Consider the following 284,356-nt stretch of genomic DNA (forward strand, 5'->3'; position numbering starts at 1 on the left):
GTAGTCGTGACGAAAGAAACCCGGCGGTAATGGTCATTTTCCTGGGTAACAAACATTGTGTCTTAAGAGCGGCGAAGCCTTGGTGAGCCATTTGCGCGTGTTGGAAATTCCGCTCAGTCAGCCCAAGGACGCCCCGACGGGTGGACTCTCGAATAACGTCGACATCCAGGGACATTACCCCGCGATTTCCAGTTCTGACTGCGATCGGCGACCCAGACGTGCTTGCGTTGCGAGACCACACGGTTTCCGAGATCCTCGCGTGCTATCGGGTTTGGGCTTACTTGATGAAGCGCCAGTATCGCGTGCTTGGATGACTCAACGTTGCGGTTCAATTCAGCAACATTGCGTAATCCCTTCACCGAGAGTATACTTTCGGTGCCGGAGAAGTCGTTAACGAAGTGGACAGCTACCGACTCCGGCAGCGTGAGCCAGGGTAAATAAGCATCACGTTGACGCACCACTTAATCGCGTGACGCATAGGACTGCGGCACAAGTTCTTGTGCGCGCGAGAGCACACCCGTACGGGCCAATCGGAGCGCCGACCTTGCCACCTGGCTTCTGGCTTACCTGCTTGCCTGCCGGCGGAAGAAAGAGAAAAGAGGACCGCCCCTCTCGTCCTCCGAAGAAGCGAGAGGAAGTTTTACAACTCTCCTCTCGCCCTCTTCCTCGCCCAAGGTGGCAGCAGGGGCCTCCTTCTTCGCGACGCGTGCTGCCGCACAGAACACGACCAGAGAGCGTCGGCGCTGGCGGCGACGACGTAGCGTAGCGTACGTCCCGCTTTTTTTTCCTCGGACCAGCCCCGAGTGGCGGCCTCGCCGAGTGCGTCTGTGTGCGGTGCGGTGCGTGCGGTGTGTGCTGGTTTTTGTGGTGGTTCCTTGCCAGGCGGCGGCCAGAGTCAGCCAAGATGCGGATGGACTGCGTGGACCGTGCCGTTTCGTGGCTCTTCAAGGTAGTGGGCGAGTTCATCGCTCGCTACCCGGGCTACTTCGTCATCGTGCCCCTGCTCGTGGCCGCGTGTCTGGCTACGGGCATCCAGCGCATGGTGTACGTGGACGACCCGGAGTACCTCTTCAGTCCCGTGAACGGCCGGTCGCACGACGAGCGGCGCATCGTCGAGGCGCTGTTTCCGCAAAACACGTCGTTCAACTTCGACATCGGCCGCCAGACGAAGCCCGAGAAGTTCGGTCGCCTCATCGTGATGACGCGCGACGGCGAAAACCTGCTGACGCGCAAAGTGTGGGACGAGATCATGCTCCTGGACCAGATCATCAAGAACATGACCGTCCTCTGGGATGACGACATCTGGGTGTACGAGCAGATATGCGCACGCGACGGCCGCTTCTGCTATCCCAACGAGCTGCTCGATTTCTACCCGTACATCGACCAGATCGAGAACGGCACCTTCAAGCTGGAGTACCCGCTCCGGATAGACCGGGCGCGCCAGAAGATCTACTTCACCGGCGCCCTGATGGGAGGCATCGAGCGCGATGCCGATGGTTTCATCAAATCGGTGCAGGCGATGGCGATGTTTTACTACTTGGACACGTCTTCGCGCAAGGCCAACCTACGATCGCAGGCCTGGGAGTACGCCTTCCTGGACCTGATGGAGTCGCTAGAGTTCGACCACATCAAGCTGGCCTGGTTCACCTCGCGATCGCTGGCCGACGAGCTCGAGAAGAACACGACCACGGTGACGCCTTTCTTCAGCATCACCGTGGTGATCATGCTCATATTCACGGTTACCACGTGCCTCATGCGCGACGCGGTGCGCAGCAAGCCCTGGCTTGGAATCTTGGGCTGCCTTTCGGCCGCCGTATCGGTCATAGCCGGTTTCGGCATGGTCATCTACCTTGGACTCGAGTTCATCGGCATCAACATGGCCGCACCGTTCCTCATGTTAGGTGAGTCATGCATGCCTTCGCCCCTATCGAAGTTCGCACATGAGAAGCCTAGAGCGCGTCGTTCGAAATCGACTTCGTGCATGGGATCGCACATCAGAGACTATGCCGCCGTAGTATATAGGTGTTCTGTGCTACCGCGTCGGGCACTTATCGTCCGTATACATCATTCATGAAACATCGCTCGAGCTAGTTTATCATAAAAAAATAAACAAGCGTAGGTCGAGGTGGTGGATAAGTAAACCAAAGTTTGGGAAAGCTATTTCGTGTAATTGCATTTTGCTTTTACTTCGGTGAGTGCCAACTTCAGAGGTTTAGGTTAAATGCCCCAAAATGTTATCTTTATGCATGCTTACTAAAGGGGAGCTGAAAAATAAATTTATTTATACCACCACCAGAGGTCCCGTACGAATGCACAGTTATCATCATCAGCAGCGTCATGCACGAGTGAACAGTACGTAAAGGCCCACGATACGGATCTTTTTCTTCCTCTTCCTTCCGCCGGAAAGAAGCACAAAAAATAGTGTAAGCTTGCTTTTTTTTTTCGGCATACGCCATGTTGAGAGCGAGATACACCGTGGAGCGAGACGCCCGAAACTTCCGCCCGGGCCGTTTAGCCGCGTTTTTATGGCAGCGTCCGTGTCTCGTGGTCGTTCACGCCGGGGCGCAGCTCGTTCGGCCCCATGCCGCGCATATTCATAAGTGTATAAGTATCGCCGGTTCCGAAGATTTCGCCACCCTGTGCATTGCACCGGCGTAGCTCTACGCCGCATTTGTGCTTCGGCCAAGCCGGAAGTGATGACCCATGGTACAAGAACTTTCGCTTGGAGAGAGGGACGCTGGCGTTGTGCGTCGTACGTTTCCGAATTTCGCCACGCGCGGGATCTTCACACATAGAAGCTGAATGTAGTTACCCTCTGCGCGTCGATATAAATGGGACAGGAAAGTGTGATGACCTCCGGGGAGAAGAGAATGGGAAACAGATGAAGATGTAGCAAGCCAGGCATTTTTTTTTTCGTTGCAATTTCAAAAAAGGTGTGTCTATTGTGATATGAATGGCGAGCGCACGCTAAGCTATTCTTACCACGCGCTTTGATGAAAGGAAAATGTTCATTCTGTTGTACGTAAACGCATTTCTGTGATGATCACATTCGTCATTAAAAAAATATGTGCGTGCGGAAGGCTGTTATTGACAGCTGACGAATAACAATGCAGAGTCGCCACCCGTCTGTCTTTTCGACTTATAGCCTGGCTAAGCAATGCCCAGTTCTTGATACGATAGACTTACACCGAATTGCGCAATGCGAGTCGGCATTAATCAACGAGGATTACTTTTTAGCTTCTTTTTAATATCGCACGGCTTGAGTGTTTTTTTTTTCATTAGTGTGTTCTTTCTTTACAAACGTCACAAACATAACATCCACGTGTGTATATCTGTGTTTGTATACACATTAACGATCGTTAAGTTTGCACATCACATGCCAAACAGGATGTTATAGCAATGCCTATTCATCAGCCAGGCCCGAGAGGCACCGAGTTTCCACCCCTAGTGTATTGATATCTTGCAAGTGACGACACGGACGCAAGCTCGTAACGTACTGGTACTCCCACATGCAGATCAGGAGGCGTTGCCACATGGCAGCTCTGACGACGTCGACGCAGCATCAGTGCATGAGAGTCCAGTGCAGACACCGAGATTGCTCCGCGGCTACTCCCACGTGGGGACCGGAAGGTCCAGTAACAGCCCTGTCGCGGGCGCTCTGCACGGCTACGATTAGCTCGGGAAGATTAGGCCTATTGGTTAAGATTATCGTGTGGCGGTTAACCTGCTTCGGTGTAATACAGAAGCTACCGGAACGCAAATGCCCTCTTAATAATGAAAGAAGTAGCATGCGACGTACCAGACTTCGCGTCCTACCGTGTGGCTGCTCAAACATGAAGATTTCAGTGACGTCAGTGCTTATTTCTCTTTCCCATTTTTCTCGGGGATCGAATACCTCGGTGTGGTACGACACCGAAGACTTCACTGTCGTCGTCGCTTCGTTCTAAATGCAGCCGCGGTGACGTATATTGAGGAAATGCCGGCAAGGACACGCTTACGCAGCATGTGTCACAGCTGCGCACTTCCCGCTTCTCGCCCCATTGTTTCGCGCAGCGAGAAGAGAAACAGGGACAAGGAAAAGAGTTCACGGCGGAGGAGGTAGCGCATTGCAGGAAGCCGCGCTGTTCCTCCTTGGCGCGGATGCTTTCTCCCGCCGCCGCCAGCTGACGAAAGTGAAAGAACGCGCTGGCGGGAAAGAGCGAAACGAGGCATCTTGACGCGAACGGCACGATGCCTCCGCGCACGGAACTGGCCGCAACACTGCAGTTAGGGGGCGGGCGATGAAGTACGGACAGCTTTCGCTGATATTTGAGCAACTCCAGTCCCCTTCCTTTAGTGGTCAGCAACACAGGCAAATGTGGTTCATAACCCCGACACGAAAGAACTTCAATGTAACGGAAAAACTTTAGTCCTGTTTCGCGAGCTTGACAGCTTATAAAATCTGCGGCACCACTTAGGGAAGAAATCAGCGTTGTTTACACGACAAAGCACCGTTCGCGTGTGGCCGTGATTCGTTCGCTTCCCTGCCAGCTTCCGAACACATCTTTGGTGCGCAGCAAATTCAGCACATGCGGGCGCGGTTAGTTACAATAACGGCGGTAACGAATTCCTTCTAGGGTGGCTTTCTTTAAAGACCTGCGGTGCGCATTCCGATGCGAGACGACTCGTCCGAGTTTCGAATGGTCCTTCACTTTCCCATCACAGCTGAACGTCGTTTAAGACCAGGTCCCCCTAAGGTGGGGGCGACTCGCAAACGAGAGGAAAATTTGGGGAGGACGAGAAGCGGGGCTACGGCGACGACACGGCCGTACTTCACGGAGGTACTAAAAACAGGACGGGAAAAAGAAAAAACAAAATGAGTGGGAGAGGGAGGTAGAGGGCAGTCGTTTGCCGACAGCGAAGTCGGAGAAAAAGATGCGACTGTTGACTTTTCGCCGAACGGGTGATCACTCTCTTTCCCCGCCCGCTCGGGCAGTGAGAGCTTGGAGACAAACGCTGTCGCACGAAGTTACTCCTGCAGGCTGGCCGCCGAGACTGCTGCTTCTGGGGCTGGTTGACAACTATGGTACGCATGGAGTGCCCATCGTAACTGACATTAGAGGCTCTTTCATGCAACGTAAGCGACGCGGTAGATAGACAGTCGCCGTGTATCTCCGCGACCACGATGCAAAGTTTGCTAAATATTTTCGTTGTCGTCTGTGGGAATCGGAAACGCCCCGAACAGTGGCAAAGATGAGATAAAGTGGGCACTCGAGAATAATAATAAACAATTTGGGTCTACTATAACGACTCCTTCGCTGTAACTCCGATCCAATAACGCTTCCTTTTCGTCATTACTTCCCTTTATAGACAGACAAACGAAAATGGCGAGAAGCGAACACTTGCACGGATTTAAACGCGTGGTCGTTGCACTGATTTCTTGTTTCTTTTCAGAGATATAAGCCGGAGAATATAGGGTGTTCTTTGCAAACGAGTGCGCGTTAGAAGCGAAGAAGTACGACGTATGCTCAGCGATTGCATCTTCTATTACGGAACAGTATAGAGGGCAAGTTTACCGCCCAAGACAAGCGAATGTATGCCCGAGCAAGCCGAAACACTGGCGTAAAAAAAACGAAAAAAAGCAAAAAAAAGAGAAAACGCGAACAGGTTGTTCTTTTCGGCGCGCGGTCGCCACATGTTTGCGTAACCGGACGCGGCTGGAAGCACTTCCGGAAACTCGTTCTCTGCGGCAGGAAGCGGCGCGGAAGCACCGTTTCCCCGCGAAAACTTCCGTCGACGGGGGCGTTCCACAGTCGTGCGCTTTTCGCTCGCGCTCAACTACGTCGGAGGTGTCATGCACAAGAAAGCATACCTTAGCGCAAGACCCCCCCCCCCCCCCGTTCGTTTCTCCTTTCCCTGCGAGTTAATCTACCTGAACTTCTTTTGTCATGCGCTGGCCAGTGTTCTATGAGTTATAGCCACTGTTGGCTAACGTCGGCTAAATGTGGCTATTTGCTTTCCTAACGCCAACACCATAGACGTGGCGGGGAAGGGGGGGGGCGGAGGCATATCACTGCGCCCCCTCCCCCCCCCATTTGAAGTCAAAGTATGAGAGAGATTTTGCCTCTTCGCACGTGTGCAACCAACACCGTCTTAATTAAAAGCTAATGATTATCGCATAAGCGCATATAGACGAAAACCAGTCAAAATGAGCATGTGTCGTACTCCGCATTATAATGACGCTGACTTTCGCTAATTGACGCTTTGCAATATAATGAGCACACGCTTTGAAACGTATGTGAGTCGGCTTACTTGCAAGACTTTTTTTTCGTAAGAAACCTCCCGTTCCCAGAGTGCTTTTCTCGTTACAAACTGCTTCAGCCCTCCACATTCCAACGACCGACGCACAACCACCTCAGCCCCGCCGCGGTGGTCTAGTGGTTAAGGTACTCGGCTGCTGACCCGCAGGTCGCGGGATCAAAACCCGGCTGCGGTGGCTGCATTTTCGATGGAGGTGAAAACGCTGTAGGCCCGGGTGTTCAGATTTGGGTGCACGTTAAGGAACCCCAGGTGGTCGAAATTTCCGGAGTCCTCCACTACGGCGTCTCTCATTATCATATGGTGGTTTTAAGACGCTAAACCCCATATATCAAATAAAAAGATATCACAACCACCTCAGAGGCCTTTCTAAGACGATAGTTATTGCGCGAGAACAAAACGACGACACAGAGACTCGCGCAATAACTATTGTCATGCCATACCAACTAGCCCAAGCTCCACACTTCTAAGTTGCCTTTCTAAGATGACGAAAAGAATGTGACGCTTCATAGTAAGCTCTATTGCACGCAGAAAGAAACGGAAAAACGAGACAAAGTAAGGTACAAGCGTTGAATGGAAAAAAAGTATGTTTGCTGGTTAGCCTAAGGTCGAGGCTGTTCATATAGTCTTCAATAGCTATTTTGCAAGGTATCAGTTGAAATAGTGAACCGAAGGCAGACAACTCATGCGAATCTGACACGGAAGAAACAAAATAAAGAACAGTGATACAGACATTGCGCTGCCTTCCAAACGGATCACAGGGGTGCACTGTATGAGTGACGGCATGTGTCGAGAGACACACCCGGCTACGTTTGAAGTACGCAGCAAGAGACGAGTCCATTTTTCTCTCGATCTCTTGTCGCATCAACGCAATGAACCATCCTGGCGCATTACGGCGCTCTCTTTAATATTTTTTTTACATCTCCCCCGATGAATTCCGAGGCGTCCTCCAAAGAAGCGGCTGCAGAAGTATAACGCGTTTTTTCCTCAACCCACTAAAGCGCTTCGCCTATACGTTATCACTGTTCACATGAATGCGATGCGCTGCTAACGCCACGTGCATTCCTACCTGTCGCATTCATGTAAACGCTGCTTATGTTGAAGATGTGACATCAGCTAATCGTACAGCAGATGGTGCATTATAATTGCAGACGGCGTAAGTGACATAAGCTTAGTGGGTGACGAAGTCAATTTTTCATCCAGAATCCGGATTTAGGACGCAATCCAACCTCGACACAATGAACGTAGCCCAGATATAACGAATTGTCGTTTACAATGAAGGAAACGAAGATTAATCCTGTCATTGATGCAGTGTTACGAATATGCGGTGATAACAAATTATCGGATACAGCGAAACCGTTTTTTTTTCTCTTTTTTATCCCACGCGTTTTCGCCATAGTGAGGGAACCACTTTCAAATTCCGGACACCGACGACCTTCCCCATAGTACGCCGTAACCGCTATAGAAATGTAATGGAGCCGTATAATAGCCGCCACTAGCACACAGTCTGAGAAAGAAAACAAGGCTAGCAATTGATGTAAGAATGTCACCAATGCAACGACGTGCTTCTCGTCACGGGCTACCTTTAGTTCCCATTTCTGCGGATGTGGGAACAAATCAAAATGGAAAGGCGAGATAGTTAGTACATATTCGTTCCTGTGTGACACAAGCGCCAAGACAGGGACAAGAAAGTGCCCGCATAAGGCACTTTCATCTCCCTGTCTTCGTAGCGCTACCATTACACAAGAGTGGGAAGCAAACGGTTCCTAATTGAAATACAGCATCACGGATCTTCGTCCACCATTATCACCAAAAGCCTCTGTCACCATAACTCCGTACATTAAGCACTGACATAACAGGCCCTGTTGAGTAAAGATATGCGGAAGACATGGCGCTTCGCCTGGTGAGAAAGGATGGCGGGCGTTTCCTTCCCCCCCCCCCAGCTCGCCTATACACCTACATTTGTGTGCTATAATCAAGCGTCGTTTAATTCATTGCGGCTCTAAGATTTCCGCTATCTTCGTTTTTGTTCGCACCAGCTTCTATTTTCAACGGCGTACTGTAGTGTATGTATTCCATGCTGTGACGCTCTCACTTTTGTCCATCATTTATGCAGTAAACAAGCCAGTATAGCCACCTCGTAGAACTGAGACATAACACGATACGACGCCGTGAGCGATGGTGGCAATCCCCGTCTCGTTCGGTGCAGTTAGGAAACGCCGAATCCCGCTGCGCGGCCGACGACGTTGGCCAACTTCGCGTGGCACGCTGACCCCGTGCGCTCGCCGTGCTTGCTTTTGCTTGCTGCGCCGACGACGCGAGTGCGGCGGTGTACTGATCCGGCGGCACAGCGACGTGTCTTCATCGGCGCCAGAGCCGCCGCCTCGGGTCGCATTGCGAAGCAGCCCGAGATGCGAACTGATGAAGCGAGAGCACAGCTCTTCAGACTTCGTGTGGTTTGTTGCTCCTCGGAGGCGGGAGTTACGTCTGGATATCCTTACGAGCCACGGAGACAGCATTTAACGGCTGCGGCGGTATATGCTGCCTAAGTGCGAGGGCGCCGATTCGATTCCCTGCTGCGGCGGTAGCCGTGTTTCGATGGCAACAACAAACTACACAAGAGCTGAGCAACTTCAGGAGGTGGACTGTTGAGCCGTCAACTCTGCAAACGCTTGCGGTCGAGATCTTTATGCTCTGGTCCATAGCTGGAACGTGGCACAGCAGTGCCTAAAGGAGTATCGACACAAAATTCTGAAGGCGTGTGGGCTTGTAGGATAGGTGCGTGCAGGATCTACAGTTCAACGTTCTCACATCTTCACTAACCAGTGGGGCTGTTCCACGGCCCTCATCGCGTACTGATATCAGAAAGGCCACGATTTCTCAATCGAATGCCTGAGCGCTGTAGTAGCGCATACAAGGCCGAGAAATTCGAGCCTCATTGAACGAATGAACTCCAGCGTGTGTGCAGTGTTCGCATTCTCTTTTTCACTTTCTTCTCCCATTCCCCTGTGCAGGGTCCAGCGAACCGGACGCTCGTCATGGTTAACCTCCCTGCATTTCCCCTTCTCGATTTATCTCTCTATTAAGCCCTCGTCGAAAAGTAAGTCGTGTTACCTCACATAGATACGGTGGCTCACAGGGCTAGATCGAAGTCACAAGTTCTGCATTGCCTGTAGATGACGTCATCGCACAACAAAGGACGATACGCTCCATGCTTCCGCAGCCAGTGCACGACTACCGTGCCGTTTTATCTTCCTTGCATCGGTTGTCGTGCGTTTCCTCCGAAGCCACATTTAGCCACCGTCGAAGCTGCCACAGTGTTGTCCCATTTCATGCACGCTTCCTCCGCCAGTGCACCAACTTACGTACTCCGGCTTAGCAGTATATAAAGATTGCGCTCAGGATATATACTTCCGAACTGAGTGTAGGACGCTCAGACGACGGCCACGGTGTGTTACGTCAGCGGAAGGCTTGCGCAACCGGTCTGCGTGTGACTGCTTCGCACGCCTTTCCTGCGCGCTACGCTAAGTGTGTGTAGCGTCCTGGACGGATGACAACGCTTCCTTCTAACACCGCCAATATAGATAGCTCATTTGTGTTCCGGAATTTCAAACGAATATTCTATAGCGCCTCGAGTCAGTTGACTCAGACACATGCCAAAATAAAATGTCGATAAGGGAGCCAAGAGGTTTGACGTGGTTTACGTGGTTTTCTGTGGGAACACGCCAGGTGACTATAGTTATTACGCGACATACGCGATCTTAGTCACGTGACTAGTTACGAGATGTTAGGCGATCTTTAGTGACATCATAACAGACTTGCCCATCATAGTTCTTGTATTCTATGCCGTACAAATTGGCGCACGTGTTGTGCAAGCGAAGCAGAAGTTGACGAGGTCTAAACAATCGAATATCGTTCATGATGATGGTAATTCCTGCTCGCACTACACGGCGCATCGAAAAGCCTAACGAGCTTCGCTCTGAACAAAGCGGGTAAAGACAGCATACGAATGAGAATGGACAAGGTATTTCGACGAAAGCGTATATATTCTCGTTTAACATTAAATATCGTATTTAAGACCAAGTGCAGGCAGCAGTCAGTGTCGTTAATAATAGACACAGACAGACAGACAGACAGACGGACGGACGGACGGACAGGCAGACAGACGGACAGGCAGACAGACGGACAGACAGACAGACGGATAGACAGACAGACAGATAGATAGACAGACAGATAGACAGACAGACAGACAGACAGACAGACAGATAGATAGACAGACAGATAGATAGACAGACAGACAGACAGATAGATAGACAGACAGACAGATAGATAGACAGACAGATAGATAGACAGACAGACAGATAGATAGACAGATAGATAGATAGACAGATAGATAGACAGACAGATAGATAGATTGACAGATAGACAGATAGATAGACAGACAGATAGACAGACAGACAGACAGACAGATAGACAGACAGATAGACAGATAGATAGACAGATAGATAGATAGATAGATAGATAGATAGATAGATAGATAGATAGATAGATAGATAGATAGACAGATAGATAGATAGACAGATAGATAGACAGATAGATAGATAGACAGATAGATAGATAGATAGATAGATAGATAGACAGATAGATAGATAGATCAATTTTAAGCAGACAAGAGAAAGGCCCGGCCATTGTTGTTGTCGCGTGTGCACAATAAATATTCTGTGCCCTATGTCCCAGATTGTCAGTCAATCCTGTGCCAGTAGGAAGCTTCAATGCTTTTCGCAAATTTCATGCGCATCAGCAGGTAGTGATTAGACAGACATATCAAAGAAAATTGGCAACAAAATTGGTCGCATCATCCCGGTGGCTTTCGACCTGCTGCCAGTTGAAGCCTTCAAAATTTGGATGCAGGAAACATGTTTCTTTTGCGTGAGCATCTAGAGTATGCGCAGTGAAACAACAACCGAGCGTTCTGCGTGTCGGAGAAACTTTGTTGTTGAAGTCGCGACGAACCTGCTTCAGCTCACTGAACCGAGAAGGACAAAGAAGAAAGATAGAGGCCTGTCGAGGTCGCATGCGTTGTATACGGTGAGCTACAACGCTGACCTTGGGTGCGCAGCACACTGTTTGCCTCGCAGAAATCATCCCAAGATTATTTTTCTAACGCGACGGTTTTGTTTGTCAGAGTTGGGCTGCGTACCTACCCCACCTGTAGCTATGTCTTTATTTATATAGTCTGTTTCTTATATTTATCTCTGACACGTCCACTCTCGACCATTCATTGAAATAAAGAGCACCGCCGTGGTGGTCTAGTGACTAAGGTACTAGGCTGCTGACCCGCAGGTCGCGTGATCGAATCCCGGCTGCGGCGGTTGCATTTCCGACAGAGGCGGAAATGTTGTAGGCCAGTGTGCTCAGATTTGGGTGCACGTTAAAGAACCCCAGGTGGTCGAAATTTCCGACTGTCCTCCACTACGGCATCTCTCGTAATCATATGGTGGTTTAGGGACGTTAAACCCCACATATCAATCAATCATTGAAGTAAAGAGTCAGTTGTTCATCGCATCATTTGGGTAGCACGAGACATAATAGCGCGCACGTTTAAAGAAGTGTTTGACGTCTCCTATAGACTGTAGTAAGGTAGATCTTTCTATTAAACAGACAATACGGAGGGTTGCTTATGGTTGGATGCTGCATGTGTTATGTGTACGTGCTTATACAGAGAAATGACGCTTTCCATCAGACTGAACATCAAACGAATGCGAGTCTCGAAAGAGTGCGTGGACAGGGAAGTAATAGAGAATGATGATATGGAAAAAAATATAGCGAGTAATTGAACAGTTAGAGATGTAAAAAAATAGCACGTGCTAGTATAAAATGGTCATTCTACAAAAACAAAAGTACCATGAACAACCGTTTGGTAGGCAAGAAAAAGCGCGATAAGAAACTGGCGATGCGACCTTCACTATCCAGCAACAACACGCTCTGACGAGTCACATCATGACAAGTTGTATTGATAAAAAAGATGGGTGATCCCTCCTTTTAGGAATCGGTCTAGCACAAAAGTGAAGCGTGCCTTCGCAAAAGCACTTGTGCGTTCACTCTGCATTGTTTCATCACTAGGGCGAAGGAATGAATGCGCAAGTGTTCAACAATTGCAATCTCGCGCGAAGAACGGCAAGAAACTTGAAGCTTAGTGGTCAGCGTGGTTTACTGGTTAGCGTCGCGCGCTGAAGAGCGTGAGGTCGCTGGTTCGACGCCACGCTGCAGATCTTTACCATCTCTCTTCATTTTCTTTGCAATGTGTTAGTATCTATATTTACATCGTCATATCCGTGACGAAAATTCGTCAGCGGAGCCGTGGGGGGCCCCCGGCATGAAACACTTTCGTGTTAAAAATTATTGGGCATGCGCGGACAATGAAAAAAACAAAGAGTAACACCGACAAGATTACCACACGTTCTTATTTTTCTTTTCCTGGAGACGTAACGTGCGCATCGCATGCTAGAGGCACACACAGCCATTGCGATCGAATAACAAAGTACTCGCCTTGCGTACTACGTTCTTCCGTTTCAGAATGTCTCGTGCGCACTTTCATCGAATGAGTTATTCGCGCAACGTATCGGGAAAGAGGTGAAGGTGAAAACGTGCTAGATCGCGCCGTCCTAAAACACTCGTCTGTGGAGGCCGCCACAATGGCGTCCTTAAACTTTCCCGGCACTCGTCCAGAAGCAACCACTGACGAGGAAAGTATCTGGCTGCGCATGGCTAATACCGTCACCCCCGGAAAATCTTTTCAGGCCTGCGCCCAGCAATTTGACGTCATTTCCGGCCGGCCGACTCTCGGGGAAGCCGCAGCGGCTGCGAGCGCAGCGCGGGCGGCGGTGGTGACGGTTCGGCGGCGTGGTGTTGACGGTGTTTCACGTTTGTTGCTTTCCGTTGTTGTTTTGCGGCAATTTCGTTTCCGTGCGTGATGCTGGAGTGATGCGACAATGCCGAATAAGTGTTGTGTACCCGGATGCACCGGCAACTACAAAACAGGAAAGAAGATACAAGTGTTTTCCTTCCCTAAAGACGCCGACGCTCTCAAACAATGGCTACGCGCCATTCCTAGGAAGGACTTCGTGCCGACTTCGTGCACTAAGGTAAGAATTTGAGATGCTCCTGTTCTTAGCTTGTCGTTGCTTGTTGGGGTAGAAATCACCTATGATGGGAAATACTTGAGCGTGTGGCCGCCGGGCCTCGCGAAGCGCTGACGCCAGCAGCGTTCGCAGCAAGGATGGTCAGCTGCGCTTTGTTCACTAACAGTGCCGTGGTGTCGTCCATTCTTGCAAGCTCTCGGTGGAAGCGCTTCGTGGAGTGCGGTGACATCACGCTCCCGTGTTTCCTTTCATGTTGCTTGTACCGCTTAGCGCAGCGCTTTTATTTAGATGCTTGCGAAACGTAGGTAGACTTTGTTTTAGCTACACGGACTGTAAACGCGGTCATGCAAACGGGAGCGCATTTTTTTCTTTTGAGAAGTGGCGTCTCAGACGTTCTTGAAACGTTTTTGCAGGTGTGCGCGAATCATTTCGACGCTTCATGCATTGAGAAGACGACATCGTAGACGGATCCAAGGACAGGGAGAGTTATTGAAGTTGCACTCCCAGTACCACGGTTGCGTCCTGGATCTGTCCCAACGGTATTTTCCGGCTGTCCGTCCTACCTATCAGTACGAGACCAGAGCACGAGAGAAACCCCTGACGCCAAGAGGAGCCGACAAGAAGCCTCCCAACTCGCCCGTGCTGTAGAAGAGTCGCTGGCGTCATATGAAGCGGAGCAAAAACGAGACCGGTTTTCGTCCCTCGAAGAACTAAGGGCTCGCCTGCAAGGGGTGTCAGTGTCTCCAAAGTGGACTGTGATTCATAAAGAAGAGTGCTCCATGTTTTTGAACATTATCGACTATCGTGAACCTTGTTTGAATGCGTCATTGACCGTGTTTGCAAACCTTGAAGTCTTTGCCTGCTATCAAGGTTCACCAATCAAGAACCTTGGTAGCGCTGTTGTACCAGACTCAGTTCAAAAAGTAAGTTCCTTGTTGGAAATTTTGAACAACCTGTCGATGCTGTCTGAGGAGCGCTGCACTTATTGCCACCTGGCTCAAGCAATACATTCCCTTGTTTGAGCCTTGTTTCCAGTTTTGTATCTCTTTACAAGTTGTTAGCTTTTAAAGGTGCTGTACTTTTTTCTTTTTTTTTAACTCGAACTGCCTCGGTGCCCACTGTAGCAGTTGTACAGTCCGTTTTGGTACCTAAGCTGTGTACACTTTCCTTGTGCACTCTGTGTACAGACATGTTGTGCACTGTGATTTGTTTTTTTCTTAGATTTTTGTTTGATTTTTTCCCTAGGACATGCACCTACCTGTGGCAGTACAATTACTTTTCTTTCTGTCATTTATCATGCTGTGGACCACAATTTAGTCACCAGTGTTCTTTTGTATTGTATTTTTTGGCAAGTGTTTGAACCTGATACCTTGTGTTGCTACTGCTACTATGATAAACGAATGGTATGTTTTCCTCTAACCTACAATTTAAATGAAAGTGTGCTTTTTCTGTTCCAAAGCTCGGGGATGTTTTTGCTGTTACAATCTGTTTTGTTTTCTGAGTTTTATGTGGCAAGATATTGTGTTTTGTACTTTTGGCATATTTTCAGCATTAAGGGCAACATCTTGTGTTGCCTGTCGTCTGCCTGGACCGAGAACAATGTGCACTGTGATATTTGTACAGACGGCGTCTGGCTGTGATAAATAAATACGCATTATTCCATTCACGATATTCATTATTTCTTGATACCTTGATAAGTTCCCCCGCAACGGTGGCTCAGTGGCTAAGGCGTAGCGCTGCTGAGCACTAGGGCGCAGTTTCGATACCCGGCTGCGGCGGCCGCATTTCTGATGGAGGCGAAAAGCAAAAACGCCCGTGTGTACGAGATTTCGGCACACAATAAAGATTCCCAGGTAGTAAAACTTGATCCTGAGCTCTCCCCTACGGCGCGCTTCATCGCCTGCATTGCGTCGGCGCGTTAAACCATACAATCAATGGATACCTTGATAAATCGTGCGGACATGGTGTCAAGGAACCTCGCCCGAGTCGGTAGGCGTGAAGGGCGCTCGCGGCTGGCGCAGCTACCCAGCGAAGGGCGGCCGGCCGGCCGGCGCGATGTGACGTCGTCGACGTCACGTCACGTGACGCGCAGGCCTGAAAAGCTTCCGGGGGTGACGCTAATACACGTTTCACAATGCTTGGCGGGTGGATTGCCGCCATCGAACATATTTGTGGATGCGCTTCTGCCGAAGCACCTGAGACGCAGCAGCAATCCTCGCTCCGACGCTTCGCTTGTTCACAATCTTCGCTTCTACACAGTCAGCGCTTACGTGTGCTGACATAAGCGTCAATGGGATATGACAACAGAATTGAAAGGAAGTCAGTGATTAGCTTGTTTGTCTAAATGACCCTTCATATGAAGTAAGCGTACTGAACTCGAGAAACACATGATGAAACTATAAATAACTTGTTCCAAACCCGATCTAATACAGCAGGAAAACCATTTTATCATATAATATTGTACCTGCAGAAAGAGGGACTATCTATCTATCTATCTATCTATCTATCTATCTATCTATCTATCTATCTATCTATCTATCTATCTATCTATCTATCTATCTATCTATCTATCTATCTATCTATCTATCTATCTATCTATCTATCTATCTATCTATCTATCTATCTATCTATCTATCTATCTATCTATCTATCTATCTATCTATCTATCTATCTATCTATCTATCTATCTATCTATCTATCTATCTATCTATCTATCTATCTATCTATCTAATCAAGCAATAAGATGCATAAATGAAAACTAGAAATGCATTCGATCCGATCTTAACAGAGACCTGACCTCGGTTGAAAAGTATAGTTTTCTTTGGGTACGTGCGCCTTTTACATCTTATGACTTCTTAATAACCGGCTCCAAGAGCATTAAAATTGTACGTAGTATGAACATCAGTTTGAAGGTCAACGGTGGGGCAACCTCGGTTCAACTTGTCGCTGGTTGTCGAAAGGTGACTGCGACTGCGTGCGAGTGAACGAGACCAGGTTGGCGCGTCCTTTCCGTTAGCTCTGGTGCTTGCCCGACGCGTTGCGTTGTGCGCGAAATCAGCCCGGACGTCTCGACAGCATCTCTAACGCTCGCGTGGGCGTGGCCCGACCCTCAGTGTTTTCCGGGCAAACACTCTCGAAAAGCAGGATCGCATCGATAATAAAAATACCACGCGTGAATGTCGTTGGCCTAACTGCGTTGTACGTGTTAAAATCCACGTCGCAGACCAAGTAAACATGCGTGTGCACGTATACGTGTGCCGATCGACGCTGATGTGCAAACACGTCAGTGTGAGGCCCTGTATGCGACGCGCCTTTCGTTTATGCTTGACTTGCTTGTACTTCAGTCGGGCAGTTCAATCTTGACTCGGTGAAAACTCCCGAACTCGAAGGCTCTCCGCTGTGAACCGTAGTCGTATATGTATCGTCCTTGGCCTCTCTTTCAACACATGCGCGGTGAAACTACACTTGAACGCACTTCAAGGGACTCTAGGAAATAGTGTGTTAAACTGAAAACTCACTGAAGTGAAACAGCTACGTTGCAACTTGTGCAGGAACTCACGAAAACATCAGTTGTTAAAATGAAATCGCACCCTGTTATTTGCAATGCTCCTTATTTGGATGTGAATTCCTGCGTGTTTAGCTTGTTTTGAAGAATGCAGCAATCTTTTGCTGCACCTGTGGCCTATAAGAACACAGTGTTAATGAACTGAGCTACCGTGTCCAAGCTCTCATAAGCCTTTTCGGCAAAATACTCTGCTGGGCAGCTTAACATCTTCTCTTTTGTCCATCAGTGCTTATTCACCTGAAATATTCGATGCTCGCCCTACTTCTTTCTGCTTCTCTTCTTTTTTCTGGTGTATAACACTCACCACAATATCTTCTGCGGACAGAGTGGAGCATGTATCAACGCGTGGGTCTCGGATGACGTAGTCCTCAAAACGCAAAGCGCTACTTGTAAGCAGCATTTCGGACAATTCCGGATTAATATGACCTGAGAGGCATCATTGGATAGGGTCACAAAATATGTTCGTAGAACTAGACAACGCCTTGCACTAATTTAGTAAAACTGAAAAGCGTTAGCATTGTGTCAAATGGAACACACACACGAGCGCGCGGCCGTTTGTAAACGAGCCATTCAGTTATACGAACTATGTTATATATATATATCATCGCGAATATCTTAAGCATGTTCGTTTGGAAGGCGTGTGTGAATTATAGGTGTGCACGGGCTCCGCGTTGCCCAAAAGCCCGACTTGGGCAGCGCGGGCGGCTTGGGCAGCGCGACGTCTTTCAACCTCGGGCCCGGGCCGGGCTCGGGCCTGATGAAAAGCTCGAATCAAGCCATACATATAGATGATATGCCGGAATTCTCCTTGTTCATATGTGTGCTTTCTTTGGAGAAAAGAAGTAGGCTTTTTGTAAAAAAAAATATATTTTGTCATAGTTTTCATAGTTGGGTTGTATGTGGGTTAATTAGCTGAAACTCGCGGCTTTTAACATTATGGGCTGAGGGAACAGCACAGCTATGTTCTGTGAGTAAAAAAAAAAAACTGGCACACGTTTCGTAAATGTTTTGTTCTTTATCGTATACATATCCTTTACAAAAATATTTGTCGTATACAAAAAAAGAAGTTACAGAGATGGACGGCACGCTTTTTTTTCTTAGTAAATGGATTTTCATTTTTCTGTTGCCATGCGCTTTGTTGCGTGGTTCATCGAGTCGGACCAGGTCGGGCCGGGCCTTGGGTATGAGACGCCGGGCCTGGGCAGCCCGTCTATACATTATTGGGCCGGACTGGCCCGCCTCCGACAAACATCGGGCCCGGGCCGGGCCGGGCCGCAAAACTGCGGCCCACGCACATCTCTAGTGTGAATCCCGATCAATTTTGACCAGCTAAACGCGCCTCCGTTTTGAATAACGTTTCACGCTACCCGAGCTCCCACAGTGGGTGCTTCAAGAAAAAAAAACTAAAAAAACAAAGTTCAGCATGTGGCGTGACGAGACACGTCGCATAGTTTATTGTTCCGTGTTTCGGGCTGGTATCGACAACGTCGTCGTCTTCGTCAAAGGCCCGCGTGCGCTGGCAGCACGTTCACGGCGGGCCACTTTCGCCCATTGGCGGCGACGTGAAACTGGTTTTCCCCTTGCGCCAACCCCCGCCAGGAAGCCCCGCTCGGCCCCGAGGGTTTAGCGGTAGCTGTGGTACTGTGGCGACCGCGATATACTGGGTACGAGTGCACTCTTTGTGTCATTTGCTTTAGGGCACGTGACGGGCTGATTGGTTGCGGTTCATCATTCATATGGGTGCAGCGCGCCACGACAAGGACAGAAGAGAGAGAGAGACACACAGCGCATACTTGCAAGTAATGTTTTATTTGCGATAACACATGCTATTTGTACAATAACAGTAGATCGATAAAACTGAGAAAACATCATGTAAAGATACAGCCCAACTCATGCACGCGTCATCGCCGATTGCGACAATCTGCGCTCGCCAACGACAAAGCGAAGATTCTAGAGACTTTGTTTTCTTTAGCTGGCAAAGCCAAGTCAGCCGCACTCACACATATTTCTTTCATTTTGTCAATTTCATAGGCTTCAATACTAGAGACCTTCAATATATATATATATATATATATATATATTGTGGGAGTAATAATTCAATGGGCCAGTTAGTCTTCGTGAGGGTATGGGATATGGCACAACGGGAGCGTTGTCAACAAGGATAAATATATTTATAACTCATCCCCTGATGAAGGGAGGACCCCTCCCGAAACTGTTGGGAAATAAATATATTTATCCCTGTTGACAGTGCTCCCGTTGTGCCATATCCCACACACACACACATATATATAATTTGCAGGAGTTAGTGCATTATGTGCCCGCGGTATAGCACAGCAGGCTGCGATGTAGCACCGAGTCTTCGGAGGTGTATAGGTTTCCGGCTTTTCGATGTTTCCCCGAATTTAAGTGATTTCGATGTTAAAAAAGCACGCGGGTGCACGCTGGGTTTCCCAGTCACAGTGGCGGCTTTCAGAGGGACGAAATGAAACTGTCGCATTTGTGAATCAGAGTGAGGTGTGCCTGACTCGCCTCATAACAGTGTACATATAGCGTAGTTTCGGTTAACAGTACGAAACACAACCAACGGAATTCAGTTGAACTCTGAGCAACGACAAATGCCACAATGAAGGCGTATTCGACGTTGTCCGTACAGTACAGAGTTTAGAGAAAAGTTCAAGTCAGCTGAACCAGTGTTATCCCGGCCCTCGCCAGTATACTCATGCGAGACGCCCACGAGACTTCGCTTTCACAGATGGCAGCGCTACCGTGCGGCACCCGTCATAACTGTCGTTTGGAGGATGTCCACGCAGCCAGCCAGTGCCGGCGCTCAATCAGCCTCACTTTGGTGGTTCGCTGGTGCTTTACAGTTTTCGCTGGTTATTTTTACGACATGTGCTGCGAATCGTAGTAGCAATAATTTACCTTTTTCACGAAGCTATACGTGAATTTTTTCAGACCACAGCAAATTACGTACCCGGTGTCCAAAACTTCAATAATACACCACACGCGCGTTTCTCATTACCCAGTGTGGCGTATACATGCTCGAGCCAATGACCTCGGCAAAGCCTTGACAACACGGTGGCTGCAGCCGAAAAGGCCACACAGTTTGAAGTGACGGACACACTATCTAGCGGCTTCTGCACGATCCCCCAAACTACAGCAATGTTGGACCTACACTAGCACCCTCTCAAGGCGGTGAAAGTTGTGATCTGCAACAGGCTGCACTTCCCTGCTGAAGGTTTTCGCGAACTAGGCAGTACAGTTCCCAATCCAAAGACAATCGTCCATCTCCGTCGCGTTGGCCGGTGAGCGCTATTCGGCATTGCTTTGAGAACAATGCATACCATGTCCTAGAGCAGCCAGAAGGTCATCCATTGTGGTGTATACTTCGTAGCCAGTAGCTAGACTCCTGGGCCGTCACGTACGTTGCACACGGAGCAGGAACAGGCTAAAAAGGGCCATATTCATGCACAAACGGCACGCGAGACATTGTGGACACGCCTGAGTTAACACTCTAAATAGGTGTTGTCCAGCTCCAGACATGGTGAAATGGTCGTCGCGGGGCTTACTGTAAGGTTGGTCCCGTGTAACGCGTGACCAAAAAGCGAGATAACTGTGGTACCCTTAAGTTTGTTCTCTTCGGGTCTTGTGTTCCGTGCAGATAAATTGTAGCAGTCGGCCAGGTGTCATGCAACAATCAATAGCGGATGCATATAAGTCTTCAGCCATTCGTGAGCAGCGGATGATAACGAACACATCTAATCGAGTGTAAACGACTCGCCACATAATGTCGGCCAGTGGTGTATATATGAGGGATGGTCAGAAAGGTCCTGACCCCCCCACCTCTCTCGTGCTCAGGCGGAGGGAGACACACCCTTTCGAGTGTCTCACCTAAAAATCCCTCTTTCACAAAGCGTATATCTCAATGGCTTGAAGGTTAAGTGTAGTGCATCCAACTTTTTCAGTGCCTTTATTTTCGTAGCATCTGCTGGGGTTTAATACCCCCTAAGCTGTGTGAGACTGTTGAAATCCCAACTGCCGCTCTATCAGTTTCACAGGAGACATATAGAACTAAGGAATTACGCTAGCTGAGAACCCGTGCTTCTTTTTTTTTCAAGTTGATTTTAAGACATGGTTTAAAAGTTTGTATAAATAAAAGGAGAAAGCCTATATACAACACTTACAAACATAACTCCAGTGGCAAGACGGGTGCCCACCTTGCAATTATTCTCAATTTACGCCACTGACGGCGGCTGAGATGCAAGTATCCGGCCAAGCAGGAACTCCGAAAGCGCTTTCGTTGGGCGGGACACTGTTCGCGATAGCGAGGCCCGAACGGAGCTGAATAAGTGCTGCATACAACGTCGGCCAAGCATTGCGAGCAGCCCCAACAATGGCATCGCCAGCAACAAGCAGCAGAAGCAACAAACGAAGCGAGAACGGACTTACCTACATGTTGCGCAAGAGGCCGCTGACGATGCACCGCGGTGCTCCAAGAAAGGGAAATGAGGCCAATTTCTTGACCACGATTCCCTCATGGGAAGACAGAAGAGAGAGACTGAAGCCGTGACGATCGCGGGCTCCATTTTCGGCGCTGCGGATGGTTGCGCAGTATAGGCATACAATGGTGTATCGCACGCGACGCTTTTCTTCGTCGTCACGTGACATGTCGTCAGCGTTACTTGCTGGTCGCATGCGCGTGTACTCTCAAAAGCATTGTAAAATGACGCCCAAACTTGAATGTGACGTCACTCAAAGGCTTCACGTCGAGAAAGACTGTGAATGCGCAAACGCTTAGGCAACACAAGCGCGTTTGAGTTGTCTTATTCTGTTCTCGTGCGTTTGTGTTTGCCCGTCCACCATATTTTTCCGTAATATAAATCTTTATACCAACTATACACGGCGACACGCTTATCACGAGAGAGGGAGAGATAAACGTCTTTATTCACAAAAGCATGGAGAGGGAGGGCGTGGGAGAAACCCCTAGTTCTGGGTCCTTAGGACGACTCCAGCGATGAGTCGGGCCCACTGTATCAGAGCTCGGAGGCCCTCGGAAGTTTCATGACAGTGGAGTGAAGGCTACGGAGGCGGCGCGTCCGAGCATTGGTGCTATGCCATTGTCCGGCAGCTCGCAGCTGATTTCAGTAGTAGTTTCGACTTTGCTTACTCGCACTATTTTTCAATAATACATGCTCACGGAAACGTTACCCTAACATAGACGTTGCAGGTAACTTGCCTGGTCTGCTTAGGGGCCGATTTGACAACCCCTTCTTGTCACATTGCGAGTATATCCGTCGCGGAGAACAAATAAACGAGTTTGGAGCTGCATATGGTTCGGCCGTCATAGGGAATGTCATGTTTACTCCGAAAACAGGCGTGCGGAGAAAGTGATGTCCATGAAATTATACAAGAAAAAAAGTGGAAAGTGCGCAATTTTTTTCCACCAACGGCTTTCTGCACTTTTTCTAAATTTTATAATTAAGGAAGCTTTATTTATTCAATCTAGCTAACTCTGAAAATTGAACAGTAAAAAAAAGGTACAATCTTCTTGCACGTGGGCAGGCAAGCAATTCGGTTCTGTAACTGCCACAGTACTTCCGAGAGAAGTTGTCGCCTATTACAGCCGAACTTTCTGCCGTCTTTTACGTCACGTGTAGGCGTTGGAGTAACAGCTAAAAACGCCAGCCATCCAGTGATACAACCCGTGCGTCTTGCTGCTACTGCTGTGCACAAACGTGCATCTCGATAACATAGTAGCGCTACAGTGTTTAGAATATAGTAAGTATATTCTAGGCACTATAGTAGCGCCGACCGATTGATGGGACGTTTGCCAGAAGCTTGCGTGCAACTCGATGAGGCTCACGCAGGCTTTCTAGAGGCACGTTGCATTGAAGTAGAACTGTATCGCATTCAGGGATTCCGTTGCTATCTCATTACGTGAATGGAATGACTTCCGTTGATCGGATACATAGGCGCATATTCAAGAGAAATGGTGGTATCATTGCAAATGACGAGCACGTGTGCCGGCGTGTCTGCAAAGCAAGGAGGTTTGAAGACCTCCTTGGGAAAGCCTGCGCACCTTCCGGTCTGGAGTAGACGATTCCAATTACGTGCCAAGCATTATGCTATGCACTGGAGTTCAGCTTGTGCAGTATAGCATTCAGCCAGTGATTTCGGAAGGCGCGTACGTAAGGAAGCAGAACAAGAACGCCGCTGTATAGCGTTTTTTTTTTCTGTTTTAACATCAGACGGAGCGTCTGCGGTGAAAGATTAAATTACGCCCGGTTTTCTAGAGACGCATTCATACCTTATTTGGGCGCTACGGTACACCGACAATTTCTATCGTGTCAGCTACAGGAACTATCCATTAATTTTGTCTTACACCTTCATTGCCGTCACATCTATAGTCTACGTGTTCGTTTATATGCTTCGTTTAGTAACGCGTGATCCCGGATTGCCTTCTACAGGACCAGACAAATCGCGCAGCATAATCATTTGCGACCATGCGTTCAGTTTAGTGTCGACATTCACAGACGATGTCTCATCTCGCGCTTCTGCATGGTTTCGCAACGGGCAGATTGCTTCCAATCCACGACGGTGCAAACGCACAAGCGTCGCCATTTTTAGACCTTCGCGGTGTGTGCGCCTTTCGCTGTCTTGGCAATCGTTATGCCCAGTTAGCTTTGTGCACGTCGCAGTTCTATACGTGCGGCGCGAAGCCCTGCAGCTTTGGAGGCGTCGGGGTGTCGTTGCGTATAACGAGGGCCTAAATGGCGAGGGAGGAAGGCGCCGCCACAGACGTAGGAAAACTCATTATAAAGATCATCTCTAGATGTAGAGAGAGAGAGCGAAAATACTTCTCCGACAAAACCCTCGAGAATGCAGAACTGCTCATTTGGCTTACAAAAAAGGGCAACACCAAACCACCAAGCTTGTGTAAGCTGGGTTTCTAATTTGGGATACGGCCGCTAAGGTATGTTCCGCTTTATTTTGCTCTCTCTTCAAAGGTACACCAGCAATTTCTTGTTTTCATTTTCGGACGAGAAGCAGGCAGGCAGGCAGTTGCCCTGCATTGACGTCATCGCAGCGTGCCATGACCTTGTCCGGCGTCTAAGTGCCCCATGTCGCCGTTTCCTCGCAGTGTGACGTCAATGGCGAGCGGCCAAGCTATGCCACTGGTTCTCCCACAGAGCACGCTGCTGCTGCTGCTGGACGCTAGTGTTTAGCATTCGTACGAACCAGTTTCCGCGAATAAGTTTTCGTTCCGCTCCCCCTATCTCATCAGCAAGACGTAGCACACAACGCATTGTCGTACACTTGCATCAGTTTGTGCGGTGGTACGTGGCGCCATTGGAATGTCCAAGGAGACGTAGCACAGAGAGGCTGTTGCTTTCACACAATACGGAGTGGGAGACGCTGCCTCTCGTAATTGCAGTTGCCTTGAGAGCTCTATTGCGTAACACGGACAACAAGCGGTGCCTTAAATGGCTGAGCCGCAGCCGAGAGATGTTTCGCGAAAACAAAATTCAGCAGATCCCACGTATATGGGAATCAACTTTATGCGAAACACGCAGAGGGAAGGTGGCCGTGGTAGTATCTTTTTTTATTGAGCGACACGTCATGAAATCACGGTAAATATATGTACAGATGTTGCACGCAGAGGCATATGTTGAACAGTTGCAGATGTTTGCATAATCAGTTTTCCACTTGCACAACGATACCAGCTGGAAATGTGTTTTAGCGACACCATAAGCTGATATGAAGCGCTGATGCTCGCGAAGACGCTGGCCCTTGACACTGCTACATAAATCAATTTCAGCGCATGGCACTTCACTACGATTGACGCTAACCCAACGTGACGGCTGTATCAAATGAGTACATATGTGATGTTATGAAATAGGGTAGGCAGCCCTGCAACCACTATTGACGTGTCACAAAGATTAGTGTCTATAGGAGAAGTTTTTCTGAGACTGGGCGTAACTCTGAGGTAAAATCCTTTACTGCAACGCAGAATGCTTGAGTTCGATCGCAGCTATTTGATTGATTGATATGTGGGGTTTAACGTCCCAAAACCACTATATAATTATGAGAGACGCCGTAGTGGAGGGCTCCGGAAATTTGGACCACCTGGGGTTCTTTAACGTGCACCCAAATCTGAGTACACGGGCCTACAACATTTCCGCCTTCATCGGAAATGCAGCCGCCGCAGCCGGGATTCGAACCCGCGCCCTGCGGGTCAGCAGCCGAGTACCTTAGCCACCAGACCACCGCGGCGGGGCGATTGCAGCTATTTATTCTTCGCATTCACCGGGTGGACGCTACCAATGTCGGGTATTTCTTAACCGTGCATTAAAATTGCTAATGTGTGTTCTCTTCGTTCCCGGGTAGATACTAAGTGTCAATCACCTGTGGCACATACCCGCATACCAGTGGCACATACCCGCTGGTTGGTATGTTCCAATGCCTGGCGGGAAGTGTTTGACGACGTACGCGACAGGATTGTGACATTATTCATGTCTTGACCAGCGCGTCATATTCTTCAAACCTTCTTACCCTTCCATTTCTATTTTGGTTCACGCCAAGTTAAGGGGGTTGCCACGAGAGCACCCAAACGTAAGTGGATAGATAGATAGATAGATAGATAGATAGATAGATAGATAGATAGATAGATAGATAGATAGATAGATACGCTCAATGTCACCGAAGTTCGCTAAGAAATGCTTCGCATTACAAAAAACAAACAACAATTAGAAGAAACCTAGCCGTTCTACACAGTGATTTGTTTCCCTCCGCAGCAGTCATGTGAGGGCAGAAACTAGTGAACAGTCCTGAGGTGTGCCAGCGTACATGACTATGATGTAGGCAAACAAATGAACAGGTGGAGAAGAAAAAGAGAAGGAAGAAACACCTTTATCCACATCGCAGCTGAACTGAGGCGCCCATCGTTCAAGATGCCTTGTGCTTAGGCAGCATTCTGGACCCCTGCGACCAAAGGAAAATACACGAGAGAGAGAGAGAGAGTACGCAGGGTTGCTGGCATGAAGAGGGGCTGCTTAGATTTCATTGTTGCCTTTAATTGTTACGCTTGATTGTTCTACGCGAGTCTTTCGTTCTTTCTTATATCGACGGAAGTGTTGCGTTACTAAGCACGTGGGGGAACCAGCTGTGGCGCTAGCGGAGGGTATCCAGGGACCAATCATAGCCAAAACACAACGTATACGTTCTCAGCATCACTCTAGAAACTCATTGTCACGGGTACCACCCAACCCTAAAAAAAAAAAAAAAGCCTGGCTTAAACTCGGGTTCCTGACCGTGGCTGGCCTTGCACCTACCGCTCTGGCCCAGCGTCGACAGCCGGAGGTCCGAGCATGGAGAAAGGAGGGAGCACTGAGCAATGCGATAGAAAGAAAAATATATATATATATGGGCGAGGCCCGCGCACAACAAGCTTCTCGTGTCACCCCATCTCCCCAGTAAAAAAAGGGGCTCTTAGTTTCCTTCTTATTTCTTCGGTTTTTTCGCCGTGATCTAGAGGTCGATTCTCCGACGATAAGACGCGCTTAAGAATGAGGATGCGTGGCGTGTTTGGTTTGGTTAGCACGCGTAACTAGAGAAACTGTAGAAGGAAACGCAGCATATCGTTATGTCTGGTCTTAATTGAACGCACTCTAACGACGGCGCACCCGGCCTGGGTGATTAGCCGTTACGTCGTGCAGTGACGCGCCCTCTAGTGACGTACCGAACGTATCTCGGCCGAACGCAGAGTACGCGTGGAGTCACCGAGGGAGAAACAAGGGGGTACGCAGCGAGAGAGCTTGGACGAGAACAAAATAGATTCCGGGGAGGATAAACATAGGATGAATGTATGACTACGGTGAGGGTGGGGGCGAGCTCACTATGCTAGCTGGACAGAAAACGCTATGAAGCAGGAAAAGAAAGAGAGAATGCAAGAAAGAAAGAAAGCAAGAAAGAAAGAAAGAAAGGAAGAAAGACTGGGAAGGTACTCACCGGCGGGATCTTCTTTGTTGCTGCACAAAAAAAACAAAACAAAAGATAGTAAAAGAAAGAATAAATTGCGGGACGAGTCATAGCTTTCGAGGAATTCTTTCGGGTGGGTGCCGACCGGAAAGTGGCCGTCATTCGCCGAAGACAATCCGCGAGTTTCGTTGGAATGGGTGCTGACATCTCCCTGACGAGAACTTGCCGCGGGCGCTGCTGTACATTCCGTGCACGTGGAGGCTGGTACATCGCGCCTCGTAGAGGAATGGGGTGACTGTTTTGACGAGACGATCTCTCTGTGCGCCGAAGGGCTTACTTGAAACCAAGTTGAAACGCGCGTAACACAATGTGGCGACAAAGACTGGCGCGTGAGAAAGGGAGTCCGGCGTGACGGCGCCTGTCCAAGTTTAGGCATTCCGCCACCTTCCGACACTTTTGCAACAACTGACCACCAGGGGGAATAAAAAAGTCTTCGCGGAAAGGGGGTGGGAGGTCACCTATGGAAATGGGGGAATATATGCAGAAAATAAAATGTTTAGTCGTTGAAACAAAATTTCCTGCATTGTAACATTGTTTTCCTAGTCAGAAGCTGGGATAACGTTCTTGTACAAACAAGAGAGAAAGTAGAAACATAACAGACAGGGAGGATAGGATAACTAGACGAAGTCCAGTTTACTACCCTACTGGTGGGGAGAGGGTAACAATGGAGTAAAAAAGTCAAAAGGAGAGAAGGGGATGCACATTGCACACCACAGTGCAGGCTATCACAGGCGCTTGCTCATTATGTTAGTTGTGCCTTGAAGAGACAGGATGCTTGTCCCTTTACTCCGGAAAAGATATTGTGTACATGGTCTCCAAGAGCAGCAGCCCAGGAACGCGCGCAAACACTGCTGTACAAAAAAAACCGTCTGTATATACGTCATCCGCTTGGGACGTAAAGCCCCAGATACATCATTCATACACGTCGTCCGTGGCCAAGAGCCAGCTCTCGCTCTCTGGTTCACAACTGCAGTCTATTGTAGCAGGCATTCACGTAATCTTCGCTGCAGATCGAGAAATTACGATTATATGACCCAAGCATGTAACCACTGATGTTGATTTCTTGCATATAATTATATGACCAGTATAATCGATCGCGCCGAGACTAATATTGTCTTAGTGACTTCTTCAACACATGCTCTGCCCTGCGTAAGTGGTGGTGGTCGCTGGCGACGTCAACCGACCGTGGTTCAAGAAACGTTGCTTGCGTGTCGCTAAATTTCGCCTACGCGGTTTGTTTTATTCAACGCACGAAAAATGGCAAAAACAAAGAAGAAATAAAGCAGGCTAGTTTCGGTCCAAGCGTAATTACGCTGCAGCTGCAATGGAGAGATTGTTTTAGTCGCGTTTGTTCCATCTCGCCTTTTGTTCTCTGCAGCGAGGAGCCGGGGCTTTTCCCACATTGTGCGTCATGTATACCTTGGCTGACGATGCCCTCGACGTCGGCGTTTATCTGATTAATTGTGAACTCACCTGCCCGCACTCATTGTGCACTCGCTCCCTCACCATGAGAACAAGTTGTAAATTAGAGAGTTCTAGTGCTAGGGACCCAAAGCGGCTTTACACGTCCCTGCGTTATCCTCTGTACTTCCAACCGCAACTAAAGCAACAAAGGAACGCAGGGGCTTGCGTACACACGTTCTTGTGTCCCTTTGTATTGTCGTTAGAGGTGGACGGAGAAAAAAATAAAGCGGCGAGATTACGAATGAATGCAAGAACATCCCCGGCAGTGGAACGCTCTATTAATAAAGTGGTACCTCGCTGCCACACACTTCGAGGATTGTTAAAAAAAAAAGTTGTTCGAGACCACTCGCTGCTTTATTCAGAATATGGCATCGAGGAAAATAGGCGTGATAAGTGAGGCATGTCAGCCAAGAAAGCGAGGGAGTGAATGAAAAATTGCCCGCAGCTTCCCTCGGGGGAACACTGAGGAGGATGCGGAGCATATAATTGGTTAACGGGGTGTTAAAGTGCGACTTACTTGGGTCGATGGCTAAATTGGTTAACGTGGTTGTGAAATGGGGTGTTAAATTGCGACTTACTTGGGTCGATGGCTAAATTGGTTAACGTGGTTGTAGGAGGGGGTGTTAAATGAGTGAACACGTACACACGTATGCGAAAGGGCGGCGCTGGTCGAAGGGACGTCGATCATTGTGTTTGTGGATTCGTTGGAATTCATTTCACCGCGACCTTGGACGTCGACGCGCCGTACAAACCAACCGACGAGCGGCAACTGAGCGAGCGAGCGCCGAACTTGAGTATATATACAGCGCGACGGCGCATGCACTGTCAGCTGTCGAATGTTCGAGAAGGGGGAGAAGCGCAACGGCGCATGCGCGCGCGTCAGCTGCCGATGTTCTCGAAGTGCGACGGCGCATGCGCGCGCGTCAGCTGCCGATGTTCTCGAAGCGTGACGGCGCATGCGCGCTACATTATACAGCTAGCGAATGCTCGTGAAGAGGAGAAGCGCACGCGGTGTGTAGAGGAGGAAGGGTGCACAGATGGTGGAGGAGTGAAGCGCGCGCGGTGTGTAGAGGAGGAAGGGATGCACAGATGGTGGAAGAAGGAGGAGGAAGCTTGCGGACGGCGCCGCACTACAAGCCTCGAGTATTAGATGCTCCGCATCTAAAACAAAACAGTAAGAACGATTGTGCACGTGGGATCGTGGGTGAACACCACGGCACGCGGTGGAATACTGGGGCATCGATCACCCGCCTCCAGTGCGTTCGATTCCTAGTTTGTCTTTGTTACAATTAAAATCTCGAGGGCGTTGACACGAACTTCTTTCTCAAACGTGTTCTTTTTTCGCATATGAGACATGGTTTTGAGGGGAAGTCGCATTTTGATGGCGTCGAAACGATCTATGCTTGTCTACTGTGAGATAGTAAATATTTTTTTGTCCCATATTAACGTCGTGATTTTGGCACACAAAACCGTAGATGTGATAATTGAGAACCCTCTTAGATAAGTCGCTTCGCAAATGCTCACGCGTGCTTGAATCTATACCGTTTTCCTGCAGACTATCTAGCTTATACTGAAACGATGACGTCTTGCGCAAACCAGCGACTATAGTACAAAGAATGACGGCGCTGCATGCGCTCTGTGCCGTCTTTCTGTTTATCTTGTAGTTGGAATAGCACGTTACTAGGCTATTTTTTTCATTTGCATAATTGTCTGCAGTTGTGTCTGGCAGACTTCGGCACGTCCATCACAACTTTGAGACGTCACATTCGGCACGGGCAATGGCGAGCGAGCGTATTTGCCAAACGAAGAGAGATGATAGAAGACAATTTTACCCCCCCCCCTCTTTTTTTTTTAATTTTCGACCGACATTTGCACTTGCAACGCGCCGGTGAAGAGGCTTGCGCAGGAGCTCGACGCCACGCATCCTAATTATTTAAGCGGATGAAGAGCGATACGGAACTCGCTCTCTGGATATCGTGCCGACCGGTTGTGCCCCCGTGATCTCCGAGGACAGTGCAGCTCTGGCCGACTGGCTCGCCCTACGCCATCTCCTGCCGCCGACAAGAGCTCTCGCTGAGTGGTGTCCCGTCCTCGCACTCCTGCGACCGTGTCCATCTTTCGTATATCCCCTTTACTTCCGTCGTTTTCTGTCGTTCGCTTTCCCTGCCCCTCGCTCTCTCCTTCCTCTCTCTATGTATATACCTTTAATACTATCTTTTTAATCCCTCCTTACCCCATCACTTGTAAGGTACTGTTCAGGTGTCACACTCTGAGGCAGACAGTTACGGGGCTCACTTTTCTCTTTAAGAATCACACAAGAAGAGCGATACGTGCGACTGTCGATGTAAATAAACAAGGCGCCATTTGTCCCATGCCCGACGAGGGCCGCACTGCCAGTCACGCAACGCTCGATCGCCTCCACGGTCCGCGGCTTTCTGCTTCAAGGACACACAGGACACGCTCCGCTGTCAATAGTGCTCTCTCTCTCACAGTTCATCACTACGGCGTACCTCTCATTCTTACACTCCCAAGGCTTCCTCGCCGTGGTGGTGTAGTGGCTAAGGTACTCGGCTGCTGACCCGCAGGTCGCGGGATCGAATCCTGGCTGCGGCGGCTGCGTTTTTGATGAAGGCGAAAATGCTGTAGGCCCGTGTGCTCAGATTTGGGTGCAGGTCAAAGAACGCCAGGTGGTCGAAATTTCCGGAGCCCTCCACTATACGGCGTCTCTCATTATCATAAGGTGGTTTTGGGATGTTTAACCCCACGTATCAATCAATCGCCCAGGACTATGGAGTACTATGCATTGAATACCCTTTCCCGTAACGCTGATTGCGCGAATCCTAATGTGCTCAACACGACTGCACCACGGCGCTGCAATTTCCACGCTATACTCCTTCTAGCCACCATATCCACGCTTATGGGAGATGGGCGACCTGTTTGCCTGTCTCTGATGGCATATTCGGTTGGGCGTGTTCGAGCACTCTGGAGCACTCTGAAAAGTGGCTGCGCCTTCGCTTGGTAGAATTCGAGCGCTCGGACTACCTTCGGTTGGTTCTTTGAGAGCGCCAGCCTCTAACTCCGAGTGCTCTCGACCACTCTGACTTCGAAGTGACAATGTGGCGCGATCTGACTGGGAGGACAGATCACGTGGCACAAGCCTGCCAATGACAGCTGCCAGCAGGTGAACTAGGTGAGGGGCGTGAGCCAGCATTTCGGAAAGGGGCATCACCGGGCATGTAATACTTCGTGAGCGTGCGTGGGGCGTGTGTGGAGCGAAGCAGAATGCTTCGTTATTTGCCTTGAAGATAGCAGCTCGGGTGAGGACGATCGCCAGATTTATGATCTGAGCTTAAAGGCTTTCACTACATCCAGACATGTCAGAGAGAGAGAGAGAGGAAGAATATAAGAAATTTGAGACATGTCAGAGATATCGACTGAACTGATCGGCACCATTTGTTGACGTGGTGCAGGTGCAGCTCTGTTTACATGGCAGCCTCCCATGCGCTGGCTGCACCATGGCACTCACAGGCGCGCTGCTCTGGGCAATCTGAAATCGCCGATGTATTCGGTTGGTACGCTGCCTCTTGCGCTCCGATTGCGAGCTGCCCCTGCATCTGGCGACTCTGAGCCAGAGGACTAGAGCGGCCAACCGAATACGCCGTGCAATAATTACACACGCTTAGAGTTTTGTTTCCCTTTATAACAGCCTCACGCGCAGCTTGCCTCATCTTGAGGAACAGAGAAGGAACGCTGCACCCCATGCTGTCATTTTGCCTGATAATCGGATATTTGCCTGCACTATAGTGGCTATACCTGTACAAAGTTGGACGATGCCTATCCTGCGCACTGTAAAGGTCTGACCCTACGTAGGCATTTCAGCGTGTCAGCGCGTGGCTTACTGACGCGGCTATGCGAAACGACGGTCCCTCTCTCTCTCTATAGGGAGAGGGCGCGATGCCGAGTGAAACAGACACGCGTTGACGTGCCTCGACGCGGAAAGCGTAGACCCTGACAAGTTTTTACAAACACATGAGGCCGGCAGACCAAGTCCACGGGTAATTTAGAGACCGATTTGAGCTCTCTGCGTAAACTGTGTAGTTTATTGCAACGCTTTTACTTTTCACGACTTCATAGTTTTACATGTTTTTCAAGCTGGCTGCGTGCACTGACGGCTTAAGAGATAAGTGCCGCAAGAATGGAAGCGATAGGGCAACGCAGTGCAAAGATATTCAGCGTAGAGATATCAAAATGCAATGAAATAGATCCTTATACTCAACTCGATTTTCGCGGGCTCACCTTACCGTGTTTCCCTCTCCCTCTGACGTCGGAAGGCTGCCCAGTAAAATGAACTGAAAGCCCTACCGTACAGGAAGTTCGCATGACATATTGCCTGTTCCGTCCAGCGTATTAAAGAGGCCCTCCAACGCTTGAAAACATTGGTGCTGACTGCATAACTCGCAGTGGCGCTTGCCAGAACTACTGCGAGCGGAAATGACACCGGAAGGTTGCCGCCATATGGCTGGGTAAATGTAACGTTAAATGCAATCGCGCCATTGCATCAGAACAGGAATTACTATTAGATTTTTTTTTATTTAGCATGACTTTTCACTAAAAGCGGAAGAGAATAAAGCTCTCCGAATTTTCCACCTTGAAAACTGCAAAACTGGTCAAAGAATGCGTCGAATGTCATGTGCTGGAGGGAACGTGCCAGGGATGCTCCGGACACCGTTGTTTGAAGAAACTAAAAGAAAAAAAACAAGTGTAAAGGCATCGATATCTATATATGCAATCGCAAAAAGAAAGGTAAGAAAGCTACAAAACATTATAGAAACGTTCGCGAGCTCGCTCGTTTCGCACGTGTCGTTCCCTCTTCAAGTACCACGTTATTTGTTGCCATCGCAACGGCGTCATGGATGCGTTGGGCTTAACGGGCAATATTTGATGCGAGCTTCCTGTATGGTAGGGCTTTCAGTTCATTTCATCGGGCAGCCTTCCGACGTCAGAGGGTGAGGGAAACACTGTAAGGTAAGCCCGTGAAAGTCGAGCTAAGGGTAAGCATCTATTTCATTGCATTTTAATATCTCTATGCTGAATAACTTTGTACGGCGTGGCCCTATCACTGCCATTCTTGCGCCACTTGTATCTTAAGCCATAAGTCTACGCAACCAGCCAGAAAAACATGTAAAACACCGGAGTCGTGAAAAGTGTTAGAGGGCCCTTTAAGGACGCCGTTGTGATGGAACAATGTGGTACTTGAAGAGGGAATGGCACGTGCGAAACGAGCCAGCTCGCGTACGCTTCTATAATGTTTTGTAGCTTTACTAATCTTTTTTTGGCAATAACGCACACACACACACACACACACACACACACACACACACACACATATATATATATATATATATATATATATATATATATATCCATGATTTTACATTTCTTTAGGGGCGAAGCTTCTTAAAGCGGCACCCGTTCGTCTCTCGTCGTAGTACGTAACATGTTTCGCTTTGACCTGCAAGGTGGTGCCGGTGGGAGATTTCTCCTGTGCGTTGTTGAACAATAAAAATTTGCAGCGTGCGCGTTATCTAAAAGCTGAATTCTCCTGTCTCTCATTCCCAATTAGCAGCCATTGGCATGTACATTCAGCACTATCTGACAAGAAAGGGTTGCTACGTTATACTCGCTGGGCCTAACCTCCTTGGTTTTAGAAAGGTTTAACGAACGTTGGGCTGCAGTGCCATGAATACAGTGAACTAGTATATACCATGAACTCGAGGCGGTTGAAGGTGAGAAGTAGACACGAAGCGCAAGCCGCAAGAAAGTGTGCGTGTGCCACCTCTCGTTTAGTCCTTGGAATATCCGCTGGATGGCGGTGCTTCTATATCGAAACAATATGATGAAAAGATGTGAGACGGTGGTACTTGGAGCGTTGAATAGATGGACGAACGGACACACATGCAGATGCATGGTTGGACTCACGGATGGCTGCACCGACGGATGGACGCATGGACGGACGCAGGGGCGGATGCATGGACGAACGCAGGGACGGGCGCACAGATGGACGTGCGGACGCATGAACAGACGCACGGACGGGCGGATGGACGCATGGGTGGCCACACAGACGCACGCATGGACGGACGGAAGCAAGAACAAATAAAAGGGCGGATGCTTCGCCCCACTCTCCATCATTCACTCCGTGGATATGCTGCAATTTTTTTCCTTTAGTTTCTTCGAATAACGGCGCCCGGAGCGTCCCCGGTGCGTTTCCTCCAGCACATGGCGTTCAACGCATTCTTGACTAGCTTTGCAGTTTTCAAGCTGGAAAGGTCGAAGAGCTTTATTCTCGGTCGCTTTGAGTGAAAAATCATGCTAATGAAAAAAAATCCAATAGTAATACATATTTCGATGCAATGGCGCGATCACATTTAAAGTTACATTTGTTCAATTATATGGCGGCAACCTTCTGGCGTCATTTCCGATCGCAGTGGTTCTGGCTTCTGGCAAGCGCCCCTACGAGTTATGCAGTCGGCACCGATGTTTTCAAGCGTTAGAGGGCCCCTTTAATTAAGGTCGCACAATGTCCGACTGTTGTTATCGAGACTCGCCTCGCCGTGTTCTGTAGTCGAAGTGCAAGTGTAAAACATCTGTGTGTAACGCCAGTTAAAGAGAGTCCACAGTGGGTATATAGTTCAAATAAGTAAAAGGTCACGACGTCGTGAAAATACTGATGTCCAACCGGTCATCGGTGATAGCACATGACACAACAAAATATTTAAAATAATGAAATGAAACGCTAATAACCAGAACAAAATTGAAGGCCACGATTCATGGTCCTATGTGCACTACGCCTTACAATTTCATTTCGTAAAACCTTCAGTGAAACAGGCGAGTTTTCACGGCGGCCAGACAAATAGGCAGGTAGACAAACAAAATGGAAAAGTGAAGCATCCTGGGGACGGCTTTATGCTCTCCTATAGTAGAGTACTGCGTACTCAAAATCGTCCACACAAAAGTTTCTAAACACAATAGTTGGTTTCGTGTATCTGTAGCTTTTGTCAAGTCAGCCTCTTAACGGCCCACGGGACGCCTTATTCTCTCCCATAGTAGAGTACCTCGTGCTCTAAATCGTTAACAACTTTTTCTAAACACACAATAGTTGGGACGGCATTATGCTCTCCCATAGTAGAGTACTATGTACTCTAAATAGTTACACATATTTTTCTAAACACAGAGCGTTCGGGCGGACGACGCCTGAGCTTCTACTGTGAGGCCCACGGGACGGCTTTATACTCTCCCATATTGCAGTACCAAGGGCTCGAAATCGTTAACAACTTTTTTAAAACACGCGGATGAGCTCTCGTCTGGGCTCACTAATAGAGTAACTTAGTAAACGTTCCCTATGTTACTCTATGGCTCACTGTTGAAAGGGCCAGCTTAATGCTCTCCCATAGTAGAGTTCTGGAAACTCTTTGTTATCAGAACATTTGTTCTGAACAGATTTTCAGAAGCGAAGCTCCGTAGGGCGTGTGTTGTTTCCTCCTCTATACTATTAGTAGTAATAGTATAAGGGAGCAAACAACACATTGTCATTTACCTTCCATAGTTGTAGTAGTAGTAGTAGTAGTAGTAGTAGTAGTAGTAGTAGTAGTAGTAGTAGTAGTAGTAGTAGCAGCATAGAGTAACATAGTTTACTACACTGTAAGCAAAAGTTAGCCGAGATGGGAGTTTCTCCAGCACATGAGCCCACAAAACTCCCCTGCCTCAATTATTTACTCCCTGGTAGGGAGTTAACTCGGCATATGTCGTCGTAAAACGCCCACTGCTCAATGGTAGAGTTTATGAACGACATGGCCTTCTTAAATTCCCCAGGGAGTTTCAGGTCACGTGGTTACGAACTCCTTATGGGAGCTTTAAAAACCCTCTTTGGGCGTGACGTGTGTGCGTGTGCGTGTGCGTGTGTGTGTGTGTGTGTGTGTGTGTGTGTGTGTGTGTGTGTGTGTGTGTGTACAGGCATATGTTTGCACGTCGGTGTGAAACGCAGGTGCTTTGTGTGGCTAACCGTGTGAGCATCTGTCAACAGGCAACGAAATTATAAGTGCAGCGAAGAATTGCAACGACTGGTTGGTATTTACTGTGAACATTTCAATATATTTCACAGCGTTAAACCACGCTCCACATCGGTCCGATTCCTCAACGAAACACCGTGAATGCCACGCTTCAAAGGGCCGAGTAACAAAAACTTCGAAGAATACATTAATGGTAGTAAAAGTAAGCTGTTACAATCGTCAGCGGCTGCACCTGGAGTTTCGCCGTGAAAAACTTCGAAGCGGTTCGAAGTAGGCTTCGCTCGACCACGGCTGGCCGGCAACTGGTGTGAGAGTTGCGCCGGCGACGCGCTCACCCCATCTCCGCCGATGGTGAGTTCTCGGTGCGTCACCGGTATTTCACCAGCTGCAACATCTAAGCGGTAGGAAGGCCTCTCTATGCCGTCGGTATCAAGCCGGCATTGTATCGAGCTCGCACTGAGTGCCGGCCGCTGTGGCAAGCACTACGAGCTAGCACCGACCACCGGCGATGCAAAGAATGTGTTTCACAAAAATAAAGGCTGCTGGGATGAGTAATAGTCTTCTGTGCAGCTATCAAATGACTAACTACAAGGCGAGCGCCGAACGAGGCGGAGTACGATCGTCAGCGATTGCACCGTAAAACGTCGAAGCGGTTCGAAGTAGGCTTCGCTCGACCACGGCAGGCTGGCCGGCAACTGGTGTGAGAGTTGCGCCGGCGACGCGCTCGCCCCGTCTCCGCCGATGGTGAGTTCTCGGAGTGTTACCGGTGTTTCACCGGCTGCAATATCTAAGCGGTAAAAAGGCCTCGCTATGCCGTCGGTATCAAGCCGGCATCGTATCGAGCTCGCACTGCGCACCAGCCGCCGTGGCGAGCTCTACGAGCTAGCTAGCACTGACTACCGGCAAGGCAATGAATGTGTTTTAGAAAAAATGAAGGGTACTGGGATGAATAACAGACTTCTGCGCCATGCGACCACAGCTGTCAAATGACTAATCGAAGGCGAGCGCCGAACGAGGCGGAGAAACACAGAAACAGCGTATACGGCATGCATGCATGCCCATGCAATGCGTGCGAGCAACGGGAACAGCGACTGCGAACCGTCTCGTTAGTTTAAGCCTATTGCTCCGTAGCTTAAACTGCGTGGATAGCGGACACCTATTTCCGTGCATAGGAAAAATAACGAGACGTAAACGGCACATCAGCAAGCATTTTGTGATCGCCAGCTGTCATTCATTGAATCACCGTGCCGTAGTCGTGAGTAAGGCCTAGTCGTTGAACGCGGTAGCGGCGGTCTACCTCGGTTCATCGCTGGAGCTGCTGAATGTGCCTCGTTAATGTGTTCATTCGAGGCCGCGTGGGCTTTGTGCACGATTCAGTGCATTTTACGGATTCACAAACAGTACTGCTTATGCAAATTCAGCTCGTACGACAGAGTGCCAACTGATAAAACTTTTTCGCTATAGTTAAGAAATATTAAATATTAGGCAGGTTTAACATAAAAGGCATGTGTGTTGAAGTGCTTACATCAGGCTACTGCAACTTCATACCTACGCCATGCGTGTTTATTGTTTAATTAACATCAAAAGTGGGCCCCTCCAGGGTTACATGGGAGGTCAGAATGTGGTGCCTATAGATACCCGGTGACTGAGTCGTAGGTGTGGAGCGCGGGTGGCAAGCTGTGGTGAGTGTAAGTGTTGCAATATTACGTGAACGTTGTGAGCATGTTTGTGTGCTTCGAAGGTGATGCAGTTAAAGTTACGCTTGCGCATGGCACGGCTGATGACGTAATTTTTTTTCTTGGTTGATGCAAAAAATTTACTCCCATACTGACCTGAAAAAGTTCCCCGATGGATGTGAATAAAAACTCTCCTGGCACCATGCAAAAACCCCCTACAGATGGGGAGTAAATATTTTACTCCCTCCGGACGGTGTTTATAAAACTCCCATCCGGGCGTGCGCTAGCTAGGACAAGGTCATTTACTCCCATCTCGGCTTATTTCTGTTTACAGTGTATGTTACTCTATGATAAAAGTGTGTAGTCACCTCTATAGTTTATGAATTCCTCAATTGATGGCGTTTTGTATGTATGCCCTTGGAATTGATTGATTGATATGTTGGGTTTGATGTCCCAAAACCACCATATGATTATGAGAGACGCCGTAGTGGAGGGCTCCGGGAATTTCGACCATTTGGTGTTCTTTAACGTGCACCCAAGTCTGAGCCCACAGGCTTACAGCATTTTCGCCTCCATCGAAATGCAGCCGCCGCAGCTGAGATTTGATCCCGCGACCTGCGGGTCAGCAGCAGAGTAGTTTAGTCACTAGACCACCACGGAGGGCCTATATGCCCTTAGAAATACCACTAGATGGCATTAGTGGTTCTCGTATAGTTGACGGAAGACAGATGGACACTTCGCCCCACTCATCATTCACTCCGTGGAAATGCTGTGAATTTCGGTCACACAACAGGGACGGCTTTCTGCTCTCCCATATTAGAGTACCAAGTACTCTGAATCAATAAACACTTTTTTATACACACATTCCTTTGTTGTATAAAAATGACGTGTCGTTTAAGTTGCCACACGCTGTTGTGACGGCTTTATTGCGTTGGTCTATTACACTCGTTCAAATGGTGCAAAGCACCGCTTGTTGCAGCCAACTCAAATACGAGGAAATAGAATCAGACTGGGCCATACACGAAGGGACAGCGCTCGGAAGCTTATACGCAAACATACCCCGCTGGTAATTAGGAACATACAATATGGAAAGATTGGGTAGATGACGACAACAACAGTCAATGGCTCGTCTGCCGTCCCGGCCCGTGCTGGCCACTTGAGCTACCAACGCCAGCTGATTTCACGTCCCGTTGAGTCGGCTGGAAGCAGCGTGCCCTTGGCCGGCGCGGTTCATTTGTAAGCAGACCCGCGTCCATCGCCGGACCGCACGAGGTTGAGCAGGGCGCAGTGCAGCAACACCACCTAGACAGAAAGGCAAACCTGTCGTGGCTTGTCCGCCGTTCGTGGTAAAAAGTGCGCGGGGTCACCAACACCACCGCCTGAGCGACACGTCCTCGGCCACTGGACAGTCGGTGATATGTCCGGGGAGGGGTTGAGGCTGCCACCCAGGATCCGGCGAAGGACGACTCTTGCGACCCGTCTCACGAACAAGTAGAAGATGCGTTTAATTTACATATTTGCAAGAGAAGTACATTGCAACGAGAGCGTACAGACGCGCCTTTCCATCACAAGGTCCCAGAGCGCACTCGAGACGAGCGGGCCAGCGAAGTCCAGAGAGAGAGCACAGCGCACTCCCGACACGCTCCTTTATAGCCGTCCATGCACGCGCTAGATGCCGACTGTGTGTCCCAGCGACGCTGATGTGCATTTCCTGCGGCGCACACAGACGCCTCCCGCGTTCCTGCAGGACGCGGACAGCGTTTGACCGTTACGCCGATGAGCGTCCCTTGCAAGCCACCTCCTTGCTGTGCCGGTCATAACATCGGACAACTAGCGTGACGTATGCCATCTGGAGAGAGGGGTATGAACGGGCCTTGTGAAAGTGCAGCGCACAGGCGCGTCGCCGTCACAAGGCGGATGGCGGTCGCGTGGGGTCGGCGCGAAAGCGAGACGGGGTGAAAGTGGTCGGTCGGTCGGCCGACTCGGCCCGGGTGGCAGGCATGCATTGCGGAAGCGACCGCGCCGCGCCGCCGCCCCGAACTGGGACAGGCTGCGGCCACCTCGTTGCTGAACGACGCGTAGCAGCGCGCGAGAGCCCTCCGCCTCGCGTATAAGCCTTCTTCCACCTCCGTTCGGCTTTTATTGTTGCGTATCGTTTCTCGCTTCCCAGCTGGCTTTCCTGCTTGCGGCGCGCGAGCGAGAGACAGGCGGCGTCGTCACCGATCTCGCTCTTCGTCGAGTCGCGCGAGTGTTGCGGCCCGGCACGTTTTGCGTTATATGCGAGCACGTGGCCATGGTGACCGCCCTTGCCGAGACCCGCTGGGCGTGTTTTTCTATTCCTTTTTAGGAGCGAAGCTTCTTATGCAGTGGGTCGTGCGTCCACGATGTATGCAGTAGTAGTAGTAGTAGTAGTAGTAGTAGTAGTAGTAGTAGTAGTAGTAGTAGTAGTAGTAGTAGTAGTAGTAGTTAGCCTCTTCTCGTTTAGTCCATGGAATGCCCGCTGGATGGCGGTACTTCTATATGATTTATGTATGATGAAACTATATCAAACTGTTTGAGATGGCGGTACTTAGAGTGCTCATTATATGGACGGACGGATGGAGACGGATGCACGGACAGAGGCACGAATGGACGCACGGACGGACGTATGGATGGACGGTCACACGGACAGACGCATGAACGAACGGTCGCACGGACGGTTGCATGGACGGGCGCATGTACGGACGTCAGCAAGAACGAACGGACGGACAAAAGTGCGGGTGGACTGACGGACGCTTCGCGCCACTCATCATCATTCAGTCCGTGGATATGCTGTGTTTTTTTTTTCCAGTGCGAAGCTTGTCAGTGCGCGACACACTTCGTCCTCCCGTTTTGCGCTTGTTGGCATTTTTCGTTAGTCTCTTTGTGATCACACACTTGTCGCAGAGGTGAGATGATGGCGGACTGGGAGAGCGTGACATGTCTTGAGATAGTTACAGAGGGCTTGCTATGCGTACACGCCTTGGTGTTGCGCTACCCTTCCTGACCTCCCGGTTGAGAAAGGGGTGCTTTTAAAAACGATTACTCAAAGAAGGCCGCAGTGTAGCAGCAAGCGGGACCTAGACGTTGTATGCGTAAGGTGGTGGTGTTGCAGCAGGCGGGTTTCGCCTGGCCTGCATGGCCAGCAATTGTTCCGCCTGAGCATCTCCTAAATTTTGAAATTGTCACCACGTGTCAGACAGCTTAGTGTCTCGCAGGAAGACCAACAAAATTTGTTGCACGTTCCTCCTAGTTGCCGCGGGTCCTTCAGGAAAAATGACGTCATCAACTGTCCAGTGCCTATGACAGCCTTTTTGTAAGGTGCGGATCATCGCTGCTCTTTGCACATCAAACTGTGGGCAAAGCCAAATGAATAGTTCAATATCCCCGATGTCCGCAGAAGGCACAGAACGGGAAAGCGTCAAAGCCTGCGATCGCAGTATTCTGTACATCATTTACTTCGTTAGTTCTTCTGTCTGTCTTTGAGCATTCATGAAGTGCATACAATTCAGACTACAGGTGGTTAACATACATACCCGCCAATCTATACTTAGCCCCCCCTCTCTCTATCCCTCTCGTCTCTTGTATGGTAGCAATAATAATAATAATAATAATAATAATAATAATAATAATAATAATAATAATAATAATAATAATAATAATAATAATAATAATAATAATAATAATAATAATAAAATTTGGCAGATCCCACGTACTGAAGGAAATGATGATATGCGAAGCACGAATTAGGAAGGTTGATATGGCATTTCAAAATGAGCACAACGTTACGAGGCGGGCGTAAATTAGGCCGTACTTGACTTCCATGCCATGATTATCATGTTTGGACAAGTCATTTGCTTTTGTCGTTCATTCATGTCACGTAGTACACAATTTCGTATATGTGGAGCTAGCAAAACAGCCGTGAGCATGCTATGAGCGTAGCATCTAGTCATGTTTTACATTACACGAATATCATGATTTTCATGTTTGGGCGTTGAATTTATCTTCGTCGTCTATTCACGTCACCTGATACCTAATTTAGAATATGTGAAGTTCGCCAAGGCCGCGAGCACACTATGAGCACAGCATATAATCATGTTTCACATATCACGGATGTCATAATTATCATGTTTAGACGTGTTGTTCACCTCCGTCGTCTATTCATGTCATGTGATACCAAACTTCGAATATGTGAAGCTAGCGAAACGGCTGCGAGCGTGCTATGAGCACAGCATGTAGTAATGTTTTAGATGACACGCATGTCATGATTATCGTGTTTGCACGTGTCATTTAACTTCGTCATTCATTCACGCCCAGTAATACCAAATGTGGTATATGTGAAGCTAACGAAAGGACCACGAGCGCATCATGAGCGCGGTATGTTGTCATGTTCTTACATGACACTCATGTCATGATTATCATGTTTACACCTGTCTTATACCTTCGTCATCCATTGACGTCACGTAACACCAAATTTGCTATATGTGAAGCCAGCGAAACGACCACGAGCGCACCATGAGCATGGCGTGTAGTCATGACTAGTCATAACATCGAAATCATGAAATGCATGTAATGATTTCCACGTTCGGTTTTGCAAAATGTCATGTGAACGAAACCACCGCAAGAGCAGCAAGACCTCGAAATGTAAATCATGACATTCATGTCACATATATCGTGATTTTCGAGTTATGACTACTAAATTATGCTCGTAATACAGTCATGTTGAGCCATACCAATTTTGGTATCTATACCATTATCGAGACGGCTGGGAGACCTAAAAGTCGTTGGTGGCTAGATAGATAGATAGATAGATAGATAGATAGATAGATAGATAGATAGATAGATAGATAGATAGATAGATAGATAGATACGCGCATAGTCGCCATTGTTCGCTAAGAAATGCTTCGCATTTAATAATAATAATATTATCTGGAGTTCACATCCAAAAACCGCGATATTGTCACAGATGTTCGAGCCTTGTGAATGAAAGGAGCTGCAGAAGGGGTTGAAGTGTTTTGTCGAAGAAAGTGAGGATTATGAGGGATGCCGATGTCGAGGGATCCAGAAATTTCCACCATATGTTGTTCTTGAACGCGCACTGTCATTGCACAGTACAGGGGTATTTCGTCTCCATTGAAATGTGACCACTGCGGCCGAGATCTAACACCATAACTACTGCTTCTCCGCGGTGGACTTTGCCGGTAGCCATCGAAGACTGCTGTCGAGTCTTTATAACGCTTGCACCCGCAATGCTGTCCTGAAGATCATCAGAAGCAAGGGAGGATGCCTACCACCGCAATGACACCATGATCGAAAAAGTCATTCGGTCTCTTATGCTTTCGTCTAAGACGACTTGAAGGCGTAAGCCGTCAGTCTATTTTTTATTTCTCTGTCAACTGTGTTGGCCCCCCACCCCCCACCACCACCACATCTTTCTGCACCCAACGGGGTGTTCAGAGCCTCCACGATCGGCCCACCTTTGGTCATACGTCAGTGATTACGTCAATATGTAACGTCATGGTTATGTGACGTCATAAGGACACGCGCCATTCGCGCTTTTAAAACATCCCAATGGAAAGTGGTTTCGCGTGTCGACGTGTGCGTTCGTATCACTGGAAAATCTATTCTCGCTTAACCTACCTCCCCCATTGAGCACGCGTAATAAATTTCAGTCATGAATTGTTTCCCGAGCATAGTATTGAGTTATACAGCATAACGGCCGTAATGCAGGAACTGAATAAGCAAAAGCATGAACGCTTGAGGCGTTCTTTTATAATCTCATCACTTTCGCACGCTCCCTTGCTTTTCCTTTATTTTTGGCATATAATTTGTGGCCTAACAAGAGCTTCACGGTCTATCAAGGCTGCAAAAGACACTGCCTTAATCGTTTATACGGCGACAAGAAAGCCTGTGTGACGCAAACATGATACCATGCTTTGTACCCGCATTTCCTCATATTCTCTCTCTCTCTCTCTCTCTCTCTCTCTCTCGTATGAATATATCTTACAAAGCACGCTACCTGCAGCACTCAAGCGTACCATTTCGCTCAGAACTCATCGCGATCTAATAAAACAAGAGTGAAAGAAGAATGGAAAGTAAGAAACGGAAGACAGAGAGAGTGAAACAAACCACCAATCTCTTTCTTTTTTTTTTTCTTGATATCTTCTCGTCGGATTGACTTTCGGCATGTCCATGCAGGCAAGATTGGCGGCCGCGTGCGCTCGATGCCTATGACGCTGAGTTGGGTGAAGACCTTCACTATAATGACCCAGTGGTTCGGTAACGCACGATGCCCGCGCGAAGGCCGACGTCGAAGGAAAAGCGCATGTTTATTGCATGGTACACTTAGCTATAACCTCGATGCTCGATTCTGTATCGAGCGTCTTCTCTTACGTGCCGCATGGTCATTTGTCGACGTCTTTCCGTTACCGCGTGTGACGTAAGTCGCGTAACAGAATAAAAAAAAACTAAATAAAAAAGAAATTTCGACCGTTGTATTGAGCACCGTCCATGAGAGCCTGCGTTGTGGCATTCTCGTTGTCAATTTTTTTTTCCTTACCATCTTCTTGGGGGGCATTGCATTGCCTAGGACATTTATTTGAACAGTTTTTAAGCGCACATATGTGTGTTTCGTAGTATATAGCGAGAGGCAAAAGATGACAGTGCCGAAGCTTCACCTTCGTGTTTTTATTGTTGTTTTTTTGGCTACATAAAAATGCGGTGTCAGAACTTGAAAGTTTTGAGAACTTGTACAGTTCAAGGATACGTAAGCTATTCACGGAAAGCCGGAGGAGCATAGCATTTCTTCGGGTAGCGGCCCCGTCGTGACGACACTGCTGTAACACGTTACTTAAACGAGGCCTTAGCCTTGCGGGTGCACTCGCGTGCGCAGTGGACGCCGAAAGGTTGCAAGGCTCGCGCTCGTCCTTCGTGCATATGTTTTTGTTTGCAAGTCAATCACCCTCTGCAAAACTCGGTCTTGCTCCTGCGTGAAGACGACGTCAAAATAACACAGAGAGAATGGAAAAGCGAATGTAAAAAAGAAATTTAGAGAGGTTAACTGAACGCACGTTCTTTTCTTAGCAAGAGAGCAACTTTGGAAGAAGAAAAAGGGAGAAAAGACAAACAAAGCTGTATATCGCATTGTGGGTGCCCGGACAGTAGTGTACGGGATGGTAGCAGTGTAATAAAGGAGGTAGAGGGGAATAATAACGCGGAAGCTAAAATTTACTGGAGGACAGGGGGTCCGCATATCGACTAACAAAGAGCGATGTCACAGCACCAAATAAAACACTTACAAGCAGACTAGTGAATGCGATGATCTTCGAATCAGAGGCAGTGGCCTTCGCGTGCCTGCTCGTGCCAGTGAGCGCACGTATAAATGTTAGCCTCTTTTCGTGAAGCGATTCGAACGTTCTTTGTTCAGAAAAGATTTGCAGTCGGCCTGTCACGTGCCACGAAGAACTTGTGCGAGGCCAGTTATCCTAGCGCGCAGTTTCTCGCTGCTGGCAAATGCGACCTTCGCCCTTGTTCCAAGGATATACGGGCAGCACTGAAAGAGATCTCTGTCGTTGTCAGCCGCTATATCTATACAGCTGCGTGGGGCCGGCATAATGCATTTCACAGTGAACGCGTCTCTAATGCAGCGACGAATATGGGGAAAGAGATCTAAAGTATAACAACCTGAATTGTACAAATGGTGGTGAGACATGCAAATAGTCTATAGCCTCCCGCAACTGTTTGGTCCACTGTACGGCGAAACGGAAGGTCATTGACATGTTAGGGAGAAGAAAAAACAAACAAACGTTGCGCTGATTTACGTGCCAATACTGCATTAGAAAGCTTCAGTGTCTAGTACATCATTCAAAAGGAAATATATAGGTGTAACCTTGAGAGACTGGAAGCAAGCAGGTAGGGTCAGGGAACAAACGAGTCTTAAGGACATCATCACATTATAGTTGAAATTAAAAGTAAGAGATGGGCAGGAAACGTAGCGCGTGGGCTGCACAACCGCTTGTCATTTAGAGTAACTCATTGGATTTCGAGAGAATATGGAAGCACGAGGGTAAGGCAGAAAGTTGGATGGGCGAATGACATTAAGAAGTTTGCGCGTGTAACGTGGCAGCAGCAAGCACAAGACCGGGTTAATTGGCGGAACATCAAAGATGCCTTTGTCCTTCAGTGGGTGTATAGTCAGGCTGATCTTAGCCGTTTGGCCTCCAAGTTCTTGCGTCCCTCTACTCTCTGCCTGCTTCCTTCGGTTCACCAGCCGCCTCAGAGTTGAGGCCCAGAAAACTTGAGGGCCCGCGAAACGAAAACCATCTGATGGACAACATCGACCGAATGTTTGTTGTAGAGGGTTAGACATAACAGAAAAGGAAGCCCAAGTGGTCCGGACGGGGTCGTCCTTCGTTTTCAAGCGAAGGTAGTGCGGAGTACAAGTAATTATATGCTCAATCTTCTAAAACGGCCGCGAAGCAATTGGCAGTGCACCACAATATCTCTATATTGAGATGGCACCTTAGGTTAGGTTCCTTATGATTAAGGTTGGGGGTGGGGTAGGAATAAAAAACAACAGCAAGCAAAGCCAAGGCCACCTCAAAATACCATTCATTGGCCCTCGTGTGTTTATGGTGAACGCTATCATCAACATTATACTCTGCGCCCACTCCTCGAGTGAACTACAGAAGTAGCATGGCCGGCGAGGTCGGAATACTTGAGGACCCCGTGCCTGTTGCTTAGAAAAGAGACGTTTAGTTATGCGTCGTTCACTAGGCATATTACACTGCTTATGGTGCATAGCAATATATTCGTACACTTTGATAAAAACGAAAAAGTGCGGGAGCAATGTCTTGAAAAAGTGCAAAAACAGCGTCAAGCGATATTTCCAGCAGCGCTTTCAAGTTATGAAATCCTGCACGTGGTAGAAAATTGTGAGAACTGGGAGATCCTCGAGTTGTTCTTGCGTTTAGCTATGTGCAAAAAGGTGCGCGTTAAGAATACTCTTCAGCGAGCTGGCTATCAAGTACTGATAACTCGGATGACGCGCTTTACGTTTTGGTTAGCTCAAATGGGTGTTTCACAAAAGACGTACCACGTGACACTTTTCAACCAGACTCTTTGCGTTTTTATATGGTCATCAGTGTCATAAAAAAAAAGAAAAGAAAACGGAAGCTGAACGTTATCATAAGTTTGTAAGTACTTCGAAGGAGCATTATTGACTTAATTGCTGGCCCTGATTGCAATGTATAGCTATACTACAGCGATTCAAAAGCGGTTTTAAGATGTTTGACGCGTATGATTGCTCTTCACAATCATGTCCGCTGACTATTAGACGAATAGACGCCTAACACAATGTTGAATCTTTCTCGTTCTATAAGGCCCACTCAAACTGCAAAGTAACTATCAAAAGTACAGAATGTGAGGCATGCACTTCGGTGTAAAGTTACTAGAATCATGGTCGCCCCGGTGCACAAAGTAGCTAGTTTTCCCGTGTGCACCTCGATGTGCTGATGTCTAAAACAGTCTCCTTGCGGAAACTAGAATTCTCAAATCTCGTTCCCTGCCGTGCACCATGCGCTCCATCACCGGAGCCATGTTTCTTAAATTCAGTTCATAACATTCGCACTGCCTAAAAAGTCGACAAAGCCGTATGGTGTGCGCACAATATTTTTTTTTTCACGTGTATTCTCTTGCTATACTCTTCTCCACTTGTTGACGTCTCAATTCTTTTTATCCCGGCTGCGGCGGCTGCATTTCCGATGGAGGCGGAAGTGTTGTAGGCCCGTGTACTCAGATTCGGGTGCACGTTAAAGAACCCCAGGTGGTATAAATTTCCGGAGCCCTCCACTACGGCGTCTCTCATAATCATATAGTGGTTTTGGGACGTTAAACCCCACATATCAATCAACGTCTCAATTCTTTGTCTCTTGTTCTCTCTTTAATTCCTGAGATGAGTAGCCTTTCAGACATAGAAATGGCAAAATTTTACCATATACCAAAGGGAGGGTTAACGGCCAATAGTGTTTTTAACGCCACGCTCCGCTTCGGATCACGGGTGCGCGGGAGATTCAGAATACAGATAGAGATTTAAAAAGTATATAAACAAGAAGGATAAACCAGCGAAGGTTCCATCACTGTGAACAATGACGGCATTACCCATTCTCACTGTTTCTGTGCTATATTTGCGGAATATGGCGCCTTTGTCCCACTCTCACCCAACCTTTATCTGTAAGATCAACACCGTGCTAAGTGAGCCCCATTTAGTTGCTGAAAGAATAAACATTCACATGATTATTCAACAAAATTATTGTAAAGTGAGCAAGCTGGCTCACACGAGCAAGCTGACCGCCCCAAAATTATGAAAGCGCTTCTTTATATACAACCGTGAGCTCATCGACCGAGAGGAAATAATTCTAATGGGAACTTTAACGAAGCCTTGCTGTGTGTGTGTTGCTCCAGTTGGCGTGCACCACATGCGAAGATTTTCCCGTGCGCATTTATTAAGTCAGTCACGCACCACTAAGGAAAGACAATGTTGCATGTCAAAGTTTGTGGGGTAGTTGTCGAACGTATGTGCAGATGACGTCACTATACACTCACTAGCGTATCGAACGTGGTGTAGGGGTTCATTGTGGTGAAATGTAGCCCCCGATACTCCCCACACAGGATTTAAAAAATGAACCGTTCTGGCCTTTGAGCCCCCGTGGTGTACATACACCTATGACGCTGCACCTGTGGCGTTGTTGACTGAAAGCAAATGTCCTGGCCCCTTACAGCACCTTACGTAGCTTCGTCCTTGGTATAAAATAACTTTGTACTTACATAGCGGAGGTAACCAAGCCTCCGAGATGGGTGACGCGGCTGCACGCTGCAACAGGTCATGGTGGCAACCTTGGCTGTCATGTCGGAGAAACGCGGCGCTTAGCGGCCGCGAGACATTGACACGAAGAAGGTCGCGATAACCTCGAACGCCAGCGGTAGGCACCGTGGAATTCGTCCGAAAGCTAAGCGCACGAAGGGCAGTGTGCACTGCGTACGCAGGAACCTTTGAATCAGTTGCGTGAAATGCGTGCGCCGATCAAGGTACATACAACTTGTAGCGAAGGCTGCATAGTGTCCCATACGTTCAGAAAATGGTGGCTGCTCAGCTGGATGGATGGATGGATGCTATGAGCGTCCCCTTTATAACGGGGTGGTGACAAGTATGCCACCAGGCTCGACAAAAAAAAACCTTTTTTTCTTTTTTGATGTTGGCCTAATGCCTCTACTTCGATAAATTCTATCTTAATGGAAAAAAAGGTAAATTTTCAGCTTAAGTTCTCTGCCATTTACGGCACAATGTCCATATTTTATTTTTCCAATATTTATTTTTGTCCTTTCTCTCTAATTTTCTGCCACCAATACTCTAACCGTCTCTTACTTATTTCAATCGCGGGTGTGTTCAGCTTTCCATTGTTGTCCCTAAAACCCAAGGCTTCCTGTAGGCTCGTGCCCAAACGTACACCTGGGTGGATATCTCCACATTCAATCAGAACATGCTCCGCCGTTTCCTTATCCTTCCCGCAGCATGTGCATTGTTCTTCTTCTTTACTGAATCTTGCTTTATAACTACGCGTTCTAAGGCAACCAGATCTCGCTTCAAACAGTAAAGCGCTTCCCCTTGAATTATCGTAAAATGCCTCCCTCCTTATTTCATTTTTGCCCTTTCGGTAGTTACTCAAAGCCGGTTTTTTCTCCATAGCTGTCATCCAGTAAATCCTCTCCGCCTCCCTGACTTTTCCCTTAACGCTCTTTGTTGACATATGGCTTACAATACCAGCCGTATATTTACTAGTGAGTCTTCTAGTTCTTTTTCTCCACTGTGTGTCCACGCTCTTCCTATACAAATAACGGAACACCTTCTCTGCCCATCTACTCTCCTTCATATTTCTTAGCCTTTCTTCGAACCTTATTTTGCTCTGCGCTTCCCTCGCCTCAAAACCTGCCCACCCCATATCGCCCTTTACAGCCTCGTTTGTCGTCTTCCCGTGAGCACCCAATGCGAGGCGTCCCACAGTCCTTTGATTTACATCCATTCCCGATTGCACCTCTGCCCTCATGCACACCACTGAGTTCCCAAAAGTAAGCCCTGGAACCATTACACCCTTCCACAGACCTCGAAGCACCTCATACCTATTGTATCCCCACAACGCTCTGTGCTTCATTATTACCGCATTCCTCTTTCCTTTTGCTGCCGAGGCTTTTTCCTGTACCTCCATGTATCTATCACTCTCATTTACCCATACTCCTAGGTACTTGTATTCGCTTACCCTCGGTATTTCTTGGCCTTGTATGGACACCGTCTGATCACAGGGATCATTGAATACCATCAATCCACACTTCGTTACACTGAATCCTAGTCCAAGAGCTTCACCTTCCCTTCCGCATATATTCGCCAGCTGCTGTATATCATCTCGACTGTCCGCAAATAAGACGATATCGTCCGCATAAAATAAAACTGGAAGCTTCTGCTCAATCATCATGCCGCCCTGTTTGTGTGACAGATTAAAACCAATGTTGCTACCTTCTAGCGCTTTTTCCATACTCACCATGTACAGCATGAATAACAGCGGGGACAAAGGACATCCCTGTCTCAGACCCTTGCTAACCTCAACGTTCTCTTTGCTACGCATTCCTTCCCACTCTATGCAAACTGTATTTTCTCGGTATATCTCCCTCAAAAGCTGTATACAGTCGTCGCCCATGCCCATTCCTTTCAATATATCCCACAAAATTTCCTGGTTAACGTTGTCGTATGCCCCAGTGATGTCTAGAAAAGCCACGTACAAGGGCCTATTCTCTATTTTAGATATTTCTATACACTGAGTGAGAACAAACAGGTTATCGTCTAACCGCCTGTCGACTCGAAATCCGTTCTGAAGTTCTCCCAAAATATCGTTATGTTCGGCCCATGTTTCTATTTTCATTTTTACTGCTTGCATCGCCAACCTGTATAGTACCGATGTAATGGTTAGTGGTCTATACGAGCGAATCTTGTCCTTTTCTCCCTTGCCTTTATAGATTAAGTTCATTCTACTTTGTCGCCAACTGTCCGGTATTTGTCCGTCCTTTAAGCTTTTTTCTATTGCTTTTAACAATGCTTCTTTAGTGTTATGTCCTAGTTCGTTAATGAGGCTAACGGGAATCCCATCTAAACCCGCGGCAGTGCGCTTTGGAATTTTTCCTTCGGCCTTTTTCCAGTTGAAATTATCAAGTACTAGCTCTTCCTCTGTTGCTTTCTCCGCCACACTTTTACTCACCGGGGAGATCCCCTGGCCGCTCTTTTGAAACGAATCTGCTGTTACCTTTTGGATGTAACCTAGCGCTTCGTACCCTTCCAATTGATTTCTGCTGTTCATGGCGCTTAGCGCCATCTGTGTGAGGAAGAAACACTTTCGGGGGAACAAAAAAATTACGCAGATATGACGTAATAGCTGGTAAGCAAGTGACGCCATTTTGTATGCGCTAGCACAAAATTTGATCTCAATTTAGGTTTCGTAGGCCTGTGATCGCTGAGGACTCGTGCTAAGGCGATCGCCGGCGAGTCCTTCACGAGTGCGCTTCAACTCAACGCCGACCAATTCAATGCCGACTCATCACTATAGACAGTGATGTTTAAGTGCACTACCGTTCACCTTGCCTCGGTTTTACAAGCAAATTTCTTCTTCGAACTTCTATTCGGCGTTCGTGGCATTTTCTACCAATGGATTAAAACAACCAACAGTGCATACCTGTCATACCTAACGCATTGCTTATTTGCTTCACACATTCGCAAGTTCTTTAGTATGCACACTGCTTGTGTTCTTCAGTTTTACCAGCAAGAAATAACCCCTAGTCGCGCCCAAATTATGATATTGTTACGAGGCAGTGGGCATGGCTCTACCGTCGTGGACAACAAATCGATGAAAAAGAAGTGGACTCGCCGCGCGAGAGACTGGCAGCTCTGAAGCGTCACTTTTACATGTAAATATAGGAAATACGCTCATTTCTCTCTTCCGTGTGTTTGCGATCCCCGTAACAAATTGGTGGGAGTGCTGGGTAACGAAGCGCCATACAACGGAGCTCCGCAGTGGTCGTCAAATCGGAGTTTCCGTGATGGAACACGGGACTGATCCCACGGCCACCTCTCCATCGGCCTCGGCGACGCCCGCACCATCCACGGCAACGCCTCCACTGGCCCCACCCCCACCCACGTACGTGCTGACGCATCCGAAGCATCCTGGAACGTTCTGCGGTACGGACGAAGTTGATGTCGACGACTGGATAGCCGACTACGAACGCACCAGTGCTCTCAACCGGTATGATCCGACTCTTATGCTGGCCAATGTGCTGTTTTACCTGAAAGGCACGGCCAAAGTCTGGTACGAGAACCATGAGGAGGAGATCGGCAGTTGGGACACCTTCAAGGAAAAGCTTCGCGACTTATTTGGGAAGCCCATCGGTCGAAAGGCGGCTGCAAAGAAGGAGTTGTCTATACGTGCTCAGACGTCCACAGAGCCGTATATTTCATATATACAGGACGTGCTGGCTCTCTGTCGTAAAGTTGACAACGACATGTCGGAGTCTGACAAGGTTGGCCACGTCCTCAAGGGCATAGCGGACGACGCGTTCAACCTGCTAATGTGCCGGAACTGTGCGACCGTCGACGAAATTATTGAGGAATGCCGGCGTTTTGAACTGGCCAAAAGCAGGCGGATTTCAAGATCATTTACTCGACTGCCGAACACCGCAGCGACGTCCTCCTGCGAAGATGGACTGTCCTCTCATCGGCAGTCTTCACCAGCGTCTGAAATTACGCGAATTGTCCGGCGGGAAATCGAAGCAATTACACCTACTCTTCCCGCCAACGGCCACGTCGATTTGCAAGTACCTCAGGTTTGCTTGGTACAGTCGATTGTGCGGGAAGAACTGAGCAATTTGGGCTTCGATGTCTGCGCCGTTGCTCAGTCTCGACCAATTGGCTTCCGTTCAAGGTCGCCGCCTCGCCCCAGGTCACCACCCCAAGAAAGGTCTTATCCACGCTCTCGCAATCCGGCCGAATGGAGAACTGCGGATGATCGGCCGATCTGCTTTAACTGCCGCCGCATAGGTCACGTCGCACGGTATTGCCACAACCATTGGTCTTCGTCCCGAAACCAGTATAACACTGCTCGCCGCACCGATAGCTACCGTCGTTTCCAGCCTCCTGAGCCGATCGCCGACAACTACCGCCGGCCTCTGCCCGTCGATTCCTACGCCTGCGATGCCCCTGATACGCAGCACAGCCGCTCACCGTCGCCTCGACGTCACCAGTCTCGTTCGCCGCCAGGACGTCGCCCGTCGTCCCCTTCTCCTCTACGACGACGCCCGACCTCCCCGCTCAATTCTCACCAGGGAAACTAAGCGGTGCAGCTCTTGGAGGTGAAGCTGCATCCTCGATACCGACCTCAAATCCTCTCCTTGTACTGCCGACACGACGAAATTTGATCGACGTCGACGTTGACGGCCTGACTGTTTCTGCACTTGTTGACACTGGGGCGCATATTTCTGTGATGAGTGCCCGACTTCGTCGCCGCCTGAAGAAAGTGCTCACACCGGCTGCTCTTGGCATTATTCGTGTCGCCGACGGAAGAAGTCTTGCCATCACAGGAATGTGCACAGCACGCATCACTATCGCCGATCACCCCACATCTGTTCTCTTTGCAGTTATTGAGCAGTGCCCAAATGACCTAATTCTTGGTTTAGATTTCTTGTCCACCCATGCTGCTCTCATCGACTGTGCAACCGGCGTTCTTCAACTTGAACTGCCTCGACTTGGACCTGTGCCGTCCTCACCGTCACACCGCTTGTGCGCTGTTGATTATGTTCGGCTGTCACCGCAAGCCACCACGTGTGTTGCCTTAACGATATCACCAGCTCTTCCTGACGGTGACTACATAGTGTCTCCATTGGTGGATGTGCTCTTGGCTCGAAGTGTTGCTGTGCCGCATACAATCGTGACTATTGTGGACAACTACGTTCAGCTTCCGCTCCTTAACTTCAGTAGTTCGACCCAAGTTCTCCCGCAAGGCATTTCGTTAGCCCACGTTTCCCCACTTGATGCATGTAGCATCGTGGCATTGGACCCTGAAGACTGCTCGTCCCCTACTGCAGCCAGCCGAGCAAACGCACCTAGCGACGAAATCACGATGATGATCGCCCCTGATCTTCTGCCCTGTCAGTTGGCGCAACTCCACCACGTTCTGACTACCTACCGAGATATTTTCGACTTCGATGACCGCCCTTTAGGTCAAACGTCCTTCGTGCGTCATCAAATACATACCGGCGATGCTAATCCTGTTAGACGGCGACCGTATCGTGTTTCCCAGTCCGAACGCCAGGTCATACAACGAGAAGTCGAGAAAATGCTCTCCAAAGGAGTCATAGAGGCCTCTTCAAGTCCATGGGCGTCACCTGTTGTTTTAGTGAAAAAGAAGGATGGCAGCTGGAGATTTTGCGTTGACTACCGTGCCTTGAACAAGATAACCCGCAAAGACGTATATCCGCTGCCACGAATTGACGACGCCCTTGATTGCCTTCATGGCGCGCGATACTTCTCATCTATTGATCTGCGTTCGGGCTACTGGCAAATTTCTGTCGACGACTTAGACCGAGAAAAGACTGCCTTCGTCACACCGGACGGCCTTTATCAGTTCAAGGTTATGCCTTTTGGGCTGTGCAACGCCCCGGCAACGTTCGAACGCATGATGGACTCTCTTCTTCGTGGTTATAAATGGTCCATCTGTCTTTGCTACCTCGACGATGTGATTGTTTTTTCCCCAACATTTGAAACTCACTTAACTCGTTTGTCGACCATTTTAGCCGTTTTTCGTCGAGCAGGACTCCAGCTGAACTCGAAAAAGTGCAATTTCGGCCGACAACAAATCACGATCCTTGGTCATCTTGTAAGTGCTGCTGGCGTCCAACCTGACCCTGACAAGGTTAGCGCTGTCAAGAATTTCCCTCTGCCTTCTTCAACCAAAGATGTTCGGAGTTTTGTGGGCTTATGCTCGTACTTCCGCCGCTTTATACGCGATTTCGCTACAATTGCACGACCACTAACTGATCTTCTCAAAAAGAACGTGCCCTTCTCGTGGGGCCAAGACCAAGCAGCTGCGTTTTCCACGCTGATCGACCTGCTCATTTCACCACCAATACTGGCTCACTTTGACCCGTCTGCGACGACTGAAGTACGCACAGACGCCAGTGCTCACGGAATCGGCGCCGTCCTCGCTCAACACCAGGGAGGCCAAACGCGTGTTATTGCGTATGCCAGCCGCCTTCTCTCCACATCTGAGCGAAACTATTCGATAACAGAGCGCGAGTGTCTTGCGTTGGTCTGGGCTGTAGCGAAATTTCGCCCCTACTTGTATGGCCGGGAGTTTTCAGTTATTACGGACCACCACGCTCTGTGTTGGCTGTCGTCGCTCAAGGACCCAACTGGTCGCCTAGGTCGCTGGGCTCTACGTCTCCAGGAGTATAACTTCGACGTAATTTATAAGTCTGGCAGGTTGCACCAAGATGCTGATTGTCTCTCGCGTTATCCAGTGGACCCTGCTAGACTCGCTGTCCATGAAGGCGATTCTTGTGTGCTCGCCATATCTGATTTGCACGACATCGGCACAGAGCAGCGCCGGGACGCAACCCTCAAGAAGGTCATTCAGCGAGTATCTTCAGGACATTCCGACCCTTCGCTCCGTCAATATGTCCTTCGCAACGACATTCTGTATCGTCGCAACATGAAGTCTGATGGCCCGGAATATTTGTTAGTTATTCCCCGACACCTGCGTGCCACTATTCTTCAACATCTGCATGACGCACCGACGGCGGGACACCTGGGTTTTTCACGCACCTATCACCGCGTGCGGCAACGGTTCTTTTGGCCTGGCATGTATAAATTTGTGCGCCGTTATGTCGCTGCTTGCGAGCGCTGCCAGCGTCGGAAACGTCCTGCTCTCCGTCCGGCTGGCCTGCTCCAACCTATCGACATTCCCCCGGAACCATTCTTCCGCATCGGCCTCGACTTGCTCGGACCTTTCCCGACGTCCGTGTCAGGCAACAAGTGGATCGCTGTCGCAACCGACTATGCGACCAGATACGCGATAACTCGTGCCTTGCCAACTAGCTGCGCTACAGACGTCGCAGACTTTCTCCTAAATGACGTCATTCTGCGGCATGGAGCTCCGCGCCAGCTTTTGACGGATCGGGGCCGCTGCTTCCTCGCAAAAGTTATCGACGAAATCCTCCGGAGCTGCTCTACCGAACATCACCTTACTACTGCCTACCATCCCCAGACTAACGGTCTCACGGAGCGTCTCAACCGAACTCTTACAGACATGTTGTCTATGTACGTCTCTGCTGACCACCGTGACTGGGACGCAATGCTCCCCTACGTTACATTTGCATATAATTCGTCAAGACATGACACCGCCGGCTACTCTCCATTCTTTCTTTTGTACGGCTGCAACCCTGCGTTGCCATTCGACACACTCCTTCCTTCTGCTACTATCCAACCAACGGTGTATGCGCAGGACGCTGCTTCTCGAGCCCGCGTCGCTCGCCAAATCGCGCACACTAGGCTCAGTGCTTCTCAGGCCGCACAAAAAGTCCGCTACGATGACTCGCACCGCGACGTTGACTACCCTGATGACTCTCTTGTCCTACTCTGGACGCCGTATCGACGTGAAGGTTTGTGCGAGAAGCTCCTCCCACGATACACAGGACCCTACAAAGTTCTCCGCAAGGTCACCGACGTCGACTACCTCATCACTCCCGTTCAACCGCACTCATCCTCTGCCACACCATCTACTGATGTTGTTCATGTGTCGCGCCTAAAGCCCTACTATACTGCCAGTCCTGATTGACTTAGGGGCGCCGTGACGGCGCTTTGTTCGCCGGGGGTGATGTTACGAGGCAGTGGGCATGGCTCTACCGTCGTGGACAACAAATCGATGAAAAAGAAGTGGACTCGCCGCGCGAGAGACTGGCAGCTCTGAAGCGTCACTTTTACATGTAAATATAGGAAATACGCTCATTTCTCTCTTCCGTGTGTTTGCGATCCCCGTAACAATATTTCAGTTTTATTCAAAGGTCACAATAACTCAAATATTTTACACTGAACGAAGTGGTAAAAAGGACAAAAAAGTCGGTGGACACTACTTACGTTATGCTTTTTTTTGCATTACACTTCGATAAATTACTGCTATGCGAATGCAGACATGCGAACTGTAGCATGAAAGATAACTTGGCGATATACTCACCGATAACGCGAATAATAGTATAGGCACTGCATGCTCAACAAGGAAACCAGGCTGCAGGAATACTGAGTGTTGAAAGTCCAGTGAGCACTGTATTTTGAACGATTGCCCTTGTTTCTTTCTTATATACAAAACACGGGTCCCCAGGCGTACGTTTGTTGCTACTGCATCCTTGCGCAGCGCATCGTTTCCGCAGGTACCGACGAAAGCACTCAGCGTTAAATGTAATCCGCATCGTCCGCTGCCCGTTGGACACTTCACTCAAGACGTTCACCAAAGATAAGATGTACCTCACGATTTCACGTACAGCAAAGAACGCAAGCAAATGGCGAACAGATGACAGTGTCATCTGTTCAAGGGCTGACCAATAATAGTGCGGGAAGAGGACTCCAGAAAACAAATTTTCGTCATAATAAAAACATTCATAATTTCTTTGCTCATTACGCCTACATATAATGTTGGGGGAAAGAAATTTCATTCGTAAAACAGCGATTGCTTCGACTTTAACTCAAACATGGTTTTTCAATATTATGTTTGTTCCCTCCACACATAGTGTCGCTTCAATCGCAGCTCTCACAACTCCCCATGCTGATTTCACTGGCAATATCTTCTGAACCACTTTTCCCCCGAACTTTCGCAACCTATTTGAATAGACCTTGCGCCGACCCTCGGAGCGCCCGAGGTTGCCAACCTCTACCAAACGTAGTGATTTCAATCTATACTCGGCTTTGCATGCCAGGCTACTTGCGTATGCATTCTCGAGCCACAAAGTGAAAGTTGGTTGGCAATTGCTCCACGCTAGACGGGAAACTCGTACAACAGCAAAGTTTTTGATCTCGTTTTCTGTATCTGCTTGTCTGCTTGTCTGTTTGTTTGTTTTCTACCCATGGACATCGTCAGTCAACTAAAAAGGTGCGTTGATCCGGAGCCACGGTCTTTCATTGCTGAAGGCGCGGACGTGATAATATCTGTGTTATCTGGCGAGAGTGGCTTGGTTGCCTGCCTGGTAACCTTCCACGGCTTCACCGCGCGCAGTATCGGTTGCGGAGGCGGTCGCTTGAGCGTCAATACCGCGCACCAGTGGAGTCCTTCAAGGATACGGCTACCGGCTCGAATATTCGTGCAGGGCCTGCCGTGCTTCATTGGCGTGCATTGCTTAACTCCTGCGAGGAGCTTAATGATCGTAGGAAATTTCTCGTCGACTTTGGGGCGTCATTAGTCGTCTTCGCACTGAATCATGGCCAGTCGAGTTCTCGTTCTGGTGATTCATCATTCTAACGCACTGCGGCATCAGGTCGTCTCGTTAGAAAATACTGACAAAATCGAAATTGTCCACCAGCGAATTTGCTTCGGTGAGTTGGCTGGCTCTGTGAGGCGAATAATTGAGACATTTCTTAGCTTTTCTTTTCTGCCCTTGCTCATTGGACATTGGTGATATCTAGCTGGACAATGGTTCGCGCAAGCGCTAGTTTGCCAGCCATTTTAGGTAGCCACGATTTGTTCGGTTGTTCTGTGCCTCCTGCGTACACTGGTTTTATTACGCAGTAAGATAAAAAAAAAACAGTATCTGTAGTTGCCCGCCGGTCGAAGCACTGGCAATACTGCAGTCTTCAACGACGATGTGTTGTTACGAACGGAAATATTGCGTCATTCAGAAAGTGGGTGGCTTGAAAGGTAAACACAGGGCTACGGCACCTATAAATATTTCAAGGCCATTCCACGCACTGTGGCGAAAGACCTACACGTCTCGGAATCCAACGTCTGGAGGTGACAACAGTGACGGTGCCGAAATCACATTACTTGGTGTCTGTATGACGCTATCTGATGACATATGACGCTATCTGATGACATCGGCGCTATGTCGAAGATGAGCCGATCCTGGAGGTAGTGCGCAACACCAGGCGAAGTACATAAAGGTACGGGAAATGGCAGGTGCTCTAATCTACAGAGAACACATATGTAATTTAGCGAGTTTCTTCTGAGAGCATCAGGCTTTTGCCTGTGATCTGCCAAGCGTTAACTACAGGTACTGCCAATTTCCAGTTCGTCTTCTGTGTTGTTTTCGATGAACTGCGATCGAACATAAATGAATAAATGTTGATTCTATATGTTCGATACAAAAAATCTCTAAAAACTTATAGAACTGCTGTAGTGAAACAAAGGGATTTATTTCGTTATAAAAAAAAGTGTGCAAACAGAGAGAGGCAGAGAAGGACGAAAGAGGGCTTCACCATCGTACTCGACGGCTTGAATGATCAGGTGTGTCACTTTTGGGCTGTGTACATTCGGCGCGCTTTGAGAACTTCAGTTTCCATATATAGATCGACTGTATTAAAGTTTTTAGCGCATACCAGATGTATCCACGACTCTAAATTGATCGAACTGTAAGCACAGGTAAATGAAGTATTCGTGTCGTAACAATTGTTAATAGCATATGAACCAATACCATCTCTCACAATCAGGGGCCAAGAGTATTTTTCAGGCGATGTCCGAGCACCTCTGTATAGTACATCGATGCCCGTGTTTGAATGTACGTCCGTGCGGATGCATGCGCAAAATTTGAAAATTTCGATGTGTGAATAGGGGAGGAAAATTTTCACATGACAGCAACCTGCACTTCATCTTTATCGGCACGTCAAGGTTTGCCTGAATCTAGCAATGTTCAGGTCTCCACTTTTTTCCACAAATGCGTACAAGTCACAAGGAGCATGAGCACTTATCGTTTTTTTAGTATTGAAAGCCCTCCCATTATACGATATTGTACGAACTTTCACAATTAGTGTGGAACGTGCAGCTCCCATTTTCGTTGCACCGTGTTGCGTTCCGGTGATTTTTTTAACTGTGGAAAGTTTCCCGCAAGATGACCATTGTTCTTTAGTTCTTAGGAAAAAGGACGATCGTGGAATGAAATAACTCAATTTAAAAAATGAGCGAAGAATTCCGAAAGGCTGGCACTCAGTCAGCTCGCGAGGGGAGTGATTTAGGCCCAGAATAACGGCCGGAGTTGATAACAATAACGGTACCAAAGTTACCTCACTTGACGTCTTCATGACGTCATCCAACGTCATCACCAGAAATCGATCAGATTCGGCGCTAAGCCTCTACCGTTAAAAGAACATGTTCGATGACTGTTGGTCGGGTACATGGTAGCGGCAGTAACAAGACTGCGGACGGTCTTGACTGCTTTGTATGGAGTCGACTTGGGGAATTTCTCGTCTCAGTAATAAAGTGTATTACTCAATCAACCCTTTTGCCGAGAGTTTTCGTGAAGCAACATGTCCTCAGCGGTAGGTGCAAGAGTTCGACGTTAGGCACCGTGCCAGGGTTTGTGCAGGTGTTAGTTGTCGGTGGGCAGTGGGCACGCTACCAACACTCTTCCCAGTTCGCTCACCCTCGATGGAAATTTGTAGTTGCTCTTTAAACCAAAGCGAACTTCCAACTAGCGAGCGCTCCTAAAGCTCGGCCTCCTTTATGCGTCCATGCGTAGCAGTCTACTTCGCAAGCCACCTCGAAAGTTCTTGGGGATGAAGCAATACTGTTGCTACGGAATAGACACAGGTCGCCTTCATGACAGGAGTCATAGTGGCTCTACAGTCTGCGTTGCACTTTCAAGAAAAATGCCCCGAGTGCGTTTCCCCGAATTTTGTGAAATGAGGCGCCTGGGCGGAATCTTTACTGGGAGGTCTTGGCATGGCTACAGGTGCGCCCACAGCCAATAAAATCCTTCTGCTGAAGACTCGTACGAAGCAAACAGCTTGTAGATGGCAAAGTTACGCCTAAAACGTAAATAAGTTGCATTGCACTTTACAGCTGGCCGAAAGTAATGACATTATCCACTGTTACTCTTGTAAAAAATAATGAGGTTACTTTGCAAATAGTTTATTAAAAGTCCCTCGGATAAAAGTCCGGATATTAAAGTTAACTCGAATATAAGTTCAAGTGTTTCGTGGCTTTACGGACTTGCCTTCTTCCATACCTCAGGTTTGGCACTCCGATGAACCAAATCCTTCTGCCGTATTCATTGTATGTTGTACCACGACATCAAAGCGCTCTGAAGCGTTTGCCTTAAGGCGTCCTCAAATGTTTTCTTTTTTTGCAATGTCTTTGCTGAAAGTTATTTTTCAAAAGTGTACTGATTTATATGGCATGTTGTGTCGCTTACTGCATACGTTGGATTCAGAAATATACCCCGGACTTCTTACTGTCGAGCCCCATGCAAGGCAGAGGTCTTTTATCGTGGACAAATGAGTTTTATCGATCGATTCAACAACAACTCAGCAATGGCTCAGCCCTGAGCAACGCCTACGTTGAATGCATATAACGCTTCCACACGCAGATTTACATAAGTGATGAGGAAAGCAATGAAGATTGACTTCAAGCTGATGCCTCTTTGATGGCATGTGAATCGGAAAATTACGGCATCGCCAATCAACCTCCTGGATCAACCGGTACTTTAACAAATACTAAAAGAAGACAGCTTCGCCTGCATTTAACGATTGGACAAGTAAGTGCGTTGGTGACAATATAATGGTGTAGACTCCACCATTCACATAGACCGGCATGCACAAGCTTGTTCTTGCATTTGTTTCCTCCAGCTTTCAAGACATCCACTGCCCAATAAGAAGTTATAAGCGCTGTGTATACGTGGTCGCGTCGACAAGCGTTGAGACATGTTGTTGACTGAAGACGACCTTGCATTTTTTCTCTCTCTCTCTGTCGTTCTACGAGGAAAGTACAAACGCACGCCTGCGCAGCCACTGTTTTCTTGGCTCCCGTTCAAAGTTCCTGCTTGACCAAGGCTCTGCCACATTGACGGCGCAGCGAGACTTCAAGGCGCGCAAAGCCGCTGAAGCGATAACGAACAACCTAATAGCTTCCTCGCCGAACAGGACTGTTCTAACGACACGCTGCGTAAATGTGATAAGCTGATGAAGTGTTGGATTGTTGCGTGCGGGAAACCTAGGCGCGTCCCGCGCCGTATGGAGGGTATTCACGTCACCGTGTGCCATTTTGTTGTACAACGCGCAGCATCACTGTTCCGAACATAGAGAACTCTGGCACTAGTGTCTACGGGAGCTGCAGCGCACGGCGCTTCAGCGAGCATGGGAATGATGGGTAGTACATGCATTTGTCTAGTCTTCGGACTTCTGCCTCGGTTTGTGTTCGCGTGGCTGGGAGCTGCTTTGTCACGAAACAAAAATGAGGAAATGTTTGGCAGTTGCGCTATACTTTTTTAGCCTTGCCATTTCAGATCGGGTCACAAAGTTCGAAATGGTTCGTTCTTTTCTTCAAAGTAGAACCGCAACACAGCAATGAACGAAGCCACAAGTGCGATTCGCCACCCGCAAGTACGAAGACTAGGCAAATCCGTGTACTACCCATTATTTCCGTGGTCGCCGAACGATCGCAGCGCCAGAGTCCCCTCTAGTTAATTTTAGGAAACTCCATGGTTCAGAAGACAAGCAGAACGAGTTAAGAAAGCGTGCCTTTAACTATGCTTTGTGTACAACAATATGACAGCCATCGGTCAGTGTACACCCTAAACACTACAAAAGTGAAAGTTGAGAAGGATGGGGGCAGAGGAAGAATGGAAGATATGAAGATCAACAAGACGCGCGTCTGGTTTGCTGCCCTGAAGCTGAATAACGAGTTATGAAAATACGGCAGGAACGGGAAGGAGCTATCGGTGCGGTAAATGTTCGTTTCGTGTACAACCTATCAACAAAAACAGTCTACTTCTTTCGCAAGCAATATACGTTCAGTGATTTGATTACTGAAGTGTGGCAATTGTTGCTGCTGTTAGATCGGACTCCCATCTTGCGTAACCTTCGCTATAGCATTCGAGGTAATCATCTCTTATTACCATCTTGGTTTGCCCCACCACGATGGTCTTGTGGCGAAGGTACTCGGCTGCTGACCCGCAGATCGCGGAGGGAATCCCGGCAGCGGCAGCTGCATTTTCGATGGAAGCGAAAATGTTGTAGGCCCGTGCGCTAAGATTTGGGTACACGTTAAAACCCTAGGTGGTCGAAACTACCGGAGACCTCCACTACAGCGTTTCTCATAATCATATGCTGATTTTGGAACGTTCAGCCCTACATATCGGCATCATTACCATCTTCGTTTCTTGTATAGACCTTTCCATAGTCGCAGCGTTATAGTTAGCGTGTACTAATCGCTATATACCGAACGACGTGGCTTTAAAGAGGTTGCCGCGTGCGCACAAACGTGATGACAACTTACCCCCCAATTGGGAAAACCTCCTGGAAGTTTTCTTTTTTTCTGCAAACCAATACTAAACCCAATGTGTGATCACTGCACTCAGTCCTTGTTCTTGTTCACCAATTGCCTGTGGCACATACACCCTTGGCAGGATTGGGCAAGAATTGAGTGGTTTTATAAAATATCGTGCCGTTTTGGAATAATGGAGATTATATAATGGAAAGATTACCGATGACCTGGGAAATTGTGGTGATTCATCTAATGGATACAATTATTTAAATAAAGAAAGGAATTTATTCTTAAATTAGAGTAATCCTCTCATTTTTTACGTAATGTTGTAGACACGCTAGGATAATAATGCAGATGTATTAGTCAGTCACATGTAAATAAATGCCCACTTCTTATTTCCCGTTTGGTCAGACCTGTTGCCACCAATCCTATGGGGGAAAAAATTAGCAGAAGAAAGCTAGCATCTTATATAAACCATGACTGTGAAGCCTCATACAAATAGTAACGAAAACGTTCGATATAGGGGCAGCGGGACAGTTACTGAAAAACAATAAACAAAAAATATAAAAAAACAAGAGAGAGGGATATATATTAAGACAGAATTCTCATGGCCTTTCCGTAATTACCCTATCTGCCCACGTCGAGGTTTCAAAAGCCACTTACACTGCAAACGGGGCGGTCTTTTCAGCTCAAAATATGAAATAAAAAAACAAGGAAGAGAAAAACACAGTGATCAAACAAAACAAACAAGGTCAACAGAGATAAAGAGAGAGAGAAAACACAGTGAGACAAAAGCCTACTCGTGCACCGGTGTCGCATATCTCTGAGCATCGCTCGGCAGCTCGCCAATCGGTGGCCACATCACGGTGTCGCGCCGATCTCTGTGTCCCGCACGGTTCGGCGCACGCGACGGCTGCTACAGTGGCACGTGGGCCTGGCCTTCCGGTCGGGCCGACCACAGCCGAGAGTAGTGAGTCCCCGTTTTGTTGCGAGCGCCGCTCGGACGGTGTGTGCCGCTCGCTTGCTCGGCCTTGTCCGCCAGACGGAGCTTTCGGCGGCGCTCACGTGTTTTTTTTTTAGTATTTTGAACTGTGTCTTTTTTTTCTCCAGCCACCACGTGGCTGAGGTCTGCGCGTAGACCGACCACGTGCATGCGCAGGTGCTGTGAAGTGTAGCGTATTTATTTATTAGTGTGGTTCTTTTTGGCTTAAACCAGTGTATTTTAGTACAGTTTTCTAACACGTGGGCATCGGTAAACTGAGCTAGCCATGGTCAAAAAGACCGTAAAGTGTTCAGAGTGCGGGGTAGGTTGGAAGGTGGAAGTTAGTGCGGAGGAGAAAGCAGAAGATGACGCCAAGTGTAGACAGTGCGAGTTCGAGGAGAAAATGAAAAATATGATGGCGGTCCAGAGTGGGCTCATGGAGAAAATCGCAGAGCTGGAGAATGCATTGGCGAAGGAGCGAGAGAAAACGTCAGCCATGGAAGAAAGGCTCCGGTCAGCCGAGAAGGGCCTATCGAAGGTCGTGAAAGGGAACGAAGACGCAGGTGACGGCGGAAGCATTATGGCGACGACCCCCCGTGCGGGAGAGATGAAGGAAACAGGCATGACAAAGGCAGATACATTGGTCACAGGGCCCAGCTACCGGGAAGTAGTTTTGAGGGAGGGAGGGAGCAAACCAGCAGCCGTGACTCACGCTAGTCACCTAGTCAGCAGCCAGGTGCAGGTTTCAGAAGGAATGTCTGAACAGGTCATCATCGCCGGTGACTCAAATTTAGTCCGATGCGCAGCGGCAATCAAAGAAAGGGTGAAAGGCGACAAGAGAGTTGCGATAGGGACGTTCCCAGGACCAACGCTGGGGACAGTAATGAGTCAAGCGGGTGAACAACTCGCAGCTAAAGCTAACAATCGTAACCTCGTTGTAATTGCGGGAGGGCTAAATGACGTCCTGAAAGAAGAATCGTCAGGACTAGCGACGACCTTGGCGAAAGGGGTGGATGACATGCGCGCAGTGTCCCCCCAGGTGCAAATTGTAGTATGCACAGTATCGGAAGTACCAGTGCGCAACGTCAACCTGCAAAGAGCGGTTGTCGACGCAAACAAAGAGATATGGCGAATTAGTCGAGAGAAGGGTTTCGAGGTAGTGGATTTAAACAGGGAAGTGCACAGGTGGGGTGGATTCCAAAGAGACAAGATTCATTTCGATAAGAGGCTTGGACACGAGGTGGGCTGGCGACTGGCAGGACGCGCAGTAGCTTTTTTGGGGGGCTCACGGGCCCTTCGGAGTCCGGGGTAGCTCGTAACAGGGAAAACAACCAGGAGGACGCTTTGACAGGTAGCATTGCGAAAAACCAGAAAAAAGGTAAAAGAAAAAGGAAAAAGGCGCGTGTTGCAATTAGTTACATAAACATGCAGGGTGGCAGAAAGAAGGCAAAATGGTTAGAGATTGAGGAGCAGTTAAACAAAGAACAGATAGGCGTGTATGCGGTTACAGAAACACACCTTAGAGACTTGGAAGAGCCACCACATATTGAAAATTATGTTTGGGAAGGGTGTAACAGGACCATATCGGAAAGGAAAGGTGGGGGTGTAGGAATGCTAATTCATCGCGGAGCCAAATGGGTTAGAGTGAAACAGACGTGTTCAGAGCACCTCTGGGCTCTGGGCACAGTAGGTGGAAAGGAAACGTGGCTAGGGGTAGCCTACTTGTGGACGGGGAATAACTGCAGAGAAAAGAATCAGGAGATAGTGGATTGCATGAGTGCGGATATTAAGGAATTTGGTAATGGGGCCGAAATCATCCTTCTAGGGGACATGAATGCCCCCATACATGACCTTGACGGATATTCAGACACCAATGGGAAGTTATTACTAGATCTTTGCGAGCAACATAGTCTGGAGATAGTTAACACGGGGCCTAAATGTGACGGCCAGATCACATGGGAAGTCGGAAACAAGCAATCAAGTATTGATTATTGTCTCATGACTGAAGGAATTTACCACAAACTGACAGAAATGAGGATAGACGAGGAAGGCATTAACAGCTTGGGTAGTGATCATAAACGAATAACATTACAAATGGGATACGAAACTGAAAATATGAGCATGGAATCAAAGTCTGGCAGCTCGTATTTAAATGACAAACAAATAATAAATATAGCCGCAAGAGTCGAGGAAGAAGTAGGCGAAATACCAGGCAAGGACTGGGAGTATAGTGAGCTGTTACATCTAATGACGAAGGAGATAGGGAAAGAGAAGAAAACTGTTTGCTGGAAAGGAAAAAGGAAGCCAAAAAGTTGGTGGAACAAGGAAATCCGGGAGGCGATCGAGAAGCGACGCGAAGCATCACGGGAGCATAGAAAGGCAAAAAAGGAGAAGCGGCCGCAGGACGAAGTCAAAAAAATATGGGAAATATATTTAGAGAAAAAATCCCTTGTACAGAAATTGGTAGAGGCAAAAATTAAAGGTGAAAGTGAACGCTGGATGACAGAGATACACGAAAAAAAGGAGGCCGCGCCTAGGATTTTTTGGAGCCACATAAAGGCGCTAGGTAGGAAGTCTGTCACAACGCAACAACATATTCTAGATGAAGGAGGAAATCAATTGGAAGGGTACGAAGCGCTAGGTTACATTCAAAAGGTAACAGCCGATTCGTTTAAAAAGAGCGTCCAGGGGATCTCCCCGGTGAGTAAAAGTGTGGCGGAGAAAGCAACAGAGGAAGAGCTAGTACTTGATAATTTCAACTGGAAAAAGGCCGAAGGAAAAATTCCAAAGCGCACTGCCGCGGGTTTAGATGGGATTCCCGTTAGCCTCATTAACGAACTAGGACATAACACTAAAGAAGCATTGTTAAAAGCAGTAGAAAAAAGCTTAAAGGACGGACAAATACCGGACAGTTGGCGACAAAGTAGAATGAACTTAATCTATAAAGGCAAGGGAGAAAAGGACAAGATTGGCTCGTATAGACCACTAACCATTACATCGGTACTATACAGGCTGGCGATGCAAGCAGTAAAAATGAAAATAGAAACATGGGCCGAACATAACGATATTTTGGGAGAACTTCAGAACGGATTTCGAGTCGACAGGCGGTTAGACGATAACCTGTTTGTTCTCACTCAGTGTATAGAAATATCTAAAATAGAGAATAGGCCCTTGTACGTGGCTTTTCTAGACATCACTGGGGCATACGACAACGTTAATCAGGAAATTTTGTGGGATATATTGAAAGGAATGGGCATGGGCGACGACTGTATACAGCTTTTGAGGGAGATATACCGAGAAAATACAGTTTGCATAGAGTGGGAAGGAATGCGTAGCAAAGAGAACGTTGAGGTTAGCAAGGGTCTGAGACCGGGATGTCCTTTGTCCCCGCTGTTATTCATGCTGCACATGGTGAGTATGGAAAAAGCGCTAGAAGGTAGCAACATTGGTTTTAGTCTGTCACACAAACAGGGCGGCATGATGATTGAGCAGAAGCTTCCAGGGTTATTTTATGCGGACGATATCGTCTTATTTGCGGACAGTCGAGATGATATACAGCAGCTGGCGAATATATGCGGAAGGGAAGGTGAAGCTCTTGGACTAGGATTCAGTGTAACGAAGTGTGGATTGATGGTATTCAATGATCCCTGTGATCAGACGGTGTCCATACAAGGCCAAGAAATACCGAGGGTAAGTGAATACAAGTACCTTGGAGTATGGGTAAATGAGAGTGATAGATACATGGAGGTACAGGAAAAAGCCTCGGCAGCAAAAGGAAAGAGGAATGCGGCAATAATGAAGCACAGAGCGTTGTGGGGATACAATAGGTATGAGGTGCTTCGAGGTCTGTGGAAGGGGGTAATGGTTCCAGGGCTTACTTTTGGGAACTCAGTGGTGTGCATGAGGGCAGAGGTGCAATCGGGAATGGATGTAAATCAAAGGACTGTGGGACGCCTCGCGTTGGGTGCTCACGGGAGGACGACAAACGAGGCTGTAAAGGGCGATATGGGGTGGGCAGGTTTTGAGGCGAGGGAAGCGCAGAGCAAAATAAGGTTCGAAGAAAGGCTAAGAAATATGAAGGAGAGTAGATGGGCAGAGAAGGTGTTCCGTTATTTGTATAGGAAGAGCGTGGACACACAGTGGAGAAAAAGAACTAGAAGACTCACTAGTAAATATACGGCTGGTATTGTAAGCCATATGTCAACAAAGAGCGTTAAGGGAAAAGTCAGGGAGGCGGAGAGGATTTACTGGATGGCAGCTATGGAGAAAAAACCGGCTTTGAGTAACTACCGAAAGGGCAAAAATGAAATAAGGAGGGAGGCATTTTACGATAATTCAAGGGGAAGCGCTTTACTGTTTGAAGCGAGATCGGGTTGCCTTAGAACGCGTAGTTATAAAGCAAGATTCAGTAAAGAAGAAGAACAATGCACATGCTGCGGGAAAGATAAGGAAACGGCGGAGCATGTTCTGATTGAATGTGGAGATATCCACCCAGGTGTACGTTTGGGCACGAGCCTACAGGAAGCCTTGGGTTTTAGGGACAACAATGGAAAGCTGAACACACCCGCGATTGAAATAAGTAAGAGACGGTTAGAGTATTGGTGGCAGAAAATTAGAGAGAAAGGACAAAAATAAATATTGGAAAAATAAAATATGGACAGTGTGCCGTAAATGGCAGAGAACTTAAGCTGAAAATTTACCTTTTTTTCCATTAAGATAGAATTTATCGAAGTAGAGGCATTAGGCCAACATCAAAAAAGAAAAAAGGTTTTTTTTTTTGTCGAGCCTGGTGGCATACCTGTCACCACCCCGTTATAAAGGGGACGCTCATAGCATCCATCCATCCATCCACGTGTGCTGGCGACCTCCTTCGCCGGCAGTGAGGAGAGCGTCGATGGCGCGCTCTCTCGAGATAAGTCCGACAAGTCGTCCTCGTAGTCGTGCGCCCGAGCCTCCTTGTCTCCTTTGCATTGCAAGCCCCCATCTGTAGAAAGAAACAAAGAAAGAAAGAAAGAAAGAAATAAAGAAAGAAAGAAAGAAAGAGAAAAAATTTGTAGCGAAACGCAAAGGCAAGCTATAGTTGCTAACACTAGGACGTCCCTGTGCATAAGCCATCCACCTTTGGCCATATCAGCCAAAGAAGTAAAGCTACTCGAGGAGAGCAGGTAGCTTGGGGGGGGGGGACGGAAGAGGAGGGGACGTATGCGTATACATCTTTTGTTTTATGGCTTTTTACTCGTGCATCTGTTTTCTTATCAAACATGAAAGCTCACACCTGTAAGTAAGCGCCCGTGTTGTGCACTTTCTTGTCCGTGTCTTCGTAGCACTTCTATTATTCAAGAAGAAAAGAAATAAATAAATAAAAAAGAAAGAAAGAAAGAAGGAAAGAAAGAGACAATGAAAGGAAGTGATGTGCGCTTCAGTAGTTGAATTCATTTACATTTCGCGGGTTGCGAATGTGCCTCGCCATTTGCGATTGATTGAAAAGACCCCGGAACGAATTTTCCACTAAGTCCCAGCTGTTGATCGACGAAAAACGCAGAATGATTCAGCTGCGTCGGGTGAACGTGGTTAGACGAGATTTAGTTTTTAGGGCTGAAGCTTCTTATGGGCTAGGGCAATCCCACGTCCATCCGGCGGCGTAGGCAGCCCAGCATATCCACGGGCACATACATACATACGTACGTACGTACGTACGCACATACATACATACATACATACATACATACATACATACATACATACATACATACATACATACATACATACATACATACATACATACATACATACATACATACATACATACTTGCAGATGAACGGACAGATGACCGCTTCGCCCCACTCATCATCATTCACTTCGTGGATATGCTGTGATTTTTTTTGCCCTCTCAGAGTGCCATAGTTTCACAAATTCTGCAGAGAGCTGTGGTCAACGTTCCACCGGCTCCAGGATTCTGGAGGGAGATGTTACCGAGCTTGCGTAGTCGGCACATGAAGGGGGAGTTTGGAGTGGTGTTTAAATGGTGGTCATGGGCTCCCTTGTGGATCAGCTGCGCTTAATCCATGCCGGCTAATCGCTTGCTTGATTTCCCGTCGGAAGCTAGGCACGAATGCCCCAGTTGGAGATAACCGGTCATCTATTTACATATTTTACAACGGTAGTGTCGCCGTGCATTCTTTAAAGCTGCGGGGAACAACTAACGCCGCTATTTCGTGAAGACGTAGCGACGAATGGGAGGCGCACGTTGACGTGGAGTTTGTCGCACATCGACGTATGCTACGCGCGAGGACTGTTTATTTGCCTTTGCAAGTAGCACTCATTGGCGGACTTCGGCGGCTCCTTGTGGTGAGTGGTATATGCATAGCTATGCGGATACTCAGATGTTTGTGCTATTCACGCGGTAGGTATGAAGCTGGAAGAAATGCGTTGCCGTTCACGAGTGTAGTTCGTTCTCGCTGGAAAGTCATGGGTAAATTGGTCCACCGACACAAGCAGTGAATGATCCGCACAAACTATGATAGCTTCCACTCGAGGAATCATCGAGCACCAACCTTTCCAATACAATTCTAGGCACGCGACTTATGCATGTAAACATATATTTGACAGCATTGCGGAGGCTAAACTGCCAGTGGCCGAAGCATATAAGGTATACCACGTAGACCTGAAATTGCTATCAAAACGTTGGCACAACCTTAAACACTGGATAGTTCCACAATTGCCTCAAGTGTGTGAAACATAGTTCGAGTCGTACTGTATACGATAAGCTCACTGCGTGAAGGCTGACGCCGTGTGGCTTCAGCTTTTGGCGCCTTGCGCATGCGCCGAACAAAGCAACTCGGCTCACAGCAATGACGTGCTCCGGTTTTGAGCTCTATCGCGAGTGCTTCCATAAACGAAATGATTGCTTTATATTCAGAACAGCCGCAAAAAAAGCGGAAATGCTTTCAGTTCATGTCGAATGAAGCGTACACATACACTATGCCGGAGCGGACGCGCATTACGACAGGGCAGTGCAATGCGTGCACTTCGGGAAGTGGAGCATAACCTGGAAAAAAAAGCAACAAAAAAGGATGTGGGCGACGTAGGTCTTGCAAGAGGAAGCAATCCATTCAGTCCTCTGTCACAAAGTTGCGCAAACGTGTCTCAGCCGGTAGAATAACTTGCTCCGAAAATCTGAAGTCGCGCGCAGCGATCACAGAAACGAGCGATGTACAAGTACAAGCCGTCATTACTAAACTATACCCGCACCTTGAACCGGCGAGGTGGCGCTACAGTGCCATCACGTACCACGTCATTGACTCCAGAGTGTATAGGGAGGTGAAAAAGAAACAGGATGACGTTTCTCTGTACAGCCACCCGGTTATAGTTAAGCTGATCTGCAGGTAAATACTTCTAGCATCTAAATCGACACTCCGATTGTCGGCGTGTCCTGATGTCACGCGCTAACCTCGAGGAACTGTGTTATTCCTTGCTAAGTACAATAAATAACTTCATTATTACCAGTGAAAATGTACGTACTTTCCGTAATACTTCTAATTTTGAATATGCTTTGTTAAATAGGTCAGTTTTCTTTTTTTTTCAAGGTATGTCATGTCTTGAGATTTACTTTGCTTTTGCCGCCGTGTTGCCACTGTGAGCCTGGAACGTGGGGAACTGTCAAGCTGGTTAATACACCTTTCTTTTCATTCCCCAACCATCAGTGTAAATCTGTTTGTGGTGAAGAAACTGAACTGAAAAATAGGATTCGTCGCTCGTCTAATCGATGTACACGCATAGCTTTGTCAGGGTCAAGTTTAACCATGTTCACGCTATTTATTTAGACTGTAAAAGCGTTTCATTTCTTCCGAGTTGTTTTGTAGTAAGTGATCTGAATGGTGACAACGATGAATCTACATAGATCCCGTTGCTCTAATTTTCCTCCCTACGTCCGCTAAGCTATGTGTTCTGGCGCTGTACCTCCAACTCTGAAAAGCTTCAGCAAATGATGTCAATCATGGCCGCGAACGCATTGCCATTTTGCGCGAAGTTTGTCCTGGACATTGTTAGAGGTAACCTATAGTTCCGCGCTGAGCTAACTTTCTTTCCGAACGGAGTTCCTACAGTGCACTTAGAGTGAAAGGTCGCAGTACACCGATTTGCCAGAGAACAGTACACCTGTTTGCACCAGACGCTCGTCTCTGGCCATTCTGCACGTGATTAGAGGGGCTGAAAGGGGCATTTTGGAAACACATTCAAAGACCAAAAGACTGTTCACCAATGCACAATACATGACTTGAACAAAGCAGTATGCGTTTACAATGCGGCTCAAAAGTGCGACTGAACGCCATGCCTTCTTTCTGTAAGCCCTTGCGAGCACCTCACCAAGTTCCCCACCACAGCTTAGCAAAAGGAACATTCCAACAAGTTAGACGTTTCGAAGGAACGGTAGTGTTACTTTCTTCTTAACATCTATACCAGCGTCCACTAGTGATTCTAGTGAGCTAGGGTCGTCGCTTATTTGTTTCTTAGACCGTGTATGTAAATGCGCCTTCTCCATCAAGGTTTCCACCCATTAACTGGCTAGTTTTCATTGCACAGTGCAGTCTCGGGGAACCAAAAACTATGCGTTTCGGCACCGATACATGCGCCTGTGGTCAGCCTTAGTCGCAAATCCTGCCAATCGCTGCTTTTAGCTGTGTGCGCGGGACGTGTGCAAAATAAACACTCGTGGTGTTCGTGTGACCGGAGCTCCCCATAGCGGCGGTAGCGAAACAATGGCGGAAGTCTCTGATGGTGGCGGTGCATCAGCGGAGCGTGACTCCGCTGGCTTGCCTTGTAGGCGGCGAGGGCGAATGGCGACGTGGTTTGGTGCGCCCGATTGCGGCTTTCGCCCTCTTCTAGCCTTTTCTTGTGCGGCGGCACGCCTGGGAGGAGGAACGGGTGCGCGGCATCGCCTGCTGCGACTGCCGCCGGCAAGTGGTCGGTTCCTCCCGCCGCTGTAATGGCGGCGACGCACATTCAGGGTTAAGCATTAGGCACTGCCGTCCTGTATACAAAGATCGCCTCTTTCTATATCGGGCGTCGTCGTGCACCCGAGACGGGAGCAATATTATACACCGTGCACGGGCCGGCATCCGTGATGCTTCTTCGCGTATGTGTGTGTGAGGAATCTTCATTTGAGCCTGCCGACCAGCTTTTCCGTATGTGGAATGATCTATCGAGCATCGTGGTTCACGATAGACACCGTCCAAAATCGGTCATTTCTAGCTACTGCACTTTACTTTGTGGAGCTTATGTTCTGTGACGTTCACCGGACAAATAAGCAAAGACGTGCGCGGAGGGTTCAAAATGATCACGTGCGTAAGGAAATCTGGCAACAAAACGAAAGGAGTACGTTGTGACCAGGACGGTTCAAGTTCAGAGCCACAGAAAGCAGGCCCTTCGGCAAAGCACTTTGTGGGGCATCTTGAGGCAACGCTAGAAGGTGGGGCTCTGCGAGCGTGGGGAGTCATAAGCATGTGAAGAAACCTACACGAAATATTACGCCATCCTTTTCGTTCTTTTCATTTCGCGCTGTTTTTAACTATGAAATCTACGGACGTCTCAGAAAGCTCGATAGAGGCCGCACTGTAGGCGTGAGAGTAACTGCGAAATGAGGTGCCTTTCAATAATGTTTCTTCCACTTTACTGTATCTCCGAAAACGGGTTTCTTCTATAATTGCTATTCCACGGTGGTAAATAAACTTCACCATGTATTCTGAAAGATGGCGCGTTTTTCCGTATTCCATGTGTACACGTTCATATAGTTTCTATGGAAGAGCACAGAAGGAAGTCGGGAAGAATTGTCATGAGTCGTCACCTGCAACGTTGGTTTGGTGGTGTATAATGGTGCTCGACTGCAAATACAAAGGTCGTGGGATCAAATCCCGGTGGGAGGGGAGGGATTCTTTTCCTTTTCCATGTGTACGAAAGAGATGCTTTCAACTACATGTTCTTGGTCCCTAACGAAAGGGTGACGTTTACTTTTGTGTACCTCCGCCACTGCAAGAAGTCGTGTCGCTAAGCGAGCGGCCTCTTTCGTTTTCCTGTTCTCTCCTCTGTAACTTCGGTAGGGTTTTAGAAGGAGGCATGACAACCGGTAAAATGCCAAAAGGCGTCTCGATATTTTTTCACCGGGGAAAACGCGCATGCCAGTGAAGTGAACAAAAAAAAATGTGTATTTGTGCGTTTTCTTTTCGTGGATTGTCGACGACCACCATCTTTTCATAAGTGAGAACTCTCGGAGCCCGTTAACGGTGATGCCCTCCAGTTTGACTTGAACTTGGCACTGGCCTCTCTCAAACCGAAAAACATAGATAATTACATTGTTTATCTATCTATTTCAATACTTGCGGTACTTTCACTTTGCCTTCCCTATTGGTACATCACTGTTAACAAGCACAATTTGTGCTGTAGGGCTCGCCACGTTGTAGGGCCAGTTATGTACGCCTGACGTATCGGTGGACATCTGCTGGTTTATACGACGGCAAAGGACGCTATTGGCATCCCCCACAGGGTCATTTCCAGCCGGCTTGCTGCTCGGTTGCCCCGCCACGGTGGTCTAGTGGCTAAGGTACTCGGCAGCTGACCTGCAGGTCGCGGGATTAAATCTCGGCTGTGGCGGCTGCATTTCCGATGGAGGCGGAATTGTTGTAGGCCCGTGTACTCAGATTTGGGTGCACGTTAAAAAACCCCAGGTGGTCAAAATTTCCGGAGCCCTCCACTACGGTGTCTCTTATAATAATATAGTGGATTTGAAACGTTAAACCCCACAAATCAATCAATCAATTGCTGCTAAGTCATCCGCACTGTTTTTACTATTTCATTTAAATGTTCTCATTGCCTTTGAATGCGTTTGTAGTTGGGGACCTCCCACTTTCCACTCAGTGGGCCTACAAATAAGGCAGAAAAAGGAGGGTAAGAGATGGGGCTCTAAATATTAAGGTCACGGTCTGTTTCAGCTTTAGGCGCTGTAATATCGATGTTTCATATGCTATTGCTTTTGTTTTAACTGCATATGTGACCGCTTATTATGTGTTGAGTGCTAGTTTATGCATTAAAGAATAATGTTTAAGCAAAATGGATCTCTACTTTCATTTTTTCAGTGCAGTAATATATTTAGACGGCGAGCAGAAGGGGCTCTTCATCGTCCATGTAGAAAGGGCACTCCCCCCCGGGGGGGGGGAGTGCCCTTTCTACACTAATTACTATGAGGCGCACAAAATCGGCTCCATACATTTGCTCAGTAGGACTTTTCCCACCTATCTGTAAAGTTCATGGACTTGTAGGGCGAGTTGATTCAGCATCACAGCAGAATCTATAGCACATAAAACGGCGATAAAGAAAGGGCCACACGAACGCAGCGCTAAAATCTACTATGAAAGTTCGTGGTTAAGAACACACAGGTGTTTCACAATAGTGTCGGCCCTGGCCCACTCATACTGCATCCACAGAGCTGCTTACTATACCTTACGTACCCATATAGAAAGCCGGAAATGAAAGGCAGGCAAATCTGACAGGCACGTTATCGCTTCATTTTCACTCTTGCATTAGCTGGGAATCTTGTTTTGATTAGACTCGACCAAGGAGTGGGGGGAGGGGTTGTACGCTGCTGTTAAACTAGTCCTCCCCTCTTCCCTAATGGAGGACCTTGTGCTCGCCTACGGCTAGGAGGACAGCGGGCTTTCAATGCCAGATGTTAAGCCGCGTCGCGCGGGTCCGTTCGGCTATTAACATTCGAACATGAACTGTTTGCGGACTGACATTGATATGTGGTGCTCAACATCCCAAAGCCATTATATGATTATGAGAGACGCCGTTGTGGAGGACTCCGGAAGTTTCGACCACCTGGGGTTCTTTAACGTGCACCCAAATCTGAGCACACGGGCCTCCTACAGCATTTTCGCCACCATCGAAAATGCAGCCGCCGCAGCTGGAATTCGATCCCGTGACCTTCGTGTCGGCAGCTGAGTACCTTATTAGCCACTAGACCACTGCGGCGGGGCCACTGCTCGCGGTCTGTCGACAGAAAAATTTGCAGAATGCTGCTGTTCTCCCAAGATGTTGCAAAGTTTCCAGCATGCGTCCTATTAGTTGCTGTAATTGTGAAGGGATGGCGGCAGTGGAAATAGGCTAACTACGTGCAGCGCTGGGCAAATCTAAGAAAAAGTTAAGGAGCTCACTCAGACTCACTCAAGAAACGGATCTTGCGCTTCTGAGTCACTCGGACTCAAGCTCATAAGATATCGCTCACCCAAACTGATTCAGATTCATACTCACGGCTCGATTTGAGTCTGAGTGAGTCGACTCATAAGTGATTTCGCCGACCGATGACACTAGGTGTCGTTTTACTATAGGCCCCATTCAGCCGAATCAATAAAGTAAACGAGCAGTCCGAGCTCGAGTTAGCACCACGCAGTGCTACCGCCCGAGACATAAACAAGACGTGCACCGCCTACACACGGTGGCGTCGACCGGCTTCATTGAGACGAAATGAGGCGAAGGCCGCGCTTGCGAACCGAGGGGAGGGGGCCGTCACCATCGTGTACGTCCGGAACGCTGTGTAGCAAAGGGCGTGTACCTCCCTGCTGGAGCCTGCAGAAGAGCGCAACGGTGCATCCGTACTGGGTGTTGAACGCGCTCGCGGGGGTTGTACGTATTCATTTGACTCCTGCGTGCGAAGACACCCAGGTGAGGTAACCTTGAACCCGCGCACTTCATTGACGTCAAAACGCGTCCCCGCCTCGTTTGCTTTCGTTTCGTTCCCTTTGTGACATTGCGTTGCTCATGCGTACCTTCGCGGTGTGCGAACGGTAATTTACGCCTAGAGACGTCGCGTGAGAACTGGGAGGGCACTATACAAGCAGAAGTGAAAGAGAGGTAAAGAGAGAGAAAGATATAGAAAGAGGGAAAGTTTTTGTCGCACTGTGGCTAACGCCCTCATTAGTATGCGTCTCTCCCAGCGTCGGCGTCTCGCTTGCTGGAACTTTGTGAAGGACAGAATTTGTGACGAGGAGACGGAGCGATTCATTAGACGCTTTATTTTTGTTCATCGACTCGCTTTGTTTCTTAATTCGTCGTTTATGTCTCTAACGTGCCTCTGCGTACGTATATATAAGGAATTTTTTTGTGGGGGAAGGGGGTTATTCAACGACAACGCAGGAACAGAGAGAGGTCTTTGAAGAGTAAAAATGTAAGAGGAACGTCAGTTACCTCAGCCGTTTCTCTCGTTGAAAACAACTCTTTGGCAGTACACAAGAAAGAAATGAGTCGGGAATGAAATAATAACTGAAACCGAGAAAAGAAAAGAAGGTAAGTCAAGGTGAAGACCGACAAGAAAGAAAGAAGATCTTGCATATATTGTCGGCTGTGTTGACTGTGTGCTAAAACGGTGCCCAGCGAGCATATTTCCACTAACGACCATTGCAGAGAAAGAGAGGGAGAAAGCAAGCGAGACAAGGTAACGAGGAGGAGCTTAGTTAAGGACTCCGGTTACGCTGAGACGTATAGGATGTCGTTGACAGAGCACCTGAATAGCAGAGAACAGATAACAGGCGCGCGGAAAAGTTCGCCTTAGTCACACGGGATCGGCGGCTATCGTTGACAGAATACCTGAAAAGCAGAGAACATCTGTCAGGCCCGCGAAAAAGTTTATTGCAGACCACCGTGATCGGCTGTGGATTTCCAGAAACAAGCGAAAAACGGAAAACATTGCCCGGTGGTCATCTCTGCATGGTAACGGACGCGTATACAAGGCGTTCATGCGCTCGTGAGAAGGCCGTCTCCTCCAGAAGTTGAGACGGCTGTGGCGGTTCTCGCAGGCAGCTAAGTGCGTGCGCTGTTGTCTACGTGCTCCCGCGTAGTCGAGGCATTGTGGGCAGCCCTCCGTGTGTGGGTCGGGGTGACGGAATTGACCCAGTTGCGATCGATCCAAGGCTGGCGTCGTCGGCTCCGAGGACGCGAGCGATTCAAGGTGGCCGACCGCACAGCCGAACCAAGGGCGACGCACACACTCAGACGTGACCCTGTGGTTTGCACCGCCGTGTTACTTTATTCGACACCTCGGCAACGGCGGCTGCAGGGAAACACAACAGGCGGTCTCGCTGTCATCGATCGGTTGTCGCGTGCTTTCGGTCTCATCGAGTGGCCGTGCGAGAAAGAAACGCAGGCTTGGCACGACACGTGGTGAAAGAGGTGTGGTTTTTTTTCGGTAATCGACCGCCGACTGCGTGTGCTTTGTCAATAGAGGGTCTTCGCTCGTATTGCTGCTACGGCCATTTGCAAAATTGTACCAGGACGTCGCACCAAGGACATCGGCGGCGATGGCCTAATTATGACGACGAGTTTTAATAAGTATATTACTAATTAATGGTAACGAGATGGTTTACGGGCCACAACCGCGACGTGATTGCGGGTCGCGCAGTGGTTGGATAGTCCGGACTGATTCTGACCAATTGGGTTTTCTTTGACTTACTCCTAAACGCACACCGGCGTTCTTGAGTTTGGTCTATTTACCGCAACGCTGCAAGGCATGCTTGTGAATCGTACCCGCACCCTCGCTCTTCGAAGCGTGACACCGTAAAGCTAATACTACAGTGAAATATCACACGATAAGCACGTTTAGGCTGACGCAAAGTGATGTGCGCGAAATAATAAAAACTTGGGGCGAGTTGATGCTACTGCGCGCACGTGAAATAAACAGTGCCCTTACGGACGACGAAGTATAAGTAGTTAAAGCTTCGTACCAGCGCTCATCTTGTGTATTTTCTGCCTCCAACTTTGTCTTTGTTATTCGCGCCATTTTTTTCATATTGTTTCATGGTCAATGCCCCGCGGTTGGTTGCGTCAGGTCTTTAAGGGACAACCAACCATCGCGTTCATATGGGGCTATACGTTATTGTTGCTGCTAACAGGCGTCGTTTTCGAGGTGACGCCATTGAGTTTAATTTATCGTTGTAATACGCAGCTCTTGAGTAACACCCGTTTGTTCGTTTTGCGTTTTGGCGAAACCGAGCGAACGGTACGTAGACGCAGGAAAGGACGAAACAAGGCGAACGCGGAGGGGTGGTGGCCGTGGTTGGAACAGGAAGATGGTACCTAACTTCTGCAGCCCGGTAGGGAGCATAGCGCAGTGCCTGAACGCGGCGTGCAGCAGAGAATGGAGAATAATGGCGAAGAGAGGCAGTGGAGGAGAACGGAAGAGGAGAGCAGGGATGGAGAGAAACGATGCTACTTGAGCGTATACTTTTGACGCCGGACAGAGCGCTGTGGGACCCATACCGACGCATTAAAGCGTTGTATATCGCACAGCACAATGTATGCAGTATTAGCGCATACGAACAAAATTCTCGTGATTGTAACAATATATATTAATAATTTAAGCTATCTACCCTTTTTTCTGGGGGGGGGGTGCTATTTTTTCTCCAGACTTATTCACTGGAATCTAACACCGCAAACTTAGTCAATGAATGCTGCTTTAAAACGCTGCCGAAAGTTTCGTCTCAGGTGGCCTTCGAAGTACGTATCTCTCCGTCATTCGTCGCGTAACACACGACGGCGACAACTCACATACTACCCCGACCATAAGGCAAGGAGTGGACGTCACTTTCGCTTTCCTTCCTGGAGTGCCAACTGTAACGACGCTGCATATACACGGCGCGCTGTACGCTTAACGACGGCGGACAGAAAAGGAGTACGCCGCATTAAAAAAACCCGGATGGGAACCTCACGGAATAGTTCAAGAAGCGCTCGTTTTTCTCGCGGCTTCTGTTAGTGCGCGCGCGCACACTTCACCCATTCGCGGAGACTAAGCATGTGGTTAGTAAAGCGCGTTTTTCTACATCCCTATCTCGACCACTTATGGCCTCTGCTTTGTTTATAAGCTGGAACGTACACTGCCGCACATTCGCGGAAATCGTAGCGATTTTTCCTGCTCACCACGGTCTTCATTTATTAGTGTAACTTTTCTCTTTTTTTCTTTTTGTGTGAGAGACGAATGCCACAGCGGCACATTAAAGAAAGTGCGCGATTGTTTTCGTAAATTGCGGAAACCATGGCAGATTAAGCAATGGTGGACGTTGAGGAAAAGGGACCCGCGCTCTGTGCATTTTCCTGCCGTTTCTTGTTCAATTATTTTTTTCTCTGGAAGTTTCTAAATGCGGAAAGAAATGATGGTGATGGCGCAATGAGTAGAATGAATGTTCTTTATAAATGAAGGTAACAGATTCGGACATCTTGGCTGGTGCGCTCTGTACCTCATTGGCTAGATTGTCTTGTTTCTTAACTCTTAATTACCCATGGACTGTTCAAGAACGGGAAGTTTTGATGATAACGATTGTCGACCGCTGCTTGTACACACCCACGACAACTCGCGTGTGAAGGAAAGGAATTTGAATGAGAGTGTTGCATTCTACCGGCTGCTGTTTAGCTTATGGCTCATGTTATGAAACCGACCTTGAGCGTAGCTGATGTATTACAGCACGCCCCATTATGGCGCCTTGATGAATTGGATGAGGTTTCACGGGAGAAGCGTAAAAAAATTTGAAGTGCGAGTAACGTTGGCTAAAAGAAGTGAATCGTTTGTAACTCAGTTGCCGCAAGGGTTTCGCATACTGAAGCATCGCTTTTCTAAAATCTTCGTGCAATATCCCTCCCCCCTCCCACTCTGTTAGTGTATGGACCAGCAGCTGCTTTAGTTGCGTGTAAAGGGCAGCCATCTTTAGATGGGGTAGCTCGTCAGGTGGGACGTGTACGACCAATCTATCATCTAGCCTTTCATCATTGTATGTGTGCTCCCAGTTCTTGCTCGCCGTCAGCTTTGATGAAACCAAACCTTTAGTACCTGCGCACACCATGTATTGTTAGGAGATAAGTGGGGTTCATGATAACGAGTGCTTGCGGTCTATAGAGTAAAATAATGTGGTTTACGATAAGCTCTTTATTCACTTATGCAGCCTAGCAGGTCAACTGGAAGTGTGTACGGAGTACATACGGTACTCCACATGCAGCACGTATGGTGAGTGTTGGAGATTGGCGCTGGCAATTCACGCCCTAAAATTGAATCGGCCATCGCTGAAGGTGGGTTCGAGAACAGCGGAAGATCCTGCAGTGGACACAAGATAGGCTGACGACGACAGTGATGATGTAATGATAGCATTGGCTAGCACTGGCTAACTGTCGTTTTGCGGTAACTAGTGTGATTAGTTAACTGTCGGCCACTGTTACTGAATGTTGACAAACTCTGCCTTGTCTTAGTTTTCAGTCACAATCACTGGAATCAGCAATCTAGTACCATGAAGATATAATAGATATTGCATACGTGTTATTATGAATCTGCCACTTATACTAAAGATCGTTACTCCCGTTTACCACCATGCTTATGAATGGCACCTCTTAAGTGGTCATTCGATCGAACGCGAGTTGAGGCGCCACGTTGGACTTACGTAATCCGTAATGACAGTGTAATCAGTGTAAACAGTGTAATACGTAATGACAGTGTAATCGAGCTGTCTGGTAAGTCGGCATCGCACACACTCAACCACTCAGCTTACACAGAGGTGTCGATTCGCCTGGGATGATTACAGTTGTGGTAAAGTCAAATATTTTGCCATAGCCCGCTTCTTGGTGAATGCTTCTCATCAACATCGGTTCTCTCAATACGTGGGACTATTAGACACTTTTGTACAATACACGCATGGCACTCTTTTGCGAGAAAACTCTTTAAGCACGTCCTAAGACAATTGTGCCCTACGTACTGTGATGTTATATTTCAAGTTTTTACCTATCAGTGCTGGGGAGTCCAGGTTAATATTGACCGAACTGGGTACCATAAAGCGCGCCTATCTGTAAGCGTGTGAAGCAAGTTTTGCCAGTAGATCCCCCTGAGATGCGCGGCTGTTCGGACCGGCGACCGTGAGCTCGCGCTCAGCGGCAGCGTGATCGACACCGAGTTTCAGGGTATAATATAGAGGTATGCACTTTATGGCATCCGCGAGAATCACTAGCGTGGGCGTCACCATTTTGGAGTTCCGAGCGCTCGCCCCACATTCATAAAACTCGCTGCACGCGTTCTGTCCGAGATCCGAGCGGAAACTTGGATACGGAACACCCCCTGCACGCCGAAGCACGGACAAGACGGCGCGTACGGACAGACCTTGAAGATGACGCTGCTATGGTGTCGGCCCCTTGTGGATCAAGCCAAAACCACAATATGATTACGAGACACGCCGCAACTGTGGACTCCAGAAATTTTGACTATCTGATGTCCTCAAAGGCATAGACTTTCTTAACATACACCAGTGTCTATGGGAGCTGCAACACACGGCGCTTCAGCGAGCATAGGAATGATGGGTAGTACAACATTTGTCTAATTTTCTTACTTCTGGCCTACTTCTGGCTCCGTGTGTGTTTGCGTGGCTTGGAGCTGTTTTTTTCACGAAAACATAAATTAGCAAATGTTCACCGTTTGCGCTTCACAACCTTATTCTTTTAGGCTTACCATATCGAATCAAGTCACTAAGTTCAAAAGGGTTCGTTCTTTGTTTCAAAACAAAACCGTAACCAGCAACAAACAAAGCCGCAAGTGCGATTCGCCAACCGCTAGTACGAAGACTAGGCAAATGTGTGCACTACCCATCATTTCCATGGTCGTTGAACGATCACAGTGCCAGTCTCCTCTAGTTAATTTTAGGAAACTCTATGCTTTAAAGTGCACTGGAATCGCGCAGTACACGGACACCTAAAATGCGACCACTGCGGCGTGGATCGAACCTGCGACATTCGGGTCAGCAGGCGACCACCGCAATCACTGAACCACCAGGGCCGCTGAATGGAAAATCGCTTTCATCTAGCGGCCGTGGAACCACCGAGGTGGACCAGGTTCGACACGTTGCTCTCAGGACGTCAGCGGTTCGCGGAGAAAGCCGGCGCGGGCACGGCGTACGTGCAGGGGCCAACGCAGACGACGCAGCCGCCGCGGATTGGTGGCGCACGGCAGGCAGTTGCGTTCAACGTTGTTGGCGGCCGCGCGCCGCGCAAGTGGAACGTCCGACTCTATTTTGGGGTCCTTCCGCCCGAGGAAAGAAAGGCCGCCGGCTGGAACAGGAAGAAAGGTCCGGTTTGCCGCTTCCCACCCTCCTCGCCCGTCCGCCGACTCTTTTTTTTTTCTCTCCGTTTTACGGAGTGCTTCGCTTCCTCGACAGGTAACCGCTTTCGATCGAACAGGAAGAGGGAAGCGGAGGAGGGCGAGAGAACGGAATCAACTCGGCGGCGCGCGTCTGCGGCCGTCGCCGAAACGTCGCGTCACGTGCTGCTGCTGCTGGAACCGCGTGCTCGTCGGAGCGGCGTCTATAGCGGGCAGGACAAAAGGACGCGCCATTGTTCCGGGAGATGCGAGTTTGTGAATATGTGCACAAAAAACCAGAAGAGATTTTGCAGGCACAGCAGCGGTAGAGATTTCAATCTATCACTTAAAAAAAAAGAAATCTGGTATCGTGCTTTTCAATTAAAAAAAATAAGGCCATTTTTGTCACTGCAAAAGTTTTCTGTGACACATGAGTATGAAAAAAAAAGCAGCTTTTTCTTGCCTGTGACCCGTGTCTTCGTTAACGTTAGCTAAAGAGGTGTAAATTCTTTTGTCGCCTACGATTATTAGTCGGGAAGACAGCCACCACTTTTGCAAAGTGAAGAAACAAAAAGACGCTAAACGAGATCTCGGTTTCTCAATATTAATATGCAATACTCATCCTAATTTTTAACACGACACCTCGCATGCACCATCTACGAATTCAACTTGAGGCGCGCATTTATTTTCTTCTCAAAAATAAAGCTTGCGGCTTTGCGGCCTTGTTATCATGTGACCTTACAAGGTCCTTCAGGAAGATAGTTCCAAAGAACTAAATATTCCAGTGCTCGAGTAGGCGTGCTCCGTCTCTTCTCGCATTTTCTTTTTTTTTCAAAAAATAAGTTCTGGAGCGTTATGAGGCTGCCATTATGAAGCACGCCCTATTAATTTTGCTTCGCAAGTAAGCATTAACTCAGCCGACAAGGAGCTATATTGACCTTTAGTAGCTCAATCTCGATCAAATCGGATCAGAGACGTAGGCAGAAATTTTTTTCGGGAAAAGGGGGGGGAACACTTCCTTATTATAGGGGGGGGAGGGGAACAGACTTAGTGTGCCATCCCTTGGCTACGCCACTGATTCACAGCCCATGGAGTTCTCGCACTTCAGCGTTAGTAAAACGGTTGTTCTTGTGTTTCGACCTCGTCAAAACACAGGTGCCGGGAGCTTAGCAGATAATCTGTTTAGCACCGCGAGCTGGACAGCGAGACATCTGAGCTGCTGTGCGCTGTTGCCACGAATCACCCCACTGTTTTTATGCGCATACGCTGTTTTTCGAGCGAGCTTTCGCGAGTCCCTCGCGCCCTTGTTGGCATCGCCTCCGAAGTCTCGTCCATGCGGCGACGTGGTGGACTTATAACCGAGTTCTTATCTTTCAACCTTCTTCCTCGACTTCGCGTCCTTGACATAGCTACCGTCGCACGGGGAAGGAAAGTTCTGCGAGTGGCTTCGCACATGCATGGCGCCTTTTGTATACCTCTTGATGCTCCTTTCTTTTTTCTTCTGTAGTTAACGAGTCCGCGAATCATGCCGTCTTCATGCTCGGCACTCGGCGGCTTCATTTTGCGTGTCATCATCGACAACGGTGGTTCACATGGCTGACAATTATGCACTCGTAATGGTTTAAACGTATATGTATAATAAAGGTTGACGCTGGCGACGATTGTGGACGTGATACGGTCGGTGTCGATGCATATTTTTGTCTCAAGGGCAGCCTTGAATAGGGAAAGAGGGCGATTGTTTTTCTTGTTCCTCGAATAAAACCGAGGAAGTCGTATGTTGCATCGCACGACTAGGGCATTGTCGTTTCTTTCTTTCTTTCTTTCTTTCTTTCTTTCTTTCTTTCTTTCTTTCTTTCTTTCTTTCTTTCTTTCTTTCTTTCTTTCTTTCTTTCTTTCTTTCTTTCTTTTTCTTTCTTTCTTTCTTTCTTTTCTTCTTTCCTTCTTTCTTTCTTTCTTTCTTTCTTTATTTGAGATTGTTTCATGTTTCCAAATTATCATTTCAATTTTAGCCCGCTTGTTTGAGTACTGGTGCGTGCGTGTACATCATTGTGATTCGCAGTGCGAGCCGATTATGTACCCTCATCTGAACTTGACAGCTTTAAAATATGGTTCGTAGCGTCAGCACGAACGCTAATCCAAATTGTCCAATAGTTGAACAAGGAAGTTGTAAACTTGGCTATCGAGTACCCAAACGATTTACTATACGGCCATGGTAGCTGACGTGGTTTTAAGTTTATCTGTGGTCTTCAGCACATCTTTTGCCTTCAAACATCCAGTCTTAAAACACCTTTTGTCCAATGTTCTGCCTATCAACAGTTATAACGATTACACATCTTCAAGAGCCGACACACGTTACCTATGCAGCAGATGCTATGGTTCAACTTGATTCGCAGTACCGACATGCAAGAGAGTTAGTAAGCGCTAGGCGCTGGAGTTGGTCTATGGGAGACATGCGTTCCATCTTCACTGCTAACGGCTTTGGTTTGTTTAAGGCATATGAGAGTACTGATGTCGGTCAGCATGCACGGAACTAGTCACCTGGTATTTATTCAGCGGGCACCTTTTTTGATGCAGCTCCGTAAAATGATCATCATAATCGGCCTGACTACGCCCACTGCAGGGCAAAGGCCTCTCCCATGATGCGCCATTCAACACGGTCTTGTGCTTTGTGCTGCCGCGTTAGGCCTGCCAGCTTTTAAATTCATCGGCCCACCTAACTTTCTGTCTCCCCTTCGTGCTTTTGCCTTTTCTGGGAATCCAGTCAGTTACCCTTAATGACCAGCGGTTATCCTGCCTACGTGCTGCCTGTCCAGCCCACAGTGTCCATTTCTTTTTCTTGGTTTCAACTATGATATCCTTAACTCAGTTTGTTTCCTGGCCCCGCCGTGGTGCTCTAGTGGCTAAGGTACTCGGCTGCTGACCCGCAGGTAGTGGGTTCGTATCCCGGCTGCAGCGGCTGCGTTTCCGATGGAGGCGGAAATGTTGTAGGCCCGTGTGCTCAGATTTAGGTGCACGTTAAAGAAACCCAGGTGGTCGAAATTTTCGGAGCCCTCCACTACGGCGTCGCTCACAATCATATGGTGGTTTTGAGACGTGAAAACCCCACATATCTGTCGGTTTCCTGACCCACTTTGTCCTCTTCTTGTCTCTTAACGTTACACCTATCATTTTCATTTCCATCGCTCGCTGCGTCGTCCTCAATTTAAGCTAAACCTTCTTCGTAAACCTCCAGGTTTCTGCTCTGTAGGTAAGCACCGGCAAGACGCAGCTGTTATGTACCTTTCTTTAAGGGTTAGTGGCAGATTCCCATTCAAGATTTGAAAATTCTTGCCGAATGTGATCCACTTTATCCTTATTCGTTTAGTTATTTCACTCTCATGGTTCGGCTTTACGGTTGCTACCTGTCTTAAGTAGACATATTCCTTTACAACTTCCAGCGTCTCTCCCCTTATCGCAAAGTGCCGTTTTCTGCCCAGACTGTTGCACATTACTTTAGTTTCGTGCATATTAATTTTCAGACCTACTCTCCTGCTTTCTGTTTCCAGTTTGGTAATCATGAGCTGTAATTCATACCCTGAGTTACTCATTAAGGCAATCTCATCAACAAATCGCAGGTTACTATGATACTCTCCATTGACTTTTATTCCTAGCTCTTCCTAATTCAGGGCCCTGATGACCTCATGTAAACACGCGGTGAACAGCATTGGGGAGTTCGTGTCTCACACCCTTCTTTATTGGGATTCTGCTGCTTTTTTTACGGAGAACAATGGTGGCTGTATATCCACTGTAAATTTATTCCAGTATGCTTATGTAAGGTTCGTCGATGCCCTGATTCCGTAGTGCCTGCATTACTGCTGTTGCCTCGACTGAGTGAAACGCCTTCTCGTAATCTATGAAAGTTATGTATAAGGGTTGGTTGTATTCCACACATTTCTCGATTACTTGATTGATAGTATGAATATGGTCTGTTGTGGAGTAGCTCGTACGAAATCCTGCTTGGTTCTTTAGTGAATTGAACTGTAATGTCGCCCTAAATTTGTTAGATAATATTTTAGGGGAGAAGCTCCGAAACCCATGGGTCTCTCCATCCTCTGTGGCCTGTTCGTAACCACATTTGCAAACTGCCCACTACTTCATGCTTGCAACATCCCAATATGCCGTATCACCGATCGATCACCGACCATAAATCACTTTTGCAAGCAATAACGAAAAAACAAATAAAAGTTGATTTGTTTAATATTGACACGTGTTTATATGAAAAAGAACGATGATAGGAACGTTTTTGTAGATTCCAGCTAGTGGGTCAGGTGGTTGATCGGGACGACAACGAAGCAGGCATCTTGCTATGTGCCAGTGCGAAGGGGCAACAACAACAACAACAACAGCTCTACAGCTGATCCTGAATACGCTCTTTTCGCTACCGTAAGCTGCTGTCATCTGTTGTTCGCGTTGCACTGCGACACTGGTGGAGGTGCTGGGCCGTGACGCTGCCCGATGCTTCACACTCCTAGTGGGAGCCGTTCATCCAGCCCGGACGTGCCTACTGCCACCCCTGTCCATCGATTCAGTCGTCGGCTACGAGGTCTTCCTCCAGACTGCAACCCCTCGCAGAAAACCTCTACCGGACATCTCGAAATGGCCAGCACCAGCCCCCAGCCTGTACTTCTCGGCACCAGTCCTCCCGCTCCATCCCAGGTAACGTTTTTTCAATCGCTGGAGCCTAAGCGCTTTGGTGGTGGCGCACACGAAGATGTAGAAGACTGGTTAGACCACTATGACCGTGTTGCGAAGATCAACCACTGGTCTGCCCAGGAAAAGCTCGGCCGGGCCTACTTCTATCTCGATGACAGTGCTCGTACTTGGTACGAGAACAGAGAAGGCAACCTGTCCACATGGACTGACTTTCACCAGAAGATGGTTGAAACTTTTGCTAATGTCGACAGACGTGACTGTGCCCACCAACTACTAGAGCTGAGGGTCCAAAAACCCAATGAAACGGTCGCCATGTTCGCCGAAGACATGACACGTTTATTTCGGAGGGCCGACCCGCAGATGACTGAAGATAGGAAGTTGCGCTACCTCATGCGTGGCGTGAAAGAGCAGCTGTTCGCCGGACTTCTGCGCAACCCGCCAAGCACTGTAGAGAACTTCATCAAAGAAGCGTCGGCTATCGAGAGGGCCCTTCACCAACGCTGCCGACAATATGACCGCTTGTGCAGCAGCCCCCAAACTCAGGCCGCCGCTGTGACGTTTGACAGTCATAGCTCCTTACGGGACATGATTAGAGAGATAGTTCGTGAAGAATTGCAAAGGCTGCGGACTCCGGTAGTGGATACACCGATGGCATCTCTCGCTCAAGTCGTCCGTGACGAAATCCGTCAAGCATTCTCGACAGCTGATCCTGCCCCCGAACAACGTCCCATGACGTACGCCGCCGCCCTTCGAAGCTCCCCATCCGCTCCGCCTTCATACTACCCGCCACCTGCAAATGTTCCTTGGTCACCACCACAAGGGGAGACATCGTGGCGCCCATCCATTCAGCCCCCATACGACCAGTCGTCTTCTGGCTTGCCATGGCCTTCGTCGCGTGAGGAGTCATCACGGCAACCACAGCTTCGCCGAACAGACACCTGGCGCACTGCCGACAGGCGTCCTCTCTGTTTCAACTGCGGAGGTGTAGGCCACATAGCCCGCTATTGCTGGCACCGCGCCGATCCGTCTCGCCCTCTCAGGCCACGGTTTGACATTCGACATGCCAAAGAGTACGTATCCCGCCGTGTAGATGTCGGTTCTCAAGGACCTCCGGTACCTCGACACCCTTTCGATGGCCGCCGTAACAATGATGACGAGGCTATAACTGATTACGAGCCGGTCTTCCGACATCGACCACGCTCTCCTTCTCCTGCCCAGTCACCTTCGTTGCAGCGCCGCACTTTTGCCGACACCAGAGGAGCGAGGTCACCCAGCCCACACCGGGGAAACTGAAGGCGGCGACCTCAGGGGGTAAGGTTGCAGGCTGTCAAGACGAAGAAAAAAAGCCCCCATTACTCCCACCTCAAGACGCTGTAAAGCCGACAAGACGTAATATCGACGAAACTGTGACCCCAGGCCTTACCATTCTTGTGGATGGACAGCAAGTCAAAGCTTTAGTCGACACCGGGGCTGACTTCTCTATTATCAGTGATGACCTTGCCGTACGTCTCAAGAAAGTAAAGACAGCGTGGACGGGACCTCACTTAAGGACGGCAGGAGGCCAATTACTGATGCCTGTCGGAATGTGCACAGCAAGGCTCGACATCGGTGGCTCTACTTTCGTGGCGACGTTCGTCGTTCTCGCTTCATGCTGTAAAGACCTGATTATCGGAATGGATTTCTTGAGAGAACATGGCGCCGTGATCAACATCCCTGACAGTGTCATCACATTTCGCAACAACAGCCCTACTTTAGTCGATTGTTCAGAGCCGAGGCATACGTCTTGTTCAGGGCCTTTGCGTCTGACGGATGATGATGTGGTCGTCCCGCCACGATCGTGTACGCTTGTTTCGGTGGCAGGGGATGAGCCGTTTGACGGCGACGGCATTGCTGACCAAATCAGCTCACTGATATTTAGCCACGGTATTTCAGTTGCTCGAGGTCTTGTCACTGTCACTGCTGGACGCACAAACTTGCTGCTCACTAACTTCAGCACTGAGCGCCGACATCTCCCGAAGGGTACAGCCGTCGCTTACTTTGACACAACTGCAGAAATCCAAGGCAGTTTATCGGCCCTAGACGAAGCACCTCAAGAAGAATCACTACCTAATCTTGACGTTGGTACTACGTTGTCAAGGGACGAACGAACGAGACTTCTCGAGCTGCTAGCTGAATTCCAGGACTGCTTTTCATCGACATCACGGGTCGGTCGAACGCCGCTAACAAAGCATCGAATAATTACCCACGACGCAGCAAGGCCTATACACCAGAATCCTTATCGTGTGGCTCCAAAGGAACGGGAAGTGATACAGCAACAAGTCGCTAAAATGCTTGAAGATGATGTGATTCAGCCATCACAGAGCCCGTGGGCGTCGCCTGTAGTATTAGTTAAGAAAAAGGATGGTACCCTGCGTTTTTGCGTGGATTACAGGAAGCTGAATCAAGTGACTAAGAAAGATGTGTATCCGCTTCCTCGTATTGATGACTCCCTCGATAGGCTTCGAAACGCTCGCTACTTTTCTTCAATGGACCTAAGAAGTGGATATTGGCAGATCGAGGTAGACCCAAGAGATCGGGAAAAAACCGCTTTTGTGACGCCGGATGGCTTATATGAATTTAAAGTTCTACCGTTCGGTCTGTGCTCAGCGCCCGCTACTTTTCAAAGGCTCATGGACACCGTACTTTCAGGGTTAAAATGGAAGACCTGTTTAGTTTATCTAGACGACGTCATAGTGTTTTCCCCAACTTTTGACGAGCATCTCGAGAGGCTAGAAGTTGTTTTACGAGCCATACGCTCCGCAGGCCTTACATTGAAACCAGAGAAATGCCACTTTTGTTTTGAAGAACTGCTGTTTTTTGGTCATGTCGTCAGCTGTACCGGCGTTCGGCCTGATCCCGAGAAACTTGCGGCCGTGGCACAGTTCCCAGTACCGTCCGATAAGAAAGCTGTCAGGCGCTTTCTGGGCCTATGCGCCTACTATCGCCGGTTCATCGCCGACTTCGCACGGATTGCGTCGCCGTTAACTCGCCTCACTCGAGACGACGCCACCTTTGAGTGGAATCACGAACACCAAGCAGCGTTTAATGACCTCCGCCAACGTCTTCAAACACCTCCAGTGCTTGCTCACTTCGACGAACAAGCGCCAACAATGCTTCACACTGACGCAAGCAATGTAGGCCTCGGAGCTGTGCTTGTGCAGTGGCAAGAAGACACGGAACGAGTGATCGCCTACGCAAGCAGGACGCTAACACGCGCTGAGGCCAATTATTCAACAACTGAGAAAGAATGCCTTGCCGTGGTCTGGGCAGTTATGAAATTTCGCCCGTACTTGTATGGCCGCCCTTTCAAAGTTATAAGTGACCATCATTCCCTCTGTTGGTTGACTAATTTAAGAGATCCAACCGGCCGATTAGCACGGTGGAGTCTGAAGTTACAAGAGTTTGATATGGCGATCATACACAAGTCTGGGAAGCGCCATACGGACGCCGACTGCCTGTCTCGATCACCAGTACAGTCAGCTTCTCTTTCTGACGACGACGATATGGCCTTCCTTGGTGTTCTCGACGCGTCCACGATTGCCCAACAACAACGAAGTGACCCTGAATTGCTTGATTTGATTAATTACGTGAACGGACGTTCTTCGAGGGCACCTAAAATCTTTGCAAGGACATTATCGTCGTTTTGCTTGCGCAATGGCGTCCTCTACAAGAGAAACTTTTCGTCCATCGGAGCTCCATATTTGCTCGTTATTCCTGCACCCCTTCGAAATGAAGTGCTCCAAGCATGTCACAATGAGCCGACGTCGGGTCATTTAGGCTACACTCGCACGTTGGCAAGAGTACAGCAGGGATACTACTGGCCACGACTCACAACAGCCGTCAAGCACCACGTTCACACTTGCATCGATTGCCAGCGACGCAAGTCACCTCCAAAGAGACCCGCCGGTCAGCTGCAACCAGTTCAGGTTCCACGTACACCGTTTGAACAGATAGGAATGGATATTTTAGGACCCCTTCCTACTTCTACTGCAGGGAATCGCTGGGTTATAGTCGCAACAGACTACCTAACCAGGTATGCCGAAACAAAAGCTATCCAAAAGAGCACCGCAGTGGAAGTGGCGAGATTTTTCATAGAAAATATTGTGCTACGCCACGGTGCTCCGACTATCGTGATCACGGACCGCGGAACAGCATTTACGGCAGCTATGTTAGACCACGTCCTGATGCTTAGTGGAACGACTCACCGTAAGACCACTGCGTACCACCCGCAAACAAATGGACTAACGGAGCGCCTCAACAAGACAATTGAAGACATGCTGTCGATGTACGTGGATGTCCAACATAAGAATTGGGACGAGATTTTACCCTATATCACGTTCGCATACAATACGGCTAAACAAGAGACGACTCGCATGACTCCATTCAGCTTGGTTCACGGACGGGAGGTACGGACTATGCTGGATGCGATGTTGCCACATGAATGGGACGCTACCGACACAGGCGCTGACGTGTTCACTGAACGCGCGGAAGAAGCTAGACAGCTCGCCCGCTTACGGATCCACCAGCGACAAGACTACGACGCAGGCCGCTACAATGCTCGCCATAGAACTGTAACGTACAAAATCGGTGACAGAGTGTGGATTTGGACACCCGTACGAAAACGTGGACTGTCCGAAAAGCTGCTAAGGCGATATTTCGGGCCATACCGAGTATCGCGCCAGCTAAGTGACGTCACCTACGAGGTTGTCTCCGATAGTCCCCAATGCCCGAGGCGTCGCCAGCACCAGCCTGAACTTGTTCATGTAGTGCGTATGAAGCCGTATGTGAGTGACTGACTGCACGTTAAAAAAATATACTGTGCGTCTGAATCAGCATCGGGGCGATGCTCTTATAAGGAGGGGCAAGTGACACGTGTTTATATGAAAAAGAACGATGATAGGAACGTTTTTGTAGATTCCAGCTAGTGGGTCAGGTGGTTGATCGGGACGACAACGAAGCAGGCATCTTGCTCTACAGCTGATCCTGAATACGCTCTTTTCGCTACCGTAAGCTGCTGTCATCTGTTGTTCGCGTTGCACTGCGACAATATACTCAGTCTTACGCCTTTCTAATGATGAAATGGGCAAAATTTCACAGCAGCGTTGTGGTTTACCAATCATCTCCCCTTCTGGAGCTTCACCTACTGAACATCAATCGTTCTTTGGATAATGTGCGTTTTTTTATAATAGTTGTTAGAGAACGGAGAGCATGCTGGTTGGCCTGTAATTTTTCAAGTCCTCAACATCTTCATTCTTAAGAATTACAATGATGTTGGCATTCTTCCAAGATTCTGGTATTCTTCCCGTCAAGAGACACTTCGTATATAGGGTGGCCACTTTTTCTAGCACAATTTCTCCACCGTTTTTCACCAGGACGTCCATTGTTACTTTATCTTACCAGCGGCTTTGCCTCTTTGCATTTCTTCTAAGGCTTTCCTTACTTCCCCTGTCGTAACTGGTAGAATGTCGAATTTATCTGGACTATTGTTGCTTCTTACGACATCATCTTGGTTGTTTCGGGTTCTGTACAACTCTCTGTAGAACTCTTCCGCCACCTCAACTATCCTATCCATACAGAGTATGGCATTGCCTTCCTTGTCCCTTAATGCATACATCCAATTTTGCCCTATGCAAAAGTTTGCCCTCAGAAATTTTAGGCTTCTGCCGTTTTTTTACAGCCTGCTCAAGTCCCTCGATGTTATACCTTCTCATGTCGGCTACATTAAACATGTTGATTAACATGCAAAGCTCTACTAGCTCTATTTTGTCGATTGCATTTGAGGATTTCACGGCTTGTCGTCTTTTAATTAGGTTTTAGTCTCCTGAGATAGTTCACCAGTTTCCTCAATTAGTTTTTCTTCAATTAGTAGTTTACCACTTCAATTGTACACTTTTCGATGACACTAGTAAGATTATCGTTCGTTGCGTCAGCGCTAACGTCGTTTATCTCATTAAGTGCCTCGAATATATTCTGAAGCGAAACTCTAAATTGTTCTACTTTCGTTCTCGCCACTCATTTATTAATTGGCTTCTTGTGTATCAGTCTTTGTCCTTGCTTTTTTAAATCTAGGTGAATCGAGCTCTTACTATACTGGTCACGGCATCTGATCTTGCGAACTGCTTTTACATCTTGTGCAATGCCTGGGTGTGCACACAGAATGAAGTCTGTTTCATTTTCAGTTTTGCCATTAGGACTTCGCCATGTCCACTTACGATGGACATGGCGAAGAAAGTATTCAATATCCTTAAATTATGACGTTCTGCGAACTCTACTAATAACTCTCCTCTGGTATTTCTAGAGCCGATGCCATATTCCCCCACTTCATGGTCTCGGGCATGTTTCTTGCCTACTTTTGCATTGAAGTCTCCCATCAGAATAGTATACTGTGTCTTTAATTTATTAATGGATGTCTCTACGTCTTCATAGAAGCGTTCAACTAAGTGATTATCATGGCTCGATGTAGTTGCGTAGGCCTGTACCACCTTCATCTTGTACCTTTGTTAAATTTAATTATGATACTTGCCACCCTCTCACTGGCGCTATATTACTACTCTATGTTGCCAGTGATATTCCTGTGTATAAGGAACCTCATATCTAGTTCTTTTCTGTCAGCTAATTCATGGTAGCATAGGACGTGTCCATTCGTCGGCACTGTATAAGCCTCGCTTGTCTTCCTAAAGTCGCTGAGCCCTACTTGATCTCACTTAACACCATATAATTCCTCGAATAGCACAGCTAGACTAGGCTCGCTAGATATCGTTCTAGCGTTGAACGTAGCCAAGTTCATATTTCAATGGTGGCCTGTCCGGACCCACAGATTCTTAGAATCCTCCGCATGCGTCGCAGGTGTGACCGTCACCTTGAACAGTTGCTTCGCAGCCGCTGGAGACTGAGGCTCAAAGGTTAATTGGTACTTTCATAAGGAAGGCAGTGGTCAAGTACTGCACCAGGGCGGCCGTTCCCGCTCTGGTGAGAAAGTGCATTACCGGCAGGTGATCGCCGGGTACGCCACACCAAAGACTTCTTCTTTTTCTTTTTTATTTTTACGTTTTTCTTGCTAGTTTTAAGTAAATGTACAATTGCTAATAGTCCGGCATTTGCATTCGAACCGATTTTCTTCATTGATTGCTAGGCTGCTGAGCAATCTCCGTGGTTCTGTTGCCCTTTCTTCAGACAATGTAGAATGGTATTAAGTGCTGGAGGTAACGTAGCATAGGACTTTTAATAAAGTAATATTAAAAATGATATGTTTTGTCTACTTTGCATAATACCACCACAGTATATGGGGCCTAAAAAGACCCACGGTGGGCATCTACTAAGCTTACATATAACGTCTCAACGAACTTGAATGGATCACCGTGTTAGTAATAGGTTGTTAGACGCTCGTAATAACGACATCTAAGATTTGTTCAACAAACTCTTTAAACAGGTGCATGGCAAAACGTTAATAACAGTGTGCATAAAAACCGTTAGAACCTTTAAGTGTTTGCAAGCTAACGTAGTAAAAATGTCACAAAAGCTGGTAAGTGCCCAAGAAATTTAGTAACAGCTCGTATTACTAACACTTTTCGCATGTGGTTACAAGCTTTCTGCTGTTTTTTTTTCAAGAGTGCACACTCAAGGAACAGTGAATCGACCATGGATAGACATGAAGGATTTATTTGAATACAGTTCAATTTATATGAACGGCTCAAAAAACAAGGGTGTGGGCGGTAACCTACGTTTCGGATGAACTAAAACGCCAGGTCGAATTCGACACAGATTAATATGCAGGGATTTCACTAAGGCAAGAACACTACTAAAATAATTTTCAAGATATAGTATGAACTATTAAATGACAATTTTACGTCTAATGCAATTCTTTAAACGTCAATTAACATTATTTTACGTCAGTCATCTAATACAAACATGGATCATTTTTTAAAGTTTGTTATACAATATCACATACACTCATAGTCCCAAATATACCGTGAATGGCCGTAGAAAACTTTAAGCCTTTCAAGTCACTGCCTTCGGAGAAAGAGTTTCGTGAAAATCACACAAGGAGAGCCGTGAAAACAGGTCGCCGATCTGGTCTGATTTAAACACGCAGATCGTGCGAATGGCGGTACTCTGCATGGGGACAATGTCTGGAGAGTGCAGTCTCGAAATTCAGAAATAACCGTGTGAGTGAAACTGTGCAGTGACCTTTGCTAGAGACCGTCTTTTTACATTTACATAATAATATAGCAGGAACATAATAATAGCAGGAACTTATTTCTCAATCCCTTTCTCTGTATCTTCTACAGATCGCCCAAAAAAATCTGCCGTAAAACAATATATACCTATAACAACGTTGAAACAGCTGCGGATGCACTGATACATCGCGTGCCTGCTGTAACAACCGCACTTTGGTAAGTATTCACAAGCTTGCGCACTGCCGTCGGCGATATATGATTGGAGGCAAGCAGCGTAACTTTCACTTCGTCACACTTGAAGGATTCGCAGTGTGCGCTTACTCCCCTCCCAAGCAACCGCGTGCCTTTTCGCTCAGCTCGAGGGCTGCGCTGTTGCGAGCGTCGATGCAGCGTCCTGCCAAGAAATGAAAGCAGAAAAACAAACAAACAGAAGACGGGCGGACGGACGTTCGAGGAAAGGATATGGCAGCTTCCTCCGCCAAACAGCTGGTCCGGGCTGGTGACCCACATTGGGCAGTGCGCTTAGTGGGTGCTCGCTTGACTCGCAGCCGTTCACGCCGTGACGACTCCTTCGGCGGGCCAAACTCGGGCCAGCCAGTTCGGGGCTACAGTGTGAGCGAGGGCGGCCATTGTTCTGCCGGCGGACGCCATTTTCTGCGCTAGCCCGCCGTCGCCGAGGAATGAAGCCGGAGGAACCGCTTTCCGCGGCGTTCGGCGGGCGTTTTCGTTCCGGACGGCACTGCCGCTTTCCGCGTGCCAACTTCTCGAGTCTGACCCGGCACGGCGGCCATGGTTACTTTCTTCGGCCTTTCTTCTGTCTTTGTTCCTTCCCGCTTTCTGCAATAGCGCAATAATACTTCGGCACGCTGGAAGACCCCGTTGGATTCGCAGATGTCCGCATCCACCGTGCCATACCAGGAGTCCGACGAGGGCTCTGGAAATGACAGAATGTCGTCGAGGCCACTTTTACTGCCGCGCTCTCGACATTTGGTAGCCCCAGAGCGACTTTGCCCCCGCAGTTTGCACAAGCACATCACAGGTGGCTGCGAAGTGGGATTTTTGTGCCCACTGCAGAACGTGGATGCAATGGTGCTTGCGTACAACCAACCATTCCGACTCGTCATCGTTCACCTCCTGTGACGTATAAATTTCTTTTTGTTGTGTCAGGAATGCTGTAGCCGTCCACTGCGGTGGATCAGAGGTAAAGGTGCTCAGCTGCTGACCCGAGAGTCGCGAGTTCGATACTCTCCGCGGTGGTCCCATTTCGATAAAGATGAAATGGCAGAGACCCGCGTACTCTGCGATGTCAGTGAGAATAAAAAAAAACCACCAGTTTGTCGAATTTTCCGGAGTCCTCCACTTCCGGCGTCTATCATAATCATGTTGGTTTTGGTGCGTAGAACCCCAGATATTGTTGATATTGAGGAATCCCTATAGCTGCTGTGTTGCAGGCACAGTCTGGTTTATCTTCCGTTTTAGTTACGATTGAGGGGGGGGGGAGTATATGGTTTGCTGGCACAATTTTTTTTCTCAGGAGGCGTAGGTTCCATTATTGTTGACGAGCTGCGGCTGTTGAGAGGCCCCTCAGGCAGCAAAAGCGCGGCAGCGGATCACAATCGCGACTACAGAAACGATACCATTTGCGCAGTCGGCAGTGTTTTACGAAGGAGGCGCGAGTACTGACACGAATTTACTCGGCGAGTAGGCTTCACGAACCGGGCTAGCCGGCGCTTACCGTATATATTTATGCGTGTTCCAATACCTTCTGAGACGATGGTGCTTTCGTAAGCTTTATCGCATGGCTGAAAACCGCCCTGGGTGCCAAATGAGGTGATGCAGCACGTTTGTCGTATACTACGATTCACCTATGTGACCTCTATCTTGTATCCTGTTTATTCCCTTGCCCCCTATCTCGAGCACTGGTAGCCAGCTGGTCTGAGAACAGGCTAATCTCCCCGTCCTTCCGTTTTTTTTTTAAATGCGAAGCATGTCTTAGCAAACTTCAGTTACTTTGAGCGTATCTATCTATCTATCTATCTATCTATCTATCTATCTATCTATCTATCTATCTATCTATCTATCTATCTATCTATCTATCTATCTATCTATCTATCTATCTATCTATCTATCTATCTATCTATCTATCTATCTATCTATCTATCTATCTATCTACGACTTTTAGCTCTCCTGGCCGTTTCGATAATGTTATCGATACCAAACTTGGTATGGCATAACATGACTCTATGAAGAACATATTTGACTAGTCATAACATGAAAATCATGACATGGATGTCATAAATGTCATGATTTACTATTCATGATCCTGCAACTCTTGCGGTGGTTTCGTTCACATGGCATGTTGCAAAACTGGTATGGTATGACATGATTGCATGGCGAACACAAGCGACGGACCCTAACATGAAAATCGTGGCATGCGTGTCATGTAACAAGATGACTACATGCCAAGCTCATGATGCGCTCGCGGCTGTTTCGCTAGCCTCACATATACCATGTTTGGTATTACGGTACGTGAATGAGTGACGAAGGTATGTGACTTATGCAAACATGATAATCATGAGATGCGTTTCATGTAACAACTTGACTACATGCCACGCTAATGATGCGCTAGCTGGCGGTCGTTTCGCTAGCTTCACTTGTACCAAATTCGGTATTACGGGACGTGAATGGATGACGAAGGTATGATACTGGTGCAAACATGATAAACATGAGATGCGTGTCATGTAACAACATTACTACATGCTACGCTCATGATGCGCTCGCGGCCGTTTCGCTAGCTTCACATGTATACTAAGCTTGGTATTACGTGACGCGAACGGACAACATAGGTAAATGACACGTACAAACATCACAACCATGACATGCATGTCATGTAACAAAGTGACTACATGCCACACTCATGATGCACTCGTGGCTGTTTTGCTAGCTTCACCCATGCCAAATTTGCTATTAAGTGACGTCAATGAATGACGAAGGTATGTGACTGGTGCAAGCGTGATAATCATGAGATTGCTTGTCGTGTGAGAACATGACTACATGCTACAATCAAGACGCCAATACATTTCGACGTGAGACGGTGTGCGTGCTCGCCGGCGTTCATTTCGACGTGTCACGCTGGCGTAGCGACGCCAGGCACCGGTCCTGCCATATACTCGCAGGTGCGCGCCGCACTGAGTTGCTTTGACGCATGCGCGTTTCAGCGCATTCGGTGTCCCTCCGTCACGAAAAGAGGGAGAGGCAGAGTTGTCTGCGTAACGCATCGGCACGAAATGTAGCATGTTGCATTTTGCGCTGGTTGCTGTCGGGCCATGCTGACGGATGCTGGCCACGCCTCGCGTCACACTATATTGAGTGCTCACGTTTTGCTAGCGTCGCGTCGCTGTGCCTGCCGCGTGTGCGCGCGTCAACGCTACATTGGATTATACTGGGCCCTTCATGATGCTCTGGTGGCCGTTTTGCTAGCTCCACATATACCTAATATGGTGTTAAGTGACGTCAATGGATGACGAAAGTATACGACTTGTGCAAACATGATAATCCTGACACGCATGTCATGTAAGTACATGACAACATACCACGCTATTAGCGTGCTCGTGGTCGTTTCGCTGGCTTCACATGTACTAAGTTTAGTATCACGTGGGATGCTTACATGACAAAGGTAAACGACACATCCAAACATGATAATCTTGACACCGAAGTCACGTACGGCATCATTTACCTCCACCATTTGAAAATGACATATCAACATTTCTCGTTTGTGCTTCGCATATCATCGATTCCCGCTGCACATGGGATCTGGGAATTTTCTTTTCCTCCTCCTCGTTTATTTGAGCAACACATCAACTGTTACTTGACCGGTTATTTCAGTGCAGACTCACCACGACAACGCGGGATAATATCCTGGACAACTTTCTGTATTAGGTTTCTAAACCCAGTTCTTATTTTATGTTAGAGACCCACCAAGACTACTTAAGGTAATAAAATACGCACGTACGCACAGACTCAGAGGACAAACGGTAAGTTTTGACAAACGCCAAAGCGGACAATGAATCATGTGCACCTCGAGAGCGAAATTCATTTATTACGTCTCGCCGTAACTGTCACGTCACCTATACAGCGGGGCCACTCTGAAGGCGCCTCTGGTGTTTGTTTTTTTGCCATTGCCGGCCCTGTCGCGCATTTTCGTATTTCGTCACGCGCCGCGCCCTGGGAATTATTTATGTTTGTCATCCTACTCGGTGGTTTCGGGATGTCCTTTTCATCAGAAAAGACAGGGGGCTTGAATAGACGTGCGCGGAGTGCCGTTGCGTCATAAACGACGCTCGGTAATCCGTCGCGGCGGCGGGGGTCTCGCAGTACATCATTTCGGCGCACCGGCGACGTGACGAGAACGTCGCGTCTGCGAGGTCAGACGAGCAGGTCGCCTTGTGTGCCACAGCAGCTTGTCACGTAAACCCATACTTAGCCTCAGCGTCCTCAAGAGCTGTACGTCACAAGCATTGTAAGAGAGGGCGCGATGTTCTTAGGCATTTAGTTTTGTTGTGAAGTGTCCTTCTACCCAGATGAATCAGCGCGTGCGAAGATGTGTAGCGGGTGAAAGTCCAGGCCTTCGTAGAACTCATTAAGTACTGTGTCCCAGAATGTAATCCAGGATTTTTTGGAAGTAAGTAGTCAGCTTATTTGAATAGGGAGGCAATCTAACGGAGGACCCGATAGGTCCCTTTCCGGGGATTATACATTTTTGGTAGGCGGAAGGGGGGGGGACGTGATGTCAGGATAGCTGGACCTTCTCCCACCTCTCTGGATCTGCCAGTGGCCAGTGGCCAGGTTCAATTTTGCTGGTGGCCACGGTGAACGATGAGTTTTGCGCGAACCTTAATCAAAGCGTGGCGGCAGTTGCTTCCTCCCTTAGCTGCGGAAATTCCCGGGGCGTTTGTGAAAAAAAAAGTGTTTTTTTTTTACGCGGTACAGCGTAGCGACGAAAAATGCCACAATGAGCGGAAACATGCCCCCTTCTCATCGATTGTTTCAGAGACGTGATCTAACGGCCGTATACATCATTCGCGTGCGTGGAGTTTCCCCCTCTCCTCGTGTGCGCTCCCACGTTCTTGATTGGCGCGGTTGTTGGGCGAAATACGTCCCCTCACAGCCATTGCATAAGGACGACGCTGGATCTTGCCCAGGTGTCGCAGTTTCCGACAATGCCCGCAGGCGGAACAATAGCTCGGAAAGTCAAGGCCACCAATGCTGGATGACCTTCCGCGGCTGGTTTCTGACTTGCTGTTTGCGCGCGGGTCCTCAGCTGGCGTAAGAGAGCTTTTCAACAGCTTTCGCCGTTGCAAAGAACGCGTTTACTTGTCTGGATCATTATAAAGCCCGTACACACGGGGATGTTAATTCATTTTTTTCAGGCTCGTTGTTGGTCAGCAGTTCCGCATTAAATGTTTTTACAGGAAAGAGACGCGTCTTTAAAACGGTGTGAATACTGTACACGTATAGGCCGTTACAAACAGACCAAAAAAGACTTTCACCTGCATGAACTCGAATGGAATAGGGCGAATCACGAGGTCATACCTTGCTTCTTGTCATGCTTCTTGTTAAGGTATCTGGGTCAGCGCAGCTACACCTTGTGGGTGAGTTGGCAAAGCCGCACGCCATGCTAGCAATCCGCCTCAATATCGCACCACGTGCATCTGCGCAATATACCACAGGTTAACCCCATGCCCCGCTTGTTTCTGCTTGTGCTTGCTTTGCGTATTTTCATTTTAAGTTGTTTCGTTTACATCTCTGTTTGAGCAGCGGTTAGTGTCCTGGAAAGCAATTGGCTTTGCGTATGAACTTGACTCGATGCTACGTGGCAGGGTTAATGCAAAAGCAGATTATGAACAGTTGCCCCTGTTTGTTCTTTGGTCCACTCCGCTGTCTTGCTATCTCTTGCGGATACGCCTATTGTATCCAAGCCCATTTCGTATTTGTTCACTTCCATTTGCTAGAGTATGCTTCATTTGCCAATATCAGCCACCATAAAAACTGGACAACACATTTGAAAAACACCTAGGATCGTTGTTTTTTTTTTGGCAATGTTCGACGTAGACCTTACCGGGTCACAACTTAAGATAGCGCTATAGAGTGAGGAAGGGTAGACTGCTAAAGGAGACAGGTGCTATTCGAAGCTGTTTAATGCAAGACGTGTACGCCATCTTTATGCCTTAGTCCAAAAAGATGGAAGTGAAAACTTATCATATAGAAAAACGGGTCGCTATTATTTATTTATTTATTTGAATAATTATTTTATTAGTATATTTATCCGCCCGCAGCCTTCTCTGGCGTCGCCCGTGAAATTTAGCTACACTTGCTATAGTTGTACATTAGGAGAAAGTAAGGCATGCAAGCATGGACTCAAAAAGATGTCCACGATATTATCTCTCAAGAAGTGTTGTCCTCTATATAGCACATATCCACTCAGACAGCCTACTAGAAGCAAGAAATAGTCTGAACACAGCAGCGACATTATACCTTGTAACGGCCACGTGCGGCTAATGAATACGAGACATCACTCTAGCGTCTCGAGCAACTTTCGACGCTCCGTGCAACTCTTACGCGCCAGCTTGCTTCCCGGGCCGACGATATCCGAGGCCCGCCGTGGCGGAACGAGTGAAGTCGGACGCGCGAAAAAAACTCGAAATGCGGAAGTAGTCTCCTTCACTTCACGGTCGACTTGTGCGCGCCGCGGCAAGTGGCGAAAGAGGGCGACACTTTCTCGCCGGCTGTTTGTTTGTTTGTTGGGCGCCGTTCTACTGCACCGATGCAGCGCCCGCCCACCTGCCGGTGTGTGCGCGCGTTAACGGGCAGGCAAGCTTCAGTTGAGAGGGAAGGTCCTTACTTTCCTTCGATCTCTCGAGTTACGTTGGCGAGAGGAGGTGTTCGCATTTCGGGCGCAGCAGTGCAACGACTGTGCCGAACGTGAGCGAGTGATTGCGAGCGTGCGTGCGAATTTTGGACGATAGAGAGAGGCGGGTAGATTGTAGGACGTACAAGTGGTGCACAAGCAAGCGTGTGGGGGGAAAGGGGGGGAGGGGCGCAGGTGACTCATGAAATTGGGTGTGGATGTTGGTTTTGCGATATAAGTGATGAACCGGGGTTCGAAAAAGAGATATCGCAGCAAGAAGGACCACCTGATGAAGAATGAAGGCGTTGTATCGTGCGCGAGAATAAAATGAAAAAGAAAAGACAGCATTGTTTTGAATATATTGTCCTAAGTAAAGCGTTTTGATGTTTTGAATCATGAGCAGTGTATCACAAATGGGGAAGGGAAGATCTGCGCACGCACGAAGTGCTAGCTATCTGCCTCATTTTATCACTGAAGAAAAAGAGGAGAGAGAGAAAAGGAACGCAGTAAGAGGAGCATCGCATAAATGCTGGACGCTGGCACAGGAACGCTAACTTTGAAACTGCTCACGTGACAATGGATGTTTGTCAGTTCAGACCACAGCTCTGCAATGTGCATTTCTCACTGCACGGGATCACAAGCACTCATGCGTGAACATAGAAGAAGCACTTTATTACGCACAAATGGATAAAGATTGTGAACAGCCAAATGTTTGAATAACAAGGCAGATATAATTAATTAGGATCGGCCTTGACTTGTTTACCCTCACCTGCTACTCCACACAGGACACAAGATATATAAAGAGGACATGAGTAACGACTGATATTGATAAGGAAAGGAAGAGTATGTAGAATAATCACTTTACGCAATGGTTTCTTTAAAGTATGGAAGGTAGAACGCTACCCTTCAAATAGTCCATAACAGCGCTGTTAATAATAATAATAATAATAATAATAATAATAATAATAATAATAATAATAATAATAATAATAATAATAATAATAATAATAATAATAATAATAATAAATATCTGAGGTATAGCGTTCCAAAACCAATATATGATTATGAGAAACGCCATAGTGGAAGGCTCCGGAACTTTCGACAACCTGGGGTTCTTTAACGCGCAATAAATCTAAAAGTACACGGGACTCAAACATCTTCGCCTCCATCGAAAATGCAGCCACTGCAGCCGGGATTCGATCCCGCTACCTTAGGGTTAGCAGTCTACTGCCATAACCTCTAGGCCACTGCGGCGGGGCTAACAACTCTCGTACGTGGTAACCGTCCATCCCCATCGCGGGACGTATTCGGCTCGATTCCAAGTGCCGCAGAGCAGCTAGTGGTTTTTCTGACCGCAAGATGGGTACCCCTGCATGGTGATCGGTATATTTCGGGAACTAAAACCGAGTAGGTGTTATTTACTTACCGCATTATTTGATCTTTCACTTCTCTTCCCCCTCTCCCAAACGCTTTGCTGTGCTGCACATCTTCGGTGCGGTCACAAACTGCGGACGAAAAACAAAACAAGCATTTAGTGAATGATTCAGTAAATCAATTCAGTCCTATATTGCCTGACATGACAAAAAAAAAACACATGCAATTGCTCGCACATGTATAACGTCCACCAGTGCGGCCGATGAAGTAAGGTATGCGTGGCGTTGAGTAAAAGCAACTTCCAGGTGAACCCGGTGATGTGCGCTTGCATATGCATTAAAAGATATCAATCAACCGAATGGGAAAATTGAGTGCCTCTGTGGCTGACGTGGCTGTAATGAAATTACAGCAGATAGGCTAGTTTTCGCTGTAGTGAGCATGGTGTAATGATTTACATTTCTGTGCTAGTATTTAGTAATGATATCAATCACTTCAAGTATATAGGCAAAAAGAAATAAATAATCATTACTGTTAAAGTGGCTTTCTATTAAAAGGTAGCATTTAGGCTTTTCTTGTGGCAGAAAAAGAATGACCAAGAAAGGAAGAAAAATATTGTAGACAAATCATTTTAAGTGGCACTTCGAACATGGGAAGTTGAAAAAAATTTATTCAAAGTTTCAATGCACACATGAGAAGAAATAAAGTGGGCACGAGTTACTACACGAATAATCTTTTTTTTTCGCTAAAATAACTTTATAGTAATTTTTGCACTTCACGAAAGTAATGGTAACTTAATTCATTGCTATCAAGAAGATATAATTTACAATATAATTTATTAACTTCTCAACAATTCTGAAATGCAATCAGTACCATCATTGAACTTCCTTGCAAAGGTAATTCTTCCACCTCCGCTCGGCGTATGCCACGAGCATCGTCATAAAGGGCAGACGTAGGCTTCGCTCCAATGCGCGCTTGATGGCAGGCAAAGCTACATCATAGGAGGGCGTCTCGAAGTTGAAGCGGGTAGACGCGAAATCCACCCGGCAAGGAAGACTGTAAAGCTGACCGACTTAGTCCTTGTTTCTGGAAACTCGTATATAAAGATCAAGAATGTGTATAGAGGGTGGGTTTATTGAATCACAGCATCCAGTTGGCTACCAGACATCTTGCAACGAAGTAGTTGCAACAGTTAGGAATTAAAGTGATGGGACGTCATTAGGATTCTTTTAATCTTTGCTTGCATATTATACAGGGTTAAGTAGGACCACAAGGTCACATTCAATATTCAAGGAGTGCACTAAAGACCTCGGTTATCGCTCTGTTAAGTGATTCACTGTGTGAACAGAGTTGTTGACAGCCGCACAACAGGCGGTTGGTAGCCTCAGGGCAGCGTTGAATACTGCACGTAGCGGCAAGGAAAATAAATGCGCCTCAGTGGAGCGGCAGAAAAAAATGGAACATAGTTACTGGGACTGATTAATAATTTGCTATACAGAGGACGACAGTTACAGCCTTCTAACTTATTAGACACAGTAAAGAGAAGGAAATAGGAAGCTGAATCGTTTCTCACTAAACGTATATCTGCCGGTTGGTGAACTCTCAGGTTGTTAACAATAGGCAGTACTGTTGTTCACTGCTTGTAGCAGTGATGCCCGATCGCATCTCTGTATCATGTTAACGAGTACGTGTACCAGGCATCCACTTTCAGGATGACAATATAGGATGCTTAGAAAAACGAAGGTGGTGAGGTTGTAAGTGCAGTCATGCTTGGAGGGCGAACGAGTTTCCATGAACTTTGTACCGCGCGGAACTATTGCTGCATTAGATCCACCACCAATGCAGCCAGATGGATTGAACTGCCCAGTTCTCGGGAATGCACTTAAAGGACCACGCGTGTCCCCAGACTCCAAAGACAACCGACTATTGTGGCCACATATGGCTACATGAAATGCTTTTGGAATAGATTAGTGATCCCGGCAATTTGAAAGGCGAAACACGACGTTAATGTTATTTCTAATATTTCTTTCGAAAATTTCACTGGTGCAACAAGAAGTTCTGCGGTTGTAAGAATGCTGACTGTGGTAGCGGTGTGGCGGTTATTTGTATATATACGCGGCTTGAATGCTGTCTCAAAAGACGTGGGTTAGATCCCGGCCACGGCTCTCGCCTTTCTATCGAGGTGATGGTGCAATGTCACTGCACGTTAAATAAAATCATATGGCCCCATCATAGAGTTCCATGCAATATTTACTAGAGGGAACTCTGGCGCTGCGATCGTTCAGCTGCCATGTGAATTATGTGCCGTACACGGATTTGCCTAGTCTTCGTGCTTCCTGCTTAAAACGCACTGGTGGCTTTGTTCGTTGTTGTGCTTTGGCATTCGCTTGGAATAAAATGGTTAATCGCTGTGAGCTTCTTGAACAAATTTGGGTTAGTTAGCCTAAAAAAGGTCACGGCGGTGATGTGAAACTGCTGGATATTTGCTGAACTTCGTCTTGCGACTTAGCTGCACCACGACGCACGGAGCCAAACAGAGCCGAATAAACGAAGTTAACACAAACCAGCACACTGCCCATGATTCTCGTGCTGGCTGAAACGCCATGCCTTGAAGCTCGCGTGGACGAAGTTCCTTTTAGTGTACTTAGAAAAAAAAAAACTGTATGGTACAAATATTAGCGTATGTATAGCTGAAGACCATCGGTTCGGCCACGTGAAACCACACACATCATTATTAGTAGCAAGAAACTTGATCCACTGTAAAATCTGTTTTCTGTCGTCTCACAGTCGTGCTCGCGCGGCAGGACCAGAACTGCGCACGACGCCACAGCACGCCGTATCGGCGTCAATGTTTGAGACGGACGCTAACGCAGTGATATCTCATTAGCGGGTACGATGGGAAGAGTGGTGTTCTTCACCGCTTCGTTATACTTCATTCGTGTCGCCGCTCCCACAGAAGCTCTGCCGTTGATCTTCTTTCCACTATGGTATGCGGCCTATTCACGATGACGTTGCGTATGAGGTGTTCAGAGCGTTTTCCCCCGTTAAGAAAGTGGCACTACTCTCCTATCTAAATTCCCGTGGGACATTAGAGGCTTGTGGACACTTTCCTCGACCAGGTTCTAGAATTTTACCCACGAGTATCATGACCCCTAGCGGGCAAAAATATAAAAAGTATATGGGAAAAAATTGCGCAAGCCATGGAAGTAAAATATATAAAGGGCGCAGCCTCAAGCCACTGCATAATGAATACGCTCTGGTAATATAAAATAGTTGCGTCTAATGCAACAACGATGATAGCTGCCGCAACGCCAGACGGCGAACGTAATTCTCGATGACCTTGGAAGCAAACTAAAGGGAAATAAAGGAAGGCAGATTTGCACCTTGGGGGGAGGGTGCCGACTGTCAGGGAAGAGTGGAGCTCGGCAGCCTTTCTTGATTTATTTTTCGCTTTACCTCTAGATGTTTTTTTTTTCATCTCCTTTGAGTTTCTCTCAGCTTTTGTGAAAATCGGCACACGTGTTCTGGGAGCAAAGCACAAGATCAAGAGGAGCACGAAGAGAGCAGGTGCCGGCACAGTTGTTGCGGTCCCGATTGTTACAGCTTTTGTGCACTATTGACGGAGCTTCTCTGAGTTGAAGCGGCCACACCGCTTAACTTTCACAACAAATGTGTCACTAAGTTCTAAAGGGTTTTTCCAAAGTGCTCCTGGGACCGAGATCCTTCCACCACCCCACATAGGAAGCAGTGTGAGACTACAGCCACACGGGGGGGAATCCCGGCGGCCTCTTACGGGTCACCCACAAAGCACTACGCGGTTCCTCGGCGTCTAAAACAAACAAACAAAAACTACGGAGCTGATTTGCGTGGGTCTGGTGTATAACGTGCGCAACCAAAAATAAACGACTGTTGCACGGAATTGTGCAAAGCGGGGCGCTTACGACACGTTCACGAACAGAAAACAGAGTCTCCCCGCGACGTGGTGCTGTGAGTGTAACTCTCGATTTACGCGAGCCGTACACGTCTGCGCAACTTGGCGCGTCTATGAGCAAATATGGCCTAACAGATGAAATGCCGCGAAGGTGTCAGTTCGGTAACGACTTTGACGAGACTGCGCAGGCGAGATACAATGGCATCGAGGCGCAGGTCTTACGAGAATATATCGTAAGTTATTACTGATGCAGCAGACAAAGTGTGCATACCGGCTTTCGAAGCGACAGTCTCGCCGAAGAAGAGAAGGAAATATTTGAACGAGTGTTACTCATTCCCCTTCTCTACGGCAGCGCTTGCAGAAGAGCAGCGAGATCAAGTGTGCGCAATCTCACACGGACTTTCAGATATGCATGACATCACCAGAACTGCAAGCGAAGGCGCTTGTCGGCGCCGCGTTTTTGTTCGCGCACGATTTAACGTGTCTCCTTTTTTAGCTACCACGTGGCCGTTTCGTCAACGACACGCGCAGCTTGGACGGGTCAGAGCGTCACCGACGATGCTTGTACGCGTTTGAACAGCCCTAACGAACCCAGCATGTGGCGCTCGCGTCGCCCTATTTTCACTTGTTTATCTGTTTACTTGTTTGCCTGCGACGGCGTGCAGCCGGTGAGAGAGAGTTGTGCAAATCGCTTCCGGGTCGCTGTCAAAGCGCGGCCCTCCGATGCACTTTAGACGGGCCCGGCCATTGACGGTCCATTGAGAACGCCTGCCTCACTCTTGACTCGGTGGAAATCCGTCCGAGTCGCCTAATGGCCCCGGCACGCGTCGGCGGCGGTATATATATAAGAATAAATGCTTTAGAATTTGCGAAGTTACAGCAACACGTCATATATCCGTAGCAGGGGAACCAAAGATACAAGAGTGCCCCGCCGCAGTGGTCTAGTGGCTAAGGTACTCGGCTGCTGACCCGCAGGTCGCGGGATCGAATCCCGGCTGCGGCGGCTTCATTTCCGATGGAGGCGGAAATGTTGAAGGCCCGTGTGCTCAGATTTGGGTGCACGTTAAAGAACTCCAGGTGGTCGGAATTTCCGGAGCCATCCACTACGGCGTCTCTCATAATCATATGGTGGTTTTGGGACGTTAAACCCCACATATCAATCAATGCCGAGCTGTGCGTCAGCGGGAATAGAAGCTACCGGCGAAGGTAGGAACCATTATTATGACCATCACTATGGTTTTGAAACCCTAATAACGCGCATTTTGAACGAAGGAAAGTGGAACAGGTATTCTTTGTTGTGCTGTACGGTACGCGCGTGTGTATGCAAGCGGTGGGGGAGAGGTATTCATATCCCCTTTCCCTCCGGAATAAACAACTTGAAATGTTTTAGGTTCCTACTGTAACCATTGGCGGGCTTTTTCGAGTGTAAGGACTAGTGAAAGCCAGGTTGAGGAGCACACCGTGCATGGCGGGGTCGCTGTACCGCGCAAGTCCGTGTCCGTAACATCACGCAGCCACTGCCCTGCAGTCGAGATGGAAGTCCCGCCGGATTCGAGGTCGCTCGTCGGGAAGCACGAATTCGTGGAATTTGTGTGGCACACGCGTGATCCACGTGTAGAAGCACGCACATGTCGCACGCGAGGAGCGAAATTGTGCGGCTGGCGTGGAAATACCGAAAAAAGAAGTGCGCAGGAATTTTCGCTAGTTGTTCAGCGACCACGTTTCTTTCTGTTGTTCCGTTTTCCCGCAAGAAGAATTGCACCCATAAAAAGAAAGTAAAAATGAATCGTCCTTTATTAAAGGCCATATACAAAACTAAACGCTGCCCCCTAAGTGGCAAGTGCACAAATATTGCATCTTACGAGTACTGTCGTATATTACCAAAGATGGGAAGATAGCAATTAAACGAGAAATAATGGGTAACGCAGAGGGTACGTTGGAAGGAAAAATGAAATATAAGGAGATATGAGCACGTCAGTGTGAGACAAATAACAAACGTGGGTAGCCGATAACATAGTTCATACGAAGAAAGAAGCAAACACAAATGGACGGGAGGCTAACCAGAAAGACATCCAGTTGGCTACCTTACACTGGGGGGTCAGGGAAGGGGAATAAAAATATGAGAAAGACAAAAGAGGGAAGAGAAGGGAAACAGAGAGAGGGACAGTAATTTCCCTGAAGCGTGTATAACTCAGCCGCAACTCAGAGGCGTTCACACAAACCCGTCACCCTAAAAACACGAGGGCTTTCACTGCCTGTAGGCTGTCGAGAGATGTGGACGGTGCTGTAATATCAATTGCACAGAAAGTGGCCTATCATCCAGTCGCCGCAATGCGTTGGCAAGTACTTGTCTCTGGGACAAATCGAGGACACTAACACAGCAAGTATACGAAGAGAAAATGGTGGACCTGCATGAGTTGCATAATGTGTTGGACATTGATGGTCAGTAAGAGTGGCAAGATTGGTACCATGAGGTAGGAAACGCAGGCTGGACGTTGGAGAATCGAGACAGAGGGGTTATAAAACTAAGAGAATTGAAGTCATGAAATGGAGTCGCGGTAGGCGCAGGGCAAGGTAAATCGAGGTGGTCATAAAATAGGCTGCAGGTAGTTGTTAATGGCTAAGAGAACGATGGTGGTTGCATCGTCGTTCTGACGTGGAAGTCTGTATTGACCACTGATCATGGACTTCCAGGTCAGAGCGAAAGCAAGCATAATCTGGAGGCCGCTCTTCAGTACTGTCTCGACTCTGTCCTGGACTCTGCGGCTTCTACGTCATTATGAAATGAATGCGAGACAGAGCGATATCCACGCCACTTTCGCGTAAGCATGCATACGCGCATGCGTGCGAAGGGGTGCTTGTTCTATGCGGAAAAAAATAATGTGTCCGGGCACGCGAACATACATTGCCGTATGCGAGTCTACCAGGAATTTCAGTATAACCAAGCAAACACGAAAAAAAATGTTTTTCTACAGTGAGTCGTACACGAAATCATTGCTTGCGGCCAAGGTCCACGTATGTTCTTTTTTGTATCGCCAATTTTAATCCCTGTTAATCTGTGTACCCTTCTAGGGATTATCATGCACCGTTTACTTGTCGTTGACCATGCCCTGTTGGTGGAAGCTAGATATAAAAATTTAGCAACTAGACAAAAGAATCGCGCAACAACAAAAACAGCCAGAAGTCTGTATTCCGGTGAATTTTACTATAGTAGTTTCACCGATGGCATGGGCGTTCAATCGAAGCTAACGGATCACAACGTCGAGTACAGGAAATGAGAAAAAAGACAGCAAGGTGACACCCCAAAAAAAGGAACAATGACTCGCCGCTAGAAGCCAAACGCCGAGAATGGCATCTACATGCGTGATAAACATCGCTCGAGTTGAAAAACGGGAAGCCCTTCAACGCGTATGCAAATCACCTCTTCGTGCGGGGACACGTCTCTGTTGTGAAGGAAACACGCAGTGGCAATTATGTAAGAGATACGGTCGCAGAATCCATTGTACGGGAACAGCGCGGAAAGAGTCTAACGATAGAGGATGGCCACTCACGGAAGACGCAATGACGGCGTGTTTCTAATCGAGGTCGGGCTTCTTGTACACTTGTACGGGCCGGTGAAGCGGAACAATCGTCCGTGCACCCTCAACTACTTCGTCACGATGAATTAACGCTGGAGACGAACGACCACGATGGGACCGTTTGACCAGTGTTCATGGCAGAGTGGTTTGAAGCTTTCACGCTGCTGCGTTGTCGCACACAGTTTTACTATATGTCCTGCGTATGGGGCTGGTTATAGCCAGGAAACTAGGCTGAAGATCTCGTTTCCTGGGTCTAGCTGGCACAAAACTGACTGCGAATATGTGCATGACAATACCGGTAAGTGAACGTTATCGAAGTTTCCCCTTGATCAAGGTGTCCTCGATTCGCGCCCAGCCAACCCCACTCCGTATGTCAAAATGCATATATTGTTACGAAAACGTAGCGTAAAACATAGCTTTAATTCTATTTAACAGTACTTAAACAAAATAAGCTCCTTGTTCAATAACGAACTCTTGTGCTCTGGTCCAGTAGCGGCTGCCCCACAGAAGACACTGGTCAGGGGCGCGCGCTCCCAGTGCGTTGTTTCAGTAGCCTGTTTTGTTTCTTGCTTGCTTAATTGCTGTGGCTCAATATGGAAGTAGAATTTATATAAAGATGTGGCACGAATTGTATCTTGTTGAGATAACGCTCGGTTGTAGAGCCATGGCAGCATTGCGGGCCACTCCCTGATCGAAACAATGCCTAACGTACCTGGTTAAGTCTTTGACACTCGCAAGATGACGGAGAGAACGTCAGTGAACTCTCATGGCAGCGTAGCCAGATTTACCTCTAATTGCGCATTATATAAAAATATACGGTTGATATAAACTTCTTCGTTTCATGGTCACTTCAACTGCGACCTCTCTGGCCTTCAGCCACACAGCGTACAACCCCTTGAGCGAAATAAGCAATGCGAAAAGTGAGGATGGGCATGTATACATATGAAGAAAAATATAGCAGTTTACTGTTCGGAAAAACTATGACGCTAATAACTGCTGCTGATAAGGGGAAGCGGCAGCGCGTCTTTGAAGGAGCCCTGCAACACCTTTGGAGCACTGTCAAGCTTCGAGACCAGAAACGCAGTACAGTTTCGCTTATGTCCTCTGATTTCACCTATAAGAAACTATATCTCTGCATCTTCCGGGAAATGAACCCTGCCTTCTAGGCGTATTTCTCCTTTTCTCCCTGCTTTTCCTCTCTGAATTCTTCATCATCCTTTACTTATTTCTACCGTGGGCTTGTTTACATTTCCTGTGCTGTCCATAAAACGCAAGGCTTCGTGGGCTATAGTCTTAAAACATGCACCCAGGCGCGCTTATTCACAGGCATTCAATATAAAACATTTCCTTAATTTCTTTACACTTCTAACATCAAGCACACGGGAACTGCACACCGTATGTATAGCAATGCGCTCTGTCAAGATATCGGCGTGATATCGCAGATTGTATTTAAACAGAAGAACCATCTGATATCGCTACACGCCCTTCGCCTGCTGTCGCCTGTTCTCAGACAGAAAGACATGTGCTGTCAGTCACTAAACGGCTGGATGGTTAAAAGTGTTTTACTCGTGCGTGCGTATGTGCGGTGACGTGGCTAATGCGGCAGTCGCCATGCAGTAGGGTGCTACAAAAATGTATGTATCGTAAATGTACATACTCAAGCAATGCGCCAGCTACGAGCCAGAGCACTTTTCTGCCCGCAGAAAACGACACGTGATCGCGCGTTCGCTGTCACAAGTGTACGTAACTTTCAAGTTAAATCGGCATTTATTAGCCCCATCAACCGACACAACAAGCGCAATCAAAAGAAGTGGTTATATTATTGTCGATACAGTACACTTGTTTCACGACTATTTCTGATGTATCGCGAATCTCCCAACTATGTCTCTCTCATCAAGAATCGAAGATCTAGGACAACGCGGGTACTTGAAAGCGCGTCTTTTTATGGATAGCGGAAACCATAAGTGAACCTATGCACGCGTGTGTGCACACGGTGCAATAATACTTTGGAAAAGACTTCTACAACATCTACGATCAAATGTTCATTGTGCCCCCTTTTTCTGGTAAGGGGGCAGTGGACTCAGCTCGTTTCCGTCAGTTCTCATGTCTTTCTTTGTAGGCCTTAACTGCGGGGTGTCCCGCGCATTAACGAAGCAGTGCACGGCGTAGTCAGCTTAATGCTCTGTTGCCCTTGTGTTTCTCGAAGTCGAAATTTTTTATCTCGCACTTTCCTTCGCCGACCACGGAGTTCATGAGAGCCTAATGCTGGGGCTGCGTGCAAAAGGAAGGAGTAAAGAGGAAAATAATGAAACAGAAGAAAAATAGTGGGGGGGGGGGAAGGAGACACGGAAAACGAGAGATAATCATAACCCAAAAAACGTGAGGAAACAATCTGGTTTGCTTCGAGCAGACAAAGTGTTCAGCGACACGCACATAGGCGCCTGCGTGCCACGCTCGTGCCATCGTTCACCTGACATGCACCTCACTTGCGCAACGAGTCGAATGCGCCGTTTTTAGCGTCGGTGCTTTCTTAAAGGGACACCTACCGGCCGAAAGCTCTCGACACTTGTTGCAATAAGGTACAAAAAACAAGCACAAAAAGAGGATGCAGGAATGGGGCGGGTGATTATGAGACGACATTTTGCTGCCGAGGGATCGCATGTTGTTCCTAAATGCCTACAGCACTCTCCCAGCGAGGCTGTCCTCTGCGCAACGGATGCGAATGATCGCATCTGCGCTCACGATCCATGCTTAATCATGCACACGCCGAGGTGGTTCACCAGTTATGGTGTTCATTTGCAAGCTAAACCGAAGGTCGGGGGACCGAAACCCGGCTGCAGCGGGCGCATTTCAGTGGAGGCGAAATTCCTGAGACGCCCATATGCTTAGGAGTACGTTAAAAAACTCCAGCTGGTCAAAGTTTCCGGGGTTATTTCAATATGAAGTCCTTTATAATCAGACTATAGTTTTGGAACGTGAAACCCCGGCCAGTAATATTACACGCGTTCGATCATGAGCAGTCGATGACTTGGAAGTATACAAATTACGTCGGCTTTCTTGATTTCAGCTCCGTCGGCTCGTTCTGCCGCTCTGGGCCATTCGATCCACACGCTCCGCTTAATAAGTTTGGTCAGCTTTTCTTGCATGCAAACACGGACGGTGGTCTGCACGAGCAATGTCCCATAGGCACACATTGCTCGTTATGATCCACGGTATCACTTTGGCCCCTGTATTAAATTTGACCTTGGTGGGATATCAAGGCGGATCTAACTTTAACATAGCTAACTAAGGCGCTTGCTCACACTATGATTCGTGTGGTTCCCATTCTGGTCACAACCAAGTGGATGCAACATACAATGAGGCATAAGAGAGCATTGGGGACAATAGTCAAGAGTCCGACGGAATCCCGTGTGGTAGGGGACAAACATAGTGCAAAGTAACAAAAACGCTGACCAAGGCGAAATGCACAAAAGGTTAAAAGACGTTTCGGCTCCCCACGCGGGAGCCTTATTCACAGTGAACAAGGCTCCTGTTTGGGGAGCCGAAACGTCTTTTTAACTTTTGTGTATTTCACCTTGGTCGGTGTTTTTGTTACTTTGTACATTGGGGACAATAATTGTTCTCTATTAGCTTTAGTGTGGTATTCATGACGTAAAGTAGAATACACTAAAGTCGACAGAGTAGCATCATTCTCGTCGCCGGCATCCGAACCCAGAACCTTCGAATTAAGGTGTGGTGCTGCTTAGTTCGAGCGTGCGTGTTGGACTGCCTGCCACGACGACCGAATTTCGCCGAGGGCGGAGCGCAAGGACACTTGCCTTGTTGTATTCGCGTGTACACGAAATGACCACGTTAGGTAAAAATTAATCCGAAGTCCATTACTACGGCGCCTTTCACATTCGTATTTCTAGTTTACCCCCTAAAGCATGTGTTTTATAGTCTTATCGGCGTCTCTGCCGCTTTTCAAGGTCCGCAAAAAGCGCACGAGTGCATGCAGGTGCCCTTTAATGTCACTTAACAAAATTGCAGCGGCCGTCTTCTCGAGAAGGTTGCCTAACATCTGACAGCACACGCAGAATTCTCAGCGAGCACCCTGGCAAAGAGCCTCGTTGTGGTGAGCGAGCGCTGTCATTCGCGTGTTACGGGTGCATCGGTTTCGTCAAATGCACACTCAACCACCAAGCCGCGCAATGCCACGCAGACATGGAAGGACGCGTTTAAACGTCCAGTCGTCGAAACCTTGGAAGCAACTCGTGGTACAACGCCGCAGGACTGTCATACCGCTTGCTAAACTTCAAATGTACGCCAGTTAAGGCGCGCTTTTTAGTCTGCGCAATCGCATTCTAATCCTCCCGCATCGACAAGGCCTTTGTGGTCTGTTATTCATCCATTAAATGGAATTATTCGATTAAAAGTGCGCATGGTGTTTTTTCTCTCTCTCTCTTTTCTTTCTTCTTTTCCTTTGCTTCGCACTTTACCGCTGGCGGCCAACTTGCGCGCTGGTAGCGATTCTATACGTTGTTCGGCCGTGAAAGCACTTGCTAGCGTGCGACTAAGTTGTTAAGTGAGCAGCTGCACGACGCCGTTCTTGTGATTTACGTACATGCGTATACACGCCTCACTAACCGCTCACGTAAATACGCGTATACTGAGGTTGACTCTTGTGGCCTTAAGATCAGAAAAAAAAAGTGGATATGAACGGGCGTTTTTACCTTCGAATGCGACGATGTGTAGCCACGCTCGGCATATGTGCAAGGCTAAGGGACGAGTACGCAATCGCTAAGGATTCAGGACAGCAGTAAAATGCGACTTGTTATGCGTCGTCCGCGCTTGTGGTCTTGCGTGACATGCACCGAAGCGATCGGTGTGAACAAATGCCCTTTTCCACGCGTGTGCCGCTGGACAAGTGCGCCTGACGGGAAGGCCGTCCGCCAGCGCATGCATGGTCGTGTCGGATTGTCAATTGCTATCACGTTTTCTCGCGTGCGTGCGGCGGCCTTCCCAAGTTTTGATTTTCACAAACGCATTGAGCGTGTGATAATTTTCGACGTTTTCCGTGCCAAAAGCCCGACTATGAGGTGCGCCGTGGCGGAAGCTTTAGGGTGGATTCGGTTGATTTAACGCGCGCGGATATGACATGGTATACACTAGCCGTGGCACAATGTATGCCTGCATTGAAATGCGAATTTGGTAGTATAGATCGAACCCGTGGCTTCCTGATGAGCAGCACAGGTTGAAAAGCGTTGCCTGACTTCTTACACCGAAGATGTATGTGACTCGTTTATCGGATTTCTCCGTCTTATTGAAGTAAGGTGCCAGAGCCTTCGTAGTTTGACATTAGCCAACTTATACTACCTCTGAAAAAAAAGTCTCTTTTAAGCAGTGCATTACTGCGTAAAAGTGAAGCCCACATTAAAAACGTTTTCTAAGCTTCGTTTTTTCCTATATCGAATTTCTCACATTGTTTCCGGCAGTAAAACCTACTCGCACTTTGAGTCGGAGTATATGCGGTTTCGTAGGCAAACTTTGCGTGAAAAAGTCGCTTAAAATGGACATCATCATAGATGTGTCACGGTGGACTCTGTCCACTGAGTAGAACGTCGACGGGCCCCGTCACAGGTTGGTCAGTGATAGCTACGCTAAACAACTTCGGTCATCTACGATCGCAGCATGACTCGTGGTTTTCATGTATACCATCCCTGTAAGTGTGTGAGTGTTAAGAGTAATTCACATAAATCTAATTTAATTTATGTGATCGTGACTTGTTTACGACTCTGAATGGGCCTGACTGATGGAGGAGGGAAAGCGAGGAGGCCAACCGGACGCGTGCTTTCGGTTTGCTAATCCATGTTGGGGGATATGAATTAGCAATGAAATGAAATAAAAAAAAACGTAAACAAGTGGCTAGCGTGCAAAAGATCACGAATCATATGCCAAAAAAAGGAAATAGATGCAGGACCTCAGGTAGATGGCACTGAATCATCACGATGCCGTTTAAGAAAAGTGCAACATTTATATCAAGTGGTACTGCTATACAGTTCACTGATTGTTGCTGCGCCTAACGGATGACGTTTCTTAGAATGCGACACTAATTGGAACGTACGCCGTACGGTCTACTGTTTTTTGTCGTGAGTCGCAATTGTCGGTGGCAGCGTTGTCACACGCGGAAAACCCGGCACTGGAACCAGTTGATAAATAGGGCCGTCAGAGGTGTCTCGGTTACATGCTCATCCTGACTGCCTCGTTTTCCGCTAATTGGTGCTCTCTGAATCGTGGGCCTGTGGGCAATCTGTGGTCGCATGCAGCCATCTGATCTTTTATAGTGGCCACTTGTACTTTCACTTCGACATGTTGCATTGCCGCCTGAATGCGTGACTTCAGGTTCCAGCGCCAGAAAGAGAATCATTAGTAGCGATGTGAACTGCGCATAGATGCGCCCTCCCGACACAATGAAAACAAATAAACAAGGAAAACAAGAAACGATTGATTGATTGATTGATTGATTGATTGGTATGTGAAGTTGAACGTCCAGAAACCACCATATGATTATGAGAGACGCCGTAGTGGAGGGCTCCGAAAATTTTGACCACCTGCGGTTCTTTAACGTGTACCCAAATCTGAGCACACGGGCCTACAGAATTTTCGCCTCCATCGAAAATGCAGCCGCCGCAGCCGGGTTTAAATCCCGCGACAGCGATCCTGGTCAGCAGCTGAGTACCTTAGCCACTATAAGACCACCGTGCAAAGCACGAAAAAAAAGAAGTAAAAGTAGTAGCTCAGACAAGCAGACGGCAAGCTTCGTTTGCCCTTTTTCCCGTTAGGAGAACTCTTGTTTGCCCCGAGAAGTTGGAGTCGCGCCGCTTGGCTGGGTGCTTGAATGAAGTCACGGCAAGGATGCTTCGACGCGTGCTGCGGCGCGCCAACACGACATGCGCTCGCATCGTACGCTGTTCGGCTGTTTGCGATCGCTTTTCGCTTGACTCAAGTTTCAGATGAATGACTAAAACAGCATCAATAATGCTCCTACTAAAACAACAAGAAGCTTTTGTTCATTAAAATCACCAATGGTTACCGCGCTCCACCGTGCACACTTTGATCAGGTTTGTGTTGTTGCACTCCGAAACTTGATGATCGGTTCGATTCTGGACCGCGGCAGCTGCATCTCAACGGGAGTGAACAAGAACATGTTTCTGCTTGGACAGAGTTATTCCACAGCGTGTCCTATTTCAAGTAGTGGTTTTTACACATAAAATGCCAGCATATTTACATTAATAGGATGGTTTCTTCACGACCGGTTCTTTTCAGAGGTATGATGTTTTCACTTCTGAAACGGTTATTAGTATCGGACAAATGAGCTTATCTTGCCGCGTTTTTTTTTCTTTCTTAAGTCGCAAGATCTACGCACCGGTGCAAAAACACGTGTGATATCAAGGCTGTAAAGGTATATATCTCCAAAGCGCTTGGCGCAAGAATGCCACCACAGCTGTTCTATTTGTTTATGACATGTACTCACTCACTAGTCGTGTATAGTTTGGCGCTTTCGTCGCAGTAATTTTGAGGCTTCACCTCACACAAAAAAAACTAAACGAAAACGAGTCGAGGTTAGTTACGCAAACTTCATGCACATTCGTCGCAACGTCGCTGTTACACTCGTAGTACCGGTTTCAGAGCCCACTCGTAAATTTTACTTGCATTTGATTACACAAACTTCATTATTTTGTGTGTGGATATGACGTGTGAGACCCCACACTGACGGATCGAGGCAAAGACCGTTTAATTATTACGTGGGCCACGTCACTGAGACCGCCAGCGAAATCATTCACAAAGCTCATTTTGACTTTCAGTCGTTTGCAAAGCAAACGATTGTCATGAATAGTTCACCCACGTGAATTGAACATTACTGTTTGGGACGTGGCGTTTGATTGGACCAGCAGTTTATGTAAATCCGTGTGCACGGGCACATAATCCCTGGTTACTAGATGTTCTGAATTATTATTCATGGAATGCAAGTACACTGACATTTCAGCATTTTCCTGAACGTTTCATGAGTGACGTTAGTTTAGTTCAATATTTTGGACACACTTAAAGATTTTTAATGGTAGATTCATCTAGCATCTCTTTTACCAAAAATCAAAACTTTGTGGAATAATCTGCTTGAAAACTGTGTTGTATTTAGTGAATTTGAAAATATTTAATTTTATTTTTGAGTATTCGTGACACGTGTTCTAACCCCAGAGTACGCCAAGTTGTAATGAAGATAGAGTCATCAGGGTAAAGCATTTTAGTACCGATTTCTCGGCGTAAGCAGTCACAACGAATTCCTTGCTGTAATGTACCACCATTTTCACAGTGAATCTCCCGTTCAGACGGGGGCTTTCCCATCAGAATATCACAACTTCCTCCAGCCCACCTAACGTTCGCAGCAGTGTAAACAGATGACTTCTACCTTAATATATTTGCATTGCAACAATGCACAGTTATCACCATTGTACCACGTAAGAGCGGGCTCACGGCGGGCTCAGAAAAGTGCGACTGTCGGCCGTGGAGCCAGCGAGTCCTTGCCATGACGTCAGTTCGCCCCGACTGCCACGCCGCCAGTGTTCGTTCTCGAGGCTAGTATTTATGATTTTTTTTTTACGTAGCACCGGGCAGCATTATCTTCCCCGCGTCATTCGCAACGTTTTCTCGCGTCTCTAGTCAAAGTGCGAAACAAGTGCCCTCGTCGTCCCCCACACTTAGAAGTGTGGCAGCTTGGGCTAGTTGGTATGGCATGACGATAGTTATTGCGCGAGAACAAAACGACGACACACAGACAAGAAGGCTCGTGTCTTTCGTGTCCTTCTTGTCTGTGTGTCGTCGTTTTGTTCTCGCGCAATAACTATCGTCATCCCACACTTAGAGCCCGCTATACGAAGATCGCACAAGTGTTTCGCCGTCGAGATACAGAACCAGCGAGCGCGTGGTGATGTCTGTGCACCGACGTTGCATTTATCGTGGGCATCCACGCGTCCTGATTGGCCCAGCTTTCCTTTTTACGGGGCCTCTCGTATGTTCATTCTTATTCCTCGAATCGTACTTTCTGAATTCGCATGCATCTTTTCGCGTTCGTTGGAGTGTCGCGTGCGGAAGGCGAGACACAAAGCCGAGTGGCTGCTGTCAGGCGTTTTTCCTCGTGCTCTGCATGGTTAGTATACATGAAAGAAAAGCCGGACGTATACGCACTGTATTGTTTACACATGAAAAGGCGCGCATCTCCTTTGCTCGTACGACTCGAAGCACCGTCCTTGGAAATCTCTTACATCATCGATTCCACACGCTGTTGGCCCGCATAGCCGCGTTGTTTTGCTTCTTTGGGAGCACTTTCCGCTGCGGCGATTGTTCGATTCTGCTCTTTTCCTGCTTTGGTGGGCAGCAGCGCTGCGTTGCCAGCGCTCATGTGCTGTCTTGTTTTTCCGCACTGGACATATCGAGAAAACAAGAAATGAATGAGCGGTTTCAAACAATACAGAGTATACCACGTGTGCTTCCTCTAAAGAAAATACAGGTGCCTTGAAGAGGAAAACACTATACTAGCACCGCCGCGTTGTTATTGCCAATGGGAGTAGTTGTATTGAGGACTTCACCACCGGGCAATGGTATCAGCGAGAAGGCCGTTCTTACAATCTGAGAACATTAATAAAAAAATATTACCTGGGGTTTTGCGTCCCAAAACAAACATATGATTACAAGAGACACCGCAGTCGAAGCCTCTAGATATTTTGACCATCTGGTGCTCTATAACGTGCACTAACATGGCACAATACACGAGCCTCTGCCGTATCGCCTCAACCGAAATGTCAGTCCCGCGGCCGGGGTCAAACCAGCGACCTTTGCATCAGCAGCCGAGCACCTTCCACTGATGTACCATGGAGGACGCATTCTTCGATCCTTGACTCGTGAGAGTCGCATGTGTCGTACTCCCTTTAGAGACAACGATGCCAAGGAAAATATAGGGGATGTTATGAGAAGTAATCTTGATGTGAATGTAAATAAATAGGAAAAGTGGATGAAAATAAAAGTTACCGTCGGCAGAGACCGAACCTGCGACGTTCGAATAGCGCGTCCGATTGTCTACCAGCTGAGCTACGGCGACGGTCAACCATCCATACAAAGTGTAAGGTATACATATGCATTTAAACGTGGGAGCATCAGAGCACCGCCACTAGCTACTACGGCGAGTGTGGAGCACTCTTTTCTTGCCTGTTGGCACGTGGCACCCCCACCCTCCTCTTCCGATTTGCTAGAGTTGAAGCGCAGCGTTGATTTGAGCGGTGTTCCTGAATAGGCGCTCGTGTGAAATACCCAGTGCTTCTCAGTCTCCAAGCTCTGTCATTGTGGTTCGTCGGCTTTCGTCTTTCGACGTGTACGAACCACGCAGCACTTAGCGCTTCGCCAACTGGCCTGTAAGTCCGTGTGAAACTCCGAAGCGTTTGACTCCATTCTACGTAGTTTTACATTGCACAAACACGCACAAAGCCTTATCGTTTTCACTTGTTCCGCGCAGGTATCGGAATGGACGACACGTTCGTGCTGCTGGCCGCCTGGCGGCGCACCAACCCCCGAAAGAGCGTGGTGGAGCGCATGGGCGAGACGTACCGCGAGGCGGCCGTCTCCATCACCATCACCTCGCTGACAAACTTCATCTCGTTCTGCATCGGCGCCATCACGCCGTTCCCGTCGGTGCGCATCTTCTGCATCTACACTGCGGTGGCCGTGCTGTTCACCTACGTCTACCAGATCACCTTCTTCGGAGGATGCATGGCGCTGTCCGGATACGCGGAGCGCCGCAACCTGCACGGCCTGCTTTGCTTCCCCACCATGCCTAAGTCGCAAGCCAGTGAGTGACCACATGCGAACTGCATCTCAATCTGTGAAGTTAATCATGGAATATTTTACAGCGTAACGGGTGTAGATACGAACAGAGAAGGGACACAGCGCTGTGACCCTTCTCCGTGCGTATCTAACCCGTTGCGCTGTAAAATATTCCACGATGAACATCCACCAACTTGTCCAACTCGCGATTCTGTGAAGGCTTTGAGGTTTGCCGAGCACCAGAGTACTGAAGTAGTGGCCTAAGCAAAAGTAAAAGGGACGCTAGAGTGGCGCATTAAAGTGCACCCAAATTCATAAATTATTTTATAACACTGTTGTCGTTAACATGGCAACAACAAAAACCATTAAATATACATAAGAGAGAAAATCAAATGTTATACTTTTGCGATTTCTCACTGACGTGGTTAATGCTACTGTGTCAGTGTGATGTCATCAATGTCAATTTATTTTTATTTTACGGTTCGTGTTGCAAGAACACGAGGGCGCCTGCCTTTTTCAGCAGTTCTGTGTCCCGTGTACCACCTCAACTTCCTGCGTAACGACGCGTGACCCCAATTCAGCATCAGCAACATCCTCTTGTGTTACCGCGTTCGCAGGTGGGCGCTCGTGGTTGTTCCGGGCTCTTTGCACTGGCGGCCTCAACCCGAATGACCCGGACAACCCGCTGGACAACCGGGAGCACATCATGATGACCTTCTTCCGCGACACCTGGGGCGGACTGCTCAGCCTGTTTCCCATCAAGATACTGGTCATCCTCGTTTTCCTGGTGTATCTCGCCATTGGACTCTGGGGTTGCACGCAAGTGAGTTCACTTGCTAGAATGTCTACAGACGCAATAGTACCCGTCCCTGAGTTAGGTATTGTAGTTGATGAAACATCCTCCTTGCGAGCGCTTTCAGTGTTCAAGATTGGTGACTATAGTAGGTCGTGAGTCGACTTACTTGGACTGACTCAGATCAAGCCATGGGTCTTTAGTCTAGAGAGTCCGGGTGGGTAAAAGTTTGGTGAGTAAGTCCGAGCGAGTTTAAAGCGCGAGGTACATTTCTTGAGAGAGTCTGCGTGGGTTCCACTTTTTTTTTACCAGTGTCAGTAACAGGAAAGAAGAAAACAAACAAGCCAATGAAAAAAAAAGAAATTATACTTTACTTTTTGGGAGCTTCCATTTCTTAGGCGTTCATTATTGTTTAAGTAGGCTACTACACCCATAAAATAACAACAAAAGTAAACTAAGTAATTTAACACCGAATGCATAAAAAAGCGAAGGAACTGATCAGTAATAATAAAGCGCATATACTATATGCACATCTGAAAACAGAGGTGGATAGGTTTGTATACGTCGCTTTGTCACTACATAGATATTCAACACCAGCGATAGTTGCCGTAATGAAATAGCAACTCAAATATTTTTTTTAAACTTTTGTAACCTTCGTTCACACTACGAGCAGAATACACTCAAATCATGCCAATATGTAAGCGTGTAATCACATGCGTGGAAAGGCCTAGTGACAGTGCTGTCGAATCACATATTAAACACTAACGTCTGGAAGCAACAACAACAAAAAAACAACAACGTGCGGTGATGTATGCAGTTCATGTGCAGATATATTCAAAATTCGCATACAGCCCTACCACATCCTGCCCGATCGAGGTCCACGATATATGTCGGGCTACTTTCGTTTGCCTTACACCTGTTCACAGTTCGCTGCTATATCTCGTTGAGAGTACAATCATCATGATACTTCTATTTTTTTTAGCTTCCTACGTGTTTCTTTTTCTTGTTTTTTATATTTTGTGTAACAACTTCTTTGTTCGTACGCTGAAGAACTTAGAGAAACGGAGAAGCCGAGGTGATATAAGCCTGAGCATTTCTACAGAAAACTAGTTGAAATAGTACGGGCATATGATTTAGTTAGTGTCTAAGGCTTTATTTCATCGAAATGCCTGCTGTGAATGGGCAGGCTAGAGATGCTAGAAATGTGGATGTGCATCACGCGTTTGTTGTCACGGACCCACCACAGTGGTTGTGGATCTCCACTGTTCACCCGAAGGTCGTCGGACCGAATCCCGGTCTCGGCGGCCACATTTCTGATAAAGGCGAAAATGCTTGTGGCTCGTAGACGTTAAAGAACCCCTGGTGGTCGAAAGTTAATTGATTGATTGATTGATTTGTGGGCTTTAACGTCCCAAAACCACCATACGATTATGAGAGACGCCGTAGTGGAGGGCTCCGGAAATTTCCACCACCTTGGGTTCTTTAACGTGCACCCAAATCTGAGCACACGGGCCTACAACATTTCCACCTCCATTGGAAATGCAGCCGCCGCAGCCGGGATTTGAACCCGCGATCTGCGGGTCAGTGGCCGAGTACCTTAGCCACTAGACCACCGCGGCGGGGCTGGTGATCGAAAGTTTCGGAGCTCTCCACTACGGCGTCTCCCAAAATAATATCGCGGTTCTTGTTTAGGTGTTAAACGCCAACAATTATTATTGTTATTGTTTGTCTCTAAGACCTTTTCTCTTTGGCTAGCTTTTAAAAAGAGCGCCAAATATTTCTATCTACTAAATGCACTAATTAGTGGTTACGCACAAGCTATGAAGCGACGCTGAACTGAGTGCGCAAGTGCGAATTGACATAGGCTGCCCGTTACGCACTAGAATATTAGTAGTTAAAGCGGTGAAGATGATATAAATAATAGACAAGAAAATAAACATACGTGACAGTGTAGCGTGACTTTTCAAAATTTGTGCGTTTGTAAAAAGAAAAACATAGCTCGGACAGTAAATAAAACGGAACACTCTGTGTTCTGGGCTACTCATGCGTCTGAAATAGTGGCGGAGCAAAAGACTTGCTTCGTTAATACATTGTCTGGTCACCAATCATATCGAGGTTTAATAAGGAGTCTCGGCCATCACAACGAAAGTCCTTTGGCCTGCATGTTAGCGCAGACAGCCGCGTAGCCAAACAGTGTGTACGCTTTAGGCTTTACTATCGTTTTCAATCTTCCGCTGACGGTCTAGTATTGATGAAATAATATTACTGACATCGATTTTCTTGTTACGTGACTTCTCTGTCAGTCTATGCATGCCCGAGCCTTCTGGCTCTAGACATGTAACTACGGCACTGTCGATGCAGTGAATGATTTGTCGCCCGTGGGGGTGTATTAATGAGAGTGCACCTTTCTAAACTTGAGCACTATTAGCACATTCTTAGAAACATCAATTGGAAAATAAATGAAGAGGCGCCGCTATCGACCTCATATGCATTCTATAATGACCACTTAAAATGGCATGTCATTCTTCATTAAAAAAAAAACCATGCCGTTGACATAGTCTGTTTCATTGTAAGCGGTCTAGTTCATGCTCAAGAGATCGCTATAAGATATGTGACACGTTTGACGTGAGTGAACGGTGAGAATAATGCAATTCAAGCAGCTAGATCTTGTTTGGCGTCACTTGCAACCACTTGACTAAAAAGAACAAAAACCATAGAGAGAACAAGTTACGTCTTGATTGAAATGTATTGATAAGGCAGAGGGAATTCGACACAGACTTTCATTGCGTACGACCGTGGAGCACATTCTCTTGGCTCCCGTCTTAAACATCGTTATCTTTCTCCCGAACGGCAGGTCAAAGAAGGGCTGGAGCGCTACAAGCTGGCCATGGATACTTCGTACGCCCGCGATTTCTTCAACATGGACGACAAGTACTTCAGGCGATTCCCGCTGCGGATACACGTGGTGATGAACAAGACTCTTGACTACTGGGATCCCGAAGTGTACGACAAATTAGAGGAGATCGTCGGGAACTTCGAGAACAGCAGCTTCGTGCAGAACTCGGACCTGACCGAGTGCTGGTTCCGCGAGTACCGTCGCCAGACGCTGGATGGTCCTTTCAAGGGTTACTTCGGCCAGTTCGACCTCACCGATCCCCACGACTACATACAAGGGCTTAGGTTCATGCTAAGGTGAGCGATTTGTCGACACCACTACAATGCACACGCGAATGCACCGCCCAGTTGACACTTGACGTTTGCCAGTGCTTTCTATAGTGCCTAACACACAACAAAGTGGACGAAGAGAGGCCCCTGTACTGTGCTATCTCAGCGCACGTTAACAAACATGAGATGATCGACATTGCAGGGGTCATTTCAGACGGCGTGTGCCGTAGTCATGGTGTGGTTTCGGGACGCGAAACACCAGAACTTGTCATTATTAACAAAACGTACTGAAGAATGCCTGCAGTCGCAGCTCAATTCGTAGAGCATTGTACACTTATTTGAGGGAGAGGAAGAGAGAGAAAGCTCTTCAATGAAGTACAGAAAATTCAGTCGGCGTATATAAAGGCGCCTACATGCTTCTTTGCAGAGGGTTACGCGATTGGGCACATAAAAGTAGCATAAGAGGAAGGCACATATTACTTCATTTCAATTTTGTCGTAATTACTTCACTACAGTTAAAAATAGCAAATAATGATGTTATACGCTCTTCTCGGCTTAATGTTTCAGTAGATTCAATAATTCGTGTCTAATAAATGAATAATCCTTTTGAACAATTGCTCTTACTGAGTAAAATTTAAAAAAAAGAGCTAGGAAGATGTTTAACAGTAAAAAAACAGCATTTTTTGTGCTTGCGATTTTGCGATAGTTGCAAGCATGCTTTTGTCATGTTGCTGGTAAAATGTTGCAGTGGTAGAAGTGAATAAAGAAATTTAGTGCGAAGCTACATGTTATCTTGTGGTCACTCATGGCCTGACGAAAACTAAATCAAATTGGGTTGCGAAATTCGTGGAAGTGCCCGTTATTTCTGAAGGGGTGTGTGAATCTACGTTAGCTGCAATAGTGCACTTTGTAATGAATCGAAATTGTAGTATAGAAGCAAGTACCGCAAACGTGAAAGATATGTCTTCAGTACACTGACCTCTTCTTATATGCAAATTACGCATAAATTTGTTAGTTTCTTACTTTTGCAATCTGATGTCAGCACAGGAAAGTTAAAATGTTGAGACAGTTAGGAAAGTCACACTTTCGCCAAAAGGGCGAAGCAATGTATGCGATAGCAACATATTCGAATGTTTTATGAAGCAAGGCTAGGATTTTAGGAGCAATAATAATCAAAGTAAACATACGCTGCTATACGTAACCAAGTTTTCTGCGGCGCGGTCATAGCGACAAATTACATACGAAGTGAGGTTGGCAGTCAATTCATTTAGATCTGATGACACGTAACTCTACAAAACACTGGTGTAAGAGAACACGGCCGCTCCAGGTACACTTCTGGCACCGTTTTTTTCGTGTACCGATCGCAGCCCGTAGAAACTCCCGCCTGCTGTGAAGACGCAGGCCGCGCGCTGATCGTTGCCGCGATAGCGCGGCAACCATAGGCACCCCCCCTCCCTCCCCCTTGTTCGCTCACTAGATAAGCGCGCGAGCAGATGACCCCGGCCAGAAAGCTGATGTTCGGTTTACAGAAAGAGGAGGCTAGCGCATCCTTCCTCGTATATATATACATACATATACATATACGCGAATGACGGCGGCAGCGGCGGCAAAAGCCAGCCGAGATTGTATATATAATTGCTCTCGCAATACTAAATAAAAGTTTATCCAATCCAATCCAATCTCGCAATACTATTTTTTCTCGCACATATAAAGTATGCTGATTACAATTGTGCAGTTGCCAATGTGCTTTAAGAAAATAAAGAACATTCCTAAATTTTTACCTTACCAATGTATACCTACAAAAGCCTTGCGGCGAGCCTCATAAAATGCCTAGATAGTTCAGTTGGAAAATTCAAAATTTTAGCCAGATGATACTATAGGAATCAATCTGAACCAACTGCCGAGCGATTCTCTTACAATATTACGTAGAGTGTAGAGCGATCTCGGTATGGACGACGTGCTCGACTTTAATATTAAACTCTGATGTTTATGTAAATTGTCCATTGAAAAAAAATGCACCATTAAACTGAGCATGCTTGACCAATCGTTAGCCTCATATTTGTATTGCTTAATACAATGAACCTCTGACAGAACGCCAAGTAATTTTATCATTTCAACTCTTCTATTTTCATGTGTTGCGCAGATTCGAGCCGTTTTCGACATTCAAGAAGGACATCAAGTTCAACGACAACTACACATCCATCGTAGCCTCCCGCTGCATCATCCAGACGACCAACATTTCAGACGCCAACATGGAGAAAGACATGGTGCTCGACCTGAGGCGCATCGCCGACAGCTACCCGGATCACCACATCACCGTGTTCCACACGCTGTTCGTCTTCTTCGACCAGTTCATCCTGGTGCGCGAGACATCCATTCAGTCCATCGGCGTTGCTGCCGCCGTCATGATGATCATCGCCCTGATCTTTATCCCGAGCGTTTCGTGTGCTCTGTGGGTGGCCTTCTCCATCTGCTCCATCGAGATCGGCGTCATCGGCTACATGACCTTGTGGAACGTGAACCTCGACTCCATCTCCATGATCAATCTCATAATGTGCATCGGGTTCTCTGTGGACTACTCGGCTCACATATCGTACGCGTATCTATCGTCGGACGGTCCAACGCCCAACGAGAAAATGAAGTGTGCCCTCCACTCCCTGGGAATGCCCATATTTCAGGGTAGCGTGTCCACCATTCTCGGCATCATCATCTTGGCGTTCGCGCCATCCTACATCTTCCTGACCTTCTTCAAGACTGTGTTTCTCGTCATCCTCTTTGGTGCGCTGCACGGAATCCTGCTCCTACCGGTACTGCTGTCCATGTCGCACTCACTCTGTAAGAAACAAAAGAAGGCCATCGTGACGCACCCGTTCTTCGTACCGCCACACCCGTCATCGAACGGCTGCAAGACGCCGCCGGTGATCGTCACTTCGGGTGACTCGTACGGGTCTCTGAGCATGCCGTCTTCCAACAGCAAGGACGTCAAGCGCAAGCTGAGTGGTGAGCTAAACCAAGAAAAGGAGATGCCCAGCAGCGAAAGCAGCAAGAACCTGCTCACCAACATCGTCAACTATTCGACCTTCCAGGATAGCAGAAGCGGTGGCGACCAGGTGAACCCGGGTTTCCAGCCGGATGAAGACGAAGAGCACGACACTGTGCCCGGCAGGATAGCGCCGCCCTACAACTGGCCCGTGAAGGTGCCGCCGGCCGATCGGTGCCTGCACAGGAGACACAGCTCGAACGATATGAAGTCCGCACCGCGGCTCTCTAAACAGTACAGCGTACCGTCCTGATCGGCCGACTGCTGTTAACTCGTCTCCCAAGCCTCCTACCCAGCCTCCAGCGCCTCACCCGCCCCAGCACTGGGCCGACGAACGGCGACGAAAGATGGGAAGTCTAGTCCTGTGCACTGTGCGATACGGGCTGCTTGTGTTGTACATAAACCAAAGTGCATTTTGTTGTTTTTTACTTGTCATTTTCGCCCTCGGACGAATAGGGTGTGTGTACGGTGACGATGACGACGACTTGTATGGTACAGATGGAACCGCTTTGACAAATCATCTTTGCACGTTCTTCAGAAGCAAAAGTGAGCTTCGCAGATGTATATCAAATATTGTATTGGATATTGAACACACCTCCAGATAAAAAGAAGTTCTCATGAGACATGCTCAAGAATTGTACAGACGCTGTGTTGTTATACCTGCAACACGCATTTTAAGCCTGCTTAGACAAGGTATTCCGAGTGCCCGGTTTTTTGAGCACGATGATGAATGGGAAATGTTTGCTTCAAATTTGTGTTTCAATAATGTCTGTAAAAAACACTCCGCAATAAGTGCCTCACGTATTTTTAGTCTTATTTAGTGCTTTGTTTTGAGACGATCCTTTCGCAACCTGCGCGTTTAGCGAATGTATGTTACGTTTTTTTATGCTACCATGTGTTTGTGAGAGCAGTGTAAATTTAATTGTGAACATATAAGGGACCGTGAAGTTAATATTGTGTATTGTGTCAACAAATTCTTTTTTTTCGCTATGTTCACATATTGTGAGAAGCTTGCGATTTCATGACTGATGAAGCCTATTGGTTGCGTCCATGCTTGTTCTGCGCACAGGCTGACACAACAGGTCTTGCCAACTGTTTAACAGTCGTGGCAAAATACTTCAATAGCACAGCAGAACACAGAAGAAAACACCGTGTCACACAGCTTGTATATTTGCAACATTATTTGTCTTGTAGAAATGCCCCAGTGCATCATGAAATTGAGGCAAGGTGTAAGGTACCTACCTGTAGTTTGGTGCAAAAAACTTAGTTACTTGGTTATACACACTGCCTTTGGCTGTCCATTTATGAATCTGACCTTGAAAAACTAGGCGTCTTTGGAATTAAACAGCGAAACCTTGCCTTTTGCCTCTCGACGAACGTGTGCGGAAAGCCCCCCAAAAAGGGGCAATGAAAAATCAGTGTCGTCTTCTCAACTCCAATGTCTTAGATGTACTCATTTGCGTCGGCCTTTCGGTCAGCAGCCGACAATTTAAGACTTTTTTATAGAGTATTAGGGAACTTACAAGACAGCCACCATTCCGAGAGTCGTGGCCTGCAGACATGTGAACTGTGTCTTAATGCTCCTGTCGATTAGTCTACCCCAGACGTGCTGCATCTTTCTTGACAAAAGTATGATAGTGTACGTGTTTGGGGAACTGTTTTTGAAAGCCACAAACATCTCAAGCAAGTATTTGTGCTTTGAACAGTGCATTTTTATGCATAGCTGATTGTTGTACAGTGCAAATACTGATCAGAAAGCTTTTGAACTATTCTAAACCGAATAGTATGGGGCTGAAAACTGCTGGGCGTGTGAACGAAGGAAAAGAGTGCACAAAATAAATGCGCCTGGCCTGCAGTGGAGCTTGCGTCCCTAACGTTTGGGTAATTGATTGATTGATATGTGGGGTTTAACGTCCCAAAAACACCATATGATTATGAAAGATGCCTGAGTAGAGGGCTCCGGAAATTTTGACTACCTGGGATTGTTTAACTTGAGCCTAAATCTGAGCCCACGGGCCTACAGCATTTTAGCTTCCATCGTAAAATGCAGCCACCGCCACTGGGATTCAATCCCGCAACCTGCGGGTCAGCAGCCGAGTACCTTAGCCACTAGACCACCACGGCCGGGCAACATTCGGGTACCGTGACCTGAAACTCTCTATCAGGAATCTCTTGAACCCGTATCTCTTGAACACATGCCTTTACAGAATCATTGCCGATTTGCTTGAACGATAGGCCGAAAGCGTATTCCTAAAAAAAAAACTCACGTAAACATTCACACACTTTTTAGGCTGCTAGGCCACAACAACAACACGATTAACACTTCGAGTTCAGGCTTGTTGCGCTATTGAAGAAGCACTTGTGTGATGACAAAAAAAATGCAGGTGCAGCACAAGTATTAGACAGCCGTAGGGATGCATAAAAAGAAAAGAAGAACACAAACACTGCGGTTGTCCCTACATTTGCAATAGATTATTCGGTCATAAAACAGAAACAATGTTTTCAGCTGTTCCGGCATTACCACAGAGGGCGCAGTGACCAGGCATTCCTGGTTGGCCTAGCACGTGCTGTTTCTTTGTCTTGTTTTTATGATGCCGTATCAGTTTTTTTGTTTTATTGGTATTGAGTGTATGATAGTGCATCAGGATGCGATAGTATTCAACTGTTGTACATACAATAAGTGCGAATAACGAATAAAGTTCACGTTGTTTTGAAAAAAAAACACTTGTCTCAGCCTCGAAGACGCTTAACGCTCCTCGGAACCCACTTGACTGGAGCTAGTGTTTATAGCAACTTATAGGCCCGAAGGAAACAGACGCAAACCCCACGGTCTGCTGTTTCATGGTTACTAAAAATAACAAAGAAAATGGTAGGCGGAGCGGGAGGGGGCACACAGAAATAAGCGTCCCCTCACGTAATTGTTTACATCTTGTGAACCCGACTATCAGTTCTTCATCCCACTAAACAAAGAAGTAGCCAAAAGGCCCACACTTCAGTCAATGCCTTGTTGTCTCTGGACTCCATTTGTGCCATGAATCGGCGAGCGTGTGCAGCATCGAAGATGCAACAACGTCGGTGTGTGTATTCGTGCTTTGGCGATTACCAACGGCGTCGGCCGATACGCTAACTTAACATATTAAGCTTAGAGTTCGTCCATTCTTCGGGTGGTAATAGACTTCTAGAAAGTAGCGAGATGGTCGTGAAAAAAAAAATTACTTTGTGAGATAGATTGGCGAGAACGCTCTGAGCCAATCATCGCATGTTTGAAGAAAAATATAGATAATACGCATGGAAGAAAGACATGGAGGTTAACCATATGGCTGAGCCCAGTAGGCTAACCTGCAATGGGGAAGGAGTTAAGGGAATAAAAGTTAGAGAGAGAAGGAGAGAAAAGTCACGGCTGTCATCGACGTGATGATGGTTCAGCGCTCACCATCACAGACGGTGAGTTCGTCCCGTGGCTTTAATTGGAGCAGCGCACAAGCAGCACGATTGCAAACCAAGTAGTAGTGCTATAGGCCTAATCATCATTGTGTACTGTGGCACATTCTGTCACGCAGATTAGAAGGCAATGCATGGTAACTGTCAAGGATAAAATATTATCAATTCGACAGAGGGAACAAGGATACAATGGACTCTCCTATCTTTCGCTCCATGAAGCTGGTCGATTAGTGAAGCTGTGTGATGTGTCTATTAAACGTTTGCTCGCACGTCGCACACAGCCGCCCTTTTCATGACGAGCTTTGAGTGTCCATTTTAATGGGCTTATAGTCAGCAAAAAGTGAATTGCTGCCGGAGTGCATTCATGCCAATATTATTAACGAATACAAGAATAATTCTGGCAGTGAAAAACAGAACCGGCGCATCGACAGTGATATGAAACCACGAGTATCATCAGAAGTTCGTCAATGAATCTTACATGGTGAGTTGTCTCACAACACTCTTAGATAGAAACAGAAGATATAATGAAAGGCAATCGTACCCAGCAGTTGGCAGTACCGGCCACGCAGTTTTGCTCTATGCCCTTAGAGTTTTCATGAAGCAGTTAAAATGTAACTGTGGCTTGAACCAAGCTGGCACGTTGTGCAAGACCGAGTGTTCGATTTTGCAAAAGTTAAAGGTCAATAAACCGTCTCCGACTTTTTTTTAACACGCTCAAACTAACTCGCCAATTCGTACAATAGACCGCGGTGATCACATTTTCTGCATGTTATAGGAGCATCTGTGCTGCACGCCGCGCCTTCCTCTATTTCGAAAAACGATTCCTGCGCCTGACCAATCCCCTCGAACTCGCAGTGATGCAAGCATGGCCATGGACAACGTGACGAACCACTGAGCTCGCCTAGTGGTCCTTTGCCCTATATGAAACGATGTCTTGGCACTGCAATGATGCAATTTCGGCCGCGCAATCCGTATAGTCATTTTCTTGTACTGGCCTCTGCTCTGTAGAGCCTGAGACCACCGGGAGAAGCGGTGCCGTTGTCAGGTAAGAAGGAGACGCAGCACTGAGGCGCTTTGCTTCAGATTCTCGCGTAACTCATCAACACATCATCATCCGTACGTCTGTCCCGGCACTTCCTCCTCCCGAGGGTCATGTGAGAGAGAACAGTTGTTTTGGGCAGACGGCCTCACCCTGGCAAGGGGGCCACCGCTCGGCGCCAAACAGACGCAGCCTGCCTCCCGGCCACTCTTACACCGTGCTCCCGGCGTACAAGCCAGGCAGACCCAACAAAGGGACTAACCTTCTGCGCGGTAACTTCGGTAACAACACACAAAGCGGACTTACCTTGGCGCGAGTTCACAAAGGCGAGAGGATAGACCCCCCACAATGCACTGCGCCAGGCGATCTCACAAAGCTCTCGGAAGCTGCGCGCTCCTTGGTTCGTGAGTAATTTCGTCATCAAACATGGCTGCGCCCATGACGATGCTGCAGTCCTTCTAGCCACTATAGCTGCAAGGTTCGTGACTTCGTGCGTCGGGCCCGGGCACATCCGATGCAGACGCAGCGGCCGAATTCGAGAACAAAGTTGACCTTCACACGCGTACTGACAAACCGCCTACGATGAACGGGAAAACGGCGCTATCAAGTAGTTGGTGCCACCAAGATGCCACAGAAACGTTGTGTGCACGCCTGTGTCGACGCTGCCGTAAGTCCTGTCGCTCCGTTTGCCACGATCGCCGAAAGCATCGAAGTCGGCGCAGATATGCAGTGAAAAAAGGAAGATGGTGGTGTAAAGAGTGCATGTGCGGACTATATAACAATAGTCGTAACTCGGTAAGCCTTTGTTGCAGCTCAAAGAGCCGGTGTCGGAGCACTTGAGTGCATACGTCGCGCACGTCACTCGATCGGGTCAGCTTGCACTCACTCTGGCTTATCTTAGGCTACTCGTAGTGAAAGCAACCGCTACTGATTATGATAGCGATGCGAAATGAGAAGCACGAATATCTGTAGCAGCGCCTCAACAGACTTGGCAATGAATATTTTTGTAGTGTCACTCTATGAACACGCGACGCAGTTCCGTTCCCATAAGGAGCGAACTAGAAGAGAACTAGAATACTAGAAGAGAAGGACGCGGGTGACAGCGTATTCTCTCTAAGCAAAATACACTTCGAAATCTGCTCTATGTTGTGCATATAAAGGGCCCGCCACCAGCTGGTGTGTGTGTGTGTGTGTGTGTGTGTGTGTGTGTGTGTGTGTGTGTGTGTGTGTGTGTGTGTGTGTGTGTGTGTGTGTGTGTGTGTGCGAATGCAATAGTGTTATAACCAAACCGAACGCCTAAATGAACCTAATTGTCTTCTGAGAGTTTTCAAATAGTAAGGAAACCCTTTTAATAATAATCCTAGAAATCCACAATAGTTTATTTGAAATAAGTATTCACGAAGTGTCACCAAATAACACTACAATTATGAAAACTGTGATAAGCTTGTATACAGCAGTGATCAGAGCCTTCGAAATACTTTTTAACTGTGTGTCGAAATACCAAGGAAACTACATTATTCAAGTTGAAACTCTGTTGCCAGCTTTTAAGTAAAACTGCGACATAAAATCTAAACAATTCTGAACCGAACACCATGCATTCAGCTAAAGATTAATTGCAACAGGCAAAATTATCACAACATATACCCCGGCACAGAGAGCATGAAAAAATGAAGTGTTGAAATCTGTAACTGTAAAAACAATTTACGCTAACAAAAGGCTTGCATGTGTTTTTATTCGAGAAGCTGAATGCAGCCATAGTCCCTAACTTCAATAATGAAAACAGGAAATGACTAATGCGATGCAGCTCCACCATAGTACAAACAGAGTAAAAATGCTGCATGCAGCAAAAATGCTTTGTATGGTAGTGGTTGTAGCATCAATATTGTTGCCAATACTTGGGCTGCATTATTGTTGTAATTCAGAGATTACAAGAACAAAATAAACATTCAGCTGATCGCATGTTTTTCTGCTTCATGGTTGTCTCACAGGAGCCAATTATTTTTTAAATATTTGGTGTTTTGCATATGCACCATTCAATTTGACTAGCAAATGCTATTTGCTTCGTTATTCAAATATTCGCATGCCTCTAGTAACGTTGTCGCCACCAATGACCCACCATATTTTTGCGTGAATGTGATTGTGCATCTGTAACCATCATGAATGTTTTTTTTCAGTTTTTTGTACTGCATCACAATGCTCATTGAACACAACCTTGCACATGCCTCAAGGTGCGCAAATGAAAATAAAACAAAAACAAAATGTACCTGGCTACAAGTGATGCCCGCTCGTGACACGAAATGGGAGTAAAAACATAGGTGTGTTTGGTGAAAATTGATCTGAATCTTGTCCTCTATTCGCAAGGAAAGATCAGTTTATAGCGCATCTTTTTTTGCTCTAAGCTTACATCAATAAACTAAGCATGAGCCTGTTTATAGGCACTTATTTGTTTGTTATTCCACTATTTGTGCAATAATGATAAAAACACAAGGTGAGACAGCACAAATAACTATGCCGAGATAGAAATGAAATTAGCACAGAAAATTACAAAAAAAGTAACTTTTACTATTCAGCACATACCAGACAGAAAATGCAGTGAGTGCCAATACACTGAGACAATTCTTGCTTAAATTACTAGTGGCGACCCGGCTGAATTATAATTTTTAGTATCAATAAAATCTATTTTCTTAGAAGCTTTGCAAGTATTCATTTTCTGGCTCAAGTTGAGTCAAATGGCTACATACACTCGGTGCTTTGTCGCAAAAAAATAATAAATACAAAATCTCACATGAGCATAGAAATGTTTTTTGAAAAAAAAAGAAAATGCAATATGTTGATTGTTTTTGCCAGAGAATTCTGGATATGAGACGATTAAATAGGGCTGTCACAAAATGCGCTGAAAATGAAAAAAAAATACTACGGGCCTCGCTTGCTGGATTTCGTCCCTATACCGGTTGTGCCCTCGTGATCGACGACAGCGCAGCTCTGGCCGACTGGGCTGCCCTACGCTATCTCCTGACGCCGACAAGAGGTCTCGTCGAGTGGTGTCCCATCCTCGGACTCCTGCGACCAGGTCCATCTTTCCTATCTTCTATTTACTTCCGTCGCTCGCTGTCCCTGCGCCTTGCTTTCTCCTTCCTATCTCTATATATACCTTGGAACCCTATTCTTTTAATCCCCTTTTATCCCCATTCCTTGTGAGCTACTGTTGAGGTGTCGCACTCTGATGCAGACAGTTACGGGACTCACTTTTCTTTTCCTTTAAGAACCACATAAGAAGATGAAGAACTCGCTACCCCGGCAAGGCGGGATACCGCCGTGCGTATATAGGGCACGCTGCGGTCATGGCCCGTCTCCTGACCGCTAAGGCCCAGCGACACTCAACAGAGAGGCTACTTTTTGGCATCGTGAATTCGGTACACGAAGCGGACGTACCCCGACACATGACAATGGGGCTGCCCTTCGGCGCGATAACTTCAGTCACCACACACAAAGTGCACGCTGTCGCACGGCTGGGAAGCCTGCGACGTCCCCTCAGGATAGATGGGCTGCCAAGGCCTTTTGCGGTCATGGCCCGTCTCCTTCCCACCCGGGTGCAGTGAGACGCAGTCCGTTCCTTGAGGACTACGAGACTACAGTTCGGTGCAGAAGATAATGTGCTGCACACAAACTACACGTACGGTATTTCCAGAACGAAAGCCTCCAAGCTAGAGAGGCGTCTCACTACATTTCCGCTAGGAGAAGGGTGCTCTTCGCACCGCGCTTCCTCTCCGTACCACTGAGCGGTGGGAGGCTGCTATGTGCAGCTCGGCGCCCGAGGTCCAGGACCAGATCTTGTATTGGGCCAAGAGAGTAGCGGAGACCTACGCTGGGTAGGCTCCTCTGACACTCCACCACCGCACCTTTCCCTCTTAGGATGAATAAAGTTTGTCTCCTCCTCCTCTCCGTACCACTATGACACGTGCTCACGTGGGGTAAGCCCTGCTCTATCGTTGGCTGCGAACTGATGACGTATCGCTGACGTCGTCGCACGTTGCCAAAGTGGGCGGAGTCATGACGACAGGATACGCCTTTCCCTCCCTGTGGCGGAGAAGGGTGGCACGGCCACGCGGAAATTTGTAACCAACTGAAACGGTTGTTATGACCCCTGTAGTTTCCCTATTATAGCAGGTATCCGCAAAATTCTTGCGGCAGCATGTTTACATAGCAAGAGTGCTCATATTTTCTTTCATAACAATTTTGGACCTCAGAATTTTTTACTGGCCTTTAAAGGAACACATTGTGGGTGTGCATCCAAAGCTGGGCCGTGGTTGGCTCCACAAGCTTGCGCAAATTAACAATTCAGTTTAGCACATATAGCCTTACGAAGCACAGTGCAAGCGGATTCCCCGTTTTGTGGGAAGCAACACAACATTCTTACAGCCGCATGCAGCCGGTAATTTTCTGTTATGATTGCGGCCAAATGGGAGAGTCACATGCACGGGCATGCCTCAGTGATAGATTAACTATAGGTAAAATTTCTCACGAGGAAAAGTTTCTCTTAGCAACGATCTAAATATTTATCACGAAAGTTTTGTTCGGTTGTCACACGTGCACATTCGATCGCCATCGAGCCACGCATGGGTGGAAGTTATGAATGATTAGCTCAGTTCTGCAGCTTTTACAAGGATGCAAATCGTGATAAATATGCGATTTCGATTGGGTTCGATTACCGTAGCAAATGCACTGCGCTGGCTCGCAGTGCTATTGATCAGATTTGGGGGTTATATTTGGTGGATTGAAATTTGCCTTGATTAAACTTTGGGGGCAGGGCAGGCAGACATGTTCAACTGTTATTTTGTGTGCTATATGTCATAGGAAACAAAATTGAGGTGGGGGGCACGGGTTTGGTGTGCCACCCCCTGGTAACGCCACTGGCGGTCAGAAACCAATGTCGTCGTGTAGACACATGGGGATGGACACCAGGGAGGGAAACAGAGCGCAGGTGGCTCAGACTTCGGTAAAAGTTACCTTAGTGAGAGAAGTAGCTGTAGCAAAGACTGACTAGTCACTAAATAAACCAGACTAGGGTTAAATTACCAGAAATAAAGCGGAACTGCACTCCCGGGCGTTATTTTGGCTCGCTGACAATCAAGATGATGGCGAACATTCTTCAATCTAATAACGGCAACTTCCCCGACATGTGCGCTCCAACATCCTATCTTCAAATATACATAATCGGAATATTTACACATTCGTTTCTCCTTGTGAACGAGGCTCCCGGGCGATAAATAAAACGCTCTGCATTTATTGGAACATTCGTGTGTGGGGCTCATTTTAATCACGTGGGCTTTAATTAACAACCACAACAACATAGAAAGTGTGAGGTGACAGTGGCACTGCCAGCGGCCTTGACAGTCGCATCGCGTAAGTAGCGCACTTGGGTGGGCCGCCGATAACATTTACTGCAAGTTTCCGGATTTCGTAGCCTGTAGAAGCCCGCACACATGAAGTGGGAGCAAAACAACGCTGTTGAAAAGCGAAAACACCGCGAAGCCGCAGTTGAAAACAACGCATTCAACGGCCAGCTTTATTTCGCCAGAGCGAGGCGAGATCATGTGACCCAATGTCACAAAACGAGCGCTCAAATAGGGCGCGCCGCCAAATTCTCGTGACGAAGCGCCGGAAAGACGCTTCGAGGTCAACGATAAAAAAAAGAAAACAAGCATCCAAAGACTCCCCGGGTGCGCGTCCCTCTCCCCTCGGAAGCGTAGGTTCACCGACGAACCTCCTCACATCGTGGCCGAGCAAGCCCTGGAAATTCCCCGATGGAAAGGCGCATGGTGATGCCGGGTTGCGTCATCCGTCGCGGACGGCCGTCGAACCCTCTTGCGCTTTCCCCCAGCCTTCGCTGCACATCGCGCCGACGAAATGATGAGAATTTTCTGGAATCTCGCGCGGAAGGTATTTAACCGAGCAGCAGAGATGGGAGATCAGGAGAAGAATGAAGTTAGTGCCAGCGTGCGTGGGGTTATTCCGCCGCGTCTGTCGGTGAAGGTTTTGTCCGTAGTGACAAAGCAGGAGAAGAAGAAAGTATGCGCCAGAGTGCGTAGGGTGTTCCGCCTTGTGGGCGAAGCTTTTTGTCTTCCGTGACAAAGGAGGAGAAGAAGAGGATTTCCACCTGAGGGGTGAAGACTCGAGCTACAGGCAAGAGTGTGTGTCTACCGCTATCGAATGAAGACGCGTGGCAATAGCTGCGTGTGTGAAGCCGACGTGTTTCCGGCGAAGAAGTTTGGAGCCTGGAGAGCGGGCAATTGAAGACGCTAGGTTTCCTGGAAGAGAAACTTCGAAGGCAGCCGAACGACAACAAAGCTGGACTTTGAGTGAGTGATTCTCGGAAGAGTATCATCCAGACTTTTGTTCCAAGAACTTTAAACTAAATAAGTTTTCTAACTCTTTAGTGTTTAAGTGTCTTGGTTGTTCGATGCATGCGACTGCATTGTAGTACGTATTGTTGTCTGTGTCCGTTGTTTCGAGTGTGGCTGATTGTACTGTGTAGTACGTTGTTTAATTGGTGACATATTGTATTCAACTATTGTGGAGTGTGCATACTTGTGTATCGTTTCGATCTGCCATAATTGAGAATATAATTTTGTTTTGTTTATCAACTCTCGGCTCTGACTTGTTCTTTGGGCCACAGCCGGCGTCTGCTGGCGCGCCAAATAGGACCACTTCTAAATTGTCCATGCTTTCGTGGTGCGGTTCGGGGGGCCGATACTTTGGCTCTTGAAATTAGCCCGGCGATCGCCTCCCTAAATAACGGGACCTGTGATAATTAATCTGGCGTCCGCTACAAGGATCTTTTGGTGCATAGTGTGTCCAAAGTAGTGAGAAAGAACCTCGAGTTGTTGATAGTGGTATCGGAACGATTTTGTGTGTTGCTCAGTGTTCTCGTTAACGAGTGCAGGAGAGTGTTCCGATATACTGATTTAGGCAGACATTTTTTGCACGCGGCAAGGTTTTATTTGTGAGACACAATGGATCTCGAAAAGTTAGTCACTCTTGGTGAGAAGATGGGTCTTTCTGGCGCCGAACTACGGAAGTGGGTCACCCAGAAGGAAAAAGAAGAAAAAGAGATGGCCAAAGAAGAAAAGGCAGCTGAGCGGGAAAAAGAAAGGTTGGCGGTCGAAAGAGCCAAAACGGAAAAAGAAGCTGAGTTGCAGAGAGAGAGAGAGGTTGGGAGCTGAGAGAGCCAGGGAAGAAAAAGCAGCGGAGTTTGAGAGAGAGAGGTTGGCAGCTGAGAGAGCGAAAGAAGAAAGAGAGCAGCAATTGAAGTTAGAGCTGGAGAGAGAATAGTTGGCAGCTGAAAGGACGAGAGAAAAAAAAGAAGCAAAGGAGCGACAGCTGAAAGAAGAAAGAGAGGTAAAAGAGCGACAGCTGAAGGAAGAAAGAGAGCAACAATTGAAATTGGAGTTGGAGAGAGAAAGACTGGCAGCTGAGAGGACGAAAGAAGAAAGAGAAGCGGAGTTGGCTGAAAGGGAAGGGCAGTGGCAGCATGAGATGGAACTCGAGCGGCTCCATCTGCAACAGCGAAGTGAAACTCCGGTCGAAGCTAGAGTTAAAAGCAACGAACGGGAGGACCATGGCTTTCGCTTGAACCCAAGCAAGCTGCTCGTAGCGTTTGATGAAAGGAAGGACGACCTTGACGCGTACCTTCACCGATTTGAGACGATTGCAAGGAGCCAGAACTGGCCGGAACATCAACGGGCAACTGCTTTGAGTACCTGCTTGAGTGGCGAAGCGCTCAGTGTGTACGGTAGGCTGACGCCGACCGACGCAGCCAACTATGCAAAGGTGAAAACTGCTTTACTGAAGCGATTTAGATTTACTGTGGAAGGATTCCGGGACAGATTGCGGACAGGAAAGCCAGCTGATGGTGAGACGGCTACGCAGTACGCCGCCCGACTTAGCCATTATTTCGACAGATGGATTGAACTTTCAGGGACAGCGCAGGAGTAGGATGAGCTTAGAGAGTTCCTTATTAGAGAGAAATTTCTCACCAGTTGCCACCCAAGCTTGTCGCTGTACTTGAAAGAGAGAAAGGCTGAGTCACTTGAAGGCATGCTTGAATTGGCCGACCAATTCTTGGAAGCGCAAGGTGGCACAAATATGGCCAAAGTCAAGAAGGAGTGTCCCGAAGACTAAAAAAATTCGGCATCCGAACAAAAGAAGCGTGCACCGGAGAGTGTTCCGCGATGTTTTCTGCGCAACCGAGTGGGTCATCGCGCGAACAACTGTCGTACTAACTTTACGAGCCCTACGGTAGTAAAAATGTTTCAAGTGTGGTCAGATTCGGCACAAAGCAGACGCATGTCGTAACGGAGCGAGTCAAACTCACCAGGTATCCTGTGTGCTAGCAGCACCGAAAAGTGATGCCGTCACCGACGGATTCGTAGAGTTGAAAATGGGGCGAAACTTCCTATTGTGGGTGCTGTAATGACAAAACAGCCAACCGGTGTTACGAAGGGAATGCCAACGTTGCCTGGAAAAGTTGCGGGCAAGAAGATTACGGTGTTAAGAGACACCGGTAGCTCCACGGTTATCGGGCGGAGAAATCTGGTACGGGAAGGTGAGTTGACAGGCAAAACGAAACCGGTTTGCCTAATTGACAGTACGATTCGGATGCTTCCCGAAGCAGAAATTGAAGTCGAAACCCCGTACTTCAGCGGGAAGGTTACTGCTCTATGCATGACGACCCCCCTGTACGACCTCGTCATCGGGAACATCGACGGGGCGCGAAGGCCGAATGATCCAGAATGTTTGAGGGAAGACCCGAAGATGGAGCCCCCGCTGACACAGGGACTGCGAGATTCAGCGGAGAACAATCCTGTGAAGGATTTCACTCGAGCCCAAAGTGAAGCCTGGGCGCAAGAGACAGCGAATGAGAAAATGATCGTATTGAATGAGTTTACGTGCTGGGCAGCTGGACTTACGTCGGCTCGACCTCAACTGACCGACAATGTAAAGATGACGGACTCGGCCAGCCAGGCCCAATGTCGTGACATGAACAAGCTGGTAAATAAACAGACAGGACCCGTTGAACATTATGAGCCGTTAACGGTGTCGGAAGTGACAACGATGGCTGAGACGCCGCCTCAGATACCGTCTTTGGAAAGGGCTCGCCGAAAAGGATCGAGGAAAAACAAGAAGAGGTCGAGCGAGCACCGCAAGAAAGGGCGCAAGCGCTGCTCAAGGTACACAGGATAGGTGCTGAGGTGGAATCGGAATGTGTTTGGCAGGGCTGAGTGCCATATGTTGTGTTAATGTTCTTGTTATCCTGTGTCACAACTGTATGTCGAGCGAGTCAAAATGTTTGTTACGGTGATGTGATCTATAGTACTGTACAATTGTTGTAATGACAGACCTTTGTACATTTGTATTGTCTGGAAGTATGTGATGGAGTATTGTATTCATGTACCTGTGGCTATATTCTATGTGTTGTGAGATTGAATTGCAATGTACAATTGTATTGAATGATCTATTGTGAACGTGACGTGTCATGAGCGACGGACTATGTTACAGTCTCTGAGAGTGTGGGGACTGTTCGCGCTCGTTTGTGTGGTTTTGAATATTATGAGATAATATTCTTAAAGTAGGGGCAGTGTCACAAAACGAGCGCTCAAAAAGGGCGCGCTGCCAAATTGTCGCGATGAAGCGCCGGAAAGACGCTTCGGGGTCAATGATAAAAAAAGAAGAAAACAAGCATCCATAGACTCCCCGGGTGCGCGTCCCTCTCCCCTCGGAAGCGTAAGTTCACCGACGAACCTCCTCACATCGTGGCCGAGCAAGCCCTGGAAATTCCCCGATGGAAAGGCGCATGGTGATGCCGGGTTGCGTCATCCGTCGCGGACGGCCGTCGAACCGTCTCGCGCTTTCCCCCAGCCTTCGCTGCGCATCGCGCCGACGAAATGATGAGAATTTTCTGGAATCTCGCGCGGAAGGTATTTAACCGAGCAGCAGAGATGGGAGATCAGGAGAAGATTGAAGTTAGTGCCAGCGTGCGTGGGGTTATTCCGCCGCGTCTGTCGGTGAAGGTTTTGTCCGTAGTGACAAAGCAGGAGAAGAAGAAAGTATGCGCCAGAGTGCGTAGGGTGTTCCGCCTTGTGGGCGAAGCCTTTTGTCTTCCGTGACAAAGGAGGAGAAGAAGAGGATTTCCACCTGAGGGGTGAAGGCTCGAGCTACAGGCAAGAGTGTGTGCCTACCGCTATCGAATGAAGACGCGTGGCAATAGCTGCGTGTGTGAAGCCGACGTGTTTCCGGCGAAGAAGTTTGGAGCCTGGAGAGTGGGCAATTGAAGACGCTAGGTTTCCTGGAAGAGAAACTTCGGGGGCAGCCGAACGACAACAACGCTGGACTTTGAGTGAGTGATTCGCGGAAGAGTATCATCCAGACTTTTGTTCCAAGAACTTTAAACTGAATAAGTTTTCTAACTCTTTAGTCTTTAAGTGTCTTGGTTGTTCGATGCATGCGACTGCATTGTAGTGCGTATTGTTGTCCGTGTCCGTTGTTTTGAGTGTGGCTGATTGTACTGTGTAGTACGTTGTTTGATTAGTGACATATTGTATTCAACTATTGTGGAGTGTGCATACTTGTGTATCGTTTTGATTTGCCATAATTGAGAATATAATTTTGTTTTGTTTATCAACTCTCGGCTCTGACTTGTTCTTTGGGCCACAGCCGTCGTTCGCTGGCGCGCCAAATAGGACCACTTCTAAATTATCCGCGCTTTCGTGGTGCGGTTCGAGGGCCGATACTCCGGCCCTTAGAATTAGCCCGGTGATCGCCTCCTGAATTAACGGGACCTGTGACACCCAACCCTGCACGTCGACGGGATTTGCCGCGCCCACGCCTCCAGTGGTGAGCTTCACGCCCAATATGTACATTGATGGCTGGGCTAGACTGCGCCTGCACGCTCCCTAAAAGCACGCGCAGGCGCAGTCTAGCCCGGTCGTGGTGCATTTTAAACGTGGGAACAACAGTCAGCACCACCTGTTGCCATTACGGTGAGTGTGGAACTGTTTTTTTTTTGCCTGTTTAGCGTCACGTGAATGAAAAAAAGGTTTAAAATAGACGAACAAATATGTAATTGTGATAGAGTAATAAAAAAACAAATACAAGTACAAAGCCTTTATAGTAGTCAGCGACTTCAACGTAGACATTATGGACCTTAGCACCGAGCTTTGTCGTCGATTCTTTACGTAACTTTGTGTGGCTCTCTCTACATTCAATGATATGGGGCGATGCTCGGGTAGAATATGTCTGACACACAAAAAGGTTTAACAGTACATTAATATCAAACACATTTGGGGCGGAACAATTAATATAACACACCTACAAGCGAAAACCCTTTATACTAGTAGGCGACTTCAACGTAGGCATTATGAACCTTAAGGCCTATAGCTTCGACCGCTCGTCATCATTCACTTCGTGGAGATGCGTGAATTTTTTTCCTATCTGTTTCTGTGTGTGTCTACTTCTTTCACTGTCTTTCTATATTTTTTTATACTTTTCTTTTTCTTTATTTCGGTTTATTTTGCTCTGTCTTTATACGTCATATTTTCTCCTTTTTTGTAGTCGTTCTCTCGCCTTCTGCCTTTTCCTTTCTTTATTCCTCATCTGTACACATGATCTTCTTTTCTTTGTCTTTTCATATTCTACTTTCTCCCTTAATGTCTCTTCGCCTACTCTTTCTTTTTCTCTCTTCATATATTTCTATCTCTCCTTGTTCCTCTCTTTATCTTTGTACTCGTTCCCCATCCTTTTCAGCCTCAAATCTGTACTTCCCACCCTCACTTATCTATCCCACTTCCTTCCTATACTACACAAGGCTACACTACGCTTTGCTATAGCGTGTCTAGATAGCAGAGTACCTTATATATAGACGCTCACCTTCGCATCCTGGGTATAAGGGGTTCGAATCTCACATCTCCAAGAAATGATTTTAAGAATATCTCTTTCTTTTTCTTTCTCACTCTTTTTCCACTTTTCTTCCTCTACCTTCTCTTTCTCTATGTGTCTTTTTCCCCAACAGAGTTATTGCATCTCACGCCGGAGAAATCAGTGCACGCGTTCTGAGAGTGAAATGAATATGATGACGTCGATAAAGAAGAGGACGAAGAAAGCGCGTACCGATTGATGATAATAGATTTAAGCTGGCTAACAGTCCGGAAAGAGTTTACCACCCCCCCCCCCCTACTCTAGCTTTGCGATTTGCCGTGCTCAATTGACTGTTTTTGCATAATTTACACGCGGCTCTTAAAAATATGTATGAAACCAAGTGGATATGCAACGCAAATGTGAATGCTTTCATTTTTACATTGAAGACAAGAGTTTGTTTACCACCGAAGCAATCTAACACCATCTCTAGATGATAAATGGTTATGTTGCGAATACTGCCCTCAGTCTGTGACTTGTATACGTATACTCTAAAGATCACATACATTTAACTGAAATGGGATCGGGAGCTTGTTGCATATATGCAGTATTAAAAACACCAGGTACACCTTTTTGAAGACTGTTCTTTGTGACGATTGTCTGCTATAAAGGCGCTTCAATGCATTAAATGCTTGTACCACGTATTCTTCAATCACCAATTTGTTGCGAAACGTGCGAGGGGCAATTTGGCGCCCTCGAAACAGCGGGACAATACTGTTTATAGCAACAAATGACCACAAGTGTTTAGTTCTCATCGCATTGCACATCGGCGTAGGGGTGAAGCTGTAAAGACTGCCTAAGAGAGCGCAAAGGAAATCCATGATGCGCGCATATTCCATGTGTTGACGCTCACTTGTCTCATTTCGCTCCATGGCTTGCACTGCTCGGCTTGTTAATAGAGCGTTTATTTACATAACTAACCAGGTCAAGTGTCGCGGTGCCACAAAATAAGCAATTTACAATAGTTAGCTTCACCGCAGTGCCGTCGTGGTGTGCGGCCCAGCTTAATAAATTTATTGCGGTATGGCATGCTCGTTAAGCAGCAACTCTCGCCCGGAGTGAAAATGGTCACTAACGTGTTAGGGATGATAAGCACATAATGCTGAGTTCCTTAAAGGAAACTAAAGTCAACTATTAAGTCAATGTTGATTGTTGAAATGACGGTCCAGAAACTTCGCAGTGTTACTTTTGTGCCACGGAAGGGCCTGTTTTGAAATAAAAGCAGGTTTTAGTGCTCCGCATCGGGTTAGCGCACTTCAAATTACCCGCCTCAAGAAGCGAACCGACCATAACGACTCACGCACGCTCACGTCACTGTTGCCATGCACAACGTGGCCCGGCTTTACTGAGCTAGTAGCAGCAAACCGAAATCAGCGGGAGCCACAGTTGCAACAACGGCCATTGATCAATTTCCTGCCATTGGCTTCGAGATAGCAGGTGCTTTTGTTTCAACTGCGCCCCACTTGATGGCACAACCTGCCCTGCGTAATCACGCAAAAAATAAATTTCTGAACCACTCGCGCCATTCCTTATAGTAACGTCCGGTGGTTCTTTTTCCATGAATCAAATAGAAACGAGCAAGCAGCATTGCGTCTCTTAATGCACGGAAGGTTCTTTATTTAGTTCAGTTAGATCGATTACTAGTGGTTATTGTAGGCGGTCCGTCTGATGTCATCGGGATCATTTTGAAGATGTCCTACTGCGGCGCATATATTCTGGTGCATTTACCTTAATTTCTCAGTAAGTGGGGCACTGTTGATAATGTTAAGGCGTTTATTAGCCGTTTATTGTCGTTTTAGATGTTGTCATACATTGAGTGTTCACTCTGACGTAAATTGTTATTTCATTTTAGTGTCCCTTTAATTAAAATACAAGCACGAGCACGGTATCAGTCGTCACAGCCCGAGCACCGAGCCGTCCAGCATGCGCACAGGCAGTCCTTCGCATCAAACTGTTCCTGAGTTGTCTGAGCTCAGTACAGTTGGAAGAGAAATAACCGTTCGTGACTTCGCTGACAACCTACAAGAGCATTGTTAATGTCGCTTAATTTATTCTAGCTGTCGCACAAGCGCTTTAATGAGCAACAAGTGTTTCGGTTATAGAACAACAAGGAAGTGCGTATTTTTAGCGTGATCCTCCAATAGTAAGGCGATGGAGCCAACTGAATTATGGGATCATACTTTAAACTGAAATACCATTGAATTTAGTGTGACCTAAACATTTTTGACTACAGGAGCACGACCTGCAACAGAAGTCTGCTTCAAATTCCAGTTCACCAAGCACTTACATTGTAAGAGTTATATCCACTGACATTCAACACGATTACTGCAAACTGATTGAGAGTCCACAGTAACGTAAATTTGTGTCTATTGTCTGAACAATATATGTCGATTGAAGCGAACACTCGCGACGTAACGTGACACTTGTCGACTTGACTTGAGGTATTTCTGGGCCCATTAAAGGGGCCCTAAAACACTTTTTTAATAACCATCGAACTAATTCACTGGATGCCTTATTGCCTCAAAAATTCATTCATTCATTCACAAAATTTAATTTGTGTTGAAGCCCGGTCTTTCCAGATTGATGTGGGCCGCGTCCACGTCGGTACCGTCAGGCCGAACACCGTAAGAATTTTAAGAATCCGCCCTGTATGAGTGGAGTTACAAACATTTGTAACACGCTGGAACCACATTTTCTCTTCTCTCGTCTCGACGAGAGCGCTGGAAGCTAAGATGGGACGAATGGGAGGGGCAAACAAAAAACTTCACGCACGCTTAGTGACCTTGGGCACTTTTTCTCTCTTTTTTTTTGCTTCGAATACGCGCCTTTCTCAGTACGATCGCGCGCACATGGATGGATGGATGGATATGGCTATACCCTTTAGATCAGGCGGTGGCTAGCGCCACCAAGCCGTAATACCTAATGAACCAAAAACTATAGTTATTTTTTTTCCTTAAAAAGTGAGTTTGAGGATGCGTACTTTGCAGTGAAGAGTTTAATTTTCACACGTGCCTTGACTTTAGCCACCAATCAGATAACCTCCTTCTAGTTAAGTCTACCCGCTTAAAGTTTATTTTGCCCTCCCGGTCCCTAAACCCCAGTGCTTTGAAAAACTCTGCGCCATAATCCTGAACTATAGGGTGAAGCCCTTTACAGAACATTATCAAGTGTTCGGCAGTTTCTTCTTCCTCTCCACACGCACTGCATACTGTGTCTACCCCTTCGTATTTGGCCCGATGTGTCTTGGTTCGCAGTACTCCCGTCCTGGCCTCAAACAGTAGAGAACTACCCCGAGTATTATCATAGATCCTTTCCTTGGCAATTTCCTGCTTAAAAGTTCGATAGATCTCTAGTGAGGACTTCTTAATCATGCCCATTCTCCACATGTCAGTCTCCGTTTCCTTCACTTTCTTCTTAACCGATAGTTCTTTTTGGTTTAGCCACCTGCTGTTTTCTAAGTATTTACCAGTCAACTTCCTAGTTCGCTTCCTCCATTTTGTATCGACATTCTTCATGTACAAGTAGCTGAAAACCTTCCTAGCCCAACGCTCTTCCTCCATTTCTCTCAATTGCTTCTCAAATTTTATCTTGCTGCTAGATTCCCTGCCCTCAAATGATGTCCATCCCATATCACCTTGTACTCCCTGATCTGTTGTATTCCCGTGAGCTCCTAAAGCAAGCCTACCTATTCCACGTTGCTTAATTTCTAATCTTGCTTGAACTTCTGATCTCATGCACGAGACCGCATTGCCGAACGTCAGCCCAGGAACCATGACCCCTTTCCATATTCCTCTCACAACATCATACCTATTGTAATTCCACAGTGCCCTATTTTTCATAACTGCTGCATTCCTGTTACCTTTAGTCGTCACGTATATTTCGTGTTCCCTCAGATACTCGGTCCCATTGCTGATCCATACGCCCAGATATTTGTATTTATCTGTTATCTCTAGCGTGACATCCTGTATTATAATCTCACTACCTTCGTTGTCATTGAAAATCATGACTGCTGATTTTTCCTCACTGAATCTAAAATCTAACCTATCTCCCTCATTACCGCAGATGTCCATCAATCTCTGCAAATCTTCCCTGTTGTTGGCCATTAGCACTATATCATCGGCGTACAATAATGCTGGTAGTGCCTGATCAATAAGTTTTCCTTGTTTGACTAAAGAGAGGTTGAAGCCCAGTCCACTTTCCTCTAATTTTGCCTCTAATCCTTGTAGGTACATCATGAATAATAAGGGTGACAGAGGACAGCCCTGCATAAGCCCCCGTTTTACCTCTGCAGGCTTGGATACCTGTTTTTCCCACTTTATAACTACCTTGTTACCTTCATAGATACCCTTTAAATATTAGTGACTACATGTTCCACGCCTAGTGTGTCCAGTATTCCCCCCAATTCCTCTTAAACCACGCTATCGTACGCTCCCTTGAAATCCAAAAATGCTAGCCACAGGGGCCTGTGTTCCTTTTCTGCTATTTCTATGCACTGCGTCAGTGAGAACAGATTGTCTTCCAACCTCCTGTGTTTCCGAAACCCATTCTGCAGTTCCCCAAGCACCCCCTCATCCTCTATCCATGCCTGCAGTCTTTCCTTTATAATCTGCATCGCCAGCCTGTAGACCACTGATGTCACTGTTATAGGACGGTAGTTGTTTATGTCAGCTTTGTCCCCCTTTCCTTTATAGATCATGCTCATCCTGCTGTTTCCATCCATCGGGAACTTCACCATCGATTATTATTGTGCTCACTGCCTCTCTCAAAGCCTGCTTAGACTTCGGACCTAGTGTCTTTATCAGCCTAATTGAAATGCCATCTGGGCCTGTTGATGTACTACTAGGAACTCTTTTCTCAGCCCTTTCCCACTCTTGTGAAAATGGAACCATTGCACCACTTGATTCGTCCTTGTCTATTGTGGTGCATAAAGTACTTCTTTGTTGAAATTTTTCTGTCACCCTTGTTCTTATATATTCAATAGCTTCGTCCCCTTCTAGCCTAGCACCTTGGGCTGTAGTTATAAAACTCTGCTCTAGGCTCGTCTCATTTCTTAGGGAGTTTAGATGGTTCCAAAATTTCGCAGCTGCCTTTCTATCATTTTTATGTACTTCTGCCAGCCACTGAGCTCCCTTCCTTCTAATCTTTTCGTTGATCAGAAGGGATGCATCCCTTCTACAGCTTAGAAAGGTTGCCCATTTTCTTTCAACATCATCTGTCGGTTCACCCCGCTGCTTAGCATGTCTGTGTTCCCTAGAGGCTTCCTGACGTTTTGCTATGGCTCTCTTAACTTCCTCATCCCACCAACTTTTGGGTTCGTGTCTTCTTTTACGAGGTGACTTGTCACGCGTCTTAGCAAGCTCTAGCTCAAAGAGTCTAATTAGATTCGTGTATGTCCCCACTGTCTTATTATCCTCCGTGATTACTTTCTCAAATTCTTTAGTGGCTATTTCGATTTGCCTTTCTGGATAAAAATTTTCCTGTAGTTGCTCATCTTGTCTCCTTCCCACTTTCACTGCTCTTCCAAAACTTAGGTTGATACGTTTTTGATCGCTACCCAGACTTCTGGAGCCACTTTCATCTATGTGCATTCCCCTGAGCTTATCATACATCCTATGTGACATCAGTGCATAATCTATCGTCGACTGAAGCCTTCCTACCTCCCATGTTATTTGCCCTTCAGACTTCTCGGTACTAATGCAAATGATCAAATCAAGCCTTTCACACATATCCATGATCATTTTGCCTGTCGGGTCGGTATACCCATCTATATCTTCTATGTGCGCATTCATGTCTCCTAGTATAATTATCTCGCACACTCTTCCTAACTCCTGAATGTCCTTTGATACCATTGTCTTTTTGATACTCTACCATTGTCTGGTTTTCCTCTCTGGCCTTTGCTCCCGTCCACAAGTACACGAAACCAAGGAATGTCATTTGACCTGCCACTTTCCCTTTTAGCCATAAATGTTCCTTGCACTCCTGCTTGACCCTTTGCCAGTCTGTACTTTTGTGAATGAATGCCCCAATACCACCCCCTTTCTGCTGCCTTCTCTTCTATTACAATATTCCCACGCGTAGTCCGGATTGTTCGGAGGTTGTTCCATGTCCCTGAGATGTGTTTCTACAAAACCGTATACCATCGCCCTCTCTTCTCTTAGCTGTTCTTCTATCTCTTCCCACTTCAGCCTGTTCCTACCACCCTGCATGTTAATATACCCTATGTCTGAATTGGCTCGGCGCTCGTGGCTACATCTATTTATGCCCCGGACTCTACCTATCTTAGATATTGGTGCCACTTTGGAATCGTATCTGTTCATACCACCTGTCGAAGAGTCTCCCTGGTTGTTTTCCACGTTACTAGCTATTCTGCACCCCGAAGGGCTCGCTTGCCCCCCAAAAAAGCTACTGCGCGTCCTGCAAGTCGCCAACCCACCTCATGACCTAGCCGCCCATCGAAGTGAATTCTGTCTCGTTGAACCCCCCCCCCCCCACCTATGCACTTCTCTGTTTATTTCCACCACCTCAAAGCCTTTCTATCGACTCATCCGCCATATCTCTTCGTTTGCGTTGACCACCTCTCTTTGCAGGTTGCTATCACGCACCGGTACCTCCGGTATCGTGGATATCACTACCTGTACCTTAGGAGAAGTGGCGCGCATGTCATCGACGCCTTTCGCCAGTGTGGCTGCTAGTCCTTCTGCATCTTCATTTAGGACATCATTTAAACCGCCTGAAATTATCACGACGTTTCGTCTATCAGCTGTCGTTTTGAGCTTTGCGCTCGCTTGCTTCATGACTGCTTCCAGCTTGCGTCCTGGGAACGCCCCTACTGCAACCCTCTTGTCACCTCTTACCCTCTCTTTGATGGCTTCTGTGCATCGATTTAAATTCGAGTCCCCGGCGATTATCACATGCTGTGACTTTTCAGCTGGAGCGTTCTGCACCTGGGGGCTACTTGCACCTGTGACGCCGGCTGCTTTGTTCCCTCCCTGCCCCACCACTACCTCGCTGAAGCTGGGCCTTGCGACAGTTGAACCGGCTAAACCTGTTTTTTCCAAACTTGCTTGCTTTTCCTTCTCCACCGTTCTGGTTGCCGGTTCCCTACTGCTCTCACGGTAGGTTGCTTCTTTGTTCAGCTTCGTTAGCGCTTCCTCGGCGGACTTCAGTCTTTATCCCATTGCCCTCGTTTTCTCTTGCTCTGTCGCCAACGCAGTCTCGAGCTCGGCGATTCTGATCAGCAGTTTACTCTGGGCAACCATCATTTTCTCCATTTTTTCCTCGACCTCACATTGCCTACACTTCGCGTCAGCCTCTTCTCCATCCGCTTCTACGCCTGGGTCCACTTTCAAACCCACTCCACATCCTGAACACTTTACAGTCTTTTTAACCTTGCCTTTCTGACACCAATTCTCCTTATACTCAATACTTACTAAACTCGAGCCCTGCACTACGAAAAAAAAGAAAGTCTAAGCTCTACTACAAAAATTTGCGTGTTCAATGTACGCGCACCTCCCCCACAAGGTGGCAAAAGGAAAAAAACAGCCACAAAAAAATTCAAACACACACACCCGCACTAACTAATAAATACCTGGTGACTGGCCCCCGAAAAAGCCGTACCATAAAATAAGTGCTACGAAGATTTCAACCGCTACCTTATAAATATAAAGACAAGCTCAAAACATGCAAAGACACTTATCTGCGCAGTCGATCCGGAGCGCTCAAAAAACACGTCCATCAACCTTGACAGCCCAAACTGACAGCCCGAACAAACCCCACATCCGTGGACAAGTAACGGCCTCTCGCGGTCATCTCTGTAACGACCGAACGCGCCATTTCAAATCAGCCAATCGCTGATAGATGGGCAATCTACGTGTGCTTTTTGAGCGTTTCCCGTCATTTGTCAAAGGAAGAAAAAGCAATTTTCAGCTGACTTTGATAATTTATTGTGAATTCCAGGCCGCTTGCTGTGCTTTAACATTTGCCTCGCGTGTTCTCGGGAGCCTGTAACTACCAATCGGTAACGTTTTCTGACCATGCTCAAAAAGTGCTGCTGAGCTCCCTTAAGGCTTGGCTCGTTTGCACAAGGTAGCTGCCATGAAAGTACTTATACCGCTAACATTGGGCTGTCTGTCAGGGGCTCCTTTAGCATGGCCTCCAACATGGCGGGCGCACGGCGTGTTGACGTACCGCGCACCCGCCATCTCGGAGGTTTGGTGCTTCAGCAGTACGACCTGTGGTGGCACGCCGATGAACTCCAGTAACTTAGCGCTTTCAGGCACCCTGAAACTAAAAAAAATTTTTTTCAACTACGCCTACATCCAGAATCTTGGCGTCCGCTCAATAGTATACCTCAACACCTTTCATCCTCCGGGTTCATTTATTAGCTAGAAAACCCCACTTTCGTTTCCCCAATCACGTTCCCCAAACTTTAAAGCTTACGTCACTCTGAAGGGGTACTCACAGAAAAACATTTTGGCATCGCGCTTTTTTTTTTGCTGATATGTATTCCTAGGGGACTTGTAGTGATAACACGACACGTCGTTTTCTGCAGCACGCAACAGGTAATTAATCAAAAACTCGTTATCACTGACTAGTGTCAGTTTCGGTTTCAAAAACGACTAGCCATTGGATGCAACTATCACCACATAGCGGGGGCAATGGCCGACCATGTCAGCACACATAACTGTGACGCACGTTCATGCGATTTGCATCAAGAAGTTTTTTTGAACAGGAAACGGGACAGCAATGACATGAAACACAAAACTTTCATCCCCTACGCCGCGGCCCGCTGCCACGGACTCATGAGCAGCTGTCTAGTAATTGTCTGCTGGAGGAAACGTGACGAAAGGAAAATGACGGCTATGACAGCGTCATAACTTGCTTCGATGTAGTCACCTGAGGGAAGTATGGGGTCCCCAAAAATACCCGTTGAAGGTGTCAAGAGCGCGATGAAGTCGATAACTCACGCAAACTTCAAAATTACTTCGAAATAACTTCCAAGCTATATTCGCTGTTGATATCTTGGAGATCATATATGCATGTTCACGGGATCAATCCCGCAGGCAATCTCGGCCGCGAAATTTTGTCAGTACCCTTTTAAGACAGCCAATGTAAAATTTCTGTCGTCGACGAAACATGGCGATACCGCGATGTTTGCTGAGCCATAGATTACCGAGGTTCGTAGCATCATACAGTTTCGACTGCGGCGCCGTAAAGCCGTCATGAACGTTGTTTCCTTTTCGATAAGCTGTGTGGCACTGCGTGACGACGCACACGGTAGGCTTAGTGAGAACAAAGCCGCCAACAACACGCCGTGAACACAACCTAAAGCAACCAGTAAGAAAAAACGAAAAAAAAAACGGGAACACTGCGGCTAACTTTCCATAAGATCACAAGCGCGCGCGCGAGCACGTGGCGGCGTTCCACGGCAGGCACAGTACCTATGCAGGCCACGATGCACACGTCAGTCAATGACCGTGAATTTGGGTATATGGCCCGGTCATTTGAGTATATGACATCATCTGTAGAGACAAAAAATGACAGCATATCCACGGGGAGGATGGAGAGTGGAGCGAAGCATCCGTCCGTCCATTCGTTCTTGCTTCCGTCTGTCCATGCGTCCGTCGGTGGGACCGTTCATGCGTCCATCCACCCGTCCGTGCGCGCGTCTGTTCATGCGTCCGCACGTCCATCTATGCGTCCATCCCTGCGTTCGTCCATGCATCTGTCTGTGTGTACGTTCGTCCATCTAGTCAACACTCCAAGTAACACCATCTCGCATCTTTTTATCGTATATTCCGCATATAGAAGCGCCGCCATCCAGCGGGCATTCCAAGAACTAAACGAGAGATGGCCCACGCACACTTCCTTACAGCTTGCGCTTCGGGTCTACTTCCTACCTTTAACCACCTCGAGTTCATGGTATATACTAATTCACTGTATTCATGACACTGCAGCCCAACGCTCGCTAAACCTTCCCAAAACCAAGGAGGGTACGCCCAGCGAATATAACGTAGCAACTCTTTCTTGTCAGATAGTGCTCAATGTATATGCCAATGACTGCTAATGGGGAATGAGAGACCGGAGAATTCGGCTTTTTGTTAACGTGCACGCTGCGAATGTTTTATTGTTCAACAACGCAGAGGAGAAATCTTGCACCGGCACCACCTTGCAGGTCAAAGCGTAATAAATGTTACGCACTACTACGAGGGACGAACGGGAGCCGCTTAAAGGAGCTTCGCCTCTAAAAGGAGCGATTTCCAGCTGCCTTCAAGATCTAATTGTAAATTATAGGCCACGTGCTGCGCTATAATTGTTTCGTTCGCGCCTTCCCGGGAGGCTCGACTACCGATCGGCAGTGTTTTGGGATGATGCTGTAAAAATGTTGCAGGGCCCCTACAAGGAGCTCGTTTCACAGGAATTCCGGCGTCGGCGTCTGCGCAGTTGGTGGTGAGCGAAAAATGTCCGTAAGCGAGAATTCGAAACAAGAGAAAGTAAATAATGATAAACTCCATCGTAATAATCAACAAAAGTACCAACAAAGCGAGCAGCTGCGCAGGTGTGCGAGGTGCCTTGCGACACGTAATGGAGATATCTAGCTCATTCGAAAAAAGGCAGAATTATGGCATAGTGGAAACTTCACAGCTGTACCTGCGGTAGGTTTTTTTGTGGGGTAGTTATGTATGACTAATGTAAAGCGCACTGACGTTCCTTTTGTTCCGGCACCGTTGAGGTGTCCCTGCACTGGAGTAGCTGTCCACGTGCTATTGATGAGCAGCAGCCCATTTTGTAATTCATTGGGAGCTTTAAACGACTCTATCGTAGCTCTACTCGATTATTTTGACGCCTGGTGTGATTCTAGGATTCCCCAACATGACATTCAAATATCGTTTTTTTTCCAAGTCGGTTTAAATAAATGACGTGGCTCTGTGATAAAACACCTTATTGCCACGCATGATGTCTGAGTGGGATTCTCACTTCAAGGCGAAATTTTTCATTATTTATTTTTGCACCTTGCTCGATTTTTGGTCAGAGACACGATGATAATTTTTCACTCAACAGCAACGACGCCGACACCTCCGCCCGAATTTCTGCGAAAGTAGCTTCTTAACGCTACCGCGTTAAAATCTGGGGGCTGGAAACATGCCTGGCCACTTTTTTTTGACACCGTGTACCGGAACGCAAGCGGGTGCAACATCATCAGATAATGATACTGAAGGGTCATAAAATGATGACAGTGCCTCAATAAACGCTAAAATGACCGGTACCCCATGTCGGTGGCGTCAACACGATTGATAAAAAAAATCACTTGGTGACGTCGTAATATGACGTAACCATGACGTCACAGACTAACCAAATGTGTGACGTGATATAACGTGGTGACACACAACCCGGCATCGTCGAAGGAGGCCTGGTCCCGGAGGAAATGCAAAACAAGATGAGGTGCAGAACGCTTACAGTGCCTACAATTGTGAAGGAATAACAAAGCCACGTCAGCTGCAGAATGCTTTCGAAGAGAGCCTTGAGAGCTTCACTACATCTGCTTGGAAAATAAAAAAATGTGGTTGATACCCCCATGATATGAATAAGTGTAACACAAATGTAAATAAGTATGATGAGTGCGGCGAGTTGGGCGGGTTGGTAAAGATGCATGACTTCGATATCTTAGCGCCAAAAAACAAAGACAAAAGAAGGAGACGTAAACTTGAGCGCTAACATCAAACCACGTTTAAAAACGTGTTGCACCCACGGTTATCGTGGGTGCACCAACGCTGACGCTTGGTGAAGCTTCTCCATTCTAACGATACATAATGAATGGTTGATGGCTACTGTATAATAGCTAACGAGGAAAGCGAAATCACAGAAGTTGTTTGGCAGCCAGACATACGTCTATGAATTGACCCAGATTTTGAGCTCTGATCGCCAGCCAGTGGCATGTTAAAGATTTATTGAACACCTCGGCAGGCCCAGAGGGACACGCAACGCGTGTCGTGTCTCCTTTGAAACCCAGTAACAATATTTTTTTTGGGGCGAGTGTATCAGAGAGTATGCCGCATAGTGCGTTGTAGAAGTCAGAGGTAGAATCACTAGACAGGACACTGTCAAACTAACCCAGGAAACGAAAAATTTCATTGAGACGACAGACCATCAAAGCCTCAAATGCAGCTGATAACATAGAGCTATTGTAGGTTTCTAACTTAATCGAATGGCGTAAGGTAGCCTACATCAGAAGGTATAACATGGAGAGAATTCAGTAGGCTGTAAAAAGCGGGAGCCTAGAAGCTGCGAAGGCCAACCTGTGTATAGGTGAAAATCAACTTATGCATCATGGAACAAGGAATGCAATGTCATAACCAATATGAATAGGATAGTTGAGGTGGTGGGGGAGCTCTACGGAGAGCTGTACCGAAGCCGAAACAACCAGGATGATATCGTAAGAAGAATTAATAGCCCTGAGGAATACGAAGTACTACCATAGCGCAGGGGAAGTCACTAGAAGTAATGCAAAAAGGCAAAGCCGCTGGCGAGGACAAGGTAACAACGGACCTGTTCAAGATGACAGAGAAACTGTGTTAGGAAAACTGGCACCCTTATTCACGAAGTGCCTCTCGGGGAGGGTAACAGAATCTTGGAAAAATGCCAACATCACTTTATGGCGAATTCCGTTGGGAGAGCAGGAGCACTCAAGCACGCTTAAATTGCTCTCTTCAGAGCCGGCGTGTTTCAGTGGTCGAACAGGTGCAGGAGCACTGTCATCCATTGGTAGAGTGAGAGTGCTTTTGCTGCGCCGGGAACAGCCAGGAGCAGTTTGCAGTAGAAAAGTGGACTATGCGCAGTACTACGAGCCACGAGGTCCTTGAACGTCATAGCCTCCAAATTTTTCTTCATCCGGTGAGCGCGGCGGCAATAGTAGCAACCATGTGTAGTTTGACACCGCTGTTAGGGTGGCTATAATGAGGACTAGGTGTGAAAAGCGGCCGTTGAAACCGGTTCCCAAAGCGCGCTGATGCCGCTTGGAGTGCTGCACGCAGAGGCCTTGGTTTCCTGTACTTGTGGACGGGAGCAAAGGCCAGAGAGGAAAACCAGGCAATGGTGGAGTGTATATCAAAGGACATTCAGGAGTTAGGAAGACAGTGCGAGATTATTATACTAGGAGACATGAATGCGCACATAGAAGATATAGATGGGTGTGCCGACCAGACAGGCAAAATGATCATGGATATGTGTGAAAGGCTTGATTTGATCATTTGTAACAGTACCGAGAAGTGTGAAGGGCAAATAACATGGGAGGTAGGAAGGCTCCAGTCGACGATAGATTATGCAGTGATGTTCCATAGGATGTATGATAAGCGCAGGGGAATGTACATAGATGAAGGTGGCTCCAGAAGTCATGGTAGTGATCACAAACGTATCAAGCTAAGTTTTGGAAGAGCAGTGAAAGTGGGAAGCAGAGAAGATGAGCAACTACAGGAAAATTTTTATCCAAAAGGCAAATTGAAATAGCCACTAAACAAATTGAGAAAGTAATCACGGAGGATAATAAGACAGCGTGGACATACACGAATCTAATTATACTCTTTGAGCTAGAGCTTGCTAAGACGCGTGACAAGTCACCCCGGAATAGAAGACACAAACCCAAAAGTTGGTGGGATGTGGAAGTTAAGAGAGCCATAGCAAAACGTCAGGAAGCCTCTAGGGAACACAGACATGCTAAGCAGCGGGGTGAACCAACAGATGATGTTGAAAGAAAATGGAAAACCTTTCTAAGCTGTAGAAGGGATGCATCCCTTCTGATCAATGAAAAGATTAGAAGAAAGGGAGCTCAGTGGGTGGCAGAAGTACATTAAAAAGATAGAAAGGCCGCTGCGAAATTTTGGAACCATCTGAACTCCCTAGAAATGAAACGAGCCTAGAGCAGAGTTTTATAACTACAGCCCAAGATGCTAGGCTAAAAAAAGGACGAAGCCATTGATTATATAAGAACAGGGGTGACAAAAAATTTCAACAAAGAAGTACTTTATGCACCACAATAGACAAGGACGAATCAAGTGGTGCCATGGCTCCATTTTCACAACGAGAGTGGGAAAGAGCTGAGAAAAGGGTTCCTAGTAGTACATCAACAGGCCCAGATGGCATTCCAATTATGCTGATAAAGACATTAGGTCCGAAGTCTAAGCAGGCTTTGAGAGCGGATGTGAGCAAAATAATAATCGATGGTGAAGTTCCCGATGGAAGGAAACTTAGCAGGATGAGCATGATCTATAAAGGAAAGGGGGACAAAGCTGACATGAACAACTACCGTCCTATAACAGTGACATCAGTGGTCTACAGGCTGGCGATGCAGATTATAAAGGAAAGACTGCAGGCATGGATAGAGGATGAGGGGGTGCTGGGGGAACTGCAGAATGGGTTTCGGAAACATAGGAGGTTGGAAGACAAGCTGTTCTCACTGACGCAGTGCATCGAAATAACAGAAAAGGAACACAGGCCCCTGTGGCTAGCATTTTTGGATATCAAGGCAACGTACGATAGCGTGGTTCAAGAGGAATTGTGGGGAATACTGGACACACTAGGCGTGGAACATGTAGTCACTAATGCTGTCGAAATTTGGGCTTGTTGGTGCATTGTGACGACAGAAAATAGCGCAAAGAAACGGGGACACAAGACGAGGACACACGGCACAGGCGCCTGTGCCGTGTGTCCTCGTCTTGTGTCCCCGTTTCTTTGCGCTATTTTCTGTAGTCACTAATCTTTTAAAGTGTATCTATAAAGGTAACAAGGTAGTTATAAAGTGGGAAAAACAGGTATCCAAGTCTGCATAGGTAAAACGGGGACTTAGGCAGGGGTGTCCTCTGTCACCTCTGTTGTTCACGATGTACCTACAAGGATTAGAGGCCAAACTAGAGGGAAGTGGACTGGGCTTCGACCTCTCTTTAGTCATACAAGGAAAACTTATTGATCAGGCACTACCAGCATTAATGTACGCAGATGATATAGTGCTAATGGCCGACAACAAGGAAGATTTGCAGAGATTGATGGACATCTGCGGTAATGAGGGAGATAGGTTAGATTTTAGATTCAGTGAGGAAAAATCAGCAGTCACGATTTTCATTGACAACGAAGGTAGTGAGCTTAGAATACAGGACGTCACGCTAGAGATAACAAATAAATACAAATATCTGGGCGTATGGATAAGCAATGGGACCGAGTACCTGAGGGAACACAAAATATACGTGACGACTAAAGGTAACAGGAATGCAGCAGTGATGAAAAATAGGGCACTGTGGAATTACAATAGGTATGATGTTGTGAAAGGAATATGGAAAGGGGTCATTGTTCCTGGGCTGACGTTCGGCAATACGGTCTTGTGCATGAGATCAGAAGTTCAAGCAAGATTAGACATTTAGCAACGTGGAATAGGTAAGCTTGCTTTAGGAGCTCACGGGAATACACCAAACCAGGGAGTACAAGGTGATATGGGATGGACATCATTTGAGGGCAGGGAAGCTAGCTTCAAGATAAAATTTGAGAAGTGATTGAAAGAAATGGGAGAGGAGCGTTGGGCTAGGAAGGTTTTCAGCTACTTGTACATGAAGAATGTCGATACAAAACGGAGGAAGCGAACCAGGACATTAACTGGTAAATACTTAGAAAACAGCAGGTGGCCAAACCAAAAAGAACTATTGATTAAGAAGAAAGTGAAGGAAACGGAGACTGACATGTGGAGAATGGGCATGATTAAGAAGTCCGCACTAGAGATCTATCGAACTTTTAAGCAGGAAATTACCAAGGAAAGGATCTATGATAATACTCGGGGTAGTTCTCTACTGTTTGAGGTCAGGACGGGAGTACTGCGAACCAAGACATATCGGCCCAAATACGAAGGGGTAGACACAGTATGCAGTTCGCGTGGAGAGGAAGAAGAAACTGCCGAACACTTGATAATGTTCTGTAAAGGGCTTCACCCTATAGTTACGGATGATGGCGCGGAGTTTTTCAAAGCACTGGGGTTTAGGGACCGGGTGGGCAAAATAGACTTTAAGCGGGTAGACTTAACTAGAAGGAGGTTATGTGATTGGTGGCTAAAGTCAAGGCACGAGTGAAAATTAAACTCTTCACTGCAAAGTACGAATCCTCAAACTCACTTTTTAAGGAAAAAAATATAGTTTTTGGTTCATTAAGTATTACGGCTTGGTGGCGCTAGCCACCGCCCGATTTAAATGGTACAGCCATATCCATCCATCCATCCATCCGGGTGCCTTTGCTCAAGCGACATACGAATGAGCATGCGCTGCTTTCCGCAAAATTATCTCTCACGCAGTTAGATGCAGGCCCGTAGCCGGAAGGGGAGAAGTGCCTCCCCTCCAGAAAAATCTTTCTGGCTACGGGCCTGCTCTCACGCTTTATGGTGGTTGCCTATTTTCGGTGAAAAACTTTTTTATTCAGTCGATGTACGACAATACTTAAGATACTTAGGTTACGTAATGTCTTACGTGGCTTAAGTATATCTATATTTTCTCGCCTCTGAAAACTATTCTCTAGAAGGCATATGAGCGAGACCCGACACCAAATTTTGTGGATTTCGTAGTATTGCGGTTACTCACGGCAGAACTGCAGAGGTGTTACGAGACGTTGCAATTACTGGAAGGTTTCATATTACTAAGAGCATGTTAAGTTCCTTAATCCACGAGCAGAAACATCGGTACAAGAGCCTCGTTTTGCTGCTCCGCCGCGAATGCATATTCTTGTGCAAGTCGCAGCCTAAATTCTCACTTGGAATTCAATTATCGGTTTCCGACCGTAGAAGTTTTATCAGCCTACAATTGCTCATTAACTTAGACGAGTAACGCTGTAAGAGCACTAAAACTTACTGTATGCCGCGAAGCCTGTGACTCGAGGATTGTCCTCAGCAGCAAAAATAGAGACACTTTTTTTAACAAAAACATAACTTTATTTTCATGCATGCCAAGGTATTCATGCTCTGCCACTAGAGTACACATGGCTTAACTCTCCGCCCTTTCTTTTCGTCTTCTTTTTGGTCATGCCTTTCAAAAAAAAGTGGATACGAGTGAGGCAATAAAATCGCACCGCACTTTTGCTCAAGAGAGCACCATGCTTTGGGCAGCCAATTTGTTGCGTCTCGCCAATCCCCTTCAGCATCTCTTTGGCCGACTTGGCGTGAAGACGTGCTGAGCTCAAGAAGCGAGTGATTTTGTCCCCAAGGTTCAGGATGAGGGTATAAGGGGAATTCTACAGATACAAAAGTCCACCCAGATCCCACAGCTTGCTTGCCTGGGCTGGGAGATTTCCTGGCACATTTTCTCTCGAGACAAGACAGGCGTTCTTGCACTCATCACAATTATTGCTAAGAATACACTTTCTCGCAACGTAGTCTGCGACGTAATATACAAGGCGGGAGTCACTTTGCTCAGCAGTGTACGATGCATGATCTATCGACACTATCGGCACCCAGGCACAAAGCCCCAGCGCTGGGTCTTCTTTTTTACCGTTGACATCCTCGGGCATTTCAGAGGGACCTAGCGCAAACACTGACTGATGGCATACTTGCAATGAAGCGACTGCTTGCGAAGAAAATCCCAGCGCATCTGCAGCAAACACAGGGAAGTGCGCCGCTCCCTTCCCGGATGGGTGGATGGATATGGCTGTACCCTTAAGATCGGGCGGTGGCTAGCGCCACCAAGCCGTAATACTTAATGAACCAAAAATTAGATTCATTTTTTTCTTTTAAAAAGTGAGTTTGAGGATTCGTACTTTGCAGTGAAGAGTTTAATTTTCACGCGTGCCTTGACTTTAGCCACCAATCAGGTAACCTCCTTCTAGGTAAGTCTACCCGCTTAAAGTCTATTTTGCCCTCCCGGTCCCTAAACCGCAGTGCTTTGAAACACTCTGCGCCATCATCCTGAACTATAGGGTGAAGCCCTTTACAGAACATTATCAAGTGTTCGCAGGTTCTTCTTCCTCTCCACACGCACTGCATACTGTGTCTACCCCTTCGTATTTGGCCCGATATGTCTTGGTTCGCAGTACTCCCGTCCTGGCCTCAAACAGTAGAGAACTACCGCGAGTATTATCATAGATCCTTTCCTAAGCAATTTGCTGCTTAAAAGTTCGATAGATCTCTAGTGCGGGCTTCTTAATCATGCGCATTCTCCACATGTCACTCTCTGTTTCCTTCACTTTCTTCTTAACCGATAGTTCTTTTTGGTTTGGCCACCTGCTGTTTTCTAAGTATTTACCAGTCAATGCCCTGGTTCGCTTCCTCCGTTTTGTATCGACATTCTTCATGTACAAGTAGCTGAAAACCTTCCTAGCCCAACGCTCCTCCCCCATTTCTCTCAATCGCTTCTCAAATTTTATCTTGCTGCTAGCTTCCCTGCCCTGAAATGATGTCCATCCAGTATCACCTTGTACTCCCTGATATGGTGTATTCCCGTGAGCTCCTAAAGCAAGCCTACCTATTCCACGTTGCTTTAATTTCTATTCTTGCTTGAACTTCTGATCTCATACACAAGACTGCATTGCCGAAAGTCAGCCCAGGAACCATGACCCCTTTCCATATTCCTCTGAAAACATCATACCTATTGTAATTCCACAGTGCCCTGTTTTTCATCACTGCTGCATTCCTGTTACATTTAGTCGTCACATATATTTCGTGTTCCCTCAGGTACTCGGTGTCATTGCTTATCCATACGCCCAGATATTTGTATTTATCTGTTATCTCTAGCGTGGCCTCCTGTATTCTAAGCTCACTACCTTCGTTGTCATTGAAAATCATGACTGCTGATTTTTCCTTACTGAATCTAGAATCTAACCTATCTCCCTCATTACCGCAGATGTCCATAATTCTCTGCAAATCTTCCTTGTTGTTGGCCATTAGCACTATATCATCTGCGTACATTAATGCTGGTAGTGCCTGATCAATAAGTTTTCCTTGTTTGACAAAAGAGAGGTTGAAGCCCAGTTCACTTCCCTCTAATTTAGCCTCTAATTCTTGTATGTATATAATAAAAAATAAGGGTGACAGGGGACACCCCTGCCTAAGCCCCCGTTTTACCTCTGCAGGCTTGGATACCTGTTTTTCCCACTTTATAACTACCTTGTTACCTTTATAGATACCCTTTAAAAGATTAGTGACTACATGTTCCACGCCTAGTGTGTCCAGTGTTCCCCACAATTCCTCTTGAACCACGCTATCGTACGCTGCCTTGATATCCAAAAATGCTAGCCACAGGGGCTTGTGTTTCTTTTCTGCTATTTCGATGCACTGCGTCAGTGAGAACAGATTGTCTTCCAAGCTCCTGTGTTTCCGAAACCCATTCTGCAGTTCCCCCAGCACCCCCTCATCCTCTATCCATGCCTGCAGTCTTTCCTTTATAATCTGCATCGCCAGCCTGTAGACCACTGATGTCAGTGTTATAGGAGGGTAGTTGTTTATGTCAGCTTTGTCCCTCTTTCCTTTATAGATCATGCTCATCCTGCTAAGTTTCCATCCATCGGGAACTTCACCATCGATTATTATTTTGCTCACTGCCTCTTTCAAAGCCTGCTTAGACTTCGGACCTAATGTCTTTATCATAATAATTGTAATGCCATCTGGGACTGTTGATGTACTACTAGGAACCCTATTCTCAGCCCTTTCCCACTCTCTTTGTGAAAATGGAGCCATTGCACCACTTGATTCGTCTTTGTGTATTGTGGTGCATAAAGTACTTCTTTGTTGAAATTTTTCTGTCACCCTTGCTCTTATATAATCAATAGCTTCGTCCCCTTCTACCCTAGCACCTTGGGCTGTACATATAAAACTCTGCTCTAGGCTCGTCTCATTTCTAAGGGAGTTTAGATGGTTCCGAAATTTCGCAGCTGCCTTTCTTTTTTTTATGTACTTCTGCCAGCCACTGAGCTCCCTTTCTTCTAATGTTTTCATTGATCAGAGGAATGCATCCATTCTACAGCTTAGAAAGGTTTCCCATTTTCTTTCAACATCATCTGTCGGTTCACCCCGGTTCTTAGCATGCCTGTGTTCTCTAGAGACTTCCTGACGTTTTGCTATGGCTCTCCTAACTTCCTCATCCCACCAACTTTTTTGTTTGTGTCTTCTTTTCTGGGGTGTCTTGTCACGCGTCTTAGCAAGCTCTAGCTCAAAGAGTCTAATTAGATTCGTGTATGTCGACACCATCTTATTATCCTCCGTAATTACTCTCTCAATGTGTTTAGAGGCTACTTCAATTTGCCTTTCTGGATACAATTTTTCCTGTAGTTGCTCATCTTGTCTCCTTCCCACTTTCACTGCTCCTCCAAAACTTAGCTTGATACGTTTGTGATCACTACCCACACTTCTTGAGCCACCTTCATCTATGTGCATTCCCCTGAGCTTATCATACATCCTATGTGACATCAGTGCATAATCTATCGTCGACTGCAGCCTTCCTACCTCCCATGTTATTTGCCCTTCACACTTCTCGGTACTGTTGCAAATGATCAAATCAAGCCTTTAACACATATCCATGATCATTTTGCCTGTCGGGTCGGTATACCCATCTATATCTTCTATGTGCGCATTCATGTCTCCTTGTATAATTATCTCACACTCTCTTCCTAACTCCTGAATGTCCTTTGATATACTCTACCATTGCCTGGTTTTCATCTCTGGCCTTTGCTCCCGTCCACAAGTACACGAAACCAAGGAGTGTCATTTGACCTGCCCCTTTCCCTTTTAGCCATACATGTTCCGTGCACTCCTGCTTGACCCTTTTCCAGTCTGTACTTTTATGAATGAATGCCCCAATACCACCCCCCTTTCTGCTGCCTTCTGTTTTATTACAATATTCCCACGCGTAGTCCGCATTGTTCGGAGGTTGTTCCATGTCCCTGAGATGTGTTTCTACAAAACCATATACCATCGGCCTCTCTTCCCTTAGCTGTTGCTCTATCTCTTCCCACTTCAGCCTATTCCTACCACCCTGCATGTTAATATACCCTATGTCTGAATTAGCTCGGCGCTCGTGGCTAGGTCTATTTATGCCCCGGACTCTACCTATCTTAGATATAGGTGCCACTTTGGAATCGTATCTGTCCATACCACCTGTCGAAGAGTCTCCCTGGTTGTTTTGCTCGTTACTAGTTATCCTGCACCCCGAAGGGCTCGCTTGCTCCCAAAAAAGCTACTGCGCGTCCTGCAAGTCGCCAACACACCTCATGACCTAGGCGCCCATCGAAGTGAATTCTGTCTCGTTGAAAACCACCCCACCTATGCACCTCTCTGTTTATTTGCACCACCTCAAAGCCTTTCTCTCGACTCATCCGCCATATCTCTTGGTTTGCGTTGAGAACCGCTCTTTGCAGGTTTCTATCACGCACCAGTATACCTCCGGTATCGTGCATATCACTACCTGTACCTTAGGAGAAGTGGCGCGATGTCATCGAAGCCTTTCACCAGTGTGGTTGCTAGTCCTGGTGTATCTTCATTTAAGACATTGTTTAAACCGCCTGAAGTTATCACGAGGTTTCGTCTATCAGCTGTAGTTTTGAGTTTTGCGCTCGCTTGCCTCATGACTGCTTCAAGCTTGCGTCCTGGGAACGCCCCTACTGCAACCCTCTTGTCACCTCTTACCCTCTCTTTGATGGCTTCTGTGCATCGATTTAAATTCGAGTCCCCGGCGATTATCACATGCTGTGACTTTTCAGCTGGAACGTCCTGCACCTGGGGGTTACTTGCACCTGTGACGCCAGCTGCTTTGTCCCCTCTCAGCCCCACCACTACCTCGCTGAAGCTGGGCCTTGCGACAATTGAACCGGCTGAACTTGTTTTTTCCAAACTTGCTTGCTCTTCCCTCTCCACCGTTCTGTTTGCCGGTTTCCTACTGTTTTCTCTGTAGGCCGCTTCTTTGTTCAGCTTCGCTAGTGCTTCCTCGGCGGACTTCAGTCTTTCTCCCATTGCCCTCGTTTTCTCTTGCTCTGTCGCCAACGCAGTCTCGAGTTCGGCGATTCTCATCAGTAGTTCACTCTGGGCAACCCCCATTTTCTCCATTTTTTCCTCGACCTCACATTGCCTACACTTCGCGTCAGCCTCTTCTCCATCCGCTTCTACGCTTTGGTCCACTTTTAAACCCACTCCACATCCTGAACACTTTACAGTCTTTTTAACCATGTCTTTCTGACACGAATTGTCCCTATACTCGATAATTACTAAACTCGAGCCCTGCACTACGAAAAAAATGAAAGTCTAAGCTCAACTACAAAAATTTGCGTGTTCAATGTACGCGCACCTTCCCCATGGGGTGGCAAAAGAAAAAAAAACAAAACATTCAAACACACACACACACACCCGCCCTAACTAATAAATACCTAGTGACTGGCCCCCGAAACAGCCGTATCATAAAATAAGTGCTACAAAGATTTCAACCGCTGCCTTATAATTATAAAGACGAGCTCAAAACATGCAAAAACACTTATCTGCGCAGTCGATGCGGAGCGCTCAAAAAACACGTCCATCCACCGTGACAGCCCGAACCAAACATCCACCGTGACAGGCCGCGCCGTTGCAATCAGCGCCCTTTGCGGCATCGGCGCGCCGAGTGACCCTCTCCGACAAGCGAAAAGCGCCCCGCTCATCACACCTCTCCATTCTAGCCACCCTACCGCTGTTTTGTACGGATGGCTACAATGACAGCCGTACGTTTGCCCAATGAGTTGTCGCACAAGCTTACTAGGTATCAGAATAATGAAAAAAAATATGTGGCTGACTGATTTAACGCGTATTTCACTGCTGCCACACAATGAATATGCCGGGGCTTGGAATGTTTTAGTCACATGGTCTCCCTATTCGCCATACCCACGGGCGAAGGGTGGTTGCAGTCTACGGCTTGCGTATGACAATGAGTGCAGTATTCCTTTCATTGGAATGGAACGCATGGTAGCTCGTCGCTTTCGGTGTCATCCTCCCGGCAAACAGCTGATGCTTCATGCGGTGGTGCAGGCGGCCATTCCTTATACTTTTTCAGTAGTTTTATATGGAATAGCGTGCTTCTGGTACCGGGGTCAATTAAATAGTCGTCATCATTTCTCTTAAGAACATTAAATGGTCCCTTTCACATCAGAACCAATTTGTTGGTATCCGATGGAAGCAGAAGTAGAACCTTGTCTCCAGGGGATAATTGACGTGGTCTGGCCTTTTTGTCATAATGCTTCTTTTGTACTATCTTCGCTTTCTGAAGCTCCTCCTTGGCTAGACGGCAGGTGTCTTCAAAACGATTCCGCAGTTCGACTACGAACCCGTAGGATGTTTTTACATCATCATCAAGATGATCGGCGGGCCATATTTCTTTCAATACCGCCAGGGGACCTCTGACGTAGAGGCCGTAGAGCAAGTCGAGCGGGGACAAGACTAAGCTCGACTGGGGAACTTCGCGATAAGCGAAAAGTAAGGGCGCCAGGTACCGGTCTCATTTCTTCGGACACTCCTGACACATTCTTCTTATCATTTGTTTCAGGGTGCCGTTGCACCTCTCTACAAGGCCATTAGCCATGGGATGATATGGGGTTGTTGGCAATTGTTTGAAGGAGAGAAGTCGGCTTAGCTCCTTCATTAGGCGTGATGAGAATGACGTTCATCTGTCACTGATTATCTCCCGTGGGACACCTACACGAGAAAACATCTCCAGAAGTGCCTCAGCAACTTTCTCCGCCTCGATGCTCGGCAGTGTTACAGCATCGGGATAACGTGTTGCCATGTCCACCATAGTCAGTACGTACTTGTTTCCGCCCTCTGACATCGGTGATAATGGACCCACAATATTAATGGCTACTCTCTTGAATGGGGTGTCAATCATAGGAGTGTTGCCGAGAGGTACACGACCCACCAAGTGCTTGGGAATTGTTCTCTGACATAAATCACACGATTTACCAATTCGTGATGTCTGACTGAACGCCTGGCCACTAGAACTCTTCGAGTACCCGGTCTGTAGTTCGTTTAATTCCCTGATGGCCCGAAAGAATGCCTTCATGGGCCATTTTCATTAAATTGGTACCTTGGTACCACAAGCTGTTTCACATGCCTCTTAGAGTGAAGGGTGTACTTGCGATAGAGGATTCCGTCGTTCATAAAGAACAATATTTTAGCAAACCTTGTTTTGACCTCTTTGTGAACGGCTTCGAAGCATTTCCGCAGGCTGCTGTCTTCCTCCTGTTTGGTTCTAAAGTCCTGTGGGCTGATGTCTAAGTGGTTAATAACTGGTGCCGGGAGTAGATGTGGATTCCCTGCCCGTCGGTTTACTGCTGCAACTTTTGTCTTGAAACGTGTTTTCCTTGCAGCCGACATCGAAGTCTTTGCATACAAGGGTCCGTGTGCAGAAGCGGATTTTTCTGCGCCAGAATACTCTTCTGCAGTGTTCCGGGTGTAAAGACGGCTCTTCCAATCGTTATCAGGATTGTGAGCATCTCGAACGCCTTCCACATTTCCCAAGACAACATCATATAAAGGAGTATCCATACAAACGGCTTGAGTTTTGCCAGTGAAGAAAGGTGAAAAAATTTCCACGTGTGCTTCAGGCAGCTTCATCAACCGTCCATTCAAGAGGTAAATCGAGGAAAGCTTTCCAGTCAGCTTTCTATCCGCCACAAGAGCCCTTTGACAATGATTGAATCGCATCCGGTATCTCGCAGTACTGTTGCGGGATATCCTTCGAGTACACCTTTGCTCCTAGGCATCTATTTTTCCTTCAGCTTGGCTGGGTGCGTTTCTGCGCACTCCGGACTATAAGGAACACAAAGGGAAGCCTTCGACTCTGAATTAATTATTTTGACTCCATATCTTTGTTGAAAAGAGCATGAGGCCTTCTCAACGCTGTTGGCCCTTTTGGAGCAGTCACCTGTTTTATGCCCATTGCGGTGGCATTTTCCACAAAAGGGTGGCTTTGTACCTGGACCCTTTGTGTTGGTCCAGATATCAGCAGCTCTGTGACTCGTTTTGTTGCAAAGGAAACACTGCAGTCTCTCTTTGTCATCTTGCCGCTCAGACGTTCGAGTTTTACCGGGAGGCTTGCTCAGGATATCGCCTTTACATTTGCCAAGGCTAACCATCCCCTGGGCCTCCAAGTAGTGGTCTGTAGCCTCCACAAGTTTTTCAAGGCTTTCACAGTTTCTTTCTTTAAGAAACACAGCGAGTTTCTCATGGCATTGTGCGAGAAACTGCTCCGAGAAAATTTTGTCTCGCAAAGCATCGTAGGTCCGATCTGTCTTGGCCATTTCTTGCTAATTTTCAAAATAACCTAATAGACACCCGGCAAACTGCAGGCCCGTTTCAGAATTATCTGATTTGGCTGATCGAAATCTTGTCCGATAGGCTTCTTCTGTGAACCTAAAGCGTTGTAGTAGCGTTTTCTTCAACGTTATGTAGTCCGTGGCAAGTTCAAGTGCCATCCTACCAACTACACTCAAGGCCTCTCCGGTCAAGCAAAGGTTTAGTGATAGGGCCCATTTGTCTTGGGGCCAGTCTTTGCTAGTAGCGACGCACTCAAATCGCTGTATATATGCGTCCAGCTCATCGCCTTCCTCGTTAAAGGCTGGGATGAGTTTATGTGGACTTTGGTGGCTCTGCGTGGTGCCTACAGGCGCACCTTCGGTAAGCTGCCCAGTAGTTGTGCTACCTGCTGTCGCACCTAACTGATGCAACCTTAACTTAAGCTCAAGAACTTCCTTCTCTGCTTGTAATCTAGCGACTGCCTCTGCCTCGGCTTCTTTCGCGGCATTTCGTTCAGCCAGACGAGCGTCACGTGCCTGTTTTTCGTGTGCGCGTTCTTGGTCCATCCAATCTTTTAGTGCTGACCCACTTAACCCCAATTTCTTTCCAATCGCCGTCAGCTTATCTGCCTCCATCATCGACCGTCACACGCACATATGCGATGTGATGCTGTTCTTAGACGTAACAAGAGTAGTCCTGTCTCGCGGACGCCAAATATGTCGTAGTTAGGTTCGTCAAACAGCAAGGCGTGTGACGCGAGGAAGATGCAGACAGTGAGGAAAACAAAAGGAAGTAATATTGAACGAAAAAAACTATTGCACATACAGCACTACAAGTCGTACACGCACGCAGTTCACACACAAAAGAAAAGAGTAAACAGTCTCACAGTCTGTGCCGTAGCCCGGTGCCTTGAAGTGAGACCCGTTGCGTGCTCGGATGCAGTCGTCACTTGGGTGATCACGTCAGCATACCTCTGTAGAGGGCAGCACTAGGTCTAGGCGTAGCCGCACACTGTCAGCGACGTCGGCTCGGTGGACGTGGTCAGCAGCTCCGGTCTTTCGAGGGCGCTCGCCGTACCGGAGATGTCCGCAGGACCACTCACCCAGAACTCGCGCCTCGCCACGCCGACACGCCGTGCCCCGAGGACGTCCATGGCTCGAGGACAGGAACCCGGCCTTTCGAACCTCGCGCGTAGTTGCGGGTTCGCCCTAGGCTCCCTTGCGTCGTCTTGCCGGCATCCGAACAGCTTCGATCTCCGCGAGTGTCTCTTCTTCCTTCTTCAGTGGGCGCGCTGCAATGCCCTTCATTCTTCTCATCTTCCAGATGATGTGGCGCTGTCGTCTGCTATGCTCGCATTTTTTAAAGCTACTACATCACATAACCCCCCACTTAAGAAAGTTCTTCCGGTAGAAGGACTTGAGGGCACTGGCGACACGTTGGTTCGCAGTCGGAAACACACACGTAAGCACCACTGCACACTTTAGCAGTTCCGAGCCCCGCACACTCGGCACATTCAGTCACAAAAGTACACACCAGGAAAAAAGAAACAAGTCACAGTACTAAAGCGTCATGATACTTGTATAGCGCTGTAAGGATCACACCATAAGCTATTAATACCACTGAGCATCGATTCTTCATACAGACGTTGCTCACGGAGTTGGCAAACGGCTCGTAATTTGCGCTTTTGTTATCTCTGCCTTTGATATGCTCGAACAAAAAGTCCTATTCCATAAGAATGAGGCTCCACCGTAGGACGCGGCTGTTCACATGCTTGGCCGACTTGATGTACACAAGCGGTTTGTGGTCACTCTGTAGAATGGATGTGCGTCCAAATTGGTAGATGGGAAATTTCTGAACCGCCCACGTAAGAGCCAGGGCCTCTCACTCCACTGTAGAGTAAGCAGCTTCGCGTGGTTGCGGGTTAGCCCTAGGCTCCCTTGCGTCGTCTTGCCGGCGTCCGAACAGCTTCGTTCTCCGCGAGCGTCTCTTCTTCCTTCTTCAGTGGGCGCGCTGCAATGCCCCTTCATTCTTCTCATCTTCCAGGTGATGTGGCGCTGTCGTCTGCTATGCTCACATTTTTTTAAGCTACTACATCACACCTTCTCACCTGCCCTCCGGGAGCTCGGTGCATTCTAGTGGCAGGATGAGTGGCCCTGCTCTCAGTGCTCTGCCCCTCACTCCACAGTGCCCTGCCACTCTATTCCTGTTCCACGGCCTCTGGATGAAAGAGCGCATGGGTACGGCCCACCGCATGCTCCAAAAGCAGCGTGACAGATCTACTTCCCGAACCATCGCTGCGGCACCACCAGGGGGGGGGGGGGGGACAGTTTTTGCGAGTGCCCATAGAGTCGCATGCGCGGCGCGCTTGAGGTAATTACGATTGAGCGCGTGTATCTTTGTGTGAACCACGAAGTTTTCTTTTAATATCTGTCTGGCGTGTGCGCCCCGACCTTGCTTTTAGATACCTGCAGCCCTTGCAAATTTTTGGTATTGTCATACCCGAGATGGAACCTTTCACACCCACCAGTTTTCGTGAAAGTGAGAATTGTGAGCACATTTTACTCGGATCCTACAACATCACAACTAAAAGATCTGGAAAAGCTACTTTTTTCTAAGGCATATAAATTACTTATATTTACTGTGAATATGTCGCTTCAGAAAATGTTGCTTCAAGTTTAAAAACTTCAGTTAGAATATTTAACCTTAGCAACTGCAGTTGCCACTATTTTTTTAACATAAACTAAGATAGACTTCTCACTTCCTCTACACACGTCTATAGTATTCATCCAATGCAGTATCAGATGCAACAGCCACGAAATATTCTCAGAATGTGCGCGAACTCATAACAGTGGACTCGAGCCTCTGCAATTTCAGTTACTGTAATTTAAATGGTGGAAATTGAGCGAGCAGTTATGAAGTGAATAATATGAAAGCTGTGAGACAAAACGAGCGATGAAATGCTGCAAGATGCGAACACAACTGCTTGTGTTCCTGCGCTTTTGAGTGTTTCCGTCTCTTCCCGTCCCGACGTTCTTATGATAATGCAACTAAATCAACATTGAACACATAATCGGAACAAGATGTGTGAAAATATTTTATTTATTCTCAATTTAGGTCTAACCCGGGCATTTCCATTTTTTTACTTCTTTACATTTTTGCATAATAAAACGACTTGACAATTGCTCCAGCTTGTGCGCCCAACTTTTGCCTTCTGTGCCTATTGACAATAAAACCATCCGTTTGGTTTTTTCATGTTAGCCTTTGCACAGGCACTGGCGAATCCCGATAGCACTTCCACAAGCTTGTCTTCTGGAAGTCTCCATCATGCGGTTCTGTCATCCATTACTGTTTATTTTGTTCTACTATGTATCATCAACAAAGAGGCACCTGTGCTGACTCAAACGAAGGCACGTCACGTGCACTCAACTGCCCTACAGCAGCGCGATGTGCAAACAATATATATATATATATATATATATATATATATATATATATATATATATATATATATATATATATATTTCTTAGTGAGCAAACCAACCTTAGCGCAGATACAATGAATGATAATCTGACGAGTATCATTATGGAGTGTTCAGTGGAAGTTGGAGGCAGGGTAGTTAGACAGGACACTGGCAAGCTTTCCCAGGAAATGAAGAACCTAATTAAGAAGCGTCAAATCATGAAAGTGTCAAGTACAACAGACAAAATAGAACTGGCAGAGCTTTCGAAGTTGAATAATAGACGTAAAGTATGCGATGTAAGAAGGCATAACACGGAGAGAACTGAACACGCTCTGAAAAACGGAGGAAGCGTCAAAGCAGTGAAGAGGAAACTTGGGATAGGCAAAAGTCGGATGTATGCACTAAGGGACAAAGAAGGCAAAATAACTACCAATATGGATAGGATAGTTAAAATAGCGGAGGAGTTTTACAGAGATCTGTACAGTAGCCGAGACAACCACGACCTTAATATTATGAGAACTAGCAGTAACCCAGATGACACCCAACCAGTAATGATAGAAGAAGTCAGAAAAGCTTTGGAGAGCATGCAAAGAGGAAAAACTGCTGGTGAGGATCAGGTAACATCAGATCTGCTGAAAGATGGAGGACAGGTTGTGTTAGAAAAACTAGCCACCCTGTTTACGAGGTGTCTCCTGACGGGAAAAGTACCAGAGTCTTGGAAGAACGCTACCATCATCTTAATACATAAGAAAGGAGATGACAAGAACTTGAAGAATCACAGGCCGATCAGCTTGCTCTCTGTAGTATACAAGCTATTTACAATGGTAATTGCTAACATAGTAAAGAAAACATTAGAATTCAATCAACCAAAGGAACAAGCAGGATTTCGAACAGGCTACTCAACAATTGACCACATTCATATTATCAATCAGGTAATAGAGAAATGCTCAGAGTATAACCAACCACTATACATAGCCTTCATAGATTACGAGAAGGCGTTTGATTCAGTAGAAATATCAGCCGTCATGCAGACACTGCGGAATCAGGGCGTAGATGAAGTATATATAAGCATTCTGGAAGAAATCTACAGGGGATCAACTGCTACCATAGTGCTTCATCAAGAAAGCAACAGAATACCAATCAAGAAGGGTGTAAGGCAGGGGGACACAATCTTCCCAATGCTATTTACCGCGTGCTTACAGGAGGTTTTCAGAAGCCTAGAATGGGAACAGTTAGGGATAAGAGTTAATGGAGAATGCCTTAGTAACCTGCGCTTCGCCGATAACATTGCATTGCTGAGTAACTCAGGGGACGAATTGCAACTCATGATTACGGAGTTAGACAAGGAGAGCAGAAAGGTGGGTCTTAAAATTAATCTGTAGAAAACAAAAGTAATGTACAACAACCTCGGAAAGGAGCAGCGCTTCGAGATAGGTAATAGTGCACTTGAAGTTGTAAAAGACTATGTCTACTTAGGGCAGGTAATAACCGCAGAGCCTAACAACGAGATTGAAGTAAATAGAAGAATAAGAATGGGGTATAGCACATTTGGCAAGCACTCTCAAATCATGACAGGTAGATTGCTACTATCCCTCAAGAGGTAGGTATATAACAGCTGTATCTTGCCGGTACTTAGCTACGGTGCAGAAACCTGGAGACTTACAAAGAGGGTTCAGTTCAAATTGAGGACGACGCAGTGAGCGATGGAAAGAAAATGGTAGGTGTAACCTTAAGAGACAAGAAGAGAGCAGAGTGGATTAGGGGACAAACGGGGGTTAAGGATTTCATAGTTAAAATAAAGTAGAGGAAATGGACATGGGCCGGGCATGTAGCGCGTAGACAGGATAACCGCTGGTCATTAAGGGTAACTAACTGGATTCCCAGAGAAGGGAAGCGGGTTAGGGGGAGACAGAAGGTTAGGTGGGCCGATGAGATTAAGAAGTTTGCGGGTATAAATTGGCAGCAGCAAGCACAGGACCGGGTTAACTGGCGGAACATGGGAGAGGCCTTTGTCCTGCAGTGGACGTAGTCAGGCTGATGATATATATATATATATATATATATATATATATATATATATATATATATATATATATATATATATATATATATATATATATATATATATATATATATATATATATATATACCTTGTACCGGATTACATAACAAATATTCAATTTATGTTTCTTTGACACGCTTTCAGATTATAAAAAAGTTTACGTTTATTGTAAAGTGTCCAAAAATAATTGTCAAGCATTCCGGCTGATGAGAAAACGCGAAAGTGCAGAATAAACGTCACAATAATCACAATATGTTAGTTTAAAACATCGTCATAAATATAACAATGACTTTGTCACGCATTCAGTGCCATATAATTCAGCTACATGAATTGTGGAGTTTTATGTCAGCCTCAGAGCAAAAAGCTGGTTCTGAAAAAAAAAATCATGTGCTCGGCACGCACAGAAAAAATCAATTGGTTTTTTATCTAAATGGTGCCTCGTAGTCTACTAAATGTGCAATATGTCATCGGTGTGATAAATTAGATTTAAAAAACACTGATTAGAAAAACTGATTGGGTCACTGTTGTGACAAACACCAGCTAATTTGCTGCGGCTGCTGCCCCGAGGGAGCCGCCGCCACTCGTTTCCCGTCTTTCCTGTCCCCGCCCCCTCCCGCTGCAGCGACCGCATCTGACCCTACGGCTGACACACGTTCTAAAGCCGCTCCACGCGGCAGGCCGTACCTTGCGCTATTTCATCCAGCGGCCATGTCATAACAACGCCGCCATTGTGCCCAGTGAACATGGCCGCCATGATGCCATTTCCTCCACACTTTTCACGTTGCGCGCCAGCTGGGCAGGCCCTCTCCTACCTTTCCTTCCCGCGTGGCGTCTTCCTTTGCTGGCAGATGTTCGCGTTCCAGCACTTTCACCTCGGACGCTGAGGAAGGGCATTTGGAGAGGTAGACCAGCGCCTCCTCTGTTTTTTTCAGTGCCCGGGCGAACGCTCTCTTCAGGCGGTCGAGCGCGCGCTCCTCTTTCGCTCGCCGATGCCGCATGGTGGCGCTGCCCGAGTATACTTTGAAGTGAAAGTGAACTATCGGTTAAGAAGAAAGTGAAGGAACCGGAGACTGACAGGTGGAGAATGGGCATGATTAAGAAGTCTGCACTAGAGATCTATCGAACTTTTAAGCAGGAAATTGCCAAGGAAAGGATCTATGATAATACTCGGGGTAGTTCTCTACTGTTTGAGGCCAGGACGGGAGTACTGCGAAGCAAGACATATCGGGCCAAATACGAAGGGGTAGACACAGTATGCAGTGCCTGTGGAGAGAAAGAAGAAACTGCTGAACACTTGATAATGTTCTGTAAAGGGCTTCACCCTATAGTTCAGGATGATGGCGCAGAGTTTTTCAAAGCACTGGGATTTAGGGACCGGGAGGGCAAAATAAACTTTAAGCGGGTAGAATTAACTAGAAGGAGGCTATCTGATTGGTGGCTGAAGTCAAGGCACGAGTGAAAATTAAACTCTTCACTGCAAAGTAAGAATCCTCAAACTCACTTTTTAAGGGAAAAAATAAATATAGTTTTTGGTTCATTAGGTATTACGGCTTGGTGGCGCTAGCCACCGCCCGATCTAAAGGGTACAGCCATATCCATCCATCCATCCATCCATCCATCCATCCATCCATACGAGATGCTGGCGCTGAACGGCCGAGCGTATTAGGAAGCTCGCGAAACCGTCTTTTCATGCAAGTTAATTTGCAGTCGTGCTTCTTCACGCTTTCACGGATGCAGGAAGGATGAAAAGTAACATGAACATAGTAGCGAACTGTTTTCACCGGGCTCTGTCAGGCCTTGCTACCGGTTCAATATATGCATTCGAGTTTCATAGCATTCGCGTTTTATTTTAGTTTTCAAGCTATTGAAACGCCATTATTTGCATGACTCAGTATATAATACTGCTGTGTAACACTCTGCATATCTGACGAAAAAAACCGATTGTATTTTTTTTAATTCTCATTAGTTACAAAAAAACTCACCGGTCTTCTTATGAATTCCCATGAGACGACTTGTTTGTTTGTTTCTTTGTTTGTTTGTTTGTAGCATAGAATCCATGACACATACCCACTCTGGAGGATTGGCCAGGAGAACATACAGTATTCTATAGACGGTAACCGCCCTATTGCTTACAAAAAAGAAAAAAAAAGATGTAGAAGGAGGACTTGAAAAAACAAAGAATCAGAGAGTGAGAAAAAAGTTAAAACAAAGTAACCACTAATATAATAACTATACCTTGATTTTTTGAGCCGACCAGACAGCTGAGTGTGCCAAACTCGATTAATTTGGGATGTATGTCTGATATTTATTGAAATTTCGAAAATTACTTCCCGATTCATTTTTTAGTAATGGTTAAAGGGGGCTTAATGTTGAAATTCGTTTAGTGTCCGCAATGAAAGTGCACACCGCATCAAATACGTCTCTGTGGCAATTTCCCAAAGCGGAGGCACCAAATTTTAGAACAGTTTCTGTGGTTAAACGTACACTTAGCTTCGCAAACGCAATAGCTAGAAATCTTTTCCTAATTATTGCGTAGTTACGACATGAGACAATATGTTCAATAGTTTCCTACTCTTCGCAGAACAGAAAAAAAGGGGAGAGTGTGAAACAAGCTCCGTGTTAATATTATTTTAATGGGGCAACACGGCCCCGAAATCTGCAGATAATAACTTCAACTTTTTTAGACAAACTCCGCTAAGATTTCCATGGAAATTTGAGACGAATTAAAGGCAAAAACTATTCTCGTTTTCTTCCAATTCAATGCACTAAATGTTTTCTACCTCTCACCGGGATATTTCTGTGCCCAACATAGTTTTCTTACTGCCTCAAAGATCGGAAACAAAGCTAGCTTTCTCCCCTCAGATGGTTATACACTGCCCGCATGATCGGCCCATATCAAGAAAGCAAAGATGTTATATGACGCCGTCAAGTTATGTGACCTTCCTATACGTTACAAACATTTATGATATATGACCTCATATGATGACGTTTTCACGTAATGATGATTTCTTGCATCACTCGTGTTCACGCCACTGACGTGAGAAGACGCCATGCGCCAACGGCGACGAATTTTCGCTTTTGATGAGACATTTAACGATATCGCCTTAGTGCACTGTACGGCTGTAGCTTCGTGAAACTGCGCATTCCGCTGGTGTTCGGGGGAGCGTGCTTGCGGTAATCAGGCAGAACTATTGGTCCCCTAATAAATCTTCTTACTACACTCTATAGAATATAAAGCCATCATTTACAACCCGAGTATATCATAGATTATGAGTAGTGGGGGCTGAAGACTACCCGTCACGTTTGGCAACATGACAATTGAAATTACTGAAAAGGAGCGCGATTCATCCAAAGAGTCAACAAATGAGTCTATCAGTAGCAACGCTGCCACGTGAAGCTGCCGTGTGGAACGCTATCATTACGCCTCGAAGGTGAATGGGAGCTCATGGGTAGCATACGGCCATTCGGCCTCTACTCTGCTCGCTACCAAATTAAGAGGCCAGAGAAAAAAAGAAAGCGACAGAGCTGAGCAGTCGGATATTAAGGCTACAATAATCGGTCCACGAATACTCAGACAAGCTAAAGCAACTGACCAAAGGCCGCATTTTTCACGCTTGTCACCTTGTCTCAAGTTGAGAGTCGGCATTAGACTTCCGGCTTTAAGAGCGCCTGTTCAAAACTTAGGCCGTGATCGCAGAAATCGTGCCACATATGGAGCTGTTCTTGTTTATTTCCCGATGATTCTATCAAGCTCTCATATGATAAAATAACCTGCCATAGTTCATTTTCTGACACTTGCTTTTTCTTGGTGGCAACACGTGTAATGCTTTGTGAAGAGAACGGATGATGACCTATATCCCTGAAAGCAGTCAAGTGGCATTTTGTGCTATTTATTGCATGAACTGCTGGCTTGCGCATAGTTTTATAAGCCACGAGAGCAGCAAGCTTAGGGGAACATTAGGCACTAAGCTTTTAATATTAGATCCTGGCAAAGGCTTCATAAAAAATCGACTTTCAGTTAATCAAAAAAGCAACTCTTAGACTAGCGAACGCCACCGTGACAAAACGATCTTTTGCGAATTACTTGCATGAGCTATCTCGTGTCTGCCTAGCTAGCAGAGAGGCGCTCGCGCGTCGCGAACGACTCAAGTCGTTTAAATGAGCTGAGTGCGCAAAACAAGCGCTTCACGAGTCTCGTTTCCAAGTTAGCATCACACCTTCGCCATTGCGATTGCAGCCGAAAACCGAGCCGTATAGTAACTCCGAAAGCAGCCGTGGCATTCGTTTGCGCGAGAGCGCCGCGGCGGCATCTCTACTCCAGTTGCGGCGCCTGGCGGCGAAACGCCGCACTAGCACCAACGGCCGCTCCCTATTGAAATCCGCTCCATCGCCCGGGCACTGAAAAAATAGAGGAGGCACTGGGTAGACACACGAGCGGACGAACACGTTCCCTGTAGACTCTTGTAGTCTCGCACAGTTGTAAAACAACTAAATTTCGTGCTGCCTGCCATGGGGATTCACTCTTCCCTTCAATGACACATGGAACCACCCCGAAACTAACTCAACAATGACAACAAAGAAATAATATAGGGTTTGACAGATTTACTGTTCGAGTCCGTGCGTCCTTCTGTATGTCTGTCGATTCTCAACAGTGCAGTATATGTGTACTAAGCAAGTCGGTTATTGGCCCATAACTCAAATATGCCCTATGGGAGATAGGTGCTGGCGGAAATTTTGTAGGCCCGTGTGCTCAGATTTGGGCGCACGTTAAAGAACCCCAGGTGGTCGAAATTTTTGGAGCCCTCCACTACGGCGTCTTTCATAATCATATGGCGGTTTTGGGACGTTAAACCCCACAAATATCATCATGGGAGATATTTGCTGCGTCGTTACTTTTGTCATCCTTTTGTTTCGTAACCAGCCACAAAGATGATTTGATATGGTGAACTAAGTTTTTATTTAATACTTGTAGAGAAAATATGTATGGACTCCGTATGTATGGTCGGTGCCGTGTGTGACTTTTCGCCTTATTGCTTTATAGTTGGCCCAATGCGAGGACACAAGCTTCCAGCAAAGGAGGCAGGACATTTGAAGAAATTAAGGCCAGATGCTGTTTGGATGTTGTTTGCAATAAAATATGACATGGAAAAACTTGGTTTGTCCCTTGTTGCTCTCCTTTGCTTTTCTTTTAGCTTAATATAGTCTTGTGGCGGGAAAGGGAGGGTCGGTCTAATATTATTTAGTGCCCTACTATTTTCTGGCAATGCTTAGAACTTGTGAGGTTTTTAAGCAGTCCATTGTAGAGATTCATTCGCAGGAACTAAACTTGCTGTAGGAATTTGTATTACCGACAAAAGCAATATTTAGGGTATGAGAAACCGGCTGGTGGAGTTATGCGGTTTACAGAAAACATCGCGAGCTACCCGGTTGTTTGATCTGCTTTCCCAGTCGTTATGTGTACCGTCATATAATGCAGCACGGTCTCGAGCCTTGCACTAGAATGTTTATGAAGTGTCTGCATTGATAAGGTGAACTTGCTGCAGGAATTCCGCTCAGACAATGAAGTCCATTCACAGTGGCATCGACGGTCGCCCCTTCGCAAATATAGGCTCTCTAAATATCCTCACTCCGCCAATGTGGTGGGTCTACTATATGGGATACACGAGCTGTTTTTACGGTATTTTATACAAACTCGAGCCAAGAACACGTTTTTCCTATTCTACATAATGGCGGCTAACTTCAGAAATTAACCCTCCAGCTTTAAGATTTAGCTATATAAAAAAACTAGCTCATTCTATAGTTGAAACCCACGGCGTCTTCAATGTAAATGAGTGACCGCTGAGAAACAACAAGGCGGCCCGTCAAGTATGGCGGCCGCGTTAACCAGTTGTAAGCAACTATGGTCGAAGTTGTCACCACCTTTAAACACGGAGACACACGCACATGAAGGCTCCCGGTCCTCGAGGTAAGTGGCGCGAGGCCGAGTCCAAGCGGCAACGACGTCAGGCTCATCCTGCTGTCACCCGCGCTCTTGATCACGCCACTCAAGCGGCGGCGCGCGCTCGGTCGCGCAGCCGGACGCCTGTTTGAAGCGCGACTTCGAGGATCACAACATTGGTCATAGCTGTAAGGTTCGCGATTGGTTGTGGTTCCACAACAATCTGTGCGTGATAGAGAACTTAAAAAAAGACTTGAGTCATTTGAACACACTTCCGGTCTTTTAAACAAGTTTGGAAGAGGAGGACCCAACGACAAAAATGGTGACACCTTCATCGCTATCTGTGACGGCAACCCTCGTCTGGCGCTGTTTAAGTCTTACCTTGGGTCGCGGGTCTCTGGTCAACGGGTGCGTCTTCTCGATGAGCGTCGGTTTTGGATACTGTTACCTCCCTCGTCCAGCGCACCTTCCCAATCTGAAAAATAAAACTACGCCGTTACTCTTGGCGCCAGAATTGCCTTCGCATTTCCTCACGGTTCCATTAGGAGAAGTGGGGACTTTTTTTTTGGAACTTCCTCGTATAGCCTAGTGACCACTTATGAATATTTCACCGTACTTTTTGCGTCAAGCCCATCAAAAGCGAATGATCTCTGTCGTCACGTCACATGACATGAAGTCACTTCGCAGCGCAAAAAGTGGCTATGTCACGGTAGTCCAAAACAATAGTTGGTTTGTTTCCTGAATTGGAGCTATGACAGCTTCGATTATGATCTTACCATTCGCGCCACGATACCGGTGCATTCCGTAGCATCAGAAGAACGAAAAAAAACATGCTAAAATTATGTCGCCATGCCCCTTTAAGGTTACACGTACCACCTTCCTTTGCATCGCTCATTGCAATGTCCTCAATTTAAGCATAATCCTATTTGTAAGCCTCCAGGTTTCTGCCCCGTAGGTAAGTACCGGCAAGATGCAGGAGTTATATAGGTCCAATCCTCTTGAGGCTTAGTTGCAGATTACCCTTCATAATTTGAAAATGCTTGCCGAATGCGCTCCACCCCATCTTTATATATATATATATATATATATATATATATATATATATATATATATATATATATATATATATATATATATATATATATATATATTCCTTCACAACTTTCAGTGTCTCGCCGCTTATCTCGACGCACTATTATCTGCTGAGATTATTGCACATTACATCCGTTTTATGCACGCCAGTTTTTTGAGACCCAGTCTTTTGCTGTCCGTGTGCAGTGCATTAGGCATGAGTTGTAATTCGTTCCCTAAGTTGCTCATAAATGCGATGCCATAAGTGACTCGCAGGTTACTGAGGTACTCACCATTGACTCTTCTTCCTAACTCTTCCCAATCTAGGGCCCAAAAAGCTTTTGTTAACACGCGATCAATCGCATTGGGGAGATCGTGCCTCCCTGCCTTAAACCTTCCTTTCTTGGGATTCTGTCGTTTTCTTTATTGAGAACTATAGCTGTGAATGCGCTGCGCATTTCTTCCTGTATGTTTATATAGGCTTTGTAGATGCCCTTACTAAGCAGTGCCTGTATTACTGCTTATGCCTCGACGGAGTCAAATGGTTCCTCGTAATCTATGAAGGATATATGTATAGAGTTTGGTTGGTGCGGAATACACTGTAAGTAAAATAAAGTTTGTTCGACCCGACTGCTTGCTACTGCAACATTATATCCCGGAACCTCCTTGATGATTTCATCTGCTTACTTAACTTTCAGCCTCTCCCTCACCCCCTCTCACGCGTTGTAATACAGCCTATTGCTCCTAATTACCAGCGGTCATCTTGCCTTCGCATGACACGCCATGTTCATTTCTTCTTCTCTGGATCGAAGATGTCCGCGTTCGACGATGTCTTAAGTTTGTTTCCTGGCCCACTTTGCTGTCTGCAAGTCCCTTAAGGTTCCTGGTTTATACTTCTGTTTTGTTTTCTTTTGTTTCATTTATCAGTATATACATTTCGATATAGTAATCCGAGGAGTTCAGTTGCCATGCGGTTATCTAATGTTACAAGGTATGAGCCAAACTAGAGTACCAACATCATCCTCGTATAGGTGAAAACCACGGTTACTGAGAAAATGAAAACAATAGCACAAAAAAATGCAAAATGAATGCGTCCTGTAATATTGGGTGGAGCCACAGGAAGGTTTTCTTTGCCGTATTGGACTATGTCACGGCGACTAAAATGATATCTCGCTAAATTTTGCGTGCATTACACATTTCATTACTGGTAATTTACCCTTCAAATCAGTAAAAATTGACTAGTGGACTTAAAAATTAGACAATACAGAAAATACGGGATCGACTCATCTTCTACCCGGCCAGTCCCCTCCCATAGGGTCGTTCCATGCACGAGGGTCTAGAAGTAGAAGAAGAAGAAGAAGAAGAAGAAGAAGAAGAAGAAGAAGAAGAAGAAGAAGAAGAAGAAGAAGAAGAAGAAGAAGAAGAAGAAGGAACAGAAGAAGAAGAAGAAGAAGAAGAAGAAGAAGAAGAAGAAGAAGAAGAAGAAGAAGAAGAAGAAGAAGAAGAAGAAGAAGAAGAAGAAGAAGAAGAAGAAGAAGAAGAAGAAGAAGAAGAAGAAGAAGAAGAAGAAGAAGAAGAAGAAGGAGAAGAAGAAGAAGAGCTATTGCGCCACAAGTTCAAAAGGCAGGTGTAGGCATTGCCTCTGATTCGCTTGACTGGTCCTTTTCAGTGAGACTGCCTGATTTTACTCCAGTTTTTGAAGCGGAGCTCGTGGCGATTATTTTAGCTCTTCGAAAACTTCCATCAAATCAAAACAACGCAGTCATAATGACGGATTCTTTTTCAGTTTGTGCAGCTCTGACAGCTTCGGAGAACTCTCGAATTCTAAGCACATTCAAAACAATAGTACCTCCACAGTTGAGACTCCTGAGGTTTCTGTGGGTTCCGGGACACTGTGGATTAAGATTAAATGAATTGGCCGATTCCTTAGCACGAGCCGCACTTGATGGGCCAGTTTTGTCCATACTGCCAGATGTTGAATATATCACGGCAATAAGATATCGAAAATCAGCAATCTCCACTGATACGATAGAAAAAGTAACTACATGGACAGAATATAACGACCTCATGTTTCCATGGCAACCCCACTGTAGCCAGTCCAGAAAGCTCGAAGTCTTAATTGCTAAATTTCGATGTCGTGTCCCCCCCCCTAAACCTGTATCTACACAGAGCTGGTCAGACAACATCACCCCTCTGTGCATTCTGTGGAGAAATGGAATTACTAGATTATTATTTTTTGTATTGTCGCCGCTACGCTATACTACGAAAAAGGTTACTAGTTATGCCATTTCTGAAAATAGGCGTGAGATTGACGGCGGAAACGGCGCTAAGCTTTGGTGCCTCAGTTTTGGGACATTGCCACAGGGATGCTTTCAATGCCGTTTGCGATTATATTAAGGCAACCAAGCGTATACCTTTGTGATCTTCAATAAAAAATTATTATTTATTACTCCCCAAGGCAGAATGAAGTAAACGCAGCCGAGTGGTAATCATAACACCTCATAGCTCAAAATTGCTCAACTTGACTTTTCTATTTTTTTCTCGTTTGCTCTTTTTATGTTGTTTTTACATTAGTCTTATAATAATACCAATTCATTACACAGTTAAAATTATCACAGAAAAACTGCACTACACTTTCTTGGCCGATCGCCCTGAGTGGGTATGAGCCATCATCCAAGGGAAACAAACAAACAAGCGCCACGAGTAACAGGTGAACAAGAACAAGTCAGACTAAAAGAATATCGAGCTAAATTCTTCATCCTGTTAAACTTTTTTATTTAGTAATTATTTGTTTTGTAACCTATCCCTAGCATATACGAGTAGTATTGCGAAGGAAAAAAATTCGCCTATCACTCGGCCGATCCCGTGCATTCGGTAAGAGCCGTGAGAAGAAGAAGAAGAAGCACTGCGAAGATGTTGGCTCTCGGGTGAGTGCTGACATATGCTCTTATATGTTGTTCAATGCTTTAGCAGAGAAGAATATTGAATATTCTATATCATTCGGCGCATTCATATAACGCATGCTAGGTCTGTTAGTCGTCTAGTCACGTCGATCCCTTCCGTCTTCGGAAGGAGGGACGATATTGTGCGGACGTGTGCTACGACGTGGAATAAATACCAGGTTCCGACTCCCGGATTTAAACATGGTGAAATAGCATAGGAATCGGATACAGGCCTATGCAAAAGTACCACGAGGGTAACACGTTGAGCATGCGCCCAGTGTTCGTGCACGAGATCCATGAGTTGCCCCCCTATACGAAGCACGATCAAGTGCGAAGCTGAAATATAACACAGCGGCACGCTGGCTTTCATGATATCGAGAGCAGATTGTAAGCAGTCCATGGGGCAATATGATCAACATTCGTAACTGAAACAATTATGTTATTACGTTCATGTAATAACCATAATTGTAAATCTCTAGCATGCCAATCGTTGTATTTGCATGAAACTGTTATTTGTTACTACATCAGAGTTCGTTCGTCAAAATAATTTTCAACAAGTCCATTTCTTTATTTGTGGCGTTCGCAAGATGTGGTGATGTGCGAAGCATTCAAGAAGGCTGCTATGAGTACAATGCTCGTGATTCCATACTATGGCCCGTCTTACTTGCAGGACGGTGCTTACGACTCTATTGAAAGTCGGTCTGGTGGCTGAAACTTCAGTGCCTCGCACTACTGCTGGAAGCGGTGAAAACGTTTCGGTTGAGCCGCCAGGCCCGGCCACCTTTGTGCGAGACTTCGGTTCGATGGAGCTGCCGCTTTCAGCAGACAACACCGTAGCTCCTGGTAAACGTGCTGAAAGTGGCTTCCAGCGAGTGTCACTGTTAGCAGGGACTCACAACGCTTCTGACGCCACCGCATGGCCTCCCTCAGCGCTGAATATCCGCGCCAGGAAAAACGCAGCCGAAGCTAGGTCGAACGTAAGTTAACAACATGACTTGAATTGTGTTGCGGAAATTCAAGTACAAACCAAAGGCGTGTCTTTTTTTGTTCGCAGGATGGGCTAAAAAGACTTCGAAACACCTCAGCTAGCACCACATCGACACTGCGCAACATCGAAGGGGCAAGCAAAAACGCCAATCGCACAAATGTAAGCCCCAGTAAACTGCCCCTCTTATAGATGCGATGACGTTTAGCTACATGGATAAATAAAAAGCACTGTGGCATCTTGTTCGCAGAAACAACCGTCCGAGGTCTGGCGTGTCACACCTCCAAATAAACGTTCTCACATCAAAAGCGGTAACGTGAGTCCTTGTGGAAACGACGCCTATGAACGGCCGGACCTGATGGCGAGTGCCTTGAATGTAAGTGAGATCATCCGACGCTTGCCTCTTCCACGAAAGTTTGTGCAGCGCAAAGAAGCCATACGATATGCTCCCTGTACCAGGATGACAATGACTGAAAATTCCCGATGCTCAACACTGTAGGATTATGCCACAGGCTACACACGCCTGGACTAGAATTGGCGCCAACAGTGAACACATACCATTACTTCACGTCCCACTTCCATGCGGCGTGTTTATTAAATGCTAAGCATTTCTTTGCGAACTTCGGTGACTTTGAGCGTATCTATCTATCTATCTATCTATCTATCTATCTATCTATCTATCTATCTATCTATCTATCTATCTATCTATCTATCTATCTATCTATCTATCTATCTATCTATCTATCTATCTATCTATCTATCTATCTATCTATCTATCTATCTATCTGTCTATCTGTCTGTCTATCTGTCTGTCTGTCTGTCTGTCTGTCTGTCTGTCTGTCTGTCTGTCTGTCTGTCTGTCTGTCTGTCTGTCTGTCTGTCTGTCTGTCTGTCTGCCTGCCTATCTGCCTGTCTGCCTGTCTGCCTGTCTGCCTGTCCGTCTGTCCGTCTGTCCGTCTATCTATCTATCTATCTATCTATCTATCTATCTATCTATCTATCTATCTATCTATCTATCTATCTATCTATCTATCTATCTATCTATCTATCTATCTATCTATCTATCTATCTATCTATCTATCTATCTATCTATCTATCTATCTATCTATCTATCTATCTATCTATCTATCTATCTATCTATCTATCTATCTATCTATCTTTCTATCTATCTAACCACCTACGACATTTAGCTCTCCTGGCCGTTTTGATAATGTTATCGATACCACAATTGGTATGGCTTATAACATGACTTAAGGCTCATGCAGAAAGGTGGGCCTTAAAATTAATCAGCAGAAAACGAAAGTAATGTACAACAACCTCGGAAAGGAGCAGCGCTTCGAGATATGTAATAGTGCACTTGAAGTTGTAAAAGATTATGTCTACTTAGGGCAGGTAATAACCGCAGAGCCGAACCACGAGATTGAAGTAACTAGAAGAATAAAAAAGGGTGGAGGACATTCGGCAAGCACTCTCAAATTATGACAGGTAGATTGCCACTATCCCTCAAGATGAAGGTATATAACAGCTGTATCTTGCCGGTACTTAGCTACGGAGCAGAAACCTGGAGACTTACAAAGAGGGTTTAGCTTAAATTGAGGACGACGCAGCGAGCAATGGAAAGAAAAATGGTAGGTGTAACCTTAAGAGACAAGAAGAGAGCAGAGTGGATTCGGGGACAAACGGGGGTTAAGGATATCATAGTTGAAATAAACAAGAGGAAATTGACATGGGCCGGACATGTAGCGCGTAGACAGGATAACCGCTGGTCATTAAGGGTAACTAACTGGATTTCCAGAGAAGGGAAACGGTTTAGGGGGAGACAGAAGGTTAGGTGGGCAGATGAGATTAAGAAGTTTGCGGGTATAAATTGGCAGCAGCAAGCACAGGACCAGGTTAACTGGCGGAACATTGGAGAGGGCTTTGTCCTGCAGTGGACGTAGTCAGGCTGCTGCTGCTGATGATGATGATAACATGACTGTATGACGAGCATATGTGACTGGTCATAACATGAAAATCATAACTAGTATGTCATGAAGTCACAAATTACATTTCATTGTCTTGCTGCTCTTGCGGTGGTTTCCTTGACATGTTGCAAAACTGGTATGGTATGGCATGACTGCATGGCGAACACAAGCGACAAACGCTAACATAAAAATTATGACATGCGTATCATGTAGCAACATGACTACATGCCAGACTCATCTTGGTAGCTTCGCTAGCATGATAAGTCATATAATGAAGCTAGTGAACCAAGCTTCGCTAGCTTCACTAGCTTCGCATAGACCAAACTTCGTATTACGGGACGTGAATGGACGACGAAGGGGTGTGAATGGTGCGAACATGATAATCATAAGATGCTTGTCATAAAACAGCATGACAACATGCCACGCGCATGATGCGCTCGCGGCCGTTTCGCTAGCTCCACATGTACCAAATTAGGTATTGCATGACGCAAACGAATGACGAAGTTAAATGACACGTCCAAACACGATAATCATGACATGCGTGTCATGTAAAACATAACCACAGGCTACGCTCATAGTGCGATCGCGATTGTTTCACTAGCTTCACATATACCTAATTCGGTGTTAAGTGACGTGAATAGACGACAAAAGTATATGACTGGTGGAAACATGATAATCATGACACGTGTGTCATGCAAGCACATGGCAACATACCACGCTCGTGATGCGCTCATGGCCGTTTCGCTAGCTCTACATATATCTAGTTTGGTATCACGTTACGTCATTGGATGAAGAAGGTGAATGACACGTCCAAACATGATAATCATGATATGACTGTCATGTAAAACATGACTACATGCTACGCTCATAGCGCGCTCGCGGCCGTTTTGCTAGCTCAACATACCAAATTCGGTATTATGTGACGTGAATAGACGAGGAAGGTAAATGACACGTCGAAACATGATAATTATGGCATGCGAGTCATGTAAAACTTGACTGCATGCTACGCTCATAGCACGCTGTTACAAAACTCCGACGCCATGGTCCCGCAGGGCACCGCTGTCACAAAACTCTCTGCTGCCAAAGTCACTGGCTGTTTGGTAGAGTATGTTTCTCAGTTCTTCACTGCTTCTGCTCAGAGCTGATAGACGAGCGGACAAGACGACGGTGAGTTAAGGAAAGGTTTACGTATTGTATAGAAATGCAAGCTTTACATTACATATCCGGCACTGGGGCCGACAGCTTAGGGACTTGAAGAGCCGAGATGTCTTCTTTCTGACGCATAGGTTGGTTGCTGGCGTCGCCCCACTTAGCTATTTTATAAGCACCGGGTGGACCTTTGCGTCACTAACGTCCAGTCAGAAGCGCCACTGGCTGTGATGTCGGAATCCTCCAATGGGGACCTGTCACTGGGTTGCGTCATGATCCTCAAATCCGGAGCCGCTGCCCTGGGTTGCACCCGAGGACGAGTGATGTTACCACGCATTGCGTAAGACTAGCCAGACTGGATGGCACCGCTTGCATCATCGGGCCCGTGGGCTGAGGGAGCTCGCCGTGCGTTGCGTAGGACAAAGCGGCGCTGCCGCTTGATGACGTCGTGGAGTTGACGGCGTTAGGCGGGCTCGCTCGCCGGCCTTCACACAGATTGCCTTTGCAGAGGCAATGACGTTCGTTGTGGACTCCCAGGCGTAACAGCACCCCCGCCGCCAGACAATGAGCCTGAAACACGAGCTGCTTCTACGTGGCTCTGATGTCGGGCGCGCTCGTTCGCCACGTCCGTCCAGGTTTGCCTCCAGGGCCATGGGGAGGATGTAGCCCCAGGCTCAGTTCTTTGAACACATCCCCTTTTTTGAGGATGGATCCCAGCTCCACTGGCTTGTCTCAAAAACTTGTCGGCTAGCTTCGCTCATCTCTTCTGACAGTTTTTAGATGCGGAAGCATCTTATACTCGCGCCTTGTAGTGCGCTGTCTGCGCCGTCCGCACCGTTTCTCGAACATTCGACAGCTGACGCGCGCGCATGCGCCGTCGCGCCGTCGCCCACCATCTGTGCCGCGCGCGCTTCTCGTTCGAGAACATTCGACAGCTGACAGCGCATGCGCCGTCGCGCCGTCGCCATCTGTGCCGCGCGCGCGCTTCTCCTTCGAGAACATTCAACAGCTGACAGTGCATGCGCCGTCGCGCTGTATATATACTCAAGGTCGGCGCTCGCTCGCTCAGTTGCCGCTCGTCGGTTGGTTTGTACGGCGCGTCGACGCCCAAGGTCGCGGTGAAATGAATTCCAACGAATCCACAAACACAATGATTGACGTCCCTTCGACCAGCGCCGTCCTTTCGCATACGTGTGTACGTGTTCACTCATTTAACACCCCCTCCTACAACCACGTTAACCAATTTAGCCATCGACCCAAGTAAGTCGCAATTTAACACCCCATTTCACAACCACGTTAACCAGTTTAGCCATCGACCCAAGTAAGTCGCACTTTAACACCCCGTTAACCAATTATATGCTCCGCATCCTCCTCAGTGTTCCCCCGAGGGAAGCTGCGGGCAATTTTTTAGTCTCAGCACTTGTCAATGGTTCTGCAACTTTTCCAGAACAGTTCGACAACAGACGACAACACACGACACAAGCATGTGCCCTCGGTTACCGGACAGAACACCAGACAAAGTATAGTACAACATATATTTAGTTACGTGTCTATCGGAATTTCGTTGCCTCTAAATCAAGGGGCACATGTGGGACACAAGACTCATAAAATGAGACCTCAAATTTTTACACGTACACAAACGTAATGAAATAGAATACAACATTAAGCTGGCCCTTTGAGATCACTCTGGAAGAGAGCGCTCAGCTAAGGCCGTGATGGGGACAAAAATTTGCCCCGACTCGACAACGAGAGACTGAAAGGTGCTAAAGGCACTAACTAAAACGCATGCCTTAATGCGTCTACAGTAGCGTTTATCTTTCCTTTCTTGTAGCGAACGTCTAAGTTCTGCTGTTGGAGTATCATGCTCCACCTCAGTAACCGGCACTTTTAGGCGTCATGTTATTTAACCAGGTTAGAGGACAGTGGTCCGTTTCGACTACAAACCTCGAACCGGAATAACAGGCTCGCTTTTGAACGCTCCACACGAGGCAAGCGCGTTCCTTTTCAGAGGTACTGTATGCCTCTTCCCTGTAGCTCACCTTTCAACCTAAATACAAAACCGGCCTTTCATTACCAGCGCTATCTTCCTGGCACAATATAGCTCCCAAGCCGTGACCACTTCCGTCACCTTGAATATCAAAGCCTTTAGACAAATCGGGGGCCACAATAACGGGCTTTTCGCTTAGGGCTTGTTTCAGCTTGCAAAACGCATTTTTTTTCTGAGTCCCACACCACTTTAACCGGCTCAGACTTTCGAAGTGCGTCAGTTAGATGGCTGGCAACGCCAGAGTAGTTTTGCACGTAATGCTGATAGCATCAAGCTAGGCCCAAGAATGCCCTTATTTCAGATTTTGAAGTTGGTCGTGGATAAATCATGACGGCAGCTACCTTGTAGGTCTACGCCGGTCACGCCCCACAACGTGTCCCAGGTAAGACACCTCGACGCCCCCTAAGTGACATTTAGCTGGTTTCGCGGTAAGACCAGCCTCCTTCAACCTGTTAAACACGACTCGTAAATGCTCTACATGTTCTTCCCGGCTATTCGAGTATGTGATGACATCGTCAAGATGTGGCAGAGCGAACACAGAGAGGCCATTAAGAACGTGGTCTATTAAGCCTGAAAAACAAAAGGGTGCTTTTTTTAACCAAAGCTCAACTTAATTGGACGATACATTCCGAATGTAGAAACGAATGCGGCATAGCGGCTAGCCCGCTCCGTAAGGGGGACTTGCCAATACCCTTGCACGAGGTCTAAGGTGGAAATATAACTAGACTGTGACACAGTTTCTACCCTCTCCTCTAGATTTGGTATCGGGAAGTTTGATCTGGAGTTATGGCGTTAATACGCCGATAATCCATGCATAACCTTGAATCTTTTCCCGGCACTTTAATCAATATTGCAGAGGATGTATAGTCACTCCCGCCCAGTGCTATGACAGGCCGCGGTGTCCCAAGGAATCCCCGCTGACCACCTCTAAGCAGCGTAACCGACCTCTAGCCGGTTCCCTCTTTTGGGAGTGATAAAGTTTGATCATCATCATCATTACAACTGCAGCATTTTATCGATCTTTTCTCTCATGATGTGCTTTTGCACAGGGGAACATTGAAACGGCTTGCTACGGATTGGCTCTTCACAAGTTTGCTCGATATCATGTTCAATCACCGTCGTGTTTCCGGGACGGTGCGAAAACACGTCTTTAAACTCGGAAACAATCCTTCTCAAGTCCTCCTTCTGGACTTCACTTAACCTAGGCTCTAGGCTCAAATGCTCTAAGATTACCTCCGATCCCCTTTCGATTACATATTTAAAGGTCGAAATTTCTGCTCCCTCTTCCTCTGAAGCATTCAAAAGCAGATTTACCGCCACTTGACCTTGAACGTATGGCTTCATCAAGTTACTGTGGTAAAGTTTGTTCGGCCGCCTTCCCTATTTGACCTCATAATTGGTATCAGAAAGCTTCGGTATTATTTTAGCAGGCCCTTCCCAATGAAGGCTGGTGCGGCCGTTCTTTTGGATGGCCACAGCAGCGTCATTTGACTACCCACTTCAAAGGTGTGTTTCTTTGTTCCCAACTTTACGCTTTTCATTAGCGCCTAAATCGAGTGGTCCTCACGCTGCTCTCGAATGAGCGTTTCTCGGTCTACCCTCGACAGCTCACTCCAACTTTCCGCTACAGGCGAGAGCATAGCACACCTCTCGCTCTCATCCAATGGCGTCATGTCGTCTCCTCCGCCGACAGAGACGACTTCCGTGATGGGCGGCTCCAGTGACTCATCCGGGGAATTTCCTGTCCGAGGAACCATCGCCTCGCCACCAAGGTCACGCAGATCAGCCTCTCTTCAGGAGGTGTTCTCACTACACTGAACGAGATCAAGTTCCTGCGAAAGCTTCCTCGCTTGCGATCGCGTGAGGGCCATGCACGCTAAGTTGGAGAACAACGATTTACCCTGCTCTTTGAAAAGCTGCTCAGAGTGATTAGAAAAAAAGATAGAGAAAATGATCGGGAAGCGTGGCAGACATAGCGCAAAGCTTACCGGACGGGCCTTCAATGACAACTGTGGCGATTGGTAAGCAAGCACTTTGCTGCTCGGCGACTTGCCTGATCCACGCCCATTCTCTTGTAGATTCGTCTGGAGACACCAACGAAGGATGGACAACGTCAATGGTTGCCGCTGAGTCTCGAAGCGCTCGACACATTTCACATTGACACTAATTTTCTGGAGATATGGCTCTAACAACCGCATGTTCTTTTCCGATTCTGGAATTGTCGCAAAAGCAAACTTTTGCTCACAGTTTACCGCAATGTGCCCTTCCTTTTTGCTGTTGCAGCTGATTAGCAGCCTCCGTGATTCAAACGCCCGTGTGGTATCAGTGAGTTGTTTAGCAACCTCACTCGATTTCTCCACTTCCGTTTGCCCTTCCCCTACAGTGTTCTTCGTAAGAGACGGGTTCTTCCTTAAATTACGGTGCGGAGTGGGTTTCCATTAACCATTTGATAGATATGTGGGGTTTAACGTCCCAAAACCACCATATGATTATGAGAGACGCCGTAGTAGAGGGATCCAGAAATTTCGACCACCTGGGGTTCTTTAACCTGCACCCATATCTGAGCACATGGGCTTATAACATTTGCGCCTCAATCGAAAATGCAGCCGGCGCAGTCGGGATTCGATCTCGCGACCGGCGGGTCAGCAGCCGAGTACATTAGCCACTAGACCACCATGGCGTGGCCTTTCTTTTGACCAGGTTTCTTTGAAAAACGCTCTTTCCTTTTATTCTTTTGAACGCGCACTTCCCTGCTATGCAACTTTGGGCGCCTATAATACTCCTCAGCTAACTTGATAAGCTGCACTTCGCCATGTTAATCTTGTAGCCGAAGCTTGACGTCATCATCGACGCAGCGGTGGAATGGCTCCTATGCAATACATTCTACCATTTTATCGCGATCGCCATAAACACCTTCGCCCTTGAGCCATTCATTAAATCGGCTTTGAGACGAAACGCAAAGCCAACATGTGACTCATTGCCCTTTTTTGCGTGCCGGAACATTTGCCGGGAAGCTTCGGGTGACATTTTATAACGTCTCAAAAGCACTTCCTCAACTTCGTCATATTTCTCAAATGCTTTCCTCGACAAGCACATTATCACGTCAGACACTTTGCCGGCAAGGAGAGCTAACAGGCTCTACACCTAAGGAGACCACTCTAAGGCATTTCGCTCACAGACGTGTTGGAACTTCACGAGATACTTCGCCATGTCGTCACTCACTACGAACGGTGGCAGTTGGCCCTGAATTCTCCGACCGCTGACCTGAACTGTCGCAGAAGCTACGCTAGCACTCAGACGAACTCCAAGAACGCAGTGCATGCAATCGGCGTTCACAATTACGTCTTGCGAAATTTTCAATGCTAGGTTCAGCGAAACTCGCGTTTTCAATCTTTTAATGGGGAACCGACTACGCGGCGTTGCACTGTTTGAGCGGCAAAGCAGTTTTTCTCACAAATAAAGTTTTGTTCTTCAAGCTAATGGACCACCAGAGGGATGCCGTCTCATGTGGATGTGAAAACATCGGCTCCACGTTTGAAAATGTTTTTGGACAGTTTTTCGTGCATTTTTGAGTGTCTGTAAGTGCCAGTCGACGCATAAAACAGCACATATTAACCCGATACCAAAACTTTCACGGTGGGTCAGCTTATTGACTCTTTTTTGAGACTCTTCTGGTTGGACCAAGTTGCCCATCTGCCCAGCTAAGAGCGCTAGGCTGAGCCTTTGGCGGAGCGGCCGCCGGCCCTTCTCGGAAGGGTTTTTAAGCGCTCTACGCATGGAATATCTATGCAAGTTTCTGTCGATGGGGAGAATATCACTCCCGACCACCCTCAAGACTCTGAATGGTATGTGGCGACCACTAAACGTAAACTTAATGGGACACATACCCCCAGGACCGGGACGTAGGAAAGCGTCTCTATACATGGCGACGCGTGGTCGTCTCACACTCCCGAGCTGTGGTAAAGAAGCGTCTTATCGCTGCTTCTAGACTTCCTCACCTTCTAAGAAATCACCATCGAGTCATTGTGAGACCTAAAAATTGCCTGAACATGAGAACTGTGAGTCAAACTAAGTTCGCGAAGTCACTCTCAGTGGGTGCAGCGCTCAGGGAAGAGGAAGTAGCGGAAGACGCGGTATGCCCGAACATGATGCAGAACATCGCAGTTATAAGCACACCAGTGGAGAGGAACGCCAGAGGGTATTCCAAGATCACCGCCATTACTCTCGGTACCGCCAGTTTTGATGTTACTGTCTATCGAGCTGCCCTCGACGACACCTGCGAAGGTATCAGAGGTATTGACGTGGACATCAGTCAAGAATAACTTTATTAACTTATTGCACACCCGAGGAACCCGACTGTACTCCAAATGAAAAGAATAAAGAATTTCACCGCGGTGACCATCCTCTTTGACGGACTAAAAGTCCCGAATCACGTTAAATGTGGAATATGGAAATAGCTTGGTTCGCTGCACCCTGTATCATCGATAGACAGATGTATGTTATGCCTGTGCAAAGCTAGGTCATCACAACGATGTCTGTACCCATCCAGAAGAGGTAGAAGAGGTGGTCTGTAGACGCTGGGGTATGTCATCTTATTTGAAGAATCCCGTCTGCACCCCACAGTGCAAGTTGTGTGGTGGTTCATATTCCACGGCAGACAAGACGTGTAAGCATCGTTTTCAAGTAACCTACATAGTCCGTCGACGAAGACGAAAGCGACTGATGCAATATACATTGGAAATCGCGGAACAAGATGCTGACGACATCAACTTCACAGATAGTGGAGGATACTACCCATCACTACCAGCCGCTGCAGGCGGCCGCGCTACGACTGAGCACCCGAGCAGCAGCTGGCTCTCGCCTGACGTCAGCCAACAGCTACAACCACCACGAGGGCGATCCCGTTCCAGGGGCAGAGCAAGGAACCCTTCGAGATCCAGAGGACATTCTAGATCCAAGGGCCGTTTCAACTCACGGGTGCCCACCGTCCGCAACAGTGTGCAGCAAGGAAATCAGCACCAGACCGGGGCATCCAAGATCAAGAGCTCACAACCACAGGGGGGGTGTACCAATCCAGAGCAACACTCAGATGTATATGTGCAGATGCAAAGGTGAAATGCTAATCTCATGGCCATTGTCGAGCAACTCAGGGCTGAAATAGCCAACTTAAGGAAATCACAGCAGGTTTTGTCTCCGTCTCCTTCAAACACAGTTCCCTGTACAGAGGCCACATCGGATGCGAGTCACGATGAGGTTCCCATGGACGTCCAGTCAAGGGTAAAACCAACAAAAAGGAGAGCGCTAGAACAATCAGCCAAGAACGAGGATACCTATTTCTAAACAAAGGTTAAGGATTCCTTGAATGAGATCAAAAATGCTGTCAGGGTGGTGGTCGAATCGATTGTGGTATTCGACAGCAGAGTTACAAAGATTGAGGCTGACCCCAAAGTTTTACAATCGGCCGAGGCTACTCCGGCCCAAGTAATACCGAAGGTCAGGATTGTGCAGAAGGTGGCAACTCGTAGCGTCTCTCAAGAGAGAGTTTTGAGGAGCCAAACAATGGCGCAACACCTTAATGATTTGGTAATTTGGCAGTGGAACTGCTGCGGCTTCCAATCAAAGAAGGAAGGCCTACAGCAGCACATTAAATCCCAGCCAATTCGACCACATGTTATTATGCCACAGGAGACGCTTACGGAAACAGTGAGCCTGTCAGGCGACACCAATCACGTCACGAAAACTCCAGATGACCACGGTATCTGTACGTTTGTGTCCAAGAAGTACACTTACATTGATCACAATTCGCACATGGCACATAGCAAGATTGAGCACTCTCTTTTAGAAACTATACCAGGTAGCAACCTTAAAATATTATTTTCATATGAATACATAGCTCTACAAGAGGCAGGCACCATCGCTTTACCTCATTTTTATAAAAAGTCATTACGATCGCTAGGAAAGTGGACGCACCCTTTGGGATAGTGGGAGATTTCAACGCACCCCATCATGCTTGGGGCTACCCTCGCACCACTGCCAAGGGAGCCGAGCTTTAGCAAGCGGTATCGGATCTGAATCTGACATTGGTCGCTGACACCACTTTTCTTACCCGCACTGGAAATTCTCCTTCTAGGGATACTACACCAGGCCTCACCTTTGTCGCAACCAAGGGAGAGGTATCATGGTTGAAATTGGGAGAGGACTTGAGGAGCGACCATTCTACTCGAAGTACAACATTATAAATTCAGGCAAAGCCCCCTAAAGCTTTCAAATTCACAGATTGGGGTCTCTTCCGTACGATTAGAGCGGAGAGTGCAGAGGATAATAATGACTCACCGAATTTCGACAAGTGCCTGTCTCAGCCGGTCGAAGACGTAAATTCAGTCACCAAAACAATAGACACTGATCTCCCAGTCAACAAAATGAATGGCAGGCTTGCCCATCTTCTTGCAGCTAAAAGCGCCTTTTTGCCAGGTGGGAAGCACACCGTCTGAATCGAAGACTGCAAAAACGCATCGCAAGTCTAAACCAGGAAAGAACCGCTCACTGTCAGACGCTGGAAAAACAGCATCGGTGTAAAATTTGCTACACATTGCATGGTCAGGTGAAAGTTGGGGGGGGGAATGAAACCTCCTGAAACACCTGCTGCAGGAGACAAAGTCCTAATCAAACCAGACGCGCTTGGTAGACCGAATATTCCACTCAGAAAGGAAGGTTAACTCGGACACGGAAATAACGCAGTGTCTGGCACAGAGATACCTCCCTTTGTATACAACCCGGCCTCCTCCTGACTACGCGCAATACACGGGATCACCAGCCTTCGAAATAAACAAGCCCTTCTGGAAGCAGAGGTCCGGGCCACAGTAAACAATCTTAATGGGAACGCCGCCCCGGGCCTGCATGGCATTACAAACATGATACTACGCAACTTAGACGACGACTCTGTCTCCATTCTCACCAAAGAAATCAATCGTCCTTGGGAGACGGGTACTTTCCCTGATCATTGGGAAATGGCGTCGGTTATTCCCATACCTAAACCTGGCCGGAGTCCTAGTCTTAGCAATTTACGACCCACTTCACTGACGTCTTGTATAGGCAAGGTCACCGAGCATGTCACCAACGATCGGATATCGTAGAACATAGAGAAGACTAACCTGTTCCCGTACAACATGATAGGTTTAGGCCATACCTATCTACTCAGAACGTCATGAAAATTCTGAAGCATCACATGATAGATCGGGAGATTAAATACGTAAGGGTCCTTCTCGGACCCTTACGTATTTATTACGTAATAAACAGGCCTTCGACAATGTCTCACACTCCCACATACTTGCCTACATCTCTTCTCTAATCTTGGGAGCCAACTTTCACAAGTTCACCAGCTCGTTCCTCAGGAATAGAAAAGCCACTATACAGCTAGGGGATCTCAAGTCTAAGCCCTATGATCTCGGTTACTTCGGCACCCCGCAGGGCTCAGTCGTCTCCCCACTGCTGTTTAACATTGCAATGTGTGGCCTTGTTGCCAAGCTCTCAAACCGAGAAGACATCAAGTTCACCATTTACGTGGACGACATCACCATATGCAGTGTCGGTAGCTCGGAAGACTCTGTGGAGAGCTCTCTTCAAGAGGCCGTCGACTGTGTTGAAATCTACATAAAGGAAATGGGCCTCAAGCTCTCGTCGGCAAAGTCCGAACTTTTCATATATCGACCCACGAGACGGGGACCCAAACCTAAAAACTGGCAACCTCTGGCTGACACCGACATTAGGCTGCACACGGCATCGGGGCAGCATATTCCAAGAATGAACTTTATACGCATTCTGGGCATGATTATTGAGGCTAATGGACAGAACGGCCACACGATCGACCGTCTGACTTCCAAGGCGGAAAGGGTCTTCCGACTAATCTCACGCATTTCCAACAGTCGGGGTGGTCTTCGAGAGCACAACCTCCTAAGACTGTTCCATATATTTTTAATGAGCCACATAAGCTGTGTCACATCTATGCGCAAGTTGCAACTCCATGAGAGAAATAAATTGAACATCCGCACAAGGAAAAGCATCAAGAAAGTTCTCGGCATTCCTATGCGCACAAGCACTGAGAACCTTGTGAAACTTGGAGTACAGAACACGCTTGATGAAGTTATCGAGGCTCAACAAACAGCACAGGTAGCCAGGCTTTCGGTCACACCAGCAACGAGAAAGATTTTTGTCGATGCTGAAGTCAACCCCCTGACGCTCGAAGTGCAAAATACGCCACTTGATGATTACATACGCTCTCGCATCAAAGTGTGTCCCCTTCCACAAAATATGCATCCACAGTACAACGTGGGCAGGCGCGTCACTCGAGCCTCCTCTCTTTTAGCTCAAGCTCACACCTAATCGCCTGTTTCGTGCTTTGTTTATGCCGCCCAGTACGGCGTTTCTACTCACTTTGCATTATTATCCCTAGATACTAAGGGTCAGATTTTATTCTCAGCGTTGGTTCGAACCACTTCTTACAAAGCAGAACAATGGCCATCGCACTAGCTCTCTTTGATCCACAAAATACTGATATTTATACGGACTCTAAATTCACTGCTAGGGCCTTCGCTTCTGGTTCCACGTGCAAGGAAGTTTTTAGAACTGTAGCTCACAAGGAACTCACCCACCACACTATTATTTGGTTCTCTGCTCACCTTGGCGTGAAGGTCGGGGGCCTTCCCAATGTCAACGAGCTAGCCCACTCCAAGACACGAGGCTTCACTTACCGCGCCAATACTTGTGCTTCTCAGACAGAGGAATACCCCCAACCTTCATTTTAGGGACATCTTGACTACCTTCAACGAGATCACGAAGCACTATCAATTAGGCCGTAGGTCCTTTTCATTGCCAAACGAAAATTTCCCTAGGCCACAGGCAACCTCTCTTCGGGTGCATCAGACAAGAACATACCCTAGCCTCGTAACCTATAGTCATTACTCCGATATTTCAGAATTTTGTCCGGACTGCCACAGTCGCAGTGATTTTAACTACATGCTCTGAAGGTGCCCCCACTTACAAGAAAAATTGAAGAATTTACCGAAAATTCTTATCATTTATTCCTCACGAGCGCGGTTCTCATACAACGAATCAAGGCTGCCCAGAAGTCCCACAATTCAGCGGTGAGGCTAGGCTTTCCCATCCCTACGTGGGAGGGGCCCGCGATCCTACCCCTGTAAAACGGGGATGGAATCCTTCAGGACCCCAATAAAATCTTTTATCCATCGATCCATCTTCAAGCTGAAGGCTGCTTTCCCTTCTTTTTGTGGGCACGCGCCCATAGTATAGAGTTCTTTAGCAAGCCACGGAAACACGTTACGGAAATATGACGCGGTTCCTTTCTGTATGCGCGTACAATGGTCGTGCGTGCGCACTCTTCAGACGGTTTTGTGTTGCCGTCTTTCCGTAACGTGTTTCCGAACCTTGCTAAACACCTTTATGAGGGGATGGCGTAGACGTTGGAATGGCCCCACGTAGCTGGTAGAGCTGTGACGTCGCTCCTATGAATAAACACCTGCGCTCTGTCGTTGCCAACAAAAGCACGTGACGCCACGATAATAAATGACGTGACCTGTGCAGAATAGAGTTACCCAAAATTACCTAGAGGGCACTCCGGCACTGCGATCGTTCAGCGACTATCGGAATGATGGGTAGTACACACATTTGCCTAGTATTCGTACTTGCGGGCGGCGAATCGTACTTGCGGCTTCGTTTATTGCTGGTTACTGTTTTGTTTTGAAAGAAAAAACGAATACTTTTAAAGTTAGTGACTTTATTCGAAAAGGTAAGCCTAAAAAAATAAAGCTGTGAAGCGTGAATGGTGAACATTCGCTAATTTATGTTTTCGTGAGAAAAACAGCTCCAAGCCACACAAACACACACAGAGCCAGAAGCAGGCCAGAAGTACGAAAATTAGACAAATGTATGTACTACCCATCATTCCCATGCTCGCTGGAGCGCCGTGTGTTGCAGCTCCCATAGACACTAGCGCCAGAGCTCCTTCTAGTGTATATTGAGAAACTCTATGCTGTGCAGTTTGTGCAATATGTAGCTTGAATAGACGAATAAAACTTGAGAACAATAATAAAACTCGCAAGCGTAATGTTGGCATTTTTTTCCTTTTTTCATTTTTACTGGAAATACCATCGACATGCGAGACTAACCTGCCTCCGTTTCGCTCGTGTTTCTCTTCTCGCGCTTTGCGGATCACGCTGACGCCTCCCCTTACGGCAAAACGCTATGTTCCCCATGTTTCAGTAATGATTAGGCTCATTTACTTCTAAAGTTGCATTTACCTCCCGCGCCTGACCAAATGTTCTTGCGGCACACCACTAGTCGCAACGCCGCACCAATGTCGCACCTTTCATGCCGAGTAACAAATTGAGAGCCAAGTGATTGGTGAGTGCGCATTCAGAATAGCTCGCAGGGACGGAACAGAGAACACCGACACAACACCGCTCGTGTCATGGCAGCTCCGGCTGTCGGAACCATGGTCGGCACGTCATCCGCCCGTGGCCTTCGGTGCGCATGGCGTCATCATGTGTATGCGCCCTGTGATCCTCCCGCTCACGTGCCGATGAGGATGGGGAAGGGATTTGGCTTGCGAAGGCTACACCGGGAAAGCAGCAAAGGTTTCAAGCTTACCTTCTGGATTCATGACTTCGCGCCACTTAAAAACATTGGTTTTCTCAGCTGATGAAAAACCAATTAGAAAGAAAAAATTGGTAGATCTCACGTACAGTGGGAATCGATGATATGCGAAGTACAAATGAGAAAGGTTTATATGTTACACTAAAGTCAAGAGAACGTTATAAGGTAAAGGTAAATGATCCTGTATATGACTTCCGTGTCATGATTATCATGTTTGTATGTGCCGTTTACCTTGGTCATCTATTCGCATCCCGTGACACCAAATTGAGTATTTGTGGAGCAAGCGAAACGGCCCCCAGCATGCTATGAGCGTGGTGTGTTGTCATGTTCTTACATATGACACACGTGTCAGGATTATCATGTTTGCACCAGTCATGTACTTTCGTCATCCATTGACGTCTCGTAACACTAAAATTGGTATATGTGAAGCTAGCAAACCAGTCGCGAGTGCGTCATGAAGGGCCCAATATACTTCAATGTAGTGCTGACGCGCGCACAGACTGGGCACAGCGACGCTACGTTAGCAAAACGTCAGCACTCTATAGTCTGAAGCCAAACGCGACCAGCGTCCGTCGGCACCGCCCGACGGCAACCGGCGCGAAATGCGGCATGCTGCATATCGCACCAATGCGTTACCCAGACAACACTGCGTCTCCCTTTTTTATCGACAAAGGGGCGCCGGACGCACTCAAACGCGCATGCGTCAAAGCAACGCAGCACAGCGTGCACCTGGCGTGGAAACGCCGGCGTGACGCGACGAAATGAACGCCGGCAAGCACGCGCACCGCGTCACGTTGAACTGTATTGGTGCCTTGGCTGTGGCATGTAGCCATGTTCTCACATGACACGGATCTCATGATTATTATGTTTGCACCAGTCACATACCTTCGTCATTCATTGACGTCACGTAATACCAAATTTGGCATATGTGAAGCTTGCGAAACGGCCGCGAGCGCATCATGAGCGTAGCATGTAATCATGTTGTTATATGGCCCGCATGTCATAATTTTCATGTTAGGGTCTGTCGCTTGGATTTGCCATGCAATCATGTCCTACCATACCAGTTTTGTAACATGTCATGTGAACGAAACCACCGCAAGAGCAACAATACCTTGAAATGTGAATCATGACATTCATGTCATACATATCACGATTTTCATGTTATGACTAGGCAAGTATGTTCTTCATACCGTCATTTTATGCCATACTAGTTTCGTATTGATACCATTATCGAAGCGGCCAGGAGAGCTAGAAGTCGTAGGCGGCTAGATAGATAGATAGATAGATAGATAGATAGATAGATAGATAGATAGATAGATAGATAGATAGATAGATAGATTGTAGTGAAGAGGAATGCCCACTACTGCAGCGACATCGACACGTTGGCGCGAAGCACAAGCTAAGACTGCCTGGTTGCTGCTGCGACACTGCCCGTATACTCGGCCTGCTCTTACTGCTTCGGTACCGACGCCGCTACCGCTGTCGACTACTTGACGCGATACGCGGAAACAGCCGCTTTGCCTGCTGCCACAGCACGCGACGTCTCATCTTTTCTCCTGTGGAACTTCATTCTGCGTCACGGCGCACCACGTGAACTTCTCAGCGACAGAGGACGTGTATTCCTCTCTGAAGTCGTCAACGCACTCCTTGCCGAATGCCGTATCATTCACCGGACTACCACCGCCTACCATCCGCAGACGAATGGATTGACGGAAAGATTCAACCGTACCCTAGGGGATATGATATCAAAGTATGTTGCTTCAGACCACTTCGACTGGGACCTCATTCTGCCTTTGGTGACATACGTCTACCATACTGCTCCCCAGGCGACTACGGGCTTTTCACCATTTTTCCTGTTATATGGCCGAGACCCTTCCACCACACTAGATACCATTCTGCCCTACCACCCCGATTCCTCTGAGTCTACGTCCATCTCTGAAGCTGCCCGCCGCGCCGAGGAATGCCGTAAGCTCGCCCAGTCATTCAGAACCATCGACGAATGGAGACAAAAATCTCGGCGTGACGATAACCACCCGTACCCTAACTTTGTTCCGGACACTCTTGTTTGGCTTTGGGTTCCCGCTGTGCCTACAGGCCTTTCCTCGAAGTTTTTTTTCAAAATACCAGGGACCCTACCGCATTGTCTCGCAGACTCCACCAGTTAACTACATCGTCGAACCCGTTACGCCATCCACAGACCAGCGCTTTCAGGGACGTGAAATTGTTCACGTACACCAGCTGACACCTTATTACAACCCACTCGTACTCTGTTCACCGTGAGTCGCCAGGATGGCTCTTTTTTCGACGGGGGACGAAGTGTAGTGAACAGGAATGCCCACTACTGCAGCGACATCGACACGTTGGCACGAGGCACGAGCTAAGACTGCCTGGTTGCTGCTGCGACGCTGCCCGTATACTCGGCCTGCTCTTGCTGCTTCGGTACCGACGCCGGTACCGCTGTTGACCTTGCATTTACATTATAAGATAGATAGATAGATAGACGGACGGACGGACGGACGGACGGACGGACGGATGGATGGATGGATGGATGGATGGATGGATGGATGGATGGATGGATGGATGGATGGATGAATGGATGAATGGATGGATGGATGGACGGACGGACGGACGGATGGACGGAAAAAACGTGTTCCTGGCTCGAGTTTGTACAAAATACCGTTAAACTGTTAGTTTCTTCCATCTGGTAGACCCACCGTATGGGCAGTGTGAGCATAGTTAGGGCGCTTATCTTTGCGAAGGGAAGAACCTTGATGTCACTGTGAAAGTACTTCAATGTCTGAATAAAATTCCTGAAAGATATTCACTTTATCAGTGCAGACACCTTAAAGGCCTTCTAGAGCAAGGATCGAGACCGTGCTGTATTATATGACGGTATCCATAACGACAGGGAATTAAGGCAGATCAAACATCCGGGTTGCTGGCAATGTTCTCTGTAAACCGCGTAACTCTGCTAGGCAGTTTCTCATACCCTAAATAATATTTTGTCCCTAATATAGTTTCCTACAGGAAGTTTGGTTCCTGCGAACCAATATGTACAATGGAGTGCTTCAAACCGCAAAAGCTTAGCTGTAAGCATCGCCAGAAAAAGATAGTAGGACGCTCAATCATATTCCACCAATACTCCCCCCACCGCAAGTCTGTGTATTAGTCTAGAAGAAAAGCAAAGGGGAGCCACAAGGGACAAACCAAGTTTTTCCAGGTCAGATTTTATTGCAAACAGCATCCAAACATCATCTGACTTTAATTTCTACAAACCGCCCTGCCTCCTTTGCTGGAAGCTTGTGTTTTTGCAGTAGGCCTACGATAATGCAATAAGGCGAAAAGTCATACGCGGCGCTGACCATATTTACGGAGTTCATACATAATTTTTCTACAAGTACTAAATAGAAACTGAGTTCACGATATGAAATTATATTTGTGGCTGGTTACGAAACAAAATGATGGCAAAAGTAACGACGCAGCACCTATCGCCCATAGGGCGTATTTGAGTTATGGGCCAACAACCGACTTGCTTAGTGCACATATACTGCACCGTTCAGGACAGACATACAGACAGACAGACAGACAGACAGACAGACAGACAGACAGACAGACAGACAGACAGAAGGACGGATGGACACAAACAGTAAATCTGTCGCATTCTACATCAATAAAGCGAAATCATTTTGCCATCGTCGAGCGACTTTCAGTGTGGTTCAACGAGTCATGAAGGGAAGAAAGAGTACCCCTTGGCAAGTCGCACAACATTTAGTTGCGTTGCAACTGCGCAAGACTACAAGAGTCGACAGGGAACGCGTTGGTCAGCTCATCTGTCTATTTTACAAATGCCTTTCCTCAGCGATTGAGGTGAAAGTGCAGGTACGCGATCGAATTGGGTTGGATAAACTTTTATAGGGTCCTCCAAAACACAAATCTCTGTGTCGCGGGCCACTCCCACGAGAGGACTGAGATATCAAGCTCCTCAGCCGCCTCGCGGGCTTGGTGAACAGCCGAGAGCTGATCTGCCAAAGACGAGCTGCAGATTGCCGCCTCCCATCTACTAGCGCCCGTCCTTCTGTGATTCTTCCAGGTTCTTTTTCGCGCTACGAATATAAAATATAAGAGCAAGTTCCCTGACAGTGCTTCCCTCTTCTGCCTTTTCTCAAACCTTCCTTTTTACTAAAACACCAGAACGCCCCTACCCCCTCCGCCACGCGTCCACACGCCTTTTTGCACAGCTTTGCACTTCACCCCTCCCCCAACTCGTTTATTTTAGCCTCTCTCTTTTTTTTCGTCTTTCACCACGCAGAGGTTCAAATCCTTTCTGTATGGACTGCAAGTGTCGACTTCAGGTTTTTGAGGCCTGTAGGACACCGAGACAACATCGTGCCCAAAGCAGTAACCAGCCCAACCTGAACAAAAGAAATAGTTTATACGCCGTCTTCACCTTTATGCTCTCAGGGAACAGCCTCGGCGCTCGTCTGTCCGCCGGATTCCACCTCCTCTCTACTGCACTGATTCTGCAACATTGGCCGGCGCATAATGAGTCCACCTGTACCTCACAGGTCCATGTCCAGTTGACGACCAATGGCTTGGAGGTTGAATATCGACACCTGTGATGACTCTTTTCGCTGAGAAGGGCGTGGGGAAGGAGACCATGACAGGAGTCGGAGCAAAATGTGTTGGTCGGGACTGGCAGGGAGGAGATCCTATGACTCTCAATATGCTTCGCTCTCCGAAGGACGGGGCCATTGTGGCAATATGGCTGGGGTTCGATCCCGCGACCTGCGAGTTAACAGCCGAGTGCCTTAGCCACTAGACCACCATGGTGGGTGACACGTTAGGGGAGCATTCTGAAGACGCAGATCACAGTATGAACTTTTCACATACTAATGTCCTCGCCGGTGAAACGAATCACCGTGGATTTCTACTAAAAGCCGGGCATATCAAAAGTAGTGGGGACAACTTTAACCAATATACGAAATTCTGCCTCGTCTGTACACACAACAAATATGCGCCTCTACGCCACGCCCAAAGCCAAGGCCACCACCACACAGTCCGGCACCAGAGATGCGCTCTACTGGCCTTCCCCAGTAAGAAGAAACGCTTCATGTCAGGAGGGTGCCACGGGAGTACAAGGACTAACGTAATAACCTCAACAATGCATTTTGGTGGGGGTCACGTCTATTAAGGGTATATTCTAGCCGTTCTAAATCGTGCAAGAGAAACAACACCCGCCGTTCTCGTCTGGAAGTCGAAGCAGTTGGAAAGTTCTCTTCGATGCCACTGGTTGCACATGATTGCGGCAGCAAAGGGAAATGACACTCAGCAACAGCGAGATAAACGAGGCTTGCGTCTTACTTCAAGAAAGTCCGAACATATTGTTACGTGGAAAATAACAGTTGTCGGTCCGCAGCCACAACGCAGCTCACTGACAACGTCCACTTCTTTACTCTCAGTCTGAGGCACCTTACTTGGGTATGCCCCACTATGCCCTCTTTCAGTCAGACGAAATCACGTAACACGACCCCCGGCGGCAAAAGCGCCGACCCGGCGAATTTACGGGGCCACAGCAGGAGCAGTGTGGTAACGCTTGAGCCTTGATACGTGGACGATGTCCCTTGACAGCAGAGCGGAAGAGGTTGATGGATTATCAGGGACAATATCATATGTAGTGTCGGTCACTCGTCTAAGCACGCGGTATGGGCCCGTGAAACGAGAGAGAAGTTTTTCTGACAGGCCTGCATGTCGCGTAGGGGACCAAAGAAGAACGAGGGAGCCTGTTGGAAAGTGTTCGTCGCGATGCCGCTCGTCGTAACGATGCTTCTGCGAGTCTTGGGACGCCATTAACCTGCTGCGGGCAAGCTGACGAGCATGGTCAGCTCGGGTAATAGCGTCGCGTGCATATTCAGAAGTATACTGTGCAGCGGCTGGCAGGAAGGTATCCAACCGCAATGTTGGTTCGCGTCCAAACAGAAGGTAAAATGGCGAGTACTCGGCAGTGTCATGCCGGGAGGAATTGTATGCGAACGTCACGTAGGGTAGTGCAAGGTCCCAATCACGATGATCGGCCGAGACGTATTTTGATAGCATGTCTGTCAAGGTGCGGTTTAAACGTTCTGTAAGCCCATTTGTCTGGGGGTGGTACGATGTCGTGAGCTTATGTTGGGTAGAGCAGGAACGCAGGATATCGTCAACCACTTTCGAAAGGAACGTACGGCCTCGGTCTGTCAGCAGTTGACGAGGGGCTCCATACACTAAAATGAGATCGCGTAGTAGAAAATCAGCGACGTCTGTAGCGCAGCTTGTTGGCATGGCTCGCGTAACTGCATAACGGGTCGCGTAATCCGTAGCCACCGCGACCCACTTGTTTCCGGAGGCGGATGTTGGGAAGGGACCGAGAAGGTCCAAACCAACACGGAAGAATGGCTCCGATGGGATGTCGATGGGCTGAAGATATCCGGAAGGTAGTCTCGACGGCTTTTTGCGACGCTGGCAAATTTCACAAGCGTTGACATAGCGACGTACAGAACGTGAAAGGCCAGGCCAGTAGAAGCGGCGGCGCACACGGTCATATGTGCGAGAGACACCAAGGTGACCCGCGGTTGGCGCGTCATGGAGCTCGCGTAGGACTGTAGAACGCAGGTGCTTTGGTATGACCAGAAGTAGGTCGTGACCATGGGGCGATAAATTACGCCGATATAAGGTGTGGTCCTTTAAGGTAAACATGCGAACGGAAGCGTCTTGCGGTGAAGATTCGAGCTGTTGTATTAGGCGGCTGATATCAGGATCGCGACGCTGCTCGTCCCCGAGATGAAGCAGCTGGGAGATGGAAAGGACGCAGCCCACAGAATCAGTGGTCGTAGGATCGCAGTCGGCCACAGGGTAGCGTGACAGACAATCCACATCTTTGTGCAGTTTTCCTGATTTGTACACTACGGTGTAAGAATACTCCTGGAGGCGGAGTGCCCAGCGGGCGAGACGACCTGTGGGATCTTTGAGGGAGGCGAGCCAGCAGAGAGCGTGGTGGTCGGTAAGAACTAAAAATGGTCGGCCGTATAAGTAAGGACGAAATTTCGCGACTGCCCACACCAGCGCTAGGCATTCGCGCTCTGTGATGGAATACTTACGCTCCAAGGTGGACAGCAGCCTGCTGGCATAAGCTATCACGCGATGCTGCCCACGTTGTCGCTGAGCCAACACAGCGCCTATTCCGTAACCGCTGGCATCGGTGCGCACTTCCGTCGGTGCCGTAGGGTCGAAGTGAGCCAGCACAGGAGAAGTAGTGAGCCAAGTGGTCAGGTCGGAAAATGCTGCTGCTTGCGAGGGACCCCAGGTAAACGTCTCATCCGGTTTGAGTAAATCTGTTAGGGGACGAGCGATTTCCGCGAAGTTCTTGATAAACCGCCGAAAATAGGAGCAGAGCCCCACAAAGCTGCGGACATCTTTGGCGGTTTTCGGCACAGGAAAGTCCTTCACAGCTCGAACTTTTTCTGGGTCAGGCTGTACACCGTAAGCGTCAACAATATGTCCAAGTATTGTAATGCGACGGCGACCAAACCGGCACTTAGATGAATTCAGCTGAAGGCCGGCGAGACGGAATACATCAAGAATTTTTGACAGTCTCTCAAGGTGCGCTTCAAAAGTGGGAGCAAACACAATCACGTCATCCAGATAACAAAGACACGTAGACCACTTGAATCCATGGAGCAGGGAGTCCATCATTCGTTCAAAGGTGGCGGGGGCATTACATAAGCCGAAAGGCATGACTTTAAATTGGTAGAGGCTATCGGGTGTTACAAAAGCCGTCTTCTCTCGGTCCATGGGGTCCACGGCAATCTGCCAATAACCAGAACGAAGATCTATAGAAGAAAAGTAGGCGGCACCATGGAGGCAATCAAGGGCGTCATCAATGCGGGGCAGAGGGTATGCGTCTTTCTTGGTGATGTTGTTAAGGTGGCGATAGTCCACACAAAATCGCCACGATCCGTCCTTCTTTTTAACTAATACCACCGGGGATGCCCAGGGACTGGAGGATGGTTCAATAATGTCCTTCGCTAGCATCTTGTTCACCTCCTTCTGAATTATGCTCCGCTCAAAAGCAGACACTCTGTAGGGGCGGCGGTGAACAGGGTTGGCATCACCTGTGTGTATGCGATGCTGGACAAAGGACGTCTGCCCAAGAGGTCGGTCACCAAAATCGAAAACATCCTGGTAGGCCTCGAGAAGATGTTGTAGGGCTTCAACTTGCGGAGGTGGAAGATCAGTGGCGATCATGTCTACAATTTGACGGCTGCCCGAATGTGTTGCGAGTGATGTGCGCTGCGGTGAAGCAAGTGTGTCTAAGGCAAGCACTTCAATTTGTGAATCGAGCAACGGACACAGGTGGGCCACAGAAATGCCTTGTGGAAGCACATGATTCATGTAGCCGAAATTGACAAGAGGTAGACAAGTTTTGTTATCTGTGATGCTGAGCACCGTATAGGGCACTGCAACATTGTGCGCAAGGAGTACGTCGGTGAGAGGCGTAGCGTAATAGTCACCGTCGGGCACAGCTGGTGAGCACAGAAAATTGACGTACGTCACAGTTTTCGAGGGCAGGCGAACAAAATCGCTGCATTGTAATCGGCATGTAGGTTGGTACGGGGCGGCACTGATTTGTGGTAGTTCAAGGCGGAGCACACCAGCGGAGCAATCAATCAGAGCAGAATTGGCGGCAAGAAAATCGAGGCCTAGTATGAGGTCGTGGGGACATGTTTCAAGCACGGTAAAAGGACGACCACTTGATGACCGGCTACGGTAAGTTGAGCTGTGCACATACCGACGACAGGGACTTTTGCACCATCTGCAACTTGGACGACACTGGTCAAGGGGGGCGTGAGGACCTTCTTCATGCGACGACGAAAACGCGAACTCATAATACAGACGTGAGCGCCCGTATCTATCAAAGCTTCAACAGGTGTACCATCAACATATACTTTTAGGGTGTTCCGGTTCAAACGTAAGGGCAACAGAGGATTTTTGGGTAAGGTCGACAGGGCAGCTTCACCTCCAGAAGCTGCGCATCCTAGTTTTCCGGGGACGCGCGGCGGTTGAACGATGGCGAGGGAGAGCGGCGACGCGTGTTTGAACGAGAAGGGCGGCTTTGAGGCGGTGGCGACGACGGGGCAGGGTGGCCGTAGTCCTCAGGGGCAGTAAATGCTGTAGACTGAGTGCGGGTCGGATAACGGTGGTTTGGTGGACGGAATGAGCTACTGTAAGCGGGGTACGAGCCAGAAGACATAGATGGCCATTGACTGCGGCAGTAACGAGCGATGTGTCCTGCGCGACCACAGCGGAAGCAGATTGGCTTATCATCAGCTGTTCGCCATTCAGACGGGTTCCTGGTTTGAATAGAGTACAGACGGCGACGTCTCATGTCCACAGAAGCTATCGAGGGACCAGTATTATCCAGTGTGGATGCAGTGGACAGGATACCAAGGTTTGCGAATTCCTGGCGGACAACAGCCTGGATCAAGGCGACAGCTGGCGTTGAGGCGTCGGGCAACGTCGGTAGTTTGTTGGCAGCCGGGTAAGCGGCCTCGAGTTCACGTCGGACGATGCGTGTCACGTCTTCGGTTGTAGACAGATGACAAGGAGTGGCTTCGCAAGACGACGTTGCCGCGGTGTTGGGTAGGCGCTGAAACTGCTGCAAAATGCGTCGACTCTTCGCCTGCTCGAGACGGCGGCACTCTTTGATCACGGCGTCCATGGTCGTTACGTTGGTGAATACAAGCAGACTGAACGCATCGTCGGCGATTCCTTTTAACACGTGGGAAATCTTGTCGGCCTCAGTCATGTTGGGATCGGCTCTTTGACACAACGCTAAGATGTCTTAAATATAAGTCAAGTAGGGCCCAGTGGACGTCTGTGTACGGACAGCCAATTGCTTTCGGGCATCAAGTTGTTGACCAAACGGGTTGCCAAAAAGGTCGCGGAGCTGTTGTTTAAACATTTCCCAGCTTGTGATTTCGTGCTCGTGGGTCTCAAACCAGGTGCGAGGGGTCTTGTCAAGATAGAAAATGACATTCGCAAGCATAACGGTTGGGTCCCAGCCATATTGCTTGCTGATGCGCTCGTACATGCTAAGCCACTTGTCCACATTCACGTTGTCCTCTCCAGTAAAGGTACCGGGATCACGGGGTTGCGTTAGGGCGACGTACCGGGTTGCTGTCGTTGCTGAGGTAGGTGGTGAAGCTGTATCTTCACCCGGAGCCATGGTAGCAGACTTAAGGAGGCGTCCACTGCGTAGCTTCGTTGTCAGAAGAGTACCCAGCACCTCCACCAAAATGTTACGTGGAAAATAACAGTTGTCGGTCCGCAGCCACAACGCAGCTCACTGACAACGTCCACTTCTTTACTCTCAGTCTGAGGCACCTTACTTGGGTATGCCCCACTATGCCCTCTTTCAGTCAGACGAAATCACGTAACAATATGAAGCGGACACAGAAGAGCTACCTTTTTCGGAGGACAAAACTTCCCTTTCTTCAGCACAGGCGGAAAGCCATGCGCGTCGGAACTTCTGTAGCGACCAGGAGAATGCACAAGCCTAAGTGAATGACCCGAGAAAGAACACAAGCACGACACTCACACGTCGCCGCCAGATGATGTCGGCTACCGTGCAACTCCAAGTAATCCATTTTCGACGATCAACACTGCGCAGAATGGCAGCAAGGTGAGTGCCATGGCACTTACACATTCTGGTTTACCTTCCGTCTATGCGACAAGTGTAAAATTTTTCGACTTGGGGCTGTTTGTCTGAAAGAATAACAATGTAAATGATCCAGCAACGATGGAGAGGCTGCTGCTCAATTCTTGGACCCCTCTGGTAACTATAACTATCCAGCCACTGGGAAAATAAATCTGAAATTCCAACCTCACAGGGTAGATTGTTACCCATAACTTGTTTATTGAGGGAAGCTTCAGGGAGCCCTACGCAAATACTGCGTAGTCTTCGCAGGCGAGTAAGCGGGAAAAAGAGATCACCAGCGCTTGGGCTCTTTTGTGATTAAGGAGTTCATCAATTACAAGAAATCCATGAATGCCTTTACCAGCCATGCATCCAGCTGTTACCACGCCATGCCAACAACGCTGTCGGAGAAGCAGTCTGGTCCCGCTCACAGCATGACATCTTCACAAACCTTGACCACGGCCTTAAAAAGCAGGCGGAAGAAAACCACGAAAACTTGCTGACAATAATCGAAACAATCATTTTCTGTGACAGGCAAGAAGTGCCGTTTCTCAGCACAGACGACTTTGGTCCTATAAATATTTCTGAAGTACTACTATTAAAAAACGATGGAAATTTCCGGTCACCGCTTAGGATGCGGGCAAAATGTGGAGATCCTACCTTGAGAGCTGATATGGAAACATCTCCGGCGAATGCACTCTACACGAGCCCAGAAATTCGAAATGAATTGATCCCTCTCTATGTTAAAATTAATAAAGGAAAGATATTTGAACATTTCAACTCAAAAGTTCGTGTTTTTCGGTCCTGGTTGACGAGGCGACTAATATATCTCGCGCTTCCAACATTTCTCAATGTGTAAGGTACGTCGAAATTGACACGTTGAGAGTACCCGTACTGAAAGAATATTTTGTGGACCTAGTTCCCGTGTACGACTTCACTGGCAAGATACTGGCGAGCACAATCCTGAACAGTCTTAGGAATAATGGCATTGACCTGCATTTACTTTGCGGACAAGAATAACGACGGCGCGGCATAAATGAGCGGCCACCTAAACGGTGTCCAGGCCTTTATTCGCCAAACCGCACTCGAAGCGTTGTACGTGCATTGTAGCGCCCACTCACTAAACCTTGCGCTCCCCAGCATCCGCTACTATTGGCAACCTGTGCGCCTGTGAGAGCTTCGCTCCAGAGGACGAACTAACTGCAAGACAAGGTAGAAGATATAACACAAGAAAAATTGGCAGATCCCACGTACAGTGGGAATCGATCATGTGTGAAGTACGAATGAGAAATGTTAATATGTTACGTTAAAATCAGCGCAACGTTACGAGGTTGAGATAAATGATGCCGTACATGACTCCCGTGTCATGATTATCATGCTTAGATGTGTTGTTTACCTTCGTCGTCTATTCACATCACGTGATACCAAATTTAGTATATTTGAAGCCAGCGAAACAACCACGAGCAGGCTACGACCATGGTATGTTGTCATGTTCTCACATGACACGTGTGTATGGGTTATAATATTTGCACCAGTCATATATTTACTTGTTCATTTTGGTGTTCAATTTGGTGTTACGTCACGTAACACCAAATTCGGTATAAGAGGAGCCAGCAAAATGGCCGCAAGTGCATTATGAAGGGCCCAATATACACCAACGCAGCGCGGACCCGCGCCCACGCAAGCAACGCTAAGTTAGCAGAACACAAGAACTCGTGTCTGACGCCAGGCGCGACCAGCGTCCGATCGGTGCGAGACAAAGATCTTTATTATGTAGGTAGAACAAAAAGCATGGAAGGGACCCCTAATCCGGGGTCCCTAGGACGACTCCGGCGACGTGTCGAGCCCCTTGTATGATGGCTCGCAGAACCTCGGGAGGTCCCTCGCGGAGGGCGTCGTCCCACAGCTCTTTTTTGCGCAGCGGGTGGAGGAGGGGTGGTAATGGAGGGAAAAGGTTTGCCGTGCACTCGATAGTGACGTGGAAGATGGAGGGTGACCCGCCGCAGCCTGAACAATTGTCGGCATAACAGTGTGTCCAGAATTTGTTCAGGGAGACAAGATTAGGAAAAGTGTCGGTTTGCAACTGGCATAGTGCCACTGCTTCCTCTCTCAAGAAGGATGGTGGTGGCGCTCGGTGAGTGCAGCGAACGTTTCTATAATGACGGAGAATCACTCCGTAACGCAGCAAGGGATCCCCCCACTCTGAACTGGTCATTTCACCACGCCGGGCCGCCCGGAGGGAAATATCGCGGGCTACTGCATGTGCGCTTTCATTGCCCGGCAGCGAGGCATGACCAGGGGTCCACATTGGGTGGATGCGGGAAGGTGTGACTGAATAATTTTTCGGGATCTGTTTGAGAATTTGTTGGGCCGCTCTCGGAACGCCATGTCCTGATAGGAACGCCAGGCACGCCTGTTGCGAGTCCGTCAGTATATACACTTCCCCTGGGACACGAACGGCGTGTCGAATGGCGAGAGCAACGCCGAGAATTTCTCCGTACGTGACATTAGTGCCGTGCATTGCAGCAGAGTCCTTCAGGGATTCAGTGCCATCCAACACTACGGATGTATAGTCCTCTTGAGAACGCGCCGTGTCTGTGTATAGAGCCTGGGATTCTGGGATGTTTTCGAGCATGCGGTTAAGGTATCGCACACGAGCTTTACGCCGTCCTTTGGCATGCACTGGGTGCATATTACGCGGCAAGGGATGACTATTCAGTACCTTACGTAGGGCGGGTGATAAGGTCGTTGGGCGGGCTTCAGGTTCAAGTGGTGGGACAGAGTGCCCTAACCGTACAAGGAGATAGCGGCCAGTACGTGTGAGCAAGAGGCGCTGGCGGTGACTGACCCAATGCGCCTGTAGTAGTTCTCCTAGTCTGTTATGCGTTCCTAAATTAAGGAGACGGTATGTGGAAGTATAGTGCGGTAGGCCATGGGCTAGCTTCGTCGCTTTACGAATGAGGGCATCAACGCAAAATTGTTGCGCTTGGGTCAACCGCTGAAATGGAAGATGGTATGTAAGACGGCTGATGATGAATGCCTCCACTAAGCGCAGCAGGTTCTCTTCTCGAAGATCCGAGCGCCTGTTAGAGACCCGCCTGATCATGGCCAGAATTTGCTCAGTTTGTCGGGATAGAAGGGAAACAGTATAGTTAGACCTGCCATCTGCCTGGACGTGTAGGCCTAGGATGTGAGCACGGCTGACCTGTGGTATGGGTATACCATCCACGTGTACAGTGATGGGCGGCATAGGTGAGGGGCTGCGGGAACGAATGATTATGAGCTCCGACTTTTGCGGAGCACAATTTAAGCCCCCTTTTCTCGCATACTCAGAGACAGTGTCGACTGCTTGCTGCAGTTGCTTTTGGATAGCACTGTCGCAACCGCGTGTACACCAGATAGTGATGTCGTCCGCATAAATAGCGTGAGCGAAATTGGGGATCTGATCGAGAAGCCGGGGGAGCCCTGCAAGAGCGATATTGAATAGGGTGGGGGAAAGAACAGAGCCCTGTGGTGTCCCACGCCCTACAAGGCAGATTGTACCTGATCGATGCGGCCCGATTCTGATGGTAGCTGTGCGATCTCGAAGAAATGCGCGGATATAGTTGTACATACGAGCCCCACAATGCGACTCTGCAACATTGCGAAGGATAAGTTCATGTGCAACATTATCGAACGCCCCTTAGAGATCTAAGGCGACAAGTGCTCTCGTTTGGGCGCGCGACGGTTGTCCTAAGACTTCCTCCCGTAATTGTAAAAGGACATCTTGGGCAGACAGATGAGCTCGATATCCGAATTGTGTGTTAGCAAAGAAAGAGTGTTCTTCCAGGAAAGATTGCAGGCGCCGCAAGAGTTCGTGCTCCATTAGCTTACCAATGCATGATGTTAGAGAGATGGGCCATAGATTTTCAACTTTTATAGGTTTACCCGGTTTGGGGATAAGTGTAATGTCAGCATGTCGCCACGCTCGGGGAAGTGTGCCTTCGCGCCAGTATTCATTAAAGATATGGGTAATGTGGTTGATATCCGCGTCACTCAAGTTACGAAGGGTGGGAAATCGGATTTGGTCCGCTCCTGGAGCCGTTTTTCGTCGTAGGTCTTGTAGGACCACCCGCACCTCGTCCGGGGTTATGTCGGCATCCAGCAATTCATTCTCCTCACCCACATACGGGTAATCAGGGTAGTGTGGTGGCGGGCCTATGGGATTGAATTGATGTTCTAGTTCCGTGAGGAGCAAGTCAGGATCATCCCGGTACTCGCGCATTAAGATGTGCAGCTGCTGAAATGTTTTTCTCTTTGATGCGGTGGGGTCTGTGAGCAAACGTAGGATCGACCACGTTTTAGCTGTGCTTAATGTGCCTGAGAGGCGGTTGCAAAATTGTCGCCAGTTATTACTGGTGAGGGACGCTGCGTACTCCTCGGATTCCCGTGTAATTTCTTCTACACGTTTCCGAAGTTTTCTGTTGAGGCGTTGTCGCTTCCATCACCACGTCAACCCTCTCCGGGCGTTCCAAAGATGAAGTAAATGCGGATCTATGTCTGGTGTCTCAGTTGTGGTACGCACTGTACGCGTGGTGGCCTCAAGATCGTCAACGAGATACTCAAGCCATTGTTCGTTTCCCTGGCCCTCAGGCGGGTCTTGGCGGCGTTCCCTGAATTTTTGTCCAATCTGTAATGCGCACATTTTGCTCTGGCCTGCGAGCGCCTCGTAACGACAGGATGGTTGCGACAATATAGTGGTCACTGCCAAGGCACTCTTCTAAAGGCCCGTGCGCTACGACTGGGCCAGTATTGCGGACAAAGGTAAGATCAGGACAGGTGTCGCGAGAAACACTATTGCCTATACGAGTGGCGTGCTCTGGGTCGGTGAGCAGTGTGTATCGCGTGTTACAGATGGAATTCCATAAGCGGGTTTCCTTGGCTTGCGATTTAACGTAACCCCATGCGACATGTGGAGCGTTGAAGTCACCACATACCACACAAACCCATCCAAGGCTGCCAAATTCTTTTAACAGACGGTAAAAACAGTGTGTACGCGAACGAGGGGAACTGTATACATTGAGGATAAACAAACTGTCGCCGCGTTTTTCTTGCGTAATAACTTCCAATATTTGATGAGGAATGGTCGCTACTCGTCGTATGCATGCGACATGTAACGCGTTTCGAGATTAGGGCTCCCACAAGAGGTGAGACACCCGAGAGCGGGCTGTAACCGGATAATGAAGGGGTGCAATTGGGTTCCTGTAAGAGGATGACATCCGGAGGGTTTGTGGATGTGGCAACGTACTGTTGCAAGGAACCTCGTTTTTGACGGAATCCCCTACAATTCCACTGCCACACCACTAGCTGTGGCGGGTCACGCGGCGCCATCATCATCACGAGAAAAAGCAGAGGGGCGTGTATAGGGATGCGCGCGTCGGTTACCCCCGTTAGAGTTACCCACGTTTGAATGTTGCGGCCGAGAGATGTGGTAGGGTGGCAGGTTGGCACTGTAACTGCTAGGTTCAGGAGCTTGTATGTTATTATCTCGCGCGAGAGTACGTTCTATACATAATTTCACTTGCTCCGTAATTCCTATACGAAGTTCTTCCATCTGCCGTTTGATTCGGTCGAGGGTCGCCTGCATACTTGTACCCATGTCTGCCACCAGCGCGTCCATTTGTTTTTGCAAGTGCTCACAGCGTGCCTCCATGTCACGGCGTAAACGGGCGATTTCTACCAGGGGATCGGGAGCAGAGGATGCGGTAGTGAGAGGGGACGGAGTAGAAAGTGAAGTATGGGCTATAACGAGCTGTGGGAGATCCGCCGCTCGACTTACCTCCCGAGGTGCCTGTGTGGATGTTTTTTGCGCCGAGATTCTCTGCGTCTCCGTGGGGGCCTGGGCCACCTTGGCAGAGGCGTTGGTAAGCAGGGCCTTCCTGTAGGGTTGTTGTGAGGGTGGTGCAGTTTGATCAGGAGGGCGTTTCTCGGGCGGCCGCATTGATGCTCCGCGGGATCTGGACCGAGACTTGGAACGGGTCTGGGATTTGCGACGGGATCTCGAGCGAGACTTCGAACGCGCTCGCCGTGTCCCCTGAGTTGAGACTTGTGAGTGTCCAGTCGTTGCCATATCTCTGGAAGCAGTAGATGTGCTGGGGGGCTGCAGTTCACGCTGTTCTTCAGAGATTTGCGCACCCACGCCTTGTTCGGTGTCTGGCGAGCGCGCCGTGGGCAGTTTGGGTCGGATGTAGGATGGCTTCCGTCGCAGGACCTGCAGTGAGGGGTGCACGGATGCGACGGGGCTGGGTTGTCAGTCCCGCATGCTGCACAAATAAGCACGTGTGTCGTGGAACAGTGGTCAGCCCATTGACCGAGCCGGTGACATATCTTGCAAACCAGTTGGCGAGGGCGATGAGGGTAGCAGCGGAGTTCGGTGCCGTAGAATCGCACATAGCGATGCACTTTCAATCCTTCAAAGGTGACTAACTCAACGTTGGTCGGCCCCATCATACGTGCTTGAAGAATCTGGGTTCCAGGTGTCAAAAGCTCGTCCACTAGCGTGGACGACGGCGTGCCGGGTACAAGACCGGGAACAATGCCCTTGCATGAGTTGTCTGGGGCAGCAAAATACGTTGTGATAGGATACACTCGCTGACCAAGCCTCAGTTCCTGCACCTTGTATAATGCGTCGGCAACATGTGACTTGGGTGTGCTTATGACTGCCAAGTTCTGCTGGGGCCACAGGCGGAATATGATATTCTGACGATCTTCGGTGCTCAAGCCTGCCGCGCTCCATAAAGCGTTGGCGAGTTCTGGGCGCGTCCAACTATCGAGGCAAAGCCCGCCGCGGGGTCGCAGAATTATCTTTTCATCGTGTAAAGAAAGCGGAGGTGGATTCTGATTCTGGCTCCGCTTGCGTGTGGTTTGCTGAGGGGCATAAGGAATGCCCGATGTATCTTCGGGGGATTGCGCCTCGGCGTGCATATGGCGGGCGCGTCGCCTGTGTTGGACCGTCTTCCAACAACCTCCCGTGTCGTTATCCGTGTTGTCGCAAAGAGTAGTGTCCTCCTCCATCCTTTCTCCGGGTGGAGTGTCGACTTCAGGTTGTTGGGAGAAAGAATTGGAGACAGCAGGATCAGTTGCCGGCCTCGCAGTATTCGCCACGGGTGTCTGCGCTGCTACCGAGGGACGCGCGTCGGCGTTCGCCGTCGACCACGGCGTTTCATGTTCGTTGGAAACTGTCGTGGAGGCAGTCAAATGCTCCATCGAAACAGAGCGGGTAATAGGCCGAACGCCCTTGGCGCTCAGGTTGAGAAAACGTACCTTGGACGAGCTGGCGGATGGGCGTTCCTGGCTCAAGGTAGAAAAAACACGCCTGAACAGCTATGGCCCCAACAGGGGCGGCTGCCTGGGAACCGCTTCAGAGCTGCAGCGATGTGGGCAGCGGAAAAGAAAACGCACAGCCGCGAAGTCGTTGGCACCTTGCGACGAGGAACGCGGCAACATCGTAGATTCACAGCTGGGGAGCGGGCACGGTGGAACGCGCCGTAGTCGAAGGAGCCGAGAGACGAGCGTCCGCACTCCACGGTCGCCAGGGCTAGAATCAGCCTTCGGTGCGACTTGACGGCAACTGGCGCGAAAAGTGACATGCTGCATTTCGCGGCGATGCGTTACGAAGACAACACTATGTCTCCCTCTTTTGGGGACGGAGGGACGCTGGCCGCGCTGAAACGCGCATGTGTCAAATCAACGCAGCGCGGCACGCACTTGCGAGTATATGGCAGGACCGGCACCTGGCGTGGCAACGCTGGCGTGATGCGACGAAATGAACGCCGGCGAGCACATGCACCTCATCACGTCCAACTTTATTGGTGCCTTGACTGATGCATGTAGTCATGTTCTCACATAACACGCATCACATGATTATGAGTGCAAACAACTTTATTATGGTCCAGTGCAGACGCTGAGGTTCCACGCGTCACCCGGCTACTTCCACGTTGGGACCGGCAGGTCTAGCCTGACGGCCTTGTCGCGGGCACACTGGACGGCAAGGATTTGGTCCTGAAGTTCTGGGCTGTGCAGAAGCGCATCCCACTCGGGTTTGCTATAAGTCAGTCCAAGCGAACCGCATTCCCAGAACATGCGTGCTAACGTAGCGGTCTGCCCGCAAGCGGCGCAGGCGGAATCGGGAAAATCGTGAGAATAAATTGCATTTAGGTATGCTAACGACGGGTACAAATGCGTTTGAGGTATGCGCGACAAACGCTCTATTGAGTTTTCAATGTTGCATTGAAAATGCCCGCCTCACCATCGTAATACTTGGTGGTCTCGTTGTGTGTAGTAGGTGTGTCTTAATGTCCCACGTCGTCGGCACTGGAGCCGTCGCCCAAGTCGAGAGTACCGCGGTCAGTGAGGGCGCGCTGCTGTGTGGGCCGACTCGTTCGGGTTCAGTGCAACGCCGTTTACGGAGCCGACATGCGCGGGGAACTAATGTATGGCGTGAGGGACAATCGTATCGCTGGTGGAGCTGTTCTAGATCCTGGCTGCCTGTGTTGATATGCGGCCCTTTTGAAAGGCCCCGACTGCGAATTTGGAGTCACTGTACACCTCTTCGCACCGACCATTTAGCAGAGTGAGTGCGATGGCCACTTGTTCGGCCACCTGGGGATTCGTTGTGCGTACTTTGGCGCAGTTCGTAGTCGAGCCCGTCTGGTCCCCGACCACCGCTGCGAACTTTTTGCCGTCTCGATATGCTGCAGTGTCAACGAAACTTGCATTTACGCCACCTTTTCCAAGTTGTTTCAGTAGAGCCGTCGCGCTTGCCCGACGACGTCCCTCATTGTGTGCAGGGTAAGTGTTGCGGGGTATTGGGGCAACAATGACGTTTTTCTGTATATGTCTTGATATACACCAGTTATTTGTTTCCAGCTCCATTGGGTGAAAACCTAGCTCGCCAAGTATGTGCCGACCAGCCGTCGTAGTAGACAAGCGAGCCAGCTGCGAGCGTTGCTGCGCTTCCGCTATCTCGGCAGCAGAGTTGTGCACACAGAGCGCGAGCAAGTTCTCGGTGTGTGTGCGTACGGGAAGCCCCAGTGCTTTCTTGACGATCATTCTGACAATCACGTCGAGCTTGCCCCACTCCGACCTAAGCCAGTTGTGCATGGCAACGGTGTAGGTGAAGTGGCAGAGCACAAATGCATTGATGAGCCTTTACAAATTGTCTTCCTTGATTGATTGATATGTCGGGTTTAATGTCCCAAAACCACCATATGATTTTGAGAGACGCCGTAGTGGAGGGCTCCGGAAATATTGACCATCTGTGGTTCTTTAACGCTCACCCAAATCTGAGCACACGGGCCTACATTTCCGCCTCCAACGGAAATGCAGCCTCCGCAGCGGGGATTCGAACACGTGACCTGCGGGTCAGCAGCCGAGTACCTTAGCCACTAGACCACCGCGGCGAGGTCTTCCTTAAGGCCTCTAAATCTCCCGGAGACTCTTTTGACGAGTCGAAAAGCGTTGTCAGTCTTGGCGACAATCTTGCGCAGAGCAGTGCCGTTGCCACCCTTCGCTTCAATAAATATGCCGAGGATCCGAATGGTGTCTACCCTCGGGATTTTCTCGCCGTCACTCAAGTAAATGTGTATATCGCTTTCTTCGACGGGTTTCCATCCCTTAGGTCAGCCACCTCGTTCTTTTTTATAGAGCAGGAGCTCCGACTTGGCGGGTAAGCATCTGAGTCCCGTTTGGCGCAAGTACGATTCCACCTCGGCGACTGCTTCTTGAAGGGCATCTTGCACCCGGCCTTCGCTGCCGCCAACGCACCAGACTATGATGTCGTCGGCGTAGATGGTATGCTTGATGCCATCCACGCTAGCCAGTCTTTTGACAGTCCGATGTTGCAGAGATTGAACAGCCCTGCAGCAATCACGGACCCCTGAGGCGTGCCTCGGTGTCCGAGTGGTACGTCGTTAGAGAAGAAGTTCCCAAAGCGCAGCCTCACTTTTCTCCCAGACAAGAAGGACTTGATGTAGTTGTACAGCCTGGGCCCAAGCTCGAGTTTCGCCGCAATCTCCAAGATGAATTCGTGCTTGATGTTGTCAAAGGCCTTTTCTAGGTCTAGGCCGAGAAGAGCCTTTGTATCTCTAGAGTATCCATCAAGGACTTGGTGAGCAGCATTGCTTCCTGCGTTGAAAGGCCGGTACGAAACCCAATCATATTGTGCGTATAAATCTCATTTCCCTCCAGGTAGTCGTTAGGTCTGTTGACAATTGCGCGCTCTTCCACGTTGTCCACGCACGACGTGAGGGAAATGGGGCGAAGATTTTCATCGCAGGAGACTTTCCTGGCTTGGGAATCAGTACGGTGTCAGCTAGCTTCCATTCCTCGGAAACCCTTCCAGTTTTCCATGCTTTATTGATGAAACCAGTTAGACGTTCTATGGATGCGTCGACGAGGTTTCTGAGGGCTCTGTTCGTGACCCCGTCTGGCCCTGGTGCCGACTTGCTATTGAGCATTTGTATCACTCTCCTGATTTCAGCCTCTGAAAAGTCTTCGTCTAGTTCAGGTAGAGGAGGACTGCCATACTCTGGGAACACGCCGTCTTCGTCCTCTCGTTTGACGGGCAGGTACTTAGAAACCAATTGGGTAAACAGTTCGTCAACCCCCTGTTCTTTTGTGGCTTCATGAAGGGCACGAGCTAAAGTGTGTCTCTGGTTGGCTTAAGTGCTGTGCTCGTCCAGGAGGTGCTTGAGAAGGTGCCAGCACTTGCCATTTCTGATTTGACTGTCGAAAACTCGCCCAACTCGTCCCACTGCTATTTGCACAGTGTGTCGCAATGTTGTTCGATTTCTTTGTTCAACTTTGATATTCTTTGTTGCAGCCTACGGTTGTGCCTCTGCTTCTTCCATCGAGAAAATAGAGCTGTCTTGGCTTCGAGCAGGTGGGCAAACTTACTGTCCATCTTCTCCTCATTTACATCTGTTTTGAGCTTTTTGGTGGCAGCGCTGGTATCTCTGCGGATGCCCTCGCACCATTCCTCGAAATTGTCAGGAGCAGTGGCCCTTGTACCACGAATGCTGCGAAAAAGATCCCAGCCAACCACGGTAAACTCTCGGACTATGCTACGGTCCACTATAATAGAAGTTAACAGAACGTAGTGGTCGCTGCCAAAATCCATGGCGGTGTTGGCCCATGTAGCCTTTTCGACATTCTTGATGAAAGCGAGGTCTGGCATTGTGTCTCTGGTTGCAGACTTGCCTATCCGCGTAGGAAAAGCCTTATCACTGATTAGGGTAATGTCTAGTTCGGTGGCGTCCTGCCAGAGGTCGCGACCTTTTCTCGTCTCATGCTCGTATCCCCATAAGCCATGTGGGGCATTGAAGTCACCGATTATGACAAGGGGCCGAGGACCGGCTAATTCAGCTGCCCTCTCGAGCAACGTCTTGAACTGCTGGCGCCTGTGCCTGGGGTTACCGTAGACATTCAAAACAAAAACACTGTTTTTCGGCTGATTGCGCCCTGGTGTGTGAAGTAGGATCTCTACCATTACATATTCGATATTGCATCTGGCCATCTGCAAGCTGTGGGCGACGTGCGTCAGCTTTTTACTTATAAGTGTGCAGACACCTCGTCCTCCTGACTGGCCAGGGACTGCCCAGTAACCAGAAATGGACGCTGTAGAGACTAAGGTCTCTTGAAGGGCTATAATTTGAGGTTTCTTCGTTATTGTTCTAAAGTACTGTTGCAGGAGTGCTCTTTTACCAGCGTACGCCCTGCAGTTCTATTGCCAAATACAGGCAGTGTTTTTTTCGTTATCCATTATGGATTCTACTTTGATCACCGCCTTGGGGGGTCAGTGTTGCTCGAAAAATCTGTTCCTCCTCGTAATTAACTCCTAGGCTATTGACGTGTACGGGAATGGCCACTTCTACGTTGCCAGGTGACGCACCCTGTGGCGCAGGTTTAGGCAGTTTGGCGTGATTTTCTAGCTCAATGATGTACTTGTTCATTGCCCTAAGCCCCTCTACTGGGTCACTGAGTGCAGCCTGCATCTGCCTAACACTCTCCGTGAGGCTAGCTACACTCCCTTCCACCATCCTAATGTTTTCTGTAATTGTAACTAGCGTTTGCTTAGTCTCCTCGACTTGAGATTCCGTGCTCTTAAGCTTGCTTACTACCGCTCTGCGTTTGGTTGCCATGGGCCCATCACCAATAGGAGCCGGAACCGGCGTATCGGTGGTTTCGCCTTCAGTTTTGCTGTGCATCGTGCTCAGCATTCTTTTAAACTCCACCATTTCATTTGCCAATTTAGTAAGCGTATCCTTAAGCTCAGCGTTTTCTTTTTCAGTCGTAATATCTCCGCGTCTCTACCATGCTCTGGGGACGGGTCGCATTGCATGGGTTGCTCGCCATCATTACTACGAACCCTGTGGGCCCAGGTTAGGTTTGATTTGCCCCTGCTCTGGTCCTCAGTGGCGTGGACTGCCCCGGACAGCTGGAGTCCCCGTGAGAGCCCGCACACTGTCCTGGGCGAGGGGTTTGGTCTGGTGCTCGGTGCGTCATTCTTTCCCTGGCCAGGTCCGAGACTGGATCCGGAACGGGCACCGAAGCTGGGACGTGGTCTGGTGCAACCCCTGGATTGAGACCGTGTCCTGGACATGGAGCGGGCCCCGGATTTCGAACGGGATCCGAGACGCAATCTCGACGTGGAACGACTCCTGCAGCTGCCTCTGGTTCTGGATCTCCCTCGTGATTTGAATCGGCCTCCAAGAGCCGATGGTCCGGGCTCGCCCTGCTGATGACAGTCGTTGAGCTCGAGGAAGCCATCGACATTGACAGATGGAGACCTCTCCCGAAGGGCGCGGGCCCTATGGCCTCGCCTGCGCCTGACGACATAGGGTATCCGATATCGGTGCTGTCATTCCCTGGATGCGGTGAGGTGCTTTGCGCCACACAAACTGCATATTAATTCACAAACATGATGCTCTTTTTGCTGGATAGCTTGTCTGCAAGCCTTGCAGACTGAAGCATCGGGCGTCGGGCAGAAGGCAAAGCGGTGTCCTAGTCGGCCGCAGGCATAGCAAACATCAACTTGCTTCCTGTATAAAGTGCACTTGATGAGGGTGCCGCCATAGGAAATATAATTGGGAACCTTGTACCCGTCGAACAGCACTATGATTACGCCAGTATTTTTTATTCTTTTTGCTCCGAGGGCCAGTGGATTTCTCGCGTTGACAATCTTCCGATCGATGGCTCCTGGATCATCACTAAGAAAGATCCCATGGATGACTCCCTTGCAGGTGGCATGCGGAGCAGTCGCATATGCACTGACTTCGTGGCGCTGTCCGGCCACCATAATAGCTTCAACGTTAAGGTAGCGTTTAATATTCTCTTGGCTCGAAGTACTGACGACCATAATATTTTGCAGATGATCAGGGCACATTGTTTCCATGTTTCTCTCTTCCGGACCGAGCCCCGCCGCACTCCATATGGCCTCTGCCACGACAGACGCGCCAGACTTACTAATACACAGACCGCCTCTCGGCCTCACGATGACCTTAGTTTCTTCACATGGCCGCGGTGGCATCTTGCTTCCTTCTATGAGGTTGTTCTTGACATCTCTGAAGCTGTGACGGCCGGGCGCAGGTTCTTGAGCATTCGTCTTAGACGCCGGCGTTCCGGCGCCAGCAGATCTACTGGCTTTACTCACTTTCGATCGTTTTTTAGTCACCGTAATCCACCCGGAATTCTGAATATCCTCTACAGCGTCCCCCTGGGTCTTCAATGATTGATCTTCCATCTCTTAATGTGGCGAGAAGAAGTCCTTTTTTGTTTGAGACGTGTTGCCTGTGCACCACGCAAACAACGGCACGGCCGGGCCGAATGATGGTGTCTGTAGCTGCACACTCAGCGTCGTCTTCAAGAAAGTCACTTATTAATGTAGAAATAGTCCACCCCCCGGTGTGATTCTTGTGTCCACAGCGTCCCGGTGATCTTAGAAGTCCGTTGCGACCCAATTTCGGGTGAATGCGGCCTCACATAATACCAAAAAGCGAAGAAATTATGGAGCTGATTGCAAAGCGTCCGACCTGAACGGTGCCATCGCCAACCTCCCCCATCACATGATTATTACGTTTGCACCAGTCACATTACCTTCGTCATCCATTGGCGTCACCTAATACCAAATTTGTCATATGTGAAGCTAGCGAAACGGCCGTGAGCGCATCATCAGTGTGGCATGTAGTCATATTGTTAAATGACGCCATGCCATGATTATCATGTTTGGACGTGTCACTTACCTATGCCGTCCGTTCGCGTCGCGTAGTACCGAGTTCTTACAAGTGAAGCTAGCGAAACAGCCGCGAGAGATCAATGAGCGTAACATGTAGTCATGTTGTTACTTGACAAGCATCTCATGCTTATCATGTTTGCACCAGTCATATACCTTCGTCATTAATTCACGTACTCTAATACCATATTTGGTATAAGTGATGGCAGCGAAACGGCCGCAAGCGCATCATAAGCGTGGCATGTTGTCATGTTGTTACATGACGTGCATGTCATGATTTTCTTGTTGGGGTCTGCCACTTGCCCTGTGTTCACCATGCAACCATGCCATACCATACCAGTTTTGCAACATGCCATGGAAACAAAACCACCGCAAGAGCTGCAGGACCATGAAATGTAAACTATGACATTCATGACAGATATGTCATAATTTTCACGTTATGACTTGTCAAATGTGTTATTCATACAGTTACGTTATGCCATACCAAGTTTGGTATTCATACCATTATCTAAATGGCCAGGAGAGCTAAAACACGTAGGCAACCAGATAGATAGATAGATAGATAGATAGATAGATAGATAGATAGATAGATAGATAGATAGATAGATAGATAGATAGATAGATAGATAGGTAAATAGATAGATAGATAGATAGATAGATAGATAGATAGATAGATAGATAGATAGATAGATAGATAGATAGATAGATAGATAGATAGATAGATACGCTCAAAGTCGCTGAAGTTCGCTAAGAAATGGTTCGCATTTAAAAAGGAAAGCAATTCTCTCTTTTTGCCAGACAAGGTCATGATGCTGTTCAGCGTTTTCTTGAGCTGTACGTGCCCATCGTTCAATTTCTCGAACATTTGGTGCATGAGGCCGTGTCGTGTGATACTTCATCAAAAGCATCTCAGCTGCTCACCGCAATTACTAAGCCCGAATTTGTTGTTTCGCTTCAAATCTGCAGTGACCTCTTTTCTTTGACCCTGCCACTTTGCAAGTTTCTTCAACCTGCCACTTTACAAGTTTCTAAACATTGGCTGCGACTTGTCAGAAGCGTGCGATTACGTAGGTAATGTTATGAGCGCTCTTTCCACAAAAATGGGGAGTGCTGAAACAGGATTTAACAAGATATTTCAGAAGTCCATCTCTTTGCTGAATATCGCAAATGTTGACATGGCCCTACCACAAATCACTAGAAGACAGATGCAAAGAAGCAACGTACCATCTGCTACTCCCGAATAGTATTACCGGAGGAATGTGTATCTGCCTTTGAAGGTGGACTTCAAAAATCAGTTAAGGGACCGGTTCTATACTCATTTAGGAGGTCCTGATTGGCCTTAACATGCTGATGCTGAAATACTGCGCATCGACTAGCCTTTTTGCTGTTGATGACGCAGTTCCGTTTTACCTTGACCACATTCCTTCGGCTGATGCCTTGGAAACCAAGTTCTAACTGTGGTTGAGTAAGTGCTGTCAGACCAAAGAAGAGGATTTCCCAGCTTGCGCTTTACGGGCCTTAGCGATGTACAATCGTGAGTTTTTTCTGAACATCCATAGACTGCTTTCCAGCAATTTTTTTTATTTCACAGCAGTTTTTTATTTCGGTGCAACTAATTGAAATGTACCTTCGAAATATTAAACGTAAGTGATGTATTTCATTCATACACAAAAATAAGCTGGTATAAAACTTTAAAATTTGCAAAACTTCTACAAACGAAACCCTTTCCCCCCACCACAACACAAAAAAATAATTAGGTACTGCCCTGGGTATAGGAGCCAATACGATACACTGCAAATAAGCTATTTTCCCACAATGTAGGCAAAATTTACTTGGGGATAGGTCAAAGTAGATGATGCGTAACAATTTGAAAGATGGGTATCTGCGTTTGCAAAAGCCTTAATGTAAGTGGTTGGGGCCGAATTAAATTTTTGCGAGTCGGAGGGAAAATCCTCCTGGACAGGTAGAAATTTTTCCTGAGCTCGTTATATTTTGTGAAAATTCTTCGCTTATCCCCTTCACCGGTAGAACGCATGCCCCGGGAGGTGCTATGGAGAGGTCTCACGCCACCTCGTGTGCTGCTTCGTTGAGATTGGGAGGGGAGTAGATTTGCCCACGGTGAGCTGGGAACCCATTCGGAAGTTCATGCACAATGTCCTTGTCATGCAGTATTCTCAGCGTTTGTTCTGACACCGTTCCCTACGCGAAGGCCCATAGTGCTCCCATGGAATCACTGTAGACGACTTCAATGCTATCCATCTTGAGTGCTAAGGTGATGGCCACCTGTTCCGCAATGATTGGGTCTTTCGTCCTGACCATCGCTGAGTTGACGACACGGTCAGCCCCATCGAGCACGACTGCCACAAAAGCGTTCTCATTGGCGTACGAAGCCGCGTCAACAAATGGAACCCCTCGTTCCTCGTTTGAGACTTGACGAAGTATAGTCCTGGCCCTCGCTACTCTTCTTCCGATGTTGCGTTCTCGATGCATGTTTCGTGGTATAAGAGATACCATGATATTTTCCCTGATTTTGTCGGGGATATCATTGTACTTGTTCTAATCGTCATTGGGTGCTGGTTTAGCTCCTGCAAGATCATTCTCCCCGACCTTTTCGTAGATAACCTTGCAAGCTGTGCTCTCTCTTGGGGTTCTGCTATTTTTCCGAGCGTGTTGTGAATGCCAAAATCAAGTAGACGCTCGGTGCTGATGTGTATGGGTAGGTCAAGTAACTTCTTGGAGACTTTCCTGAGGAGCACATTCAATTTCGCCAGCTCTGCTCTAGACAAGTTGTGCATTGCTGCCTAGTACGTGAAGTGGTTAAGAACAAACGCATGCATCAACCGAATGAGCTTGTTTTGCTTGATCCTATTGTTTATGGCTATTTTGCATATGAGGTGCACCGCACTGTCTGTTTTCCAAGTTAACTTGGTTATAGATTTGCTGTTAGCGCTGGTAGACTGTCAACATGCCCAGGACTTTAATGAAGTCGACCCTCCGGTTGGCACCTCCTTGATTTGTACGGAGGTGGATGTCTATCCGGTTTAACGGCTTCCATTCCCTAGGCTTCAGTCTCCGACGTGTAGTTGGATACAGTAAGAGTTCTGACTTGCTCGAGGAGCACTTGAGCCCAGAAAGACGAATGTACTCTTCTACGGTGTCCATCGCCTCTTGCAGGGCACTCTCTATCTGCCCCTCACTCCCTCTGGGCACCAGATGGTATGTACGTAGATGCTGTGCTTCAATACTTCGATGCTCGATAATTTCTTTGACAGTAGACTCATGGCAATGTTGAACAGCATTGGTGAAATCACTGCCCCTTGTGGCGTGCCCTTTGCTTCTAGTTTGATTGCTTCAGCCCCGATATCTGCAACCTTCTTCACGGCTTTCCAATCTGTAAGAAGGGACCATATGCAGTCATAAAAGACTTTCCCCAGACCAAGCTTGGAAATTGCTTCAAGTATGAATGAGTGGTACATGTTGCCAAATGCTTTTTCTAGATCTAGGCACAGAATGGCTCTCACGTCTCAGGTTCCGTTGTCGATGACCTCCAAGTGTTTAATAAGCTTCATTGTGTCTTGTGTGGATAGCCCTGCCCTGAATCCAACCATATTGTGTGTATAGATGTCATTACCTTCCATGTACTTGTTTATCATGTGCAGTATGGCATGTTCTGAAACCTTGCCGATACATAATGTCAAGGATATTGGCCTCATGTTGTGTAAGTTAGGGGGCTTACCTGGCCTAGGAATGAGGACCGAGCTGCCCAGTTTCCACTGCTCTGACACCCTGCCCTCTCTTCACACTGCATTGATCATATCCTACAGGGCCTCAATTGAATCGCCATCAAAATTGCGAAGGGCCATGTTAGATATTCCGACCGGGCCAGGGGCCAACCTGCCGTTGAGATCATGCAAGGCTCTTCGGAACTCCTCGATGTTACAGTTGCCTTCAAGACCTAAATTGGGCCGGCCCTGGTACTTTCCACTTGGTGTTGCCAATCCTGTTTCGATTGCAAAATACTTATGCACGAGACGCTGCACGACTTGCTGTTCTGTAGAAAGCCCTATCTCTTTATGCAAAATTTAGTGAGAACATGCCTCTGATTTGTTTTGGTGGTGTTTTCATTAAGGATATGTTTTAACATATTCCACGTCTTGCCATTGCGCATCTTACCATCGACGGAGTTGCAAATTTCGTCCAATTGCTGCCTAGGTAGTGCCCGGCAATATTCCTCCACTGATCTGTATATCTCAACTATCTTCTTCCTCATTCTTTGGTTCAGGCGCTGACCCTTCCAACGGTTCAGTGGCGCTTGCTGTGCCTCAAGTTGAGCGAGCCAGCTGTCCACTCTTTCAACCTGAAAATCTGCGGTAATGGTTGAGGAGACGAATTCGATGTCCTCTTTAATCTGTTTGACCCAGAGCTCCAAGCTTGGTCTGTGGCCGTCTTGTTCTTTTTTCATCATTAACTATCCCTGTCTGTGAAGTGAAATTCTCTTTGCTTCTTACGCTCCACGGAAAAGGTAGTGGCAAGAATGCAGTGGATACTCCAAAGGTCTACAGCAAGGTTCATCCACTGGGACTTACAAATATAAGATCTATAGTGGAGTCCCTGCAGCAGGATGTACCTTGGTATGCTGGGGTCCGTGATTAGGGTGAGATCAAGTTCACTGGCACTTTGCCAAATTCGATTTCTTTTTTCCAGTGTTGCACTTGTGAGTCCATGTATGATGAGGAGCATTGAAATCACCTGCTATGACGAGTAGACATGCCCCGGTGATAGTAACACCTTTCTTTAGAACCGTCTGTTGTGTTGCTTTTGTTTCTTTGGACTGCTATATATGTTAAGAATAATAATGCTCTGACGGTTGCTCGTACCCGGCACTATCTCTAGCATAATGTGTTCCAACTGGCCTGCTTTTATATTAAGGTCGTGGGTTACGTGCGTTAGTTGCATACGAAGGTGTATACTCCTCTCCCTTCGGTACCCCTATTACAGGCCGGAATCCAGACAGCGTTGCTTGCGGTGGAAGGGTTTCTTGCAACAATATTGCTACATGCATGCATATTGATATTTTAGGGGGCGACGCGCGTGTGTGCCAAAGGGTTGTCTTTGCTAGATCGCTTGTGAACCAGTCATGCTATTAGTGCTGGTTTTAAATACACCTAATCCCCAGCCTCGTCGATACGGCGTCTCTTCTTTTCCGTAACATATTTGGTGGAGGTGGAATTTTCCCCGTCTTCACCACGAAGCTTCGCAGTGGCCGCGCCGTTCAGTCTCCGGCCATGGCTACCAATGACAACAACCCGTCAGCGTCTCAATCTGTAGCTCCAGCCACTACATACCTGAGGATGCCCTACCTCCTTGATCCCGGTACATTCTCCACACAACCTAGGCTTCACGATGACTATTGGCTCTGTATGTATGAGCATATCAGCCAGACACACAAATGGGACTCTACCATGACGTTCTTCAACGTAATATTGACGCAAGGTAGGCTGGCAACTATAGTAGCCAGCCTCTGAGGAGGACAACAAAGTAGTTCTGTGGGCGCGTGCTCTGGTGTTCGTGTTTATGTTACGAAAGTAAACGACCTATTTTGTACCCGCGTACCTGTGTCCTCGCGACATTATCTGGTGGAGGTGCGGGGTACAGTAGATGATACGGTCCCCTGAGAGCACCCCTTGATGCAAGTACCTCGAGTAGCTCAGCCAAGCTTACCCCTGTGCACGTACGTTCTAGATGTCGTTTCCAGGGACTCGAGCCACAGCACGGTTTGCTGCCTGAACGTCAGAGGACAATGAACCAAACAACGCCTAACGTCACCGCGCCAGCAGCGCACCTGGTTATGAACCAGCCCAAGACGCCGAAGACGTTTCACGGAGCTGCTTTTGAAGATGCCGACGACTGGCTCGAGCATTTCGACCGGGTCACCGTCATCAACGATTGGACCACAGAGCGTAAGCTACGCTTTGTGTACTGCTTCCTGGAAGACTCCGCGAAAACGTGGTTTGAGAACCATGAATCAGCGCTTACGTCATGGGATGAGTTTTGCCGGCAGTTCTTCAAGGCATTTGCCCGAGAGGACAGGAAAGAGACAGCGGAGCGGCAAGGGTTCAAGAGGCAAGGGTTCAAGGTCCTAACGAAAGGGTGACGACTTACATAGAGGACATGGATCGGCTTTTCAGGCGTGCGAAGCCCTCTATGTCTGAATCCAAGAAAGTTTGCCACCTAATGCGTGGTGTTAAAGAAGAAATTTTTGCCGGCCTGATTCGAAACCCGCCTGCGACACTTGCGGAGTTCCATGAGGAAGCCACTGCCATGGAGAGGGCCCTTCAACAGCGTGCCAGACAGTATAACCATGGTGTACACCCAAGTGAGGTCCCTTCTGTCACTCTCGGCAATGACATCAGCGCGTTGCGAGAGCTTATCAGAGCTCTTATTAAGGAAGAGCTACAAAAGATACAGATGACTGCTTCACCTGTATAGCAGCTCTTCATTGCGGAGATGGTACGCGCCGAGCTACGGCAAGCCGTTCACGCTCCCCAACCGTCCGAGGCGCCACAACAGAGGCACTGCGTCAAGATGAGCTACGCGGAAGCAGTGCGACGTCCTACATCGTGCAATTAAACCAGCGTATTTTACCCTAGTGAGCGACACGCTCAGCAAATGGAGGTAGGCTTCCGTCCTCGCAGCTCACCGTTGATCGCCGAAGCAAGACCGAGAAAGAGTGACATCTGGCGTACACCCGACAATAGGCCCCTTTGTTTCCACTGCGGGGAAGCCGGACACGTCTACCGAACATGTGCATACCGTCGTGTGGGTCTCCGTGAATTTTTGCCTTATGCCCCTCGTCCACGACCTGGCGAGCGACCACTGGAAAAAGAGAGTTTCATCTCGAATCGTCGCAGTATCAAACATCGGTCGCAAGAGTCTCGCTCGTCGACGCCTGCTCGCTACAGGTCACCGAGCCCAGCCTATTCACGCGGCGCTCCGAGACACCGTTCACCCAGTCCTGCAAGTCGGGAAAACTGAGTTCAGTGACCTTCGGAGGTGAGGCCACTGACGCTGACTCTACGGAAGATCCTCCACTACGACGACACCGATGGCAGCACAAAGATGTACAGACGCAGTTAAACGTGGTACGAAGAGTGGTGACATCAAACATTGCGGTAACTGTGGACGACGAAGAAGTAATGGCGCTAATTAACACTGGAGCCGACACTTCCGTTATGATCATGGGTCGTGCCTGCAAGCTGAAGAATGTTTCCACCCAGTGGGCTGGGTCACAGATATGTACGGCAGGAGGCCATCTTCTCACTCCGGTGGGATGGCGCACAGCGCGAGTCAGTATTCATGGATTTACGTATCTCGGAGATTTTGTAATACTGCCGAGACCTAATTCTCAGACTGGACTTTCTGCGTGATAATGGAGCCGTGATTCATTTGCAAGAGTCGCAGGTAACGTTTTCTATGGCACACGCTTTAGCGCGCAGCCCTCACGGCAGTTACGTCAATGCTTTGCGAATTGTTGACGATGACGTCACGTTACCGCCGAAAAGTAGCGTGTTGACCTTGGTAGCCTGCGACGTTTTTGATGAATTCAACGACTATGAAGGTATTGCAGAGGCAAATATCCTACTGCTGCTCATACGAAATATCTGCATAGCCCGATGCCTTGTTCGGTTAGAGAATAAACGCTCTCGTGTTCTGCCTACCAACATTAGCAATGAGTTTCAACACGTCTCTAGAGGCACTACTGTCGCTTTCCTCAGTGAAATCGCCGACTTTTCCAATATCGGCACAATGGATACGACTTAACCGCATGCAAAAGCTTGTGCTGACCTGGCAAGCCACATTCACGTTAATTCAGACTTGCCAGATTCACGAAAAGAATGGCTGCTAAACCTTGGAAGGGAATTCTCGGACTGCTTCTCCACAGCATCGAAAGTTCAGCGTACCAGCGTGACAAAACATCGCATTGTTACCGAGAAGTCGGTGCGGCCTTTTCGCCAACATCCATACCGTGTGTCGCCGAAGGAAAGAGAGGTGATTAAGCGTCAAGTTCAAGAAATGCTGAACGATGACGTCATTCAACCTTCGAAAAGTCCGTGGGCGTCACCTGTTGTCTTAGTAAAGAAAAAAGACAACACACTACGTTTCTGCGTCGACTATCAACGGCTTAACGAAGTCACAAAACGCGACGTTTACCCCCTGCCACGGATTGATGACGCCTTAGATCGTCTACGCCACACCCAGTTCTTTACATCATTAGATCTCAAGTCAGGGTACTGGCAAATGGAAGTTGACGAGGGCAACCGTGAGAAAACTGCGTTCGTGACGCCTGACGGGCGTCCTTTAAAGTGCTGCCGAAAGGCAGCACTTTAAAGTGCTGCCTTTTAAATTAATTTAAATTTCATTTAAATAATTTTAATTTAAAGTGCTGCCTTTCGGTCTCTGTTCCACTCCCGCCACGCTTCAACGCATGATGGACACTGTACTAGCTGGACTAAAGTGGCAGACGTGTCTTGTATACTTGGATGATGTAGTTGTGTTTTCAAGCATGTTTGACGAGCATCTTTCAAGGCTAAAAAGTGTCCTCACTGCAATAAGGAGAGCGAACCTTACCATCAAGCCCGAAAAGTGCTACTTCGGCAATCAGGAACGCAAGTTTCTCGGCCACGTGGTGAGCCTGCGGGGTGTTCGACCAGATCCGGAGAAGTTGGCTGCCGTTGCCGATTTTCCTTGTCCTGGCGACAAAAAGGCTGTTCAGCGATTCCTCGGACTCTGTGCATACTACCGTCGTTTTGTCGAAAGATTTTCGAAAATTGCGAAACCTCTTACAAGACTGACGCGGCCAGATGTGCCTTTCGTATGGACGGAAGAACAACAACAAGCCTTCGTGGAGCTACGCAATCGACAGCAGACAGCTCCAGTGCTGGCACATTTCGACGACACTGCCGACACCGAGATCCACGCAGACGCCAGTAACGTAGGAGTCGGAGCCATTCTAGTTCAATGGCAGAACGGCGCAGAGCGTGTGATCGCTTACGCGAGCCGCAGTCTCACAAAAGCAGAGGCTAATTACTCTACCACCGAAAAAGAGTGCCTAGCAGTCATTTGGGTCATTAGCAAGTTTCGATCTTACCTATACGGCCGGCCATTTCGAGCGGTCAGTGACCATAATTCGCTCTGTTGGCTTGCCAATCTACGGGACCCATCAGGCCGCCTCACCCGCTGGAGCCTCTGCCTTCAAGAGTACAACATAACGGTGGTCTACCGATCAGGACATAAGCATACAGATGCTGACAGCCTGTCTCGTGCTCCTCTTTCCCCGACGTCATCTTACACTGAACAAGATTTACCGTTTCTTGGCATCGTAGATGTGGTTCGGATGGCTGAGCTTCAACGTGAGGACACTGAGCTACTTCCTGTCATCCAGCATCTTCAAGGAGAAGACGTTATCGTCCCACGCCGGCTCTCGCGTGGTTTAACAACGTATTGCCTGCGAAACAATGTTCTCTACAAGAGAAATCTTGAAAGCAGCCAGAAAACTTTCCTCCTCGCCGTTCCAACGGCACTGCGTGAGGAAGTTTTGCAGGCGTGCCACGACGATCCTTCAGCCGGTCACTTAGGCTTTGCTAGGACATTAGCGCACATTCGACAGACGTACTACTGGCCACAGCTGTATTCATCCGTTAAGCGCTATGTCCGCACCTGCCGTGACTGTCAGAGGCGGAAAGTTCCACCCGCAAAGCCCGCCGGTTGCCTCCAACCTTTAGATTCACCTCGAGCACCATTTCAGCAAGTGGAAATGGATCTTCTTGGTCCCTTCCCTACTTCATCCTCAGAAAATAAGTGGATAATTGTCGCAACCGACTATCTGACTCGCTATGCAGAAACCAAAGCTGTGCCTAAGGGAACTGCAGTTGAAGTCGCCAGATCCTTTGTCCACGACATTCTTTTGCGCCATGGTGCACCTGCTGTTCTCATAACCGATCGCGGAGCAGTATTTACGGCAGAGTTATAGCAACAAGTCACCAAGCTGACGCACACCAATCACCGGAAAACAGCTTATCATCCCCAAACGAATGGCTTGACGGAGAGGTTAAACAAAACAGTGGCCGACATGCTATCTATGTATGTTGATGTAGGGCACAAAACGTGAGATGAAATTTTGCCGTACGTCACGTTTGCTTATAACACCGCTGTGCAAGAGACCACAGACCTAACACAATTCGAGCTTGTTTATGGCCGTCGCGTCACAACACTGTTAGACGCTATGCTCCCCGTAGACCAGGACACCAGCGGAAATGACAGCGTTGACGACTTCATCGAGAAAGCCGAGGGAGCCCGCCACCTTGCACGGAGCCGCATTCGCGCGCAGCAAGATATTGACGCTCGCCGTTACAACCAAGGCCGAGGAACGTCCACTATCAACCAGGTGACTATGTATCGGTGTGGACCCCATTTCGACATCGTGGGCTTTCGGAGAAGCTACTGCGACGCTACTTTGGCCCTTGCGAAGTTGTGCGAAAGGGGGGAATGGACGCAAGGTACGCTGGCTACTATAGTTGCCAGCCTACCTTGCATTATTATTTTACTTGGACGGCACCCCACGGGTCTGGTTTGACGCCCATAAGACCCAGCTCACCAGCTGAGATACCTTCAAGGAGCGACAACGCGACATCTTTGGGGACTCGTCCGGTCACTAAATCAAAGCGCGAAAAGAACTCGTCACTCGTGTGCAGTCCTCAACAGATTCGCATGTCTCGTATATACAGGACGTGCTCGCGTTGTGCCGAAACGTCGACGAGCAAATGACAGAGAGTGACAAGGTGGGCCACATACTCAAGGGCATCGCGCACGATGCCTTTGATTTGCTCGTGTATACTAACGTCACGAACGTAGATATGACTATGAAGGAATGCCGCCGCTTCGAAATGGCCAAAAGCCGCCGTGTTCTGCCTCAATTTACGTGGCTACCAAACACGGCTGTTACATCTACCTGCACCGATCTCGGTGCCGCACCACCCATGCAGGACAGTGTGACACGAATAGTTCGACGGGAGCTTGAGGCGTCAAGTCCGGCACCATTTCCTCCACATCCGCTCGACCATGGCACCGCACAAACGCCTCCGGCGGTCTCCGTTATTCAAGCCGTCGTGAGGCAGGAAACTTCGAAGCTCGATTTTCCTGTGGCCTGCTCGGTCTCTTGACCCGTCTCCAGACCAATGACAACAAATGCACCACGCCATGACTTACATTTTATTCAGCGATCCCGCAATCCGACGAAATGGAGAACTGCAGACGACAAGCCGATCTATTTCCGCTGCCACCGAGTTGGCCAAATCTCCCGCTGCTGTCGCAGCACTTGGACGCCCTCGAACTGGAGCCCATTTTCATCTAATCGACCATACGAGGACTCCCGTCTGTATTTGCCCAGTCGTGTGTATCCGTCTTCCGACATTCCTTACAGCTGCTTCACCACTCGTTCGCCGTCACCTCAACGCCGCCGTTCCCCATCGCCCCACCCACGCCGCTATCCATCGCCGGCCAACTATAGATATTCTCGGACGGAAAGCTAGACCATGACCATACAGCTCCGGGAGGTAGTGCTGCGTCAATTCTGACTGATTCAAATCCTCTGTTGACGCTGCCCAGTAATACGAACTTGATTGAGATGTATGTGAACGGTATTTCCTTGACGGCGTTAGTTGATACCGCCGTTCAAATGTCCATATTGAGTGCTCGTCTGTGTCGCCTACTCAAAAATGTCCTCACGCCTGCAGCGACTAAAGCCCTCCGTGTCGCTGATGGTGAAACTGCGGCCATCACTGGAATGTGTACCGCTCGTGTTAGCATTGCCAGCCGCCATGTAACCGTTTATTTACGGTGCTTGAAAATTGCCCTCACGACCTAATCTTTGGCATGGACTTCCTATCGACTCATTCTAACCTGATCGATTGTGCCGCCGGTGCCATATACCTACTCGGTGACGCACATGGTATACCTACACGGCGACGTACGATTCCGGATGGCTACATAGGGAGGCAGGCTGCCTGTCCTGCTATGCTGAGTGGTTGCTGAGTCTAGCACTATGCCTGACACCAACACCGAGACTTGCGTCTTTTTTTTCGCAAATTACATACATCGGTGACGAGCAGCACCAAGATGAGTCCTTTTGTGCAACATTGAGCGCCACGAATCACCATCTTCCAATCAGTCCCATCGCTCATTCGTGCTCCACGATAGTGTATTGTACCGCCTAAGTTTTGAGCCGGTTTGCGTGTTATTATTAAGCGCCTCGATTCACCATCTTCCAATCAGTCCCGTCACTTATTTGTGCTCCATGATAGTGTATTATACCACCAAAGTTTTGAGCTGGATGAACCGGCCCTGCTGCTTGTCATTCCAAAACACAGTCGCTCGGAATTCTACATGAACTTTATGACCTTCCGACTGCTGGTCACCTTGGTATGTCACACAGTTGCGACCGAATATGCCGACGCTTGTTTTGACCGGGGCTTCCACACTCCGTCAGAAGATACGTTGCAGCTTGTGAGAAATGTCAGCGCCGCAAAAGACCATCGACAATACGCGCCGGACGCCTTCGACCACTTGACATTCCGTCAGAACCATTCTTCCGCGTAGGCTTGGACTTAGTTGGCCCTTTTCCCTTGTCTTCCTCGGGTAACAAGTAGATAGCCGTGGCCACCGACTACGCCACGGATTATGCCATCACACGAGCTCTTCCAACAAGCTGCGCCACAGATGTCACCAACTTCCTCCTGAAGGACGTCATTTAGCAACACGAAGCCCCATGGCAGCTGCTTACAGACCATGGCCGCAACTTTTAGGGGCAAAGCTCCTTAAAGCGGCACCTGTTCGTCCCTCATAGTAGTAGTAGTAGTCATAGTGTGTAACCAGTCTTAGATTTTGACCACAAAGGTGGTGCCGGTGGAAGATTTCTTCTGTGCGTTGTTGAACAATACAAAAATCACAGCGTGCGCGTTAACTAAAAGCTGAATTCTTCTGTCTCTCATTACCGCTCAGCAGTTATTGGCATGTACATTGAGCACTATCTGACAAGAAAGGGTTGCTACGTTATACTCGCTGGGTGTAACCTTCTTGGTTTTAGAAAGGTTTAGCGAGCGTTGGGCCGCAGTGCCATGAATAAAGTGAACTAGTATATATTATGAACTCGAGGTGGTTAAAGGTGGGAAGTAGACACGAAGCGCAAGCCGTAAAAAAGTGTGCATCTGCCTCCTCTCGTTCAGTCATTGGGAATGTCCGCTGGATGACGGTGCTTTTATATGAGGAATATATTATGAAAAGATGCGAGATGGTAGTACTTGAAGTGTTGAATAGGCGGACGAAGGGACACACAGACAGATGCATAGACGGACGCACGAACGGCTGCACGGACGGATGGACGCATGGACGGAAGAAGGAGCGGATGCATGGACGAACGCAGGGACGGACGCACAGATGGACGTGCGGACGCATGAACAGGCGCACGCATGGACGGGCTGACGGACGCACGGGCGGCCACACAGACGCACGCATGAACGGACGGAAGCAACAACGAATGGACGGACGGATGCTTCGCCCCACTCTATATCATTCAATCCGTGGATATGCTGCCATTTTTTGTCGAAGTTCATGGCCGACATCTTGCAGTCCTGTCAAACGAGACAAAAGCTGAGTACAGCATACCACGCTCAAACCTATATATTCTTACAAACATCTTCGTCTAAATCGAACTCTTACAGACATGTTCGCTAAATATGTTTCTACCAACCACACCGGCTGGGACCACGCGTTGCCGTACGTCGCATTTGCCTGCAATTCTTCGCGCCATGACACTGCTGGTAACAGCATTTTTTCTGCTGTCTGGCTGAGAACCAACATTGCATCTAGACACTGTCATACCATCCCCTGCAGTACCGACCAGTGAATATGTCATGGACGCTATCATTCGGGCCGCTCACACACACGAAATTACCCGTATTCGCCTTCTGACCTCTCAAGAGAAGCAACGGCATCTGTATGGCCAATGACACCATGACGTACACTTTTCGCCCGGTTCTTTGGTCCTGCTCTGGTCTCCGACCCATCAAGTTGGTTTGTCAGAATAACTGCTTACTCGCTACACAGGTTTATACAGAGACCTTCGCGTGGTTACTCCTGTAACATATGAAATTGGTCCTGCCACCCCGTCGCCTTCATGCGCCCAACAGGCTACTGATATTGTACATGTTGCGCGCTTGAAGCCCTACCATTCTCCTAGTGTCGTTGACATTTATATGCGCTGAGACGGCGTTTGTACCGCCGGGGGTTATGCTACATGCATTCATATTGTTATTCTAAAGGGCGACGCCCGTGTGCGCCAGACAAGGAAGACGAAGGGTTGTCTTTTCTCAATTGCTGGGGAACTGGTCACATCTTTACCGCTTGTTTTAAATACATCTAGTTCCCCCCCCCCTCGTCGATACGGCGTCTTTTCTTTTCCGTAACAATATAATATGAGGCCTTTATTGACTGCTCCTGATATACTGCTCTATAGTTGCCTTCTTTTTTAAGGTAACCTCTACAGTTCCATTGTCAGATACGGAATGCTTCACTAAGCGCTGCCATCATGGTTATTACATAGGCCGCCAGAGCCTTATGCTGCACCCGTTGGCAGGTTTGGTATCACTAGTATTGGTGGCCAGAGAGGTGAGTTTGGTGCATGAGGCACTTTGTGTTGTGCAGGTATGCTTCGACCTTTGTTATGCGCAAAGTCATATGTTCTTCCAGTGCTGCCATGCTTGATTGTAGGTTGCCCATTTGCTCATTCAGATTGGCTACTACTTTTCTGAGTTTGTCAAAGACCTCTTTCATATCTGACATGGTCGTTTCTTGGCTTCCACGTGTTCTGCCATTACTATCCTTTTTTTTTTGGTTCTCGAGTTCCCAACATTTTCAGCTACATGGATGTCAACTGGCCGAGGCGTTGGCTGTGAAAACTGCGTGCTGGTTAGCTTAGTGAGCAGATTTTTTTTATTTTCTTTAACTCTGCTGATAGCTTCGCTTTGATTTTGTAAGCCTCGTGTTTTCTTGCTCTAGCTGTGCAATTCTATGATACTCTGGCCGCTTACCTGTCATCACCTCCACAGTGCCGTTGCCCACTCGCTCAGCCCAGCTGCTTTTCGGTGCATCTGCAGGCGTCCGCTCAGGGTTAGAAGCCGTGATCTCGAACTAAACGCCAGACAGCTGGTCATTCGGATGCTGTCCAGGCTGCTCATGACACAGGGAGTGGCCTTGAAAACTCAAGCGCCCCGCGATTGGAAAAATGCCTTTAGTTTAGAGCCTCTTCTGGAACGCGACCTCCCCCTGGAGTGGGGCCACCTTTCCTGTTCTTGTGTAGACTGGACGCTTTTGGTCCCGATGGGTGGGATTAGCTGCTCGACGTTGATGTCTCGACTCAATGTCATTGATGAGTCACGGGCTTCTCCGACTGCTCGCGACCTTTCCCAACGTCTGCGTCTGACGACGTTTGTCACTAAGAAGCTATTCTTACACGCCTTGTCTGCCATGAGATGGTGACCGTTACACAGCCTGCATCTTGTATTGCACTGGTGCAACTTATCTGAGTTCTTGATCTCGCAACCTGCGCAGATGGTTCCAGCTGGGTTTGTACAGATGTCAGACCAATGTACCAGGTTTCCACAAATTTACCAAATGTTGATGTGTTTTCGGTAAACAGTGCACTGCAGAAGTGAAGCACCATATCTCACGAATCTCGGCACTTCGTGTCCTTCTAATGCTATGATGATTGTCCCAGTGTCCTTGACTCCCTTGGCCTGCAGCACCAGTGGATTGTTCACGTTCACAATTTTTCGGGTCACAATGCCCTGAGTATTGTTTACGGGGATCCCGTGAATTCCTCCTTTACAAGTATCGTGGGGTGCCGTGACGTACGCTCTGACCTCGAAAGCTTTGCCCCCAATGTCAATTTTTCTTACCTTGAGGTATCTTGAAGCCCTGTCCTGGTCCAGAGTGCTTGCCACCATAATGTTCTGCTGCAAGTTGGAACAGATGATGTCCTGCATGGCCTCCTCTTCTTTGATGCCGGCCGTGAGTACTATTGCATCTGCCACGACTCCAGCGCCAATTCTCGAGATATCTTAGCTTTAATAGGGTCGTAGCACAATTTTGCTAAAGTTCTTGGGTAGTGGCGGCTCGCGTCCCGCTTGCACAATCGTGTGCTTGGTGCCATGTCTACTACGACTGGCTCGAGCGTCACCCCCAACGCCAGCCTTGGTCGAGCCCTTCGCCGTGGGAAAGCTAAACATGGCTAGCTTATTTCTTGAGCGTCTCATTTCTGCATTATTCCAACCCATGTCTTCGGTGCAGTTCACTGGAGTGATGTCTTCTCCATCCACTTGGTATTCCATTCTCAGTTGCCGCTTCTGGAACGCGCAGTGCGTTGAGCCACGTTGGCGCCGGGCTGGCGCATCGGCGGCGATCGCCTCCTTGGTAAGACGTAAATCCCTCGGGGGCGTTGCCGTGTAAATATAGTCCAAAAATGATTTAAAGTCCACTCACCGGCACAAAGACGGTGTTTAGTGATTTCTTGGGAACTTAGGAACACGATGTGACTGAAAAATTGGTGACAAATTCATGGATTTTACAGGAAAGCAATCTCGAAAGCAGGGGCCGATCTTCTCGCGTCCTCACTGGTCGGCACCTAGAGCGCCTCCTCAGTGGCATTGGATAGTCGCAGGGACGCGAAGATCTGCTAGCAAAGGAAGACGGGAACGCGAGCGGTTTGGCGGTTTATGGGCCTGGCGTTTTGCGTGACGAATGCAGTGACGGCTTCGGATACTGATGAAACGCACATAGTGAATGCATGCAGGACAACACGTTCGACTAGTCATATCATTCGATTGGTGAACCGCTCTTCAACTACGAGGATAAACAAGGAAGCATACTTAAGTTAACCAGCTTTCGCTCGTATAGCCTGACATTGCCGAACGAAGCTTGATCCGTTTTTTACTGTGCAAGTTACCAAGATTACTGCTTTTTTTGCATGTTTAAGTCCGCCATTTCACGAAACATGCGGCGATATGCTCAACCCGTTCGCAATAAAACAGGCGATCACCTCACAAACCCAGTGAGAAGTCGCCGGCTCCAAGGAATCTCGCTTTACTTGTGTAATCTAGCGTTTGCGTTCGATAGAGCAAGCCGGGAAGCGGGGTGGTCTCCAGATGGTTTCGCATTGTGGCATGCAGCACCCTGGCATTTACACTCCAAAGTTGTTGTAGGTGCGCTTAGCGCGAGAATGGAGTCGTAGTCGAAGCTACACTCTAAAAAAAGAGCGAGTAAAACGAGTGTTTTGTTGTCCGACAACAGTAATCGTCATCTATATGCGTTCCATCCTTTCGCTATCGCCCCGCGCCCAGTACATTCCGGTCACGATCGACATGCCCATTATCAGGTTTACATTGCATTCTCGATGTAATGTGAACGAAACCACCACAAGAACAGCAAGACCATGAAATGTAAACCATGACATTTAGGATATACATGTCATGATTTCCACATTATGACTAGTCACGTATGCTCCTCATACAGACATGTTATGCTCTACAAATCTTTTTATATCGATGTCATTTTCGAAATGACCAGGAGAACTAAAAGTCATTGACAGATAGATAGATAGATAGATATATAGACAGACAGACAGACAGACAGACAGACAGACAGACAGACAGACAGACAGACAGACAGACAGACAGACAGACAGACAGACAGAAAGATATATAGATAGATAGATAGATAGATAGTTAGATAGATAGATATGCTCTATGTCACCAAAGTTCGCTAAAGATGCTTCGCATATAAAAGGCATCTAACAGACTACAAACTGTCGGTCATCAATCTTATTGCCCTTCTTATTATTGAATAGGTATATTGATCTCGAAGGTAAGCGTTTACGCTCTTGATCATGCAAATCGTAAGTGGGGTGATTTGTGTAGTATCAGCACATTTCTTTCACTCATTACTGCACGTGCATCAACCACACACAGCTTACCATGAGAAGCTGATGACCGTTTTGCTCGCAAAAATTGGTTTACGGCTCACATTTCTCGATTGGCTGGGCAACGATTCTCACGGACAGTTTCATTTCCGTCGCCCGCCAAGTCGGTGACTTTCGAGCCAGATTGGTAACTTCCAGCCCCTTGCTTAAGAATGAGCAGATGACCCTGCACCAATAAATCTTGATTCTGACGCCTGCGTACTTAAAATTTAGCAAAAAGCCAAAAGGCTCTTACTTTTTTTACCCTCGCACTTTTATCACTTGCGATTTCATTGTAGTACGAAATAACTAGACTTTAAGCGGCTGCATGAAGTTATGACATATGCTATAGAGCTCAATCATGGCCTCAATTACTGCGTGTAATGATTAATGAGGTAAAAACAACGAATCTAGTGAGGAACAAGAAATCTAGTGAATCATTGAAATGTAAAGTGAGGTTCACCTATAAGCCATCATTATGTTAGTAGGATTTTCCTTATTTGGACTTGCTTGGTGTCCACTGCAGCATTGCTTGCTTGGTATAGTTTTGTAAACGGGGCTGGGGCCTTAGTCAAGCCATCAGAGAGTTTTCGCTAACCCCCTGTTGCATCACCAGGGTTGTATTTTTTCGTATTCATGCTGAAATTAAGATTATTTTATAATAATCTTCTTTCGCTTTTTATTATTATTAAGTTTATTATTATTATTATTATTATTATTCAAGATTTTTGGGGATCTTGAAGAGCAGTAACAAAGACAGCGTCTTTTGTTGTGGTTCTAATGACTGCTTGCAAAAGAGAAATTTTCACCCATTAAAATCTGTGGTAGTGCACGAATATAAAATAATCGAGTCTTCCAAGACCGTTCCTGCTACGCATCAATAATGGCCATCTACTTCTACAGCTTTCCTTGCACTGTCAACTCGGTTCCGGTATTCGCGGTCACGGATGGCGCATGCATTATCATTGTGACATAATATTCCCGTCAGGAAAGTGGCCAGCGCCGGGTTTTCAAAGCAGTAAATGCGAGCAAGTCATATTACGAATATTGTGATGTAGCAGAACTACGGCCCGAGTACTCCATTTTTCCCTAGAGTGCATAAGACTGGAGGGTGCAGTCTTGAGGTAGCGTGACCTAGAATACGAGTAGTGTCCAACGCGCCGCGCCAATACATTGGAAGAGTTAAGACCTTTAGTGGTGGACATCCGCGCCGCGGCATTGTCGTGCCAGACCCGTGCTAGACCCAGGCATATTCCAACGAATCGTGCGCTCCAGAAATACGGCGAATTTTTTATCGAGCCCCAAGGACCACCAGAATACCATCTATGTGTGGTGACGGTGTAAAATCGCGCTACACAATCCCATGTTGGGACGAGGCCTAACAAGCCGATACCGTGTGAGTGGCCGAAGAGACAGCACCAACACCGACGCATCGGGGTACCGACTGCGGACGAGATGTGGTGCCAGTTTCTGCGCCCGCTTATCATGCGAGACAACCGAGTCCGCATGGGAAGCACACAAAAGGGTCGTCACAGCGTAGATGAGATCGGTGACTGTCAAGGTCCAGCGATATCCTTGGTGAGCAGCGCTCGATTTCGCCACACCTGACAGTGAGGCATGAGCAGCCGGAGACACCCCGACAACCCATCTCGCAGCCCATGGACACAGAGGTGTGAGTCAGTGTGACTATCAACGTAAGGTGGCGCTGGCGTTATGGCAGTGGCTACACGAGTGGGATAGAGGTTTGGGGGGATGTAAACATGGCCTCAGCTGCTCACGGCACCGGGTTGGTGACTAGGACCATGTCTGAACTCCGTGTGTTGGACCTACGGAGCGAACTTGATAAGAGAGGTTTCGACAAAACTGGTTTGAAAGCTGCGCTCATCGATCGACTCTCACAAGCGATGTGGAATTAAGGCGAGAACAAAGAGACTTACCAATTTACAGTCCAAGTCGAACCGACATCAACAACCTCCGGGTCTGCAGAGACAGCAGCAGTAAACACAGACGCTGAGTATTGAGGAGAACAGCTGGCGAAGAAAGCGAAAAGCACTCGCAAGAGATGACCAGAAGAAGAGCCTATCGCCGGATGGGTGATGTGCAATGGATGCGAAATGTGGATCCAGCTCAAAAACACGCCTTTCACGACAACCGATGAGGTGGAGGAAGCCGAGACCTATTTGTGCAAGCACTGTAAAAGGTTCAGGCTCGTGAAGGAGGAGTTCTTGCTGATGATGAGAGAGACGGACAAGGGTTGTCGACTGGTCATGCAGAACATTGCGACACGACTGACAGAGCACATCGATAACACAGCGAAAAAAGCGGCGTGCACTAAGAGAAGAGCTAGCTGAGGAAAGAAACTGAAGGACAGCTCTGTGCGCACAGATTTAGGAGCTTCGGAAAGCTCCTTTGTAGGCGCGCTTAAAGGCAGCAGATCAAAACTTAGCACGGGACAGCGCTGCAGCAGAGGAAAATGCAAAGTGGGTATCTGGATGCGCCACAAAGGGCGACAACAAAGAATGCCAACCTAAGAGTAGCCTGGACAGGCTACTCTTAGAGAGTAGCCTGTAAGAGTAGCCTAAGAGTAGCCTGGAAGAGAGACAAGGTGTCAGAAAGTGATCAGAATGAGGGGACAGAAGGTCCGCAAACAGGACAAGCATGGAAACTTGCCTTAAGCAAGAAAGGCAAGAAGAAGAAGAAAGCACAACAGATGCAAGAATTCACAACACCAGGAGGCTCCCCAGCTGTCACTCCACACACGCAAAAACACCTCAAATACAGCATGGGTGTCAAGAGGAACGAGCGACATGCATTCATCTATGGAGACGAGAGTGCCGCCAGGATGAAACACGCAGTCCTCCGCACGGTAAAATGAAACAAGCTGGTTCACTTCCGGGTGAGTGATGGTGTCTCTATCTAAGAAATCAGCGCTCAAGTGGATTCTGGAGCAGATATTTGGAACATACTTGAAACCATGGTTGTCCTACACGCGGGTCTCACCAACCTGCAGAAAGACGAGGTGCCAGAGGAAGTGGCCCATACCTTATAGGCCAACATTCTGGCCTGAAAGACGAGAAGTAGTGGCCACTTCTTCGTTATATATGGGATGCCAGAAACTCTACAAGGACAAGCAAGAGATGTGGCACGGCGTAAAGGCTAGAACTAATGGCTTGACGCAATGTGTGCTGAACTGAGAACAAGAGTAGAAATTGTTATTCTAGGGGGAGGAGACCTGAAGGTGATCCGCAGCAACCCTATAGACCACAGGAAGCAGGTAGTCATCTAGGCCGCAGACTTTTCTCTCTTTTAGGAAATTGAGCAGCAGCCCCGAGTGGGACGCGGCTTAAAAGCAACCCTGCTATCCCGATAATGGCAGCCATAGGGAAGGCACTCCTTCAGGTGGCCTGAAAGCAGCAACCTCCCAGGCACAACGTAGGCTCACTAGACTCAAACCACTGAGAGTGCCTGCGGGAGGCAGGCGCCGACATCGCACGAGAGTTACTTCCACAAAAGTAGGCTTCCTAAACATGCATGGAGCATGCAAGCTAAGCAGGTGGGAGGAGCTCTACAGTATGTTAGACTCTGAGGCCATAGAGCTTTACGCGGTAGCAGAGACGCATCTTCGCGAGCTAGAGGAGCCACCAGTTAATTCACAGTGGCAGTGAACCGGTAACAACCGTGAAGAGGAAGCGCGCAAGGGTGGCGGAATAGGCTTCCTATGGCGGAATGAACAAGTGTGGGAAAAACTAAAGTGCCAGTGTAGTGAACACATGTGGATCCGTGGAACAATCTTAGGGATTTCTACAATAGCGTGTGTACTCTATCTCATGGTCATGAGTGGACAACACGACGGTAACGTCCGATCTATGCAGTGCATCAGTGATGACATCCAGCGGTGGGGTACGGGGAGTGAACTGCTGATCCTTGGAGACTTCAATGGCCACATCCAAGATGTTTATGGATTCATAGACTTTAGTGGCGACCTCATGCAGCAGTGTACAAGCAGGCACAACCGAGAGGTAGCCAACCTCCAGCCAGATTGCGAAGGAGAATTTACATGGTGTGCCAGAAACAATCGGACATGTATTGACTATGTACTTGTCTCATGCCGAGTGGCACGTCAGGTCAATCACATAAACATTGATAAGGGGGGGGGTGACTTCAGCATTGGGAGTTACCACAACATGATCACCCTAACAATCTGCTCTTCCGCATGGTTTAAAAAAAGCGAGAATGCCGGAAGTCTGCGCAACGATTCGGGCCGGAAGTGGCCTACGAAGACATTGCCCAGGAGTTTGAGAACAGCCTACAGAACACTAAATCTCTCAATTATAAACAGTTCGTGGAGTAACTGCGGCGCTTGATGCGGAAGCACGAAGTCCACTCCAATTCACGAGGAGGGGTGCAACGAAAAGTATGGTGGGATCAAGAAGTGCGGAAAGCCTTGGACGAGCGCAAAGAGGCAAACCGCCAGCACAGGAAAGCATTGAAAACCCTTTCCGCAAGTGACGCTCTCCAAGCAAGGCGGGAATACTTAACTGCAAATAAGCTATGCAGACAATTGTCCAAAGCGAAATCACTAACACAGCAGCCGACAACTCCAATCTTTCACAGCGGATGGACGCAATGGGGCCAGGAAGTTTTGAACCTACGTGTCGTCCCTGAGTGGGAAAGCCAAGGCACCCCAAATTCGGCATGAGGATACAGGACTGCCAGTATCGGACATGGACAAGCACCTAGCAGAGCACGTGCGTAAACTGTACGATTTTAGCAATGGCGATCCAGAGATCAAAATAACTGACGATAACCCCATCAATGAATACTGCCTGAGCAACAAGGTGCAATGAGAAGTGACCCGTCCAGCCCTTGACAGAGCGATTAAAATCATAGGAGCACACCCCGCCCGAGGGCTAGACGGCATACCTGCGGGGCTGCTCAAATGCTTAGGAGACGAGGCCAGGCAGAAAATGGCAGGTATGTTCTCGGGCATCATGGCAGGAGAACCAATACCGGAGCATTGGCGATGTGGCCGAGTGATCCTGGTGCCGAAGAGAGGAGGAGATGCAGGGTTGTTACGCGAGTAGAGACCCCTCACAGTAACCAGCGTGCTATATCGAACTTTCGCACAAATCTTAAAGACGTGGATGGGCGGCTGGGCAGAACACGACAACAAATTGACGGAGCTGCAGAATGGTTTCCGCAGCAGATGGCGCCTCGAGGACAATGTGTGCTCACCCAGGCTATCGAGATAGCAAGAAAAAACACAGGACTGTACACTTGGTTTCTCGACGTCGCGAAGGCATATGATAGCGTACCGCATAGACCTTTGTTTCACTGCGGGACGCCGATTGGCATGCCGAGGATATGGGTTAGTCTGCTGTGACAGCTGTACACGGACAATACGATGGCGGCATGTTTTGCCGAAACCGAAGCCGAACCAATGACGGTAAAGCGGGATCTCAAGCAGGGATGTCTATTGTCGCCGCTGCTGTATATGCTGTATACGGCCAGCCTCGAGAGGGCTCTGCTTCAATGCCAAGAAATCAGCGGTGCTGGTGTTTGCAGGCACAGATATAACTGTGGCAGTGTTGCTGCTGGAGGGTGGGCAGTTTCCATGGAAGGAAGAGTATAGATACCTCGGTGTCCAACTCAGTACATCAGGGCATGTTCTAGACATTCACGAGGAAAACATCCACCAAACATCACGCAAAGCGGCGCACGTCATGAGCAAACGAAGTCTTTGGGGCTGTAACCAATTCCTGCTGGTTCGGGAAACATGGAAGTGTGGGCATGTCCCATGCTTGTCGTTTGTCAATGCTGTACTAACCTTCCAACCTGAAACCAGAAAGTGGCTGGAACGAGTGCAGCGAGAGGTTGGTCGACTGGCCTTGGGATGCCATGGACGAATTGCTAAAGAGGCATTTCAAGGAGACGTTGAATGGTCTTCGTATGATGCCCGACAAGCCAGGGGCAAGCTGGCCTACGAGGGCCGCCTGCGTCTCATGAATGACAACAGGTGGGCAAGACGCTTGTTCCAATACACCAGCCTGACTGGAATAACGACACAGTGGACTGCGCGGGTGTACACCCTGCGCCGAAAGCTTGGTTTCTTCACGAAACCCGTGAAGGCAAGCTCAGAGTGCGGATGGGCCCGTGCTGTCCAATAACAGATAAGGGAAGAATAGAACGAGCAGTGGCTGAGCGCGATGCGTTCCAAGGCAACCTGGGCAGTACTTCGAAGTTGCAAGAATGAAATAGAAAAGGAGCGCATGTAGGACAACAATGGCGGAAGTGGCCTCCTGTTCGAAGCGCGGGCTGGGGCACTATGAACCCTTGTTTACCATCGCCGATTCGACGAGAATACCGATGACACGAGTGCGATCTGCCGGGTGTGCGGGCAGGAAGAAGAAACCATCGCTTATCTAGTGCTACGTTGTACGTGTTTGGGCCCACACCAACGAAAGGGCACCACACTGCCCGACGCTCTGGGGTTTGTTAACAAAGATGATCCAGGGCCACCCGCAGGTGATGGAGCGGCTGGTACAGTGAACTATGCGGCAGTGCGCACCACCAAAACAAGGCTGTTGCAATGGTGGCGCGCGACGCAGCAGTTATGATTTATGTGGACAAAATTGAAGGCGTGCAGATGCGGGTGGGCACGCCTGTGGAGTGTTTTGTTTGCTTACTTTTTAAGTGTCTTTCCCTGCCTAAGGCAGATTATTCTGCCCCCTCCCGATACAAAGATACAAATAGATCAGGCTCAAATCATCATCATCATCATCATCATCATCATCATCATCATCATGAGCTTTTCCCGCGATGGAAGCCGCGGCGAAGCGGCGTGCGTCTGCTACGCGCCTGATATTTTTGCGGCTGTTTGCCAACATTGCTATAATCTGGGCGATGTTGAATACTATGTCGCTGCAACGTAATACTGCATTGATTCACCGTGCTTAGAACGTGGTTGTGTGGTGCTAAATGGAGATATGGATCTAGATATACGTCTAGCTGGTATATCAGCGCAACGGTACACACATACTCGGCCATCTGAGGAACACTTTCTGGACGCACTTTATCATGAGCGAAGGGGGCTTTATTAAGTTTCGTGTGGATTGACGAATGTCAACGTGCTACAGAAGATTATAAGCTTTAAATCGTATAAATAACCAATAGAACGTAGCATGTGTGTGCCCAGTAAGTGGCTAGCTCATGCTAATGCGTTTGAGACCTCTTTTATTTGTGCGTTAGATTTATTTTCTAAGTTTTGCTCCTGCCCAATCCTGTTTTTTAAAGTAGTTGACTGCCTTAAATAGCTCATACGAAACAATATGTGCCCGTCGATGCGGTACTAGAAAAAAAAACACCTACGTAATTGGCATAAGTCTAGCGTCTCATTCAACTGATTTATGATCGACACCATAGTATGACTAACATGACTAATCGGTGACGAGGTCAATACCTGGACATGTTTACCTTTTTACGCCACCATTAACAATAACAACTCGCAAGGTCCTTTGTGCTGTCGCCTTAGGAAGCTCGATGGGAAATACTTGTTTTATTTCAGTCGGTAAGTTAATTTACCCCCCCCTCCCCCGAGAGATTTCTGCATCGAACGTGGTTTGACCCTACCTCTATGGTCCTAAGTATTTTAATGCAGGCTTCTTCACCTCACTTTGTTTTGCACAGCATCCGGGATCGGTTACACGGTCGCTTACACTGTCATCGTCGCTTTACACTGTCATCAAGACAGTGTAAAGCGACGATGCCATAATGAGGTGACATGATGGCGTCACAAACTTTGGCATAGTTTATGTAATGATGACGTCATCACGTGATCGTTTTTCGCATCACTCGTACGCACAGGCGGACTCGCGGAGGGGACACTTCCCTAATCTCCAAAGAGGGGGGCGCAAAGTGATCAGCCGCATATATTGAGAATAACGTGGATGGTGGGCTCAAAGTCAGCCCCAAACTTTGACATAATAGGTATGGGGGCACCCCCTCCTCTCTGAGGGCAACCGTGTGTGCACGCCTGTGATCGTACGTGCAGTGGCCGCCAAGTCGGGACATCAACAACGATGGTCACTTTGCTCGTTTCATGAAGCACGGCTGGTCTGGATGCGCGCGCTCGCTCCCTTCCTTCCTAGAGCGCGCGCCCCCAGACCGGCTGTGCATGAAGAATCTAAGGCTTTCGTCTTAAAATATGGCGTGTGGTCTGATTTGTCCCCACCGGATGATATAAACGTGGTCATCACCTTTTTTGTTTACAACACACCCATAAATTTTGAAGAACTGCGCGCGTTCGAAAAAATTGTAAAAAAAATACGTACGCAGAAAAACAAGACAAATCAAATAAATGAACTTCACGTTACGAGCCAACGTCAGAATACAGACGTACATGGGACATTATTTATTGACTCGGCTTTCACCGTGTGTTGAAAAGCGTAACACTCGACGAATTTTTTACGTGTAATTATCCTTAGGGATTTATTCCGTATGCTCGATGTTTTGGGCTTCGTAAATATACATTGTTATCAATAATTAAATAGTTGGAGTTATGAAAACTGATGAATAATAACAAGAGAATATTTTTCGGGTATTTACCTCTTTCGTAAATTTTATGCTGATGCGATTCCTCTAGATAAGGACAATCCCGATGCATAAGTGACCCCAGATCGCACCGAAGCATACAATTGCTACACCCGTTTAAAATACATGTTATTGGATGAAACATTTTTTGTCAAGCTAGAGAATCTGAGAAATACGTATTTCAATAATTTTCTAAAGTGACGGAACATTTTTACATCTGTAATTGCTCGACGTAGTTTGCTACAGCAAGTTAATTTGCACAGCAACAGTTTTGCTGTTTGTATCTTTAATGTAACGTTGTGTGGTTATACTTGAGGCACTTCTGTATATTACGTATCTATTGTACGAACATAGAATAAATTGTGTTATTCTGGTACTTGTCTCTTTGCGAACGTCTGAATTGAAAACAAGCTTGACGCATGGCAAACTTTCTTGCTGTACGCTATAGGTCTAAAGCAAAATAAGTTAAAAGATAGTGCGGTGGTACGGCCATGTTTTCTTTTTGCTGTTCTCCGATCTTAAAAAGTAGTAGTCAAGGCTAGCAAGTTATCTAATACAACATGTGTGTGTGGCTGCAAACCACCGGTGACCGTGACCAAATAGCCCGTAACAGTGAACCAAGCGGTCACTGCGCGCAAGTATTTCAGCTCTATGTAAAAGTAATTTACTTTATTCAGTACTCGTATTTCTTGCATGCATGGTGTTAATACTAACTTGCCCGTGCGATTCAAGTTGTTTTCGTTGTTTCCTTTTATGTTATGCGTTTTTGCGCACGCACAGCTACCAAATTAGCGTACTCGAGCTCTATAGCACCAGAACATGGCCATGTTGATGCTGCTTCAAAGATAAGTATTTGCAATCCCTTGCTGCCCCAGGCACTAACACAACTCTTAAAGATATTCGAGCTTCGATATATGGGGCGGAATCGCTGGTAACAAGGGCGGATTGGTACTGGGTGTGAGCTCCCAATTTCTGCGTTAAATCAAAACTTGTTGTTCAGCAAAACCTAACGGTAGTGCATTACGATGCCGCCATTCTCACATTGAACGTCAGGCTTTTCGTTTGGCAGTGAGCTTTCTATCTTTGCGACGCTAAGCTTGGTACCACTTTTTGAATTGCGCCGGATTTCTGTGAACGTCTGTCACAGTCAACAATAATTTATTTACACCCCCACAAAACCAAAATGATGGCATGCGATTGATTCACTTTACTATGCCCGATTTAAAAGCTCTACTATAGTAACATGGTCTAAATTGTTTCGATCGTCTGATCACTCTCCCGGGTTACTTTTTTTTGAGGTTAGAACTATACCTTTAAACGTGTGCTTTGATCATGCTCACAAATTCATCATCATCATCATCATCATCATCATCATCATCATCATCAGCCTGACTACGTCCACTGCAGGACAAAGGCCTTTCCCACGTACCACCAGTTAACCTGGTCCTGTGCTCGCTGCTGTCAATTTATTCCCGCAAACTTCTTAATCTCCTCTGCCCACCTATCGTTCCATCTGCCACTAACCCGCTTGCCTTCTGTGGGAATCCAGTTAGTTACTCTTAATGACCAGCGGTTATCCTGTCTACGCGCTACATGCCCGGCCCATGTCCCTTTATTCTTTTTGATTTCAGCTATGATATCCTTAGCCCCCGTTTGTTCCCTAATCCACTCTGCTAACTTCTTGTCTCCTAAGGTTACACATACCATTTCTCTTTCCATTGCTCGCTGCGTTGTCCTCAATTTAAGCTGAACCTTCTTCGTAAGTCTCCAGCTTTCTGCTCCGTAGCTAAGTACCAGCAAGATACAACTGTTATATACTTTCCTCTTGAGGGATAGTGGCAATCTACCTGTCATAATTTGAGAGTGCTTGCCAAATGTGCTTCACCCCATTCTTATTCTTCTAGTTACTTCAATTTTGTGGTTCAGCTCTGTGATTATTACCTGTCCAAAGTAGGCAAAGTCTTTTACAACTTCAAGTGCATTATTACTTATCTCGAAGTGCTGCTCTCTTCCGAGGTTGTTGTACATTACTTTTGTTTTCTCTAAATTAATTTTAAGACCCACCTTTCTGCTCTCCTTGTCCAAGTCCGTAATCATGAGTTGCAATTCGTCCCCTGACTTACTCAGCCATGCAATGTTATCGGGAAAGCGCAGGTTACTAATTAAGGTACTCTCCAATAACTCTTATCCCTAACTGTTCCCATTCTACGCCTCTGAAAACCTTCTGTAAGCACGCGGTAAATAGAATTGGGGAGATTGTGTCCCCCTGCCTTACACCCTTCTTGATTGGTATTCTGTTGCTTTCTTTATGAAGCACTATGGTAGCAGTTGATCCCCTGTAGATTTCTTCCAGGATGTTTATATATACTTAATCAACCCCCTGATTCCGCAGTGTCTGCATGACGGCTGATACTTCTACTGAATCAAACGCCTTCTCGTATTCTATGAAGGCTATGTACAGTGGTTGGTTATATTCTGAGCATTTCTCTATTACCTGATTGATAGTATGAATGTGGTCAATTGTTGAGTAGCCTGTTCAAAATCCTGCTTGTTCCTTTGGTTGTTTTAATTCTAATGTTTTCTTTACTCTGTTAGCAATTACCTTTGTAAATAGCTTCTATACTACAGAGAGCAAGCTGATCGGCCTGTAATTCTTCAAGTCTTTGTGAACTCTTTCTTATGTATTAATTGATGTTAGCGTTCTTTCAAGACTTTGGTACTCTGCCCGTCAGGAGACACCTCGTAAACAGGGTGGCTGTACAGGTCTCTGTAAAACTTCTCCGCTATTTTAACTATACTATCCATATTAGTAGTTATTTTGCCTTCTTTGTCCTTTAGAGCATACATCCGATTTTTGTCTATACCAAGTTTCGTCTTCACTGCTCTGACGCTTCCTCTGTTTTTCAGAGCGTGTTCAACTCTCTCCATGTTATACCTTCTCACATCGGATACATTGCGCCTATTAATCAACTTCAAAAGCTCTGCCAGTTCTACTTTGTCTGTTGTACTTGAGACTTTCATGATTTGACGCTTTTTAATGAGATTCTTCGTATCCTGGGAAAGCTTGCCTGTGTCCTGTCTAACTACCCTGCCTCCAACTTCCACTGCACACTCCATAATGATACTCGTCAGATTATCATTCATTGTATCTACGCTAAGGTTGGTTTCCTCACTAAGAGCTGAGTACCTGTTCTGAAGTGAGGCTCTGAATTCCTGTACTTTCCTTCTCAGGTCTTGCTCATTGATTGGCTTCTTGCGTATTAGTTTCTGTCGTTTCTTCCTCAAGACTAGGTGAATTTGAGACCGTACCATTCTATGGTCACTGCATCGTACCTTGCCAGGCACTTCCACATCCTGCACGATGCCTGGGTGTGCACTCATTATAAAGTCTATTTCGTTCTTATTTTTGCTATTAGGGCTTCTCCGTGTCCACTTGCGGGTTTCTTGTTTTCGGTAAGGGTATTGAAAATTCGTAAATTATTGCGTTCTGCGGATTCTACTAGTAGCTCTCCTCTGGCGTTTCTAGTACCGATGCCATAATCTCCTACTGCCTGGTCTCCAGCCTGCTTCTTCCCTACCTTTGCAATAAAGTCCCCCATCAGTATAATATACTGTGTTTTTACCTTACTCATCGCAGATTCCTCTTCTTCATAGAAGCTTTCAACTGAAGCGTCATCATGGCTGGATGTAGGCGTGTAAGCCTGTACAACCTTCATCAGTGCGTGTATCAGCCCGTGCGCCCTCGAATTTCGTGTGTGTGTGTGCTGGGGGGGGGGCACTGCTTCTTAGTGTTTAAGGTCCCACACCTGTTCAGACTGGGAGTCTTTATGGGAGGTGGCTTAAGAAATGGTGGTATCTTTTATTCAGTTTATTTACGATACCTACCACCCTTTCATTAATGCTATAGTATTCCTCTATGTTGCCAGCTATGTTCCTGTGAATTAGGAACCACACTCCCAGTTCTCTTCTGTCAGCCAAGCCCCTAAAGCAAAGGATGTGCCCATTCTGTAGCACCGTATAGACCTCATCTGTCCTCCTAACCTCACTGAGCCCTATTATATCCCATTTAACACCCTCTAGCTCTTCAAATAGTACAGCTAGACTTCCCTCACTAGGTAAGGTTCTAGCGTTAAGCGTTGCCCAGTTCAGGTTCCAATGGCAGCCTGTCCGGATTTAGATATTCTTAGCACCCTCTGCTACGTTGCATATCTGACCACCGCTGTGGTCAGTTGCTTCACAGCTGCTGGGGACTGAGGGCCCTCAGTTATTTGACGTATGCATGTGGGAGGCAGTGGCCAGATACTGCACCAGGGTGGCCAAACCTTTTCTGGTGAGGGAGTGCGTTCCCGGTGGTGGTTGCTGGTGAGGCCGCACCCCAGGCCTCTCAGTGCAGTTCCATCACCACGCGGATTTTTTTATCAGGCTGGGAACTGCACGGCACCGGATTTTGAACCACGGACCATTTGCATGCGAGGTGGATGTTGTAACCACTACGCCATCGCTGCATCTTGCAACACTGAATTGCAAGGTGCGACAAAACTCCGGTGCGATCGATTTGTGACAATGTGTTGTTGACTATATAAGAAAGCGGGACATCTGCTGGGATGTGGCCGATTATGAAGCTGACGCTTCAGAACTGTGCACAGATGAGGTCATTGTGAATGAAGTGCGTGGCAAGAGCAATTTGGAGGAACCGGATGATGACCACACAATTCTGGAGCTAGTGCCCGCAAACGTACTTGTAGCAATGGGCTACATTAATAGCTGCTGGCAGATGGTATAAGCCAAGAACCTTGGGGAAGAGCACGCAGTGGATTTAAGGAGGGACACTGTACTTGAGACAAATTGCCACATATTTTCAGGGGTTTATAAAGAAACTCACAGTATGATTGAGTCTTTGATGCTGATTTCAAAAATGTAGTTACTGTTCTCTAAACAAATTAGTTCTTGAGATATCTTAAGACTAATTACCTATTGTTTGCTAGTATGATGACACAAGAAATTTGTATGGCAGAGCTACTATTGGCACATGCCTGAGTACTAAGGAAATAAGCTACACAACGGGAGGACTGCTTTTTGATTTGATAATTTTAGCAATGTTTGTCACATATTAGGTTGTAGGATAAACGACTGTCTCTTCACAAATACTTATATTTATAATGTTTATGCACTGTATATTATTCGAACGTGATAGCTTTAACGAGCTCGCTTCACAGAAATTCCGGTGTGGGCATCACTTTCAGCGTCTCCGGTTGTGAGCGAGAAAACGTCATCTCGTGCGCGACAAAAAATTTAAAAAATAAAAAAACCTGTCAACAGAATAAATAACAAAAGCTTCAATACGCGTGAGTATCGAACCCAGTACCTGACTGCGTGGCCGTCAGGTGTTATACCACAGAGGCACGCCAATGGCCAAAACAGATTAGAAAAAAAACAATATGAATTTCATGTAGTAGAAGTTCTTATTAATATTGTGTCCAGCCAAAAAAGCGAGGCCTTATGTTTACACTTGTTTTATTCATGTAGTAGAAAGAATTTATTTAACCCACACAACATTAAGTGGTAGAGGCGTAGAATCGTGCCACGCGTCTGAACATGCGAAATGCGCCACGAGCGGGTGTTATAAAGGTTTAGCCCTTACACGGCGCCCAAACTTACGCTCACGTATTTTTGCTTTACGCACGCGTAAAGGACTCTTTGCTGATTCGAAAAAAAGAACAATTGTGGCACGGTGGGCACTTTGCAACTTTGCTTGCAGTACACATTCTAGGGTATCTTGAAACAGCTAATGTTGCACGCACAGTCGTTCGTTCCCTCGCGGCATGTCTGAAGCATGCACCGAGACAAAAGCTTTAGACTAGAAACTGAGAAGGTGATGTGCAAAAAGCCTGGTTGCGCTATTGCGGTCTAAAGCTCAAGCGTCTTCCAAGATCAGTAATTGTTGTGTTTGTGACTGTTGTGTAACTGTTGCCACGCAAGATACATAATCCTCAATGGTGTCACCTCTGCCATATCCACCAATTGCTACCGCAACTAATAGTAAAATAAAAATAATAGTATTTTAATGATGTAATTAAAATTCTTTTTTGCCCTACAATATGAATTCCCTTGGGTGACGTGCAAGGCTAGAAAGCGAATTTGCTTGTGATCGTTTCTCTGCGAGCCCGTCACCGCAGGGCGAAAGAGATCGGAGGTTACAAAATGAGGTTCTCAAGCTGCTTAAAGCAGCTTTTATGTGGGCCCACGCCACTGTGGAACCATGTTTACACAGAAAATACAATAATGAATAAACAAACAAATAAGTTGCGTGAAGCGGAGTCGTCATTGCGGTCGCCGCTGTTGGAACCTAGAACTAAGCAAGTCCGGTTACCTCAATGTAGATAAATCTGCTCCTCCTCGCTACGCCTCATACATCACAAACGCATTTGCGTACAAGAAACTGTGACGTGAGAATACAAGGAACCATTTGCGGTAGCCGCTTGCACGTAGCCGATCACAACATGCGCGCCGCTGGAGCAAAATTGTATTGCAGTGCCACTAGTTTTCATGACCGCCACGCGGCTCGCCCCTCCGACGGAGCTTTCAAACTGAGTTTATTATTGCGATAGCAAGTAAACGGACACTCTCGGTGGAATTTTTCTGGCAGCGCTGGTGTCGCCGTCACTCACTGTATGTATGTACGTATCTGTAATATACAAAACAGCCAGAAAGAACAAAATGGCAGTGGCTTAGCTCAGCTATGCCAGGATATACGTAGCGTTAGCAAACGTTCACGTAGCGTTAGCTTTCCATATACGTAGCGTTATCTTTCCAGATATCATGCTTACAGCTGTTACAATGACGCACACACGGTATACGTATGATGTGGAACATGTATATTTATTTTGCCGGGCAACTACTTCGGGATCCTATGAGTAAAGCTTCTCCGCTCTACTGCACCGTTGAGCAGCATTTGCACTCTCCTTCTCCATGGCTTTACCACAGTGGCAAACGCCAGTCAGAGGCGCTATCAAGTGGCTTTAGCGCAGTGTATGTTGGCGACTGCACAGGGAAGGCGCGTGCGCATCGGCGTCCATATGTCTACCAAGGCTATGGCGGCACTCCTCTGGAAAGCACACACCGGCGGCGGCGAGTCGCGCGCGGCCGCGGCCGAGTGCGAGTGCGAGGGAGGTGCCGGCTCCGGTGCGTGACACCACTGATCGTCTGCGCAGCGCATCGAATTGCGCGCACACCGGCGGCGAGCCGCGCGCAGCGGCGGTGGAGTATCAATGCGCATGCGCAGACCAATGCCACGCGAAATCGGCTCAGCGAGGCCAGTGTAGCTAACGCTACAAAATCCAGGAATAGACTCCAGTGCGCGGAATCGAACGTTGGTCTTCTGACACGTGAGCGTGAGGCGTTAACTACTGAGCCACGGAGAGGCAAGTCCTTCAACGGTCAAATGGCAGAATCGAGAGTGGGGCGAGTTGGTAGATCTTCATCGTGAAATATTTTACAGAGCACCGGGTTAGATATGGACAGGGAAGGGACACAGCGCTGAACTCTCAGCTGAAATTTATTTGGAAAAAGAAAGGACATATATAGGAGACAATGAGTCATCAAAACTGTGCGCATGGGCACATCGCCGCGCCGGTCCATCGACGCGCCGGTCAAAAATGGGTAGTGCAAAGAGAGCCGCCCGCAAGCGAAATGGCATAGACCTTCCTCTTTCGTTTGTCTTGAGGCACGGTTTCCTGAAAATCAAGGACCTGGCAAGCTTTTTTTTTATTCAAACCTCGCTGCAGAAAAGTAGGAAGCTCATCAAAAGATATTGCAGTAATTTCGGCGCACTGCAACTGGCAATTTAAGTGTATGCGAGCATCGCATGACATCGAGTCGGAGGCAAGCACTCCGACATGCTGTAATGCCTAAATGCGTTAAATTTTGGCATACACATGATGCCAAAGCGATGAAGTGCATACACGAGCAATCTATTTTACAACCAGCGGTACAAAGTTCACTTTATCAGGCACGAACACCTTGGCGACTTTCGCCTTTGTAGTTGCATTCTCCATCGATCTCTCGCTTCCTGTGCGTTGAACTGTTTTATTACGCATGCTAGAATGTCCTCTTGACGGTTGTCTTCCGTTTGTATATACTGCAAATGGGGATACATGCGCTTCCACTTTATCGGTGTACAACAAAAGGGAAAACCAAGACCTCCGAGTTAGCTCCAGCCATCGCATGACCAACGGCAAGAAAAACCTGATTGTGGTCGTGATCATTTTCCGATCTACCTGTATGACGTATTCGCATTTCCTAATCAAAGCCAGAACTTAGAGCCTTGAAAGCCCTACGTGCGCAAAGCTTTGTGGTGGTGGCGTGTGTGATGCCTGTCGCGCGCACCACCTGTCTACTGCTGCACGGCGCGCGCCGTGGTCAGATGATCAAAGTTTCCATGGTTCTTCGTCAACGCAATTCAAAATATTAGCAGGAGACCTACATTATCACACTTTCTCATGCGAACAGCTGTGGAGAACACGAGTCTACCCAACACGTTCGCAACAGCCCGTATCTATGACTGCAGCACTCTCGCCGCTCTGCTTCCCGAAAGCTGCGGAAATCAGTAAAACTGAAGTCATTTACGTTCGTGGCAATACACAGCGTGTAACACTAGCGTCGACTACGGTCTTTTTTCATAGAGCGTGGAGCTATTGCGTCTGCTCTTGTCTTCGCCGTCGTTCTGTCGAGTGAATCAGCAAGCACTTCCCGGCGTGGTTTGGTCACGCGTCCGACTAGCTGAGAGAAATTTGTAGCTCTTTGTTCAAGTGCTCAATGCGCAAGTACACCTAATATTTAGCTCAATCGTTGTTTCGTACGCTGTAGTGGCACCTGGTTGCTCAGAAAACTGGGAAAGTTGAGCTTCGCACTACTCAAAACTGCATCGACAGGTGGCGCTGCGTGTCCGCAAAACTTAAGAGTCTGACGTGTATAAGATGGCGCAATAAGTGCGCGTCGACACATCGTCATGACGCGGCGGCGCGCGTTCTCACATCTCCCACGCGTACTTTGCCCCGTGGAGAGCAGGTGTGTGGACGCTTGCTCGCGCACCCTTCATCTCGCGGTGGGGAGGATCGTACATCTTGACTGTCCTTGGGATGTCACCGGAACAATTCTGTTGTAGTTACCGGGCGCACAGAGGTCACTGCAATCGTTGCACAGTCTCCGCTTACCAAAAGGGCGCGCTTTTCAGACACAGCGAAGTCACAAACGAAGCGCTTCTTCGCGTTCATCTGTACCTGTGAGTACATTTCGTGCATCATTTGTGCGTGAGAAACGTGGGGCACGTTTTGATCTGCTTGTCATTCTGCGTGTGACCTTCCAATTTGTTGCTACCGAGTTCATTGCTTTGCCTTTGAGGCAAAGGTGTGACTCTTTTCTAGTGACGTTGCTCGTGACTGGTGCCGTGAACCGGCAGACTCGTGATGCCCTGGACTCATTCAGGCTCAGACTTGCGGTTCCCCCTGAGTCAGATTTGATTGATTTGTTGTGTTTAACGTCCCAAAACCACCATATGATTATGCGAGACGCCGTAGTGGAGGGCTCCGGAAATTTCGACCACCTGGGGTTCTTTAACATGCACCCAAATCGGAGCACACGAGCCTGCAACATTTCCGCCTCCATCGGAAATGCATCCGCCGAAACCGGAATTTGATCCCGCGATTTGCGGGTCAGCAGCCGACTACCCTAGCCACTCGACCACCACGGTTGGGCTCCCCCTGAATCTAAGTGAGCCGACTCATGGTAGTCTGGAGGCGTGCGCTGTCCGTTTCGATTTTCTGCACCCTGTTTCATCCTCCTTCGAACATGCTCATCTGTTCAACCTTGCGTTGATTTTTTTGCGCAGGGATGGCTGCCCTCAGGGAAGCACCCGGCTGCACTTGAGACACTCGCCGATTCCTGTTTCGCCAGGAAAGGGCCACATCTAGCAACTTGCTCGATGCTACGCCAGGCGCCACCCGTGACCTGCTTAGGTGCACCGTTAGCATCGTATGCAGAAAGGCCTATTGTCAGATCTGCCGAAGATTTATTGGCATATGTTTATGCCTTTGCGCCTTTGGAGAATGGCACACAGCCGCTCTGCCCTGTCATAGGAGGTGTCATAATGCGCACCACTTATGGTGCGGGTGCCAGCACCCACTTAGCCCATAATTTCGGAGATGACGGCATCGGTGAGTGTTCTATTTTTAAATGCATAAAATGTGCACCTAGAGTGAAAGAATATTATTCAGTAAAATTCAATAAAGCACGCCAGAAAGTGCGGGTTTGAACGCGTTTAAAAGACGTGTTTTTTTACTTTTTGCAACGTTTCTGGCTCATGTCTTGGCATTGTGACTCTTTCATGTTGCCGTATATAACGGTTCGCCGTGTTCAATCGTCTGCGGGGGCAGCAATCGTATAACGCTCTTTCACGTCTTGCGTTAGTGCACATGCTGTTGTTGTCATACCCGCTTAGACACGACGGCATAACAAATGTCCATTGAACAGCATAATGCTTAGTGAGCAACACGCCCCACTTGGGTGAACGTGCAAATGCGCAGCCTTGGAGCCAACAGTGCCCTGTAACAGCATCGCCGATAAAGTTTGACGTGCAGATGCGGTTAAACGGGAACTTTCGAACAACGCACAATTTATTCTGCCGTGTATATTAGCGTAAGTAGTTTTACACGTGCCAATGATACTTTTCAATTGAGGAAAACGTCTAGACTATGAATTTTAGGTGAAAAAAAAAAGAGTGGGTACAGGCGTATATCAAAAGATGCTGAAGGATTGAACAGTAGCTTAACCAACGGCTTGAAATCATGCCGGAACACCAGTAGCATCCGTAAGCAATGCATGGTACGGGCGAACTGATTGTGTGGTGCTTGAGAGCATGCCACAATGCAGCTTTACCCTTCGCTACAATACATGAGTTGACAAAAAAGGACGGGTACGATGACCTAGCTATAGCAGCCATCATAGGGAGTGGATAATAGAACGGCTTCGGACACTCGTTGTTCACAGTGTCGTGGTCATGGCAGCGCACATACAAAACATCGAGGAGAGATCAGAAACTGCGGAAGAAATCAAGAGGCACACAAGCTCTCCAGGAAGGCAACTGGGCGCAGAAGCGTATACTGTCACAGCGATCACTCTTCCGCTATTGCTCACTGGAGGCAAATGCCCATGTGAGGTTATGGCCCTCTTAGTCATGTATCATTGCGTAAGATATTGGTGCATATTAAAGAGCACTAAAGGCCACTATTAAGTCAACGTTGATTGTAGAAATAAAGGTCCACAAACCTCGTAGTGTTACTTTTTTGCCAAAGAATTAAGGGCCTATTTAGAAATAAAATCAAGTTTTAGTAGTTCACATCAGGTTAGCGCACTTCAGGTTACCCGCCTCAAGAAGCGGACCGACTGGACCATCTCACGTCACTGTTGCCGTGCACAACGTTGCCCGGCTTCACTGCGCTAGTAGCAGCAGACCGAAAGCAGGAGGAGCCACGTGCACAGCAGCAATAACGGCCATTGATCAATTTCCTGCCATTGGCTTCGAGATAGCAGACGTTTTTGGTTTGAACTGCGCCCCGCTATATGGCATCTCCTATCCTGTGTAACCACGCGAAAATGGAATTTTTGAACCTTTCCCGCCATTCCCCACAGTAACGTCCGGTGGCTCTTTTTTCCATGAATCAAACAGAAACGAACAAGCAGCATTTTTTGCATCTCTTCATGCACGAGAGATTCTTTATTTAGGGCAGTTAGATCGATTACTAGTGAATAATTGTAGGTGGTCCATCTGATGTCATCGGGATCATTTTGAAAATTTCCTACTGCGGCGCTTGTATTCTTGTTCATTTACCTTAATTTCTCCGTAAGTAGGGCACTGTTGTAGACAGTATTGTCATTTTAGATGTTGTCATACATTGAGCCAGCTTTCACTCTGACGTTAATTGTTATTTGACTTTAGTGTCCCTTTGACAAGCGTTCAGCCGGTATGGTAGAGTTGTGTCGATAGTGTGTGAGGGGTGCCGACCACACAGTAGGAAACAGGGTGAAAAGTCAGTGCTGTCGAGTGGTGGTGTTCTACGTATAGGTTACTATGAAGAGAATGGCGCTGCATCTGTTGACGAATGAATTGGTTTATATATTTTTGTGCGACGCCGTTTTTGCTCATGCGCAAGTGATCATGAGGTGCTGAGAAGAGTAACTGCGCTGCTCTCTGTGTCAATTTCGTTTTCCCTCGTGTGTGTGCCCCAAAGCTTCAGTAAGCAGCATAACCAACAAGCCCACCTTTCAGTATTACAGCTCTGGTTCTTGCGCCCGTTCGTCAGATACTTCACTTTACAGGCGTAAATAAATCTAACTCACGTTGGCTGAGATGTTAAATGCACCTTACTTATTCATCGTTTAGAAAAGCAGCTGACCATACCTGACTTTGACAGTATCGGCATTACACGATAAAATGATCATAGCTGTAGAGTCCAAGTTTGTCAATCACGATTCACTCGATTGTGTTAGAAACGGAGATGAATCAAACATGGTCCAGAAATTCGATTTTGATAGAAAGTGCCCATGTGACATCCACGTGCTCACACCTAGCTATTCGCTTCCATGGCTGCATGTGCCATAGTTCTAAGCAATAAAAAAATGACACTTTCGAAACAAGGCCGAGTCAATTAATGTGATTGCAACACATCGGGCTGTTATACGGTAAGGCTAGGAGAATCGGGAATCATTCGAAATGTAGTGAACATGGTCGATTGTTCTTAAAATGACACTACTGCAGTTAACACGATATTTGAACAGATGGCGTTCTGATAGAGTGACGTCCAACAGGAGGTTGAGCTCAAGTTCGGCATCTAGAAACGTGACAAGCCACTGATTTTCACGTCGGAGTAAAATAACGTAGATGTCTCTAGCGACTATCACCGGCAGATCCTGTAGGCGTGCACACTACACGAAATTTGTGCCGCAAGAAGTTCATGACGTCATACACAAGGTTCTTGGGGAGATGTATACCATTGTGACCTGCTGGCGACGACAAAGCCGTGCTATGTTTTAATGACGCAAGCGTCATTACAACTAATCGGTGGCAGCTAGTTGAGTTTATACATGTAAAGTGATAGTGGTGATGCGCATTTCGATAAGAACCTAATTCACAGGCGCGACAGGACCAGAAACTTCCTGAATATCCTAAATTTGATGCAAGCAATTTTTCCTGTCGCTTCAAAGTGAAAGTGAAAGTGATTGACTGATTGATTGATTGATTGATTGATTGATTGATCGATTGTTATGTGAAGTTTGAAGTCCCTAAAGCACCATATCATCATAAGAGACGACGTAGTGGAGGGCTCCGGAAGTTTCGACCACTTCGGGTTCTTTAACGTGCACCAAAATCTGAGCACACGGGCTTATAGCATTTTCGCCTCCACCGCAAATGCAGCCGCCACGGCCGGGATTCGATCCCACGACCTGCTGGTCAACAGCCGAGTACATTAGCCACTAGACCAACGCGGCAAGGCTTACAGTGAAAGTGGAGCCAGAGACATTTTGGAACGCACTTTTCATCCAACTGTATGTGCTTCAGTGAATCCACCTTTTCATTAATCAAGCCATCGGACACGTCAATATTTAGGGAAAGCATGTATGACTTGTCGAAACGAAGTACATCTTTTGTTCAAGAATGTTTCTTTCAAGTACATTGGCAGTAATCCCGTGGTAAATGGTGTATATAAATAGCTCGCCATTAGTGGGATTATAAGCGGCGTGGCCTGGTTACTTAATGTAGCACGCTGAGGCACGAGGGATCACTGGTTCTAGTTCTCGGTGGGTGCCATTCTTTTAGGGGCGAGGCTCCTAAAGGTGTGGGTTTGTCAATCCCTTGTTTGTGTACGTACGGGACCACCTATACAGTTCCGCCTTTGCAAACATCCCACTACGCCGCATCCCCGATCGACCACTTCGCCGACCATAAAGCCGCTATATTGAAGGGGTAACGGAAGCTACGTATAGCTGCGCCTTACGAATAATATAATTTCTTGTATAAATATATAGCGTTTGTCACGTCTTTGATGATGTAGTGGGCGATAGTCGCAAATGGGCCACGTTTTAGCGATGAAATCATAGCTTTAGCGCTTCGCCCCATTCATCATCATTCACTCCATGGATCTGCTGTGAATTTCTTTTCTGGTTTATTTTCCTTGCGCGCTTTGTAAAGCTGTGTTCGATTCTGACGTGGCACGGGGATCCGGTGCTGCAATAGTTGAGGTGGCACCTCTGCAGTGCCATCGTCATGCAAGTGGTGCAGATGCAGCGCTATTGCCTGTTGTTTTTTCTCCTTTTAATCAAGAGCATTGGTGCATCACCCTTCACCTGCTCTGCTCGCTCGCAAAGCCTCGTTTCTTATGCGCCCGCATTCAGCCGAAAAATTCCCTCAGCAGCCACTGCTTGAATCTTCATGCTGCCATCTGCCACTATCACGCCGTTATATTTGGTGTTGCACACTATAAATTCACATCCACGATCAACGCCATGTTCAACAAAGTGCCGGCGAAACATTTCGTCCCTTCTGAGCTGTACCACGATGGCACCTTCTTTCGAGCAAGCTCAGGAATTCTCTGCACCGCAGCAGTACCACACCAGCACCACGCTGCAATAGAGCACTGCGATGTAGTGCAACAGAGAATCGGGGACTGCGGTGTCGTGCACCATGAACCGGTGCAGGAGGTGCAACTTAATCGATCACACCTATATGCATACATATACATATTCGAGACATGACGGTGACGGCGAAAATCAGCCGAAAGTGTCTAGATAATTGATATGGCAATAAAATATTCGAGTTCCTCACCACCACACAACACATAAGAGCGTGCGCCTAGTACCGCGTGGTTTCTGCGCATGGGGCAACATGTGCCAGTGGACTAGTTGGTATGCCATACTTCAAACTTCTCAATGCTAAAGTAGGCACATCAACACAGGCCAGAAGAAAATTAGCACCGACATTCAATTGAAATCAATTACATCACAACTACAAGTATCACAACTACAAGTACACCCCAAACTAAAACAACATGGTAATGCTAAATAAACAAGAAGTGAAACATCAAAATACAGTAAAACCACAAACAAAAACAGCGGCAACATGCAGCATGCTAATTGAATTCAGGTTGACCACTTATTTGCAGTCGAAAGTACTGAAGGTTGCGGTGTTTTTTTGGCAAGGTGGGAAGCAGCTCTGCGGAGCTCCAAGCTTGCCGACCATTTCTGGGTACCAGCAGGCCCGTGAAGCGGCGGAAGGCAAGGCCTTGACGTCCCGACATGGGAGACCTGAGCTTGGGTCATTATTCTTCTGGACAATTAATAAAGTTCTTCCACTCATTCACCTGGGTGCTAAAGAACGTGTTGTTACATTTCAGTTGAAAGTGTGTCTTCATCCTCGTATCCCTTTCTGAAACACGCTCTCGCTAAATATTTCCAGCTATGAGAAGCCAAAAAAAAATTTCTAGCCATGTTTTATTTTAATATTGCCAATTTTTCTGCAAACTCGTATGCTTAGAAACGCTCCTACTAAACCAATGCACTGACTAAGCTATCTCAGTTGTGCGTTTCAACTAGTGCTGTGCAAATACCTCTGAGCCATGGCAAATCTATGGACCGTAAATATTTGTTTACTGCGCTGGAGGCATCAATTACAGCACACGCTCGTTCTGCAGAAACGGTTATGTTGGTCAAAGAGACATGTACCTAAATTTACAGTAGCAGGAACACTGTCAAAATGTAAAAAAAACTAAAAAGAGAGATGGTTCTTGGCTTCTGATTGTTGAGCATGGGGTCCAGGAAACACAAGTTGTTGCGTCTGAATTTTCTGATAGCACCAGGATTACCATTGAGACTGTAATAGTTAAAAGAAGCAGTGACATTAAACCTTTAATGCTCTTATCGGATAAAGAACTGGCTTACCTGTATTCATCGTCATGTGCTACTCTGCCTTAGTTTTTTGATGGCTTCACTGCACTTTGATACAAAAATTCGTTCTTTTTTTCTACTATGATCATACTGTATCTTGGGTGTGGTGTACATATAGTACGTGGTATTACATGTCAGTTGAAAGTGTGTTTTTGTCCTCGTATTCTTTTATCTGCTGTTGCGCTGACCACTTTTGACTCTGTGCATGGATGCATTCTATGCACATTGAAAGGGACGGTGCAGAGAGAGAGAGAGAGAGAGAGAGAGAACTTTATTTGCGCATAACGCGGAGCATTCCAAATAGTCGGGCCCCTATTCCAGGGCTCCGCTGGCCCTAGCCATCATCTCTACCCGTTGGACCAGCCAGCGCTATTCAACAATGGCCGAGCTGGACAGCAGCGCCTCTTATTGTTCCTCTGTGTTGTTCATGTTGTGGTGTTCTTCATTTTGATGCGTACACTCCCACGTGATGTGAAACAGACTTGGTGTGGACCCACACCACGGACATATATCTTTGTATGCTGTGGGATAGAATACATGCAGCATGTGTAAGTTCGTGTATGTGTTTGTTTGGATTCTGCGTAATGCCACCGATTCTATTGCTGTGAGTTTCTTGTACGGTGCTGGATACACTTTTCTATTGTCCCTGTAATACTGAAGAATTGCACCAAAGTTAGGGTCTAGGGGCGTTGGATCCTCTATTGCAGTGTGCAAGGAAGCTCGGTAATCTGTGAAGCCTCGAGCCGCCTCATCCGCAAACTGGTTCCCGGTGACGCCCTCGTGCCCTGGCGCCCAGATAATGGTTTGGGTGTATTCAATTGGGAAGTCCTTGTGAGCTTTGGTTAGAATTTGGAAGGCCTTCATACATATTCTACCTTTTTCGTAATTTCTACATGCAGCCTTCGAGTCTGTGATTATTGTCATTGGAGATTTTCGCTCCCTGCCCTCCTTGATTGCCAGCGCGATCGCTATCTCCTCCGCTTCTGTGATAGAGGCTTGGGCTATGGAGGCACAACTTGTGACGTTTCCTTTTCGGTCTGTGACCACGGCCACCATGTTCTTTGCATTTGCCTGATATGGTGCAGCGTCAGTAAATCTCGCCGTATTCAGATATTTTGTCTGTTTATCTATGTAAACGGCTCTTGCTTTACGTCTTCCAGCATGTAAAACTGGGTCCATGTTCTTCGGTAGGGGGCATATTTTGTACCAGGCTCTGACTGAACACGACAATTCCTTAGCTCTTCCATGTGCCTGTACTTGTTCTCCGAGGCCGATCCTCTGAAGAAGTTTTCTGCCGGTTGTCGTCTGTAGCAGGTGGTTAATGTGGGTGGTTACTTGTGCCTCAGCTAACTCATCAAATGTATTGTGAAGTCCGAGCGCTAATAGCTTCGCAGTTGAAGTGGTTTGTGGTAGTCGCAGAGCCGCTCTATACGCCATCCTTATTATTTTGTCTGCTTTTTCTTTCTCCTCTCTATTCATGTTGTGGTAGGGTAGCGAGTATGTTAGTCTGCTGATGACTAAGCTCTTTACCAAACGAAGCACGTCTTGTTTTTTCAGTCCAGCACGATTGTTCGTTATTCGAACTATCATACGAACAATTTGTTGAGCTGTTCGTTTAAGCATATTCAGTGTGTGGAGACATCGCTGATTAGACTGTAATCACATCCCTAAGATCCGAACAGTTGTTTTCTCTGGTATAATATTGCCGTCTAGCTTGACCTCAAGGCGCAGGCTCGGGTCTGTCCTTTGTTTTTCACTCTTGGAGAACCGAATGAGTTCCGATTTGTCTGCTGAGCACTGAAGCCCCCTTTCTTTAGTGTAATCTTCGATGGTTTTAGCTGCCATTTGAAGCCGCTCTTCTTTTTCCGCCAAGCTACCCTTGGTTGTCCATACAGTGATGTCATCCGCATAGAAGGAGTGTCGGATGTCGGGAATACCTTCCAGTTTTTTGGCTAGACCAATCATGGCTATGTTGAAAAGCGTAGGCGAGATCACAGCGCCTTGTGGTGTGCCTTTGCTCGGTGGGTGGAAGACATTAGATTCGTCTTCTCTTAGTCTGATAACAGCGGTTCTTTTAGTAAGGAAGTTCTGTACATATTTGTACGTCCTTTGACCGCAGTTTGTCGCTGCTAGCCCATCTAATATGGCCTTATGGCTTACGTTGTCAAAAGTGCCTGTTATGTCGATGGCCATGACAATGTTTTCTCCTGCGTTTGGAACATTTGTTAGTACTTCCTCCTTTAAAAGCAGAAGGATGTCCTGTGTCGAAAGGTTCGAGCGGACACCAAACATGGTGTTTGGCAACAAGTTATTTTGTTCAAGGTGCCGTTGAAGTCCGGCATTTATTAATCTCTCAAACACTTTGCCTAAGCACGAGGTAAGAGATATTGGCCTGAGGTTTTCTATTGCCAATTTCTTTCCTGGTTTCGGTATCATAATTATTACAGCATACTTCCATTGCTGAGGTATAGTGCCATTTACCCAGTGTTTGTTAATGAAGTTTAGAAGCGCTGTTTTGGCTCGTCATTCATGTTGCGAATCATGGCATTGGTGATTTGGTCCGCCCCAGGCGCTGTGTTGCGTTTCATGCTGACGATTGCCGCTCTGACCTCGGCATGCGTGAAAGGTGCATCCAGTTCCGGGTTTGGGAGCCCAGTGTATTTAGCCTGGTAAGGAGCTGTGATGGCTCGGGCGCCGAAACACTTAATATAGATGTCTTGAAGCAAGTCATCTCTTGTGCCTGGATATGTGTGCAATAATCTTTCTAGAGATTTTTGTCCTTCGCGTTTAGTTTTCAGAGGGTCAATCATGGCTCTTAGGATATTCCATGTCTTTGCTGTTCCTAGGGTTCCATTTAGTGAATCGCAAAATTGTTCCCAGTTGGCTGTCGCGAGTTGATTAGCGTACTGTTCGGCTTGCTGCGTTATTTCTTCAATTTTCGCTTTGAGTTTCTTATTACGCTTTTGCCTTTTCCATCTTTTAGTGAGGTTTCTTCTTGCTTCCCACAGGTGGAGAAGGTGAGCGTCTACTTGAGGGGTATCATCTGTTCTGGCGACAGTTTTGGTGTACATTTGCTTTTCATTTCGAATTACTTTGCACCACTCGTCCAAGTCGTCTATGGTGGTCTCGTGCGCTTTTAGCGCTTTTCTATACGCGTGCCAGTCTGTAATTTTGGCTGTGCCGATGTGTTTGCGGATTCGGCCGGTGCGGATTGTGGTGCTTAGTATGTAATGATCACTGCCCAGGTTTTCAAGGGTGTTGTACCAGTCCACGCTGTGGCAGTTTTGTACTATCGTCAAGTCCGGACTTATGTCCATGGATGCGCTGTTGCCTATCCTCGTTGGTATTGCAGGGTCAGTTAACAGAGTCATTTCCAGTTTCTCTATTTGTCTTGCGATATTCTTGCCTTTGGTGTCTTGCATGTTATACCCCAGCTTGCATGCCTGGCATTAAAGTCCCCAACTATGATTAATGGATTCCCTTTCGCCAGTTTTGCTGTCTCTTGAAAGAGCTTGTCGAACGTTGCTCTCTTTTGTCTTGGGGGACTATAGATATTAAGTATGAAGGCGCTCTTTCCATGGCTTCCTTTGTAGGTTATTTCTGTTATGATATGCGGGATATCTGCCTCTTCAATGGACTGATGACATATTGCTGTAATTGAGTTATCGACTAATGTAGCAACTTTCCATTCTGCGTCCCCGGTACTATAAGTTTCGTAACCCCGTAATTTTGGTTGTGTTCCGGCTTCCTGGACTGCTATGACAGCAGGTGACTTTTGTTGCGACACCAGCAGCTGCAACAGTTGCCCTCTTTTCCGCCGGAAACCACGGCAGTTCCACTGCCATATTTCGCACTTTTCGGACCGCTGCGTTTCATGATTAGCCATTATGCGTCTCCTGGTTTATGGCCGACAATCCGGGCCTGTTGTAAATTTTCTCAGCTTTTTCTCTGATGTTGATGCCTGTGGCATGCTTTCGCAAGGCTTTCGTGAATTGAACGTGTTGTGCCTGGATTTTCTTGTCCAGAATCGCGAGCTTTCTATCTACATTTATTATTACTCGTGTAGAGAGGAAGAAGAATATGTGCCGCAGTGGGTCACGCCTTTAGGAAGAGGAGCCGAGCGCGAGCTGTTGCTCCGATTGTTGTGTATGCCTTGGCCAGCAGCATCTGGAAGGCGTCGTCGTCTGTCCCCTTCAAAATATGTTTGATCTTGTCTGCCTCAATCATTGAAGGGTCAAGGCGCTTGCACAAGTCGAGCACATCCTCGATGTAGCTTGTGAAGCCTTCTCCTTGAAGCTGTGCGCGTCCCCGTAGGCGCTGTTGGGCACGGAGCTTGCGTACCTCGGGGTTACCGAACACATCGGCAATGCGTAGCTTAAAGGCACCCCAAGTGGCAAATTCCGACTGGTGGTTGTTAAACCAGAGACTAGCCACCTCTTTCAGGTAGAAGGGTACATATTGCAGCTTCGAAGGGTCGTCCCACTTGTTGCTTGCGCCTACCTTTTCAAATGTCGACAGCCAATCTTCGACGTCTTGCTCATCAGTACCGTCGAAAAAAGGTGGATCGTGTACACGTAGCGCAGTGGGAACGATGACCATCGGAGGCTGGGTCGTACCTTGCTGGATGGTTTCTTCAGCCATGTCTGGGATGGCAGGTAGTTTCCGGTTGCGGAGTTCCAGGTTGAGTTACCCCGGCACCTCCACCACTCTGGAACGGGGTTTATTGGCACAAGTAGTTCTTGCACAGCAGGTCTGTTGATGCGGCAACCGGGCGGCAGGAACCGACGCAGGATACACAACGCTCGGAGCAACAGCTCGCGCTCGGCTCCTCTTCCTAAAAGCGTGACCCACTGCGGCACATATTCTTCTTCCTCTCTACACTCGCTCTATAACTGTCGGTATAACTTCCTTTAATGTTTCTTTCAGCATCGACGACGTAATCATTGAGTCACCTCCTGCATTCGGTTGCGTTTGCGATTTCTGGCCACTCTGGGTGGGTGTAGAGTTTTGTTGCGGGTGCTGCGTTTGTTGCTTTTTTAGTTCCCTATTTTCGCGTTCTAGGTCACCTATTCCCACCCACATTATCTCTAACTCACGTTCTAAGCGCGTGAGTTGTGGTGTTTGGTGTGAGTGTAGGGAGGATTTTGCTGCCCAGCTCACCTGGTTCTTCGTTTCCTTTTTCTGCGCCTTCTTGCCCTTGTGCTGTTGTTGCTTTGCTTGAGCCTGCTTGTGGCCACCATTCCTGGAGTTGGAGCAGTCTCGAGAGCCGGACCTTGACCGGGATGTAGATCGAGATCTGAATCGGGAACTGGAACGGGCCCTGCCTGGCGGTGCAGAGTCCTCGCGGTCCGTGCTGAACCAGCGTCTCTTGAGTATGCCAGTGGTTTTTGGTGTGCTGTGTTGGTGCGACAGCAACGACCGGCCCTTTTGAGGGACGCGTTTGAGTTCCTTGGTGCACTCCGATGCCGCCGTGGGATGGCGTCCGCCGCACAGGGCACATTTTGGATCGCAAGTGTGGTCCTCAGGTGGGTCTCTTAGGCGACAGTTACTGCACGCCTTTGTCATTGGTGTGGGACAAACATCCGTCCTATGTCCCTGGCTCTTGCAGAGTTTACAGTACTGCCGTGTGGGTTGATAAGGCACGCACAGCATTTCGCCACCGTAATAATACACGAAGCGTGGCAGTATTGGTCCATCGAACGTGATCACTGCAGTTTGTGACTGTCCGAGCATGCGGGCTTGAACAATTGTCACTCCTTGAGTGCGCACTCGGAGATGGCTCAGGAGTTCAGCTTCTGGCGTTTCGCGTTCTAATCCGTGTACCACTCCTTTCAGGTATCCAGCAGGAGTGGATATGTAGGTGTTCACGGGATAGTTGGTGCCATTGAGTTCCAGTGCTTTTATCTTCAAGATCCTTTCCGCTACATCTTCAAACGGAGTGCTTGCAATAATTATGTTTGATCCGTTGCGAAGGCGAAGCAGAAATTTGTGGCTGTTACAGGCCTCCGGGTCACCGCTCGCATGTTCAATCGCTCGCGCAACCTGGTATGCTTTCAGTTCCTTCACAACTAACCCTGGTCTGGGCCGCATGATAATCTTCATATCGTTTTTGGGCAGCGGCGCCGGGCGCGTTCGTCGTCGGCCCCTTTCAGATGCTCTTCCGCGTTGCTCTTCTGCAAGCGTTCTAGCGCCGGAGCTGTTGCTCTCAGTTTCGCCTCGAGCAACGCTGTCATCACTCGCGGCGCGTTCTTGTTTCCTGATGCGTTTTCGCTGTCGCAATGACATAGCTACCTGCCACTGACCATTCTTGGCTTCGTCGTCGCGTTCCTCCGCAGAGTCTTTTTCCTTGTTCTCGGTGTCGCTAGTAGATTCCCCTTGTAGCACCTCGTCAGGTGAAAGGAAATCTTTGTTGGCGTCCACCGCAGAGCTCACTTGGGTTTAGATGTCTTAGTCATCCATGTCCATAAGTGCCTGGGCTAGTTCCGGGTGGTTGTCCATTGAGGTTCGGGCAGGTGCAGCGCGACGCGTAGGCCGAGAGCTGGCTGCCAGGACTTCGCGTTCCGCTTCACCGCGAGGCTTAGCGTGGCGGGTTGGCATGCTCTGCCGAAGGTCTTCACTTCCCAGAGGAAACCGGGATTGCTTGTCCAAAAAGGTGGTGTCAGCGTGTACCTGACGTCTTCCTGCACAATTCCCGTAGTTTCACTGGTAGTCACATGATTTTAACCGCTGCTAGGTACGATGATTCACGGAGCCGATGTGAACGCGTGTGCACTCCTCGGCGCCACCTGACGGAAGGGGACGGTGCAAGAGAAAAAAAAAGATGAGGACACCAGAAGAACATATGCAGACCACAGCGCCACGTCGCAATCAACCTAAGATACAAAAGAAATCACTGGAAGCTAACCAGAGGTCTCCAACTCACTGCATTTGGCAGACCACAATCATAAGCTTTAGTCCTGCAAAGGCCTGGATGGTGCGGAAATTTGGAGTGGGAGAGAGAAGTGAAAACTTCCAAGTAATTTAAAAGGCCTTTTTCTGCTTCTTATAATGGGACATTCCTGAAATAAATTGTCATCGAAATTCGAGAGAGTTGATGATACTGACTTTCAGAATGGCTTTAATATGAATGATGGTTACCATAATAATAACTTTTATATAGTCAAGAGTCCGACGGAATCTCCTCTGGTCGGGGACAAACATAGTGCGAAATAACAAAAACGCTGACCAAGGTGAAATACACAACATTTAAAAAGATGTTTCGGCTCCCCACACAAGAGGCTTGTTCACAGTGACCGCAAATGGCGTAGTGCGCTCTTCTTATGCATGTTTCATCACATGTTGAAGACATCACGCGTACACAGGGGGGAGTGTCCAATTATTTCTGTTTAACGTATGCGCCGTAGTTTGAATGACCAGAGATTTCATGTGCAATCGTGGTAAGAACTTTCTTTCCGTGGCAATGATGCAGGCTTTATCCCAGTCGATAGCGTGCCCAGTAGCGCAACATGTTCTGCGAGGGCATTAGAGAGCTGCTTTCTTGTTCTTGACGTCATTAAAGTGTTCCCGGAGCCTTCTTTTGTAATTGTCCATTTCGCCAATGTATCCGTATTCACGGTCTTTGCAAATAATTTTATACACCATGCCGGGAAATTCATGTCTGTCCAACTTATCTTTGACATTTGTAAGACGGCCTCGGAGCTTTCGTGTCGGAACGTGAGCCACTTGGACGTCGTAGCCGCGCGATACCCGAGCGAGGGTCTCGCTGAAGCCTGAGACGTAAGGCACCGATGCGCGTTTTCTTGTAGCAATGGTGTGTGACTGAGCCGGACGCTGCAGTTGTCGCTGCATCAAGTTCATGAAGGAAAGCGGGTATCCGCAAGTAGCCAGCTCCCGTCGAACGGACGCAACATCTTCTACTGCGTCTTCTTCCTTAGAACAAACTCTCCAAGCGCGCTTTACGAGTGTAGACACAACATAACGTTTATGGCAGGACGGGTGCACAGAATTGAAGCTTAGAAAACGACCGGTGTGTGTTTCTTTTCTGTACATGCTGAAATTCAGGCGCCTACCATCTCATTTCACGAGGACATCAAGGAACGGAAGGCAGCCGCCTGATTCTTCTTCCACGATGAACTGTATCGCGGCTTCCACGGAGTTTAGCTGTTCCGAGATTACTGGCAGGGCATACCGTTGGAAAACACAAAAATAATCACCCAAATATCGAAGGAAAGTCTTGGGCGGGGCAGCAAATGAAGTGAGAGCCCGGTTTTCAACAGCCTCCATGGTAAGGTTTGCGACAGTGACGAACACAGAAGATCCCATTGCAGTGCCATGCACCTGCTTGTAGTATTCGCTCCTGAATATAAAGTAGGTGGTCTCTAAGCAGAACTTAAGCAACCGTAGCAGATGAGAAACATTGATGGGCGTTCTGTCCGACAATGATTGGTCTGACTCAAGGGCTGTCTTGCACACGTCGATTGCCAGACCAACAGGTACACTTGTAAAAAGCGACCGTACATCAAAAGATGCTAGAACATCATTGTCACCTAGTACCACGTCGCGTACCTTATCAATGAAATTACTGGAATTCCTTAAGTGCGTTTCACGTTTTTCCAACGAGCAGTGAGAGGGTCATGTGTAGGTAAGCCGAAAGCCTGTTCAGACGCGACCTTGTAAAATCGACAATCGGGCGAATTGGTACACCTGTCTTGTGAATCTTAGGCAGTACTTACATAGCTAGCGCTGATCCATTGTTACAAAAAAGAGAGTAATATAAAGACTTCTGTGTAGGTGGCACGAAGCGAAAGACGTCTGCTAGCAGCCTTTGGAGGTCCCTTTGAAGTTTTGCTGTTGGGTTGCTATGTAGTGGAAGGTACGTACTGGCATCCTCGAGAAGAACGTTAATCTTGTTCACGTAGTCATTCGTGTCGAGCAAGACAATAAGGTTGCCCTTGTCCGCAGGAAGTATTACAATGTCTTTATTATTGCGTAGTGACTTCACCACCTGAAGTTCTGCTGAGGTCAGAGGGGAAGGCTGCATATGACGAAGTGAAGAGAGCACAGACACAGCACGCGTACGGGCTTCGTCTCTACGAGAAAGTTCTACGAGGCTCACAGTGTTCTCGACGGCGCAAATTATCTTCCCGCGGTCTGTTTCAGGGCCCGTATTGAAATTGAGTCCCACATTTAGGACCGAAGTCTCGGTGACGTTTGGCTTGTAGGAACAAAGGTTATGCACAGTGCATTTGCCTCGCGCACGCGCACCCTACGCATGTCGCTGTTGTAAGCTAGCCAGTTTCTTTTCGTGCGATTGTTCACAACGGCGGCTCTGAAGCATGGCGTTGAAATTCATTGCGAAAAAATCTGTAACCCTCTCGCGCTTTGTTTCACCTATTTATCCATCTCGTGTTGCGCCCACTGCTTGAGCTCATCTTTTTGAATTTCACAAATGATATATCTTGAGATTGTGTTTAAGGCAATGAAGCACTTTGCCGGCGCATTTTGTACCCTAGCAACACTATTCTGATTTCAGTATTTTCTGCTCTAGTGATAATAACTGTTCTGCTCAGTAACTTATTCTAGACATGCTTTCAAGTATGCTATACACGTCTAGCATAAACTGATAATAAAATAACGCAAAAATACTTTCACGTTTTTCATAGGATGGGACGAGCGTCAACACGATGGCGTGTACACTAGCCACTACAACTATTATTATGGCCCAGGGGTCTACTTTAGTCATGTTGATGCTATGTTCAGTCCACCAAAAGCAACGGTGTCCGGCCAACCCTTGTGGTTCAATTGGCAGGTTATGTTTTATACGCAAATCATAGTCACCAACCCAATCTACAGATTTCAGGTGCGTTGTACTTCTGTAATCCACATTACATGCTTTGCAATCAAAAGTGCGCTAATACAAGGCTGCACTGTTGATTTTGAAGAACGAAAAATTGTTTCATTGATATGACTAGAGTGCTTTTTTATCTTTTATGATCTACATGAACGTTGAGCAAAAGGATCGCGAGAATAGGCGGTGCTTTCGAGAGTGCACCGACACGGTATTACTCAGGTCGACATCGTAAAAAATACTTTGGGCAGTGTTACAAAAGCATACCTGAAGTAATGCTGCCGAGAAATACTACTTTTTATCAATCGCATGAGGAGAATAACAGATTTTTGGTTGATGCTAGCTATGTACCCTATTTTCTTAGTTATCGATTACTGTGCAGATAATCATCGGAACAGTAGGCCTTCTTTCCAATCTCCGGTAGTGCAGCTCACCTGACAAAACTTTTGATGCCTTAAGCATCACAAGAATAAAACTAATCGAAAAGTGCACCAGATTGCGCGTCAGTTGCCTGCATCCGCTGTATTTCACATTGAAGACACTAGTCATACAATCCATTATATTCTGAACTATTTCAGTTGTTGCAGTCAAGAATTGCTCTTCTTTTTTGCTCTATGCAAGCTCAAGTCAACAACCAAGCGCCGATGAGGTTCGCGTCCTTCGAATATTGCTTAGCAACAATGCCTCATTTTTTTCGCAAATTAAACTTGAGATAGTTAATCTCAAAAACGCTTTCTCGCTGTACGTAGCGGCAAGGTTAATTCTGGGTGCTAAATTTTCTTTTTGGCTTATTTTACTAAATACATTGAAAATGGGTAAGATAACATTATAAGGGTGAGTGTAGTTTAACGAGCACTCATTAGCTATTTGCGCTCTGGGTCGTATGCAGTTAGACCATTCTTCTGTATGTTTGCCTTTTGGTGGGCCCACCCCTGGCTGCATGCTTTTCTAAGAGAGATCTTTCTAAATAATGTTGCCGCTAAGTAGAAGTGGAAAAAGTTGTCCGTCACTAAACTGAAAAGAAAGTGCATGCGGTCGCATTAGAAGTGAAACCTCGGACAAACAGCACGGCCGCGATGTACATTAGCAGCATCACCTATAAGGTATTACTAATAAATGCTGATTACTTTAACAGTTTATTCAAAACTCAGATTGCAAGCACATTTGTTGAATAGATGGTACACTGCTGTATAAAGTTGAGATTTGGTGATGCTTCACAATAGTATACCCATCATTTGCAGTGTTTACGGTAACGATTATTTAGTCATTAAGGTTAAATATATATTTTTATACAGCCAGTCTTTCTCAAGGCCAAACAGGGGAGCTATTCTCGTGGTTTTCAAGTCGTTAATAGGTAGGATTTGCTGAAACGTGTTCAGTTACGCAAAAAAATAAAACGGAAAGTCGTGACGTCATGGAACGCTTGATCACGTCGGCGCACAAAACTCGCCAGTACCTCCCAGCGTAAAAAGAAAATAAGCGGACAACATGTAGATTAGCATGACTCATTAAACAAATTAACAAATATAAACTTGCGTACGAACGTTTTGAGATGTTTGAAAAACGATGCAGAGATTACGTACAGACATTTTTCGGGCATCAGGCGGGAGGACACGTTTAACCTAAATCAAGGACTAACGTGATTAGAGTCCATGCACGGCCTCAGAGATGTGCATAAAAAAGCGGATCTCTGGTGGCAGCAATAGATGTGGCAAAACTCATTCTGTATTTCTCATCTGTGTCGAAAGTTATGAAAGCTGGGCGGCGTCAAACTGACATTGCGGAAGAAAGACCGGAAACAGGCGGCGTTCTGCCCTCCAGCTGCAGCTAATCAGGGGAGGTTGCATTGGACATGTCAACGAATTAGACACTGCGAGAATAGCTCCCGAGGAGTGGGTGCATAAATGTCAATGTTAACACTGAAAATAGGAAATAGGAAACTACTATGCAAGAGCACCAATAATACCAAAATATTTATTTCAAAGAAGAAACAAGTAAATATACGGCAATGTCTTAAAAATCAAAACAAATGCTATTCATGAGATTGGTGGACGATTGTGTACCGTCAGCATTAAAAACTTCTTCCTGTCACTTGCTCGACAATCAAAGAGCTTGACAAAATAGTGAACAATATAAGACAACACCTAGTATGATCGTATAAAACTGAAATTTTAACGAGTTCGCACGAGATAAAAGAAGTTCAGCCCTGCAGCCAAATCAACGGTGATGAATAAAATGGTTTGTAGGTTCTCTTGAGGAAGATAAACAATGCAGTGAGAGCTCACACTGTTTTCTCCCTTCAAGAAAGTGTTCACCAAGTTACCAAAGGTAGGAACACCAAACATACGGCTTCAAGAGATGGACATGGATGATTTCGGTACTGTGG

The 284,356-nt window shown here is 47.6% G+C and overlaps 1 protein-coding gene across 1 annotated transcript; it reads left to right on the forward strand.

Moving 5' to 3' along the window:
- Positions 1-718: 718 nt before the first annotated feature.
- LOC142801744 (patched domain-containing protein 3-like) lies at positions 719-133,203 on the forward strand. Its single transcript, XM_075887556.1, has 5 exons — positions 719-1,901; positions 123,176-123,508; positions 124,101-124,306; positions 127,131-127,468; positions 129,585-133,203. The coding sequence occupies exons 1-5, from the start codon at positions 905-907 to the stop codon at positions 130,732-130,734; spliced, it is 3,024 nt and encodes a 1,007-aa protein (XP_075743671.1). The 5' UTR covers positions 719-904; the 3' UTR covers positions 130,735-133,203.
- Positions 133,204-284,356: the final 151,153 nt, after the last annotated feature.

This window comes from Rhipicephalus microplus, chromosome 1 (assembly GCF_043290135.1).
Source record: "Rhipicephalus microplus isolate Deutch F79 chromosome 1, USDA_Rmic, whole genome shotgun sequence".
NCBI lineage: Eukaryota > Metazoa > Arthropoda > Arachnida > Ixodida > Ixodidae > Rhipicephalus > Rhipicephalus microplus.

Bases quoted from the DNA above. Each gene is read 5' to 3' on its own strand.
- LOC142801744 (XM_075887556.1), top strand. From the start codon at position 905: ATGCGGATGGACTGCGTGGACCGTGCCGTTTCGTGGCTCTTCAAGGTA. The intron at 1,902-123,175 runs GTGAGTCATGCA...TGTTCCGCGCAG, and splicing joins CGCACCGTTCCTCATGTTAG to GTATCGGAATGGACGACACG. The intron at 123,509-124,100 runs GTGAGTGACCAC...CCGCGTTCGCAG, and splicing joins CATGCCTAAGTCGCAAGCCA to GTGGGCGCTCGTGGTTGTTC.